General features: G+C 43.2%; 3 protein-coding genes and 3 long non-coding RNA genes across 30 annotated transcripts in view; 2 read left to right on the forward strand and 4 right to left on the reverse strand.

Moving 5' to 3' along the window:
* The first annotated feature begins 536 nt into the window (after window positions 1-536).
* On the forward strand, window positions 537-51,703 carry PTPN21 (protein tyrosine phosphatase non-receptor type 21). Of its 2 annotated transcripts, XM_039536440.1 has the most exons (19): window positions 537-729; window positions 13,409-13,578; window positions 17,338-17,435; window positions 23,107-23,174; window positions 23,696-23,766; window positions 25,902-25,989; window positions 26,357-26,445; window positions 27,845-27,932; window positions 28,732-28,811; window positions 30,416-30,517; window positions 31,316-31,376; window positions 31,947-32,031; window positions 35,117-36,585; window positions 39,464-39,601; window positions 42,437-42,658; window positions 44,526-44,654; window positions 45,027-45,261; window positions 45,720-45,880; window positions 46,789-51,703. In XM_039536440.1, the coding sequence occupies exons 1-19, from the start codon at window positions 550-552 to the stop codon at window positions 46,915-46,917; spliced, it is 3,663 nt and encodes a 1,220-aa protein (XP_039392374.1). In that variant the 5' UTR covers window positions 537-549; the 3' UTR covers window positions 46,918-51,703. The 2 variants fall into 2 exon arrangements, with proteins under 2 accessions (XP_039392374.1, XP_039392375.1); XM_039536441.1 differs by lacking the exon at window positions 30,416-30,517.
* On the reverse strand, window positions 41,736-61,596 carry LOC120404262. 2 transcript variants are annotated; one of them, XR_005597894.1, is made up of 4 exons: window positions 61,524-61,596; window positions 52,966-53,060; window positions 52,049-52,096; window positions 41,736-41,834 (listed from the first exon to the last, which is right to left on the reverse strand). It is a non-coding gene; the product is annotated as an uncharacterized LOC120404262 (long non-coding RNA). The 2 variants fall into 2 exon arrangements; XR_005597893.1 differs by lacking the exon at window positions 41,736-41,834 and adding an exon at window positions 51,783-51,879 and having other exon boundaries at window positions 51,997-52,096.
* A 17,868-nt stretch (window positions 61,597-79,464) lies between these two features.
* SPATA7 (spermatogenesis associated 7) lies at window positions 79,465-154,110 on the reverse strand. Of its 13 annotated transcripts, none has more exons than XM_039538557.1 (13): window positions 153,962-154,109; window positions 130,266-130,340; window positions 129,863-129,925; window positions 128,643-128,735; window positions 125,883-125,930; window positions 112,645-112,778; window positions 98,233-98,714; window positions 95,755-95,821; window positions 88,938-89,005; window positions 86,431-86,484; window positions 81,969-82,046; window positions 80,521-80,578; window positions 79,465-80,040 (listed from the first exon to the last, which is right to left on the reverse strand). In XM_039538557.1, the coding sequence occupies exons 4-13, from the start codon at window positions 128,677-128,679 to the stop codon at window positions 79,558-79,560; spliced, it is 1,509 nt and encodes a 502-aa protein (XP_039394491.1). In that variant the 5' UTR covers window positions 128,680-128,735; window positions 129,863-129,925; window positions 130,266-130,340; window positions 153,962-154,109; the 3' UTR covers window positions 79,465-79,557. The 13 variants fall into 13 exon arrangements, with proteins under 13 accessions (XP_039394491.1, XP_039394492.1, XP_039394484.1 ...); XM_039538558.1 differs by lacking the exon at window positions 153,962-154,109 and adding an exon at window positions 132,030-132,068; XM_039538550.1 differs by lacking the exon at window positions 129,863-129,925 and having other exon boundaries at window positions 153,962-154,110.
* Window positions 154,111-176,236: 22,126 nt separating this feature from the next.
* The window catches only part of KCNK10 (potassium two pore domain channel subfamily K member 10), a 120,773-nt gene continuing 8,651 nt past the window's right edge, over window positions 176,237-288,358 (forward strand). Inside the window, exons 1-7 of one of the 10 annotated variants that reach the window (XM_039538354.1) lie at window positions 176,237-176,473; window positions 178,761-179,024; window positions 183,478-183,558; window positions 186,986-187,234; window positions 232,016-232,338; window positions 256,709-256,826; window positions 259,468-259,628. In XM_039538354.1, the coding sequence (XP_039394288.1) occupies window positions 232,033-232,338; window positions 256,709-256,826; window positions 259,468-259,628 (585 nt within the window). In that variant the 5' untranslated portion in view covers window positions 176,237-176,473; window positions 178,761-179,024; window positions 183,478-183,558; window positions 186,986-187,234; window positions 232,016-232,032. Of the gene's footprint in view, window positions 176,474-178,760; window positions 179,025-183,477; window positions 183,559-183,846; window positions 184,040-186,985; window positions 187,235-189,018; window positions 189,377-190,622; window positions 190,743-191,337; window positions 191,733-204,582; window positions 204,653-209,207; window positions 209,471-232,015; window positions 232,339-256,708; window positions 256,827-259,467; window positions 259,629-288,358 lie in introns of those variants that run through there. The other 9 variants (XM_039538353.1, XR_005598366.1, XR_005598363.1 and 6 more) reach the window with 9 other exon arrangements.
* Window positions 187,374-191,133, reverse strand: LOC120405103. Of its 2 annotated transcripts, XR_005598367.1 has the most exons (3): window positions 190,865-191,133; window positions 190,394-190,724; window positions 187,374-190,227 (listed from the first exon to the last, which is right to left on the reverse strand). It is a non-coding gene; the product is annotated as an uncharacterized LOC120405103 (long non-coding RNA). The 2 variants fall into 2 exon arrangements; XR_005598368.1 differs by lacking the exon at window positions 190,394-190,724.
* LOC120405104 lies at window positions 193,048-194,706 on the reverse strand. The gene is made up of 3 exons (XR_005598369.1): window positions 194,423-194,706; window positions 193,219-193,375; window positions 193,048-193,079 (listed from the first exon to the last, which is right to left on the reverse strand). It is a non-coding gene; the product is annotated as an uncharacterized LOC120405104 (long non-coding RNA).

The following is a 288,358-nucleotide window of genomic DNA, read 5'->3' on the forward strand; positions in this document are numbered from 1 at the left end:
CCAAGTATTGATCCAGTTTATGAAATACCTAGCCATTTTAGAGCCTTTGTTTTATCTTTAAAGCATGTCAAATGGGATGTGGACAAATGCTTTTGGTCAAATTTATTACACTATTTGGCAGATGACTAAGACAGAGCCATCAAGAAGTTGTGACTTACCAAAGGTCATTCCAAGAGTCCGTGGCAAACCAGGAATCTTTGTTCCTGTTTCACTGTTGTAGACCATGCACCTCTCTCTCTCTCTCTCTCGTGGTGGAGAAAATCGTTGACCATGTAGATTTAGAAAATGTAAGTTTGTTTGTGGATTTCCCATGGTTCTAATTCCCCTTTCAGGTAAATCACTTCTGGACTCTCTCCCTTCTCCTTGTTAGAACTGCTGTGGAAACTCCCTCCAGTTAGAGCTTGGTGGAGGACCTGCTCTTCTTTAATGGCTGCTGCTGCCGGTTGATTGGCAGGATACTTCAGGGCTCCTTATTGCTTGGGAGAAGACTGCTACTGCCCTTCATTTTCCAGCGTGGTGATAGCTTTTCATCACTGTCTGTGGGGAAAGATGCCGTTACCTTTTGGGCTCAAATTGAAACGAACTCGACGTTACACAGTGTCCAGCAAGAGCTGCTTGGTGGCCCGCATCCAGCTGCTCAACAATGAATTTGTGGAGTTCACTCTTTCTGTGGAGAGCACCGGCCAGGAAAGTCTGGAGGCTGTGGCTCAGAGACTCGAACTGCGGGAGGTAAGAAAATTGGCAACTTCTCTAGCCATCCCTTTAAAGGAGTTACCCACTACAATGATTCCCTACCATTTTAGACCAGTGGTTTTTAACCTTTCTTCATTTGTGGGCCCCTAAAAAATTTTGAATGGTGGCGTGGACCCCTTTGGAATCTTAGACCTAGTCTGCGGACCCCTGTTTGAGAACCACTGTTCTGTGATAATGACAACCTTTTATGGACCCCTTAGACATAGTCCATTGATCCCAGGTTGGAACCACTGTTTTAGACAACTATGCTACTTTACCAAATTCTCTCCTGTACCAGCCACCCCAGCATGTTCCTTCAACTGTGAATGCTCTGATCCACAGTGCAACTTGGATGGCTTCAAAATCCAGTCTCACAATTTATGTTGTAGGGTTAGACTAGAGAATGGGATGTGGACAGAAGCAATGAACCATGTTTCAGCCCACAAGCCTGAAGAGCTGGCCAAAAGGACAGTAGTTGTCACTTCTTGTACAGTGCTGAGAATATTGTCAGAGTTTAAGACAAGTAATGACCATTCCTGCCTAAACAGATCATAACAGAGGGATACAGGAAGTAGTGGGCGATTTGGAGGCAGGTGTTAATTTAGAATCTCATTTTTTTCCCTTTTAATCAGTTTATAGAGCTTACGTGAAAGAAGTGTCTCTTTAAGAAAGAGGTATTTGAATGAGTAGGGTCTCAGGGCACTGGTGCTGTGCAAAAAAGCACCAGTGCTCATGGGCGGGCACGTGAACTGCCGGCTCGGGGAGGTTAGCCCCCATCCCCGTCTGTTCTGTCCGAAGCGCCTCCCTTTCCATCCCATCCCCCACCAGAGCTGCCGCTGCGGCCTCCCCCCAACACTACCGCGGCCACCGGCCCAGTCCCATGGCTTGTCCCCCAGCCCCAAAGGAATGCCAGGAGGGCAGGAGTGTGCGGCCCCAGCCCGGAGGGTGGGGGTGGGCAGCCACTGGCTGCAGCCTCAGCTCCAGAGTGCAGGAAGGCAGGTGGAGCGGAGCACTGGGGGTTGGAGCCAGAGGACTGGAACCGCACGCAGGGAGCATCACGGTCACGCCTGGGTGTTTAGGGAGGCAAAGTCTCCCCCAGCCTATGCGACCCACCGCTCATGCCAGCACTAATACATGTACTGTGGACTGGGTATGTGCAAATATACATACCATGAGTGTAAGCTAGACCAGGGGTTCTCAAATTTCATTGTCTTGCAGCCCCCTTCTGACAACAAAAATTACTACATTACCCCAGGAGGAGGGACCGAGACATGAGCCTGATGTCCCCTAGGCGAGGGACCCAAAGCCCCACTGCCCCAAATGGGGGGCCGAAGCCCAAGGCCTTCAGCCCCAGGCAGGGGGCCTGTCATCTGATCCCTGCCACCCAGGGCTGAAGCCCTCTGGCTTTGACCCCAGCCCTGGGCAATGGGGCTCGGGCTTTGGCCACAGACCCCACCAAGTCTAATGTCAGCCTTGGCGACCCCATTAAAATGGGGTCGTGATCCACAGTTTGAGAACTGCTGAGCTAGATAGTTGAGCTAGCAGATGGCCCATTAAATGCACAGTTGGCCAGGTGCAAATGCTTGACTTCAACTAAAAGTCAACGTATTTGCATACACAAATTAGTTTTGAAAAGAAGGTTAAACATTATGGAGAACTCTCTAGTAACTCAGATTTACCTCTGTCCCACACAAATCTGATGATGATCCCTCTTTTGTATTTTGATTTATTTACACCTGAAGTGCTGAATTGTGAAACTGGGCTTACAGAATCCTTACCTACCTAGAACCTTTGTTCACACAGATCTCTTTTTAAAGGGAGACATTTATTGTTGTTGTAACTCTATTAGCTTCAGTCTGGTGGTGTGAGAGATGAATTTGACCCCAAGGGCTGGATGCTGTTGACACAATTTGGAAATTGGCACATATCCCAGTCCAACTCCTTGCTACATCCATGTATTGTGTATTTTGTACTGCGCTCATCTGACTTTTTGTTTGGGGGGGGGTGGAAATATAAACTGGAAAATGTACAAGACAGAAATGGGCATATGTTGCACTGTAGTACTAGAAAAGAGATGCCTCTGAATGCTGCTTTGTATAAGAGACAAACAGAGACAAAACCCCAGATTGCAGTACACAACAAAAATAGAAGAGCAAGCTGGAAAGGCTATAGGATTACTCTGTTTAGTTAATTAATAACTTGTTGATTTTTCCAAAATATTGAATTTCCAATTTCAAGCAGCTTCAATAGCTATTGAGCAAACAAATTTAGGGCTCAGTCCTGCAGACAGTTACTGTTGTGCACAGCATTCATTACTTTAGAACTGCTCATGGTATTAAGCATTATACAACAGCAAACGTTTGCAGAAATGGCCTCGTATTCTGTATTAAAAATGGTTTGATAAACATAAGAAAAGTCAATGGATTTGTTCTGGGGTTATGAGCACTTGCTTACTGTGGGATCCATTAGCTTCCATCTGCCTTCTTGTCATTTGCCATCAGTTGACTTTTTAAACTTTATTCTTCAAAATTTAATATACCACATACTTTTCTGCAGCAGTTACTAATTCATTGTCTTGTGTTCTCACCATGCTATATTGTGCCTGGGGGGAGGGAGGGGGGGAAATACTACAAAAGTAGTTATATTGGGATAGTGCCAGTCTATACTGTAGCAGGCTGTGTATCTGTTCTTTTATGCTGATGGTCGAGTGTGTGTGTTAGTGGAGTTTGGTGACATCTGAAAATAGACTAAATTGACAATCAGAGCCAATTTGCAGTAGCAGGTGGAGATCTTATTATATCTGGTTTGCAAAAGGATAGTGTCATGGGCTTGATCTCCCACAACAACCTTTTGGGGTGGTGCAGAGCCCTGTGCTTCAGTCCTCAGTACCTAAGCAGTCATCAGCACAAGTCTAGATGTGGGAACCTCTGACTGAGTCCCAGCGGAGTCTACTCGTTGTGGGGCTCTCGGAGGTACCCAAAATGACAAAGGAAAGCAAACAAACTACTGGAAGCTGACGGCAGGCCATCTTCCTACAAGGGGCTTCCAGCAGTCTGTAACACAGTTCAGCACCCTCAGGCAAGTCATTGACAGTTCTAAACCAGCCATTCAGGATCTGGCCCACCTTCTGTTCAGGAGGCTCAGACTGACAACCATGGCCATGCAAGCAGGCTTTGTCCTTAGCTGCTACCCTCGCCAAAAGCTGAAGATAGGAGGTCTGTTCTCCTCACAGCACTGCACCCAACTGAGCTGGGCTTCCCACCCTCCGATTTTTTTGTTTTGTTTTGTTAAGGCCCTTTCTCCAGACCTGAGGTGCCTTGCACATACAATGGGGAAGGGCTGCTTAAGTTCATTAATGCTCTTTAACATCTTCTGGTCCGGTGCAGGATTTGTGTACTCCATCACACGCAGGCACTGTCTACCCTGCCTGACCTAGTCACACTTATCAAACCATTTACCTGGTGTTGGAGTGTCAGGGCAGGGGGGTGTTGTGTACAAGGCTGGCAGTTCCTCCTAGTGGCTATACTCTTATGTTACCCAACGGCGCGAGTCTGGTTGCTTTGCACAGCGTCTAGAGTCGGTGGCTGGGGTTAGGGGAACCCAGACCCACTCTGCAAGATGCCACTGATAATTTATTAATGTATGAAGGACCCTCAAGTCCATCAACATTGATGGGAATTGAGGGTGTTCAGTACCTTGTAAGATCATGCCTGTTGAATGGGGTGTTAGTTACTACCATGAAAAGTAGCAACATCAGAAAGTGGTTCAGATATTGTATAAGGCATATACATATATGATGCCTGAATTATGCATGCAACCTTAACAAAGAGCCTTTTGCAACAAGATTTAAAAAAAAAATAGTATGATTTCTGAATTTTTCATTCACTTCCTGTTAACTCCATTGCATTATTTACTTACTATATACAGGATTCTGAGAAATAGCTTAAGGGTTTTGCGTTAATACTGTATTTTTTAACAGTAATGGAGGTAATGTATTGGAGGTAAAAGTATCAGTGTTTAAATCATACTGTGTATCACTAGACACTGGCTTTTACCAATTCCAGCCTCTATATTAGCAAGGTAGTATGGTATACTGGTTAGAGCACAGAACTAGGAATCGGGAGACTTGAGTCTGTTGTTGACTTCATCTTTTGACCTGTTATAAACTTAAAAAAAAAAAAAAAAGAAAATGTACTGAGGAGAATATCTTGTGGTATTCCCAGAATGTGAATCAGAGGCAACATAAATATAATCCCGCTCTCTTAATCACAGACCCTGGGCAAGAAGCCAAGTCAAAAACATGCCTTCATTAAATTCACCCTTAATCGTGCTTCAGTGAGACTATCCTGATGCTGCTAAAAGAGGGGATATAATGAAAACCTAGGACCTCTGTTTATCACAAGACACAGTCCCAGCCTTGCAGATGTGAAAAAGGATCAAGTGCTGTGGTTGTGAAGCTGTTGACTGCAAACAGGATGAAAGTTGTGTGTGCGCGCACACTGGCATGCACATTTGCACATGGCATGCATCTGTGGCATGAATGTGAGCAAAAGACATTTTAAACCAGAAACATCTTGTAAATGTTAATGCTATTAGCCATCTTCAAAGAAGTGGAGTGAATTTTTAAGAATAAACTCTCTGATTTTTTTCCCCTTTATTTCTGTTATGATTATGAAATTTCTCTTTCAAAATGAAAAATGAAGGGGCTAATCCGGCTGGTCTTGCACAAGTGGAGTTGGTTGTCACTGGAGTTGTGTGTGTGAGTGAGGTGAATATTTGGCCCCACGTTCTGAAAACACTGACAAGGGAGCCTGTCAAAAGCTGTTGAGAAATTCCTGGAGAGGGTTGGAAGGTGGCACATGCCTTTATTTATTCATGTATTTATCTTGGGTCTGGACAGGGTTGCCAACTTTCTAATCGTACAAAACCGAACACCCTAGCCCCACCCCTTCCCTGAGGCCCTGCTCCCCACTCGTTACATTCCCCCTCCCTTGGTGGCTCGCACTCCCCCACCCTCACTCACTTTCACTGGGCTGGGGCAGGGAGTTGGGGTGTGGGAGGGGGTGAGGGCTCTGGAGTGGGGCTGGGGATGAAGGGTGCAGGAGGGGGCTCCAGGCTAGGAGGTGAGGCCGAGGGATTTGGAGTGCGGGGCGGGGGCTGTGGGTTGAGACGGGGTTGGGGTGCAGAAGGGGGTATGGGCTCTGGGCTGAGGGTGTGGACTCTGGGGTGGGGAGGTTGATGAGGGGTTCAGCATGTGGGAGGGGGCTCGGAGCTGGGGGTGTGGGCTCTGGGGTGGGCTCAGAGATGAGGGGTTTGGGGTGCAGAAGGGGGCTCCAGGTTTGGGGGGAGCTCAGGGCTGGGAAAGGGGGTTGGGGCTTGCGGTTGGGGCATGGGCTTACCTCAGTCAGTGGTGTATCGGGGCTAAGGCAAACTCCCTGCCTGTCCTGGCACCGCACTGCACCTCAGAAGCGACCGGCAGGTCCGGCCCCTTGGTGGGGGCCAGGAGGCTCCGTGCGCTGCTCTTGCCACAGGCACCACTCTCGCAGCTCCTATTGGCCGCGGTTCCTGGCCAGTGGGAGTGCGGAGCCAGTGCTCAGGGTGGGGATGGCACGTGCTGGCTGCTCCCGGGGTGCAGAGTGGTACCAGAACAGATAGGGACTAGGTTGCCTTAGCCCTGCAGCACCGCTGACCAGACTTTTAACAGCCTGGTCAGCAGTGCTGACTGGAACTGCCAGGGTCCCTCTTCGACTGGGCATTCCGGTCGAAAACTGGACATCTGGCAACCCTAGGTCTGGAGGGAGAAAGGAAGGATCAGGACTCTGTAGAAGTCAGTGAGGCAGAATTCAGAGACTTGAACTGTGCACAGTAAAATTTTGTTGCCCGATGTCTACAACATGTCTGATCCTCCTCAGAGAAAATACATTTGAAAATATTTGATTTTCAGTGTAATGTTTTAAAAATGTTCATTTATCAGATAAATACCTCGGTAAAGGCTGTTTTAGTCTGTTACACAAACACTATCTCAATGTTGTTGTTACTGACCTACAAATTAAAAACACTCCTAAGAAATGATATCAGAAACCACAGTGACTGATAGATTGAGCCTTCTGGCAACACCATGAATGAGGTTTGACTAACACAATCATGCCCGAGCCCACCAGAAAGGGATAAGCATGATGAAACTTTGAACATGAGCAGTACTGAGTGGTGGACTGGGATGGATGGACAAGTGTTAGGGCTCAGTCCTGCATTCTGCATGGCTGGAAGACAATATTACTTACTTCTACTGATTGTTAACCTTTGATCTTTGAACTAATAAGGAGTATGCATAACATACAGGATCTTAATTGTCTGTGTTTCCCTTTTTAAACAAAGAAGAAATCAGTGTTTCTTTTACTAAAACCTGTCAGGAACATAGCAAATTTGATCCTATCCAAAAGTATATTAATTTGACATGACTCAACACCAGGGAGCTCTGGAGTTGTTACTATCTGCTATCACCCAGGATGAATTTGGGGGCAGAGCAAGCTATGGTAAGGCCAATAGATCAGCAGTTCTCCTACATGCAGGAGTTTGAGGGAATGGGAGGTTTTCTCTAGTGACTATCTAAAATAACTGTTTAGTAGGTGCAGAATTTGTCCTCCTGTTCTCATTTACTAAGCACAAAATAGATAAGGTTTTTCTTTCAAAAACTGATTGATAGGCAGGGAGTCTTAACCATGAATTCCTTAGCTTTTTTCCAGGTTAAGTCAGAACCTGAAAATAACACGTAGTTCTCTTTTTCAGAATCTATGTATTGTAATATAATTTTATAGTAACTTATACTACAATATGTTGCATCAGCTGCATTCCTCTATATAATGGATGACTGCAGAACAGGATTTGCTGTTCTTTTGAAGCACAATAGTTTTTTTATTTATATGAGCTGAGGTATGTTGAATACTTTTGCTTTTCTGTATGGTGAAGAAATGCCAGAAATTAAAAACCTGATGAATAGCTATTTGTGATGCTTTTGAGGATGAGTGTGTTGCACAGAATTGACGACAGAAAGTGAGATGAGTCCTCCTACTTTGAACAGAGAGAGAAAGTGCCCTGAAATAAATATTAAAAAGAGCTACAATTTTTAGCCATCTTGACAGTGCCAATGTTAAATAATAATAATGGACAGTAATGGGGAGGGCTTGATCTTCAAGACTGACATTTTTTCAGGAAAATGTCATTCTGCCCATTTTGATTTCTCCCCCCTGCATATCTCTAACACATATCTCCAAATTGCAAAACTGTAAAGATCCCCTGATTGCAGCTCCTAATATATCTTGGTCAGACTATAAAATTAGTCTGGTGTGTTGTCTCATTTATTTATAGTATCTTTGAGGCAGGCACCTTCTAGTTAATGTAATTTTGCACTTGTTTTAGCCACCTAGAGAATAACATTCTCCTTTTCTGTTCCAATCCATTTATTGGCCTTAGTTACTGAGTGCTCCTTTTTCTAGCTTTCATCATGAGCACTCTTAATATCATATTTGATCACTTTGTATGTCACAAAATATACAGTAGGTTGTTGAAGTTGCTTATGCAATAACTAATTAGTCACCACAAGCAAATCTCAGAAGAACATGTGACAGTCTGTAGCCCAAGCTATGTGACTTCTGACAGATGGGGAATTTATAATGTTATTAGTATGTTTGTAGCAGCATAACACCTTGTACCTATTAAAGAAACCTTCAGAGGCAACAGCAGAACTGGATTGAAAAGTCCTGAGAAACAAAGCTTCTTTTGATACTTGCCTTTAGATTCTCTTGAGATGTAAAATCAAATCCAGAGATCATGGCAAGATGTAATCCTGGGGTCACAGCAAGAGTTGCAGAGTTCATGTGAGGGAAGCTTACATTTCCACTTACTGACACATTATCTTTATAAGTTCCTCTTCAGACAGCACAAACGCAGACTAGAAGTGACCTCAAGATATTGTACTAAAATGTATTCTCCCACACAATAAAGATAAATAACCTCCATAAAGCAGCTTTCATCTTGAAGGATTCCACAATGCTTTACAAATTTAAGCTGATACATAAACGCAGCCTAATTCACCCCTGGTATGACTCCATTGCAGTCAATGGAATTAAATTAGGGATGAGTTTGGCCCACTATGTGTAAGGATTTCTTCACCAACCACTTAATTGAAAGGCAGCAGCTGATTAACAGCAACAATACACAGCAGTTTATGACAGAAGGGGAAGAGTATGGTTTCCAGTTGACGCAATAGGGGGAACTGAGGTAGGCAGAATGAAATGACCAGAATTGGAATTTGGCTAGAGCACTAAGACTCAAGCTCAGTTTTTCCTGTGGTTTCTTAAGAGACCATCAAGTGAGTGAGACCTCGGGTTTATATTTCATGTACAAGGAACAACCTCCAACAAGACCTTGCCTTTTAGCACCATTAATTTTCTACTGACAGAGAAGGTACAGTAGATCACGACCTACTATATCATCAGAACAGTGTCTCTTCCTCTGTCCCCCATGCAAATACTGACCAAACCAGGCTGCTTAGCTTGTGAAGTCCGATTGCCTCAAAGCAAGGTGGCATGCACGTAGGTGATAGAGGCAACCTTTTTCCCCCTAAAATTTTGGTTTCCATATTAGTATTCACCTCTAGACCTATTTTATTAGTTCCTTTTATTTTACTGTGCATTTTTTTCAGTGGTTCCACAATTATATAAGAGCCCAGCTATTTCTTTTCTATAATGCAGAAAATAATTAGCTGGAAAGTAATTAAGTAGAAATTCTACAGTTTTGTTTTTTTTATCTAGGTTTGATTTTCTGTCCAGGAGATAAATGACGAATAAGTTGCTATAATAAACAAACTTCACTACAGTGTTAATCTCAGAAGCTTAACATATTTTAAGAATTATGTCATGTCACTTTTTTTAGGATTGTGTAATGTCTTGTGCTACTATTAACAGACTTTTAGCAATGAGTAAAAAATGATTCTATTTTAATCAGCACTAGTATTCCAGAGTGCACCAGCTCTGCTGAGAATTCATAGGGCCAAATGCTACCCTTGAAGCCAAAAGAAGGCTTGCATGTGAATCAGAAGAAAGGATTTGGCACATAGTGTTTTATTTGCCTTTAATCTGTTTATTCTGGGCATTCAAGTGTAAACATTTTTTTTTTGGAGGGGGAGAAGGTTATTTAAATGCACACAATTACACTCAATAATATTTAAGAGTGGACACATTTCCTTATTTGTGGTCATAACTTTGATCTGTTTTTATGCAACAACATAAGTGGCCTGCTTTTTAAAGAAACTGAGTGGAAACTTCAGGCAGTCAGCACCTCTGAAAAACCAAGATACTTATTCAATATAGATCTAGATACTTATTTTGAGTCTGACAGGTTTGAAATTTTTGGCATATTTAGCCCAAATCTCAAGCCCCCCCTCATCCCCCTTTAAATTACAATCTATTTTCTTTTTCATGGCTTAGATTAAGTCTACAGCTCAGATCAAACCAAGTGAAATGGTTTTCTGGGCATTGTCACATATATATCCATTGGGTCAATTTTCATAAATGTTCATATGATTCGGGGAGATAGGGACACAGACAGACACACACGTTTTGACAGTAGGCTGCATTGGTTCAGTAATGGTGACCAAAATACTGTTAGGTTTCAGTGTCCAGCTTTAAACATTGCACTGATCCTAAAGATTAGTGGTAGCCCCTAGCTGTTACTATAATTGCTAGGCCAGCTAAATGCATTAGTACTTGGGCAGATGGACTGGACCAGTAGTAAGAACAGGTTTACATACACAAGCTTTTCACAGCAGCAGGTGCAATCTGGCAGCTCTTGGCCTATACTTCAACTTTAATTGAGGCATGAGTCTACATTATTGTAGTTGTATTCCTGTAGTTCACCTACCTTACCTTGTTTTAATGTAATTTTACATAAAAGGATGTTAAGTAGCAAATTCTAACAGTCAGAAGTTAGGAAATGCCATAATTAGGGTTGCCCATGTAACTTTAATTCATGTGCACATTATAGTATATAGTCAGTGAGCTTGTCTATACAAACAAACCATGGCAAGCTGGTCTGTGGCTCTGCCCCACACTAGCTTGCAGCACACTGCCTGTCTTTATGTACCTTGCTGATGCAAGTCTCAGTCAAAGCCTATGCGCATCTGCAGGCTACACACGGACATTTAGTCCACTCTAGGCTAGTGCAGGGCACTTTCACATCCCCACTTGCTACGGTCTAGCTGTTTGTATAGAAAAGCCCTTTTAATTACATGATCATCTACACTTTTTTTCATAGGATCCATGCCTCATTCCATGCCCAGTGGACATTGATGGGGTCATTCAATGGGTAGCTGTTCAATACTTTTTTATCCTCTTCATTCAGTGGGTGGCTTTGTCCCTGTGTGGTGGTTATTGCACACCATCCAAACACTGCACTGAACCCAAAATTATCATCTTCCGGAGTTTTTCTAGGGTGCTTTCATCCTAGTACCTTAGGTCCAGACCCACAAAGGTACTAAGGCATTATGAGCCTCACAGCCCCTTAGATACCTAGAAAATCACAGAATATCAATGCAATCTGCAAAGCCTGAATTAGGCGCCTGGTACAACGAATGGGGAGAGAGAGGCATCTCGTACTGCAATCCACAAAGCCAACTTACTATGCAGGGAGCCGACTAAGCTAGCCAATGGGAGATGCTGACTGCAGGGGTGTGTGCAAACTGCAATCCTGTCACAGAGATGGCTGCAGTGTGGCATCTATCTCTGCTAGCGATCCAAGAACCAGGGAAGATAGGCATTCTTAAATTGCATGGGGAGCCAGGAACAAAACATTTAGGGGAGGAGGACTTTCTTGATAAGCTTTAGCCTAGTCAGTCGATAGTGTACTCACCCACCCAAGATGTGGGAGATCCTGGATTCAAGTCCTCCCCTCCTCCTGCGGGGGAGAAGGGATTTGAACAGGGATCCGCCACTTCTCAGGTGAGTGCCCTTACTCAGTGGTTCTCAACCAGGGGTACGTGTATCCCTGGGATTACTAAAAGGTCTTTCAGGGGGTACATCAGCTCATCTAGATATTTGCCTAGTTTTACAATAGGCTACATAAAAGCACTAACAAAGTTAATGCAAACTAAAATTTCATAGACAATGACTTGTTTATATTGCTCTGTATACTATACACTGAAATGTAAGTACAATATTTATATTCCAGTTGATTTATTTTATAATTATATGGTAAAAATTAGAAAGTAAGCAATTTTTCAGTAATAGTGTGCTGTGACACATTTGTATTTTTGTAAGTCTTTAAGTGAGGTGAAACTTGGGGGTACACAAGAATTCAGACTCTTGAAAGGGGTTGAGAAAGGTTGAGAGCCACTGCCCTATCTATCAGGCTATAGTTATTTAACTTTTCACTTCCCAATTAATATTTAGTTATTCAGTTAGTTAACTAACAACTTCAATAGGAGAGACTGAGGGAGACCCATAGAAGAGTATCCTAAAGTCCAGTGGCTAGAGCAATCGCCTGAGAGGTAACAGATCCCTGTTCAAATCACTTCTCTCCCTCAAGAAAAGTGGGGCTTGACTGGGGGTTTCCTACATCCTGGGTGAGTCCCCCATCCATTAGCACAACCACAAAAGGCACATGTCTGACACCAAGTCAACAGCCTGGACAAATTTCAAGTCCCTGCTCCAAAGCATGGAGGTTCTAAAGCTTCCCAGTGAAACAGTTTTACACATTCTTTGAATGTGGAAAAACATGTTTTTTCCTGCTCTCATTCTCAGAAATGGCTGACCCTTTTAGTATAGGGAAGATGGGGGCGGGAATCAACTTGAGGCAGACTCTTGGCATAGGATGTTTCAGCCCTGGCAGTTAACATTGCAAAGTTATAAGGAACTGGAAACGTGGTCTTTTTTTAAAGAAAAGTGTTAGACAGTCTATAGGTGTTTCTACCTGCACCATCTATAACAGTGCATGTGTATAAACCACTTGGGGAAATTCCTTACTGCCACTGATACCAATGCACAACATTGATGCTTTATATTAATCACTATTATAATAAGAGTACTGATGGTTTGTCTGATTTTTAGATTGACATTTTATACCCATGTCCATGCTCATTGAGGACCCAATTCTGAAATTGTTACTCACAGGAATAAAGACTGCCAAATCAGACATTATTGATCCCTTCTTGTATGATGTGAAATTTAGATTTGAATGAGTCTGATTCTGCATCATGAAGTTAATGCTGCATCATGAAATGTAAACTTTCACTACCAAGAATATTACTTACTTATGTGAATAGTCTTATCCAAGTCAATGAGAATGCTCACAATAATAAAAGCTGGTGGTGTTTTGTGAATAGGCCTGGTTAATTTATATATTGGTCAACCAAAAGTGTCGTCTTCAACTACCTGGGTTTGTTTTGTTATTACATATTATGAAATATGGCATGCTATTACTGTTAAAATATTTCAGTGCTCCTGGCAGTTTTGAATCCTAAGACTATAGGTTTATAAAGCGTTCCTGTGTTAAACTGTTTTTAATCCTGTATCTCTAGCCTTTTGTGAAGATGGAGACAGTGCCAGGTTCATGCTATATGCACTTTATCTGGTATCGCAATACTGACTTGATTTGATCATTGAATTGCTTTCTTCTTTTTCAGATTACTTACTTCAGTCTGTGGTATTACAATAAGCAGAACCAGCGCCGGTGGGTGGATTTGGACAAGCCTCTGAAAAAGCAACTGGACAAATATGCTTTGGAGCCGACGGTATATTTTGGAGTGGTGTTTTATGTGCCTACTGTTTCTCAGCTTCAGCAGGAGATTACCAGGTAAACTGCACATGTTTTTAAATTCAGCTTTTAACATTCTAACATATGAATCATCTTAAAATAGACATAATTGCCTGATTTCCAACCTTTTTAAAAATGGAAATGCAGACTTAAGGCAGAAACTGTGCCCAAACTGTGGCATTTATTATCCTTTCAGTGTATTTAGACTATATAACAGGGATCGGCAACCTTTGGCATGCGGCCTGGGATGGTTTGTTTACCTGCAGCGTCCGCAGGTTTGGCCGATTGCAGCTCCTACTGGCCACTGTTTGCCGTTCCAGGCCAATGGGGGCTGTGGGACGCGGCATGGGCCCAGGGATGTGCTGGCCACTGCTTCCTGCAGCCCCCATTGGCCTGGAATGGCAAACCGTGGCCAGTGGGAGCTGCGATTCACTGAACGTGCGGACACTGCAGGTAAACAAACCATCCCGGCCCACCAGCGGATTTCCCTGATGGGCCGTGTGCCAAAGGTTGCCGATCCCTGCTATATAATAATGGAGTTACTCTTGGGATGAATTTTCCCAATGACCTTATTGGAGCCTAGTAAAGTTACTCACAGACATGCTTGCACGATCAGCCTTTCAATTTTTATAGGCTTTTCTTTCAGAGCAATACTTTGCTTCAGGAAACCAATCCAACACTTACTACCTGAAGAGCTGATAGAGGCAAGTTGTCCTGTTGTCAGCACAGTCTGGTATTCATAAACCATATTTGCAAAGTCCCATCTAAGGCTGAGCGTGATTATAGACAAAGATGGATATCAGATAGGAAATTGTGCATCCATTTCCACTGTTGTGCCTATGATCAATGAATTCACAAAGCAAGTGCCAGGAAGTGCTGTTAATTGTAAAGGAGAATCCAGTTCAGCATGTTCACTGATCAGCTCTTCAAATGGTGACTGTCAGTCTGGGTTCCTAATGTACCTTCACTTTTTAAATAATTGTATTGATTTTTGTAGATAAAAGAAATACAAACATGTAAATGAATTGGGATAGGCTCTGTACAAATAGAAATGGAAAAAAACCCGGAATCTTTCCTTAAAGCCAAATTCTAAACATCTAAACCAATGGGCTGTGTCTACATAGCCTCAATAGGGAGGTAAGGATAGACAGATTTGATTCACCTTGTCCCAGCTGCTGTTCCACTTCTTTATTTTAATGTGCATGGTGTTTACACCAGTGTGATTTATTTTTTTCACTTTCACTGAGTTACTTCTCATTTACACCAGTTTGGTTGAGACCACATTCAGACCCTGTATTTCTGCCTTACCCATGGATGTTAGGAATTCCCTTTTGCTAGAGAGTTAAATAGGAAACTATTGTAGCAGGCTGTATTGCAGGTACTATCTGTGGTAAATTTCTTTTCTCACAGAAGTGGAAAATACTTATTTTAATGTGAACTGCTGTAGTTCAGGAGTTTACTCTTAACTACTAAAGACCAAAAATTATTTTGCTGCTGCATAGACCCTTCATATTTGTGACATATTGGTACCCAGAAAATGTGTATGTATACTGTCCTGTTGGGGACAGTAGCCCTGGTGTTTTGATGAATGTTCAGTGGATAAGGGGTGAACACGATAGGGACAATGCTTCAAAGTTACTTGGGGACTGGGGTGTATGTACTGTTAACCTGCAAGGCAAAGTAAGGGCTGGCATAGCTCGGATGAGAGTGCTTGGGTGGCTAATAGGCTTGTGTTTTCAGGGAGCTGACAACCAGTTAAGCACAAGCAGACTCCCTCACTGAAGGCAGAGGGGTAACAAGATGACTCTCAGTCCTGGTTATCCTGAGAACTGTCACAACATTAACTACAGGCTTCTATGCTTTAATGCAGTGGGGTGTCTCAGAATACATCCTGCAGCTCCAACATATTATACAGCGCAGTACAAGTCCTGTTGACTTTGGTTCTCATTTTGTATGGGAAAAGCTGTACGTTTGTTTTCTTTATAAAAGGTTAAAATGCATGGTGGGCTGTTTTTCAGTTGTTTTCCAGGTTCTTAAGGGCCTGATCCAACTCCAAGACATGGAGTATTTCCATCAACTTTAACAGGTATTCGATTAAGTCCTAAACTTGGTATAGGATTCCATAGGTTGATATATCCGGAATTGTTTCAGCAAGATCAAAATATTAAAAGCTTTCACGCGTGCCATAGGTTGCCTACCCCTGATCTAGCACCTGGTTAAAGAATTCAACTTTGAGGTTTTTCGCCTTCCTCTGCAGCATGGGGCACGGGTCACTTGCTGGAGGATTCCCTGCAGCTTGAGGACTTCAATAACTCAGACATAGGTTAGGGGTTTGTTACAGGAGTGGGTGGGTGAGATTCTGTGGCCTGCATTGTGCAGGAGGTCAGGCTAGATGATCATAATAGTCCCTTCTGACCTAAAGTCTGAGTCTATAATAAGATGGGGTAGTTTGTCTGAGCATCATATATTTCTTTAGCAGGTATCCTGCAGGAAGAACAAGAAACCTACTGCTTGGTTAGGGTGATTTCCTTTTGCACAAAGGGTAGTGTGTGTTTTTGGAGCAAAGGATTTTAGTCCCAGCTCTGTGTGTGATTTATGTAGCACTGGTATCTATTGTCATATAGCACATGGCTCTGTTCTTGTGGGAGAGGGGAAAATAGTAGAGAATATGTTAAAAGGTTGCAGTGTTTAATAGTCATTGGTAAAGATGGAAAACATCTATTTTCCTGTGTTTAGTCTGGCATGCATTTATTTATTGTTTCTAATGGCATGATGTAGCTTCTGAAATGTAAGAAGACAAGATCCCTACCCCAGAAACTCTTAAACTATTTTTCAATGTGATGTTGTAAAACAGCTAGGGGGACAGGGACAATACCAATACAATTATGCAGTTAGGCCCTCATGCTGAAAAATACGTGTGTGCTTTACTTGACTTCAGATGGGACTGCTCAAGTAAGTAAAGTTGAACACACGCTTAAGTGTTTGCAATATTGAGTAATGTACAGCACGAAAAGTTTAAACTTTTAAAAAAATGTATATATTCAGAGTAAATAAATGTTTTAGTCGGCTACGTTTATGTAGGTTTTTTTCTACAGCAGTAGTAGGTTTTAAGGAAGTAATTTGAGGAGAGGCTGGTGGCTTGCTGGACTTCCTCAGAAAGCATGTTCCCTGCGTAGGGAATGGCATGGAAGAATGCAAGAAGGTGGTTGTGGGAAAGTGATGTCCTTGATGAATGGAGATGACACAGGTAGAGACCAGGTTGGATAAATTGGCTGAGAGACCCGGTTGAAGGGAATGGATTATGTACGGCCTTAAAGGGGATGACACATAGCTTGAAGTGGATGTACTGGAGAAGCAAGAATCAAAGTGATTCAAAGGGAGGAGTGATGTCAGATTGACCAGCAGCAGTGTTTTGAATGGCCTGAAGGGAAGTGGTGTGATTGTCAGAGAGGCGAGAGAAGAAGTGGTTATAGGAATTAAATAGCGCAATGAGGAGGACATGAGTACGTTCTCGATGTCTGGGCAGGTGGGAGAGATCAGATCCTGGAGATGTGTTGAAAGAAGTGGCAGGATATGGATATGCTATAGGGTGAGGGAGGAGCTGAAGATGAACACTAAGTTATGGGACTGAGTGACCAGGAGGATTGTGGTATCCTCAATAGTGAGAGAGTGAGGGAAGGGGAGGGGATTTGGAAGGAATGATGCATGCAAATTCATTGGCTTCCAAAAGATTTTTTTGGCTATATTGTACTGAAACAAAAATGAAAAAGCTGACATGGATTTTTTTTTTTTTTGTAGATACCAGTATTATTTGCAATTGAAGAAAGATATCTTGGAGGGAAACATTCCTTGCACATTAGAGCAAGCAATTCATCTGGCTGGGTTAGCTGTTCAAGGTAAACAAAGGAATTTCACTAAGTAAATTTTAGGGATGGTGACTTGAGATATTTGGATGCATATTTTATATTTGTTGCTTACACGAACACCGCCTGTTATGGTAGATACTCTGTATGTAGTTATGTGGCTCTGTGCCTGCCTTTTTTGTAAAATACATGATATTTGTTTTGAATTTATAATCATTTAATGCACCTGGATTATGGTGCCTCAGCACTTAGTTGGCCATTAAGAGCTTGATCCTCAAAACTGTATTAACTTCAGTGGGACTTACCCAAAGCCACAGAGGGAGTCAGTGTCCCAGGAGTTCCTGGCTCTCAGTCATGGGCTCAGACCACTAGACCTCATTGCATCTCAACTGCTGCAATCTCCGCCTGTTGGTTGAGAAGCAGGAGAGGGGGATGCATTTTAATAAATAAGAATGTGTCTGTACACCCATATTCTTTTCTCCATGTTGTCTCACGCCAACTTCCCCTACACCTGTAATGTGCTTGCAGAACTAGTCTACAGGACCACTATCCCACATTCAGATCTCTCCCGAAGACCCCCTTCTGCCATGATGCCTACAAGAAATTAGCTATTTAATGTTGGCTAGTTGGGGGGCAGGTTAGATAGGTTATACATATATTTTAAAAAACCTAGAAACCCCCAGAACTAACAGTTTACCTGTCTTCCCCATGACCAGACTAATTATATGTAGTCTTCCATTCCCACAACCTTTGCCTGCATTTTGTCTTCCAATATAACTACTAATAGTTTGTAAAACCACCAGCATTGGCAGGGACTTGGGGACTTGTGTAGTACATGAAACTTGTAGCTGATTTTTAAAAAATCAACTAAATGTACATATTGATAGCATCACATTTAAAGAAGAGAATTTGTTTTTCTGCTTTGTTTACCAGTGAAATAAGGTGAATTAAAAATACCTTATGTATGTAAAATCCATTGTGTTTTTTGTGTTTTTTTTTGTAGTGCAGGCCAGCCCTTTAATACTTGTCATCTACCAAGTTCTTGCTTACTCATGTTATGCTCTTGGGAGAATATAAATGTGTCTCTACTCAGTGAGTTGTTTATGGGAATGTTTCTCAATATAATCCTCTTTTTTCAGATGGAAAATATTTTATCCTGTAACTTGTGCCTTCTTCATTTGATCTGATATTGTAAGAGAGGAATTGTATGTGTTAGTAACGCACTGAAAAACCAGTGTAGGATAGTAGCTTTTGGATTGGTACCACTTGATAACTAAGGCTACATATAAGGTGGGTCAGCTGCTTTTACCAGGAACACGCACACTTAGATTTTGGCAATTGGTGATTTGTCATTGTCCCCACTGAGGAATACCACAGCAATTTGTGATTTTAATAGTAACAGTAAATCAGTTCTGAACACTAGTCTGATCATGAGTATAGTATTAACTTAATCTAAAATGGCTGAAGTCTCCTTTAAATGTGAATACTAGCCCACACAATACTATTAATTCTCAATTACAGACTGTTGTCTAAGTACTTCTCTTCAGTGAGACTTGTAAATAAGAGCTATATTTTTGTGAGTTATATTTGTATATGAAAATATGGAACAGACGTTCAGCAGAAGCCCTGGTCCCTTGAGACCGTTTCTCCTGAAGATTAATTTATAGCTTCTCGGATATTTATAGAATCATAGAAATGTAGGACTGGAAGGAACCTTGACAGGTTATTTAGTCCATCTTCCTGCACCAAGTTACGACCAAATATACCTAAACCATCCCTGACAGGTGTTTGTCTAACCTGTTCTTTAAAACCTCCAATGACAGGAATTCCACAGCCTCCTTGGGAAGCCTGTTCAGAGCTTAACTATCTTGATAGTTAGTTTTCCCTAATATCTAACCTAAATCTCCTTTGCTGCAGATTAAGCCAATTACTTCTTGTCCTACCTTCAGTGCACAAAAGAACAATTGAGCCCAGTCCTTAACAAACATATTTGAAGACTTTTATCAGAGCCCCTCCCAGTCTCCTTTCTCAAGACTAAACATGGCAGTTTTCAGAACCTTCCCTCATAGGTCAGATTTTCTAAGCCCTTTATCATTTTTTTTTGTTCTCTTCTGGACTCTCAGATTTGTTCATATCTTCCCTAAAGTGTGGTGCCCAGAACTGGATATGCTGCTCCAACTGAGGCCTCACCAGTGCCTAGTAGAGCAGACCGTTACCTCCCATGTTTTACATCTGAAACTCCTGTAAATACACCCCAGAATGATTTTTTGCATCTGTATCGCATTGTTGACTCCTATTCAATTTGTGATCCACTATCAGCCTCAGACCCTTTTCAGCAGTACTACTGCATAGGCAATTATTCGCCATTTTGTAGTTGTGCATTTGATTTTTCCTTTCTAGATGAAGTGATTTAAACTTGTATTTATTGGATTTCATCTTGTTGAGTTCAGACCAGTTCAGACCAATTTGTCAAGGTCATTTTGAATTCTAATCCTGTCCTCCAAAGAGCTAGCAATCCCTCACATCTTCAGATTTCTAAGCATATTCTCCACTCCATTCTCCAAATCATTTTGTGAAAATATTGAATAGCATTGGACACAGAACAGACCACTGCTGGACCACACTAAATACATCTCCCCAGTTTGATAGCGAACCAGTGGTAACTACTTTTTGAGTATGGTCTTTCAAGCAGTGTAGCACCTACCCTACAGTAATTTAATCTAGACCACATTTCCCTAGTTTTCTCATGAGACTGTCACTTGGGACTATTTTAAAAGCTTTACTAAAACCAAGATACGTCACATCTACAGCGTCCCCCTATCCATTAGGCCAGTAACCCAGACAGACAGAGAAGGAAATTAGGTTTGTCTGGCAGGATTTGTTGTTGACAAATGTATGTTGGCTGTTACTTTAACCCTGTTATCCTCTAGGTGCTTACAAATTGATTGTTGATTAATTTTGTTCCAGTAAAGTATCTTTCCAGGTGTCAAAGTTAAGAGACGGTCTATAATTCTCTGGGTGTCCTCTTTGTTCTCCTTTTTAAAGACAGGTACTATGTTTGCCCTTCTCCAGCCCTCTGGGAGCTTTCCTGTCCTCCAGAAGTTCTCAAAGATAATCACTAACAGTTCTGAGATTGCTTCAGTTGGTTCCTTACCAGGCCCTGCTGTATCTTATCTAAATATTCTTTGACCTGTCCTTTCCCTATTTTGGCTTGTGTTCCTTCCCCCTTGTTGTTAATGTTAATTGTGTGACGTCTCTGATCACAACCTACCTTTTTAGTGAAGATAGAAGCAAAATACATTAAACACCTAGGCCTTCTTGATGTCTTCTGTATTTAGCCCACTTTATTTCTCCTGTTCAACAGCTGGGGCCAGATATTGAGACAGGTTCTCTGTCTCTGTGTGATCTCTTTGGGCTGATTGGGTGACCAAAAGAGAACCAAACCCTCCCCTAAGTCCCTGCTGTGAATACTCCCAGCATAGGGAAGCCTCCAGCAGGTGCAGAGCATGCAGAACTGGCTTCTAGGCCTCACTCCCCACGTCTCCCAGCACAGGGATCATTTTAGGGTGTGGAGGGGGAACTGTCCAGTGTGTTCCAACAGTCCCTGTCTTACGTACAGTCTCTGTAGGACCATACCCAGTGGAGCAAGTCAGAACAGCCCTTAGTCTGTTCTAATCTGCACCAGAGAATCCGATAGAGAATCCGGGAGCAGTGATCATCTCCATGACAGCTACCTTCCTCCCTACCTCCCTTTCTTCCGCACCCAGCGGAAGTTGTGTTGGTTTGGATGTTGACAGCCAGCATCCTCAGTAAAAGAAGCCTTAAACCAGGACCAGGCCTACTTGAATCCTGGGGAGGGGAGGGGAAATCCAAGGGCCAGAATACAACTGGGTGCAGGGACAACAAATGAAAAGAGAGGAACAGGAGTGGAGTTCCTAAAGTATTAAGATCAAAAGGATTAGTGATTTAACTGTGTCACATGACCAGTCAGAAGAGGAACACAGACTAAGTAGGATATCTTAGGAGAAAAAGGACAGAAAGGAAGTCTCACCATCACAGAATACCCCGCCCTCCTGGTGTGATATGGCATTTCAGCAACTATGCCTTGCTCTCCTCCTCACTATATGTCACTGATCTGGTACGATGGTTAGAGCCCTGAAAATCTGCGGATAACAGCTTCATATCCCCAGATATCTGCATCTATGGATACAGATCTTTGTTTACCTTCTCTGGATTACGGATCAGATGCAGATCCAAATTTTTATCCATGCCGGGCTCTATATTATGCAGGGGGTCTCAATCAGCAGGGTTCTGATTTCAGGGGGTCTGCCCGTAGGGCTGAAGCCCAGAGCCCCACAGGGCCTTAGACCCCCTGAAACCAGCTTGCAGCTTCCGAGGGGGCCACAGATGCCCAGTTGAGAAGCTCTGCTCTAGAGGGTGCTAGTGCAGATCCTTATATAAGGTGGAGTGCAGATCTCAGGTCAGATACAATTTAATTACCATGGATACGAATCCAAATTTTTGTATCCATGCAGGGCTCTAATGATGGTGACTTGGCCTTTATCCAGGTCTCCCTATAGTTCCACCCCTTCCAGGGAATCAAGGCCCCAAACAAATAATGTCCAACAACATAGTGGTAATCAACACAACATCTTCTGTCCTTCCTGAGCTCCTCTTCAGCCTCGCAGGGCTTCCCCCTGGAAACCCTCAGCAAAACTCAGAAACCAGACAAAAATACCATCTAAAGCAACTTCTTCCTGCCTAGGTTTCAGCTTTTAGAGCATCCTAGGTTCTTCCAGTTCTCCTCTCTACTACAGAGCACCAACCCACAGGGCTGCCTCTCTGGAATCTTGCCCCTTTTTCAAGCCCCCCACCCCCTGCACCAGCGTTCACTCCACTCTTGTAGCTTCCCCACAATTCTCCCTCCACTGAGCTTCTGTCTGACCCTTCGCACAGGGCAGGAACTCCAGATCTCCACTCTCCTGGGTCTCCTTCTCCCAGCTGAGTTCCTCAGTGAGCCTGACGCACCCTCCAGGTATAACAGGTTGATGCTAATTCAAGCTCTGAAGCATGTCTACACTACAAAATTAAGTCGAGCTAATTTATTTTGGCATACAACCACTGCAGAAATTACATTTCTTGTGTGTCTACACTTTGTTCCTTGTGTCGGCGGTGCATGTCTTCATCAGGAATGCTTGTGTCGATTGTACTGTCAGTGTGGGGCATTGTGGCAAGGCTCCTGACCGCCAGTAACCGTCGACATAAGCAACGCAGTGTCAGTATTGACACTGCATTGACCTAACTACATCGACACCTTGACTCTATGCTGCTCGCGGAGGTGGAGTTATTAAATTGGCTTAGGCAGGCAGTTACTTTGACAGGAGTGAAATTTAAGTGTAGACACTTACAATTAGGTCAACATAAGATGCCTTGTGTTGACCTAACTCTGAGGTATACACCAGGCCTCTATCTCTATTTAGCCCCTTTTTGGTCAGTATGGGGTTTATACGCTCATCACAACATGATTTGCTTAACTGTTATGCTTCACAAACTTTACTGACTATTGTACAGTGTCATCCACTACTTTCAAATAAGAGTTCGTTATGACGGAGCTATGCTGTACAGAGAGTGCATCCTTCACACTGAACTAAATCCTTTCATCATCACAAGTACTTGAATCCTACCTGTTCTTTCATTTCCTTAGCTGACTTTGGAGACTACGATCAGTATGAATCTCAGGAATTTCTACAAAGATTTGCCTTGTTTCCTGTGGTAAGCACTTTCTTCAGCTGCTTTTCTGACATTATGGAAAGAAAACAAACAGTTTGGAGACCCCTTACGAAGTGAGCAAACGCTGTATTGACAAATAGCAGTGCTTGATCAGAGAGAGATTTCAACAAAGGGATAAATGCTTATATAAAGGCTGAGAACCACTACTTCTCTCTGTTGTTTACTGCTCCCAAACAAATCAAAGCACAAATGATTGAGGTTCTGCAAGTAGATCTAATTAAAGTTTTTATCAGGTAATTGAATGACATATAATGCTTTGAATTGCACAATAGATCCCAGTTTTCCAGGACATTGCAATGTTTTAAGATGTTTGTATATTATAGTGAAGATAAATGGTGTTGGGGGGAAAACAGTGTGTTTTAGGTTTTTGCAGTGATCTGTTCACAGCCTACTAACCACAGGCTCAGTTGGAAGTCAGGTTCCTACTGAATGAAGGAACTAATTATTTTATCCTTTAGAATTCCTTCTGCTAGCTCTTTAACTAAACTCTGCTTTATGTTAAGGGTTGGTTACAAGAGGAAAAAGTCCTGGAGGAAGCAACACAGAAAGTGGCCTTGCTGCATCAAAAGTACAGGTAAGATTTCATAAATGCAGAAATTGTGGAGCAGTCATTTCAGATCTATGGGCTTGTCTATACTACAAAATTAAGCCGACTTAAGTTAGGTTGACCTACAGCCATTGCAGTAATTTAAATCGATTCTGTGTGTCCATACAGTATGCACCTTCTGTCAGTGGTGTGCATCCTCACCGGGAGCGCTTGCACCAACTCAAGTGGGGCATTGTTGGGCACTGACAGCTGGAGCCCCACCGTCCCTGGGCTGACAGCTGGAGCACTGTATTTTGTCCAGTTCTTGATGCCACATTTCAGGAAATATGTGGACAAATTGGAGAAAGTCCGGAGAAAAGCAACAAAAGTGATTTAAAGGTTTAGAAAACATGACCTATGAGGGAAGGTTGAAAAAATTGTGTTTTGTGTAGTCTGGAGAAGAGAAGACTGATGGAGGGACATCACAGTTTTCAAGTACATAAAAGGTTTTTAAAAGGAGGAGGGAGAAAAATCGTTCTCGTTAACCTCTGAGGATAGGAAAAGACAAAATGGGCTTAAATTGCAGCAAGGGCAAATTAGGTTGGACATTAGGAAAAACTTCCTAACTGTCAGGGTAGTTAAGCACTGGAATAAATTGCCTAGGGAGATTGTGGAATCTCCGTCATGGGAGATTTTTAAGTGAGGGTTAGACAAACACCTGTCAGGGATGGTCTAGATAATATTTAGTCCTCCCTTGAGTGTAGGGGACTGGACTAGAAGACCTCTCGAAGTTCTTTCTAGTTCTATGATTCTATGGTATAGGTGATGATGTATATTTAGGTAGTGCGGTATAGAGCTTCTCACCCATATGTTGCTGGTTCAAGTCATCCTGGCTCAATAGTAACTGAAAGTTATAGTATGATGCTGTCTCACTCTTATATCTAGAGTACAGGTCTCCAAATCACTAAAACTATAAGTGCCACTAATGGGAATGAATAATTAGGAACAGCTACTGCTCTCTTGCCAGAGGTGTTCTCTCCCGGTCAGAGTTGAGGCAGAGCTGGGGATGAGTAGTGTGGGGAAAATTGCATTTCTCCTGTCTGTGCCGTGAATTTCAAGCTTCTGTGGATATTTACATCCAGGGTAAAGCCAGGACATTTGAAATAGCAAATGCATATCATAATAATGCTGCTTATCGGGGCAAAAATAAATATTGTGGCTTCGTTGTTATAATGTTTATAAAGTCCTTTAACTTAATCTCTCGCTTTAGTGTAATGGAAATTGTGACCACAATTGTTGTTGTTTAAGAACTAACAGTATGCTCAGAGCTGTACCAGTCTAAAGGTAACCTCTGTTTCAAGTCGAAGTCACAGAGATAAGACACGGTGCACTGGGAAACCCAGAGGAGGGTGTCGGATGAGATTCCTTTTTTGTTTTTCCTGATCTCACTCTTTTTTCCTCTATTTAGTATGATGTTGGGCTGAAGATGGAGTTTGATGTCACTCAGTGTTGTGGGTTTGTTTTAAGCAGCATGGAAGCTGTGAGTCTTTAGGAAGAATTAGAATGAGGAGAGGGGTGAGGACTGACATATCGGGATTGGGGGCTTGTTCTGTGCATAATGTGCAGCATAGAAAGAGGAATGTAGATGGGAGTGGGAGAAGAGAGTGCAGGAGCTGAGGTTGATGTAGGAGAAAAGAGGAATGAGAAGGAATATAATAAATTAGTGTCCCTCTTTTTTGTACTGTACAGTGCTAAGCATTCTGTTTGTGCTAAAGAAATAAATAATCTGAGATGCAGGCTGGAGTGGTATTATGCAGGGCCCTGAATGGAAATACTAGACATTCAGTTTTGACATGGTGGGTGATGGGGAACCAGGGGAGGGATTTGAAGAGGGATGTGACATAGTCTCAATAGACATAGTAGATGAATTGACAAGAAGCAATATGGAAATCAGGGAAACTAGAGAGGAAGAGGTTACAGGAGTCCAAGTGGCAGGACCTGGACAAGTGTTTTAGCCACTTGGACAGACAAGCAGCAAGATTTCACGATAGCCTGGATATCTTACTAAGTGCTTTTCAAGCTTTCAGAGCATGCTTCAGAGTAATACAAGTAGGAGTCCCCCCACTGGTACAATTTTAGAAGCTGATCACTAGACTAAAAGTTACTGTTGTGTTTATTTGTAGAGGCCTTACACCTCCTGATGCAGAAATGTTATATATGCAAGAGGTAGAGAGAATGGAAGGCTATGGTGAGGAGAGCTACCCTGCAAAGGTAAGGATGGCTTTGACACTTGATGTGACTTAACAAGTGCAACCATCTTCATATCTTTCTTCCATTTTAAAGAAAAACCAAGAAAATCCAATGTATAAGAAACCTCTGGGCCCAATACCCCATCTCTTAGTCACCTGAGTTATCCCAATCACTTCACTGGGATTACTCTGGTGCATAAGGGCTTCTGTATCGAGTCCTGTGTTAGTGCTGCATGATGAGGAGAGGTCATGATCTCAAACTAAAGATTAAGATTTGCATTGCCTATGTAAGACTCCTTCTATGACCTCACTGAAGTGAATAGTTGCTGCTGCTGTAACTTTGGCTCATAAAGAGTTTCTTTCTTCTGATTTCTGTTTACTACTTCCAGGACAGCCAGGGAAGTGACCTATTTATTGGGGCATGTCTTGATGGTATCTTTGTGAAACACAAAAATGGCCGGCCTCCTGTTATATTTCGGTGAGTAGTGTCCTCTGTCAGAATAATGCTGATGAGTACTTTGCAAATTAACATTTTATGTGCAGTCCTCAGTTGCTTTCTGGGCATCTTGGATGAATACAGATCTTACTCATTAGCACAGTTCCAAACATGGGCCCAGTCTTGCAGTCCTTGTGCATACATACTGTAGTCAATGGGAGTTTTACCTATATAACTGCTGCAGGATTAGTTCATTTAGATCTATGTTATATATGTGTGTTCCTCTGTGCAAATGCATGTGACGTTAAAGGCAGCAGCATTTTGCCAGATACAGACACGTACCTTTACGATTGCACATCCCCAAGTAATTGATGTGCATGTTTTGTTTTTTTTTGTATGTTGTGGGGGTGTGTGTGTGTGTGTGTGGTGTTCTATATATGGAAATATGAAGAGAAGAGTTGCATTACTATTCTGAAGTGATAGATCATTTGCTGTTTGCAGTTAGGCTGTCACTGGTAGTGAAGCATGCAGTCTTCCTGGACATTCTCATAGTTAAACATTTTTTAAATGTTTTTCCATACTAGGCATGGCCTTGAGATCCATCTATCCAGGGCCCAATTCCAATAGCCCAGATTTCACCTTTGGATGCAAGCACATGGATCCCACTGACCTCAATAAGAGCTGCATGTGTGCATCCATGGGCAGGATTTGGCCTACCAATTGAATGTCATGTAGCGACACATGTGGAAGGCTACTTTCAAGGACATTGGTGACTTATAGTCACCATTGTGGCCAGGTGGACGTTGTTCTCAGTGGATTTTATCTGATCAAATCGAGTTTATGACTGACTGAGGACCAAATTTTGGAACCTCTCTGCAACCCCAGAGTAAGTGGGCCAGGCACAGTGAATCTCTACGGGCACCAAGGTCTGCTCACCCTTGCCTGTCTTCTCAATTATTTTAACCAGGTCTTAATAGCTCTGAGCATTCTTGGTTACTGGACATAGCTTTTCTTTTACAATGAGTGATTAACTTTCAAGCAGTCAGGACATGCTAATGGCTAGTTTCTTGTCTTAAATGCATAAAAAAAAGTTTAATAAGTTGAAAGACATCAGAGTTGAGCAGGAATAGCACAGCATTATCCATTATAAATAATACCACCCACACTTATACATCCTCCAAAGAACTACAGTTACATCCCCATTTTCCTTTTAACAATAATTTAATGGGTATGAAGTTATAGTCTGCTTCTTTAATCACTATTGTAGAGTTTGCTACACATGACTCAGATGCGGGGCGGGGAGAGGGGGGAGTTGTTGCTCAGTTAGTCCTCATTTTCCCCCCCCCCCCCCCGCCCAAAGATAGATTTTGTTTTTCATTTATACTTTCTGTATGCTGAAAATCCAGAGCTTACTTGTCATGTCTTCTCCCTATATCCTTAGGTGGCATGACATTGCCAATATGTCCCACAACAAGTCCTTTTTTGCATTAGAACTGGCAAATAAAGAAGAGACAATCCAGTTCCAAACTGTAAGTGAGTGAGTTTTTATTTCTCTCAGTCTAAAGTGTACAAGTAAACCACAAAATAAGACAATCCCTCAAACTATTTTTGTCCGAAATGTTATTTTTTTTCAACTGTGTAGTTATGTGGAGGTTTTTTAGTTGCTGTTACAATTTTTAAAAAGTTCTAATTATAAGGGTGGCACAAATATAACATTTTAAATTCTCTGGCTGCTTCGGCAGTTTTTATACAAAAGTAAAAGGCATTAAGAAATCTTATCTTTCGTAAGTACACCAGAAGTGCTGAGCACTCTGGTCTAAACGAGGGAAGCATTTAAGCATGTGTTTAAATAAGACTTTGAAGTCAATGGGACTATTCACATGCTTAAAGATAAGTACATGTTTAAGTGCTTTTGCTGGGTCAGGGCCAGAGTGCTCAGCGCCTTGCAGAATTGAGCCTTTAAAGCATTTGTCTATTCCCTTCTTCAAGGATATAATTTTTGTAATAGTCTTAAAGTGTGATATGCACAGTATATATGGTTATTCAGTGTTCTGAGTCATAAGATTGTCTTCAGCAGAAGGCTGCTATTTTCAACTTCTTTTAATCTAGTGGAGTGTTCATGCTTGAGCAGCTGGATTAGTCCTGGAGATTACATGGTTCCTAAGAAACTTTGATATAGAAACTGCTACATCAAAATGAAATGGGTCAAATCTTGTTCCAAGGTAAGTCAGTGGTAAAACTTTCACTGACTTCCATGGGACCAAGAGTTGGGCCTGTATATTTTAGCCTGTATATTTTGTCGTATATCTATATATTTTTGTTTGACAGGAGGACATGGAAACAGCAAAATATGTGTGGAGGATGTGTGTGGCCAGACACAAATTTTACAGACTAAATAAATGTAGCCTGTAAGTAGAATAGTTTTTTTGGGGGGAGGAGGTCTCTGTTCCCATAATGAACTTAAATGCTACATAACGTCTGTAATTTATTACTTGTTTTGAATATACTAAGTAGTGACCTTGTTTACTCCTGATGCTTTCAACCATGTATTTATACCCAATATGGAAAGGATTTATCTTTAAATGGTTGCAGCCTTATAATAGAGGATGATATTTTTATAACCTGGAGTCACAGCTGAGAACCCGGGGCGGCTCTATGTTTTTTGCCGCCCCAAGCACGGCAGTCGGGTGGCCTTCGGTGGCACGCCTGCGGGTGGTCCGCCGGTGACGCGGATTTGGCAGCGTTTCTGTGGGTGATCTGCTGGTCCCGCGCCTTTGGCGTACCCACCTCTGAATTGCCGCTGAAGCCGCGGGACCGGCGGACCTCCCGCAGGCATGCTGCCAAAGGCTGCCTGACTGCCGCCCTCACGGCGACCGGCATGCCGCCCCCCGCAGCTTGTCGCCCCAAGCACACGCTTGCTGCGCTGGTGCCTGGAGCCGCCCCTGCTGAGAACATAATCCTCTTCTAATAACTTGATCTCAATGCTGTAAATGCATCTACTTGCACTATTAATGTCAAGATGTTTGTGAAATACTGAAATCTATGGGACTCTGAATGTGCTTTTGACTGAACTTGTAATAGGACACTGACGTTATTTTAAAGGTGCAGGGGAGTGAATGTAGTGTTCTTGGAAGATGCTGGATTGGCAGTCTTACAGTATGCAGCCCTTTTGATATCCACAGAATCCTCATAGCTCAGTAGGCACCAGAGCAGAACAAATTAAATACAAGTGAGAAGATTAAATTTAATGGGCCAGTCTCCACAGTGCAAATCAAGGGCCTGATTCTGATTTTTCACCTTTTTTACTTCAGTCAAGTTATTCTTGATTTACATTAGTGTGAGACAGACAATCAGGCCCAGTGAGTCAAAATAAGCATGATTTCCATTTAATTTAATTTATTTCACATAGTCCAGCAATAAATGACTTGTTGAGGTCTGATTCAGAGCCTATTGAAGTTGAAGGAAAGATGGTGGGAAATATCCACATCACAAAAATCACCACAACAGGCACTAATATTAATTACACCCTTGTTGACACTCTCAAAAATAGTTGAAGGATTAACTTGGAATAGAGACCAAACTGGCCTCTCATCCCTCATGGTGGCTGCCTTCTGGTCAGGGATGAAGCACATTGGTGGAGGTGGTGTATATGTCAGAAGCATGTGTAGCTGCTGTTTGAACTATATTGGTTTTCTGGTTACATTATGAACGTCAGTCTCTGGGCTGTCAATTCTGTACTCTTTACAATAGCTCAATTTAAAAAAAAAACAACAAATGCCCACAACCAGTAGCTCTTAATCTTTCCTTACTGGGATCCCCATGTCAACGAGCTGGGAAATCTTCCTGTTTAGCAAAAGGGAGGGGCAAAGTAGTGCTGACACCCAGGCTAAGAACCTCTGTCCCAGATTCATCTAAGTTCAGTTAAAATGTCTTCTCTGCTGGTAACACGTGCCTTTCTTTTCAATGTGCTAGTTGACTGTCTCCATTTTGTCTGCACGTACCTTGTCTTTAGAGACTCCCCAGACTCTCCGCCTGTGGAAGGCTCTCAGAAACCTTTCCTCATTCTTTCCTTTCCACGCTTTCCAATTCTTTCTCGTCCTTCTCTTCCCAAAGGGTGAGCTGGAGAATAATCTCTTTCTTTCTTTCTGAAATTTTGCATGTCCTGTATTTGTATTGCTCTGGTGTCTTTTGGGTCCTTGTCTTACTGCACACTGACGGGTACAGAAACAGTATAGAGTGGGGGGAAATGGGCATTGCTGACCAGTCCAACATGCAGTGATTTGCAAACTACAATACATTGTTTATGATAGCGACAATGTTTGCCGTATCTAAAATTTGGATTGGCTAGGGACCCAGAATGAGCATTTGGCTGTTGTTTATTTCTTATTATAGCCTAGTAAGTATTGAGGACCCTTTACAGATGATTATAAAGACAGACATCCAGGCCAGGGAGCCTACAGGTTACCACTTGGGTGAGAGTCTATCGGGGTTGAAATTTGGTGTGAGAGCATGGAAATCCCACCTTTCTCCCAGCCCACTGCATATGTGAAATTCAGGTCCTCCTCCGGTTCACTCGCTGCTGGGGAAGCCTGGTGTGCCAGAGCAATCTGAATCCTTCTCCTGCTAGGGTGTTGTATATGGGGAGAGAAGGCAGTGAGATAGGCAAACACCTTGTTTATTTCTCCCTCCTCATCCTATTTATGTGTTTCTTCTCATTCTAGCAACAGCGGTGATTTGTGCACATGCTGCACATAGCTCTTCCCTTTGGGACTGGTGGGAGGACTATGCACCATAGGGCCTGATTCTGTGAAGTGCTGAGTGCCCTGAAATGCGGTGGTGAGCACTTTACAGGATTGGGTCTAAGTTGACAATGTTGTAAAACTCTTTGTTCATCATATGACTTGCTTTGTAGACAAACCCAGGCTGTTACAGTGAATCCAGTTAGAAGGAGGTCCTCTTCCAGGATGTCTCTGGTAAGGTTTTCAAATAGCTTCACATTTGAGCCACTTCTTGTTTCTTGTTTTTTGCTAACTAGAATGAGGATGCCCCATGAAGGGAGAAATGGTGTGACTACAGTCATAGTTGGTAAGATTAGAGAAGGATACTTTTCTTAGGAATATGCCAAACTTCTGAGATTTGAACTTTTATAGTTTTCCATTAGACTTGAGTCAAATTATTTTTTCCTTTAATGAAATAAGCTGAAATGATGAAAAATAAGGTGGGATCAATAAATTAAGAACCACATTGGCTTGTCAGAAAACCAGGATGTAACTTCTTAATAACTGATCTAAAAATAGTTTTGTTAGGTATTTTAGATACATCTGTTTTCAATTTAAGATTCCCCTACATCTAGAGAAAATCCTAGATGTCTGTTTGTAGGCACTACCTTGGTTGGCTTTTACTCTTCACTTGCCCTGAAAATTGATACTTTGTGTTACACACTGACTAAATTTTCTTTTAGAATAGCCCCTTGTACAATCTTCTTCAAGACTCTTTAATAGTCATGTAGTATTTAACTACTTTTAAAATATCTTCTTTCTTAGCCCAAGCCACAGCCTTACATGATGCAACCACCACCTCCTCTACATTACAATGGACACTACACGGAACCATATACATCGTCCCAAGGTAAATTATGATGTGGTCACGATGTTTAACTCTCAAGTAAATTCTAAATACAATGGGAACCAGTAAACACTCAGACCACTTGATATCACATTTTACCACATTACATCACACTATATTTCAACTCACTTTAAGGCCCCATGGCACTGCTAGAGCTGTGCAAAGAGGCCATAGTGTGAATGTGAGTCAGAACCACAGTATTTCTCTTGCTGCAGTACTTGTTTCTATTCTAAGTATCGTGATAGAGGAGTGTGGCAGGGAGCTAGGATGGCGAACACTGAGTTATTGACCATGCTCATTGTAATTACAGACCACAATCCCTCTTGAATGAGCTTAAATTGGCTATGGTTACTATGGCTATATATACCTCAGAAGGTAAGTTAATGAGCAGGCCTCAGGAGCTCCTTCATATCCCTCTAGACCTTAAGGATATCAGAGCTTCATAAATGATCAATGGACTTTGTACCCTCTTTCCCCTGACTGCTCCAAGGACTCTGCCCCACCCCTGGACAGCAATAGAGTGAGTGGGACTTCTTAGGACCATGTGGGACAGGTACTCAAGGAAGAGAGGGACCTCCTGTCTGTAGTAGTAGGTATAGAAATCGTTGGGATAGGCTAGGGGTGCAAACTTTGAGAGCGCTCAGGGGATTGTAACTGGTTTGATAAGGAATTTTTAAACACTGGTTTTCTAAAAGTAAAATAGTTAAATTATTCAGAGCTCTCAAGTGGTGCATGTAGCTAGTCTATGTAATATGCAATGGATTTAGGGTGACCAGACAGCAAGTGTGAAAAATCGGGACAGGGGGTGGCGGGTAATAGGAGCCTATATAAGAGAGAGACCCAAAAATCGGGACGGTCCCTATAAAATCGGGACATCTGGTCACCCTAAATGGATTTACCAGTACCCTCATTTTCTTTCTCCCTTATTGTTATCCTCATTTTGTGTTTAATTAGACTATGTTCTCGGAGGCAAGGACTGTGTTTAATTATTCACTGCAGTCAGGCCTTTGAGTGTTATGGTAGTAGAAATATAAATAATATTGGTAATACTGAGTCGCTGACAGCTTTGGGAACTAATACCTGTAATCTCCATAGCAGAACAGAGTTGAATTGTTTCCAATACCGCAGTAGGGGTACAGTAAAGAATACCAAGTTTGTAATAAAATCCTGCTATTGAACGCTTATTCTCATGAACAAAGACTCAAAAGCAATTGTCAGCAAAGATGCACAACAGTTTTTTGTTTGTGCTGCATGCACAAAAAGTGCCCAGAGCAGTGACTTCTGTTTTGCATTTTGGCATCAGAGCAGAAGCTCTGCTGCTTTATGAATATTAAATGCATAAAACAATAGATAATTTACTTTACTACGTATAGTGAAATCTGTAATAAGGACCAACTGTAGTAAGCAGCAACATCCTACCATATTTTAAAATATCCCAAAGTCTCCAGAAAACTTTGGTTTGACTAAGATCTACCTTTGGTTGCTGGGATGGTCACATAAGGCAGATTTATTAGACTGTCTACACAGAGCTAGTATGCGTATGTCTCTCTGAGCTGGAGGTGTGATTCCCAGCTCAGAGAGATGTACACACTCTAGCGCTGCTTGAAAAGTAGCAATGCAGCTGTGTGGCTTAGGCTAGCCACTTGAGAACAACTGTATCCGAGGTCCTAGGAATGTACTTGGGGCAGCTAGCCTGAGCCACCGCCCATGCTGTCCCCATCATGCTGTATTTTTAGCATGCTATTTCGACCAGATCTAGCAAGTGTCTGTCTTTCTGAACTCAAAATCACATCTCCCAGCTGATTATAGACACGTCATTAGTATTGATTATTCATTTATATAGTGGGCCTGATTCTTCTGTCACTAAGGCCTTGTCTCCATAGGCAAGTTGAACTGGTTTAACTTGTTTTTTGAACTGATATAGTTGAACCAATACAAACTCCCATGTGGACACTTTTTTTTTTTTTATTATTATTTCAGTTTGAGTGTCTTATTTTGATTTAATTTAAATCTATTCCCAGTCGAATTAAGCTAAACTGGAAAAAAGATGCTCTTTGAAATAAGTGTCTCTACACAGGAATTTGCACTCTAACTAGATCAGTCTGAATTCACACCTTAGGTTATTCTAGTGCAACTTCTCCATGTAGACAAGATCTTGCACTGGCGTACCTCAAGAGTAACTCTGTATAATTCACTGGCATAAAACAGGTAAATAAGATATATAAAGAAATAAGATCAGAAGCTGGACCAAAAACTCTTATATTTTACCTTTTTCCTCAATCGCTTCCACTCTGCCTAATTCTCAGTAGCTGCAGTCACTGCAGGACTTTGAGTGGCTTGGTGGATGAGGGAAAGTCCCCTCTGCAGCCACTGTTAATTAATCCAGTTAGTTAGATGACTAGCATGGCTGCCCCTACAGGTATGGTGCACCTCTTCCCCCAGAGCTCAAGTGCTGTAACTCTGTACTGTGCCTTGTCTCCCCGGCCTAGAGAGCTGAAAGCCTGATGTTGCTCCTGAGCCTGTTACTGCTTAGTTGGTTGGATTTTTCTAGATTCCTGCTTTTGAATGGTTCTTGTGAGTGAGGCTGACATGTTTTATTGATCAACCTTTACTGAATTCTGACTCTGGCTGTTACATCACAACCCCACTTGGTCAAAGCAAAAAAAGTTCTGAATGACTTCAAGATAGAAGGCAAATTTACATCTCTCATGTTTCACTGCTGAGTCTTGATGCCACACTTATTAACATCATGGTGTCTGAAAACAAATCACATCAGAATTAAATCAGTCTCCAGATTACAGGATCCGTTCTGTATGTCAGAAAATTGACCAGGTAGCAAGAGGTTAAAACAGAAATACGATCCTGTGGTAGCAATTGTGTATTGCAGTGTGTTGGGAGCCTTGCAGCACTAAAAATGCAATCCTTGGAAGTAAAATGTTGCTTGGCAGCAATATATTGTTAAAGCTAAGATACGGTGGGAAAGGGCTGAGGTTTTGATAATTAATCATTGATTAAACATGGCTAGTAGAGGAATTTCACTCTTTTAATGTTTGGACATAATGGTTGTTAAACACTTCATTTTTTTCAGATAACCTTTTTGTGAGCAAGCAGAATGGATACTACTACCACTCTCAGACTAGCTTGGATAGAGCTCCACATGACTACAATGGCAGAATTCGCAATGGGAGTGTCTATAGTGCACACAGCACAAACTCTTTGAATAACCCACAGCACTACTTGCAGCCATCTCCCATGTCCTCTAACCCAAGCATTACTGGAAGCGATGTCCTGAGACCTGATTATGTTCCATCGCATCGACATAGTGCGCTAATACCACCTTCTTATCGGCCTACACCAGATTATGAAACTGTGATGAGACAGCTTAACAGAGGAATGATACACACAGATAGGCAGAGTCATTCTATGAGAAATCTTAACATCAGCAATTCATATGCCTACAGTAGGCCTGATGCTCTGGTCTATAGCCAACCTGAAATCCGAGAACATGCTCACTTCACCTCCCCCCAATCTAATCACTATCCTTTTAACCTGAGTTACAGTTTTCATAGCCAGTCTCCCTACCCATATCCTGCTGAACGGCGTCCAGTTGTTGGAGCAGTCAGTGTCCCTGAGCTAACAAATGTGCAGCTTCAGGCTCAGGAGTATCCAGCACCAAACATCATGAAGACCCAGGTCTATCGACCTCCTCCCCCTTACCCATACCCAAGACCTGCAAACAGTACACCAGACCTTTCCCGACATCTTTACATTAGCAGCAGCAATCCAGATCTAATCACACGGCGAGTTCACCATTCTGTTCAGACGTTTCAGGAAGACAGCCTGCCTGTTGCACATTCCCTTCAGGAAGTGAGTGAGCCCTTAACATCAGCACGGCATGCTCAGCTACAGAAAAGGAACAGTATTGAAATAGCTGGACTTGCCCACAACTTTGAAGGCATACGAATTAAAGAGCGGACCATGTCAGCCTCTGCTGCAGATGTGGCCCTTCCAAGGGTCATGTTGGCAGGGTCACAGCCCAGCGTTTTCATGGAGAGAACAAAGCAAGAAGAAAATAAGGAGCAAGAAGAAAGTTTGAACTGTGATCATAAGAAGTCTCTTTCAGATGCCACTATGCTGATTCACAGCAGCGAGGAAGAGGAAGAATTTGAAGAAGAAAACAAAGCTAGTACAACTCTGACTCCTCTCTCTGATGATCAAACCCAGCTTTCTGCTATTATGGGTGGTTATCCTCATGAATCCTTACTAAGTTACCCCTACGGTTCTGTTGCTTCACCTCCTGGCCCTTTGCATATCCTTGAGCCTAAGTTACATATTTCAGAGACGGAAAAGAGGATAAAAGATGTGAGCCCAGTACACTTAATGGCTGAAACCCAGGTGCAGAGAAGAGGTGAAGGATTGCTGACTCCATCTATGTCAGAATCTGACCTTACGACTTCGGGAAGGTACAGAGTGAGAAAGGATTCTCTGAAAAAGAGACCTGTCTCTGATCTTCTGTCAGGGAAGAAGAATATAGTGGAAGGTCTTCCCCCTTTAGGAGTAAGTGGATATTATTTCTCTCTTCTCATGGCTCCTTGTGATAGATCTGATACCATTCGTCAAGTGTTTTTAAAAAAGCTTTTTCAATATCTCTGAAGCATAGCAATTAAATGCAGTAACCTTCCTCTCCATTGCCCTCTCTCTCGCTGTTTCCTGCTTTATCTCCTTATTTGTCTGTCCTTTCCCCTATTTTGTCTTTTTTTTTCCCCCCTCAGTCTGTTCAGCCAGTCTTCCTGCCCCCACCCCCTATTCAGTCTGTAGCTAGCGGGGACTGGCTCTGAGACCTCCTCAGCCTCATATAACCCATGGATGAGTCATCCAGGGTGGCTTTTAACAGGCCACGGTTCCTAGAGCCCTCCCATTCACCAGGCAAGTGAAGCAGGGGCAGCTATATCCACTCCTCTGGCAGTTTTGTGACCGACATTAGACCCATTCCCGTAATTTGAGCATTGGACTTAACTGAATGTTCACGTGTGGCTTCTGACACACTTCCCGCTCCCTCTCCTCCTAATGTGATGTCACTAAGCTCCTCCCTCCTTTGTATTCACTCCTTGGTTTTTCGCTTATCCAGGTGCTCCCTTCCTGTCTCACCTTTTAACCATTCTTTCATCCCTAAAAACTCAGTCCCTCCTTGCCATTCCCCTCCCTGCCACAAACACAAACTGACACTCCCGCCCACAGAACCCCCTACAAGATGTGTGCAGAACCACACAATGTAATTCATGATCTTCTACATTGACCCCTCTTTGTTTTTAGTCTGTTTTAGTTTGCAAGTTCTTAGGGCAGGGACTATAACTCCATGTGTCTGTACAGTGCCTAGCTCATTGTGGGTGCTACTGTAACAAAATAATTGTTCATCCTTTTAGCCACTAGCTTTTTTCCCCTGTTTTCCCTACTTTTAGTTTTGCTTTTTTTAAATTCATTGTGCTACATTAACTTCTTCCCCAGAGTCACTACCAGCAGCTGCCAAGTAGCTCTTTACACAGGGAAGAGCAACATACTGGCATACTGACTGGCATACTAGTTTTACTGTTTTAGCAGCTGCTACAACTGACTTTGCAGAAACTAAATACTGTAGCCTTAGTCTATTTATCTAGGCACTTATATAGCCCTCATCATTGTCCCTCCGAATCCAGCTTTCTAGCATGGAGCTGGATGCAGAAAGAGACCAATAGAATTGCACAACCCTTGTCAATTTCCTTTACGAACTTTATAATTGTATATAATTTCTGTGTCTCTTCCCCTTCTTTGTTACACTAACATCAAGTAAAACTAATGAGGTTCTTCTGTTGATAGGCTTATATTCAGAGGTAGCTTGAACTCTCACCTTGTGTCATGGGTCCAGATCCTCAAAGGTTTTTAGACACCTAACTCCTAATTATTGCAATGTGACCTTTAAATATCTTTGAGGTTTTGGGTCTTGCTCTTTACATGGTATGTGTTTTTGAGACATTTGTGAACCTACTCTGCTTTTTTCTTCTACTGTGTTTGTAATTAGTTTGCTTTCACTGAGAGAGAGAGACTCACTTTAGTTTTAAACTGAGATGTTCTTTACTCATTGGAAATGTTCAATAGAATACTGTCTTATTCAGCAAGTAACATTGTTTAGTTATTTTAAAACACAGCTAGAACAAGGTGGGTCAGGTAATATCTTTTATTGGACCAACTTCTGTGGAGCTTGAAAGATTGTGTCTTTCACCAACAGAAGTTGGTCCAGTAAAAGATATTACCTCACCCACTTCATCTCTCTCTCATCTTAAGACCAACGTGTCTACAACAACCCTGCAAACAATATAGATAGAACCTAATTCCTTTCAGTACTTAACACTGAGATTTATATCCTGATAAGACTGATAGAGGCATTCTTTCCATGACGTCTTTTGCTCCCACTGTGGTCCTTTGTTATTGGGTTTCTATTCATTCATTCTTGCACATAGTCCCATTCTCTTAGCTTTGGCAATTTAACAGTGTTTTTGTTTCTGTTACTGCCTGTTAGCTCTTGGATATATTGATTTTTTTTCACTCACACAAGTGCCCATGTTGTGTTTCAGTTTTTTTCACTGTGATAAATTCTTTAGGTCTATTATTTTTGTTAGCAGCCAAACTTATAAACTGTAGGATTGAGACATTTGCTTTCTCTAGTATGTAAGTGTTCAAAAGATCATGGTGGAATGGTTCTTAACACAAAAATCCCCCTGAATTTGTACTAATATTTTCCTCTAACAGTAAGTGATTACTGCAAAATTAAAGATTCAGGCCCTGATTTTCCAAAGGCCCTTAACTCTGCCTCTAAGTATCGACCACATTTTTGCATCTGAAATTTGTTGTAGGCCCATTTTTTTACGTGTTTGACATTTAAGAATCCTCCCCCCACCCCAGCTGCAGTCTAATGCTTATGCATCTAAGTGCTATAAAATGCACCCATAAAATTGTTCTCTGAGGCCACTTCTGAAAACTGGGCCTATAAACTATATAGTGTGATGCACATAATCGTTTTGATGTGTGTAATATCCCTTTTGCGGTATTTTTTTCTGTCTTATTCATATTATTAGAGATTTTAATTCTGTTGAGGACTGTAAACTGCCCAGAATTTCCCCTTGCACTGTGACCTAGCCTTGGAGAGAACAATATTTGTCATTCTTGTGGCGTTTCAGAAACTTGTATCTGGAATGAAGTCAGACTGGTGTCCTGTCCTAAGAAAGAATGTGGCTTTACCACTGGAATCTCTTAGACAGTGGTTAGCAAAGAGAAACGACTGTGCATTGTCTTCTGTTTGCAAAAAGGAGTCAGAGGAGTCCCTCTTATTAAGCTGAACCCCTATGAAGGCTACGTAGTAATCTGTTTTGTGGATATTACAATTTTTAAAATTTTTCTGCAGGGTATGAAAAAGAATAGAACTGATGCAAAAAAAATAGGGCCTCTGAAGCTAGCTGCCCTAAATGGACTAACCTTGTCTCGAATGCCTTTGCCAGATGAGGGTAAAGAAGAGCCTACCAGAGCAACAAATGATGAACGGGTATGTTAAAGTTTTCTAGAGTGTTTGGTTTCTCTTAGCCAGGCAATCTTAAAAATGAACTGCATCGTCATTGTGTTTTGTGCTAATTACTAGAACATCTCACCCTCAAAATAATTCAGACATAGAAGGTGGCAGCAAATCGGTGAAAGAGACTTGTAATTATTGGTTAGTTGTTGGTAAAAGTGCCTAATGAGGCTAAGGATGAAAGTGTGTGTGTGTATATATATTTTTTTTAAATGTGTAAGATTCACTTGTCATCCAGCTTCTGGGCAGTAGTTAAAATAGTATCCAGAGTTTTTTAAATTAGAAACTTTCCCTCCATTTCCCACTGAGTTGTATCCCTGTCTAGAGTGTATGCTCTTCATGGTAGGGACCGTGACTTTCTGTGTGACTTGCACTGTTGGTGCTTAACAAACAATAATAAAAATGTAACAACAAGTATCCTAGTTAGAATTCACTCCAGGGTTCAGGTCTTTGCAGGTCACATTGATATTTCTCCTCAGGAAAAACCCTGAAAAAAAAGATGGATCTTAAACAATGCCCTGAAGATCAACACATTTATACTATCTCAAGCCTGTGGGGGAAGCCGGCTCCAAAATTGAGGGTCATCCAACTGAGAATGCCTTGATCCCAGCTTCTAGCTGTTTAAAGCTTTGATGTGCAGCATAAGCAAGAGCGCTCTGGCTAATCTAAGTGTCATGAGAGGATATGGGATGAAAATAGGCAGAACCCAAACTACATAGGGCTCTATAGAACAATATTATCACCCTGAATTATACCCAGGAGCATAGAGGAAGCCAGTGTAGTCCTTGGAGAAGTAGTGTAAAGTGCATCCTTCAGCCAACACTTACGTGCCTGATTCGGTGAATAACACAGCACGCTCAGCTTCATCTCCACTTTAACTCAATTCACTGAGAAGGTCACTGAGGACTTTGCAGGACTGAGCCCTCAATGAGAAACCACATTCTGCACCAACTACAAACTTCCAAATGGTAATCCAGTGTCAAGCACATAACAGGAATTCATTCTGGGGATCTCAAAGGTTTGGATAACTGAGTAAGGTCCACACACTGGAGAGATGTGTTGTAATTTTCTGGACAAATGTAGCTAGAAAATGGCATTTTTAGCCAGAGGTGCACCATAGGAGTCTAGGAGATCCTGGGGACCTAAAATAACACCACATTGTCAATGAAGTTAGCAAACCGACACAACCATTAATGGCTGAGCTTCAGTGAGCACACTTTATCCACACCCTAGTTTTTTCCAAGCACTTGGGGAAAACAGGGAATCTGCACTGATAAGATAGATGAAAAAGAGTCAGAGATGTGTGTCCTCTGCATCCACATCCCTGCAGTGTCTTTCCCAGCAGCCCTGTATGCAGTGCATGTTAAATAGGAGGGTGACAAAAGAACCTTGCAGACCTCTGTGCAGTAACCAATAGGGCAGAGGCGCCATTGCCCAGTACCACCCACAGGAATCTATTAGAGGAAAGAATTGACTGTGAAAGGTTTAAAAAACAGATATTGTTGCCACTATTATAACACTGAGCACTGTTGTGTGTGATGCTGTACAAACAGGAAGTTTACCATTTAAATAGGGCACAGACAAAACAATTCGGACATATGTAATAGAAGAAAATCCAGTTTGAGGACTGCAAATATTTTTAGAGGACCAAGAAGTTCATTCAACATATACTTCTGAAGCTCAGATTCATGCTACTGTGTCCTTGCTAGTCAATTTCATAGTAGGAACTTGACCAAGAAGAAAGTCAGAAACTTCCCTGTGAGTGTGCAGATGTATGAATTGTTATGGAGATTTTACACCTTTCTCTGTACCATCTCGTAATGGCAACTGTTGGAGACAGGATACCAGACTAGATGGTTGATTTGTCTCATATTGTGTGGCTGTTCTTATGTTACTGTGAGAGTCTGATGCATGGGAGACACACATAGTTCTCTAGTTTAAATCTCTTTTTTTTGGGTAAACAGATGCTGAAATTCCAAAAGTGTCTTCTGATTAGAAAGTATTTTGGTTTTGAAAAAAAATAAATGTTTCAGCAGGTCTTGTTAAATAAAAATAAAACAATTAATGAAACATAAATGAAAAAAATACAGAAAATAATTAAAAATAAAACAGAATTATTATGGTAGGAGGAATTTGTGCTTATACCTCTTCTGCAGCAGGAGTTTGTAGGAAGGATTTTCTGCCATCTTCAACATTTATCATCTGCAGGCTGATAAAACAGAGTATTTGCAGAGTATGCAGAATTTATGCATTTAACAAAACACTTTGTTTTGAATCTGGAGAGCTTTTCTCTTCTACCTGAACAACAAAGCTGACCAGATAATAGAGTTGGAAGATACCTCTTAAATTAGTTCCTGCAACCTGCTACATCAAGCAGGAAGGACTGTACACATCCCTGTCCAAACTTATCTATCCTTGCCTCAAATACCCGTAGAGACTCTGTCCTAACTACCTTGTTTGGCAAAATGTTCCCATGTCTGACTGTATTATCTATATAGAAATAAAGGAATAATTTTTTAATGTTATTTACTATCTCCATCTCCTAGTGCCATATCCTTACATTCTTCTTCCATGTTCACTTAGACTAAACTAATTTACGCTAATGAGAGTTTTATATGAGTAAAGACCCTAATATTTGGCCACTCCTGAATTATTGTGGTTGTAAAAACAGTGATAGCTGGAGAAGGCTTTTAAAAATTAAGTGAGAGAAATTTGTGATTTTTTTTTTTATTAAATTCTTTTCACTGCAGTGTTAAGAGTAAAATTGAGTTGGGATGTGGCATTGTATAATCATCTTATTCTATCTTTTAGTGTAAAATTCTAGAACAACGGCTGGAACAGGGAATGGTGTTTACAGAGTATGAGCAGATTCAAAAGAAAAGGCTCCTGGATGGAGAATGCTCAATAGCCCGGCTCCCTGAAAATGCAGAGAGAAACAGGTTCCAGGATGTCCTTCCCTATGATGATGCCAGAGTGGAGCTGGTCCCAACCAAAGAAAACAACACTGGCTATATCAATGCATCCCATATTAAGGTAAGATTAACACTGATGAAGAACGTTTTGCAAGATGATTCTTCAGTCTCCTTGCAGCTAGTATCAAAAGCCTCTTTATTGTTCGGTTACAATAATTCTGAATAGCCTAACAGTGTTGCCAGGGTAGTTGACTTACTGGGTTAGCTGACTGAGCACACTGACCTCTGCACTTTGAAATGTCAGGGCACATGGGGCTATGAGGAGGGTCTTGGTGATGAAGACCTGAGTTGGTGGTGCTAGCTTCAGAGCAGCACGACACTGCTGGGAGAGACTTTTCTTTCTCTTAACTGTGCAGGGGATTGCAACTGTTGTTGTACTAAGAGAAGTGTTAGGACTGAAGTTGAAAAACTGATGACTGATAAATGAGTGTGGGTAAGTCAGTCCCTCTTTCCTTTTTCATGCTGGCCTAATATTCACTATTTTGAGGAAGAGCGATTTTCCTTAGGTCTTATCTACATGGAGATTTAGTGTGCAGCAAGCCGGGGTGTAAAACTACAGCACTGTAGCCTGCCACACGCTAAGCAACTGTGGGGACTCTGTTACCATGCACTAAAAGTTCTGTAATGCGCTTTGACGTACTGCTGTTTGAAACAGCAGAACATCACAGCACACAATGGAACCTTTAGAGCTCAGTAACAGGGTCCACGCAGCCACTTAGTGACAGTCTAGAGGGCTGTACATTCAAACCCTGCCTAGCCACGCATTAAGTCTCAGTGTAGACAAGCCCTTAGGCCTTGAGAGAGACTCTATGGTCAGATATCTGAGGCATCTGCCATATACTGTTCATCCAGTTGCTTTCTCTTTTTTCTTTGTCATACATTAATAGAAGGTAAATCAATGCCTTGGGGATGTAAAAAGCTGGGCAATAATCCTTAAAGCACACTGGGGTCCTTCGAGATCAAAGCTGGTATGTGTGTGTCAGGTATTGTAATTGCCCAATCTGACTCCATTCTCAGCAGAGACCGACACACACCCAACCTAAAGAACTGAAATTTAAGGGCCCTATTGTTCCCTCTCCTTCTGTGGATCTGGCCTGGGAACACAGAAGGTAGGAATGCTAGCTTCATGCTGGGACTTTCCTGGCTGGTCGCAGGGAGCAGATGGAGCCAGGTGGGAAACTGCTCTTCATAGTATAACCCTTCCCCTCATCCCCACCCCCTCCCAGCCTCTTTCCTTAAAGATTATAAGGAACCTCTTGCAAGGTGAACTTCATAGAATTTCCAGGACCCTTTTCCCTTTTTCCAGTGGGTGTTTCCACAGGGAGGTGGGTTATAGTCCTAAATGATTTGAGGCTTCTAAAGAGAGTTAAGATCTCCTTCTTATCTGTAGGCAGCTCTAAACAAGGTTATACATTTTTTTTTTTAAATGGCCTTTTGCTGGCTGGCATAGTATTGAACAGTTTTCATACTCTATAACAAGCTATAAGTCAGCATTTTGACTTTCCCGAATCAAAATTGGGAGGAAAAACATATTGACTAGTGTAGACTCATTTTAACACTGTAATATTGGCATTGAAATGGCTAGAAAACGTCTTTAAAGCCTAATTTGTCTGACTGCATGGAATTCACCCAATATGAAAGAATGTTGATGTAGCCTCAGTTGTCCAGTATGGTTGGTTTTAAAATATTGTGTATCTAGTTGTTTTTCTCCTCTAAATGTTCATTTAACTTTTTTAAAGGACTATATAAATTGATGACTACAACACGACAGGGTGCAAATACTAGGTGGAGTCAGATTTATATGGTTTACAAACGGCCTCATTTGGTTCCCAAATGTTACTTCCAACTCCAAACTTTAAAGTCACTCACTTTGCAAACAACTTTCTTGGTAACCAGTAATTTAAAATTCTCCTTTTGCATTTTTACAGGTCTCTGTCAGTGGCATTGAGTGGGACTATATTGCTACACAGGGCCCTTTGCAGAATACATGTCAGGATTTCTGGCAGATGGTGTGGGAACAAGGGATTGCCATTATAGCAATGGTGACAGCAGAAGAGGTGGGTCCTTAGGCCAGGTCTGCCTTAGAAATGTTTGTAGATATAGTAATGTTAGTTAGGATCGTGATCCTGAGTGATATTTTGACAAAAAAAATCCTTTTGCCAATATAGTTTTTCATTCAGGGAACTGGTAGAAGTTTTGCCCGTATAAACTGGTCTCCACTTGGGAGATTTGCTGAGATAGTTCTACTGGCCAACCATTCTAGTGTAGACTCAGTCTTAGAATGGTTTCCTCATTTACTAAGTCTGAATCAAAGTTTGTGGAGAAGCCCTTTAGCAGTACATTGTGGTGTAGAAATGTTGGGATTGTTACAGCAAGTTCGTGTGTGTGTGTGTGTTCATGCCTTATGTTTACAATGCTTTGCTTCCAAGGAGGGTGGGCGAGAAAAGAGCTTCAGGTACTGGCCCCGACTTGGCTCAAGGCACAACACTGTCACCTATGGGAGATTTAAGATTACTACACGATTCCGGACAGACTCTGGCTGCTATGCAACTACAGGCTTGAAGATCAAACACCTTCTCACAGGGCAGGAGAGAACAGTTTGGCATCTGCAGTACACTGACTGGCCAGAGCATGGGTGCCCAGAGGATCCCAAGGGATTTCTGTGTAAGTTGTGTTAATCCCCTCCATTAGCCACACCATCTACTATGGTTGTAGAGCATACTGATGTTAAAGGTTTCTTCACACCAGTGATGGATGTTGCATTGCTTCTTTGTTTTTTGTAGAAATGTGTGTCTTTCTGCCTCTAAGGTCATGTACATAATTATTAAAAACCATATAAATTGAAACATAATTACACTGCATGCTGTCACTTTAATCGCTCTCCAGCAAGAGAGAGTTAGGCTATAAATCACCTCCCCAAGAGCCCCACCCAGGGAAACTCCCAAGTAAATAAATAATCCTTCCTGTTGCTTTGATGGGTTGTTAAAAATGTTTCAGTAAATCAATGATCATTGTCAGGAATGTGACAGGAATGCTGCAGTTTGTTCTCTGATGTTAGTTACAATGGTAGTGATGTAATATGTGTATTTACATGTCTTTTTCTTTCCCATTGGAACTGACAGCGTACTTGGAGGAGATACAGTCAGTGCGGCGCCATACAAACAGCACAGCTGATCCTAAAAGCTCTAACCCTCCTGTACTGGTGCACTGCAGCGCAGGTGTAGGAAGAACGGGAGTGGTCATATTGTCAGAGATCATGATTGCCTGTTTGGAACACAATGAGGTTATTTTCTTGCCTATGTTTTAAAATAAAAGCTTTGGTATATGTATGTGGAGACTGCTCAGGTAACCCAGATCATAAGTATTGTGCTGCCTGATCTATTGAGCACTTATGGTGTGGCCTGTGGAAAATCCTTACTGCTGAGGTTGGGAGGACCCTTACAAGTTCACCCCCTTTAGTAATATCATTAAAGTGTTTGCTAGTGCATCAGGTGTGCATTAAAATGTATTTTCCATTCAGGAACCCTGTCCTGCAAGGTGCTGATCAATGCCTGTGTGGTGCAGGGCATCCTCACATTCCGTGGACTTCAGTGGGAGCTGAGGGTACCCAGCATCTTGGTAGTTTGGCTTTATGACCAATTTTTACAGATGCATTTTTCAGTTTAGTCCCTGCACTTCATTAGATTTGCTTGGTTGCTGGGTGTATCTGTATTTATAATACTAGTGTTGTGTAGAAGACAGTGTGACAGTTTAATAAAATATTAAGAGGAGACGTTAGCCCTGTCTGGCCATCACCCAAGGAGACCAGCTATAGACTATTGCACTTGTTGCTTTTTTCATTTTTGAATGTGCTCTGAAAGGTGATAAAGTATATCTTAGTTTCAGTATCTATGCTGATGATACTTAGTATTTACACATGGCAGTGCTTTTCATCTTCAAAGCACTTGCCAAGCATTAAATTATTAAGGCTCATTATGAGGTAGGCAAATTAGTATTAAGCCCTTTCTACAGATAAGGAAAATGAGGCAGACAATTTAAGTGACTTGGCCAAGGCTGAGCTGAGATTTGAGCTCAGGAGTTACAGACTCTGTGCCCTGTGCTTAGATCATACATCTCTCCTGTCTTGAAAGAACAAACCACAGATTTATTAATCACCAGTCATTATACCAGTTAACTTCTTTCTTTTTCCAGATGCTGGACATCCCAAGAGTGCTGGACATGCTGAGGCAGCAGAGGATGATGATGGTGCAGACTCTCTGTCAATACACTTTCGTCTATGGAGTTCTCATTCAGTTCCTTAAAAGTTCTAGGCTTATATGATGCCCACCACTTCCTGTGGGACTGAATCATCTCAAGAGTTTATAAAAGGAGAATTGCAATTGTCCAGGCATACTTGCCTTTCTGATGTTTTTCTGAATAGATAACTCATGCAGAGTTACCTTTTCGGCATGGTGTGGGGATGTTAAATGCAAGTGCAAGGTATCGACCTTTGCAAAGCAAGATATTGACTGGACTAACTTCTTTCTGTGTTCAGCTATGTTAGGAAGGTTCTAACATAACACAACTGTGCTCTTGTGAAGTACCTGCCCACCTTCTTGAGATTGTGTTACTCTGGGTAAATTAACTGTCAACTTTACCAAAAGTACACTGGGCAATTTTGGAAATAACCTATGTTTTTTTTAAGTCTCTAAATTGCTTTTTTAAAAACAGAGCATTAGCTCTGAGCATGGAAAAAATATCTGTAGAGTTGCATAGCGAGGGGTATGACTGCCCCATCGGAATGCTAAGGTCTTAAGTAGTCTCACTCTACTTTCCATTTTGTATTTAAAACGATGCTAATATATTTTTAAAAATAGACTTGGTTTCTTCTGGTTCATTTAGCAGAACCAGCAGCTGCTAGAAACCTAAAAACATCAGGACAGTTATTTTTCTATTCAGCAAATTTAATTTTTTTAGTCTTCAAAGAGCTATACATTTATAAACAGCACAAGTTTTCAGAGAAGAGCAGAAACGAAGACACTCATATTAACTTTTCAGGATTTGTACAAAAGTGAAAAGTACAAGAGGAAACTGTTGGTACCTGTAGAGTTCCAGGTAGTGGAATCGGCAAGAGAAAAGTCTTGTTACCTGCAGAGTGCTAGGTAATAAAATAGTCAAGTAGAAGGCATTTTCTAGGTGACATAAATGGTAAGAGAGAGGCACAGTTACCTACAGAGTTGTAGGTAATAATCAGCAAGGGGAAGAGGTTATTGTCAGCGGTTTTAGGTAAAAGTAAATTAACAAGAGAAGGTCAGTTACCTACAGGGTTCTAGGTAACAAAATGGACAAGAGGAGGTATATATTCAGTATTATTCATATATTTAAAGGACAGTTTGATTTTACTGGTTGAAATCGAAGTGGATGCAAATGATGTTTTAAGCACTTTGTTTTTTTGCTCTCTTATTTATATAGCTAAGCATATAAACTGTAACTGTATATCATTTAATAGATTAAAGTACCATTACTAACCTAACTTAATTTAGGAAGAGCCTTTGGAAATGATGACGTGAGAGATAACAGAACTTAAAAGTAGGACGTTACATAGTGGTGAATGGGGAATGAGTATGTGCAAATGATGGTGCAAGTGTGACGGATGTGATTTTTGGTTGCACATGGTTAGTGCAAAGACTTCAGTATTTTTACTCTCTCTAGCAAGAAAAGCTTAAAAATATCTTAATTTACAGTAGAATTCTTGAGCTTATTTTGTTAATCAGCAGAAAGGTTTTCATTAGCCTTGTATCGTATTGTTGAGTTAAGGGTGTTTATGATATACTGGAGACCATCTAAGAATGATAGCAACACTCAGAAATGATGATTGATGATGTTGGAGATGTGGGTATTTTAGTGACCTCCTTTGCTCAAAAGATGGTAGCATGGTGACTGGATGGGGCATGAAACTGGAAGTCAAGAGACCTGAGGGTCTGTTCCCTGTTCTGCCACTAACTCGCTGTGACCTAAGTCAGATCACTTCACCTCTCTGTGCCTCAGTTTTTCTATTTGTAAAACGGGTAATAATGTTGCCCCACCTTTGTAAAGTGCTTTGAGATTTAGAGACAAACAGCTCGATTCAAAAGCACTCTTTGTTGTTTGTAGATGGCTACTGGTCAATTGAATCCCTAAATCTTTGGAGGACCAGTCAGTGAACAGACAGACAAACATTTTGTCCCCCACCCCCACCCCAAGATACCTGCTCCACAGAATGGAATGGGATTAGCGTTTATTTGTCAGTCATTTTTATGATGGTCAGGATGGTTCTATTTACTTCTGATTATCTGTGAGGAAGCTTTAAGCCATAGTGTAAGAGACTAAAAGCTCCCTTCACAAGAAAAAATTATGTGCAATTTTTAATTAAAGGATAATAAAGGTTTGCTTCAGTTTCCTCTGTAATGATCTGCTCCCAAAATGATAGACAAGGTCCAAATGCCAGTGTTAAAATATCACTCCCCACCACAAATTATATTACTATGGGGTAGATTGCAAGAGCCATGTAGAGTGTTTTGGTGCCCTTTCCAACTCGTATTGCCTTTGGTAAAATGAGTTTTATGTAGAGTTGCCGTTGCCATTCTAAGCATTGTTCTATTATGTTTCATAAAGTGAAGATCTGGTCTGTGCATCCACGCCCTTTCTGAAAACCAGCTTGCTCTTTTCTGAGAAGGCTATCGACTGCCTCCGATATATGCTGGACTATGATCTTGCACAATACCTTTGCTTGGTGTGAAACCATGCCAGTTATTACAGTCACTGAGAGTTCCTTTCTTTGGTATCTTCACTATAACCCCATTGGTCCACTCACCTGGCACTTTTTTTCCCTTTCCCAGACTGATGTAAATAGAGGGCCCAGGATAGATGCTGCTAACTCAGGATTTATCTTGAACAATTCTACATTCAAGTTATCCTTGCCAAGAGCTTTCCCTTTTTTAAGGATTTGATGGCTTGAATGATCTCTTCCTCAGTTGGAGTGTCTGTGTCGATATCATCTTCTGCCTCCTGGATGTTTGCTCTGTCTTTAGGTGGCTACGTGTTCAGCAATTCTTTGGAATGCTCTGTCTAGTGCATTTCTTGTTCATTTTCAGTTGCTAGTAGGTGGCCTTGTTTGTCCCTGATGAGTGTTTGTTGGTGTCTGACGTTTACCACTGATAAGCCACATCATTTTGTAGACTGTTCCTTGTTCATCACGAGCAGCTGCATCATAGAATCATAGAATATCAGAGTTGGAAGGGACCTCAGGAGGCCATCTAGTCCAACCCTCTGCTCAAAGCAGGACCAATTCCCAACTATATCATCCCAGCCAGGGCTTTGTCAAGCCTGACCTTAAAAAAAGCATCCTCTGCTTGTGTTGCCAGATTATCAATGTAATGCTGTTTGTCCACTCTCACAAGGCGTTTGACTTCCCAGTGTGCCTTGCTATACTGCTCATGGTATTTGTTCTTTAGCTTCTGGGATTTTGTGTCTGAAACTCTTCTTCAGGGCTCATCTGGTTTCTATGGCATTCCATATGCTGGGTGGAATCAATTCCTTCCTTCTGCCTGTAGCCTAGACAGGCATCACTGCTCTGTTTATAAATTGCTGTTACTTTGCCCCCCCCCATTAGGGTTGGAAGGGACCTCAGGAGGTCATCTAGTCCAACTCCCTGCTCAAAGCAGGACTAATCCCCAGACAGATTTTTACCCCAGTTCCCTAAATGGCCCCCTCAAGGATTGAACTCACAACCCTGCGATTAGCAGGCTAATGCTTAAACCACTGAGCTATCTCATTCCCCTCCTCTTTATCAAGGTTTGCAAGTGCTTGAAACCTGTTCTTTAACTGGAAAACAAAGGCTTTCTGTATTTCAGGGGCCTTTAGCTTGTCAATGTCATAATGTCCATGTCCCTTGTTTGGTGGACCCACACTTCTCAGTTTTAGCTTGATGGAGGCTGTCACAAGGTGGTGGTTGCTACCAACATCTGTACCCCTTCTCACTTTCACATCTATCAGTAATCGTTGCCATTGATCATGATATGGTCAATCTGGTTCTTATCTCTGCCATTTGGAGAACACCATGTTAGCTCGTGAATTTCACAATGTTGAAATAGAGTTCCGCCGATGACTAGGTCATTCATATTACAGAAACCAACAAGCCTCTCTCCATTTTCATTCATGGTGCCACACCCATGGCTTCCCATTGCTCCGTCATTGTTTGTGTTGTCCTTACCAACCTTGGCATTCAGGTCTCCCATGACGGTAGGTCGTGGTGTGGTACTCTCTCTAACTCTGCCTATAATGTAAGGTAGAATTTGTCCTTTACTTCTTCATCACTGTCATTTGTCAGAGCATAGCACCGAATCAGGGTGATATTATGTTTCCCTTTCAGTCTGGCTCTCATAAGTCTGCTGCTGCTGGATTTCCATTCAAGCAGGGAATGCTCCACTCCCTTCTTCAGAAGGAGAACACCACCCTCATGGTGTTGTCCATCATCCCATCCAGAATACAGCAAAGTTTCTCTCGAGGCTGTTGTTAATCTTCCTGATCCCATCCATCTGCTCTTGCTGACACCCAGGATGTGTAAGCTGTAGCGTCTCATCTCTGCTGTGACCTGAGCTAGCTTCCCTGTTTCGTACTTTGTCCGTATGTTCCAAAAAACAAGTCTGGTTTTTGTCTTGGTGTTGAGCACTTCAGTCTTCATGCTAGTGGCTTCCGTTCGGCTGTCACCACTGGCAGTCATACGGGTCATTGACTCCTGAAAGCCATTACACACAGTAATGGTTGATTTCTCCGTCACTTTTTTCTGTAACATATTTTGTTTTTTACGGGACAGGGTTGTTAGCTCTGTGCCTAACCCTCAACCTGGAGGACCAGGGTGTCTGTTTTGTCTGTCCCCTCTCCCACAGATCAATCCGGCATGGTTGAACCTACCAGGAGCAAAAAGCCCCCGCCGACACAGACTCTGGGGATCGTGAGAGCACACAAACTGTCCCGCCATGACAAAGCACGGACACCAGAGGACATTCTGCGGGCATATGGAATCCCTTTACGTATAATCAACATCATCAAAAGCTTTTATTTCAGCTTTACATGCAATGTTGATCACAGTGAGCTCAGTTTTGAAGTCAAAACAGGAGTACTTCAGGGAGTGTGTCATGTCTGCAATCCTCTTCAACATTTCCATTGGCTGGGTAATGCAGTGTACAACAGTAGACATGCCAAGAGGCATTAAACGGACACCCATCCTTTGAAGACCTGGACATCACAGATGATCTCGCTCTCCTATCACATACCCAACACCATATACAAGAAAAAACAAATTGACTCAATGCATTCAGCCAGCAAATTGGACTGAAAATGAACTGCAATAAGACATAATAAGAAATAATATTGCCTCACCATCACCAGTACGGATAGAGGATTATGTTCTCACCGATGTGGAAATACTCACATATTTGGGCAGCACCATCAGCCAGGACGGTGGAACAAGCCAGGACATCTGGAACAAAATCAATAAAGCCAGGAACACCTTCAGGAGCTTAAATACAGTCTGGAAATCATCAACATACAAAACCAAAACCAAACTCAAGATTTATCAGAGCTGCGTACTTTCAACATTACTTTATAGTGCAGAATGCTGAGGAATGAGAAAGTATGACATGTCCAAACAGTCTTCATTCTGTATAACTTGCCTCAGAAAAATCCTCCGTATATTTTGGCCCAGAACGATCTCAAACCAAGATCTACTGACATAGTGCAGCCAAGAGGATCCGAGCACCATCATTGCCAGGAGGCGATTGAGATGGATTGGTCATGTGTTTCGGATGGAAACTGATTCCATCACCAGAGCGGCAATAAGATGGACACTTGAAGGCAAGTGAAAACCAGGCCGTCGGAAAACAACATGGCAAAGAGCTGTGGAAGCTGAGCTGAAAAACTTGGAGCACAGCTGGGGAACCATTGAAAGACTTGCCAGAAACAGACAGGAGTTGAGGAGCTTTGTTGCTGCCCTAAACGCCAGAGGCGTAATAGGAACATCATGATGATGATGAAAAATGAGTTTGAGCACAAAAGAGAGAACCTTCTCTTCCTCTTAACTGTAGGACTAAGATAACATGCTTACCACGTCTTTGCCCAACTAGAACCACACCTGGCAGGAACAATGCCTTGATCCAGAGGAAACTAATCACTGACGATGAAGCACACTATAATTCACATCTGCTAACCTACAAACTACCTGCAACTTATATGTCAAATGGTTTATCAGCACCTCTCAGAATCTGGCTTCATGGGCCCACTTCTGCAGTTCTTTCATGTATAGACTTTACTTCAGCATGAACATTCATATAAATCAGTGAGATTACTCACATGAGTAAGAATTGCTGGATCCAGCTCTGAGAGCATTCTAGCCAACCCGTTTCTCTCCAAAAGATTTATCAATCAGAATGAAATTCAACAGCTCTCTGTACCAAAATGAAACTTAATTAGTTCAACAGCAATTTTAAGAAACTGTGTTTAAGTTTAAATGTATACTCAGGCATTAGCATTCAAATGCTTTGAACCTTCAAAACCACACATTTGTCCATGCAAACTGTATGGATATCTGTACCATGTTTCTTCATAGAATATTGAGCATTACAAGGGAATTGTTGCTAAACCCAGCCCCAGCCAGGGGTGCAGATCCGTTTATTTGCCAAAGGCTTAAAATTCTACTCCAAGTGGGTCCAGGTTCACCAAATCCACTTTCCTACCTTACTGATGTTGAAATACTAGGGAGAAACTACAATACATATATAATTAAAGTTTACGCTGTATTCTTTGTTACAGAAAGTCTGTTGAATAAAGATGATCTTGCAATAAATAGCAGGGAAAAGATACTGCTCTTTTTCAGAGTTAGAATTTCAGAATTCTCAGGGACAATTAAGGGTGCTGCTACTGGAAATACGTTGTCAAACTTCACTCTCTCTTTTGTAGGACTAAATGGAAACTACTTCTTTAGGATCAAACTCTGCAAAGTCTGAGGCTATGTCTACACTACAAAATTAAGTCGAACTAACTTACATTGGCATACAGCCACTCTAGTAATTACATCACTAGTGCGTGTCTACGCTTTGCTTCTTTTGTCAGCGGTGCACATCCTCATCAAGAGCACTTGCATCGATTGTGCGGTCAGTGTGGGGCACTGTGGGACGGCTCCGGAAAGCCAGTAATGGTCAATGTAAGCAATGCAGTGTCTACACTGACACAGCATCAACCAAACTACATCGATCTTGACTCTATGCTGCTCGTGGAGGTGGAGTATTAAGTCGGCATAGTGGGCAGTTATGTCGGTGGGAGCTCAATTTAAGTGTAGACACTTCTGTAGTTAAAGATGCCTTGCATCGACCTAACTCTGTAGTTTAGACCAGGCCTGAGTTAAGAATCACTAAAAAAAAATTGGAGGCTGTACCAATGGCTTCTGCGCACTCCCCTGATGAGAGAGTTTTGGCCAGTGGCCCTGATGAGAGAGTTTTGGCCAGTGGATCTGTACAGTCATGGACAAGCTCTTCTCTACGGGCCTGATCCAAAGCCCTTTGAAATTAATAGAAAGATCCCCAGTGACTCAGTAGGCTTTGGATCAGGCTGTAAATCACTCCTCTAATTCTGTGGCATGAGTCCCATGGAGCATTACTCCATGACATACACACAGTTCCTCTGTGTCGCTTCTCCGCATCCTGCACAGTAGAACTATGTGGTGGTAGCACTGCATATAGGAATGTCCACCCCTGTGGATAGCTGGGCCAGATTTAGGCCATAGTGTCCACTGTGCATGTAATAACACAAGTGAACAGGTTAAAAATACAACTCTAGGGATCTATGGATATTTTTAAAAATACATTTAATTACAAGGAACTTAGCAAAGCAGAGCCCATGATTATTTTTTTTTTTATAAAGGCAGCAGTAAATTGTAATCAGTATTTTCAAAGAGAAATGTAGAAGAGTGTTATACGTATCAAATAGATGGACTAAACTGAAAGAACATCATTTTGCTATTAGTGTATTTGGGTTTTTCTATCTCCTGCATGTGTATTGCTGGGTTAATACTTAAGGGCATGCGGGGAATTCTGCCAAAGTAGCTTCTTAAATTAATAAGCAGGACTGAGTAGTGAAAGAAGAACTATTCGTATTTAACTTTTCATTACCAGAAGCCATACTCGGCTGCTGAAGAATCATTAAACAGCTGATCCAAAGCCCATTGAAGTCAATGGAGGTGAGAGGGAGGGTATCTTTCTAGTGACTTCTCTGGATCAGTCTCCAGGTGCTTGATCAATTACCTTCCAAAGAGGTATTTGTATTATGGTGCCTCTGTCTTAACACTGCAGCCAGGTTAATGAAGTCATGGGCATTTTGCAAGATTGGGCTGATTGTAAACTGTGAAGAAATAAGGTAAACACAAAGCAAATTTCACTCACTTGCTTTTTAAGTGTTTCACATACGGGGGGAACTTCCCCCCCCCCCAACGTGATGCTAATAAATTAAGGAAAGGATTAAATAATTTTATTTCATTTATCAAAGAAGTGAAACTGCCATTCAAAGAGATTTATAGAAGTAGTGTGGAAAATATTATTCTTAGAAACTGAGGTTTTCTTAGAGCAGGTGAGGGGATGGGACGATGTCAGTCCATAAAAATGACCAGTCCAACAATGAAATTTGCAAAGAATTGCAAATTAATTTGATTCACATCTACAAACTCTATCCTGCAACATGCTGAGCTCCCTCAGTTCTGTGAAATCAATGGTGGCAGTTGAAAGCACTCAGCACTGATGCAGGATAAGGTCCACAGAGCTTAAATACTCACATCTCCTTTTAAATTTAAACACAGATACCTAAAATAGGTCAAAACAGTGGATCAGGATTCTCCATCTGTAGACTCTTGCAAAATGAAAAGGATAAGCGGGTAAGAGAGTTTCTCCAAATCTATGTCTCTTGTACTAACTCTGACATGTGGAATGGGGGGTGAGAGTGCAGGGAGTGGCTAGAGCAGGGGTCAGCAACCTCTGGCACGCGGCTCGCCAGGGTAAGCAGCCTGGCGGGCTGGGCCAGTTTGTTTACCTGCTGTGTTCGCAGGTTCAGCGGATCGCGGCTCCCACTGGCCGTGGGTCGCCACTCCAGGCTAATGGGGGCTGTGGGAAGTGACAGCCAGCACATCTCTCAGCCCGCGCTGCTTCCCACCGCCCCCATTGGCCTGGAGTGGTGAACCACGGCCAGTGGGACCCACGATCCGCTGAACCTGCAAACACAGCAGGTAAACAAACTGGCCCGGCCTGCCAGGGTGCTTACCCTGGCGAGCCGTGTGCCAGAGGTTGCCGACCCTTGGGCTAGAGGCAAATGGAGAAGGTTTTGGAACAATTTTTATCGACACTAGAGCAGCTAGAAAGGTTTGATTCATATAGGATGTTTTGTGAGACATAGTAGGATAAGTGACTATGTAGTCAGATTCTGGTTTTGCGGGGTTTTTAAAAGAGTGCTTTTTGAAACGCTGAACATTTTAGTTCAGAGGCTGTGTTTATTTAAAAAAAACCAAACTCTCTTTTGCAAGTTTATTCTGTGCAACTTATCAGCTCAGCTTCTGTTTACAGACTTAGGGTCTGCAAAACACTGGTCTCTGGTTTTACACTTGCAAACAGCAAGGGAAAATAAGTGTTTGCACTGGCAACTATTTGTGTGTGCACTTAAAGTCATTTAGATGTTCAGGTACATGCTTTCTGGGTGCAGTCAAGTATTTACAGTAGACATGGCTGACCTACATTGTGCCAGGTTAAGGCTGGGCTTCAGATTAGGCCCTTAGACTATAGCATTTAACCATGAACATAGAAGTCATATTTCAGTGCAGCACACACAGTGATCTTAATGCTTCAAATAAATCACACAAACTTTCACAGCTTTTTTTAGGCATGGCTGTACAGTCAAACCTTATTACTAAGGCCTGGTCTACACTACGGGGGGTGGGGTCGAACTGAGGTACGCGACTTCAGCTACGCAAATAGCGTAGCTGAAGTCGAACTACCTTAGTTCGACTGACTTACCCGTCCAGACGCAGCAGGGTCGAACTCCGCAGCTCCAAGGTCGACTCCGCCACCGCCGTTCGCGGTGGTGGAGTTCCGGAGTCGACCGGAGCGCGTGGGGAGTTCGAACTATCGCGTCTTGATTAGACGCGATAGTTTGAACTCCGAGAAGTCGAACTCACCGCGTCGACCCGCGCGGTAAGTATGGACCTACCCTAAGATGCTGTTGGGACCAGCTAATTTGGTTCATTCTGTTTTGGTCATGTATATTATTTTTTACTAATCAGCAGGGATTCTGTACTTAACAAAAAAATTGATTTTTTTTTAGTTAATGTGCATTTTAAAACAAAAAGTTAGTAAGTGAGCTTTGACTGTATTTGTCACGGTTTTCCACAAGACACTGCATTGTGAAATGAAGGATGTGCCTCCACTGTGTTTTCTCTTCGGGTTTTCTTTCTTTGGCTATAAATGATGATGGGAGGTGGGTATTAAATTTGATGTATTCATTAGCTCCTTTGTACAGATGACAACAGATACAGCACTGCAGCAGGCTAGACAATTGTTTTGTATAAACTTTGTCATATTATTTTATTTCAAATATTCAGCAGTCAGAATCGTACCAAATAATCATCTTTATGAAGCACTGTTTCAGAAGATGCCTAACCTTATAAAGGAAAATTAGATGACTTTTCTGTTGGGAAACGCTAAAGTAAAACTTAGACTTGAAAGTATTATAATGAGAAACTTTCAGCACACCGGCTTTCTAGAATCATTGAATTTAGAGATGGAAAAAGATCTGTTAGATCATCCAGTCCATCTCCTTGCTAATGCTAGAGAATTCTCACAAAGATGATAAACATAGTCCATGTACAGGGCCCTCGCCTGAACTATTTCTATACCCAAAATGCCTGTCAAGTGTATTGCTGAGATTGGATGGGACTTCAGTGGGAGTTTTAGGGTCTTGATCCTGCAAAGTTCTGAACACTCATTAGGTTCTGACTAAGCATTCCTGCAAGTTGCTGAGATTGCCTAACTTTCACTAAAGTTAGTGGGAGTCAAGGTGTTTCAACAGCTTGTAGCAAAGGAATGCAGGATCTGGCCCCAGTTGCATCCTTTTCCTTCGAGCCAGTATGCAGGGATGTATACACTACTTTGTTTAAACAGTAGCACATGTGGATTTTCAAGTATTATTTTTCGAGTATCAAGCTAGTTAATATGTATGTTTTGCTGTATTGCCATCAATACTGTAAAAATGTATAATCAGTACAGCTTTAATTCTTGTAAAATTGAAATTGGTTTGTAAAACAATGTACAAATTGTGTTTCATAGACAGAAAAGCTTGTATTACTGAATATGTAATATATGTGAAATGAATATATCAGTCTATTTTTGCCATGGAAATAAATATTTGAAGCAATTTTGGATTTTGTTTGAGTTGTACTGAAAAAAGCAGTCAGTGAACTTAATTATGATCAGTCTAAATACTTTCCTAACTCCTAGATGTGATGGCAGAGATACATTCAATATAACAGATCCCCTTTCCTAAAGTTTACAGCAGATACTGTAATGCACCTAAAGGAGATGAACAGGAGTACTTGTGGCACCTTAGAGACTAACAAATTTATTTGAGCATAAGCTTTCGTGGGCTACAGCCCACTTCTTCGGATGCCCACAAAAGCTTATGCTCAAATAAATTTGTTAGTCTCTAAGGTGCCACAAGTACTCCTGTTCTTTTTGCAGATAGACTAACACGGCTGCTACTCTGAAACCTAAAGGAGATGGTAAATCTCTTGCTATTGCAAATTAAAGATATTAATAATTATCCTCTTTGCAGCAAAAGCCTCATGATTTCTGCCCTGCCATTATCACCTCATAGTCCATTTTGCATTATGCAGTGAGAGTAATATTAAGAATGTTCAATTATGAATACCAGCAGTTCCCTTCAATGAAAAATTAGAAAGGGAGGGATAACATTTGACCTCCCTAGAAAATTTTGTTTTCAGTAGCTCTGAAAGTAATGTTAATTAGAAACTGAGTGGTGGTGATAAACTGCCTTACAGATATGTTTATGGAATATATAACCTTAATAACTTGATATAAAAAGATTGGGATAGAAGAGTCGAGGGTTAATTGTGTATGAAATCCCTTGCAGCCAATTTGATTAGCCATATCATCATGATTTGTAACTTACGTAACAGAGTGAGTTGACAAACTCCAGGAAAATTCCATCTTTACCCATAGATTATGTGCTGTAGCTTTGCAAAAACACAGTATCTGTATGGCCATTATATATTTCACAGTCATGGTAGCACCTTGTTGTTGCTTCTGTTGGCTTAGCTCAGGGATTGGCAACTTTGGCACGCGGCCCATCAGGGAAATCCGCTGGCGGGCCAGGATGGTTTGTTTACCTGCAGCGTCCGCAGGTTCAGCAGATCGCAGCTCCCACTGGCTGCAGTTTGCCGTTCCAGGTCAATGGGGGCTGTGGGAAGCGGTGGCCAGTACAGCTCTCAGCTCATGTTGCTTCCTGCGGCCCCTATTGGCCTGGCATGGCGAACCGCGGCCAGTGGGAGCTGCGATCGGCCGAACCTGCGGACGCTGCAGGTAAACAAACCGTCTCAGCCCACCTGCGGATTTCCCTGCATGCCAAAGGTTGCTAATCCTTGAGCTAAGCCAACAGAAGCAACAACGAGGTGCTACTATGACTGAAATACTTAAGAACGGCCATACTAGGCCAGATCAATAGTCCATCTAGCCCAGTATCCTGTCTTCTGACAGTGACCAATGCCAGCTATAAAGTAGATATAAATGATACATTTTCCAGTTATGATAATAGCTCACTATGCCACCCCCACTGCAACCATCTAACCAATAGGCAGCCTATGTCACTTAACACATTCATGAACCTGCTCACCACTGAATAAGCAGTTTCACTACAATGGTCGCCATAGAAACATAGAGGTTGGTTAAATGGGCATTTCCCCACTAACCCAAAGACAGGAAGGCAAACAACTTCCGTGCTTTTGGGGGAATTGTTTGCTTCTCTCATGCACGGTGTACAGGGCATTTTCCATAATTTAGTTGTTGGGCTGTAACATCAGTTTGTCAAGGGAATAATGTCATGGAAGCCTGATATGTGGACACTGAAGTAAAGTTAGCTTCCGGGTCAGTGTACAATGCCCATTTTAAAGTTTTTCTTTTCCTGCAGTTCCCGTTCCAAAACATAGACCCTGTTTTAAGCTCTCACTACAATTATTTCTTCTAGTCAAGCTAGGGTGACATTTTCAAAATGCGAAATTGGGACACAAAAGCCTTGCTCCCTCCATGGCTCTGTACCTAGCTCCTCCTCTCCCCCCTGAGGCCCTACCCCTGGTCAGGCCAGAAGCTGGAGCTGGGCTGTGAGATGCCTAGGGAGCCTGGGCCACTGTGGGGAGCCCCGAACCCTCCACCTGCCCTGGGTGGGGAGCCTGAGAGCAGCCCTAGCCTGTGTCCCCACCCCCCGGAGCATGTTGCTCAGGGCAGATGGAGGGTCCAGGGCTCCCCACAGTGACCTGGGCTCCCTCGGCAGCTCTTACTACTGCCCAGCTCCGGCTTCTGGCCTGGCCAGTGGTGGAGCCTCAGGGGGAAGAAGAAGAGCAGGGGGCAGGGCCTTGGGGTGGGGGGGGCTAAGGCCCACCCCAGCCCCCATCCCGGGTAAAGGCAGGTGCTGCCCTTGAGCCTTGGGCAGGGGAGGAGCAACGCCACAGGGAATCTGGGACAAATGCTGTCCCAGAGTCATTCAGCCCAGGACCGGGACTTGCACTCTGCATTTTGGGACTGTCCCGCCCAATTCCGAACAGGTGGTCACCCTAAGTCTAATAAATGTGTGGAGTCAAACTCAAAAGGTAGCCCAGGCCTATTTCCACAAATGGGACTTGGGCCTAATGCCATGGCCTCAGGTTAGGCCTCCAGGCTCTCCATACAATGTGGGGGAGAGTCAGGTGCCTAAGAGAGGGGTCATCAGAAGCCAGCATGCTAAGCAGTGTGCTGCCTAAGCTAGCCAGGAGTGAAATGCTCAGGAAAGAGATGGGGCTCAGATTCACAAAGGAACTTAGACACCTAACTCACATGGATCTAGGCCAGGGGTCGGCAACCTTTCGGAAGTGGTGTGCCGAGTCTTCATTTATTCACTCTAATTTAAGGTTTCGCGTGCCGGTAATACATTTTAATGTTTTTAGAAGGTCGGTCTCTAAGTCTATAAACTATTGTTGTATGTAAAGTAAACAAGATTTTTAAAATATTTAAGAAGCTTCATTTAAAAATAAATTAAAATGCAGATCTTATCCGTTTAGTGCAGTGGTTCTTAACCTGGGGTGCACGCACCCCCTGGGGCAGGCCCGGTCCAAGCATATTTTGCCTAGGTGAAACTTCCACCTTGCGCCCCCCCACACATCGGTTCATTGAGGGGCAAATCCCAACAAGCCTTTATAGACCCCAGGGGCTGCTCCCCAGACCAGCGCCAGCCCTCATGCGCCCCCCCGTGCCTAGGGTTACCATATTTCGACAACCAAAAAGAGGTGAGAGCCCTGCCCTAGCCCCGCCCTGATCCATACCCTCCCACTTCCCACCCCGACTGCCCCCATCAGAACTCCCAACCCCCCCGCTCCTTGTCCCCTGACCCTAACTGCCCCAGAACCCCACCCCCTACCGAACCGTCCCTGCTCCTTGTCCCCTGACTGCCCCCTTCTGAGCCCCCCCCACACTAGCTATCCCCCTAGGACCCTACCTGTCCCCTGACTGCCCCAACCCTTATCCACACCCCCGTCCCCAGACAGACCCCCGGGGACTCCCATGCCCCATCCAACCCTCCCCTTGCTCCCTGACTGCCCCCCAGGACACCCTTACTATGCCCATGCCGGTCAGACGCTGACTCCACGTGGAGACAAAACACGCTGCTGGGCTGCTGTGCACACAGCCCCTCCCCCGCAGAGTGCTGAGGCAGTGGGACACACTTCTGGGAGCCACAGAACCTGCTGCCCAGGCTGCAGCCCCAGGGGGCTCCTGCAGCAGATGCATGCGGGTGGCAGTCCCTGTGTGCCCCTCCCCCGGTTCCCCCCTTGCTGTGCTTGGGCTCTGCGGCTCCCAGGAGAGTGAGCTGCCGCCGCCGCCCCTCCTGCAGCAGGCTCAGGGCCCCGCAGCCTGGCGGCTCACAGTCCTGGGAGCCCCAGAACCCGAGCATGGTGAGGAGGGAACCAGGGGGTGCACCTGCCGCCGGTCTGGGGTCCTGGCCGCCAGCCCCACTCAGCATCCTGCCACCCTGGGGTTCTGTTCACTCAGCTGGCAGCAGGCTGAGCGGGGCCGGCGGCCGGGACCCTGGCTGGCAGTTGCATGCCAGGCAAAATTGGCTCGCGTGCCACCTTTGGCATGCGTGCCACAGGTTGCTGACCCCTGATCTAGGCCTTAGGCTTCTTGACTGACAGGCCACAGGGAGGTGCCTATCTCCACTCAGGATCTTTAGCCAGCAACCCTCACCTGGAGTTAGGCACCTAAGCCAGATCAACCCTTTCTCACACCTGGGGACCCATCCCACCCCATGATAACCAATTGGTGGGGGCATGTGGGAGACCTGCTTTCAGATCCTTGCACTGCCTGATTTGGAGTAGGGACTTGAACCGAGATTTCCCACATCCTAGCTGAGGGCCCTCACATGCAGCCTATTGCGTATTCTAGGGTGAGTGGCTCAAGCTCTCCTGTTGGAGCTGTTCCACTTTGTATACATAATTAAATATTCACTGAGACATAGGGAATGGCCCCCTGTGTAGGGTTTCATGAGCCTGAGGCATTAAAGGGTAAGTGGGGTCTCCAAGGATCACAATGGGCATTTTGACTTCCCCTATGCTGATCTTCTGGTCTGGGAGGAAAGTCCCAGCTTGCAGCTTCCTGAACAGGCCTGTGTTCTGAAAGATCCATGCGTCATGCACCTTTCTGGACCAGGCTGCATTAATGTCCATGAAACGCCCACGATGATCCACAAGTGCCTGGAGAACCATAGATAAATACCCCTTCTGATTGATGTACTCAGAGGCTAGGTGCTCTAGTGCCAGAATTGGAATATGTGTCCCATCCATCGCCTCTCTGCAGTTAGGGAAACCCATTTGTGCAAAGCCAGCCACAACGTCATGCACATTGCCCAGAGTCATGGTTCTTCTGAGCAGGATGCAATTAATGGCCCTGCAAACTTGCATCAACATGATTCCAGCTGCCAACTTTCCCACTCCAAACTGGTTAGCGACTGGTTAGCTGTCTGGAGTTGCTAGCTTCCAGAATGAATAGCCACTCGCTTCTCCACCAGCAGGGCAGCTCTCAGTCTCGTGTCTTGGTGCTGCAGGGTAGGGGTGAGCTCAGAACACAGACCCATGAAAGTGGCTTTCCTCATCCGAAAGTTCTGCAGCCACTGCTCATCAACCCAGACTTGCATGACGATGTGATCCCACGACTCAGTGCCTGTTTCCCGAGCCCAAAAGTAGTGTTCCACTGTGGCGAGCATGTTTGTGAATGCTACAAGCAATCTCATGTCGTATGCGTTATGCGAGCTGACATCATCGTTGGACTCATTGCTGTCAGTTTGTAGATTAAGGAGTAACTCGACTGCAATTCATGATGTGCTGGTGAGACCCATCAGCATATTCCTCACAAGTTCAGGATCCATTACCGCAGACCAAAAGGGAAGACAGAGCGCGCAATATAAAAAAATGTTGAAAGATGGTGCCAAATGTGGACAGAAGCACAGGGATTGCTGGGATGCGAAGCGATGCATCACGGGGCATTGGGACAGGACCCAGAATGCACCGCACCGCACCACCCCTCTCCCTTCCCACAAGCCACAGCGCCAGAATGGGAAGAGGTGCTCTGTGGGATAGCTGCCCATAATGCACCGCTCCCAATGCAGCTGCAAGTGCCACAAATGTGGCCACACCTCTGTGCTTGCAGGTGGCAGTGTGAACACACGGCAGCACTTTCCCTGCTGCAGTCTCCGAGGGCTGGTTTAACTTAAAGCACTCTACATCTGCGAGTGTAGCCATGCCCTGAGTCTTTTCCCCTGTGAGTCCCTTTATAACCATTGAGTATCCCACTTTGGGAATTTTCTTCTTGCTCCATTTCCACCCCTCCCAGCAGACAAGTTAGAGAGAACTGTTTCTCTTAGGGTGCAATTACTCGTTTGTTCTCCCCAGGTCAGGCCTATTCAGATGCTACTGGTCCTTAATTAATCTGTTGTTGTCTCTAGTATGGTAGGTTTTAAAGATTGATCAGGAATGATTGATACATGACGACAGAGAGGCACTCATGACACAGCAATTTTCATAGTAACAACAGCATAATATCATCCAGAATTCATACACCATGTGTAGGTTCCCCAAATGGTCACAGTAAGTGTGAATGTTGTTGCGAGCAGGGTGCTGTCGTGGAAAAGCTGGCTGAAGAGGTGAGTTTTGAATTTAGCTCTAAATAGAACATGATGATGATCCTAATTTCATGGGACAGTAATTTCCATAGTCTCACTCCAGCTCTTATGAAGGTTCTGTGTCCTGCAATCATGAGTCACTTTCAGCTAGTTGACAGTGTAATTGTCCCAGTAGCATATAACCACCACAGAAGGCCACAGCTGTAGTGGTTAGGACCAATTTCACATGAGTACAGAGAGGAGTTGATGAGCTGCCAAAATCTTAACAACGGGTTCCCTATAAAAAGTTCTGATTTAACGACGGGTTCCCTATAAAAAGTTCTGATTTAAGGGATGTGCGACAGCATGTATTTTTTGTACCAATAGGGTTACCATACGTCCATATTTTCCCAGGAGGTGATTAAGAACCGAAAAGCCTGACATGTCCAGGAAAATACAGATGTATTTTAACCCTACCTAAAGTTCTTTTTTAAAAAGATGGGGCTGAACTAGAAATGAGCTCCGTTTCACATGTGTGGGTGGTGATCAGGGACAGTCTCAATTTTTGGGTCTTTTTCTTATATAGGCTCCTATTACCCCTCACCCCCATCCCGATTTTTCACACTTGCTGTCTGGTCACTCTAGGGTGTGCACATGTGTGGGTCCCAGCTGCTCCCTGCCCCCGCTCCCCCATTGAAGCAGGTGAGCAGGGTTACTGCCCTGGGAACTGCAGGGCATCAGTGGATGTGGGGCTGGCTGCAGATAGGGGCGTGGGGCAGGGCTAGCTGGAGGCAGGGAGTGACACGGGCTGGCTGTGGGCAGGGGGCTGGCTGGGGGCAGGGGGCGGCTGTGGGTGGCTGTGGGCAGGGGGCGGCTGTGGGCAGGGGCTGGCTGCGGGTGGCTGTGGGCAGGGGTGGGGCAGGGCGGCTGTGGGCAGGGGCTGGCTGCGGGTGGCTGTGGGCAGGGGTGGGGCAGGGGCGGCTGTGGGCAGGGGTGGCTGCGGGTGGCTGTGGGCAGGGGTGGGGCAGGGGCGGCTGGGGCAGGGGCGGGCTGGGGGTGGCCGGGGGCAGGGGCTGGCTGCGGGTGGCTGTGGGCAGGGGCGGGGCAGGGGCGGCTGTGGGCAGGGGCTGGCTGTGGGCAGGGGCTGGCTGCGGGTGGCTGTGGGCAGGGGTGGGGCAGGGGCGGCTGGGGCAGGGGTGGCTGGGGGCAGGGGCTGGCTGCGGGTGGCTGGGGCAGGGGCTGGCTGGGGCGGCTGTGGGCAGGGGCTGGCTGGGGCAGGGGCTGGCAGGGGTAGCTGGGGCAGGGGCTGGCTGGGGCGGCTGGGGGCAGGGGTGGCTGTGGCTGGCTGGGGGCAGGGGTGGCAGGGGTTGGCTGCCGGCAGGGGCTGGCTGGGGTGGCTGGGGGCAGGGGTGGGGCAGGGGCGACTGTGGGCAGGGGCTGGCTGGGGCAGGGGCGGCTGCAGGTGGCTGTGGGCAGGGGTGGGGCAGGGGCGGCTGTGGGTGGGGCTGGGGGCAGGGGCTGGCTGCGGGTGGCTGTGGGCAGGGGGTGGGGCAGGGGGCGGCTGTGGGCAGGGGGCGGCTGCGGGTAGCTGTGGGCAGGGGGTGGGGCAGGGGGCGGCTGGGGGCAGGGGTGGCTGCGGGTGGCTGTGGGCAGGGGATGGGGCAGGGGCGGCTGTGGGCAGGGGCTGGCTGCGGGTGGCTGTGGGCAGGGGCGGCTGTGGGCAGGGGCTGGCTGCGGGTGGCTGTGGGCAGGGGTGGGGCAGGGGCGGCTGTGGGCAGGGGCTGGCTGGGGGTGGCTGTGGGCAGGGGCTGGCAGCGGGTGGCTGTGGGCAGGGGGCTGGCTGGGGGGTGGCTGTGGGCAGGGGTGGGGCAGGGGCGGCTGTGGGCAGGGGCTGGCTGTGGGCAGGGGCTGGCAGGGGTAGCTGGGGGCAGGGGCTGGCTGGGGCAGGGGTAGCTGGGGCAGGGGCTGGCTGGGGCGGCTGTGGGCAGGGGCTGGCTGGGGCGGCTGGGGCAGGGGTGGCTGTGGCTGGCTGGGGGCAGGGGTGGCAGGGGTGGCTGCCGGCAGGGGCTGGCTGGGGGTGGCTGGGGGCAGGGGGTAGGGCAGGGGGCGGCTGGGGGCAGGGGCTGGCTGCGGGTGGCTGGGGCAGGGGTGGGGCAGGGGTGGCTGGGGCAGGGGCTGGCTGGGGCGGCTGGGGGCAGGGGTGGCTGTGGGCAGGGGCTGCGGGCAGAGGCGGCTGTGGGCAGGGGCTGGCTGCGGGTGGCTGGGGCAGGGGCTGGCTGGGGGCAGAGGCGGCTGTGGGCAGGGGCTGGCTGCGGGTGGCTGGGGGCAGGGGTGGCTGTGGCTGGCTGGGGGCAGGGGTGGCAGGGGTGGCTGCCGGCAGGGGCTGGCTGGGGTGGCTGGGGGCAGGGGTGGGGCAGGGGCGGCTGCGGGTGGCTGGGGGCAGGGGGTGGGGCAGGGGGCGGCTGCGGGTGGCTGGGGGCAGGGGGTGGGGCAGGGGGCGGCTGGGGGCAGGGGCTGGCTGGGGGCGGCTGGGGGCAGGGGTGGCTGGGGCAGAGGCGGCTGGGGCAGGGGCTGGCTGGGGGCAGAGGGCGGCGGTGGGCAGGGGCTGGCTGCGGGTGGCTGGGGGCAGGGGGGTGGCTGTGGCAGGGAAGGCGGGGGAGGGGCGCAGATACTCACACGAGGGGGGGGGGGGACGGGACCTGGGAGCAGCAGGACACAGCCAGGGACTCACCAGGCAGCAGCAGGAGTCCCAGGGCCAGAGGTCCAAAGAGCAGGAGCAGCAACAGGGCCAGGAGGCAGCTCATATGGCTCTCGCAGCACAGCGCAGCGCCCCCCGGTGGCCGGGAGGAGGAATTACAGGCTTCCCAGGCAGAGCCCATCAAAGCTTCCCTCGCAGGCAGGGGCGGCTCTAGGCACCAGCAAAACAAGCTGGTGCCTAGGGCGGCAAAATCTAGCTGGCGTCCCCTGCGGCCGGGGGGGGCGGCAGGCTGGGCCGGCGGACCTGCCGCAGTCATGCCTGCGGGAGGTCCACCGGAGCCCCGGGACGACTGGACCTGCCGCAGGCATGACTGCGGAGGGGGCGCTCGTCCCGCGGCTCGTCTGGACCTCCCGCAGTCATGCCCGCGGGAGGTCCGCTGCTCCCGCGGCTCCGGGGCGCCTCCCGCGCATGACTGCTTGGGGTGTCCAAAAACGTAGAGCCGCCCCTGCTCGCAGGGAAGCTAGTTAACAAGCGGTTCTAAAACCGCTTCTAAATTTAACAACGGGTTCGCGTGAACCCGTGCGAACCGGCTCCAGCTCACCCCTGGGGCATGTCAGTGACCATTTATGTTGAGATTTCTTTCTTTCTCCATGCTGTGTAGTGGTGGAAAGAAGGAGTCAATGTCCTTATTGGGAGGATTAGTAGGAGTTTTGCCTGTGTAAGGACTTCAGGCTAGACCTATAGCTTGTCAAGCACTTGGGGATGAAAGGGCACAACATAAATGTAGGAGAGTATATGTAGCAGAGCTAAGCAAACTTCTCCTGTCCCATTTCTGACTAATCACAACAGCTCCAAAACCGATCTGCATGACAAGACCTCAGACAGACACCTAAATTTAAACCAAACATCTGTCATCCCAGACATACCAAACCAGTATTATTTACAGCTCTGATTATTCTACGGATTTAAGGTATCTGCTCTAATGAACAAAACTACTAGGAAAGACTTGGAGGGCTTGCTCATCAGTATGTTAATCTAGGCTACTAAATTCAAATTATTATTTTATTAATAGCATTTCTAAAGTGACAGTCACATGCCTTTACATACATTTAAACATCAAATCCTTCCAAGAAAAGACCCAGACATGCTTCTCCTGTTCTGAGGCAAAGTAAGAATTTTCACTAGGGTTAAGGGCCTACAAAGAAGGTCTTCTGTGCGGGACGGGGACGGACACACACACACACACCCTTCCACTGAATACAATTGAAATTTAATCCTGTGTAGACAAATGCTTTAGCACAATACTCCAGTGAGTCAGTTGTCTGCAGAATCTAGTTTGTTTTAGTTAGATTTACTGTGGCTTTTTGGAGCTTCCAGATATCAGTTGCTAATTTCCTGTACTCTGGCAATAGAGAAATATGTACATCTGTTCCTTAGTTACTTCATCTCTGAGTCTCCAGAAATAGTGAATGTCTTGATCTTGCACAAAATCAGACCTCTCTTGAGGGCTGCAGGTCCCCATCATTCTAGATTGCTCAATAAGTCACTGGATTTTCAGATAACTCCTTTAGTTTTGAGAAGCACTGACGATGGACCTATTGAGGCTGAGGGTTCAGGGATCTGGAGATTTTATGCAAATGATGCCGTGCCTCTATTTTCATATCTAATGACTATCCATCACCTCATTTCATAACACACTTCTTATTTTTAATAAAGTTGCTGGAATGTTCTGCTCCTCATAGTATCAACTGCTCTGCTACAGTGACAAGGACTAAACTCATAGAATATCAGGGTTGGAAGGGACCTCAGGAGGTCATCTACTCCAACCCCCTGCTCAAAGCAGGACCAAGCCCCAGACAGATTTTTGCCCCAAATCCCTAAATGGCCCCCTCAAAGATTGAACTCACAACCCTGGGTTTAGCAGGCCAATGTTAAAGAGCATGACTAGATTTTTTTGGTGGTTTTATGCTTCCCTCTCAGTAGGACTTAAACACAAACTGAGGCTATTAAGCCTTTGGGTTTGTGATTTATTCACTGACAACCCAATGGACTTTCTCCTATCCGGAGCTCCAGCAGCCACTATAGGAGGGGAAGAGTGGTGCCCACATACTACAGTAAAGGTGGAAGGGCGACTAAGCCAAACCAAGCAAAATGCCACACAAACTCCATTTATAATGTTACATACATAGCTCACAGGGGCTCCAGCTGGCAGAGGGCTCCTGGTTCCTTCAGGGGGACAGTCTGTCTCTGGGTGGGTATTTCAGACTCACCTGCACAGTTTCCCAAGAGTTGAGATCACAGAGGCTGTATCCTGAGTATGCCGGTGCAGCTGCTGTTCCTCTTCCCAACAATTGTTGATTCCATTGTGAACTCCCTGCTGTTGCACACAGAGCATGTGTGGGAGTCTATCCCATCATGCATCATGCATCATGGTCTCTATGCTCTGACAGGAAGTGGGGGAGCTGAGATACAAACCCACACTGGCCTAGTCTCAGTAGTCTCTGCCTGGTTGCTCCAGCCATACGTAGCTTGACTGGTTTTTTTCACTCGTGGCCCCTCAAGACACAGGCTGAAGTGTGTGAAGCATAGGCTAAGACACAGTCAGCTAACATGGCTTCAAACATGCATCCTGAGGGAATTTTTTCAAACATGTTAAGCTATCTTGATTGAGCTAACACATTTGAAAAACGCAACCTTTTTGCCTGTCAAAGCAAGGCCTCTGACTTAATCAAGCAGAGTGTCTTGGTTCCAGGAATTCACCCTCCAAAGTTAGAACAATCCTCTATCAACTGCAGGTACATAGTAAGTAACATGTTTTTTTCCCCCTAATTACTCTCTCTAGGCTGCATAGTGCATGCTAGAACCAATACATGATCCAAATAGGCACATCAGTTCCCTGCATGATACAAAGGGGAGAGTGGATTGTACTTTGCAGGCAATCAAGATCAGAATTTAATTAGGAAAAATCAGCAAAGTGCAGTTGTGCATTAAAATTAAAACATGCATTGTTTGTAAATGAAGTGTTTGTCTTCTTCCCAATCGTAGCTTTTGATTCAGAGTATAGAAGGGGCTGTTCCATATCAGAATCAAGCATATGGGTTATACAAATCCATACAGCAAGTACCAGGTGTACTGATTTGGTGCACTGTAGCATGTTAGGAAACAATTTGCATAAAATAGAGAGTATGGTGAGTGCATGAGTTATCTCATATTTATGTACTGCTGGAGTGTGGTCACTGTCTGAAACAAATTCATCCCTAGTGTCACTGAGTTAGGAGTTCTGCCAAGTGTATTTGTGCCATCAAGCTGGAAATTGAATGCTCCATATGAGTCAATTTGCATGAACAAGGTTATCCTACTTATCCCACAGCACACTGTTAGCACTTAAATAATGAAAAGTAAATAGTGAGGTTAATTTACATTTTGTGTTGCTAGTCTGCAGAGAAACTGGAGAAAATGTGCTAAATGGCATTGCTGAGCATTCAACCATAAATGAGTCTCATTCTACTGATCATGGAATGATAGAAATGTAAAGCTGGAAAGGACCTCAAGAAGTCATCAAGTCCAGCCCCCTGCACTGAGACAGGCCCACATAACCTGAGACCATCCCTGACAGGTGTTTGTCCAACCTGTTCTTAAAAACCTCCAATGACGAGGATTCTACAACTCTCCCAGGAAGCCTATTCCAGAGTTTAACCATCCTTATAGTCTGAAAGTTTTTCCTAATATCTAACCTACATTTGTCTTGCTGCAGATTAAGCCCATTACTGATCTATATTAGCAGACAGCTTTGGGGTTGGGTTGTCCCATTCATATATCATTAAAAGCCTGGTTTGCTTCTTCTGAAGTTGGCTTTTTGCTGTCAATGTGTGTCACAGGGTGAGCTGTCCCTTGAAGGGAATTGGGGCTCAGCCTGATCTGTGCTAGGCTTAGCCCTCCTTCCCATACAGAGGGAATGAATACAAGGGCCACATGATGGTGAGGATGTGACTAAGAACATGGGGGGTATGAGGGCAGCCTGAGGTGAGCTGGGGAGAGCCTTCATGGAGTACATGTCATTAAGCAGTGGGAGAACAGTCAGGAAAAGGCCAGTGAGGAAGCCTAGGCTGAGTAACACTCCAGGAGGCCTGAGGGGCCTGGAGGGAGTATGAGCCACAAAGATGAACGCTTAGGCTGGAAGAGGAGTAAGAACACTGTACCAATGGTGTGAGCTGGCTCTGAAGGGTTGTGGGGTTCTAAACTTGATATTAATAAACCAATTCAATAAACCAGAGTTAGTGAGAAAAACACTGGCAGTGTAAATGTGAGGCCCTGGGGAAGAAGGGGAAACAGGCAGCAGCAGGGCCTGAAGGCAGACTGGGTAAGCCTTGCTACAGTGTGTAATTGGCACCTGGGACATGTGCACCCTGCCTCTGGGAAGCCAAACAGCCAGCATATAGCCCTCTGCTATCTGTATCAACTATGTTTTGTACCTGTAAAATGCCAGTAAAGTACGTGCCAGATGTTGTTTCCAAACTTGATCCTTGCTGGAGAGTTAGCTGGCTCTGTAAATATGCTCTCATGGTGACAGGATCACTTGATATCTTACTACAACTAGCTTAATTTCTCATATATATGCATGTGTATAGGATGGTATAGTTGGAGGGGGAGAGAGGGGCTCATCTTGTGCTGTGTGATTCATTTTCTGGAACCAGCTTGCTTCTCTCTCCTGTTAGCTCTGCAATGTGCAGTAGCTCTTGCACAGATACTGGAACAGTCCAACATTCTTTATGGTGTTGGATTCCTGGGATGACTCTGCACAGGATCATGAGTAATGGATCAGTCTCATGCTGCCCTCAGAGTTTGAGTTCGCATAGCTCACTGGGTTGCCTAGCTGGGGTTTGTTTTGTTTGTCTGAGATACCTCGCTGCTCAATTATTCTAGCCCTTACTTACCATTCTCAAGGGCTCTTGTCACCCCCTCCATCCTTCCAGCTGAGGACTGGATAAGACTCACTCCACTGGAGGCTATGAGCACGATTTTGTAAACAGTAAGCGAGATTGCTGCTCGGAAACGCGAGTCATGCCTATTCCATAGGGACTGGGTGTTCTGCTCCTCTAGCATTCTCATCCCACTCTGGTCTGGGAGTGGTCAAGAGAATGGCTTGGGCTACACAGCCTGAGGGCTAGCTCCACAAAGAGGACTTAGATGGTAAATGTTGCAACACTGTGTTCAGGCATCCTGCCACCTAATGGAATCCACAGGCCCGAGTTATGCACTCAGGAGAGTTAGATGCCTAGGAATGGGATCCAGAAAAGCCAGCTCGCTCAGCAGTGAGTAGCCAGTAGGAAATGCTGAGGAAAGAGGTGAGTCCCAAGCCCTGCCCCTCAAAGGGACTTATGGGCCAAGCCCCATGCAGGATTCACAGCTGTGAACTCTCTCCTGGTGTTATAGTGCCAGGTCAACCCTTTCTTCCAAAAACAGGCAGAGCCTCTGCCATATAATGTTTAGCCCAGTGGTTAGCCTGCTCACCCAGGATGTGGGAGCCCCAGCTCCAATTCCTCCCTCTACCTGATGTGGAGCAGGGATTTCAACCTGCCTCTGAGGAGGGTGCCCTCACCACCGGACTATCTCCTGTTGAAGCTATTTTCTTTCGTATCACTGATTTAAATAGTCAAGTGGGGAGGCACAGCTAAGTAAGGGTGGGTGTGACTATAGCCTAGTGGTTAGGGAATGCTCCTGGTATGTAGGAGACCCCTGTTCAAGTTCTCCTTCCACTGGCTATTTATTTATGCAAAGTAGAATGGCTTCAGTGGGAGAGAGCAACATAGCCACACTCTTGGCTGTCTCAAGAGCTGTGGGTTCTGAGCCGTGCTCCACATCAGGCACAGGAATGATTTGACTCAGTATCTCCACATCCTGGATAAGAGCGCTAACCACCAGGCTGTAGTCACACCCACCCTTACTTAGCTGTTGCTGTTGGGCATTTCCCCTGCAAGTGAGATAGGTGGGGAATACCTAATTTGAAGATCCTGCAAGGGTTTAGGGATGGGCTAGGCACACAAGCCCCTGAACTTTGGTGGCAGGGCACATGCCCAACAGCAAATGTTTAGATTCTTAGTGGATTTTATCAGTGGAAACTTAGGCATGGAAGGAATTTAGGTACCTACATGCTTAGGCAGCAGCAGAGCAGGGGTTTTGAAGATCTACATTTTGGATTTAGGTGTCTGAAGTGAGTTAGGCAGGTTTGCAAAAGACTCAGGGCTAGATCTACGTAGGGATTTAGATGCTCAAGTGCCTGCATAAATGATGGTGGTAAGTATAACTGTCTTCTGCAAATTGCTGATGGGCTCATCAGACACAGCTCCTGTCCCTAGTTGTATGTTACAGTGAGACTACTTGAGAGAGTAAGGGTTGCACGAGCAGGCCCTTTGTTTTCACTACAGAAGACAGAGTCCAGCAGCTAAGGTAGTTTTCTACATATAAATAAACCCCTTGTCTACAGTAAACCAAAATATTTTTAGCTCTAGTTTCCTTCCTCTCTGTGAACCATCCTGATTCCTGATCATGGGCTGGCTGACACTGAGGCCTTCCCAGTTTTTCATTGAGCAGGTCCAGTTTTAGATGAGCTCAGAGCTGCTTGGCAGATTCATTAGTAGCCATCATGCAAGCGATGACTGGTATTCTTCTCTTTTCCCACCCACTCCGGAGATACATTACCCAGTGACATGTTTGGCTTCCGCTGGCCCAAGACCTATGTGTGGGTGTTTGAAATTGGACCTCTTGGCTAGTAGTGATGTGACCTGTGGCAACAACTGCTGCAGTGGTTTGTTTTACTATTTGCCTGTTCATGCGTAATTACTATCACTGCTAAGGAAACTAATCATTGCTGGATGGAGCAGATTTCAATTTTGGGGATGAGGGTTCTACAGAAGAAAACTGGAAGATTTGACTGTTTCTGTATTTGTTTCTAATCCTTACCTGCTGTTCCTTTCCCCCTAACTGGTATCTACATGTGTGCCCTTCCTTAGGGTACGTCTACACTACGGGACTATTCCGAATTTGCATAAACCGGTTTTGTAAAACAGATTTTATAAAATCGAGTGCGCGCGGCCACACTAAACACATTAAATCGGTGGTGTGCGTCCATGGTCCGTGGCTAGCGTCGATTTCTGGAGCGTTGCACTGTGGGTAGCTATTCCCTAGCTATCCCATAGTTCCCGCAGCCTCCCCCGCCCCTTGGAACTTCCGGGTTGAGATCCCAGTGCCTGATGGGGCAAAAATCATTGTCGCGGGTGGTTCTGGGTAAATGTCGTCAGTCACTCCTTCGTCTGAGAAAGCAACGGCAGACAAGCATTTCGCGACTTTTTCCCCTGGATTGCCCTGGCAGATGCCATAGCATGGCAATCATGGAGCTTGTTTTGCCGTTTGTGACTCTCACCGTATGTGTACTAGATGCCGCTCACAGAGGTGATTCAGCAGCGCTACACAGAAGCATGCTTTTGCTTTTGCATGACAGCAGAGATGGTTACTAGCCATATTGCACCATCCAAACCCTTCCATAAATTGGAACTGAGGATGATCATGGCTACCAGTCCTTTTGTACCATTTGCTGCTAGTGCCCCTGGCCAATCAGCCAGGCGCAAAAACAAGATTGGTTACTAGCCATATTGCACCTTCCATCGTTTTGTACCATTAGCTGCTGTCATAAGTGCCCCTGGCCGATCAGCCAGGCGCAAAGCAAAATTGGGAATGACTCCTGAGTCAATCCCTCCTTTTTGGTATCTAAAAATAGAATCAGTGCTGCCTAATATAGGCAAGTGTGCTAGAGAACCACCGTATCATAGAACCAGAGAGCACAGCTGCTCTGTGTCAGAGCCTGCAGAAATTATTATCTGTATGCTATTCACAGGGGGTGCTCCTGTAACAACCCCATCTGTTGATTCCGTTCTTCCCCCAGCCTTTCTTGGCTACCGTAGCATTGTCCCCCCACTTGTGTGATGAATTAATAAAGAATGCAGGAATAAGACACACTGACTTGTTAGTGAGAAATGAGTGGAAGGCAGCCTCCAGCTGCTATGATAGTGCAGACAGGACATAAAACAGTGTGTAGGAGAGAAGCCCAGCATCCCACTGCTAGTCCAGGGGCAACTGAATCTTTTCTTTACACATGAAGGGTGGGGGCTGATGGAGCTCAGCCCCCTGTTGCTATGATGAGGATGGTTACCAGCCATATTGCACCATCCATCCACCAGAAAAATTAGGGCCAATAGGCTGATGACAAGGACGGTTACCAGTCCTTTTGTACCATCAGCTGAGGCTGATGATGAGGATGGATTTCCATCTTTTTGTACGATCAGCTGATGCTGATGACGAGGATGGATTGCCATCGTATTGTACCATCAGCCGCCCATGGCGGGGGGGGGAGCAAGGATGTTGGTGTTGACGGCTGCAGCATCGTGTCTATCTGCAGCATTCAGTAAAGATAGGGTGACATGTAAAAAAGTCAGAGGATTGTTTTACCTTTCGCTTCTGGGGGTGGGTGGGGTGGGTGAGTAGAGTGCCAAGCTATGCCCTGACCCGCGGACACTGTGTTTGACCCTAGAAGCATTTGGAGCTCAGCCAAGAATACAAATACTTTTCGGAGGCTGCAGGAACTGTGGGATAGCTTCAGTCCTCCAGTCCATGAGCGTCCATTTGATTCTTTGGCTTTCCGTTACGCTTGTCACGCTGCAGTGCGCTGAGTCCCTGCTATGGCGTCTGTCTGGAGATTTTAAAAAAAGGATTCTGAATTTCATCTTCTGTAACGGAGCGCTGATAGAATGGATTTGCCTGCCCTTACAGCGATCACATCCGCATGGTCCATGCGGGAGCTCTTTTTTTATTTTGATTTCGGACTGCATCGCCACCCGTGCTGATCGGAGCTCCACGCTGGGCAAACAGGAAATATTCAAAAGTTCGCGGGGCTTTTCCTGTTTACCTGACCACTGCATCCGAGTTCAGATTGCTGTCCAGAGCGGTCACTGGTGCACTGTGGGATAGCTCCCGGAGGCCAATACCGTCGATCAGCGTCCACACTAACCCTAATCCGATATGTTAATACCGATACTAGCGTTACTCCTCTCGTTAGGGAGGAGTACAGAAACCGGTTTAAAGAGCCATTAAAATCGATATAAGGTGCCTCCTAGTGTGGACGGTTTTGGCGTTAAATCGGTTTTACGCTCCTAAAACCGATTTAAACGCCTAGTGTAGACCAGGCCTTAGATTGTGAGCTGCCGGGGATGGTGTCAGTCCCTTCTTGAATGTCTAAAACACCCTCCACGCTGAGTCAGACTATAACCAAATGATAAAATTTCTGAAGTTTATAAAGACAGCATTAAAGAATAGTTATCAGCACAGAACCCATTATCTGCAGCAAAGGAGATTTAGGTTAGATATTAAGAAAAACTTTTAACTATAAGGGCAGTTAAGCTCTGGAATAGGCTTTGAAGGGAGGTTGTGGAATTCCTGTCACTGGAGGTTTTTAAGAAGAGGCTGGACAAATACCTGTCAAGGATGGTTTAGGATAGTGGTGCCCAAACTTTTCCTGTCATGCCTCCCCATACCAGTAATGGAATCTGTCTGTGCCTCTCCCTCCATTACAGCATAGTTGGCTCAGCAGAGGACAGAACTGGGGATGGGGGAGGAGCTGGGGCTAGAGGTGGAGCTGGCCTGGGGGCAGAGAGGAAATGGGGGCCAGAACTGGGCTGGGGGCAGAGCAGGGGGCAGAGTGGAGCTGTGGTTGGGGATAGAGCTGGGCTGGGGGTGGAGTGGGGCTGGGTGGTCTCCTTCCCCACCCCCATGGGGGTTGGCCTGGGTCCCCCTGTGTGCCCCCCTGAGTGGGGGAGCACCCCACAGTTTGGGAACCACTGATCTAGGGGTACCTGGTCCTGCTTCAATGCAAGGGGCTGGACTTGATGACTTCTCAAGGTCCCTTCCAGCCCTACATTTCTATGAAAGAGAGACACAGAAAGGTTGTGACTTGTCCAAAGCCACAGAACCAACTAGCAGCAAATTTGGGAATATAAAATCTCGAGGCCCAGATCTGAATTCTGTCCTTTGGGCCATACTACCATTGTGTGGGTTAGATATTTATTATAAACTACATTTGGAGTTATTGGCCTAGTTTTCCCTCACATTAGGACGCCTCTACAGTGCTCCAAGCAGTGCAAAAGGAATAAGTTACACTTACTTTCAGGCCCCTTTACAGTGCTAGTATCAACAAGAAACAGCACCCCTATAAATTACTAGATATTGGGTCTGTTTCTCCACTTGCCTTGTATGGTCATTTGCATCTAGGCAAAGTGGGTGTAAACTGCTATCTTTTTGGCTAGGTAGCATTTTACCCCCATTCTGGACAGGTGTAAATGGTGCAAGAACAGTAGAGAATCAGGGTCATTTATTAATGCTGGTTATCATAACCCAAATAAGTTACTGTCTTATGCAGGAATAATAAGTAGAAACATTTTGTATCATTAGGGAAAGTGTTGACAAGGTGATAATATTTGACTGTAAGCAAAGTCTCCAGTTATAACTAAGTAACAGCCCCTGGTGCAGTAGTTGTAAGTGCAATTTGAAATAAAGATGAACACTATTAGGGTCACGTTCTTCTCTGACACAGACCCTTATTGACTAGAAATGTACTGAGTGTAAGTCAGGACACTGCATTTACAATCTTAATGGTAGAGGTTGTGACTGTCTCATTCCAACCATAATATTTTGGTTTAACACTACTTCTGGCAAAATTTGAATATTGTGCAAGAGAAAACAGATACTGTGGTACTAAGGCAGTACAGAAGAACACAGACAGACCAAAAAACAAACTTGCACTATTGATAAATCTTATCAATGAGGTGGCCTTTGACACATTAATTTCTGAAAATTGCAACCACACAGGTAACTGCACCCGTTGGAGCTGAAGTTAGCAGTTGTAGCTAGTTCCTTATTTTGCAAAATTGTTTGGGAAAGACAGTTAATCAGAAAAAGGAGGGAAGGAAACAGGTAGAGTTGTGTAAATGAGCTCTAGCCACCTAACCTTGTTTCTGGAAGAAGGAGATTAAGAGATAAAACCAAGAAAAGAGCAGGTACACTGGAACAGGAGGCCTTTTCCAGTTCCTAAAGTTTCTTATAATTAATTAATTATAATTAAATCATAGCCTTTGTTTAGCCTCTTCAGTTGTGCTGTTCCACTACAGCAAAGACAATTACTTATTTCTCACAGATACTTCAGGATGAACTGGATCAGGAAGATGAATGTCAGTAATTTAAGGGGAAAAGTAGCAAGATGTGACTTATCCATATGTATTCTCAGGCCCAATCTATTTAGGTAAATGTTGAACCAACTAATTATACACTTAAAACTACTGAAGTGTAAGATAGTTTAAGATACTAGGACGATGTCAAGCAACCCACAGTGCTTCCCTATGGCATTAACCCCTCTTTAAGAGGTGGTACTGGTGGAGACACATCGGTCCAGCTACAGCATGAAGCTTGCTCAGCCCCTGTTCAGGCTGTAGCTGTACTATGGATAAACAAAGAACTTCAGTCTCTCAGTGCAGTACGTTTCATGTGTACTAGTATAAATACATAATTAAATAAAAACCTGCCCTTTCTACATTTTCTACATGATGCCTGATGTTTTAGCCAAACTCTCCTGATCTTGAATTAAAGCCCAACTCTCATCAATTTATTAAAACAAAAATATATGCAGCACTTTAAATCGAGGCTTTCCTCAGTGCAGGAAACTGAACAGTACATTTTAGTGTTGTGCAATTTGACAACTGTTGCAAAATCTCCATCCTCCTAAAATATCAACTGAGTCATGAACATCCAGATTAAAACAGTGTACCAACAAAGCCAGCCAACTGCAGCAGTTACCAAAAGATATCCTTTCTTAGCCAAGCAAGACGGCAGGAGGTTAAGTGAAGACTGAGAGTTGCTATTATGGGAGAAGTTCCACTGCTTTCTACAGCAGGTAAAGACAGGGTAGAAAAGATCTGGCGATGAATACAGGAAAGAAGGGAGTGAAAGGAGGAGTGATCACCCCCTAGCAGCCAGTCACTGGCACAGAGAAATGCTCACGTTTCAGACGGTGACTATATGTACATAGGTCATTCCTATGTAACTGGATTTAAAGAGGGGTTCATCTCCTTTTGGGAATTTAGGACAACCTTGAACAATGGACTAGGAGTGCCAAGAGATGCAGAAATCTCCTCCAACATGGATGCAAGAGACTCCATGTTCACTCTGCACATTTCCTGCAGACACTAAACTCTGTGTCTTGTTTTCTGATGCTGATCAATCCTGAATTCTCCCTGCAAAGTGATACTGAAATGTTCAATATCAGCTTAAGCTGTGATCTTAGCTCTTGGTGGCAAAAGCTTATTGTATTACAACTGTGCTTTAAATGCTTCAGTTATTGCACTCATTTATTATAAAAACAAAGAATAAATAATATAACTTATTATTACATCTCTAATAATCCTAAAAATATATACCTCTAATTTTAGCACTTTCAACAGTTATTTCCAAATTAGACACTTAGCTGAAATATATAAAGTCCTTTTTAACCAGTGTCATTTGATACACTACAGGTGTATGTTAGTACATGAATCAGTTAAAGCCTGATTAATAATACTTGTACTCCTGCTGGAGAGGCTATAGCAGTGTCCAAAGAGAAAAGTTAAAGGTAAAATGAATGATTCACTAGCATTTATTTAACAAACGTCAGCTCTCTGCAACAGTCTACTGTCCTGTTCTGCAGCTAGTTCTTGTCTACTACTTTACATAGAGGAAATTTGAAGGGCCTCTGCAAAGTTTTCCTCAAGATCATCAAGTTCCTTATTTGATTCAAAGTCACTGTCGCACGTGATTGAGTTCAGTGTTGGCTCAAATGTGTGTGAAATATCTGGGGCTTCTTCAGATTGCACTGAAGAGTAAGGATCTGTTCCAACACTCACCGCTTCAGTTATATCTTTTGAAAAGATATCCTTGTCATGCATCTGCTTTGAAGTTTCACTGTGTAAGGGGTGTTTTAGGTTGTTTGTCTCCTTTGATAATAAATCCATGGCTTTTAGGAACACCTCACTTTTTGTAGTCTTATTTTGTTTCCAATTTTTGCTGGTAAATTGGAGCTGGTCCAAGGTCTCAAATCTTTCCAGATCAAATGGGTCAATCACTTCCTTGCTGCCGTTGACTTTCTCAGATTTTTCTGTGTTGCAGCCCAGGTCGACTTTGAGGACATCCAGTAGGTGGCGCATTTTGTTCTAGAATTTAAGGGAAGAAATAAGGTTCTTAATCACTTATGGCCCACTCCACAACTGCCTGCAGTCTTAAGATTGAAATCTGTTACAGATCCTTAGTCCAAATAGCTGAATGTATTAAGAATTTATTTTCAAATTAGCATGTTCCATTTAGTTACATTTTTGAGGAAATACAGGATGCATAAAATCAAGTAACTTAATTATTCTTATAATTACTTTGCAGAAAACAATTATCAAGTTTCTGAAATAACTGTTACCCAGTGTAGGAAAGTATGCATGATGTGGGTGATCTAGAAAGGTCACATTTTCCACTTGCATTGCTGACAAAGTACCGCCACACAATCTCTCATTTAAAAGGTGGATCGGTACTGAGGGTTATGGCTACATCTGCAGCATTTTTAAAAGTGCACTTTGGAAAGACCTCTCTGAAATCACTTACATGGACTGAGAACATTACAGACTCTGTTCGGAAAAAGAACATACCTCATCCAAACGGTGCTTATTTTGCTCTATGTGACGCTCAAACAATCTCTCCAAAACCCTAAAAATAAATAAATAAGGCAGGCTCAGGCAGATCATTATTTTGAGGAGAGAAAGATAAAATGTCCTAAACAAGCCTAGATGAGTAAAGGATACAAACTCCAGAGTCTTCATGCATTTACTAAGGGGAAATAATCAGATTGCCCTCATTATACTTCGTAACAAAGAGGCCAGCATTGTGTCTACATGCTAACAGACATTTGCTCAGTGGGCCAGGCCTTGTCATAGGGCTGAATGAGAACACTAACTGCTGTACCCCTTGCTCTGTCTTAGCCAGTCTCAGTTCAGATAGAGTGAGCGGACGCCACAGGCTGAAGCATTCACAATCCCATAACCCCTCCCCATAGCGGCTGCTGATGTGCAGAGGTACAAGCATAATCCTATACTCCCAGGAGACCCCCTGTCCCAGGCCCGGGGAAGGGGAAGAGACAAAACACAGCTTCAGCAGCTCACTGTGGCAAGGGACAGAAGATCCCTCAGGCCCTGAAGGCCCTCTATCATGGCCTGTGGGGAAGGCAGAGAGAAAGAACCTCTGGTCCCTTCTTCAGAGACTGGGGAGAAGAAACTGTGAGGAGAGAGTCAGGAAGGAGATGCTGCTAGGGCACCTCTGTCAGTGTCAGGATTGGTATGGGCTGTGCCCCTCTGCTCCACTTGATTTGAAGTGGGGGGACATAGGAAGTGGAGTAGAAGGGTGGAGAATGTGCATGAAGGAAAGGTTGGGGGGGATAAGGAAACAGATTGAGAATAGAAAGAAAAAAGAATTAGTGAGAGTGAGGGAAAGAAAGGAGAGACTGGAAACAAGGAAAGAGAAAGAGGACAGGCTGGTTGTTGGGGATGAGAAAAAGAGAGACAGAAGCAAGAGAATTCAGTGCACAGAGAGAATTTAACGGTAAGGGAGAATAACCATTGGAACAACTTTCCAAGGGACATGGTGGACTCTCAATCATTTGAAGTCTATAAGATTGGAGATCTTTCTAGAAAATACATCATAGTTGAAACAGAAATTATGGGCTTGATGCAGAAATTACTGCGTGAGGTTCCTTGCTTTGTGTAATATAGGAGGTCATCCTATATAATTACAATGGTCCCCTCTGGCCTTAAAATCTATGTATCTCTGATAAGGGAAGAGTGACAAGAGATAGAGGAGGAGAGGAAGAAAGAGAGCAGACTATGAAGATGTGCCAAGATCTACAACAGAAGTAAAAGGAAAGGAGAGAGAATGAAAGCAAAGGGAAGTTATGTTTTTAGAAGTGTATTTAATAGAAGGTTAAATGACAAAATCTTCTTATAAAAATGTCACCAGGGTCAGAGATACTGCACTCCACACTGCTTACAGAATCCAATCTGTTCTGAGCACAGTCCCTACAAACCTTAAAACAAAGATATCTAACCTGTTGGAAAATAATCCAAGATTCAGAATTTCATCTGTTACATCTTCAATGAAACTCAAATACCGAAGCTCTTCTTCTCTGCACAGAGAACAGAAAATCCAGTCTGAATGTTTAAAAGTAGAGACATCTGTCACACAACAGAGCAAGAAGCTCTACCTGCTAAGGGACATTACTTAGTAAATACCATGGAGGAAATGGAAACACTTATAGCTCTTGGGACTAACTTAGCTTCTTGTCTTACAGAAGACAAGTTACTTAGGCCCCATGTTTAGGGTGAATAAAAATAAGCTCTGTATAAAGTACGATCATATCTGCAGAAATGTTGCCTTGGCATTTCAGAGCAAAATTGTCAAGCTTTATGTTAACTTCCTGCTCTTGTATAAACTAGTCCAGAGCTCCTGAGGGGGGAAGTCCTGCAGGAGGGGTGACAGATCACAACCTGCTTTGTGCCGTGAGATCTGGAAGGCCAACACTGCTCAAGAAATGGGTAGTGCTAGCCAGGTAGGGGGCAGAGACGTGATGCAGCGCAATGCTCTGATTCAACAGCTTTCACAGGGGTTTCTAGGGAACTTCAGTTGCTACTCCCTGGTGGGAGGGCAGTGTTTCCACTGAAAACCTCCCTTACTTCAGGCATTGCCGGTGCAGGGAGAGGTAATGGATACCTCTTGGAGCCAACTTCACTCATTCTGATCCTTTCTTTTTATATTTCAGTGGAAACAACCCTTTAGCAAGACAGAAACATTCCTCTGCAGTGTTTGCAACCCAAATGTTGCAGCATTCAGCTAGTGCAGGAGAATCAGAGAATGAAACTCACTAGCACCTAGCACAACAGGTCCTGCTCCAGGACCAGGGCTCCTAGTCACTATGGTAATACAAGTAATAATAATAATAATAATAATTAATAATAGCCAATTTTCATTGTAGAGTCAGAGAGATACAGAAAGAAAAACAATGCCCTGAGTAGAAAGTTCATCGGATTAACATATTTTCAATGTTAACAGGTAAAGGTTTTACTAGTAACAATGCTAAGGAATTTTTTACACAAGGGTTTCAGCCTATAACTACTCCAGGAAGAACAGGGGAACTCTAGACTGTTCAAACAGCAAAGCATTACAAGTATTCTTCAGTGGCATGTGCAAGCAGCTGTCATTAAGAAATATATGAGAGAATTAATCAGGCATCAGCATAAAAATAAATTGATGTAATGTATGGTAAAATGTCCTTTCAAGTAAACAAATGATATAGCTAAAATGAGTTGCTTGGATTATGGGAGTTCAACATCACAAGTGCCTTGAAGAGTGCTGAGGTGTTGTGGAGCTCTTTGGCTAACATTCCTTAAAACCAGTGGTGATGCCAATCACTATGGCTGGGAGAGCCTCCAAAAGTTTGGAGTTCTGTTGAGACAACCTAATAATAACAACAACAATAATAACAACGCAGTAATATGTTCCCCTTCTATAGCATCTCCCAAGGATTCCAAAGAGCTTTTCAGTCAAGTCCTCTTCAAGATAGGGAAGCATTATCATTCCTTTTATAGATGGGGAAACCAAGATATAGAGAAATTATGTGACTTGTAAATCAGTGTAAGAGCTGGGAATATAATTCCAATCTCTGACTCCAGGGTCTCACCAGGTTTCTGGCCAGAAATACTAGGAGAATACTCTCCTTCATGATCAGTTCTGTTCCTGGATATGAACTGGAAAAAAACAACAATCCACCAACTTATTTATCCATGTGTTTTAGAACTTCAGAAAAGGTTGGGTTCTAAAAAGGAGTGAAGGATGGGGGCAGGAGTTCTGACTTTATTTGGACCAGGCTGTCCATCCCTACAAGTACAAGACTGGGAAGGAGATCTGGGTTCTATTCCTGGCTTTAGCCCCTCCTGAACCCAATTGCCACATCTATGAAATGGGAATAACTATCTAGCTCACCAGGGGATTGTAATGCTCAGTTCACTAATGTCAGCAAAATACTTTGTGATACTCAGATGGAAGGGTCTATGGAAGTGCAAAATACTATTAATGCCTCTCTGAATATCCTATTTCTTCAGTGTGCTTTCCTCTTCATTCCTATTGCATATAAAAGGGGATCTTTGTTCTCAGAAGTTTCTCTGTTCCTGCTACTTGTTCTCCACCTGATGCCTGATTGCAACATTATACTTCGGTTGCTCTGGAAATGTTTGCTGTATATGTCTGTTGTCAATACAAAGAAAAGACCATGGTATCAAGGGGGGACTAGTAGCAGGAGCTCTGCAGTAACAAACGTCCCGTCTTCATAGAAATATTCCTAGTAATAAACAAGAACAAGAATAAACAAGAATAGCAGAATCTAGTCACTTTTCCCCAAAAAAGTTGTAGCTAGTTTTCCTGATTTTTAGATCCGTGGGGGATACTTCACATGCTGTCAAATGGATTTCTTTATTTGTAGCCATGTCAGATCCAGATCAGACTCTGCTGTGATAGTTTATTACAATGCCTCATTTATTGTTTTAACATAAGACCATAAGAATGTCAATACTGGGTCAGAACAATGATCCATCTAGCCCAGCATACTATCCTCTAACAGTGACCAGTGCCAGATGCTTCAGAGAGAATGAAACAGAATATGGCAATTATCGAGCGATCCATCCCCTGTTGTCCAGTTCCAGCTTCTGGCAGTCAGCGGTTTAGGGACACCTGGAGCATGGGTTAGTATCCCATACCATCTTAGCTATTGACGGACCTATCCTCCATGAATTTACCCAATTCTTTTTTGAACCCAGTTATGCTTTAGGCCTTCACAATATCCCCTGACAACGAGTTCCACAGGTTGACTGCACTGTGTGAAGAAATACTTTCTTATGTTAAAGACTAACAAATTTATTTTAGCATGAGCTTTCGTGAGCTGCAGCTCACTTCTTCGGATGCATAGACTGGAACACACAGACAGGGGATATTTATACACACAGAGAACATGAAAAGGTGGAAGTATGCATACCAACAGGAAAAGTCTAATCAATTGAGATGAGCTATCGTTAGCAGGAGGAAAAAAACTTTTTGAAGTGATAATTAAGATGGCCCATAGAAGGTGTGAGGAGAACTTAACATAGGGAAATAGATTCAATTGGTGTAATGACCCAACCATTCCCAGTCTTTGTTTAGGCCACAGTTAATAGTATCTAGTTTGCATATTCAGGACAGGCCTAAAAAAGAAAATAACAGAACACCACTAGCCATCACCTACAGCCCCCAACTAAAACCTCTCCAGCGCATCATCAAAGATTTACAACCTATCCTTAAAGATGATCCCTCACTCTCACAGATCTTGGGAGACAGGCCAGTCCTCGCTTATAGACAGCCTCCCAACCTGAAGCAAATACTCACCAGCAACCGCACACCATACAACATAAACACTAACTCAGGAACCTATCCTTGCAACAAAGCCCGATGCCAGCTCTGTCCACATATCCATTCAAGTGACACCATCATAGGACCTAATCACATCAGACACGCCATCAGGGGCTCGTACACCTGCACATCTACCAATGTGATATATGCTATCATGTGCCAGCAATGCCCCTCTGCCATGTACATTGGCCAAACCGGACAGTCTCTACGCAAAAGAATAAATGGACACAAATCTGACATCAGGAATCATAACATTCAAAAACCAGTGGGAGAACACTTCAACCTCTCTAATCACTCAGTGACAGACTTGAAGGTGGCAATTTTGCAACAAAAAAACTTCAAAAACAGACTCCAAAGAGAAACTGCTGAACTTGAATGAATATGCAAAAAAAATCAGCGTTACATTAGCTAACCTCCAGTCATCTGATACAGTGACTGATTCAAGCAATAGGCTGTATACCACTGTCAGTAGTTCAGCGATTTCTTATTGGAGTGCCTTCAGAACTCTGGGTTAATACCATCTAGCCCTGATGACTTATTACTGTTTAATTTATCAATATGTTCCAAAACACCCTCTACTGACACCTTAGTCAAGAATGGTTCCTCAGATCTGTCACTTACAAGAATGGCTCGGGTGTGGAAATCTCCCTCACATCCTCTGCAGTGAAGACAGATATAAAGAATTCATTCAGCTTCTCTGCAATGGTCTTATCTTCCCTGAGTGATCCATCAGCATCTTGATCATCTAGTGGCCCCACTGATTGTTTGGCAGGCTTCTTACTCCTGATGTACTTAAACATTTTTTTGCTGTTAGTTTTTGTGTCTTTTGCTATTTGCTCTTCAAATTCTTTTTTAGCCTGCCTAATTATACTTCCATATTTGACTTGCTAGAGTTTATGCTTCTTTCTATTTTCCTCAGTAAGATTTGACTTCCAATTTTTAATTGATGCCTTTCTGTCTCTAGATGCCTTTTAATGAAACTTAAATTTATATTTGTAAAAACTTAAAAGGAACTTTAAATTTGTTGCCATTTTACTGTTTCACCCAGTAAAAGAGAGAGGAAAAAATATACTTACTCAGCCTGGATTTTTCTCATTGCTGAGGATTCCATAGAATACATGGACGTCATGCTAATCAGAAAAATAGATATTAAAAAAATAGCATTAGGCAATTTCCTAGAAACCTCCAATTCCCTGCATTTCACTCTCTTTCTGGAGCAACCCACAATCATGAGATGCCCTCACCCAAAAGTGCCTGCCAAAGAACACCGAACCCCTGTGGTAATAACTGGGTTAGCTGTACCAGTGAGAGTTATGGGGATGTCACGAACATCCTTTATCCATTTAATCTCTATAGAAAACAATCCCCTGCTCCAGTGGCAAACTCCACTTGTTAACTTCAAAGCAGATGAGAGTTTCCTTCAGGAGTATTATTACTCCATCAAAACTCTAATATTGGGGCAGTCAGAACCCTTACCCCAAAGACGGAAGGTATCCCTCAGACTGAAAAGGAAGTCCCAATGTTACACCTGAGGCTGGGTCTCCATCATGGCAGTACAGCATCCCATAATCCATTTAGTGCTTTTAGTAGAACATTTAATATAGTGCATGTAACTCTTACTCATGCAAGTAATCTCACTGCACTCACATCATCTTGGCACAGAAAGGAGACTATTATTTAATTTCTTGTCATACAAACATCTCCATGACTTCTTCCATGCCACTATATATAGAGCTGAGCAAATAACTGATTTTTTGGTTTGATAGATACAAAAAAAACCAAACAAACTTTTGTTTCGGGTCAAACTAAACATGTAATCTGACCCAAAACAACATTCTTTCATTGTTTTGTTTCATTACGTTTTCAGGTGTTTTCTACTCTTTAAAAAAATCTCTAACAAATATAGCTAAATTTCTAAACCAATTTGCAAATAGTTTATTCACTTAGAAATGCATTTTCAGTCAAACAAAACTATGTGCCAAAAAAAAAATTTTTTTTTAAATTCACCCAGTCCTAGCCACATATGCTTAGAACACTGTCTCAGAAACTGCCCACCCATCCACCACTCTTGCCTCTTTTAAATCTCTTCTAGAGACACATACACTTCTACCAAGAAGTGAACTACCTATCATTTTAAATTATAGGCTCAAAGTTCATCAAGAACTTAAGTGTACCCAAATGAACGGAGTCTCTGCATGATCTTATTTATGCAACTCTACCTAGCCCTCCCCAGTGCCCTCTTGTTTGCATGTCCTCATAACTTCTATTATGTATAAATTCTAGACAGCAAACATTTGGGAGCACAGAGTTTATCTGTTCTATGAGGTTCCTAATGCACCTGTAAACAGGTGGTGTATACGTAATGATAATTTGAGGTGGCTCAAAAGATCAGTTCCATGTTAATGCCCTCTTTCCGAACTTGAAAACTAGATCAATTTCTGTTTGTCTTTCAGGTAGAAACTGAGACAAGAACCGGAAAGGCCATTTAGCATTGTAAGATTTACAATATTTCCTAGATTTCCAGTGGAAAATATTTCAGAAGTGGAGCTTTGATTGACTCACTGATTTATAGTTTGCCTATCACTGGCTATTGCGTTACAGAAAACATCACACACTAAATCTATTTTATCCTGATGTTTTATCCAGTGAGACTATATCTGCTATAGCAACACAGCGTGAACTGAATACAAAACACACTTGTGCTTTGTCTTCAGATGAGACTTAGTATTTATTTTTAGCCTCTATGGCAGACAACAGGTGGATTATCAGGGATAATTAGTGATGGGCTCAGCTGGCAGTGTGGCTGTTTAGGGTAGAGGATGGGGTATGCTGTGGTAACAGGACACATAAAAGTATTAATGTCTCATAGGAGGCAGTCTGCTATCTTGGGCATAGTTATCATCACAACGTAGCTGAAGCTGAAGCACAGGTGAGAGGGATGGGATTGTAAAAAAGGGAGGAGAAAAGGTAGCCATGAACAAAAAAGTGAAAGCCTGGGTACCACCATCAGTCTAACTTAATATCACCAGTTACTGCTACATGGAGGTAAGAACCTATTCAGTATATGGCCTTGCTTCATGGGTAATTTAGATGATCAGATATTGGGGATCTTTTTTCTCTTGAAAGGTACTTATTCATGCATGACTATGGAAATGCATCAATAACACCATCACCACCAACCTAACAAAAGAAATAGCTTGTAAGTTCTGATCTTAGTTCTAGTGTGTCTAAGGACTTATTAGTTGTGTTGACTCTGTCATACTCACTCCTGGCTAATAGAAACTCTTGCTCAAATAAGCACAGGATGCAAGAACACAGTGATCTACATATTAAGAGTATATAAAGATTTCTTCACTTATTTCACATATATCTCACTTTATTGGCTTAATGTTGGAATTTTATCATAAGGAAAATGTGAATATTGCTTCCTGATCTATGCACAAAGTCATTAATCTCCAAAAACTCCTTGCTATAAAACAGGGCTCACAGACAGAAATGGTAATGATGGCCAATGAGCCTAATAACTAGTGGTGAGGCAAGCAATAAAGAATGTTTGAAATATTTCCTTCTGCAAATCAGGCACCTTGGCAAGGAGTACTGAAAAGCATCCATCCTTCCCTCAGACTCATCTGGAGCAGACGTGACTTCAGCCTACAAACACAGAGATAACATCTTTATTATTGGTGCAACACTATATAGCAAAACAAGGATCAGAACATGGTTAGTCATGAGGCGTCAGGAGCGTGGGGGGACAGGAGGTTTCTGCCAAGCACATAGTCATTAGGAAATTCCAGCTTAGAAGACCAGGGGGAGAATTTTGTTAAAATTTTATCATCTGCATGTGATTCAGCTAATCTATTAACATTAGTTTTAAAACTATGTTCTTAATAATCCTTTGCTATAATATTATAAGCATACAGCATCTTTTATTCAAGGATCTCAGAAGAGTACTTACAAATATTAATAAAACCTCATAACACCTTTCTGAGGTCAATATTAACAGTACATTAAGGCACCTGGAGGTTAATGGCCTAATCTGAACATAGGCATAGGCTAAACACCTAAATCTCCAGCTGAAGCCAAGAGAGCTGTGAGTACTCACTTCTTCTGAAAATCAGGCCAAAATGACTTATCTAACCACACAAAATGTGTCAGTGGTAGAGTGGGAGTAAAATCTAGCCGTGCTGAGTCCTATTCCATTGCATTACCAGACCATTCCCCCTCACTTCAGGCACTCACACAAACATAGAGATGGTAAAGTTGTCTACTGCCTGCATTTTAAATGACAACACTCAGAAAAGGCCATTAATGCTCCATTACTGACTGTCACTCTTTCATCAGCAAGAAAAAGGCTGATGTGACAGATGTTGCCATATGAATACATAGTACTCAGCTGGACTGGAGGGGAGCTACCTAATTATCAAAGCTTTCTCTGAACCAATTTCTTCCCAGTTCAGATGCAGCCACTCTGTCATTTTCAGGGAAGGTATAAAGCAGCAAATATCCTGCAAGCATAAACAGAACTATTTGCTTTATTCATAATCTGAGATGTTAAAGGTCCAATCCTGTGACCCTTAGTCAGAAGTCCCTACTCATGTGAATCGTTCTATTTACGTTGACAGGATTATTTGGTTAAGGAATATGTGTCTGTGTACAGGCTATAGGATGAGGTCCAAAATTTGGTAGCTATTTGAAAAATCTCAGTTCCAGGTCATACTCTTCAATACAAAAATGAGCAGAAAGGGAAAATGTTAAGACAAAATATCTTCAGAGCTGATGCCACTTATCACCACAAATCAATAGTGTGCATTCAAAAATTACTGAAAATTTTCCTCTGGTAAAAGACATTTCTGTGCTATTGCAATTGTCGTCACAAGCTATATATTACATCTGAAAAATATGAGCTGAGAGACAGAATCTGCCTCCCTTGCTCATGCTGAGCGGTACCCTACTCCTCAAAGTCCTACTGAAATCTATGACACTACTTGTAGAGTAAGGTACTATTCAACATGAGTAAGGGCAGCAGAGCCTAACAAAGAGATCTGTTGGTATAAAAGACAAAACTAAGCACCAGCTAACCACAATCATTATAAAATCTCCTATGACTGTCAAGAGTATATTTAATAGCAGAGTGAAGTGGTTCTCAAGCTTCATTGCACCGCAACCCCCTTCTGACAACAAAAATTACTACATGATCCCAGAATGGGGGTCCGAATCCTGAGCCTGAACCAGCCCCACTGCCCTGGGCGGGGGGAGAAGGGGCCAAAGCCGAAACCCAGCCCCAGGCAGGGGGGCCTGTAAACTGAGCCCCGCCACCCAGGGCTGAAGCCGAAGCCTGAGCCCCACCACTCTGGGCTGAAGTCCTTGCGCCCTGGCGATCCCATTTAAACAGGGTCACGACCCACTTTGGGGTCCAGACCCACAGTTTGAGAACCCCTGGTGTAGTGTAAAGACAAATTGACTGATGGCACCAATACACAAAAGGCTGAGACTTCTATCTCAAATCATCCTGTTGTGTGTAGGTGTTGAAGCAAATCAAGAATTAAGCTCAAAACGGAGATACCATACGTCTGTGTGCCCCCCACTCTCTCTCTCTCTCTCACTCACACAATGACACACTGAAGGTAACTATGCAAGGAAACAAGGAAATTCCCAAATTATACCCTGATAAAACAGCTCCTAGGCATTTGCAATATGATAATCTAGCAGTTATTGCATATTTTATACTTTTTATGAAATGAAGATTCTGTAAAATACATATTTACAGGGCATTTGAAACATGATTATTGATTCTGAAGCCCTAATACACATTTGGAGGTTAAGTAGCAATAATAGTTTCTTATATAAATACTTATTTAAGTCTTTAATAAAAAAATGGTTACCTACCTTTTGTAACTGTTGTTCTTAGAGATGTGTTGCTCATGTCCATTCCATTCTAGGTTTGTTCGCGCCCACCTGCACGGTTATCGGAGATTTTTGCCTTAGTGGTATCCGTAGGGTTGGCTGTGGCAGCCTCTAGAATGCTGTGCTCATGCATCAGTATATCAGCCGCCGCCGGCCCTATGCCCTCTCAGTTCCTTCTTGCCAGCAACTCTGACAGAGGGGCAGGCGGGGGCAGGATTTGGAATGGACATGAGCAACTCATCTCAAAGAACCACAGTTACAAAAGGTAGGTAATCGTTTTTTCTTTTTTGAGTGATTGCTCATGTTGATTCAATTCTAGGTGACTCACAAACAGTATCCCTGGAAGTGGGATCGGAGTTCACAGTTGTGTGGCTTGCAGCGCTGCTCTGCCAAAGCCAGCATTGTCTTGGGCTTGCTGGATAAGCACATAGAGAGACAAACATGTGCATAGATGACCAGGTAGTGGCCCTGCAGGTATCTTGAATAGGCAATTGGAGCAAGAAGGCCACCGATGAAGCTTGCGTCCTAGTTGAATGGGCAGTTACAATTGCTGGAGAAGGAGGCACTTTCACCTGTTCATAGCAAAACTGAATGCAGGCAGTGATCCACGATGAGATCCTCTGGGTTGACACCAGATGACGTTTCATCTTGTCCGCCACTGCAACGAACAGCTGCATTGACTTACTTGCTTGGTCCTTTTGATGTAAAAGGCTAGCACTCTTCTGATATCCAGAGAGTGCAATTTATGCATCTCCTCATACCTATGAGGCTTTGGGAAGAAGACTGGCAGGAATATGTCCTGGCTCACATGAAACTGAAACAACCTTGGGTAGGAAAGCTGGGTGTAGCTGCAGCTGGACTTTGTCCTTTAAAAACAGATAGGGCGGCTCTGAGGTTAGTGCCCTAATCTCAGAGACCTTATGAGCAGAAGTTATTGCCCCCCAGGAATGACACCTTCCAGGGGAGCAGAAGAAGGGAACAGGAAGCCAGTGGCTCACATGGGCCCCCCATGAGCTGTGCCAGCACTAGATTCAGGTCCCAAAGAGGGACTGGGTCTCAGACACGGGAGTAGAGTCACCTCAGACCATCATGTCATGAGTGAAGACTGAGCTGCCCTGGACTGGAGGGTGAAAGGCTGATATAGCAGCCAAGTGGACCTTAACTGATGAAAGGGACAAGCCCTGGAGCTTAAGATGTAGGAGATAGTCCAGGATTGACTGCATCGAGGCCTGCTCAGGCCTAATATTCTGGTCCAAGGCCCAGCATGTGAACTGTTTCCATTTGGCCAGGTAGGTTGCTCTGGTAGAGGGCTTCCTGCTGCTCAACAGTACCTGCTGGACATGGCCTGAGCACTCCCACTCTTCCACATTTAACCACACAGCAGCCAAGCAGTCAGTTGCAGCACTGCCAGGTTCAGGTGCAGAAGATTGCCATGGTTCTGGGACAGCAGATCCGGCCAGAGTGGCAGCTGCAGTGGGGCCACCACCGAGAGGTCCAGCAGCATGCTGAACCAGTGCTGGTGATGCCAAGCTGGGTTTATTAGCATTACCTTCTCCCTGTCCTGTTTGATCATCATGAGGACTCTGTGGATTAATGGCACTGGTGGGAAGGAGTACATCAGGGCCCCCAACTATGAGAGTAAAAAGGCGTGTGACAAGGACCCTCTGTCGATCCCTCAAATCAAGCAGAACAATGGCATTTCCTGTTCTGAGAAGCCAACAAGTCCACTTGCGCAGTTTCCCTCCTTTGGAAGATCATGCTGACCACTTCTGGATGGAGTGACCACTCATGGTGAAACACGAAGGTTCTGCTGAGGCGATCTGCTAATACATTCCAGGTCCACAGGAGGTGCATGGCCACGAAATGAATGGTATTCTGCACACAGAAGTCCCAGAGCCGGAGGGCTTCCTAGCAAAGGGCTGTCAACCTGGCTCCACGATGATTGTTGATATAAAATTTTGCGGTGGTGTTGTCTGTCAGGACTTGTACCACTCTGCCCTTCAAGTGGGACCAGAAAATCTGGCAGGCCAAATGAACCACTCTGAGCTCCCTGACATTTATGTGGAGAGAGCAATCATCCCACAACCAGCAGCCTTGCGTGCTGAGCTCGCCCAAGTGGGCTTCCCAGCCCAGGTCCAAGGCATCGGAAACCAGGGTCAGCGACTGGGACAGGGGCATGAAGGGAACCCCCTCCAACAACGATTTGGGGTCCAACCACTATTCCAGTGACAATCGGATGTGGTCTGGCACCCTGACTACCAGGTCTAGATCATGCCCTTTGGGGGTGTAACAGACGCCAGCCATGCTTGCAGTGCAGGAGATGGAGCCAGGCATGATGGACCACGTAAGTACAAGCTGCCATGTGGCATAACAACCTCAGGCAGGTGTGGGCGGTGATGAGCGGGTGGACCCTTATATGGGAGTTCAAGTCTGACATAGCTTAGAAACAGGCCTCCAGAAGGAATACCCTTGCCCGCATGGAGTAATAATTGGAGATATACCAATCTCCTAGAACTGGAAGGGACCTTGAAAGGTCATTGAGTCCAGCCCCCTGCCTTCACTAGCAGGACCAATTTTTGCCCTAGATCCCTAAGTGGCCCCCTCAAGGATTGAACTCACAACCCTGGGTTTAGCAGGCCAATGCTCAAACCACTGAGCTATCCCTCCCAAGGACTGCCCCTATGAACTCTATCTGTTGCACTGGTACAAGGATCAATTTATTTTCATTTACTAATAGGCCCAGTTCGTGACAGGTAGAACGCACCAGATCGAGACTCCTCTGCACTTGATCCTGCAATCTGCCCTTGATGAGCCAATCATCGAGATCAGGATAGATCTGGACCCCTCGATGTCTCAGGTAAGCAGCTACTGGGGCCATGCATTTTAAGAATACCCGCATGGCTGACAAGGGGCCAAAGAGCAGCACCATAAATTGGAAGTGAATCTGACCCATCATAAAACAGAGGAACCGTCTGTGTCATTGGAAGATGGAAATATGAAAATAAATATCTTTCAAGTTGAGAGTGGCGTACCAGTCTCCCAGATTCAGGGAGGGAATGATGGAGGCCAGGGAGACCATGCACAACTTCAACTTTTTGAGATATTTGTTGAGTCGCCGCAGGTCCAGAATACATCTTAGGCCCCCTTTTGCTTTCAGGATTAAAAAATAGCAGAAGTAAAACACTTTCCCCCACATTTCCTGAGGGACCTCTTCCATTGCCCCCAACTGCAGGTGGTTGTCAACCTCCTGAGCGAGGAGTTGCTCATGAGAAGTGTTTGCCAGAGGGCTTTGGAAATCTTCAGGACCCCATCGTGAACCAGAAGCGTGACATGTGCAGGGGTTGATGTGGAGAGCACATTAAACAAGGTGTCCGATTGTGCCATCTCCTCCACCTCTAGGCCTAAGTTCGTGGCCACCCTTCGGAGCAGAGATTGGTGCTCCTTAAAATCATCTGGTGGGCTAGTGTGAGAGGCTAAAGGCAAAAATCTCAGATGAGCGTGCACACACCTAGAATGGAATCGACATGAGCAAGCACTCGAAGAAGAAGATGGGGTACAGGTATATCTGATTCAAACAACTGGTATCATACTAAAGAGATGGCTCTCCAGAGTCCATTGGGACTACTGCAGGAATTATTTTTATTTTCAGAGTACCAGAAGCTTCTTTACTACATATTCAGGAACTGAATGGTTTCTCACAAGTTCTATTTACTTCCCTAACCTAACAGCATATAAAGGCTCCTTCTTAATATTCAGGTTCGTGTGTCTGTCCAGCTCTCAAACATACATTCAAGCGCAAGTGCTAAAAATCCTTACAGAATCCATCTCCAAACAAATTCTCCTGTACATGATTCTTAAGTCTTTTTTTCAAGAAAATAATTGATTATTTATTCTTTTCCCCCAAAGATTCCCTAAAAGCCCAAAGTCCACACTATTGTCTAATGGGCTGCTACATTCCAGCTTAGAAACAGTGCCATTTTTGAGCTATAGTATTTAAAATAAAAGTCACTAAAGATCTGGCTCTGGTTTTCAAATCCCTCTCCAAAAGTTCTAGGACTATATTCCGTAAGTACAAAAATTCAATACATCATGTTGTGGACCTCTGAGCTATCTATCTGCCTACCTACAATACTGCACCAACTTCATCATGTTTAATAATACTGGGCCAGGTGTCTGCAGTCTTATCTGTATCTCAATTTCATACGTGTATATTTACATGTGTGCTTACCTGTAAATGTCACATACTACACATAGGTTTTTTAAAAAACTAGTTTTTCAGAATCCATTTCAATTTTTCCATATTCTTTCTTATCATTCCAGCTCATTCCTTTGGAACAAGTATCTTGACACATACCAAATTAATCTGTCACCCATCCAGAATATGAAATTTTAATTCAGCTTTACACTGAAGTGGCAAAGATAAAATATGGGTTCTCTGCATGGTGGACATGTAATCAAAACACCCCAGTGACTGACAGAAATATTGTTTGTATTACCTGTGTTATGATCTTCTGCAGTATGGTAGTATCTTTTCTCTCAGGTTCTCTGGCCTCAGATTGAAAACTACAAAGTTTAAAAAGAATATTAGACAGATCTCTTAGAGTATACATACCTTGTAGTCGAAACAGCTGTTTTCTACATACATTGGCAGAGATTTTCAAAGCCACCTACAGAATCTAGACACTTGATTCCCATCAATGTTAAAGGTTATTGGGCATTCAGATCCTTTAGATATCTTTCAAAATCTTTGCTATAGCTTCAACTCTCATAATGAAACTAAGAGTCAATTTTCAAGGATGGCAATATTTAAGATAATAAAGCCATATCCAGATTATACAAATTGATCTGCTGACTGCATAGCAAAGTATTCAGAATAATTGTCTGGGATTGGGAGTGGAGACTGCGCAAAAAATTAATATAAATTGCAATGGGGCCATTATGTAACCTACAAATATGAAACATGGTAAATTACCACCACTGCAGTCTTCTGAATTCCAAAATATATGGAATAAAATAAGCAAAGACCAATCACTTCCAAGTATAGGGTAGAGTACAGGAGATGCGTGTATTGCTACTGCCTGTGTTTTTAATAAAATGAGGGCTTGAGTGTCCAGTTTGGCAAATATACCATCCTTCATGAGCACGAAATTAACTTAAATATGTCACATAAACTTCAATTGCTAAGGGAAAAAGAATTAAAAATAGAAAGTAACTGACATTCTCAAAAAGGTTTATGAAAGACTTGTGGTAAGAAGCATAAATCAAATGATATTGGGAATCTTGATCTTTGTTTAAATGATCAGACTCAATCAGCAGTGGTTCATGTATTAGAAAAAAGATATTTGATGACAAATGTCTTAATAGAACTATTTTAAACAGTCAAACTCAATGTTTCTTCTATATGCCTTTTTGCTGCAGATGGAAAAGGGGCACAGGTATTTATTTTAAATATACATTAAAATGCCTATTCTCCTCTAGGTATCAATGGAAATCTCATCTAAGTTATCTATCTACCTGTCTATAAAAAGGGACTACCTTTCCTGAATTTTAATGTCTAAAGGTGTTTTGGCATTTTATCTGTGGTGAAGTATATTTGCCATTAGACCATATTACTTTAGTCACAATCTATATCAAAAGGAAGTGATGAAGTTAACAGAGGTAAGGGAGGAAGGAGAAGCTCACAGAGTTTCTTGCAAATGTTTTGATCGATCATTTCATTACATCCACCAGGCAAGCCCTGGTTTCAGATCTGGAACCCTACTTGAATGACCAAGGAAGTTGACAGAGGTTGAGCTCTTCCTACCTCAATATTCCCAAGATTTTGGAAAACAATTCTCCTGATTTAGACAAGTGCTTTCAGGGGTGCTGCACTTGCCACTTGAAATCCAATAGTATGGATTTCAGTCCTGATGCTATGGGGTGCTGAGCCCCCTGAGCTCCCATTGACTTCAGTGGGAGTGGAGGCCACTTAGCATCTTGCATATTGGCCCCACAGTGATTATCTATCCACTGTTTCCTCAAAACATGCACATGCACAGTAGCTCTCTCATTTAAAGGTGCTCAGAGACTATGCTGATGGACATGGTAAAAACCCTAGGCAGGATAGACAGCTCATACAAGAGAGAGGAGCATTAGGGATACAGGCACTGAGGCGACTAAGGTCCTGACTATAAGAAACTTACTTTAGACGGAAAAATTTGACAACAAAAATTCTGCCTATGAGAACATTTTATACAAAATAAAATTGCCTTCTTCTGCATTAACATGTCCACTGCTCCAAGCAGCAGCACAGTGCAAGAGAAGGCAATTCTATCTCATATAAAATGTTCACACAAACTGTATCTTAAAATGTTTTAACTAAAAATAGAAAAAAAAAGCAGCATTAAGAGATGTATTCAAGGGGAAAAAGGCATTCTGAGTGAGATTTCAAAAAGGGATGGAGAGTCAATTAGGGAGACACCAGAATACTCTCTATATAGACTGCAGGAGTTGCAGAAGGGAAGGTTCATGTGTAAAACTGTGAGAAAAGACAGAAAGAAAGCCAGTGTAAAAAACAGAGAGAGCAGGGAGAACAGATACATGAGGAATGAGTCTCCACTTTCTTGTACCTTGTGTTGCCATTGACACCAGTGCAAAGTGCATGTAGAATACTGCCATTTGGATCTGGTAGCATTTGAAATCCAGAATGCATAGGTGTAAACAGTGACACAAGGTGAAAGGGAGTAGAGAATCATGTCCACAGTCTATGATACAGACTGGGGCAGGTCTTTGGAGGATTTTTAACACAAGAGACCAAATTCTGTTATAATTTACATTAGTGATAAGTCTGGAAGAATTGTAGTGATTTCAATTAAATTATGCTGGATTTGCACCTGTACAGATGGGAGAAGACTTCAATGCAGTATGTAGCTTTATGAAGATCCTGAAATAATTAACACTTAAATAACACTATTTTAAAATTTTAGTCTCTGTACCTGCTCAAGTCCGTTTGTGTTTCTGCTTCCACCTGCTGCTTGGAGGGGTCCTTCCTTTTTCTTTTAGCAGGTGTGTAATACCTATACTGTGACAGGAAGGATTTAGCATCTGATTTTAAGGTGCGTGGAGTGAACGGTTGATGGCTATCAGTAAAGTGGTCAGAGTGCCTATCCAGGAGATCCCCGCTGTACACTTTGGATTCAGTATCCTGATGCTTGTGAGAAGGACTGATGTTCATAACACTTTCAGCAGAAGAACTGTATGAAACTCCAGAGTATTTTCTTTGTGGACTTGAAAAACTGACACTTGAATTAGAGATCGAGGCATTAGATGTTTTCCGAGTATCTTTTCTAAAACATTTTGCAGGGTTGGGAAGATCCAAGCCTTGCCTGTCTGAAGACAATAATGATCTAGACAAATGCTTCTGTGCATTTTGTGCATGAGGAGATAGCTGGTCATTGGCTTCTGCTTCAAATGAACTCTAGAAAAACACAAATGATAATGTTCTGTGAAATGATTGTTTAACTGGTTTCTTTTCAAGAGATTACATGGAGCACATCTAAAATATGAGGCACATAAAGAGTGTCAAAGAGCAACTATTTATCTCAGAAAATCAGTGTGAACAATTGGCTTGACCCAAAATAAAGGAAATCATTAAATATGAAATAATTATAAATTATGAAACTGAACATAATTTAACAAATTACACTTATTATTAATACAGTAAAATGTCTGTACATTTTTACTCTGAAAAGTGTCAAGATAAAAACTGCACATCCTTATTCAATAGCTGGGCTCCCTGTGGGCTTTAGAGACAAAAGCATAGTAATCTTTACTACTATAGCACTGCAGAACCAACACAGACAGGTAGGGAAAAGTGAGCTGGATTCTACTCTCTCTTATGCACAACCAACAGAATTGTGTACAAAATTTCAATCATTTACACCAGTGCAAAAAGCCATTGAGGTTGTACAGGAGTAACTGAAGGCCGTGATTGATTTGAAGAACACCTTCATTGCCAAGGATGATGTGTAAGAAAGAAAACCCCTTGCGTAACTCTCAGATCCCAGGTTGAAGTTTGCAGGGCTGCCAGTAAGAAAGAACATCTGTCTCTGCAGCTCAGGCTATGGTTTTAACCAAGTTGGAGATGTTTTCTATAAAGATTTTGCATTTCAATAAAGTCAAATGTATTAGCAAGAAGCACCAATGGTGGTATTTTTAGTCACCTCCAAACAATGAAAGATTTTAAAGCTCAAAGGTTGTAGGTTGGATACTAAAAATTAAATGTGATGTCTTACAATCAGAACATCCCTACAAACGCTGAGGTGCCATATTACATATAGCCTTTGTATAGACCAGAGCAGGGGTGGGTAAACTTTTTGGTCCGAGGGCCACATCGGCCTTGTGAAACTGTATGGAGGGCCGGGTAGGGAAGGCTGTGCCTCCCCAAACAGCTTGGCCTCCGCCCCCTATCTGTCCCCACCCACTTCCTGCCCCCTAACTGCCCCCCTCAGAACCTCTGACCCATCCAACCCCCCCTGCTCCTTGTCCCCTGACCAGCCTCTCCCAGGATCCCCAGCCCAACCACCCCCTGGAGACTCCACCCCCTATCTAATGCCCCCTGTTCCCTGTCCCCTGACTGCCCCCCCAAACCTCTGCCCCATCCAGCCGCCCCCTGCTCCCTGTCCCGACTGCCCCCCGGGACTCCCTGCCCTTTATCCACGCCCCTACCCTCTTATCATGCTGCTCAGAGCAGCAGGAGCTCACAGCCCCACTGCCCGGTTGGAGCCAGCCACACCGCCCGTCAGGAGTGATGGGCCAGAGTGCTAATGACGCGGCGAGTTGAGGCTGCAGGGGAGAGGGGACAGTAGGGGAGGGGCTGGGGGCTAGCCTCCCCGGCCAGGAGCTCAGGGGCCGGGCAGGATGATCCCGCGGGCCGTAGTTTGTCCACCTCTATACTAGAGACTGGACTAGAGATGTCCAACCTTTTCAGCCTGAGGGCCAACCATATTTCAAAAAGGTCAGAGGATCACAATCAATGCTTTGGTACAGGTTCTCTGACCTATTCATCTCCCTCTGTGCTGCACAGATAGAGAAAGATGAGTAGAAACCACTGACAATTCCCCTGCATGGTGGTATTCCCACACCAGGGGGTATCCTCTCGAAGGTGTGTTGCTGGCATAGCCTGCTTCTATACCTCCCTCCCCACTGTTCCTTGCTGGTGGGAGCATGTTGCATTCCTGCTATCCTCAGATGGTGTATTATCCCGAAGGTGACCATTACCAGGTGGTGCAACTTAGAGCCATTTGGGAGCTGCTCTAACTTGGGCTGGGGCACAGAATTAAGGAGCCATAATTGGTTGTTGGTTCTCAGCTTCTCCATTTTATCCCCTCTCCTGGGCTGCCTTAGGTGGTTGCCTGGGTAAGAGGAGCCATTTTCTGACAGACACTGCTGTAGGCTCTGGAAGAACCAGTCATCGTCCTGTCCTGCTGTCCATTAGCCTTCCTCAACTCTAAGCAACATCTGACAGTGTGGAAAGGATTCAGAGGCACTAAATGAGGAAAGGCACATTAGAATGGCTGTGTAATGTATCAGCACTAGTCAAGCCCATTTTGATGTGGGTCCAAATGTTCAGGAAGCATCCTAACAAGACAGTTATTGCACAAGCCTTTAACACATCCATGGAAATGTGTAGTGTCACAGTTGGATTTGAAGGATAGCAAAACTTCTAGTGACTCTGCTAACTGGCAAGAGTTATTTCTGACACTTTATTAACTCCAAGGCCAAGCTGCAGCTAGGAAACTGACTCAGAAGCTTACAGACAACCACCACTTGCCAAAAACTTATATATATATTTTTCATCTGTACAATCTGTACAAAAAGTATAAACTATGTGAGGGAGGAGGGCACTGCACATACTATATGTATTTAAAACTGCTCACTAGGATAGCCTCGAGAGAGAAACATCTTATTTGCATGTAGGCCCACGCGAAAAGCCACAAGGATATGGTGTTACTCTAGCACATCTCATTATCATACTGTATAAACAATATAGCGCAGCACTCAATCTAAAAGAGCAACTTCCAAAACCTGCCAGTTCAGTTCACTTTAAACTGAATAAAAAGGCTTCTTAAAATGAGGGATTCATTGCTCGTTACACTCAATGGGCCGGCCTGCCTAGCATTCATATCATCAAATGTTGTAAAATGTAAATGAATGTAAATATAGAAAAGGGGTTTCTGAAGGGCAGAATTTAATTCATTAGGCTAACTAGTTACCAGATTTCTTGTGAATTTGAAGTTTAGCTTCAGACAGGCAGAAGTAGAAACCTTTCATATGATATATATCCAACATATTAATTAGGAATAGGTAGATCAGAAGACACTGGTATATGACTAAAGATTAGGCAGCATGTACAGTACTTTAGAAGTGATAAAAGAAGGGAGCCAAGACAGTTGAATTCATGAATAAAATACATTCAGGAATGTGTATGAGTTTAAAATTATCTTAAACATCTAGCTCTTTATACAGATTAATTAAAAAATAATATGCAGTTCAGTCCATCAGCAGGCTTTCATACAAATGATTACAGATTATCACTTGACAAAGCCTTGATTCTAAGCAATGTCCTACTCACAAATGCCACATGATTAAGGGCACATTTTAGTCACGGGCATTATTAGTAAAAGTCATGGACAAGTCACAGGCAATAAACAAAAATTCACGGCCCATGACCTGTCCATGATTTGTAATATACATCCCTGACTAAATCTTGGGGGGGCATCCCAGGGGTGCTGTGGGTGCTTGGGGGGGTGTATGCCGGTCTGGGGAACACCCTGGGTGCTCTGCGGGGAGCAGCCCAGGACTCCTGCTGGTGCTGAGGGGTGGGGTGGTGGGGCTGGCAGGCTCCTTACCTGGCTCTGCGCGGCTCCCCAGAAGCAGCAACACATTCCTCCATCAGCTCCTAGGCAGAGGTGAGGCCAGGCAGCTCTGCGCACGGCCTCCTTCCCAAGCTCCGCAGCTCCCAAAGGCCTAACTATTTCTAAAACTTCCGGATAGTACATTTTCTGCTCTCTTCTGTGCATCTAAGCAATGTTTGGTTTTTTTTAAGATCCAGAAAATGTGCCTTTTTGCTGTATAAATGATGTAACATTACCTCCTAATAACTGTGTTGTTATTCCCTGTGTCACCAATAGCCCATTTTTTCACTCTCAGAACTCCATAGTGTTTTAAACTAAAAAACAAATGTGCCTTTGTGGTATTTTAAACAGTTCTTGTAATAGCTTTAAAACAAACAAAGAAAACCTCTCTCTCGAAATACCATCAAAAATAAATCACAGTACACATTGCTCACATATAACATGATATTTCCCTTTGCCTTCATTACACTTTTCTCTAAATTTAATACAAATGCTACTTTTCTAGTGAGAACAACCACTTGAGATATGTTTACATGCTAATAACTAGAGCAAACAGCTCATATATTTACAGCTAGTAGGGATGCAACATACCCTTCTTTGTAGTTTTTCACATGAACCGACTTAATTTTACTACTACAGCACAATTAAGTGCTGAACTGGTAACTTGCAATAACAATGCCAAACAAATGCCTGTGTTAGCAGGCAGTATAATAAGGTTTATTACATGATTATTTGATATAAAATAATTGCAGCTATAGTTTGGTGCTCTGGAAAACAGATAAGACTGGAATGTTTCAAAATCCACCTATATGAATGTTTTGGAAAGCAAATTCCAAACCCTTTAGCATTTACATAAACAACTTCGTTTTTGTTGTACAATGTATATTTGGTGCTCTTATTTTTTAAAATAGTTTAAGGAGTTGCAGTGTAAGTCAAACTTTAGAAGCACTTAGTACATAGGACAACTTATCACATCTAAATGTGATAAATAAAATAGAGTAATGACTTTTTGTTGCTAAGGGTAATGGATCAATTATTGTGCTGATTCCATCTCATGAAAATACACTGGACCCAGTCCTTAGATACATTGAGCTGGGTGAAAGGGGTGTCAGCTAGTGCAAAATTAGGCACTGCTGTTTGCATGCACTTTACTCCTGTGTGTACAACAAACCGATTCTGATGTTTAACAATTCGTTATATATGTATGTGTATATATATTCATTTATATTACGATGTCATGAATCTACTTAACATTAGCGATTTATCTAACCATGAAAATATGGCTAATTTTACACAATACTACAAATATTCAGTGTGAGACTGCATGGGAGATTTTACTCTAGCCATCAAACAAAACTAAACAATTTTAAATAAATAGTGGAAATCCCATTGTTTGGGACATGTAAAACTAGACTGAGTATGGTACTGGAAAATATACTGTAAGGGATAATCCTGAGCTGACTCCTGTTTCACTTCTATTTTCTATAATCCAACTATATATGAATGAGTAATTTACAACTCCTATGTTCTTACAACACAACCTTACTAATGCTACTTCTATGACACATACTCACACTAGCTTTAATCTAGCTAGCTCACAATAGGACTGACTTGGGGCGGTGCGGGCTTCAGCATGGACTGCACAAAAAGAATGCACCTAGGTGAGGTCATGCAGGCTTGTGCATCTTCACTGCTATTTTTAGTGAGCAAGCTAGATTACACCTAATGCAGGTTCATCTATGTGAGCTGAAAATCACACCCCTATCTGCAGTGAAGACATAGCCTGAGACAGGTAGTTTTCACAGAAGTAAAAAAAAGGCTTCCAGAAAATGTGTGCATATTATTACTAATAATAATCATGAGGCACTGAATTAGCTGAATGTCAGTAGTCACAATTTTGTGAAAAGTGCATTAGTTACAGAGCAAGGCCCTGACCCTGCTGTGAGCTCTACACCAGTGGACCCCTGAACCTGCACTGAAGCCATGGAAGCAAGGGTCCGTCCATCAGAACAGAACAAATTGCAGATCAAGGCCATAGCTTGCTAAGTGGTGGGCAACAGATGCACACAAAAAGCCAGGGAGAAATGGATTTCCCTCTAAATTATTTTTATTTTAAAAAAGAAAGTGCTATTGCTTAACCAAAAACCCACTTTGATGTTACAGATGCCTCCTAAAATCGGGCTAGTTCATTGAAAAGATCTGCTTTTATACAAAGGTGTAAATTCATCCCCGAATGAAGCCAGCAGAAGTGCACCAAGGATGAATTTGGCTCAGGAAATTAATTTTTGCTGTAGGTGAGGGTCTAGAATATGACAACACATCTTCTAATGGTCAGAAAACAAGCTTCATGATTTATATCTTTGTAGGTAATTCATCACAAAATTTAATATTTTACAAGCTAAACGATGGAATTATAAAATGTATTCTCATGTTTGCTACAGAGAGCAGTTCACAGTTTAATATCCACTCAGTCTGACTAAAAAATATTTGCAATAGTCGTGACAGCAACAAGAGCCTTGTGGACTTTAGAGGGTTTCCTTTAATGAGATTATTTAGGCACTCTGAAAGCTATACTATCAAAATGCAGAAGCTGCAATTTTGTATCATTTTGATCTGCTAGTTCTTTTAGTTTGAGACAACCTGAGTTGTAATAGCTACTTACAGATGCCTATGGCAGGCAGGGGTGCTGCAACAATTTGTATAGTGGGGGTGCTGAGAGTCATTGAATCAAACTGTAAACCTTGTATATGATGGAAACCACTTCAAGCCAGAGGGTGGGGCAGCATCCCTAGTTCCAGCACCTATGATGGCAGGTCTGACTTATGCTTGACATATCTGAAGAGTAGCTTGCTTGAATAGAGCAGAAAATAAGATCTCGTTTGGTAAATATTAGTATTTTACATAATCTGTGTTTCCATCACCCCTTGTACATACTATCCGTCCATCTAATTACACTCTAATATTTACTTAATGAATGAATAAAATGACGGAGCAAGTTCACACAAACCTGTTTCTGTCATTCAGGGGTGGTCAGACTAGAGCCTTAGGGATCTAATTTGTTTACAAGCAGATATATTAACATTCATGATTTTTCTCATTTTACAAAATACCTTGTAGTGTTGGTATTCATATGTACAGTAATCTATTATGCAATATTCAGATTGTATAGCATGATATATTCCTGTCTTCAACAAGTAGACATAGGTTACATTTGTTAACTAGAGATACAACTAAATGTATATGTGAAAATACATGAATTTAGACTTCTATCATAAAAAAAATAGTTGACACCAGGAAGCCATGAAGGAATTTTCCATTTGTATTTAAGTGTTCACAATATAAGTATGGGTTTTTATTTTAATACTTTAAATGGTATTTTTGGTTTCCTTAGGAGTTCATTTATTTAATTCAGAAAGTACTAATTTGAGTATAACATATTTTAAGAATGTTAATAGCAATATAACAATAAATAATTAGAGACAAGACATCTGATTAGGCAATTATAGCTATGAATGCATACACAGTGCATCTGAAATTAACAATATAGATAAAAACTTAATATCACTTCCTAATATGTATTTGATATGCACAAACAGATTTCCATAGGGTCAGAGCTGTCATTTTACAACTAGATTTTCTGAAACTCGGCAAAGCACATACCACACATTAAGAGCTACCAGCCAGTTTTATGCCATCTCTCTTTGGAAAAAAACCCTGCAACAATAATTGAAAATGGGAAATGAGTTGGACCTGATTCTCGCCTCATTTTACATGGCTTTTACACACCAGTGTAATTTCACTGAATTCAATATTTTTTCATCCTCTAATAACGTAAGTGGTTGAAGGGATTTATTCTCCAGAAGAAAGAATCTCAGAAATGACGCTGGCATCAAGGTTTGGCTTTTGGCATAGCTGATATCTTGAAAATTTCCTCATCTCAGAACTGGTCAGTCCGAAGCACCCACTAGCAGAGTTGTCTGAGCATCAGATAAGAAATACCCAGCCTTGCTTGAATCACAGATTTGACTCATGGTAGGATCAGCCCAGCTATGCATCCTTTATAAGATGAGCTCCAGTTTGATGCCTGAGGGTTTTCTAGATGAGGGCTTATGAACCAAGGTCTGTTCTGCCTTGGCATCAAAGATGCCATGGCACTTGTCACAAGGGCAAGGATTTCTACTGGGGTAAAACCTTCCCACTCTTGCTTCCTGTGTTGTGCACTACGCTACTGTGCTATCTTCCTAGTTGCTGCTATCTACCCTGTGGGTGGTTGCATTTCAGTGGTGCTCTGCGTAGATGGATCATACAGTACTTTGGAAGCCTTTTGGAGAAGGGCACTATATAAGTAAGTTGTTATTATGAATGTCATCTGCAGGTGAAACTGAAAGAAGTCAGCACTACTGATAGCTTTGGTGACTTTTAAATGGAGATGCTGAAATACGCAATCTAACAGTACGTTTTATTGAACAGGGGGAAACCTTTACACCATCTAGGTGAAGAATCACAATGTTACTTTTATAAATATTAAATTTCATGAAAATTAATAAACCTCTCTGCCCTCCCTAGCTCCTGTGTCCATATACCCTTTTCTGTTGCAGGAAAGCCAATTAAAATATTTAAAGTAGCTACACTTAAAAAGGAGTAAATGTGCCTCATGCATTGCACAGACTGGATGGACAAGGGGGAAGAATTAAGATTGTGTGGACAACCATAAATCTTTCAAATCCTAACATTTAAGTGCTTGACTTTTCAACCTAACTTTCATTCATTTAACAAAGTTTTTTTGCATGTATACATACAATTTTAAGTTAAGTGCCTCTTTCTATCTAGGTACTTATATTGTGTTGATCACCATACTGTCTGAGTACCTTTCACTCAAATGTGCCAGCAATCATTAATGTGTTGCTATGGGGACTGGAGAAGGGGAAATGTTAAGAAATGTATTTGTATAATATTTATAAATACAATTAGAGACTTTTAAAAGGAATCATTTAACTTATCATAGTATTAGGCTCTATCCTGAGCTGTACTGAGTATGAGGAGAAGTAAAGGTGGCTCTACTCCATCTTTATGCTTCTCCTCATCTTTGGCCAACCATGGGACAAAACAGCCCCCACGTGTAACTAAGAGCAGCAAAAAGGGTGCTCTAAGTTCTGCTGACTACAACAGGCTCCAATGGACATCTCTGCCACATGAAAAATCAGGCAGAACCCTACGTATTCCAGCTCACCCCCTATGCCGAGTTACCACACTTATCTCCTCTTCTAAGAGTAGGGAAATGCTTGTAGTATTTCAGACACCTGTGTGTGCCAGCTCTTGATAAATGGGGTCTTAGTATGTAATACTGTGATGAGGCATTTTTATCATTGTGAGCTAAATGCTTCCTTTTTTAAGAGCACTCACTCTAGTAAAAAATAAGATATGAAATCTGCATGAAGTAACTATAGAAGTAACAGTTCTGAAACATATTAGTGTGGTAGCTTTTGAGAAACAAAACAGAATATAGCATTACTGTTATAAGTGAAGCAATTACAACTAAAGGACTTACTGTATTAATGAATTTAAAGTCTTATGCGTAGTTAATTTTTAGTTAAAGTTACACAAAAACAACGCAGTGGTGGGCCATTCTGGTGCAACAAACACTGTATGTTACTCAGTGTATAACAGGACATGCTGAATAGATCATTAGAAGTATTGCAAGGTGCTTATCAAGTACAGTAATATTCCACTCTTGCTATGCATCTTTTTAGCACCTGGTGGTGTTCCACATTGTTTGAACCAGTAGTTCTTACATTTTGATATTTAAATTGATTACCATTATGCCCCATAAGCATCTTTTGACTCAATATTCAAGATTTTGCAGTGGTTCTAAAAGCAGAAAATTTAAGATCAGCAGTTTCCCCAGGAAATGGGAACAGCACCAACAGCAGTACGATTATATTGCCTGGTGATAATTCTGTGTCCTATCATATCTTTTAATAGGCATGTGTAGAAGTCGTCTTATGGTTACTAGTTACTTAAGTATTCTTAATGGCTAAAGAAATACAATTTGAGAAGTTAAGTGACCCTAAGGATGCATTAGGAGTGATCCAATAGGTCAACAGGAATAAAACTCCCTAGGTACATCAATAAACATAGTAAAATCAATATACTGTCTGGTAAAAGAAACAATATTTAAATATTGCTTTGGTTGTGGAACAGACTTATGAAAGCCCAATTACTACCACTGCTCACTTTATAGCTGGAGTCCCTCCTGCAGAAATATATTCACTTCTTACTAATGCAATGGTGCTTCGATTCACATGCTGATGAAAAATATTTTGTAAATCTTTACGCAAGATTTTCCATATTATGATCTAATGTCTATCATCATGTCCATGGCTTGGATGAAAAGCTGTTAATGGCTGTATTTTTTGTTCTGAATTATGTAGAGAGTGAATTCATGGGACTCTCCTAGTGCCAAGTTTTATATTTTGGAACATCTGCTTCCTGTCTACATGGAGATGAAAAGATCTCCAGAAAAGGGCTCAAAATAGGTGATATTAAGTATTATCCAATGTTACCTAAACAGGCAAGTCTGCCAAAACCACTTATAAAATATATTATGATTGCCTATTTATATCTCACTCAAACATGCAGTTGGTTGAATCACACACAAATGCTGGCAATTCTGAGATGTTCTTGCTGACAATCATTCTGCAGTCACCATACATGTGAGTCAAACATTGATGAACAGGTACCTACAAGTAATTAGTAGTGCTAAGTGACACATACTACTTGAGAGAGCTCTTCTTTGGGGGAGAGGTTAAAATACAGACAAGGAACTACAATGCTCTGACATTGCTATGTCAAAGCACACACTTAAAACACTTTTTAAAAAAATAAATAAACTCAGATCCTGTATTTGATGGGGTGTATAGACTCCACACAGAGGAGGAAGGTGCTAGAGAGGCACAGGAGGCAAGGCTAGCCACGCCCCTGTGGCCTTGTCAATCACATATGATAGGCAGGAGGCCTTTAAAAGGGAGAAAAGTGCAGTCAGCAAGGGTGGGAAGGGAAGGAGCAAGACTGCCAAGCAGGAGACTGCTGGCGTGATCCCAGGAGCAACAGGGAGAACTTCCACCCAGAAGATCTTCATCCCAACCCTATGGGATATGCAGTGAACTCCCAGGGAGAGACTTAAGGAGACCCACAAGGGGTAGGGGTCCCTTGTAAGAAGTTAGGAACTAGGGCCAGTGCTGGAGCCACCCAGTAACTCGGTGTGGTCAGGTTCTCCCACCATCTGGGAGACAAACCTCAGAGGACTCCTTTACACCACACAATAAAGTATAATAGAGACAGCGCATTAGTAATTGTTGCTCAGGATTTTCAGTTAGGAATCTAAGAACAAGAGAGAGATTCAGAAAATAACAGTGAGAGAGGAAAATATAATGGTGACTAAAAGATGGGATCTCGCAGCTTTAATTTGATATATCCCTCCCTTTTTCCAATACAGATCTGTGCATTCATCCATACCCAGAAGTCTTGCATAAAATTTCAAACTATTATTACCCAGCACTCTCATAAAGTTATTAAATTGTCTGCTATGAAATACAGTCATGCAGAAAGAAACCAACTAATGATCAGTTTTATATTTTAGCTGGAAATGTACTGTATCTCTGTGCATGCTTTAAACACAGAATAAATTCTAAAGATATCAAGCATTCTGTGCTGAAGTCAATACAGTGAAAATAATGTATTCTTCCTTGGGTAAAGTTGGCAAAAGCTTTCGCTGCTGGTTAATGCAATTCCGTCCCATACTAGTGAATAACACTTATTAGACTAATATACTTTATTTCAGCAATTTATTTCTCTCTTTCTTGGAAGTATATTTAATATATCTGATGAATCTCTTGCTAACAAAAGTCAACTTACAAATATAGATAGCAAAGTCTTCACTTAATTCTATTGTTTCGATGGCTTAAGTAGCATGTTGGAAATCAGAAAATTCACTTTCTAGTAACAGCAATTGTGTGAACATGTAACTAATGGAATAGCTCCCCAAATTAGGAATTTTGTGGCACAGGGAAATAAAAGAATCTTCAATTTGCTGCTTATGTGTAAATTAGAACAGATCTAGCACCACATATTTCCAAACCTCTGCATAGATATCTATGATAGTTACATTTGTATATATTTTGTAAAATGCAAACACATAGTAACACAGAAACACCATACTTGAATTACCTTTCTTGGTGAAGATAACCTGTAACTGGTTAATCATCAAAAACCTTGCACTGTTTTATTTTGGTGACATCTGCCTAACTTGTTACTGAAATAGTGTGGAATGTAATTGTCTAATGCAAATAGGAAAATCTTACTTTGTCTGCAAAAGTGCTATTATCCATTCTATAAATATTTCATTTTCTATATTAACACCACTGAGGGCACTGAATCCAAACCTCTAACCCTTATTCTCATGGAGTATTGCTTAACCCCGTGAGAATAGTCTACCATGCAGTTCCTCCCATCACCTAAATCCTGCATGGTGGCAACACTCACAGGATGGTGTTCAGCTGTCTGAGTGGTTGTGCAGGGGTGCCACTCCTGGGTGCTGCAGAACTGGTCTCAGCTGCAGTCTATGCAGGCCTGATGCAGAAGGCCAATTCAGGGATGGGGTGAGATGAGACACAATGGTGAGTCGTGGGAGGGGCTGTGGATCGGCATTTATCCTGCTCCATTGCCCCCAATGCTCTGTTAGGGTTGCCAGGCATCCAGTTTTCGACCGGAATGTGTGGTCAAAAAGGGACCCTGGTGGGGCCATTAAAACTCTGGCTGGCCACAATGGCTGGCTCCGCATGGCTCCCGGAAGCGGCTGCCATGTCCAGCCGGCTCCTAGGCGCAGGAGTGGCCAAGGTGGCTCCATACACTGACCATGGGAACTGTGGCTAATGGGAGCTGCGGGGGTGGTGCCTGCAGATGGAGGCAGCCGTAGAGGCCCCTGGCTGTCCCTGCGCCTAGGTAGAGGGACATGGCAGCTGCTTCCAGGAGCAGCCAGAGGTAAGTGCTGCCTGGAGCCTGCACCCCGAACCTCCTCCCATGCCCCAATCCCCTGCCCTGCCCAGCCCTGAGCCCCATCCCATGCTCAAACTCCCTCCTGGAGCCCGCACACCCTCCCACACCTCAACCCCCTGCCCCAGCCCCGAGCTCCCTCCCACACTCCAAACCCCTCGGTCCCCGCCCAGAGCCCCCTCTTGCACCCCAAAGCTCTCACATCTGGCCCCACCCCAGAGCCTGCACCCTCAGCTGGAGCCCTCAGCCACACTCCCTCATCCACCTGCCCCGGACCTGAGCCCTTCCTGCACCCAAAGTCCCTTCCGGAGCCTGCACCCCACGCCCCCTTCCACACCCAACCCCCTTCCACAGCCCTGTGCCCCCTCCCACACTCCAAACCCTAGCCCCAGCCCAGATCCCCTTCCTGCACCCCAAGTCCCTCATACCTGGTCCCATTGCAGAGCCCACACCCTCAGCTGGAGCCCTCATCCCCCTCATCCCCCCTGTCCCAGCCCGGAGCCCCTCCTGTACCTCAAACCCCTCATTTCTGGCCCTACCCTGGAGTCTGCACCCCAGCCCAGAGCCTGTACCCCCTCCCACACCTCAATCCCCTCCCCAGCCCCGAGCCCCCTCCCACACTCTGAACCCCTCAGCCCCACCCCCAGCCCAAAACCCCCTCCTGCACCCCAAACCCCTCATCCCCGGCCCCATCCCAGAGCCTGCACCACCAGCCAGAGCTCTCACCCTCCCACACCCCAACCTCTGTCCCAGCCCGGTGAAAATGAGAACGTGAGGGTGGCAGAAAGCGAGTGACTGAGGGACGGGGGATGGAGTGAGTGGGGGCGGGGCCTCGGAGAAGGGGCGGAATGGGGTGGGCAAGGGTGTTCGGCAACCCTATGCTCGGTACAACCAACAAAGAGAGGCTATGGCTGTTATTCCATCCCACAGGCTGGAATGGCAGCTGGGGGTGGGGGAGGGTGCTGTACAGTAGCCCTCTGGCCTCGGGATGTGTGGGAATTTCAACTCTTCAACCTCCTACTTCAGGGTTTACCCTAAGAAAGAAGGCATTGGGGTGAGGCAGGAGGAAAATGCAAGAAAACGACAGCTCAAGAAAAATCTTGGGGCTAAGGCTTATCTTCATTTTCTTAGGAAAAGAGGAAAAACCCAAGTAGTAAAAAAGGGAACAGGGGAGGTTTGGGTTGTATAGCACTGTGTGTGTTGAGAGCAGCATGGGGACTCTGCCTATTTACACTAACGTTTAAACACAAAGGGCCCGATCCCAAGGTCTTTACTCAGTTTTTACTCAGTCTGAACTTCTTTGGACTCCTGACCAAGGAGTGAGTAAAAACTGAATAAGGACTTGAAGTCTTGGCCCATAATATCTAATTGTTAAATCTTGGTAATTTTGTACGTAAAAAGGGAAATATCTACAATTTGAAACAAAGTTAAAATATCTACCTTTACAAAAGTGGATAACAGTGGTCTCCTGTTCCCTCTGGAGCTGGACCGTGAGGCATTTTTTGCTGAGCTCATCTCCTTCTCACACCTGGCAATTTCCTTCTTGAGTTTCTCTCTCCGTTGCTGGTCTGCAACTTAGGAAAGAAAGAACCAAATAAAAATTAGTGAGATTTTAAAGGAACGTTCCTGAGCCCTTCTCTCTAAATGCATTCCCTTGCGTGGCCTTTCATTCGGTCAGAAAAGTAAAATGTTGTCAGGTGTTCCAGTTTGAACATGCTGTAAACATGAAAAATAACTCCTATTGTTAAAAGGAAATATTAAAAATTATGTTGCTTCCTTTAGGGTTAGAAATTTTAAGTTCTACAACTACAAAAAAATACAGTGGAATTGAAGACCAACTTCAGCGATATGAGAGTCTACTTGAAAATCCATTGCACTGTTCCCATCCATACAGCACTAAGAACCCTTCCAATTTTAATCCTCCTGAACAACAGTACTGAAATTTTTGGTGAAAAACAACATCATCTGTAAATGTTAAATCTTAATAAATTTATATGTACAAAGGGAATTGCAGGACTCAAAAAATTCAGGGTCAAACTCTGGAAAAAAGTAGAAAGGCCCCCAAAATGGGCACACAAATAACACTGTAAAAGCGGCAAATTACATGTCAGGACCATGAATAGTCTAGGTAGGGTCTGTGTGGATGGGCCATTGCTGGATCAGGAGGGAAGAATCAGATAAGCTACTGAACCTTGGCCCAAATGCCTCTCTAGAGCAGAAGATTGGCAAAGTGTCTATGCCATCAGATATTGGGGGGTGGGGGTGAGGGAAGGGAAGGAGCCATGGCCTGCTGCAACATGGCCCTTTGTTCTTAATGTTACAAAGCTTTTCATGTGCATTCTAGCTGCATAGTGAGGTGTCAAACTCTGAATGCTAATGTGATTCATAAAGCTGCATGCCCCAGTGGAGATAGCCTGAACCAAAAACACCAACATACTCATTTCCAAATGTGAATAAAGAGGCCGTACAGAAGATACAGATACTTGTAAAATGCATGCAAATGGCACCCAATTTTACCCTCAGCCCCATGGGCACAACTCTCATTGACTTCATTTAAGTTCAGTGCATTTCTCCACTGCATGAACAGTCTGCCTGAAGCAACCCAGAAGACCGCCATTAAACCAATTTCTGCCTTATCTACCCCATACTGAATTTAGCTCATACTCTGCTAGGCCCCAATCCACAGAGACTTAACTTTACACAAGAACTTAGTGGGATCAGACAGCACTTTGGTGATGTTCTCAGCTTTTGCAGAAGAACCACAGGAATCAGAGGGTCAGAACTCAGGTCTTAGAGGGTCTTCAATTCACCTTTAAAATATATTCTTCTGTATGTATTAATCCTACAGATAGTTGTTAATGACTTGCAAAAACAAATATGTATTAGTTTTATTAAACATTTCAGTCCTCCTCAAAGCCAAGTACTGGTGCTTTTCAGATGTAATGTTCTTGCTCTCATTCCTCAGCCAAATGCCCTTTTCTGTTTCTTTTAATTCTTACAATTGACATGGAAGATGCAAAGGAATTGCTTCTACAGCCGCTAATTGCTGCAGCCTTTTCTGTTAGAGTGCTTTATGTTATACATTGACCTTTATTAGTGAAAATCCATCCTATGAAGAATGTAAGCAGTTTGATGCTAAATACTGTAAATCAGAATTAAAACATGGCTACTCTAATTTATTGGAGTTGCCGATCGCATGGGTTCTAACTCACAGTAGGAGTATATGAAAAATAACTAAAGGTCTTAAGAACCCAGTCCAGCAGAAGCAGATAGCCTTTGTGTGCCTGATCCAAATAATCACTCAGGGTATGTCTACACTACAAACTTTAGTTAACCTATATTCGGTTGACTTACAGCCACTGCAGTAATTACTGTGGTGGTGTATGTTCACACTACCCTCCTTGTGTTGGTGGTGTGTGTCCTCACCAGGAGCGCTTCCACTGAGCTAATGGGCAGCGTGGGGAGCTGAGAACATGGTCTCTCTGCTTCGCTGGCAGCTCTCTGACAGTAGCCTGGCTGCCCCCCATGGTCTCCATTCCCTGCGGTTTACCTGCCCTCCCCCATACCCGCCAGACACTGTGTTGCCCTAACTACACCGACATCAGCCCTACACCTCTCATGGAGGTGGAGTTATTATGTCTGTGTAGTACGGCACTTATATCAGGGGGAGAAAGGCTGTAGTGTAGATACTGACATAATTAGGTCAACATTAGCTGTCTTATGTCGACTTAACTGTGTAGTGTAGACCAGCCTTCTGACTATGCTAATATAGCTGGTGTGTTGGAGGCTGCAAAAATGCATTCTTTGCCTGCTGTTCAGATACTATTGAGATGAGCATTGTACAAATGCCTAGAGAGGGAGACAGATAGAATGACAGGATACTATCAACTGTAAATGCAGACTGAAGAAATCAGTTCAGCCTCTACAAGGAATTTAGATCTCTCTACCTTTTATAAGTTCAATCACAAATGGCTCAGAAGAAACCTACTTTCCCCCTCCAGCACAAGCTCAGTATTTAAGTCACAGGGAATATTTTACATTGATTCTTCTTCTGTGTCCATATAATACACATTGGCCTTGATGCTGCAAAGCTTGTGTGTTCCTACTCCCTTACTCACAAATGCTCAGGAGGAGAATAGGTATGTCCGAGAAGACATGGACTTAAGCAAAATGTTCAATATTAATGAGATTCTTAGCTGCACACTCTTCTTAGGCCTCACTCCTGACACTAGGGAAGAGTATCCAAGCAACTGTGCATCAGTATCAACATTAATGAAGGATCAGAGTTTTCTACTTTCCTTGTCTATTCACCACTTTTTATCTTGCATTTATATGTTGCAATAGGATAGACTACTGTGGCACCCCTCTGAGGAGAGGATGGGTGCTACTCCTGTCTCAGCCTCCAGGGCACAGTCTTCTGCCTGTGCTGTTCATGGTATCTGCCCCCTTACAAAGGGCATGGGAGTGATAAAATAGTCCAAATAAAAAGACAGTATGCTTCAGCAGCCCACAAAGGGCAGAGTCCTGGGCCTTTGGGAAGACAAAAACAAAATAACTGGCCCCTCCCCTTTCTGAGAGGGCCCAGGAGGCCAAGGCTCTGAAACCATTTCCTCAATCAACAACCCCTGCTTCCAGGGGATGGGGTGCTCTGAGTTGCAGTCCTGCTCCTTCAGAATGTCGCGCTGGACTAAGCAGGGACCTTCCCTTTTAAGGACCTGCCCATCTCCAGCCATGACAAGCTTCACCGGTGTGCTGGACTGGGATTGACTGTGCACAGAGGAGCTCTTTAACCCTTTCCTGACTGGAGTGGGGATTGCCCAACACGTTTGCAATATTTCACATCTGAGCAGTAAAGGATTGAGTCCACTAAGGGTATCACAATCAAATAAAATAAATGGATAGATTCTGGAGAAGGGCAGGGGAAGGAGACAAAGGGAGTGGCCAAAGTATCTCTGGCTATTCCCAGCTGCCCAAATGATCCCTTTGGGCTATAGGCAGCTAGATGTAAGTTTCTGGGTACTGTAAAAAACTTTCCCCTCACTAATTGCACAACTCAGCAAATCCAGAGAATCTGGTCCAAAGGCTGTAAAGTCACACGGGGTGTCACGTGGCATCACAGAAATATGCTAGCCAGAATGGTAGAAAACTTTACCCACATACAAATCCTTATTTGTTGTTATGCTACAGCATCTTCAGGCCGATTTTCCCAGTGCAAAGGGACTGCAAGCCATCCACCAAGGAATTCTCCCTGTGTAGAAGGAAGCTAGAGGGCAGTAGGCAGCTGGATGCAAGTTGGGGTAGCCCTGAGGCAACCTCCCAATGGCCCCAGACTAAGGGAGACAAAAAAGTAACATAGATCCACCTTCCTCGCCCCACCTCTTGGGTCCTGCACCAAGCAAAGTGAGAATCAGGTCTGGAAGCTCCATTCTTTACTCAGACAACAAGTGAATCTGAATAAGGGGCTTGCTCCCATAAGGCACTGAGCACTCATAACTCCCACTACAACCAACTGGAGCTGAAGACACTCACCACCACCACACAGGATCAGGCCCCAAGACATGAGCCGATGGTGCAGCTATGACTATGTTAATTACAACAAGAGACAGGCAGGCATTTGGAAGGAAGTGTAGTACTATGAGGGAGAAATGTTATCAGCTAATTGGACACACTAATATAAGCTTCCTCACTTCCTTCTGCCCTAGAAATAGTACGGGCCAAATTAGTCCCTGATGTAATCTCAACTAATTTCAATGGGGTTATACCAGGGATGAATTTGTCTGTGTCCTTGTTACTGTGCCATGGACTAAATGCCCATCACTGCCAGCAGAATAATTCAAACAAAAGGAGATGCATCTTTTAACAGATTTAGTAGGAATGTCTGACAGATGAACTATAAATAGCCTTAACTGTACAGAGAATCCCCAGACTAAAGATCAAAATTGATCAAAATTGATTAAAAATGTCAAAATGTCTAAATTTGCTTGTTTACAAGTAAAAAAAAATTTCATCCACTCTTTAAAAAAAAAAAAAACAGTGATGAATATCTGAGTATAAAATGCATCCTGCAGATTTAAATGGCAAGATCTCCAAATCTTAATGGAATCTAGAGATCAATGAGTTTCAAGAATGACTCTGCTCACAATCATTGTCAGGCTTAGTAATAAGATAATGCATTATATTATAAGCAAGGCACTGACAGTTAAATGCACAGTGTGTACGAATAAGTTCCTTAACTTATTCTACCCAGTCCATGAGCCTGTTCTGTTAATTCTGCAGGCAACAAAAAGTGGCTGTATGTATGTATGTATGTGTATGTATGGCTGCAAGCATTTTTAAAGGCTGTATTGTATACTATTCCTCCCCGACCCTCTCCCCCCCCGACACACCTTTTTTAAAGTGTACCGAGCTATGAAATTTTTACTAATCCAATTTAGAAACTACACTACTGACTAGGCAGATGCCTATTACACAAAGTTCAGAGGATACCAAGCAAATTTCCCTTCATTATAATTTTATTTTTCTGCAGTGGTTGCTCCCTCTACAGGTTTGACTCTATTTCCATAAACCCAGCACTTCGGCAATATTTCTAGAAACCTGCCTGGAGTTACAAAACATTGCTTGGCTGACTGAAATGAAGATGATAAAACTTGGAAGTAATTCAAAAATCTATCAGACACGTCACACTTCTAAGGAGTTTGGCAGTCCGGTGCTTATAACCACAGTACGAGTTTGCAATTGCTTAATATGAGGGGTTGTTCTTTGCTCTGAATTTCAGATCTCTACAGTCACCGTATATCACAGCTAAATACAATTTGCAATATTAATTCCTGAACTGATTTGTTTTTTAATGTAAATAAACTATTTCAGACATTGAAACATTAATTAAACAAATAAAAGATTATCTTATTGAGCTTAGCCAAGGGTAGCGCATGTCCCAGAGCATAATTTAACACTGAGTAATGCTGTACTTCCCCATGTGAACCAACTATTTATTTGCCAACTCAATTCTGGGCATTATTTTCCCATATGAACTCCCCCAGACCAAGAGCATGCAAAGAAGTCACATCATACATCTTTCAAAGTGGAGATGCCATCCTCAGTTTGGATGTGCTGGAAGAGGCCATGAAGTAAACAAGTGCTGTCTTTCGTAAAAACCCTTCTCCTTTGCATAGCTCAGTCTCAGTTAACAAAAGTCCCGATCACACCACAACTTAGCCATCTAGGGTGAAATCCTGGCCTCACTATCGTTTTAAATGAGCCATGATTTCACCCCTGAAGCATTCACTGTTTATTAAAAGGACAGACAATATGAGGTTATGGTTTTCATAATTTTAGGACACGATTCTGTCACACTTCCTCAATGTTAAGTAGTACCTTACTCTGAGACTAGCCCATTCAATCAACGGCACTACTCGTGGAATAAGAGAGCACTCAACAAGAGTAAAGGTGACACATGATATTTATTTAGGAACAGATTCTTCCAGCCTTACCCATGTTGAGTGGAATGTTACTCAGAGTAGTCTCATTTAAATCAAAGGGACTACTCAAGAAGCAAGGTACTACTTAGCATGAATGCAGATGGCAGATTCTGGCTACAAGTAAAAGGCAGAAGTTAAACACCTGCATAGCTGAGAGTAAACAGACTAAGAATCACAGCTGTATAAGTGTAGTCCAATGGAAAACACAAAATTTAGCCCCAATTCTCCAGTGTAATGTGGCTATTTTGTGCTCCTCAGAAATCCCAGTGCTGCCCTGAAACTAGCTTCATTACTCTGCAGTTGAAGGATCTTAAAATTAAATAGAATTGCCATACTGACTCCCAACAACACCCACTCTCCCAGATGTCCATGTAGGGAATGTCCCCAGAGAAAAGAGGGTGTGTCACTCCCTTGTCCACCAGATCCTCAGCTGCTGGAATGTCCACATGGGGTTGTTGGCTACTGGTATAGATTATGATAGTTTCAAATTGCTCTAATTTATGCTGAGGGACTGGACTCACATCCTCATCTCAAAACTTACACTAAGCGCTCTCTGGCCAGTGTATCATCAGCATTTTGTAGTATTTCATATACAATAATGCAGTGATCAATTCACTTTAATAAATACAATCAGGAAAATAAATACCTGATTTAGCAAATTTAAAAGGAGAGGTACACTTAGTAAGAGCAATATATTTCTATGTGACCAAATCCTGGGGTTCACACTCAGCTCTTACTTGGAACTAGTTTATTGCTCAGTCTTTTTACTAGGCAAACTCATATTTACAGCTGCTGTGCACACCGCTACAGGCTCTATGGGCTACACTGCTCCAATGACCATAGCCCCACCACTTCTTAAAAACCCTCTCTGTGGCAGAAGAAGCCCACACAAAATACAGTTCCGTGGAATATAAGGGCACACAGATCCTCTGTGTATGTTTCACACATCTGGCTCCACCAACCCACATGGGAAGCATAACTGCAACATCTCCCCTTGCTTATTTGGCTTTCCACTCCCGCAAAGGGCAAAACGCACCTCTTCTGTACCTGCCCCAAAATAACCAAGTTTTGCAACTGTTTTACAAAATAATAAATAAGTTAGCATTGTATCCTGTTTTGGAAAAAAAAGAATGCAGTGTTCTTTCCATCTTTTTATAAATACTGTTTGCCAGTAAAGTAATTGAGCCCTAAGGCTAATATCAGCTGTTTTGAGAATTGGTTAGATTTTCTTGTAAGAATGAAGATATAGGCCCTGAATCATCATGTGAGTCACAGAGTGGACATCTGTTAACTACAGACTTACTGGTAACTGTCTTGCGTGTACTTTGCACCTCTGCATTTACCAATCTAGTTTCTTATGGATTAGAGTCAGTAATACAAACTTGCTTTTGACCTTTGGTGCTGCGTATCACAGAAAAGTGCATTGATCATGCAAAGACCCCCCGGGTAGAAAACAAAGAGGTGTTGATTGAATTTATGCCTACATAACACACTCGTTTACACTTTTAAAATAAGTTTTTCTCTTTAAAACAATTTCCATTTCCATGTCTTTCCATCTTATTCTCCCACAGAGTGTCCAGGAGTATCTATACAATATACTGCACCCACAAATAATTGCAAAATTGTTGGAGAAAAAATAAGAGGCCAAGACTAGGATGAAAATCTGACCTTTATATGTAAAATGTTGTTTTCTTCAATGTAGTTTGTGACAATCTTTATTGGGGATTATGTATAAAGTCACAAAAATTATTCAAGGACTGGAAAAAATGTCTTACAGTGAAAGACTTAAAGAGCTTGATCTGTTTACCTTATCAAAAAGAAAACTGAGAAGTTACTTGTTTATGTATATGTACCTTCACAGGGAGAAAATTATAGGTGCTAAAAGGATTTTAATCTAGTTGGAGAAAGGCATAACAGGAGCCAATGGCCAGAAGTTAATGACAGTCAAATTCCTAGAAATAAGGCACACATTTTAAAAAGTGAGGGTGATTAACCATTTGGCCAAAATATCAAGGTATGTGGTGGAGTCCCCATTTCTTGAGGTCTTCAAATCAAGACTGGATGCTTTTCTAGTAGATTTGCTTAGTCAAAAACAAGTTATTGGGCTCAATACAGGGATGACTGGGTGAAATTCTTGGCTATGGTAATGTAGGTCAGACTAGATGATCTAATGGTCCCTTCTAGCCTTAATCTATGAAAAATGTATTAAGTTGCTTTAAATAAATTTCTTTGTCAGAGGTTCTGCCTTTCATAGAGAACAAAATGTGTATCTACTGCAGAAGTATTTCAAACTGCTATAATTCAAAGTGCAGGGACATAGAAATATTTACACATTTGGTTTTCATATTTATAAGCAAGAAATTCAGATGACAAATACACAGGACTATATTTTCAAAAAGATGTCTGATTTCGGTGCACTATTACCATGTGTGCGCAAACATGCAGAGTTTATATGCATAATTCAAGTGGATCTTTTAGGAAAAGATACGTATATTATAGTTGGAGCAAACAACAACAGCGATAATTAAGATTGCCTGAGTGTTTCCATTTAAAGGCCGTATTTCAGATACTTTTAACCTTCACCTTTTGGTCTGAAATTTTCTGAGTCTGACCTCAGTTGATGGATTATTTTTTAGGAAAGTTTGAGAAAAATGGTTCTGTCATTTTTGAGCACAATAATAGTGAAAAATATACACAGCTCTTAAAAGCTCTAATGAGCCCTCAGGGAGTGACACAACTTGGAAACTTGGCAGTTGCAGTAAGTAAGTTAATGCCTCCCCACATTCTCACTGCTCTGTTGGCACTATCTGTGTATGTAAGAAAACCCCAGGTCATTAAAAAATGCAGGTGTATCTGGAACGAGGTAGGGCTCCCTTATTGCATAGATTCTTAGAAAGTATGCATGAAAATGAGGCAGGACTCATATGGGGATGTGGAAGGGCCAGTGCAGGGAAAACTGTGCGAACTTCCTGCACAACAGCAAAACACGGACAAGTTTGATTTTCCTTGTTTACACAGAGATTTTATGCTTTTCACAACACCAAGATCATCAGTGATAATGCACAAAATGTACGTGTTCACACGTGGAGGTAATGCTGAAAAAAACCAGGCCTAAAAATATAAAAATCCTGATAAGTTCCTAGGTCCAGGCAAGGAAAAGTATCACTTACACTGCATCATTATTAGTTTTTTCCCCATAAAAATGAATATGTTTAATCACTTCTAAAAAATGTAACCCCAGGTTCATACTTGATATTCATCCACTATGTGTGCCGGATTTCTGGTGGGCAATTTCTCAGAATGCATATTTTTCCTAGCAGGAGATCTATACTCTCAGTCACTAGGTTCAGGCTGCACTATCAGTGTGTTCTGTGGAAAAACCTCTAAACATATGGGTTGCAAAAGTTGTTATTATTGGAATCAAGGCATGTGTAGCAACACCTGTCTTATTTGGCAGGGCTTTTTTCAAGTTTTCTGGCACAAATGCTACAATAATGAGATTTGTAATAGCCACTGGTATTGACATGCTTAGGGTAATTCTGCACACAGAGGTTTCAAATTTCAAGAAGTTTCACATTTAACAACTATTTTAAGTCAATAGAACTGATCTAATACACATGTGCATGTTTGCTGCTGGCTCAGTGGCATGGCAGCTTGCCATCTTTGCTGCCAGCTAGGATAGTGGGAAAAGAACTGTGGAAACTAAATACACTTTAAGGGCAGACCTATTCGGTTGTTCAGAGGAAGTGCCAGCTCCAGTATCATGTTAGTGCTTACGAACCAATGACTGAGCCATGGCAACAGCCCAAAGGGAACTATTCAACTGCTATTTTAGCAGGGCAAGCAGCACAATTTTGGGGGGAAACGTTCAGCATGATGTGCAGGTATTCTGCTTTGCAACTCTCAATGTTAAGAGGAGCCATCCTGATAAAGCCCAGCACTTCATACTGAAAATCTGCTCTCAATGTGTGCTTTGAGAAACAATGAGGGGAGAAGAGGACTTCAAAGCAGAACGGTGAGAAAATTCAACATCTGAAAAAGTAATTGCAGAAACTTTACAAAAGCTCAATAAAGTGACTGTAAATCCCAGATTATGGCACCACAAGTAAAATATTTACACAGCTAAAAAGTAAAAAGTAGTAAGATAGTAGTAGGATATGGAATATAAAAGGAAAAAAAAGTAAATTAATATGTTCCAACAGAGGCTATAAACTAACTACTCCATGTCCTAAGGCTCACATGGAAAGGACAACTGAGATGAGATTATTTTAAAATGATCTTTTTCATATTTTCTTTTTCAATACCCTTCTAGCAATCTAGTGCTTGTGTTGTTGATTGCTATGACACTACCACCTATTTGATATGGGATGGGAAGAAAAGTTCCAGTCCAGTCTGAAAATAAAGTGAAAGCGCAATTTAGTGAGGATTTAGTGTACTGTTTTTACCAAACAGAGGGGCAAACACAATAGCGGCAGCAAAGGTGTACAGTTTCCATCACACACTGGTAGGAGATTAATTCAAATTCTGTAACCATGACAAAGTTACACAGTCTGAGAGTGGTCTGAGTAAACTGAACGGAAAGGGAAATACACTGTACCTAAGCAAGTTCCATTTAAAATGGAATTTTACTCACTATGGAATACACCTACTAGTGCCATTACAATTATCTGCTAAGGTTAAGGCTCTGACCCTGTTTTCAACATGTACTCATATAATCCAGAAAAATTCACTATGGCATGAACTGTGTCATATAGGCTCACAGTTCAGGAATATTTTGTTTGCGAAAATAGCAGGCTCTGAAATAAATGGGCAGAAAGTTCAGAAAGGCCTAAGTAGGTGCAGGAGAATCTTCTTTATCCAGGTGGGAATTCAAATAAAGGCCTGACTGAGGCAGCAAGAGAAGTTACAGAAGTGAACTTTTTTTCCAAAAAAACCCAAGCACTTTAATCCTCCATCCTACACCAAGCTGAAGAAGCCATGTTTGGTACAGAGGAGCTAGTGATACAGCTATAAATAAATAAATATGGAGGTATACCTATCTCATAGAGCTGGAAGGGTCCCTGAAGGGTCATCAAGTCTGGCCCCCTACCTTCACTAGCAGGACCAAGTACTGATTTTGCCCCAGATCCCTAAGTGGGCCCCTCAAGGATTGAACTCACAAGCTTGGATTTAGCAGGCCAATGCTTAAACCACTGAGCTATCCCTCCCCCCAAGGTGCCAGGAGGAATCCTATATCCCAAGCTGTGGATCTGCAGGATAGCTGATACGAAGCTGCTCTTGCAGCCTAGAGGCTGTAATAATCCCTTTTGATACCGTTCCAGCCTGTGCTGCACCCTCTGAAAACAGCAGATGATGAATCCACAGGTTGTCTTGGACCTTTTGGCCCTGCTTTGCTTCTTGCCTAACATCCCTAAAACCCATTCCACAGGGACATGTAACAGCCCCAGTGAAACTGAGTTCTGCTGCCCAATGGGTGTGTGAACCATGTATCTTGTCTCCCCACAACACATTGATTTGGCTGTGTCTCAGACTAAGTACAAAGAAGGAGTGTCTAGATTCTGCACTGACAGGGCTAGCTCCAGCTTTTTTGCCGCCCCAAGCTGTGAAGCGGGAAACAAAACAAACAAACAAACAAAAAGATAAAGCCGTGATCGGCAGCAGCTCTACCGCGCCGCTTCATTCTTCGGTGGCAATTCAACAGTAGGTCCTTCACTCCCAGAGAGACTGAGGGACCCGCCGACGAATTGCCACAGAAGACCTGGATGTGCCGCCCCTTTCCATTGGCCGCCCCAAGCACCTGCTTCCTTTGCGGGTGCCTGGAGCCGGCCCTGTGCACTGAGTAGAAAACACATTCCATGGCCGCCTTCCATCCAAAATGACTGCTTTAATAATTCATTTATCACCATCATCATCTTATCTTTTGTTACTAATTACAATACAAGCATGGAAACAGATACACAAATCATTAGTATGTATCTTGACAAGAATACAATGAAGAAATATGTTTGTTAATTTAACAAGCAGCTGAGGTTTAGCCTCTTTGACTGGTATACTTCTTTTAGCAGTCAGTAAGCTGATGTCTTGAAAGTCACTGCATTCCAGCTTGCACTGTTGTCGCAATAACTTTCTCCTTTCTCTTATCACAAACAGTATTTGATACAGAGATGTAACTAACAATGGTAATAACTGCAGCTCAATCCGGGTTGATGGTGACCTATGTTGTTACTACCTGATGGCTGTTTGATTGTTTTTGTGAAATGAGTTGATTGGTCTCAGTCCAGTTCCTGGAAGGTGCTGACTTTCCCAAAACACCTCCAGAACTGGCAGTAATGGGCACTCTTGTTAAATGTCTTCGTAGAGAAGCTGAGTATATATGGAGACAAAATTTACCTCCCACCCCACATATGGTGCCATAAGGTCAGAGATGTAACACACTGGAAGGAAGGTGGGAGAGAGAATATTGCACTGCTCCTGCTTCTTCTGCATCCACCATGGGGAAGACGACGACTTTAAACTTCAAGGTTGGCAATAACTGGCTAAATGCATTTCACTAGGGCTAAATTCATTACAGACTGCCACAAAAAGGGGAATGAGGAGTGTTATAGAGTCATGAAGATACACGTGTGCCTTATTGAGTAACTGTGATCTTTTATTGTTACCCTTGTGCTTCCTCTCTCTTTCCTTCCCTTTTCAATTTATGATCCTCACTTATATTGTGAGAAATTTACATTGTGGGCCCTTTTGGGTGGGGACCGGGATTTTTCTTGTATTTGTGAGGCCCCTACTGCAAATTTGAATGTAGTATCATTAATAGCTAGGGCCCCATGTCTGTCATAGATGTTGCAGAAGTCACGGATCCCTGGGGTTGCCGGAGCAGCTGCTGCTCAGGCAGCCCCCTGCAGAGGTCCCCAGGGTGTCTGGCCGGAGCAGCCACGGTCGGCGGCCCCCGATAGCTGGTGCTGCTGGCCCCGGGCGCGCCCCCCCCCAGCAGAAGCCCCCCTCACAAGATTTAGTCAGAGATATTTATAGTAAAAGTCATATAGCCATAGAGTCATATAGGTCACGGGACATGAATTTTTGTTTATTGTCCATGACCTGTACATGACTTTTACTAAAAATACCCATGATTAAATCGTAACCTTATTAATAGCAAATAACCATAACTTTTTAAAGAATTAACATCTCATAGGAAATACTTACATTTGATGCTGGTTAACCTGCTTTTTGGCACTGAACAGTCTACGGCTGCTGAAAACAATAAAAAAAAAATAGAAGTGAGTTATACAAGATCCTATTCTTAATATCTGCTATGGTTAGAACAATATATTACCAAAATATCACTAAACAAAGACTTGTTTAATTAAAGGCTAAACAGTTTAGCTAATTATGTATACAGTACCCTGTCTCTGAGAATGGCTGGAAGAAGGTGGAAAAGTGTAATGCATCTAGTGTTGTGATAATATATCACGAGAGAGGAATTTCTTCCTGACCTTAACTAGGTCCTGATCCTATAAACACGTGTGTGTTTAACTTTAAGCATGTGAGTAATCCCACTGATTTCAATAGGATTACTCAGGTGCTTAAAGTGAAGTATGAGTAAGGCTACATTTTAGTCATGGCTTTTTATAATACAAGTCATGGACAGGTCATGGACAAAAAACAAAAAGTCACGCCCCCGTGACCTGTCCATGATTTTTACCAAAAATATCTGTGACTAAATCTTACCAACTTCCCCAGCTGCTGGGATGGCCCTGGGGTCAGCTGCACCAATGCTGCAAAATTCATGGAGGTCATGGAAAGTCATGGAAGCCGTGACTTCCCATGACCTCCATGAATGATTCGCAGCCTTAAGTATGAGCATTAATATTTGCAGGATTGGGACCAGTTTATGCCATGAAGCATGGGAATAGGTTGTGAAATTTAAAACAAATAACACAAAAAAATCTACCTTTTTTTAATAGTATGCACACAAAATATTTAATAAATTCCCAATGACCCTTGGGTCACTGCCCCAGATCCAGCACATTATATTCTATTATTTGACTTAAAAAAAAAAAGTTAGGCAGAGCTTTGTAACCTAATTTTTTTCACTTGATTCTTTAATGAAAGGTTGACTATAAACACTGCATAAGGACAGCATCACAAGTTTCTAAACTTCAGTAATATTCAACCTTTGGGCAAAGTTTTGCCATAATTAAGCAAAATGTACTAAGTTTTGCAGTAAATTTATACAAAAAGGAAAAGGTATTGCTTCAGAAGGCTGTAATGGCTGGTATGAAATCTGAATTGTGCTTTGGTGCAAAAAATTTCCAAATACAATACAAGACAGCGATAGTTGGGAATTAACCTCTCCAAACAGGAATAAGAAATTAAAATGAAAAGGTTGTGCATGTGAAATCTGTGAAGCAGCCTGCATAAATGTCTGAGAACTGCAACTCCTCAGATCATATCTGGAGCAGGTTGCTTGTGATAGTCAAACTTAAAAAACATTTGGACAGAAATATGCATTTCAGTTAATATGGAAATTAGAATGGTGCAACTACTGTTTCACCCTATGGCCATATATTATTGAGAGCCAGAACTCACAGTAGCAGATAAGAAGCAGATAGAAACTTTTCATATCACACACTGGGATCATATGGATAGTGAGAATAAGTGCATATTAAAGAAATGTGATTGATTCTAGTATATTTCTGACAAATATGAATCAGGAGAGGAGAGTGTATTTGGAAGCATGCTGCAGCTGCAAGAATGAATTTCTTGGCAGAGATCCAAAGAAAAGCAAACACTATAGCTAAACAACATCAATGTATAGACTGACAATATATTGGCACAGACAAGCCAAAGAGTCAGTACTCTTCCTCCCATCACAATTTTAGAAAAATAAAATTGTAAATGAAGCACACACTGGAGCCTCTGATTCACCTTTTGGTGCTTCCTATGTGCCTAACAAAGAGTTATTGGCATTATCTTCTTATTCATACTCTGAGTCTGAATTTTAGTGACTATTAATAACTGAAAATTAGCAGTATCATTAGCCTGATTTCCTTTGACTATCATCCCACAACAAGCAAAAATGGATGAGGCAACAAAGAGGATAAAGTGTTGGATTCTTAGTTCATAAGGAACCAATATAAAACTGCACTGTTATGAAGAGACAGTGGTTGACTAGCTTTCCCTTATAAGCTCAATTTTATCACAGCTACCTTATCTTCACTCAAAATAAAACAATCTCCCTGATCCTTCTCATGAGTGCTCATTCTTCTGCCACAGAAAATTAAGGTGTGCATGGAACCTTTACTCTGAAGTTCCAGACTTCCTAACATTTGCTTTGTGAAAACATTACTCTAAAGTTTGAATTTACTTCTCTGTAAAGAAAAATGAACATTAATATTACTTTATGAATAACAAAGATTAATAATAGATTATAATAATTTACCAACATTTGGGGAAATTTTTCAAAGTGCTAAACACTCACATCTTCCACTGACTGCAATGAGAACCCCTGTGTTTAGCACCTTTGAAAATCAGGCCTTTTGGGGGGTTTTTTTGTTTGTTTTTAAAAGATGAAATGCTCTACATTTATTCTGATGTAACTAATCTGTGTTTACTGCCACAAATCGGTTTTTTTGTTTTTGTTTGCTCTATGCAATTTACTTAGCATCAGCAACAAAACAGAGTGAAATCAAGGGAAATCAAAGACAGACTCACAGCACTAAACATCACCCGAATGAATAATAAAACAAGACGTTAATGTGAGAAAAACAAGCACACACAAAATTACTGGATGACATTTCATATTTATTATTAGTGGGAAGCAGCCAACTGACATCAGCAAGGAACTGAACCAGCAAAAACAAAACTTTCTACAACCCAATTCCTGTTACAGGTCTATTCTAATGCAAAGTGAAGGAAGGAGCTAAAACTGGGTATAGAAGTTTCATGTCTGGACATTTTTACCTTTGGCTGAAAGGATTTTGTTATAATGAACAGCCATGTGATCCCTGATCAGGTACTGGTTATTTAGTCTCCGGGAGGAGTCAATGCAAAAAGCTAAAAAATTAAACACATTTTAATGTTATAAAAAGTAGTGTAAAGATAGTTATTAATTAATTACAGTTCAAACCCAACACAGTTCCAAACAAGAGCTGCAAAGATGGCAGGCGGTGTTACATAATGGAGGCCACAAGAACCAGAGCATGGGGCTGCCCTTGCCTTTGTCCTCCCAACTTCACAAGCAACATGCCCTAAGGGGACACTTGTCTTTCCTAACAACTTCAGAATCATGGTACTTTTGGGAAAGGGTACCGAGGCTTTCGTTCTAGGATGTCATTTCTCCCTGCTACCTTTTCTCCTTTCTCTGCAGTGTTGGTTTGCATTACAACCCCAGATCCAGTGGCTAAGCACTCTCATTCCATCTTCTACAAGATCATACTGCATCTCTAAACCAAACTGCAATTTGGTGGTCATCAAAGTGTGCTAATGCTCCCTCCCCTCTCTTTAAAACTGAATAGTGTATGTCTGACAGCCTCAAATCCAGGTGTTCTACCCATGAATCCCAGGCACTTTGTCTCTCCCATATTAATGGGCTGGTTTGGTAGCATTTTCATAGTTAAAATGCTGAGTTGATAAAGTCCCAGTTTTCCATCACGTCCACCGCATTCATCCAACCCCAAACTTTTAAAAACTTTTATTCCAAACCAGTAACAGAATATATGTTTAAATTTCATCAGTATAAATAAATACATTTAAAAACAATACTCAGTTAGTTGTCCCTCCTCTCCATTTACCTGCCAGCCCCCAAGGTGAGGCTCTGCAGGAAAATGTTATTCACATTGTTAGAAGGTTTAGTGATATTACCAACTGTTACATGGGAAACAGAGATTCCTAAACTCAGGACATTGTGGATAAGGGCCTGATGCTGTGAAATGTTGACATTAGTGAGAGTTCAGCACACTCAGCACCTTACAGGATCAGATTTGTTCCACAGAGTCCTAAACCATTTTCAATCATTTATTTTTATTTAAACATAATCTTTGTCATTCATGTTTAAGATATCTTAGGACACAAAAATTTAAGCTTGGACAGAGTTCAAGAAGTCCCTATAAATATAGGCACTGTTTTAGCAGGGCATTTAAACACATGCTTAAGTGGTCTACAGAACAGAGGGGACTACTCACAATCTTAAAGTTATACATATGCTTAAGTGCTCTGCTCAATGGGAGCCATAGCTTCTTCATCACCTGAATGGAAACAAGCTCAGTATCATATTAGAATACATATTATTCATTCTATTTGAGCCATTAGCTCATAAGAAATAACACTTAAAGGTAGTATTTTTACCTTTTTAGCTGTAATTTTATGTATTCTAGCCAGCAAAAGCACCAAGATACATAAAACCCAATGTGAAAAGACCAAATGTTCTTTCAGTAAAGCGTATTTGTATATTACTATTATTAAAACCTCAGTAAAAGTTTAAGTCAAAGGTTTTAATGATATAAAATTTTTTTTAAATCATAAAATGAACATGTCCATACAAAGCAACCATGACAACCCTTTTATCTAATCATACATATTACTTACCATTACTCTGAGTACTTAAATGTCCTTTAAATGGGCTTGCTGGACCATATCTGGGAATGGCTGGGTATTCGCTCACTTAAAACAAAGATGTCAAGCAATTAGAAGGAAATACATATTTTGACAAATAGGATAAAGCAGAACATGTTTCTTTAAAGCTGCGAAGGTCTGTTTAAATCAGTTATTAATGAGAAATTTGAATCTGTGGCAGCCAGTCAGATTACTGGAAGGGTGGACTTTATTTAATGTTATAACATGAACATCATTACAGTTCAATGAGCTTCACATATTACCTAAATACCAAAGTATGATTGTAGACAGACAGCGTGGTGAGGTAATTTCTTTTATTGGACCAACTTTGGTTGGTTAGAGAGAGACAAGCTTTCTAGATTACACAGAGCTCTTCTTCAGGTCTGGGAAAGGTACTCAGACTGTCACAGCTAAATACAAGGTGGCACAGATTGTTTAGCATAGAGAATGGTCCCTTCAAAGGAATGTTCCTTTGAAATATGTTAATTACTTATGCTAAACAATATGTGCCACCTTCAGTTTAGCTGTGACACTCTGAGTCTGTTTTCCAGACCTGGGGAAGAGTCTGTGTAAGCTTGAAAGTTTGTCTCTCTCACCAATAGAAGCTGGCCCAATAGAAGATATTACCTCACCCACCTTGTCTCTCTAATATCGTGGGACTGACACAGCTACAACAACACTGCATACAAAGTATGACTGTGATGTTTTCATAGATTCATAGAGTTTAAAGCCAGAATGAATCATTAGATCACCTAGTCTGATCTCCTGTAGATCACAGTCCATTAAATTTCACTCAGTTATCCCGTACAGGGCCCAATAAAAACTTGTGTTTGGCTAAAATATAACTTCTTTTAATGTTTTATTGTTAAGGATTTTAAATCCATTACATCAAATGACTGATGTACGTATAATCTTTTCCGATGATAGATGCTGATGTAATTTATCTTCATGCCCATAATTTCGGGCATGAAGATAAATTCTGAACACTTTAAGGAAACAATCTGTGCTTTCTCCTCCAATAAGAAACCATCTTAGCAACAAATGGAGTTTGTTTCGAAGTATGCCGTATAAAGATAACCTGATATTGCACTTCCTGAGGTCATTTAAAAAAATAATCATTCAACTTCCCAACAGTTTGATGGACTAGCAGAGATTCCATTTAATATCTTTAGATCTAAAACATTCACAGAGCAGCTATTCTATGACAAATGTTAATGCAACAACTCACCCTAGTACCAGTCATTTGGCATAATAGGAGAATAAGCATCATAGAATCAACATATTCTGCTCAGAAAATAAATGTCTTAATATTAAATGCAGCAGCTGTTGTTCACTGGTCAATATTTTATCCTGTTGACAGTATGATTTTCAAAAGTGCTCAGCACACTGAGTGCAACTGAAAATCCCAGCTATTGTATCTTATGTAAATTAGGATCTTAAAAATCACCACCTGATTTCAGAGAAACTCCACATTTCTGAAGCAATTTTTAAAAGGAAATATTGATTATTATGAGCAATAACATGCTCTGAGCCTTCACTCTATGTGGCTAACCTCAAGAATTTAAAATATAAAACAAAGAAAAAGAAAAAATCCACAAGACTCTTCTAAAACAAGATTTCTTTCTTGAAGTTAAAGTACCATACCTACTCCACTTACTATTGACTATAATAATTTGCAGCCAATTTCAAGGAACATATGATCATTGTCCAGGGCTGAACTAGCCCATTCTCTCTCACCTGTAGATGTTAAGAGAGCCTGAAATGGTCATGTGACTGATTGCCTTACAACTGATACACCACTGTGTGCAAGTAAAAACACATGACAAGGTGCATGGTCATAAGCAGATGTAAACACACCTCAGGTGCTCTGTGAGGTAAGAGGCTGAAAGTAACCAATAAGTGTGGTTATCTAATACACTGGACTTGGACTCTTCAGTCTCCGGTACAACTACACTCCATGAAATACACTATGCTTTTTACTATATTAATTTTTAAAAAATTAAGATATTTGAAAAATTGTGGAGAAAAGAAAGATGTTTTTATTTTGAGATACATAGTATTTTTTTAAATTAAATTTTAAAAATATGGTTTTTTTTAAATCCCCTAATTCAAGGTCCTTCACATTAGAAGTAGGGATGTAACTTTTACTATTCAGGTCAACACCAAAAACTAGCCAGCCTTTTCTTCATCTGCATCTTTTTTCCCATTCTTCATTACTGCTTCTATCCCTTCTTGTTTCCTGGTTGCTTCTCTTTAACTCCCCTCCTATTCTCTGATTGCGTACCCTTCCTTCCCAGTCCAAATCCCTCACTGCTTCCCTTCCCATCACCTCTGCTCCATGTACAAGCAGAGAAACAAAGTGAAACTGATAAAACAGAGCAGCTCTCTGGTTATGGCCCCAATCCTGAAAAAACTTACATATCTCCTTAACTTTAACCAGATGAGTAATCTAATTACATGCTTAAAGTTAAGCACTTGGGAGCATGTTTACAGAATTGAGGGCTATATTTGTTGCTTCTGGCACATGGAACATAACAGTAAAGAAGGTATGGGGAACAAGATAAAATTGGTTTGCATTTGATGATTTCTAAAAACTAGCTATAAACTATAGGACCCTTTTGGCTTTTATAGGCTATAGTATTTTAAAGCACTGTTAATAAAAATCAAAATAGATGGGGAAATCTTAAGACATTCTTCTTTTGGATGGGTGTAATGATTTCAATGAGAGCAAAGTAGTAAATTTCTTTCTGTGTAGTTACATTAAATACACCTCTACCCTGATATAAAACGCAACCAGATATAACACAAATTCGGCTATAACGCGGTAAAGCAGCACTCCGGGGGGGGGGGGAAGGGGCGTGGCTGCATGCTCCAGCAGATCAAAGCAAATTCGATATAATGTGGTTTCACCTATAACGCGGTATGATTTTTTGGCTCCCGAGGACAGCGTTATATTGGGGTAGAGGTGTACTATAGATCCTGAATAGATAGTCAAAGCCACTGTCACATGGAATCTTCTTTTATAATATAACAGCATTTCCAAACCTGGGATGTCTTAACGCTCAGTGAATGTACAGTTCCATTATACAAGCTCTTTAATGGGCTTTTTACTGTATTCCAAATGTAGGCATATTACATTTTACAGAAACAAAGCACAAATGCTATAGAAATCTTCTGACTATTCACCAGAAGCTCTGAATAGAAAAGGGAAGGAGCTATCAAGTCCATTAGCTTAAAGCATCTATCTATTTTTTGGATGTACTGCAAAAGCTATTACTCTTGAAAAGGACAGGATATATCTGTTGCTAATTTCCACATGCAAGTAAATAATTTGAGAGGCACATTGTGATCTGGGTTACTACATATTCACATCCTGAATGTCTACTATACACACAGATTATTTGACCCTACAAGAACTAAAACGGGCCACATCCAGGCTGTTGCCAGATCCTATCTGTTCTTCATTTAAAATATCTTTAAAATCTGTCCTTTCTCCTGCACTTAGATCACTATCTCTTGGCCCTACCTTAGTCAATTATCTACTTGACTACTGCAACTCCTTCTCCCTGGCTTCCCTGCCTCTCCTCCAGTACATATCAAATGCCACTAGTAAAGTCATCTCTCTTGATCAGTGATCAGATCAGCTTAACCCCTTAAATGAATTCCTCCGTTGACTTCCGCTCACCTTTCATACCAGGTTCAAATTTCTCAGCCTCACCAGCGAGGCTCTTTACATTTACATTCCTGCTTTCATCTCTGCTCTTGTATCTTTCTAAACATTGCCCCTCTGACTTCACTGAAGCCTCCTGACTAGTTATCACCTTTGGTTGTGTATACACTAGAATTTATTCATTTACATTATAGCCATCTGTAAAAGCAGCACATTATATCACCAGCAGATGGCACACTGTTCAACTGTAACAAGTGAAATATTTGGTGTTACTGTACCAACCTTTTACTATTAATACATGTAATTTGTAAAAAACAAAACAATGATCTAAATCATCCGTTTACCACAGGAAAACCCAAAAGACAGAGCCAAGAGGGAGATATCTTGCAGAGTTTCCTCTGAATCTTTCTCCTCAGGAGGAGCAGGGTCTGCCCCCAAACTACACAGACCTCAGGAAATTAGCTGAAGACACAAAGCCATCTAATAACAGGCCCTATCATTCCCCCATGGACTCAGGAAGACAACATTATGTCAGTTTACACTCAGTTCATATTTCAAGGTTATCTTCACAACGATAGACTAGAAATTAAAATGTAAGGCTTATATTTGGGAGCACAGGGGGCAGATTCTTCAGGAAATTACATGGCTATAGAATATACATAAGCTTGACAATAGAGATGTTTTCTAGGGGATTTGGATAGTCGGGGGGAGGGGTAAGGATGACTTGTTCTGGGAAGATGGAAAGGGGGAATAAAAGGTAATAAGACTTGTACCTATCACTTCAAACAATATAAATGCATTCTGTCTACTGTAAGAGAGATATAGTGGGTGAGGTAATATCTTTTATTGGACCAACTTCTATTGGTGAAAGAGATGAGCTTTTGAGCCATATAGAACTCTTCTTCAGGTCTGGGAAAGGTACTCCAAGCTTCACAGCTAAGTGCAAGGTGAAACAGATTGTTAAGTATAAAAGTAGTCAGTACATACTCTAAGGCAATGTTTCCCAAACTTGGGATGCCGCTTGTATAGGGAAAGCCCCTGGTGGGCCGGGCTGGTTTGTTTACCTGCCCCGTCTGCAGGTCCGGCCGATCGCAGCTCCCACTGGCCATGGTTCGCTGCTCCAGGCCAATGGGAACTGCTGGAAGTGGCGGCCAGTACGTCCCTTGGCCCACGCCGCTTCCAGCAGCTCCCATTGGCCTGGAGCAGCGAACTGCGACCAGTGGGAGCCGCGATCGGCCAGACCTGCAGACGGGGCAGGTAAACAAACCAGCCTAGCCTGCCAGGGGCCTTCCCTACACAAGTGGCATCCCAAGTTTGGGAAACACTGTTCTAAGGGATCATTCAAGATAGAGTAACCGGCTAACACCTCTGCACTCATAGGACAAAAAAGATGGGGTTAGAGTGTTATAGATTGTTATAATAATCCAGTGTCTCTGTTTTATACAACTACACTGCATACAACAATGGAAGATATCGAATTTAGGTGTTTGAAGATACAACTACTTCTGTCTACTGTTGTAAGTCTGCTTTGTCTATTTAGGACCTGATCCAATACCCATTTATGTCTGTGGGAGTCTTTCCAATGACAGTCCTTCCCCTGACTTCAATGAATTTTGGATTAGGCTCTCAAATTGTAAATTCTCTGGGGAAATAATCATGTTTGTACACTGCCCAGAACAACGGGTTCCCAGTCCTGATTGGGGACTTTTAATACAAACATCAATATAAATAATAATAAAATTTCTGATTAAAAATGAACCTTTACTACCTGTGCTTTTCTTTCCTTGTAAAAATAAATGATTCCATTGTAAACACCCTTTGACCACAGTTTTAAACTTTTTGTTAACAAATATGTAGAACTGAACTGGGAACTGTACAAACCAGTTTTAGCTTTATTTAAGAAATTAGTCAGATTTAAATGTGTCATTTCAGAAAATGAACTTTTCCTGCCAATAAGTACATGGATATATATCTCTGATACCTAATGCAAACAACTGCAGTAGGAAGCCACATGTTTATTCAAATTTCAGAGATATTGCATTGTCCACCCTAGGTAATTTACACAAGAGTTTTGTCATATATACAGCTTCTCAAGGTACAGAATGTAAACAAAATTACATAAGAAACATCAAAAATCAATTAGGTCCTTTAGTACATTGTTAATGCTTGTAATTGCTTCCTTTTGTGGGCTTTGCTTGCTAATGAAGGATACAGTGCAGTACAGAAGGGAAAACTGGATGAGAATCATTCACTTTTTTTTTCCAGCCAGTGGCAAGGGTGGATATCAATCATGATTTTTTGTTTGTTGAAAAAATATTTTGTTTAAATGATTTCTCCATTAAATTGTTTTTTTTTATTTACCTGTTGCCAGTTCTTACTTTCTTCCCATTTTACAGCCTTAAATTGCTAAGGTGGATATTCTGTACTTCTTTCTTAAACAGTTTCCTAATTGTTAGAAGAATTTCAGAGTTTACATAGAATTTTTAAGAAGATATTTATAACATTCAACTATACTGAAAAAGACAATTCTATGTCTCATTAACATCCTTCCTGTGAGATCAACACAAATTCAAATACAACACTGATAAGGAAGTAGCGGGGCTATTTTTACAACCAACACCACTTTCTGATGTACTGAACTTCTGCACATCAAGACAGATGACACTCTTTGACTGGGCTATAGTCTTTCTTCAAGGTTTGCAGTTTAAAACCAGTCAGACTTGTATTCCTAAGTCATTTATATTCCTTTGAAAACCACCTTTTTCAATGCTTAGATATTGGGTTTAGGATATTAACTTTAGGCTTCTGTTTTGACAAAGATTTTATGCTGTGAGACTGTTTTTAAAATAAAAATACAATAGTAGACCCGATGCTGCAACACTTTTATGCACATGCTTAACTTTAAGCATGAAAAGTTCCTCTGAAGATAATGGGTCTATTAATATGAGTAAATCTACATAGCTACTTAAATATGTGTGGGATGAAGGCCTTCATTATCAATATTTTTTTAACATTAAAATAAAATATCATACTAGTAGTCAAGTATCAGAGGGGTAGCCGTGTTAGTCTGGATCTGTAAAAAGCAACAAAGAGTCCTGTGGCACCTTATAGACTAACAGATGTATTGGAGCATGAGCTTTCGTGGGTGAATACCCACTTCATCAGAGGCATGTAATGGAAATTTCCAGAGGCAGGTATAAATATGCAAGCCAGAATCAGTCTGGAGATAACGAGGTTTGTTCAATCAGGGAGGATGAGGTGTGAACACCAAGGGAGGAGAAACTGCTTTTGTAGTTGGCTAGCCATTCACAGTCTTTGTTTAATCCTGAGCTGATGGTGTCAAATTTGCAAATGAACTGAAGCTCAGCTCTGACTTGTGTCCATTTATGCCCTTCTGCTATGTACATCGGCCAAACCGGACAGTCTCTATGTAAAAGGATAAATGGACACAAGTCAGATATTAGGAATGGCAATATACAAAAACCTGTAGAACACTTCAACCTCCCTGGCCACACAATAGCAGATTTTAAGGTAGCCATCCTGCAGCAAAAGAACTCCAGGACCAGACTTCAAAGAGAAACTGCTGAGCTTCAGTTCATCTGCAAATTTGACATCATCAGCTCAGGATTGAACTAACCTCGTTATCTCCAGACAGATTCTGGCCTGCATATATATACCTGCCTCCGGAAATTTCTATTACATGCGTCTGACGAAGTGGGTATTCACCCACGAAAGCTTACGCTCCAATACTTCTGTACATACTAGTAGTGACATTTTAAAAAACAAAATATTTATAATTTAGTTCATTATAAATTTTATTAATCAATTAAGGCCAGAAGAGAGAATTATGAGCATCTAGTCTGACATCCTGTGTAACACAGGCCATAGAATTTCATCAAATGATTCTTGCATCAAACCCAATTTTTTTCCAGTTTGAGCATATCTTTTAGAAACAGACATCCAAATTTGATTTAAATTAGGTTGTTTTTTTGCCTGGCTTATTTATAGACTTTTTTTGGAAAAGCCCCCTCCCTCCCCTCCCCCCCCTTTTTTTTTAGAATAGCTGCAAAGAAACCAAGATTTTTTTATTTTTTTAAATATTTTCATAAAGTTTAACTGCTTGATTTTTTTAGCCTTTGCAGAGTTAATTTTTTACCTTTTTTAAAAAAAAATATTTGCTTATTTTTTAAAGTGACACCTTTATTAATTTAGATATTACCAAATGCCTATATTTTTTAGAGTTTGGTTTACCAGAGCAAGATCTGTTTAAAAGGAGTAATTTTTTGAACAAAATATTATTTTTGGATTACTTTTTAAAAAAAATATTTTTAAACACAGGTGCTATTACTACTTGCCCACATTCTCTACCAAAAATGTTATGCTTAAACAGAGCACACGAGATCTTTTTATAGAGGAAAAGGCAACATGCCGCATTTATTGAGAATACAGCAATTAGCATGTGCTTTTTAGTTACACACACACACCACGCACACAGTTCCGTCAGTCGATGTTTATAGTTACTAATCTAGAGTCTGGATTAATTAAGTGGCCAGCCAAATTGGTCGCAGAGGGGAAACAGGCTCTGTCGGTCACGATCTGATGCTTTTGGAGTAGTGGCAAGACGAACCCAAAGTCCCATGGCAAAGTACTTTGTTTTTATAGTTTTTTGTTGTTGTTGAAGTTTATGGATTTTGCTGTGTTAGTTTGTGACTGGTTACTTTTTAACTGGCGTTATTTTTTGATGGCCCAAAACACTTTTGAGAGGGTTATTTTGTTTGGCTTTGAATTAATTATTTTGTGTTTTAAGGGTGCCAGCCTTCACCTTAGGGTTGTTGGTCTGCCCCACCCCCCAAACCCCAACCATGGATGCGCACTGATGGTTCTTTGGCATTTTTGAGTTTGAGTTTTTTTTATTTTATATTGTTTTTTTTGCCCATTTGGCTTCAAAAATGGCCTTTACACCTTATTTTTTCCTGATGCATACATTCCTTATTCACATACACAGTTTTTTGCAGAGACCTTCAAAAGGTAACAAATAGCAGTGTTTTATGTTGAACAAGAAAGGCATTATAAATTAGACTTTACTAAATTTTGTAACTGTCCTTTCCCATATTGGGACCTGGGCCTCCAAAATTCATTTAATTTAATTAACACGGACACCAACAAAATTCTGTCTGTTACTTACAAGGCATAAAAAGAAAATGGCTAATACTAGTATTCACTATTCTATTTATTTATTTTAATACCTTAATTCTTACTATAAAACATACACTTTACATAGCCAAAACATAACCAATTATATAGCACAGTACCCATGGTACAACACTTAGACTGACAGAGAATTCACTACATTCCTAGGTAAGTTGTTTCCAGGTAGGGTTGCCAGGTGTCCGGTTGAAAAGGGACCCCGGTGGCTCTGGTTAGCACCACTGACTGGGCCACTAAAAATCCAGTCGGCAGCACAGTGGGGCTAAGGCAGATTCCCTGCCTGCCCTGGCTCCAGGCAGCTCTTGGGAGCAGCTGGCTTGTCCGGCTCTTAGACACAGGGGCGGCCACAGGGGTTCCATGCGCTGCCCTGACCCTGAACACTGGGTCCGCAGCTCCCATTGGTTGGGAACCACGGCCAATGGGAGCTGTGAGGGCAGCGCCTGTAGGTGCAGGTGGCGTGCAGAGCCCCCAGCGCCTCTGCCTAGCAGCCGGAGGCGGGACATGCTGCCACTTCTGGGAGCTGTGGCCAGGGCAGGCAGGGAACCTGCCTTAGCCCCGCTGCACTGCTGACTGGGAGCCATCCAAGGTAAACATCGCCCAGCCAGAGCCCACACCCCAAACCACCTCCTCCACCCCAATCCCCTGCCCCGGGTCGGAATCCCCTCCTGCACCCTAACTCCCTCCCAGAGCCCACACTCCCTCCTGCACCCCCAATTCCCTGCCCCAGCCTTGAGCCCCCTCCTCCACCCTCATCCTCAGCCCCACCCCAGAGCCTGCATCCCCAGCCAGAGTCCTCACCACCTGCCACATCCCACCCTCCATCCCCAGCCCTGAGCCCCCTCCCACATCCTCAACCCTTCATTTCTGGCTCCACTCCGGACCCTGCACCCTGAGCTGGAGCCCTCACCCCAACTCCCTGCCCCAGCCCGGTGAAAGTGAGTGAGTATGGGGGAGAGCGAGCGATGGAGGTAGGGGGGATAGAGTGACTGGGGGTGGGGCCTCAGAGAAGGGGCAGGGCAAGGGTGTTCAGTTTTGTGCGATTAGAAAGTTGGCAACCCTATTTCCATGGTTAACTCTACTCTCTGTTTCAGAGGTTTTAAGGCCAGAAGGGACCATGGTAATCATCCTGTCTGACCTCCTGTATAACACAGGTCTATTAAAAATGTACAATTTCTTTCCAGTATGAGTTTATCTAGATTCAGCATCCAGCCATTGGATTTTCTTATGCCTTTGTCTGCCAAAATAAAGAGCACTTTATTATCAGAATCTTTTCCCCGGGTACATACTTATATACATCATAATAGACTCCCTCTTAATCTTGTCTTGCACAAATCAAATAGTGGACACCAGAATGGGACACAGTAGGAGACACAATATTCCATTAATGGTCTCATTAATGTCATATGCACTGGTAAATAACACATTCCTACTTCTATTTGATACTCCCCTGTTTACCTATCCAAAGATTTATTTCGCTCCCTTAGCCAGCACAGTGCACTCGGAAATCATGTACAGATGATAATCCAAAATGATCCCTACATTCTTTCCTGAATGTCTGATTTCCAAAATACAGTCCGTCCCCTCCCACCCCATGTCTGACCACATTCTTTGTTCCTAGATGTATATATGACCTTTCATTTGGCTGTATTAAAATGCAAATTTGTTCAAGTGAGGTTACCGTGCAATCCAGATCTCTCTATATAACTTACCTGTGCCCACAATTATTATTTGCCATTCCACCAATTATTATGTCACCTGAAAACCTTACCAGAAATGATTTTATATTTCCTTCCACAACATGGATAAAGATATTGAATGGCACTGGGCCAAGAACAGATCCCAGTGGGATCCCTCCAGAGACACCCTCGCTGGATGATTTCCATCTACAATTACATTTTGATCCATCATCATCTACCAGCTGTTGAAATCCTTTCCTTCTCCCTCTTGTATGAAAGAGAGATTAAAGAATTCTAACAGACCAACCCGACCTCTTCTCAAGCATCTTGCACAGGACCCCACAAACCTAGGGCTGAGCCTTCACATTCCCAATCCCAAGGTCTTCAATAAGACTACTTGCGTGAATAAAGTGGAAATAATTTGGCCATTAATCTGTTTTTGAGAAGGAATGCTGAAGGGACAGGGTAACCTGTATCTGATTACTACAATAATTATAATATATAATAATGTCAGCATTTCAAACTCAGGCCCTATAATAGGATTTATAAATTGTCCACAAAATTCTGTATTGGTCTGAAACTTGGACCATGTCTGTATCAATAGAGCTGTGTCCCTGTAAGAGCGCTCGTGTAGCTGCATAACGCTGAGGGGAGAGAGTTCTCCTGTCGACAAAATAAAACCAGCTCAATGAGTGGCGGTAGCTATGTAGGCGTGAGACGCTCTCCCACTGACATAGTGCAGTGCACAAGAGCGCTTATGCTGGCAACATTTATGTTGCCCAAAAGGAGTGTTTTTTCACACCCCTAAGAGACAAAAGTTTTGCCAACATAAGTTGTAGTGTAGAAATGGCCTTAATAAGTAAGATGTCAGCCCAGGAGTTTACCACTTCCACTAGCATGATGATATCACTTTATTATTTAGAAAAACATGGGGCACATGCATGGAAGAAATCTGCAAGGTTTTGTGGTTTCCTGAGGGATTATTCAACTCCTACATGCCATTTTGGAGTCATTCACTTTAAGAGCCAGACAGATGCAATGACAGCTTTGAAAAAGCTCAATTTCCTCTGAAAATTAGGTATTGGGCTTGTTTGTGGCTGCCATATGGGATGCAAAGTGAAAAGAGCCTGCACCTACTTTGGAAGCTACAAAAAATATTTTTAAAATCATAAAGGCAAAATTGAGCACATAGTGGTCTTAACTATGATTTTTTCTGTTTATGCAAACTGAATTCAAGCATACTGGACCAAGTTCTGGTCTCAGTGAAGTCAATGACAAAACTCCCATTGACTTTGATGGGACAAAGATTTGGTCATTAATCTGACTTTAATGCAGTTAACTTTATAATTTAATATGAGATGAGCGGTGTTTGCTGGATGAGAGTTCTTGTAATTTTCTAGACTTTTTGAATAAAACATATTCAGTTCCAAAAAAAAAAAATGCAATAATATGCATTTAAAATGAAATTCCAATTTTGCTGTGTTTGAATTTTGCATGTAATCAACTACATTTGGGTGTAAAACTGAAATGTTATGAAAGTGACATGCTTCCTACAACAGATATCAGTGTCTGCCATATGTACCATGGTAACGCTATACAGTCCATTAACTAAATATGTACTATTAATAGGCATGCTGAATTACATGCAGGAAGCTCTTCTTTAGGTCTACTATTAATGCTCAACAGTGTGCTAGTTTTCTCAGTGCTCCAGGACAAATAACCTACTAACACATTGCATAAACAACGTAAAATGAACAAACTGAAAGATATTTATGTTTTACTGTTAAAAAAATTCCCAAACAAAAAGCAAAATAACACTACCAAAAAAACCCCTAACTGATTGATTAGAAAGTAATGTGATGAATGAAATAATCTTGTGTTAAACTGACTCAAACCAAAGGAAACCAAAAGCAAATCTTGAAAAAATTCATTACAATTTTTTTTCCTAATTAAAAGTTTCAGTTTGCTGACTGCGGAAGTTATGGACGAAGCACTATTGCTCTTGCTTTGTGACAATTGCAGAAAGTGCTGGCTGTGTCAATCAGTGGTTTATTTATTAACGGAAACTAAATAGGAAAAAATAAATTAGTTTAAAAGGTAACTGAATCTGAATGTTCAGAAAAGTTCAATGGGTAGCTGTGTTCTATGTTTTAAGCATTGGGTCTAAGCATCTTAGGGTATGTCTACACTGGCAAGTTTCGGCACCACAAGTTATACCACTTTTATTAAAACGCTGGAATTAATAAATAGCTGTTGCATGACCACACTGTGCTCCTTGTGATGCTGGAGCGCATCCACATTAGCAGCTCTCTTACACTGACAAAGTCAGCAGTGCATTGTGGTAGCAATCCCACTGTGTACCTGGCTGCAGGATGCTTTGGGAAGGGCTTTCAATGCCTCATGGGGCAGGCACAGCATCACGTGATGCAGATTTCCCAATTCCATTGTCCCAGGGACTTTCTACTACATTACCAGCTGCTTTTCAACTTAAGTGTGGGGGGGGATAGGGGGGAAGTGTACGTGACAGGCAGTGTGTGTATGAAGCGGGGAGAGAGACAGTGTGTTCTGGGGGACAAAGAGTGTGTCAGCATGCTGTCTTGTAAGTTCAGACAGCAGCAGGAAACAACCGGTCCTGAGGCAGGGGGAAACATTGACATCAGCCCTGGCCTCCCTCCCTGGGGTCTCTGCACAGGAATCTCTCTCTCTCTCTCACACACACACACACCTGCCTCCGTGTTTAACAGCATGAGCATTCCACATTAGTGGTTTGCTTTGTGTCCTGGAGCAGATCAGCACAGCATACAATGGTTGTCAGAAACGGTGCTCTGAAGGCAGGGGTGCATGTCTCCAAGGCAGCTGAGCTCAAAACAAAGAGCAGAGCAGTTACCCGAGGTATTATAGGACAGCTCCAGAGGCCAATTACAGCGCAGAAAGCAATCAAGTGTCTACACTGGCAATAGAGTGCTGGAGCCTCTGCACAAATAGCCTTACAACTCTCATCGAGGTGGGTTTTTTCAGTGCTGCAACCGAGGAGTTTCTGTGCACAAAGTGGCTTGGCAGTGTCTACACGTCTGCAGTTTGAGTGCAAAAAGCTGCTTTACTGCGCAGAAACTTGCCAGTGTAACTTGCTCATCAGCATTTGGGGAGAGGAGGCCGTCCAGTCCCAGCTGCACGCCAGCTGCAGGAATTTGGATACCTACAGACAGATTTCACGATGCTTGACAGAAAGGGGCCATGACTGGGACACACTGCAGTGCAGCGTCAAAGTTAAGGAGCTGCGGAACACCTACCAAAAGGTGTGGGAGGCAAACTGCTGCTCCAGTGCTGTGCCCACGAGCTTCTGGTTCTACAAAGAGCTGGATGCGATACTTGGTGGCGACCCCACCTCCACTGCGAAGGCCACTGTGGATACTTCTGTGGCTCGTGTGCCAGTTGAGAGTGGACTGTGCCAGGAAGAGGAAATCTTGGAAGAGGATGTGGAGAAGGAGGGGAACCCAGAGGCAGAGGAAGACTAGGAGGTCAGAAATGCATGCTGCCACAAGCTCTTCTCTACCCTGGAGGAGGCTAACCAGTCACAGCTGTCAGAGCTTGGCGAAGCACAAACAAGAGAGGAGGCCCCTGGAAAGTGGCTTTGATTTTGGGAATCGCTGAGGCGAGTTGTTGGGGGCAGAAAGGTTGCAGAAAGCAGGCTTGTGTCTGAATGATGCGTGTACCGCCACATGCCTAGTCTGAGTGGTGGAACAAGCTGTTGACTGACTCCCTCACTTCACGGGAATCTGCCTCAGAGATCTGTACGAAACTCTCATGGAGATACCGGGCAATCCTCTGCCGCAGGTTCTTTGGCAGAGCTGCTTTGTTTCTTGCCCCATTAAGGGTAACTTTCCCACACCACTTTGCCATCACTGCAGGCAGGGGGACGGACACCATTCCTGCACAGAGGCGAGCCGTATAAGGGCCAGGGCGGAAGCCACAGTCTTGGAGAAGACCCTCCCTTGATTCCCTGCTCACTCTCAGCAGCAAGATATCCTCCATAATGATCACATCCTGTGGAAAATGTGGGGACAGGAATGGTTATCAGGCTGCCCCTACAGTGCTGACTCGCCCCAAGAGCCACATGCCCAGTGTACAGTACGGTCCTGGAACACTGATTTCTCCTGCCCCTGTGGTTACTCACAATTTTTGGGGTCTTGTGGCTCATATGTGCTTGCCTGGGGTCAGCCAGTTAATGACAGGTATGTGAATAGTGGCTGTGTCTTAAATCACTGAATCAGTGGTCTCTGTGTTGCAAACAATACTGCTTCTGTAAAATGTTGTATTTTGGCTTCAGAAGTATGACCTTGGAAGCCCAGCCTCCTTCTTTGTTATTGCCAGCTGAACAACTGCGCAGAATTAGAAAGCAACCACGAAGAACTAAAGAGGACTTTCTGCGTGATGTCATGATGCACTCCGCAGCTGAAAAACAAGAATTGAAGGAGTGGCGGGACAGTGAGAAGAGGGACCGAAAGGAGAACGTGGCACACCAGAACAAAGCCACAAAGTGGCTCTTAAATATTATGGAGCACCAAGCGGACATGCTCCAGGCGCTACTAGCACTGCGAACCAAGCAGCTCTGTGCCCGCCCTCCCCCGCAGCCGCTGCTGCAAAACTGTTTCCCATGCGCCCCCCAGACACCACCACCACTCTCTTATCAACCTCCTGGCTCCAGTCTGTACCCGCGACAGTCCACTCCTCCCCTGTCACTGTCCAGCACTGCGGACTCCCAGTACCCACTGCACTCAGCACCCCTCCCTCTGCAATTAGGACCTGCTGAAGTACAGTACCCGCTGCACTGTACTCCAAAGAACAAGATTGCATACAATACCTGGACATACACAAATCTTTAACCATCCTGGGACCCCGCCTCCTCCTGGGACCCTCCCTTCCCCCATACCCCATAGTGCTGTTTGTCTCTCTCCTCAAGTTGTTGCTTTTTAATAAAAGAATTGTTTTGGTTTGAATGCAATCTTTATTCCATTAACTGAAAGCAAACAGAGCCCTTCAAAGCAACAGGCAATTTTCTTAAACCTTCACAGTGCATCACATGCACCAATCTCAATCATCTCCTAGTATTACAAGCACTGCACTCTCGAGCACAGCAACAAATATTAGTGACTTTCAGCTTAAAATTGCTGCCTCAAGGCATCCCTGATCCTTATGGCCCTGGGCCGTGCCCCTCTAACAGCCCTAGTCTCTAGTTGTTCAAATTCAGCCTCCAGGCGCTGAGCCTCAGCAGTCCAGCCCTAAGTGAAGCTTTCACTCTTCCCTTCACAAATATTATGGGGCGTACAGCACACAGCTATAAGAATAGGAATATTGTAATTGGCCAGGTCCAGCCTCCCATATAGGCAGCGCCAGCGGGACTTTAAATGGCCAAAAGCACACTCAACAGTCATTCTGCACTTGCTCAGCCTGTTGTTGAATCACTCCTTGCTGCTGTCAAGGTTCCCCATGTATGGCTTCATAAGCCATGGCATTAAGGGGTAGGCAGGATCTCCCAGGATCATAATGGGCATTTCAACTTCCCCTACGGTGATCTTCTGGTCTGGGAAGAAAGTCCCTGCTTGCAGCTTCCTGAACAGGCCAGTGTTCTGAAAGATGAGTGCACCATGCACCTTTCCAGACCAGCATGCGTTAACGTCTGTGAAACGCCCATGGTGATCCACAAGCGCCTGGAGAACCATAGAGAAATACCCCTTCCGATTAATGTACTCAGTGGCTAGGTGGTCTGGTGCCAGAACTGGAATATGCGTACCATCTATCGCTTCCTCCCCAGTTAGGGAAGCCCATCTGTGCAAAGACATCCACAATGTCACGCACCTTGCCCAGCGTCACGGTCTTTCGGAGCAGGATGCGATTAATAGCCCAACACACTTCCGTCAACACGCATCCAACAGTCGACTTTCCCACTCTGAACTGTTTAGCGATCAATCGGTAGCAGTCTGGAGTAGCCAGCTTTCATTGTGCAATCGCCACACACTTCTCCAATGACAGGGCAGCTCTCATTCTCGTGTCCTTGTGCCACAGGGCTGGGGCAAGCTCAAACAGTCCCATGAATGCGGCTTTCCACATCCGAAAGTTCTGCAGCCCAGACATGTATGATGATGTGATGCCACCACTCAGTGCTTGTTTCCCGAGCCCAAAAGTGGCATTCCACTGTGGTCAGCACCTCCGTGAACGCCACAAGCAATCTCATGTCAAAGCTACTACACGTGGTGAGATCAATGTCAAACTCCTCTCGCCTTTGTGGTTTAAGGAATAACTCCACTGCCACCATGATGTGCTAGTGAGAGCAAGCAGCATATTGGTCAACAGTGTGGGATCCGTTCCTGCAGATCGAAGAGCCAGAGCGCGCAGTACTCAAACCATTGAAAGATGGTGCCAAATGCGGATGGAAGCACAGAGGATTGCTGGGATGTGAAGCAATGCATCATGGGGCATTGGGACAGGACCCAGGATGCCCCAGGACTCCCTCTGCCTTCCCACAACTCTTAGCGGCAGAAGAGGAAGAGATGCTCTGTGGGATAGCTGCCCAGAGTGCATCGCTCCGAATACCGCTGCAAGTGCCACAAGTGGGAAGACGCTATCACTCAGGCAGCAGTAGGGTGTGAACACACAATAGAGGTTTCCCTTCAGTGCTCTCTGAGTGGTGCTGTAACTGCCAGCGATGTAACTCTGCCAGTGTAGACATAGCCTCAGGGACACAAGCATCAGTAAATCATAATCATTCTTTTGACTGCTCTACGGGACTTGCACTACTACCTCAATGTGTAGGAGCACCAGGGTGGATAAAAATCAATGATTTAAAAAAAATCTGATTTTTTTTATTTAAATCGGATTTTTTTTAAAAAAAAGCTTTTTGAGGAAAAAACCTATCTAAAGATAGTTTTAATTAAGATACATTATAGCTCAAAGCAGCAAAGAATCCTGTAGCACCTTATAGACTAACAGACGTTTTGCAGCATGAGCTTTTGTGTGTGAATTTGCTGCTTTTACAGATCCAGACTAACACGGCTACCCCTCTGATACTATTATAGCTCAAACATATCTCATCATGGAATAGGGATTACAAATTCTAATGCTATAGTATGAGACAATATATTCATGTAATGTTTGAGAAAAGTTTTGTAAATGAGTTCCAATAGTTCATGGATTAGGGACCCAATCTTATGGGGTTCCAGGGCTTCTGTATAGATCATTTAGGTTAATCTTTCTATCTACCCGATGGGACTCAATGCTCAGTCTAGAAGATACCATCAGAGATGCTTAGTTTTTCAGTTCTCAAACTGTGAATTTGTCTCCAGAGGTAACACGCTTGTTAACAGCAAAAATGTTTTTAAATAAATAATAGATAGATAGATAGATAGATAGATACAGGTGACAAATAACAGACCTCATCTCTATTGTCCCTCTGCAAATTTGTGTACACAGAGTCAATCCCGTACCACTTTCTAAAAGTGCAAAGTTTCAAAAAGTTCAATGAATAGAAGATTGTTGGGGGCAGAATAAATCTGGACCAGGAGAAGAAGTCTGGAGATAAATGTGAGAAGCGAGGGACATATGCTTGTTTTGTTAAAATATTATATGTTTGCTGCTGAAGAAAAAAATCCAGAAGACTTAACGTTGTTGTTTTAGTTAAATAAAACAATTTAAATGTCTGTCTAGTGATATTTTCCTCCTAATACAGCATGGCAAGAAACTCCTCCAAATATTAATGATTAACCTGTTGAATTGGAGATAGTTCACCTCCCAATGACTTCATAAACATCTGCTTCAATTGCCTTTGGTAAATGAAATAACCAAACACCCATCCATTTTCTGATATAGCTGTAAAACTAATTTGAAAAGTTTTCAAAATAAATCACTGTTTAAAAATGTATAGCGTGTACCTTCTAAAAATGAAACCTATGTCTATCTCTGAGTTGTGAAGAATATGTATTAAGGTTATAACAACCAACAAGAATGCACTTTTATGTAGAAATCCATGATTAAATCAAGTCTTCCTGACTAGTGATTTAAATCAATTTAAACCAAATCCACCCTGAGGAGCACTAAGGGCTGGTCTACAATAGAAACGTACATTGGCACAGCTACGTCTCTCATGGATGTGAGAAAGCCATATCTCAGAAACACAGCTATGCCGACCTAACCCCCGATGCAGACAGTGCTAAGTCATTAGGAAGAACCCCTCTCATCGCTGTAGTGAGGAGTCTATACTGTAGCATTTTCAGTTTAGACATAGCCTAATACTTTAGCAGCTTCTTTACATTACAGATGCCACATGCCACTTTAGCATGTAGTGTAATCCTGATCTACAATAGAAAATTAGGTCAGCATAACTACATCACTCAGAGTGTGAAAAATCCACACCCCTGAGCGACACAGTTAAGCCGACATAAATCCCTGTGTAGACAGCTCTAGGTCAACAAAAGAATTCTTCTGTCAATCCAGCTATTGCTTTTCAGGTCATGTCTACACTAGCAAGCTTACCGTGGCACAGCTGTGCCTATGCAGTACATGTCAGTAGTTTTCTTGTTTCCACTAAAAGAGAATTTAATACTAAAAATCTTGGGCACAGATAGTATTTTTCTGCGCCGAATTTCTTTTTTCTAAGCATTATTAAAACTCACATTAAAACTGTGGTTTTGATGGCCAAACAATGTCTGCAGAGAAATCATCTTGTCAGTGTCACCACAGATTTGAACTGACACCACTGATATACTGCATGATAATGTAATGTCATCCCTGTTGACTTAAACTTACTTGTATATCACTATGGCACTTCAACATGGTGCTGAATAGCGTAGCAGCCATGGATTAGTACTACCCTCATTATACAATTGTCACAAGAGATAGCTAGGAAATTAGCACATACTGTTGTTGTTTTAGACCTAAAAATATCTTGAGCATTTTAAAAACAGCTAGGGCCTGATCCTGCAAACACAGATGTGTTTAACTTTACTCCTTTGTTTTGTCCCATATATGCCAATGGGACCATTCTCAGAAGTAAAGTTACACGTGTGCATAAGTGTTTGCAGGATCAGGACACAAAGGATTGAATCCATGCAAAGAATAATTTTTAAACCTCTAAAGCCTTTATTTTTAAATTATAACTTGTCCAAAAACCTCAAAGCCAAGAAAATTGAATCAGAATTCAAGTTATATTTTTATTTCCACCATAAACTATTAACAACAATTTTAGGCAAAAATAAAAATATGTTGATTTCAAATACCCTGAGAGTCTGAACCCTGAAAACTGTGGTTATTAGTGAGAAACTCAAATCTTTACCATATTAGCACTTGATACCATTAAAAACACACATGTGCATTATTATAAAGCAGACCTTCTAAGGCCCTGATCCCGCAAAGACTTATGTGCATACTTAACTTTATGTACAGTCAACAGAACTAATCACAGTGCATAAAGTTAAGCACATGCATAATGCTTCATTTCATTAGCTGCTTATATGCATTACAGTCACTAGGGTCTCTGTTTTGCAATCTGATCCATGTGGACCTTTGTGCCATTTAAAAAAATCGGAAAATGTGATTGAAAAGCTAAAAAAACTGACAAAAGGACTCAGGGAAAAGTATAGTATTATCTGAAACTACTTTTAATTTCTGTTTTGATACTGACTGGAATTCAACCTGGCAAAATCCCTTCAACATGCTTCAGCTCCATGAAATCATGTTAGGGTGTGGTATGCTGGAGCTCTCTGCCTATGGGGCTGTGCCACGGGATCAGGGTGGAGCAAGGCATACTGGTAGCCTTCTCCCCAGGGGGCTGCCCTCTGGGATTAAGGTGGAGTGGAGTGGTACATTCTGGGAGCTCTCCCCCTAGGGAGTTGCCCCATGGGATCAGGATTGAGTGATGCATGCTGACAGCTCTCTTCCTATGGGGTTGCCCCCTAGGACTGGGTGGAGTGATGCATGCTGGGAGCTAAGGGAGACAGAGAGGTACATAGACAAGACTTTCCAAGACACAGAGCCGTCCCACCCACTGTCTGACAGCCTCTGTGCTATTAACGAGGATGCTAGCCTCGGGAAAGAGAACATCAAACTGAACTGGACGGCAACAATCCCTCAGTTGGGACCCTTCTGCCACTGAAGATATCATCTAGCACTGAGTATACCCCTCCAGGGGAGGGGACACCAGTTATTAGGAAGAGACAAATAATAGTAATAGGGGATTCAATTATTAGAAATATACATAGTTGGGTTGGTGAATTCCCTGCCGGATGTGAAGGTGGCAGATCTCTCAAGACAGCTAGAGAGACTTACATGCATTGCTGAGGAAGAGCTGGTGATTGTGGTACATGTAGGTACCAATGACATAAGGAAATGAAGGAGAGAGGTCCCGAAGGCCAAATTTAGGCTGCAAGGTAAGAGATTAAAGTCCAGGACCTTCATATCATTCTCTGAAATGCTTCCAGTTCCACATACAGGGCCATTCTGACAGGCAGAACTGAAGGTCTCAGCATGTGGATGAGATAATGGTGTAGGGAGGAGCATTTTAGTAACTGGGCAACCTTTTAGTAGGGTGACCATAAGTCCCGTTTTGGACGTGACAGTGGTTTTGGACGTGACAGTCCCTTTTTTAAGCCCTGTCTCAGCTGTCCCAACTTTTTTTCCCCCCAAAGGAGGCATTTGTCCCATTTGCTCTTTGCTGACTTAATCAGCTGGCAAGAGCAAATAGGACAAATGACCACTTTGGTCAAAAAAATTGGGTGTGGTGTGGAGGGGGCAAGTGGGGATGGGGCTGGGTGGGGGAAAGCAGCATTCCAGCATGTGGACCCCCTACAGGGTTCCAGCAACTGGGCAACAGCCTGGCTCAGGGTAGGGGCAGGGCAACAGCAAGGTGGGGGGGCGGCAACAGCAAGGGGGGGGTGGCCTTGGGCGAATGGCTGGGGGTGTCCTGTTTTCGCTTTGAAAAATATGGTCACCATAACTTTTGGGAAAAGAGGCACCTATACAGGAGGATGGTCTCCACCTAAACCAAAACGGAATCAGACTGCTGGCATGTAAAATTAAAAAGGTTGTAAAGAAGTTTTTAAACTTAAGGCTGGGGGAAAGCCAATAAGTGTGGGGACCACATGGTTTGGACAGAGACATCCCTTAGGGGAGGATTTATTTCTGGGGATTCTCTATATCCTAATAAAAAGGAGAGGATAGAAGGTGACAAAATACAGGTAGGAGCTGAAGAGAAACAGTCAAATGAAAAAAAGTCTCTTACAGTTACATCACGTGAAGGCAGACAACTAAATATTAACAAATTTTATAAGTGCTTGTATACAAATGCTGGATGTCTAAATACTAAGATGGATGAATTTGAGTGCTTGATATTAAATGAGGATATTGCTATAATAAGAATCACAAAAACTTGGTGGAATGATGATAATCAATGAGACATGGTAATACCAGGATACAAAATATATAGGAATGACAAAGTGGGTCGTGCTGGTGAGGGAGTGGAACAATAGAAGAACGAAAGCATAGAGTCAAATACAATAAAAATCTTAAATTAATCACACAGTACCATAGAATCTCTATGGGTAGAAATTGCATGCTTGAATAATTAGAGTATAGCAATAGGAATATACTATCAGCCTCCTGACCAGGATGGTGATGGTGATTGTGAAATGCTCAGGGAGATTAGAGGGGCTATTGACTGGGTACATCACCTTAGGATGGTATGCAGAGATAACAATTCTAGACACCATTAATGACTGCTTCTTGGAGCAGCTAGTACTAGAACTCAGAAGGGGAGAGGCAATTCTTGATTTAGTCCTACATGGCACACAGGATCTGGTCCAAGAGGTGAATATAGCAGAACTGCTCAGTAACAGTGATCATAATGACAGGTTTCAGAGTAGCAGCCATGTTACTCTGTATCCGCAAAAAGAACAGGAGTGCTTGTGGCACCTTAGAGACTAACAAATTTATTTCAGCATAAGCTTTCGTGGACTACAGCTCATTTCATAATGTAATTAAATTTAACCTTCTGGTTGGAGGGGAAAAGAATCAACCAAAGAATTCCACCACAGTTGCATTTAACTTCAAAAAGGGGAACTACACAAAAATAAGGAAGCTAATAAAATGGAAATTAGAAGGAACAGTCACAAGAGTGAAATGCCTGCAAGCTGCATGGAAACTTTCTAAAAACTCCACAATAAGGCTCAGATTAATGTATACCCCAAATAATAAAAAAAAAGAGGACCAATAAAATGCCACAACGGCAAAACAACAGAGTAAAAGAGGTGATAAAAGGAGAAAAGACAACTGGAGGGCGAGCTGTTGTCTATTTGGCGGGTCTTCACTAGACTCGCTAAATTGACTGCTGATGGATTAATCTCAGAGAGTCGATCCCAGCTGTAGTGTAGATGTAGCCTTAGATAAATTCATGGAGCCTATTAGCCAAGATGATCAAAGACACAACCCCGTGCTCTGTGTTTCCCTAAGCCTCTGACTGCCAGAAGCTGGGACTGAAAGATGGGATGGATCATTTGATGATTGCCCTGTTCTATTCATTCCCTCTGAACCATATGGCATTGGCCATTGTCAGAAGCCAGGATACTGGACTAGATGGATCATTGGTTGAACACAGTATAGCTGTTCTTATGGGCTACTCCCAGGAATCAAGGTGGAGCAATGCCTGCTGGAAGCTCTCCCCAGAGGCCTGCCCCCCGGGGATCAGGGTGGAGCGATGCATGCTGGGAGCTCTCCCCCCAGGGGCCTGCCCCCCCGGGGATCAGGGTGGAGCGATGCCTGCTGGGAGCTCTCCCCCCAGGGGCCTGCCCCCCGGGGATCAGGGTGGAGCGATGCATGCTGGGAGCTCTCCCCCCAGGGGCCTGCCCCCCGGGATCAGGGTGGAGCGATGCATGCTGGGAGCTCTCCCCCCCCGTCGGGGCAGGTAGAGCAATAGCTGGGAGCGACCGGTCTCCCCCTCCCCCAGCCATGACTAACAGCTCCGTGTGGAAGGTGTTGTTGCAGCCGAGGTCGCCCCCCGCCCGGCTTCGCCCTCGGCGAGTCCCTGCAGGCCCGCCCCGCCCCTCCGCCGGGGGGCGTCAGGCCCGCGCTACCTGGGCTCCTCCTGCTGCCGCTCTCCATCCTCACTCCCATGCTCCTGGCCTGGCCCCAGGCTCCTCTCCCTGAGCCGCGGCCCGGCCCCTTCTCTCAGCTCCGGAGTAGCGCCGGCCCCTCCCCCCCAGCCGGGGCGGGGCCGCTCCTGCCGCATGCAGGGTTGCTATGGCCACGGACCCGGTCACGTCGCCGGGAGTGTTACGTCCCGAGGCCCGGCAGCCCCGGGGAGGGGGAGGCCACTGGGGGGTGGGGGAAGAGAGAGGCTAAGGGCGGAGAAGGGCCTGGGGGTGTGTGTGCGAGGAAGAGGAGTTGGAGAGGGGAGGGGAGAGGTTAGGGTGGGGGGATGGAGAAGGGAGAGGAGAGGGGAGAGGAGATGGTGGGGGGGAACAGAGAAGGGAGGGGAGAGGAGAGAGCGGGGGATGGAGAAGGGAGGGGAGAGGAGAGGGCAGAGAGGAGAGGAGATGGCAGGGGGGATGGAGAAGGGAAAGGAGAGGAGATGGTGGTGGGGATCGAGAAGGGAGGGGTGAGGAGATGGCAGGGGGGATGGAGAAGGGAAAGGAGAGGAGATGGTGGTGGGGATCGAGAAGGGAGGGGTGAGGAGATGGCAGGGGAGAGGAGAGGGCAGAGGGGAGAGGAGATGGCGGGGGGATGAAGAAGGGAGGGGTCAGGAGAGGGCAGAGGGGGATGGAGAAGGGAGGGGTCAGGAGAGGGCAGAGGGGGATGGAGAAGGGAGGGGTCAGGAGAAGGCAAGGGTAAGGAGGATGGAGAAAGTGCAGCCCGCCAAGGCATGACCATGGAGGGGGCTGTGTGAGGCATTGGCTGGTACAACACTGTTGTCTTCCCTACCAAAGTCCCGTCTGGCCCTGTTTGGGGCTGCCTGACCCATCTCTGGGCTATAGCTAGGAGCCACAATAGGCTGTGGCAATGGGTAATTTAGTAGCTAGTGGCCCTATCCAAAGGGTGTAGTTCTGTGTGCGCTTGGGGGGTGGCCTCTTGGCCGTGGGCTATGTTGCTCCTTTGCAGATTCCTAGAACGGACACAAATGAAGGGCCACATCACACCCATGGTAGTAGAAGTATTATTTAGCATGTTTGTTACAGTAGTGAATGAGAACTAACCAAGATGGGACCCCATTGGGCTAAAACACTGCTGGTAGAAGGTGCCGCTTTGGTGGTCCTGGGGACTGACATCCAGTACACAGATCAGGTGCAGCATGGGCAGTGGCAGTACAAGCTTCACCCATGCTGCTATTCCAGGGAGCCTCAGCCCTTATCAGGAGCATCACCTTCTAGAGAATGAATAGGTAAGTGAATCTTCAGACTATGAAGGCCTTGATCTTGCAGTGTCCAACTACCAACAAAGCCTGACTTCAATGAGAGATGAGGATACACAACACTATGCTCTAGTTCAGAGGTCCCCAAATTTTGGGGCGCACCCCCCTAGGGGTGTGTGGAGGAACATCCAGGGGCGGGGCCCAGGCCAGCCCCCACAGAGAGGAGGGGAGGGAGCACCCCCCCCAGCTCTGGTCTGGTCCCACTCCCAGTTGTGTCTGCCACTCCCAGCTCTGTGCCTGACCCTGTCCCCAGCCTCGGTGGAGCTCCGCACCCAGCCGGGAGCCTGGCTGCCAGCCCCCACCACTACGGCCTGTTGGGGCAGCTCTGCTCCTGGCCCCATGCTATCCTTGCCCATTGGCCGCAGCCCTGTTCTCAGCCTGGAGGCTGGGAACGGAGCTGCACCTGGCCCAGCTGCCGGTCCCCACCGCAGCCTCACTGTGGCTCCGGCTCCACTCCCGCCCCCAGCTTTGGCCCTTTGCTGCGACTGCACTCCCGGTCCCAGACCCACCCCCAGCTGTGGCCCCAGCCTTGGCCCTCTTACTCCTGTCCGCATGCCGTCCTACTCCCCGAGAGCTGCATCCCTGCTCCCAGTCTAACTCCAGCAGGGTGGGGAGGGTGCTGACGGGGTAAGAGCGGGCATGACTCTCAAAAGTTTGGGGGCCGCTGCTGTAGTTCAAGTATGAATTATTTTAGGGGAGATCTGTGGCCTGTGTTATCAGGAGCTCTGACTACTAGATGATAATAGTGGTCTTTTTGTCTTTAGAATCTAATCAGCCCTCAAATTGTTTTCTTCTGCGCTGAGGCTGTCAAAAATGGGAGCAATTATATCTTCTGTGGTGGTGTTTTTGTAATGTGGAAAATAGTCCCCTGGAGACTGGCTACCCATACATAAAAGTCCATTTTGAAAGCTCTAATTTTTTTATGAGAACTGTAACAGTGAACTGGAGAACACTGAATCACAGCTGCCCAGATATTTTTTTAGTAAAGGTTTTAAAAGGCAGTAGCGCTTTACCTTTATTAGCAAAAGGATAATTTGTAAACAGCTGCACACATCTATGACCCAATGTAAATAATGATAAAAAGGACTATTTTATTATTAATCTCAGTAGTACAGTGGGAGGAGGGACTACTTTTTGTTTTCTTTCTCCATTAGTGTCAAAACACCAGCATGACAGCATAATTAAAAACTGTACCAATTTGGGACTCTAACTCTCTGTATGCTTAAATTAGTCCCGTTCTTACAGTGCTGGCCTAAAAGAGATTTCTAATAATCTCACCTGTATGAAGTATTGAAAAAGGTGATATTTTAAAAAGGGGAAGTTTTTTTAATCAGTCATAGTACAGTAACTATAGCAGCACCATTGCTCTATGGCCACTACTGCTAACCTTGCCTTGCGAGGTTCCCCCTACCCTGGGAGGAAGGTTTGGCTGGTTGATCTCTCTTGTCATGGATCTACTCACCATGTCTCCACCTTTTCTCCTGTCTGCCCTTCCCTGCTACCTTGGATGAAACTTCTGCAGAGCACAGCTTCCCTTCCCTCCTCCCTTCATGCCTTGTTTCTGTTGCCCTTCAGTTCCCATCCACCTCAGGAAAGGTTAGGAGGTTCCCCAGTATGGCTGAGCTGGAAGTGGAACTACAGTATTTGAGAGGAAAAACTGTTCTATGTGACATCTGCATGTGCTATTTAACTTTCAACCCACCCAGAGGTGCGATCAGTTGAGCTAGTTATGAATTTACAGATATGAGCTGTAAACCACTGGTTTACTAGCTAATCCTACAACAGATGTTTACACACGTGCTGAAGTCCTAAGGATGGATTAAAATTCTAGTCCCATAGGTAAGAAATAACTGACAGAGCATTATTCGCTAAATGATTCCCCCATCTGTAGAGGGCCATGAAGTTACTCTGAAAAAATCAGGAATATTTAGAGTGATTAATGCTATAATAGCTGTGAGTTGCTTCTTCCCTACCTTAATGTGTTTCATTAAAATCATTCATATCTGAACATGAGATGTCAAAGAGAAATGGAAGGTAAAGAAATATTCATTACCATGTGATCATTTTGTCTGCAAGTAATTCCTTCCCTTCATGCAAAAAGATAATTTGATTATCGGTAAAATATATGGTTTGCTGCCTTTCTGGCATCCCTGGAGAAATGTCTGAATAAACCTGGAACAGTTCAAACTTGTTACAAAAACAATGAAATAGTATTTACAGGGGCTCTGTTCTTACTCCTAAGTCAGCACAAGTCAAACTGGGGAGTCCTATTAATTTATAGGGACGTGGAAATTGCCATGCTGGATTGGACCAATGGTCTATCTAGTCCAATATTCTGTCTGACAGTTGCCAGCATTAAATACTAGAGAGGAAGGAAGAGAACTATAAAATAATTTGCCCTTAGGCAAAGTTTCTTCCTAACCTCCATCAGTTAGTGGTTGGCTTATGCCTTGAAATATTAATATTTATATCCCGTTCAACATTTTTAGTTCCTCTGTTTTAACACTGGATTTTCTTATTAGCTGTATAAACAGCAGATCCTTTTTGGAAATTTGATATCTTGTAGCAATAAATTCTCCAGACTACTTGTGCATTGTGTAAAAAAATTATTTCCTTTGATCAATTTAAAATTCACTTTGGGACCCTTCAGGTCCTCGGATTGTCAGTCAGTCTGTGTATTTTGGTTTTCCTAAAGTGCCTCTCATCATGGTATCTAAGCACATGTATGAATCATGATGTTACAAGTACCCTGTTTTTTTGTCATGGCCAAATCCTCCTTTGAGCTTTGGGGAAGTTCCTTTATGTGCACAGAGCATCAGTTTTGTTTTACATGTTATGTTTCTTCTGGCTGTGAGAGCAGCAATCCTCTTAGTTCCTGATGACACACCTTGAACCTACAGGAGTTCTTACACAGTGGAAAAAGTGAAATGAATGCTCAATTACATGTTAAATGGTAACTGGGATTTTCAAAGGAGCCAAAGAGAGTTAGGTGCCCAAATCCCATTGAATTTTAATGGAATTTGGGTGCCCAACTGCCTTAGGCTACTTTGAAAATCCTAGCCTAAATGGTTAAACCCTCAAATGATGGAAACAGAGATTGTATTAATATGATTTTATTTCCTGTTACCTAAAATAAAATACTACAGTTATCTTAAGTAAGATATTTACTGCTACAGAACATAAAAATAAATTGTCACAAAACACAACCTTACTTATATGCTTAAGCTAGAACTTTAGCAGATAATACAGAAGATACTCCATTCTCTTCTCTTAGGCTTTCTCTCTCGTAACTAGTTTGATATTTTCTGAATGATTCCTTCATCCAGAAATAAAACACTAAGTTCCCAGCAGTGTAACTGTCAGACAATAACCAGGCTAGTCAGCCTAAGTCAAATGATCCTTCCATTACAGTCTCTCTCTTTCTGTACCTCTCAATTCTCTCCACCATTTAGTGGGTCAAGTCTGAGAATTAAAAAAAACAACTGTAATCATGTGAGCAAAACATTTCAAGAGTATCACACCCATTCCCTGATTACTAGGCAACCTGTCCCTATCACTTAAAGAATGTATCTAGTTCTATTGTTTTTCTGCCCATCAGCTGCCACATTACATTAAAGATGTCCTAGGTCTGAAATTCTTGCCCTCCTATGCCAACACACTTCAAAGCTTCCTGCATTTCTCCCCAGTTTGACTTGTGCTGAGATGGCTTCATTGCTGTTGTTAAAGTACCTCACACCCCCTTTGCCTCTTGTAAATCTTTTTCCTGTTGGCTTTAAGAGTGGCACATTCTTACCTGCTGGAATATCTCCAGAAGTATAAACAATGGGCTTAAATATATAACTGTGCACAAATGCACCAGGATGTGCCTACATATATTGACCAAAAATAAGGCTGAAAGAGGGCTGGATCAGTCAGAGTCACTGTTCTAACCAAAAGAAATAGCTCTCTCACTACAAAGGGAGCAGTGATGCAAATGAGTCTGCAATATTTTCCCCTAATTGACAAACAGGGAGCACAGCATTGAATACCGAGGCACCCTTCCCTGGTAGTGTTTTTTTCCACTCTTTTCAGGACACAGTGCAACACATGGTGCCATAATGCACTGGGAACATGTTGCAAGTTTCATGGTTGCTGGGCTAGCTGCACCTCTGTCCCCTTTATGGTCTTTGTCTGAGTGCACCCCGTCAGGTGGCAGACCTTGTGCCTTTACCTTTCCTGGGATGAAATTTTGCAATTATTTTATTCATAGACTGGGTCTGGGGCTACAACACCCTGTGTATCATGTGGACTTACCAGGCAAGTTTGAGTGAGATTGGACACCTGTGGTTCTTCCCTTTGGTAGTCTGTGATCAGTGGTAAATCTGCAGTCAAGCAGCCTTCTGAAAACCCAAACATTGTTTATTTCCACAGTTGGAACAAAGCCTTTAGAGAAAAATTATTTTAAAACCACAGTCTACGTATGTCTATCTTACCTAAGGTTTACAATCCCCTGATGGTAACCTAGGCAGGCCTAACTTCTCCAGGCACCTCCAGTGAGATGTCATGTATCTCAGTTGGCTTTCCCACCCTCCCTCTTGAAAGAGAGAGACTTTTAAAACTGCCAAAAGTATTTTGTTCTTCTGCGTTCTGAGTGTTGGCTGTTCTAGAAAAAACTAGTTTTGCAGGTTGGTTAGGGAGATGGTAAAATCTTCAAAGCTAACTGTTCAGGCATTGTCCGTTAACATCCCTCATGTGGTTGTGGAGGGGTGGCTTATTTGGACCCATTGTTTCCCCTTTCTGCTTGTTCCAGCCCTTGTTAAACTAAATCAATATATTCATACAGTAAGCATCCCAAATAACCAGGTCAACATACAGTATTCATAAACTATTACAGAACAGCTTCAGATCCATCACAATTGCATTTCAGGTTGGAAATAAATCTCATAGGTTTATTTGTGTTTATATTCTGATTGCTGATCGCTGGGTTTAGCAACAGTGCACCTTTGTCAATCAGGGATCACTGCCACATCAGATTTCCCTGCGTTACCGCTCTGGATCCATCATGAATTTCTCAACAGGCTGATGATGTCATGGAACATCCCTAACTGGCAAATTCAGACCATTAAACCTTGCTGTTCACTCTGATACTGCTGTCTAGTAAGAAAAACATTCCTCTGCTCCATCAGAGGAAGCAATAGCATCTTTATAAGTGCATTTAAACTGTTCAAGTCTTAGCAGTTTACTGATACCCACTAATGACATTCCATTGTCAGGGTACCTCTCATGCAGCTGCTGTGAGGAGAAGAGAGAGGACTGGGACTAAAGTATCTGTTTTTAAAGTAGTGTTTTTAAATGCATAATTTTTGTGTGGAGAGAGAATGAATTTCTGTGTATCTCCCTTAATTGTGATGAAGGGGCAGAATCTTCAAGTGAATGGTCTCAACATTTATATAAAATCATGTTAAGCACTGAAATCATCCTCACAACCTTCAAAATTATATTAGGGTTTTATACTTTTATCGGACCTGATCCAAAGTGTGTTGAAATTAGTGGGACTCTTTCCATTGGCCTGTGGTGCATATATATGCTGCATGTTGGCAACACAATTGGTTACTCCATTACTATTTACATTTATTATTTGTCTGGCCATAGTGCCCAAATGTTTCAGTCAAGACTGGGGCCCCAGTGAGCTAGGCACTGTACATACAATTATTGAAAAGTTTGCAATCTTAAGACAAGGTGCAATCAGGGTCAGCTCCAGGTACCAGCGAAGGAAGCAGGTGCCTGGGGCGGCCAATTGAAAGAGGTGGCACTCCGTCCGTCATTGGGGCAGCATGGCACGGGCTGCGGTGGCAATTTAGTGGTGGGTCCTTTGTTCCCTCTCTTCCTCTTCAGCGGCACTTCAGCAGCAGCTCAATCACTCCGCTTCTAGTCCTCGGCAGCACTTCGGCGGTAGCTCAATCGCTCCGCTTCTCTCTCTTTTTTTTCTCACCACTTGGGGCGGCAAAAAAGCTGGAGCTGGCCCTGAGTGCAATGAGTGAGTGTAACTAACAATAGGCAGGAATGGGGCAAGAGAGGATGAGGGTAACTAAGAAGTATGTAGTTATAGAGGGAGGAGGGATAGCTCAGTGGTTTGAGCATTGGCGTGCTAAACCCAGGGTTGTGAATTCAATCCTTGAGGAGGCCACTTAGGGATCAGGGGCAAAAATCAGCCCTGCTAGTGAAGGTAGGGGGCTGGGCTCAATGACCTTGCAAGGTCTCTTCCAGTTCTAGGAGATTGGTATATCTCCAATTATTATTATTATTACCATAGGCTGGCAGTGGGGACAATGACACAGTCCTTTCCCATTTAACAATTCAGAAAAAACTCCTGCAGTATAAATAAATATTACCAATTCACCTATGTGATGCAGTTATGCCTAATCTTTCTGTTGAGTTCTGTTCAGGTTCTTTTATTGCACCCATCCAAGTGGCCTATGAGTGCTTATTTTTAAATGCAGAAAGAGAGAAACATCTATAAATCCTAGGACCATCTATGGTTTAGCAATGCTACACTCTGATACATTGTAAAACCTAGCAGTTGATGTGGCCCAAGATCTACTTACAGTTTGTTCTTATACTATGTCACTTTCTGTTTATCTACCGTTACCTCAAAAATTCAGATAGGAGATTGGACATGAAAAATTGCTTGTGTACTGTATTAGTGTTGAGAGCTGTTCTGTTGTCACTACTTTACTTGAACTGGTAGGTATTAAAGAATTCAGGCATCAATTAATTAAAATTGGAATTTTAAAGAAATTGTGTATCTGTGAATCTAATATCAGTCATCCAGACGTAAGATCTGTCGTTATTCTCTCTGTAAGGAGATATGATCATCTATTGTGCCATAGGCAAATGCTTAGTACTAATAATTAATAATCAGGAATATTAATATACATCCAGACCATTTTATATGTTAAGTGTTGTCAGAGAAAAACTCAGTTCTCGCTTTTTCGTTTGGGTGCAGCAAAATCAAATACTTTATTATTTCTCCAGTAATTACAATGGAGGGAGAGAGTGCCATAGGACGCAGGGTCACCCCAGTCCCGGACAGGTCTCTCAACTGGTAAACAATTACAGCAAGCCTTTATACTTTTGTTACAGACAATAACTAGCAATAATACAGACAATAAAGAGCAACAACTACATTTTGTTTATACATAAGCCATTCTGCTATCTTGTTTTCTCACTCCTAGAAGACACCAGGCTGCATATTTGGTTATCAGTTACAAGGTCATAATAACTTTTTACACAGTTCTTTCCCTCTGCCTCACACTATGCTTGCTTCTAGAAGTCTCACGTCATTAGGGTTACAGCTGGGCTAACTCTTGCTAACTGACTGACATGCATTAAGAGCCCCTTCAAATCCTTATTAATTCTTTCCCTGCTTCCACAGTGTGATGCTGTATGATTGAAGATGACCATTTATATCAGGGGTGGCCAACCTGTGGCTCCAGAGCCACATGCGGCTCTTCAGAAGTTAATATGCGGCTCCTTGTATAGGCACTGACTCCAGGGCTGGAGCTACAGGCACCAACTTTCCAGTGTGCTGGGGGGGTGCTCACTGCTCAAGCCCTGGCTCTGCCACAGGCCCTGCCTCCACTCCTTCTCGCCCCCTCCCCTGAGCCTGCCATGCCCTCTTTCTCCCTCCCCCCAGCCTCCTGCATGCCATGAAAGAACTGATTGGGAGGTGTGGGGAGGAAGGAGGAGGCACTGATCAGTGGGGCTGCTGGTGGGTGGGAGCTGGGGGAGGGGGGAAGCTGATGGGGGGCTGCTGACGTATTACTTGGTTCCTTGGCAATGTACATTGGTAAATTCTGGCTCCTTCTCAGGCTCAGGTTGGCCACTCCTGATTTATATCATTGTTGCTACCACTGTTGCACAAGTGAATTCAATTTGCTACAAAGTGTTCCATTGACACCTTACATGATAAAGTTACAATCTGTCAAGTATGATTATCCTGGTTAAATCACTGTATCATCACTATATCTGAAGTTATGAATATTAACTATGTATTTGTATCTGAAATGTGTTTGTTCTCGGGGTGACACATACAAGGTAGTTTATGTCCAGTCTCACCAGCCTATTGTGAATGTACTACTCAAGCTTGACAGGCCATTAAGAAGAATCAACTCTCCAGATAGCTCTTCCTCAGAGTGCCTCAAACAGCAAGGAGTCAATGGCCAACCCTGTGATTCAGCAAAATATGTAAGGGCATGTGATGTAGACATGTGACCTCAGACTCCATCTTTGTCAGTAACTTTCCATACGCAGGGGGTGTGGGCTTTGGGACAGTAAACATCCATGCTCATGGCAGAGGATATGAAAGAAGTCTGGGGCATCTCCATTTTGTGTCATTCCTACTCCAATTTTCTGGAATGTGGATTTGCAACTAAAAGGATTATTTTGAACAATGGACTGAGGACCTTCCAATCTTTCAGAAGTTACCAGAGAGACTTTTGCAAGCCAGCAGTCTATTCCATCACTGCTACAAACCTGATCTAAAGACTTTGCAAACATTTGTATGTATATGATCTTTTAACCATGTATAACTCTTCTTTTTTATTAATAAATTCTTAGCTAGTTTACTAAGAATTGGCTGACAGCCTAATATTTGGGTAAGATCTGAAATATATATTGACCTGGGAGTAAGTGTCTGATCCTTTGGGATTGGTAGAACTGCATGTATAATGAATTGGGCTTTCAGTAACCTCTCATTGTACAAGACTGTAGTGGGCCGGTCTCCCTGCTCCAGTTAGAAAGGGGTTAAAAGCAGCCAAGGGATGCTGGTTGGGTAGTCAGCCACAGATGTGGTTGCACCCAATTAGGTTCCAGCTGACTCTGATAAAAGGGCAGGCTGAGCGAGTAAGAGAAAACTCTTGCTCTACCTGGGGAACAAAGAGGATGAGGCTGCTTGAGAGAGCAAGCAGGGTACCTGAGCCAGAGCAGGACTGGGAAAAAGCAGGCAGAGCTGGGGAGTTCTGGCCTGGTAAGTCCCCAGGCTGAGGCTTTGCTAAAGGCCAGGGAGGTAATAGGGCTGCAGAAGGCAGCTGGGGCTAGAAAGGCAGCAGGTCCAGCCCCCTTGCCAGTGATGAGTGGTCATTACAGACTGAAATTTGCCCCTGAGAGCAAGGTCTAGAAGTTGAATGGCAGTAGCCACTGAGGCAAGGTGGGTATAGGGGGTTGGAGTTCCCCTGGGAGGGGAGACCCAGAGTGTGAGGGCACTGCTGTGGGGCAGCATACCATCATAAGGGGAACTGGGAGGGATGTGGGGCCTGAAGTGTTATAAGTGGTGGAGATCAGGAGGAAGCAGGTACTGGTAGGAAGACACTGGCAAGTAGAAGGTGCTCTGAGGTTAAAACTGAGCTAATTCCCAGATGACCAGCAGGTGGCGCTGTGGTGGGACATGCCCACCATGCTACAAAGACCAATTTGGAGGGGAACCAAGATTTGGAATACCTAAAGGGGACTGTGTTTGTCGTCTTCTTAACCAGTGTGCTGCTACAGAAGCTCTTTTGTTACGGGCTTAGTAAATCTAATTATAGAATAAACCACCACTTTTGGGGGGGGGGGTGCTTGCCCTGTTTCCTGCAGTTTGCGCTGAGGTGGCATTCTCTGTGGTGATCCATTCCAGGTTCTGGTCACATTAAGTATCTCACTAAATAACAGAGAATTATAGGTCAGATTAGGCCTGAAGTAAATTATACCCTCTATTGAACACAGTGGAATTACACCTGCTTACACCATATCTGAATTTGTCACCATATTTTAAAACACATTTTCAAAACATTGTTACTACCCTTTATGGTTTTGTGCACGAATGTAGTCTGCAATCTTCTGAGAACTAGCACATAGCTGAGTCCAACTTTCAACCCAATTAGAATGGTTTGTTTAATTTTATTTTGGTCTAAGGAGGTACTATAATAAACATTGTTTGTGTGTATTGATGGATGGTGAAAATAGACTGGGGAACAATCTCTAGCAAATTTTGCTTTACAAGCAACAGCACTTGAATCATTTGTAACTATATGTGTGAAAAGAAAGCAATGTGCAACAAAATTTCGAGAGTGAAAAATGGAAGTCTGAAATGTAACTATCAGAGTGAAACCTTTAACAGTGACTTTTCCCACCAAACAACTTCATAACAAGTGACAGTTCTGTAATATCAAAAATTGCAATTGGCACATTCTACGGTACTGAAACAATCCAGGACTTTCAGGCCATTATTAACTAAAATCTACTATCAGTAGATTGGCATTTAGATATTGACATAAGTAATTTAGGAATAACCTAGATGAATCTAGATAGATAGAAACTGAGTTTTACTATGCCCAAGTTCATTACAAAAAAACTTTTTTTATAAATATTTGTATTCCATGATGAAAATATGATCGTCAGAAAAGGAATGGCATGCAGTTGGATGGATAGGACACAGAACTAGGACTTGGGAGACTTGTGGATATGTCTACACTGCAGTGTAAACCCAGATTAGTGGGACTTGAGTTAGCTGACTCTGAGTTAGAGAACTACTTAGGGCTTAAGCACTGCTTGTCAACCCTACATTAAGTAGCCTGGTCCTCTTTGTTCCCCAGCAAGAGTCTTCTCTCACTCTCTCAGTCTGCCCTTTTATCAGAGTCAGCTGGACCCTAATTGGGTGCAACCACACCTGTGGCTGACTAGTGAACCAGCCTCCCTTGGCTGCTTTTAACCCCTTTCTAACTAGAGTGGGGTGACTGCCCTGCTACAATGGCTTTGCCTGATATGGCTGCATGCAAACACACAGAACTCCCCATGCATCCTTATCCCCCCCACCTCTCTTCCCACCACATTTGTAGACCAAATTTCAAACTGCAGTTGAATTCAGCACAAATTATTTTGTCACCTATGGACTACCTTTAATTGAAATGGACTAGATTTGTAGCTCAAAAATATTTCCACCTCCCCCGACAGCTCACTGTTTCCAGGTGGCTAGGTACATTGTTGAGTGGTTACAGAGTGGCATACTTATAGGCATGGCAATGTAAGGTTATTATTTTTAAGAAACAGGAATCCCCTAGCAAAAAGAATCTTTGCCTTCTCCAATAGAAAATCACTTTCAAGGCATGTTTACAGTTTGCATTGCCCACTTGCCATTTTTGTGCTCCATTGTATTTATGTGTGAGGGGCCGGGGGGAGGGAGTGGATCCAAGCACTGGAGGCATACAGTCTGCCATTAGTGGCTACACACTGCTAGCTGGGGCTTCTAATAACTTTTTCATTGGTTCATAGAACAGCAATCCCTCCCTTTCCTATATTAATAAATATTAAAATGGAGCCAAAAACTTACCCGACTCAGGTGCAGCTTCTGTTCCTTCTGTGTCTGCTGCATGCTCTGCAGTGGGCTGGTCCTCAGGGGCTCATCAAACAGCTCCTCTGAGTACAACCTCAAGATGTGCTTCTGCTCCAAAGCCTCCTCAGGGACTGGTTTCAGCAACAGAGTCACTTCACTGTCCTCACTGAGCACCTACTGCTGGCTCTCATCAGTCCCCATGCTGGATTCTGGGGCCAGCAGGTCACCATACTGGCTGACCAGGTCATCATGCATCACCTTTGGCTCTATGCTTGGTGCAGTACCCAGCACCCAGTCAAACTCACCATAAAATGGGGCATGATGTCAGCAAGTTGCCCACGGTGTGGTTCTGATCCGTTGTTTTCCAATACTCAGTCTTGAGCCACTTAATCTGCTCCCTACACTCACTGGTCTGGTACATTTGCAACACTGCCAGGTCATTTGCTATTTCTTGGTATGCAAGGTCATTCCTGGTACTTTTATTAAATTCCATTGTTTTGCTGGCCCCACACCAGAGATTCACCAAAATCTGGCTGTGCTCCGTGACCACAAAGCAGTGTGCTTTGCAAAAGCCTGCTTTTGTTCAGTCTCTGTTGCAAACACAGAAGGCTTTTGGATGGTGTGTTTGCTGCTCGGTGTTCAGAAGACGATGGAAGGATTAAACACTTACTCACCAAGCTGCTGCACTACACCAAGGGATGGCTGCTTCCCTGGAATCAACTGGAGATTCTTGGGATGCAGAGGACAAAGGAAGTTGGCCCATCAGATTGTGGGCTACTTTTGGGGGACATTCAGGACCCGAGTTGTGGGGGCTGCATTTACACTGCAAAGCAATAGGGCTCAGACCCTGGGTCCCAGCTTGATTTGAGCTCAAATCCTCCAAAGCCACAGGATACTAGGACCCTAGGTCCAAGCCCGAGTCTGATAGATGTATGTAGACAGAAGGAGGGTTAGGACTCAAGCCTGAGTCTGAGAGAAGGCTTACACTGCAGTATAGATGTGCCCTTAGGTTCTATTTTCAGTTCTGCCACTGACTTGTGTGAACTTGAGCAAAGCATGTACAGACAAGTTTTCAAAAATGTTCACTGATTTTGTATTCCTCAATATTTGGGTATCCACCTACGTCACCTTAAGGTGCCCCAAAACTCAGACACCCAAAGTCAGTGCATACTTTGAATATTTTGGCCTTAATCTCTCTGTGCCTAATTCCTCATCAGTAAAAATGGGAATACTAATACTTAGCACTTATCTGTAGGCCTTACAATCTGTAGATCTCAAAGTATTTTAACAAAAGTGGCTAAGCACTGGGTCAAATCCATCCTTCGTGTAACACCACTGAAGTCAATGGGGTAAAAGAGGCTGATTATTATTAACTAATAGCTGTGGATTGTAAAAGGACATAAGGCAGCATATTTTTCAATAAGTTACCAGATAAACTCTGTCATGAGGGTCTGATTATGAGAAGTGAAATACATTTGTAACTCCTGTTGACTTCAATGTGAACTGTGGGGGCAGGATAGATGGCCACCTCACTAAAACAGTACCAATTAATTCTGAATGGCGCTTGTGAATGATCTCTCTAAGGCCTGGTCTACACAACAAAGCTAAGGTGACACAAATTACTTGTTGTTGCCACGGGTTTGCATATGCTCCGCACAAATTGGATTATAGCTGACAGAACCCAGCTTTTGTTACAAAAATAACACTGCCTCCCTGATAGGATGACCATATTTTTCCCAAAATGGGACACTGCACGGGGCTGGCCTGAGCCCCCCTGCTGCTCGCCTGCAGAGGGCCAGCCCCAGGCTTTCCTCTATCCCCCATGCGGGGCAGCCCAAGCCCCATGCTGCCTGCCCATGAGGGTCCACCCTGAGGCACCCCTCTCCCCCTGCCGCTTGCCTGGGGCCAGTCTGAGGTCATCCCCCCCACCACACACACATGAGGTGGCCCGAGTCCCCCTGCCACCCATGTACACAGGGACAGCCCAGCCCAAGCCATTCTCCTGAGCCCTCCCTCCAATGCAGGGCTGGCATTCCCGCTCGCCCCCACGCCTGCATGTTCCTCTGTGCCCTGCTAGGGGTCACACACCACTCTTTTTGGCAAAACTGTATGTTTGTTCAGTTTGTTCTTGATCAGTTGGCAAGAGCAAATGGGACAAATGCCCAGTTTTGCCAAAAAAGTTGGGATGTCCAGTTTTGGTTCCCCCAACTACAGAAGGGATGTGGACAAATTGGAAAGAGTCCAGCGGAGGGCAACAAAGATTGTTAGGGGCTGGGGCACATGACTTACGAGGAGAGGCTGAGGGAACTGGGCTTATTTGGTCTGCAGAAGAGAAGAGTGAGGGGGGATTTGATAGCAGCCTTCAACTACCTGAAGGAGGGGTTCCAAAGAGGATGGATCTTGACCGTTCTCAGTGGTGGCAGATGACAGAACAAGAAGCAATGGTCTCAAGTTGCAGTGGGGGAGGTCTAGGCTGGATATTAGGAAAAACTATTTCACTAGTAGGGTGGTGAAGCACTGGAATGGGTTATCTAGGGAGGTGGTGGAATCTCCATCCTTAGAGGTTTTTAAGGCCTGGCTTGACAAAGCCCTGGCTGGGATGATTTAGTTGATGTTGGTCCTGCTTTGAGCAGGGGATTGGACTACATGACCGCCTGAGGTCTCTTCTAACCCTAATATTCAATGATTCTATGATAGGGCTTAAAAAAGGGACTGTCCCAGCCAAAATGGGACATATGGTCACCCTACTCCCTGAACAACTATAGGTCCTCATCTGACATTCTTCTGTGAGAAGTATGCCAGTGTGAATGCTGCATTACCGCTGTTGGTGAATAGAGTCATCCAGCAACAGCATGACACTGCCCCGTCCCTTCTGACCACTGCAATAACACTTCTGAACTCTGCTGCCAGGGTAAGTGACAGAAGACCATCCCTGTGTTAGAATCCCGAGCATGTTTGGAAATGCCTCTTTTCCTGTTAGCCCAACTTTGGTATGGCTCCATGCAAAGACAGAGCTCCAGATCAACTTTATGCTCTTGCCTGGATCAGAAAAGAAGTCCTGGAGTCTGAAAGCTTCTAGAGTGTACTGACAAAACAGTCTCATTTTGGTATCTCTGTCTTAGAGGGCTGCATCAAGCGTGGCACACAACTCCAGAAATGTGGCTTTCTACTTCTGAAAATTCTGCAGCCATTGCTGGTTCTTCTGGATCTGCATCATGATGTGATCCCACCAGTCAATACACATCTCCCAGGCCCAGAAACTCCACTGTGCAAGTAGCTGGTCAATGAATATCTGCACTATCAAAAGCAGCCAAATGTGCACACACAATCCACCCCTAGCTCCTTTAATGTATTTTGACAGCTTTGATAAGTTCTTTTATTGCACAATAATCACACATTTGTTTAAAATGGAAATAAATAACTAGAGTAAGGAAGAACATTTTCATGCTCAAGATAGAGCACTTATTATTAAAACAAAGTGGAGGTGGAGAGGAGGTCCCATTATACATCTGGTGTATTTGCCTTCAAGTGACTGAGACTTGCAGATGCATGTGTATCATTTCCCCCTGGTATTGACTGAATATAAGTTGGTTATTTTATCAATAATTTGGACATCCACAAAAACCTTTGATTCACAAGGCAGAGAACTAGAGCAGTTGTTCCTCATCACCAGGCTCTAGTCCGGTTCATAGATTCATAGAAGAAGATTAGGTTGGAAGAGACCTCAGGCAGTCATCTAGTCCAACCACCTGCTCAAAGCAGGACCAACACCAACTGAATCATCCCAGCCAAGGCTTTGTCCAGTTGGGTCTTAAAAACCTCTAAGGATGGAGATTCCACCACCTCGCTTGGTAACCCATTCCAGTGCTTCACCACCCTAATATCCAACCTAGACCTCTCCCACTGCAACTTGAGACCATTGCTCCTTGTTCTACCACCACTGAGAACAGCCTAGCTCCATCCTCTTTGGAATCCCCTTCAGGTAGTTGAAGGCTGCTATCAAATCCCCCCCTCACTCTTCTGCAGACTAAATAAGCCCAGTTCCCTCAGCCTCTCCTCGTAAGTCATGTGCCCCAGCCCCCCAATACTTTTTGTTGCCCTCTGCTGGACTCTCTCCAATTTGTCCACAGCCCTTCTGTAGTGGGGGTGCCAAAACTGGATGCACTACTCCAAATGTGGCCTCACCAGTGCCGAATAGAGGGGAATAATCACTTCCCTCAATCTGCTGGCAGTGCTCCTACTAATGCAGCCCAATATGCCATTAGCCTTCTTGGCAACAAGGGCACACTGTTGACTCATAGCCAGCTTCTCGTCCACTCTAATCCCCAGGTCCTTTTCTGCAGAATTGCCACTTAGCCCGTCAGTCCCCAGCATGTAGCAGTGCATGGGATTCTTCTGTCCTAAGTGCAGGACTCTGCACTTGTCCTTGTTGAACTTCATCAGATTTCTTTTAGCCCAATTCTCCAATTTCTCTAGGTCACTCTGGACCCTGGCATTCCACTCTGGACCCTGGCATATCTACCTCTCCCCACAGCTTTGTGTCATCCATGAACTTGCTGAGGGTGCAATCCATCCCATCATCCAGATCATTAATGAAGATGTTGAACAAAACTGGCTCTGAGACAGATCCCATTCGATACCAGCTGCCAACTAGACATCGAGCCGTTGATCACTACCCGGTGAGCCCGACGATCTAGCCAACTTTCTATCCACTTTATAGTCCATTCATCCAATCCATACTTTAACTTACTGGCAAGAATTCTGTGGGAGATTGTATCAAAGGCTTTGCTAAAGTCAAAATATATCACGACCATCACTTTTCCCATATCCACAGAGGCAGTTTTCTCATCATAGAAGGCAATCAGGCATGACTTGTTGACTGTTCTTGATCACCTTCCTCTCCTCCAAGTGTTTCAAAATGCATTCCTTGAGGAACCTGCTCCATGATTTTTCCAGGGACTGAGGTGAGGCTGATCAGTCTCTAGTTCCTCAGATTCTTCTTCTTCCCTTTTTTAAATATGGGCACTATATTTGCCTTTTTCCAATCATCTGGGACCTTCCCCGATCTCCATGAGTTTTCAAAGATAATGGCCAATGGCTCTACAATCACATCAGCCAACTCCCTCAGCACTCTTGGATGCATTAGATCCAGCCCCATGGACTTGTGCATGTCCAGCTTTTCTAAATAGTCCTTAACCTGTTCTTTCACCACTGAGGGCTGCTCACTTCCTCCCCATAATGTGCTGCCCAGTGCAGCAGTCTGGGAGCTGACCTTGTCTGTGAAGGGCAAGGCAAAAAAAGCATTGAGTACTTCAGCTTTTTCCACATCATCTGTCACTAGGTTGCCTCCCCCATTCAGTAACAACCCACACTTTCCCTGACCTTCTTCTTGCTAACATACCTGTAGAAACCCTTCTTGTTACCTTTCACATCCCTTGCTAGCTACAACGCCAACTGTGTTTTGGCCTTCCTGATTACACCTCTGCATGCTTGAGCAATACTTTTATACTCCTCCCTGGTGATCTGTCCAAGTTTCCACTTCTTATAAGCTTCCTTTTTGTGTTTAAGCTCACCAGAGATTTCTCTGTTAAGCCAAGTTGGTCACCTTCCATATTTGCTATTCTTTCTGCACATCGGAATGGTTTGTTCCTGCACCCTTAATAAGGCTTCTTTAAAATACAGCCAGCTCTCCTTGACTCCTTTCCCCCTCATATTAGCCTCTCAGGGGGATTCTGCCCATCAGTTCCCTGAGGGAGTCAAAATTTGCTTTTCTGAAGTTCAGGGTCCATATTCTGCTGCTCTCCTTTCTTCCTTTTGTGAGGATCCTGGACTCTACCATCTCTTTATCTTAGATTGAAAGAGAAATGATTGCAGTCTTGTTAGCTGAAAACAGAGCTAGAGTGCTTTAGTTTGTTGACTGCTACTAATTTCCCCCCCAACTTGAAAAGTTCAACAAGCATTTTGTTGGGATCTCTACAGTCTTTTGAGGATAAAGTATTTGTAGGGGGCTAGTTTTTTGTTGTATTGTGGCTGCCTATAGTGTTATTGATCTGATAACTTGATGCTGCAGAATAATGAAATGTATAGCAAGATCCATATGTTTTCAGCTGGAAAACTGAGAATCAGTTCCCATGGCAGCCTCTCCAGCTGTAATGTCACAATAGGCTGTCAGAGTGTTATGAATCCACTGTTTGCAACAGCTGGATTTTCTCCGCCTCCTAATTGTGAGCAAGAAAAATGCTAACAAGAAGTTGGCTGCCTTCTATTACTAACACTTGATTAATGAATACTATAGCAGAGCATAAAAGAGGCCAAAAATAGACCATAAATTTAGTTACATGTCCCCTAAAGCCTAAACTTAAAGAGTTATTCATTTTGAAAAAAAGTTTCATGACAAAGATGTGTACATATAAATTGAGCTCCATGCACATGAATCCTAATGTCTTTAGGCCAAATTTTTCACATGCATACAGTCCTAACCATTAAAAAAATGCACCTGCCTATAAATAAAGGCCTCTTAAATTCTTAGCCCTCTTTCCCCCAAAAGAAATTCTGATGTGCAGGAGATTTCCTCACCTAGAAAGATAGGCGGAATAGTATATTCTGGAGGGCTGGGAAAATTTTGTGCAACCCCACTGGCCTGAATCTACATCCAAATGTAAATGAGTGCAGAATTCAATCTATCAGTAGGAGTTTTGCACAATGACTGAGGGCAAAATAGATTTTTCTTGCCCAGTGTGCAGCAGCAGTTCTGAAAGGAAATAGAATACTTTTCTATGTCAAAAAGGGATGGAAAATTGTGCAAAAAATATTAGTGTCATTGCATAAAATGGTAATACATCTTTAACTGAAGTGTTTTGTTCAGTTTTGGCCACCATTTCTCAAGAAAGGTGTAATAAAGATTGAAAAAGGCCAAGAAAAGCATGGCAGTGAGTGAAGTGATATTTATGTACAAAGTTAGATGGACAAAATATAGCTTATTGTGACTGGAAAAGAGAAGAAGAGATGGACCTTTTATGAACATATTCTAATTTATGGAGAACAGTTAGAACTGATTTGAATTCTTCCTGTGCCATCAGATGTCACTTAGAGTACAAACAAGAGTCCACCAGCCCTGTCTATCTTGCTGTTTGCAGGAATGGCTAACTATAGCTTAACTTTTTATGAGGGTAGGTTGTTGGCTGATTACTAGTTCTGCAGGTTGGGAGTAGAGCAGATTGCTTTTCATCTGGTCACTATCCTTTTACCTGTCTGGCTTTGCTGGCCCTACCAGGAGTTAAAACTTCTGCAGACATAGCTCTCAGGGTCATTGGAGCACATAAGCCTTCCCACCACATTGAGGTACAGTGCCCAAGGAAGGAGAACCAATCAGTCCCTTCTTTTTAGCCTGTCACATAATAGAAGAATGAGACAACGTTAAATGTAATTAAAGGACAATGTTATATTTATAGTAAATAAAAGGAAGTAATTATTTATGCACTGTATAGTCAACATATATCATACACTGACACTTGTGGTCATTGAGATGAAGGGTGGTTTTATGGCTAAATGATTGGGCTTGAGAAGCAGGGCTGGTGCAACCCATTAGGCAACCTAGGCGGTTGCCTAGGGTGCTAACATTTTGGGGGTGACAACCACGGCGGCCGGACCTTCCACTGCCTCTGTCGGGGGTGGCATTTGAGGGGCGGCATTTCAGGGGCGGGACCTTCCGCCGCCTACAGTGGCAAAAAAGCTGGCGGCGCTCCTATTGAAGACTTGTTTTCTATTCTTGTCTCTGTCACAAGGTCCCTATTATGTTGGGCAAGATGCTCAGCCTTTCTATGCCTCAGTTTCTATTCTTCCTGTGCCATCTGTAAATGGGTATAAATAATATCTACCTGCAAGAGCTGTTGTAAGGCTTAATTCACTAATGTTAGTAAGTGGGTTGAGTGCCTCAGCTGGAAGATGCTAAAGAAAGGGAAAGTATTTTTATTAATGCTTTTCTCTGAGATTTCAGACATCTTTAGCTGGTTGTGCAAAATCACTTGTTTCTGTTGAAAGTATACTCACTGTGGACCAACCAGATATTTTAAAATAGAAAGTCCCTCAATTACTCTGTAGAATCCCTAAGGAATTTATAAATAAGGCAGGCCCTTTTCCTAAGGAATAGCCTTGTTAAACTATTTCACAAAGAGAAAGAAAGAGAAAGTGCTATTGACCAAAAAGTGTAGTCAAATGTTTGATTATACTCATGGTTCGTTCAAAAGTGTTCAAGACCAAGTAATCAAACTTGGCCAAATGTATTGTCTAAAGACAAAGTATTACAATACAAAAAGGAGACATACATACACTCCTTCTGGGAAGCAATTTTTATCTCGAAATGTTCACCTTACACAGGTGTGCTTCAAAGGTACTACCATCCACATTAGTAGGTATGTGCTACTAGATTTAACATATGCACTGTTTTATATATATATGCACATCTCTCTCTCATGTATGTATATATATACACATATACATATACATGCACGAGAGAGAGATGTGCATGCATTTCCTAGTGCTAATAATTTTGATTTAGCTGTTAAACAAGTGTGTCAATCTCTTGGAACTGGAGATTAGCCATGCCTCAGTGTTCTGCTTCATAGTGCAATGAGAAAGTAATTAAGCAAATAAAAAATGTCAGTATCTTTATCAACAAACATAATGTACATGTGTAACTCATGATAATTTACATAGTGCTTTTCAGCCAGAGAACTTACATATTTTACATACAGAAATCACTGCAGCCACTTCAGGGCTCCATACTCCAGTGCTGGAAAAGAGACACAAGCAACATGTAAATTCTAACTGTAAAGTGACTCAGACTTATATATGTAAACAGTGGGCTAAATTCAGCAACATGTGGATTGGGGAAAGTTATATGCACTGCATTTCTCCATTATTTCTCAATCACAGAGAAGTATAATCTGGACATTATTGTACCCAGTTCATACATGCTCTTCAATACTTCTTTAAAAAATCACAGAATACATATAGATCAGAAATTTACTATACCTAATGATATACATTGCACTATGTCTTGTAGCAGGTTGCCGAATTCTATGAAATGCATGTCACCTGCTGGTTTGTGGGAAGGGGCATACCACCTAGCTGTGACAAGCCATAGCCTAACAGCCAGTGTACAGTGTGCTTTTCACTTCACTGACAGCCATGCCATATGTAACACAGTGCTGTGATCCCTTTGCTCATTACAGTTCCCATTCCATTATGTTCTTGCCAACAAAGTGCTTTGAAACAGTTAATAAAATGGAGAACATGATCAACATTGTACTTGTCACAGACGTCAACATTACATTTTGTATTCAGTGTAATTTATTCATTGCTTTGTTTTCTCCAAGTCCACCAGGGAGTATGTAAAATCCACATGAGTTTTCAGTTAGAGCTCTGATTTATTGTACCTAAAAGTTGTACAGAAACCATGGTGGTTATGCATCTTCTATTTGTCTACACATCTTTTCAAGTATAAGAATGCAAGTTATTCCTCACTTATAATATAAGACCTTGCAAGAGGGCTGTGAACTTATAAGGGATACCATTCCTCTGGGATCAGAAGCCTACAGCTGGATGCTTAGCCACCCACTGCACCTGAGCAGAGAGCTGGAACTTAATTAGCTGATCCTTATAGAAGAGAGCAGCAGCAGATGGAGGGGTAAGACTGCAACACCTTCCAGAAAGCTGAGGGGCTGTGCTCCCAATAGACTGCTACTGGAGCCACTGCAAAAAGGAAGTGATCCAGAAACCAAATGGATAGAAGGGAAACTGTGTGAAATGCTTGATTACTGAGTCTCTGAGGTAAGAGCCAGGAATTTTGGGTTGCTGAAGGTATCAGTGTGAGGGAAAAACTTGGGGAAGAAACTACCCAGCATGCTTTGAGATAAGAATCTGTGAGGTCTGATTTGTTAAGAAGGGTTAAAATAACAGCTAACCCAGTCGGCAACTGCTTCCCTGGATTCTTTGGAGAGATTTAAGACAGAATTATCTAGGGAGTGAAGCAGCTCCCTAAGAGCGAAACCTGGCCCAGTAGGAGGGGGATGCAATGCAATAGCTCCCAATGCATCATAGGAGCATACTCACCCTTGGGGTGTCCCCTTACATCTGTATGTAATGTTGCCAGTATCCTCAGCTCCAGTGCCTACTGCACGGCATCTGCCTTTTGCTGGGTCTTCCATGGCTTGGCCCTCCAGCCAAATCAAAGTTCAAACACCTTCCAGGTTATCATGAACAAGTCTAAATGAATCTGAATAATTCTTCTGCCCCCTTGGGTTACCAAAGTCTTCTGTTTCTAGTTACAAATGCTATCTCAGGGCTCCCTCCAAGAGAAGTCTACTCTGTTCCCTCTGGGGTTCTCACCCCAGGAGAATCTTGCCTCTTCTGCAGTCTGCCCCTAGATCTTGCTCCCTTCCCAGGGCCCTCCAAAAGGATCAGTTCTGTCCCTATAGCCTTCCTCAGTCTGCCTTCCCAGGGTTTTCTTATAAGGCCTAGGTCTGCCTCTTCTGGCCACAAGGCAACTAGTTAATTAGGATTCTTTTTCTCTGCCTTGCAGGTGACAGGGGTTAAACCACATCACAGACCTTTTGGGAATAGACTATTTTCTGGCTTGCTTTTACAGTCCTTGGCACACAGTGGGCTACATAAATCATGAATATTATTTTATTATTTCTTAAAAAGTAACTTGTAATTTACACTCATCAGATTGTCTCCAGATTTATCTATTTCAAACAGTAGAATCAGAATAATATAACATTTAATTTTGCTTCAAACATACATCTCCCAAAACCTCATCACCATTTGGAGATCTGGCACTGGATGTGTAGAAGATGTGCAAATCCGGAGAGCCATGTGGATTTAGAATGCCAACCTTTCAAATACTGGAACCATGTATTGCCCTCAGTCTGCATATGGTCCATAGAGCATACATTTTTCTACAACAGAGACTGTAGTAAAGCTCTTCAGGGCAAGGACCTCATGTTTTATATGTTCTGTAAAATACCTACTATTACTTTTGAATGCTGTACAAAGAATTATGATGATTAATGCAAAAGCTGCAGTCATCCCCTTAAATGTTCACTATGATGCTGATGCATCTCCCTGCTATTCAGGAAGAAAGTGCTAATGAAAAACATAGTATGGCTGGGTCAAGGGGAGTGGTGGTTATACAGACTGCTCCCCACATTCTACATTTCATTAAAAAATGAATCATTCAAAAATCTGCATAGTCTATAGGCCCTGTGGGAAAATGGAGAGGGTGATGAGGCTGGAGGGAGGAGTTTCTCTAAGTGGCATGCTCTGTCTCAACATCTGAGTGAAGCTTGCAGTAAAATGTGTGGCAAGGTAATGCTGCGTGAACCAACATTAACCTCTGCTGTAAACACTGCCCCTTACCAAATCAAAGAATGCAACTGGAGCCCAGCAGCTAATGGTGGCATGGTTTTGCTGCTATAGTTAGTGGGAGCATGGAAGGAGAGAAACATGCACTGAGTTCCTGCATGTAGTTGGCTGAGATCTGTGACTATGTGGGTTTGTTACCTGGGCTTCCCTGACACTATGTTGCAGCTCTTGGCCCTGTCTCCTGCCAGTGCCACACCTCTGCTAGTCCTGTGGATCAGGAGGAAAACTCACAAACTCCATGATTCTTACAGAGCCCCAGAGTCTTCCTAATAGTTTGTTCCCAGCTGTGAATTTTTTTTGTGCAGGAGAAGACCATATAGGCCTATAACTTTCAGATATATGCTGTGCAGACCTTTTGGTGGAATTAGGGTCTAATAGTTCAATTCAACTATGTGATTGTCACTGGCTCATCTGAAAAGTGTGTAATTTTATGCATGGTAGGGGTTCTTTGCACCTTAACCACCAAACATGTGATGGGCATGTGTTACAAAATATCTAGATTAGATTTACATGCTTGCTGTATTTGGGAGGAAAGGGGGACTTGTGCCAGAAAGGGCATTTCAACCCAAATTGCATAAACTGAGCATTGAGTGCTACCATCTAAAATCACAAACCTAGAGACATTTTCATAAGACACTACTGACACTGAAAGCTGTAACTTAGTCCCTGATCCCTTCTGTTTCATTACTAGAAAACTATGATGCCCTCACATCACCCAGATTGCAAGAGACTGGACATAAATTATTAATGTAAAGAAATGTCAGACTGGATTATGGCATCCAACTCTTGAGGATGCTGCATTAGCAAGATTCGATGGCTTTTATCTATATCCAGATCATGATGAAGCTCACATTCCTCCATAGTTTGACCATTTGGAACTTGGTTTTACTTTCATTAACACAGGTGTAATTCCAATGACTTCAGTGAAATTACTCCTGATCCTCAGCAGTGTGAGGTCAGAATCAAACCTATAATATTTATACATTAGAAGTATTTGTTATGAACCTGCCAAAAGTGTTTAAATGAGATTGTGATGCTGACAGACCAGCTCAGATCAGAGCAATAGTGTGAATAAAAAAAATGTTCTATACTAATTCACTCGAGTGTTAATTTAGTTCAAAGGAAATGTGAATGATATTGTCGTCACTTCTCTATAACTTGTTGATTGCTATTGGATTACATTATGTATACCCTTTAATTAGATAACCCTAGACCAGTGTGTGTTATTGCTAAGATTTGAAGATGTTTGATGTGTAAACTGCATGAAAACTAATGAAATGTTACTTGTATTGTTGTCACTTATGTATACCTATTATAATGTAATAGTAGGCAATTGCATTATGTATATCATGGAACTATATTACCTGTGAATGCAAAGGAAGTAGAATGCTAACTTCAAGGCAAGGATCATTGTGTTCAACAATGGAAATTCAAAGATTCAATCTGCATTCAATATGATTCAATCAAAGATTCAGTCTGCATCAAGCTTTTGCTATGGTCTCCCACAGTATTCTTGCCAGCAAGTTAAAGAAGTATGGATTGGATGAATGGACTGTAAGGTGGATAGAAAGCTGGCTAAATCATCGGGCTCAATGGATAGTGATCAATGGCTCCATGTCTAGTTGGCAGCCGGTATCAAGTGGAGTGTCCCACGGGTTGGTCCTGGGCCCAGTTTTGTTTAATATCTTCATTAATAATCTGGAGGATGGCGTGGATTGCACCCTCGGCAAGTTTGCAGATGACACTAAACTGGGATGTGTGGTAGATATGCTGGAAGGTAAGGATAGGATACGGAGGGACCTAGACAAATTAAAGAATTGGGCCAAAAGAAATCTGATGAGGTTCAACAAGGACAAGTGCAGAGTCCTGCACTTAGGACGGAAGAATCCCATGCACTGCTACAGACTAGGGACCAAATGGCTGGGCAGCAGTTCTGCAGAAAAGGACCTAGGGGTTACAGTGGAAGAGAAGCTGGCTATGAGTCAACAGTGTGCCCTTGTTGCCAAGAAAGGCTAACGGCGTTTTGGGCTATATAAGTAGGAGCATTGCCAGATCGAGGGACATGATCAATACCCTCTATTTGGCATTGATGAGGCCTCATCTGGAGTACTGTGTCCAGTTTTGGGCCCCACACTACAAGAAGGATGTGGAAAAATTGGAAAGAGTCCAGCGGAGGGCAACAAAAATTATTAGTGGGCTGTAGCACATGACTTATGAGGAGAGGCTGAGGGAACTGGGATTGTTTAGTCTGCAGAAGAGAAGAATGAGGGGGGATTTGATAGCTGCTTTCAACTACCTGAAAGAGGGTTCCAAAGAGGATGGATCTAGATTGTTCTCAGTGGTAGCAGATGACAGAACAAGGAGTAATGATCTCAAGTTGCAGTGGGGGAGATTTAGGTTGGATATTAGGAAAAACTTTTTGACTAGGAGGGTGGTGAAGCACTGGAATGGGTCACCTAGGGAGGTGGTGGAAACTCCTTCCTTATAGGTTTTTAAGGTCAGGCTTGACAAAGCCCTGGCTGAGATGATGTCGTTGTGGATTGGTCCTGCTTTGAACAGGGGGTTGGACTAGATGACCTCCTGAGGTCCCTTCCAATCCTGATATTCTATGATTCTATGATTCATTCCTCACTCACAGCCAATAAAGGAAGGCCCATGTAGGTACAGAATCTGTCAGCTTTCTCTCTGTGTAAAGGAGCTATAAATATGGATTCAAAAAAAGATCCAGCATTTCTGTACTATTTGGACCCTCACAGTGAAGTGGGTATCTCTGTCTTGCATCTGGCGCAAAGTTATTCTGGGTAACCCTGAGAGACTTGTGGAAAACTAGTAGATTACTACATCTCTGCTATTATTTTGGACTTACAAAAGTAGAATCACTTGTTAATGTATTTTACCTGCTTTAGCCTCTCAATAACTTTTATCTTCTTTTTATGAGCTAAGAAATCTTTAGTTAGTTCACTAGAGAAATTGGCTGCCAGCATTGTCTTTGGTGTGAGATTGACCTTATCCATTGACCTGGGGTAAGTGACTGATCTTTTGGGGTTGGGAGTAATCTAATGTGTTGTGATATTTGATATAGAGACCAGTATCACAAAGTATCACAAAGTCCAGTTTGTCTGGGAGGCAAGGTAGGCTGGAGAGCCTAAAGGGACTGTTTGTGGCGCCATGGTAAGACTAACATCATGTTCCAGGAGTGCACATTTGTTACTGGCTTGGTGAAATCTCATGACAGAATATACCACCAGTTTGGGGTGTCTGCCCTGTTTTCTGACAGTCTTACCTGATATTGGCATTCACAGTTGTGAGCTACTTCAGACGGCATGACAGGGATATTAAATGTTGTTAACCTGCACTGATATTGCCCATCTCAACCATGTTGATGAACATGATCTGAAGTCTAGCCCAGGATCAGTGCATTGTTCTAAATACCCATAAACACTATGCAATATTTTGTATTAGGAGAACAGAAATATACTTGGGGCCACATTCTCTAGCCTCTTAGGCTCCCTTTTCCCTGGTCATCTGGGGAAGGTGGAGCTATATGCCACTCCTTACAGAGGCTATGCCTAAAGGTACAATCTATGTATTTCTCTAGAACAGTAACTTTACAGAAGGACATTCTCACTTTGTTGATCTTGAATATTTTTGACATATGTCTAGCATTTATTTTGTAGACATGATGATAGATCTGGCAGATATTTTTCTTTTATGATCCACATGGTATCAAGGCTTATTTTTAATTATATGGGTGGTCCTGAGAATTGAAAAACAAAGACAAAGAAAGCAGTACTGTAAGAGACTGTGGTGTGATTGCTCCTAATCCAGGCTAGAAATTGCTTCCTTCTGCTAAATAGAGTGATATTCACTCAGAATACAGGATGCATGGTTATTTTGTGAAAGATTCAATGAAGAATGCAATAGGCAAAAGATTAAAAATTAATCTTACATCTGTTTGTTGCACAATGAAAATACATGCAAACCTCTGAGCATTATACTGGGAAATGAAGAATTGTTTCTTTAAACAGTAATTTAGAGAGGAAGAAAGTTTACACGTTTGCTATTGCTGAGCAATTGTTTCATAGGGAAAAAATAATGGAAGCAGCTCTGACTTTTTAGTTCCTCCCATCAACATCCTCATTTCAGAAGTGCAAGAATACTTGCTGAGAACTATGAACCCCCCACTGAGGTCAATAGTTCTGTGCATAAAGAGATGGCAGGATTAGTCTTTAGAAATACACCAAAAACATCTGTGGCATCCAAAGTTTCTTTGTTTTTAACTGATGATCAATGTGTGGAATTTCACAGATGTTTTCTGGAAATCTGAATTATCTTCCATAACTGATTATCTGCACATGCTTGGATCCTTATCACTAACTGGAGTGGCCTATATTGCTAATATGGTTACTTCAGTGTGCATCATATTGGTGCTTTGGTTCCCCATACCTGAGTGTCTTGTGACAGAGTAGATTAGCTAAATTAGAGAATATCACCCACAGCAAATTTCTTTTGTTCGCTAATTGACAATTCACCTACAACAGAAAATACTATAGCTATACAATAAAATGTTGGTATTCTTAGGTTATAAGAAACTTTATTTTTAATGTCTACCTTTGTTTTACTATAAACTGAGTGTGTTTATTAAAGAGAGACTTTTTCACTTTCCCCAAGAAATAGGGAAAAAAATAAATCAAACAAACAACATGCAGAGATATACTGAGACCTTTTAAATGCAATCTGTCAATTTTTAGTCTTTGCTTCTCTCATTAAGAAGCACCAGACTAGAGGAATTTTTTTTCCTCCAAGATCTGGATACGCTAAAGGCTTACACACTTCATAGTTTGTGTGGGCTGGGCTCACAGCACACACCAGGGGCTCCTTGTGCTCTCCATTCCTACACAGACTTCCTCTGTGCCACCTTGCCATCCACATCTCTTTCAGGGATTCCTTGCAACCCCCTTCCTTCCCCTCATGCTAAGGGTTCTGTTTATCCTGTGGTAATAATTGGAGCCTAAAAGGCCTATCTCACTTGTGAGCTGTTGTATTGATATCAAGGGACAAAAGAGTTAAAGGTGTTTAAACTTTCACAGTCCAATATTAAATCAGATACAAAGGTTCAGTGTTTTTTACAGAGACCCTGGTTCCTTGGCAAACAGCCAGAAGCTTTCATTCTTAAGTTGGAAGTTTATTGATCAAATACAAGAAATCAAAACAAGCACTTACGCTGAAACTGAAATTGAGTAATTATGCAAAGCAAACTTAATTAAAACCTATTAAAGTTTCTCGCCTTTAGGAGGCAAAATATCAGTCTTTTATTTTCATGAACAACCTTTCTTTGATGAGAAGGAAAAGGTTAACTTTACTCTCAGTTCTGATATGTGAGATGTATTCACTTCTGTTTTTAACAGGCACAAGGTGGAGGAGAGACAGGACAGAACAGGTTGGGAGAAATATGGCTTTGGTGGTGACCTTGGAACACTGGACAGCAGGTCAGTCACAGCCTGTTGCTTGGACCCAGGCTCATGTTCCAATCAGAGATATTGTTTGGTTGGGTCCTTTCTCCTCAGACAGAGTAGAGCTGAATGGGCTGTTTCATCTTGCCGTGGTAATGTGAAAAGCTGAGGGAGTGAGAGATAGGATAGGAGTTAAAAATAGTGTGGCAGAAAGTTACACAAAAAGGAAGGGACACAGACCCAGATCTTATTGCAGTACTGCCAATTAGGTATCCCCACAGATGGGCTGAGGCCTGAATGTCATGATGATATGATGACTTTCAGACTCACAGGTGAAAACAAAGTTCCTTGACCAAGAACAAGGCCTGCTGGCCTTCCTCTTGGGAAGAAAATTCTTCAGATACACAAATGAAGACACTTGGCTGGCACCATCACTTCAGTGGAGACTCCAGCTGTGGACATGTATGATCCTGCTTTGTTTCTGCTTTCCATCTGATCTGCTCCTAAGTACAACTGTACTACAGGATAGGTATGTTCTCAACACAGTCCTTGAGTTACATCAGCAAAACCCTTTTGTCTAGATTAATGCATTCTTCACATGTAACAGTCTGAGTTGGACTTTTGTTATCTTTTTTTCCATCAAAATTTGGTACAGGTGAATAAATCATTTTACAAACTTCCATACACTTTCCCACAGTTAGGCTCACAGCTGAATTAGGCCTTCTAGGCCCCAATTATCACAATGTTCCCTCCTTCTTCTCCATGCCAGGGACACTATGTGTCCCTCATTACCTCCTCTGCTATATGCCAGGTGTTTTGTCCCCGATGCCTCCCTCCTCCCATACCACAATAGTCCATTTCCCCCCCTTGCCTATGCCAGGGGTTCTCTGTGTCCTCCATTCCTCCTTTCCCCTTACTATGGTCTTCCATTCTTGCCCCCATTTTCCCTTGCTTCCCCTGCTAGGGATTACCCTTGTGACTAATCCCATTTTAGCCTACCCATGTCTAGAGGGTCACACACTTCACTGTGTCTCTAGGTTGAGCTCACTGCATACACAGTGGTTCCTTGCATCCCTCCATTTCCACCCCACATCCCTCCCATTCCCTTCCATCCCCCTTTATTTCAGGTATATGTGTAAATACACAAATAGTTAAGTTTGTAGAACTTGTAATTTGTTAAATGATTTCTATCTCTCTGGGAGATAAATCATCCTCGGTGTCAACACTTTAAACTCCATTGGGATGATGGGCAGAGTTGAGATGAGGGTGTTATGGAAGAAGAGTTGTCCCCAGCTGTCACCAGCTGGTTCTTTAATCTATAGACAATTAGAATCCTCGTTAAAAGCTGTGTCTGCTAACCAGATGCAAGGAGCTCTGTGTGTACCTGATTTTTTCTGACATTCACATAAATCAGTAGTGTTCTGCCCATTGATACATAGAATATTCCCCCAAATTTTGGAATTAATCAGATACAGCATTAAAGAGTTATTGTGTTACATCCAAACAGATAGACAAAAAGAGAGAAATGACCCCAAGTTTGAGTGTAGGGCTTTGCTTAAGTATTGGCCAGTCATGAGGCATGAATGTGCTTTTAACTGTCCAGGGTCCTGAAATACACCTAACATCTTTTCTTTATTTGACACATACTCTTCCATGACCCTGGCTTTTCCTTTCACATCACAGAAACATTCCTTAGGCATCATTAGAATTTGAACCCCCAAATTCCAGAATTTTAGCCATCTACTAAACTATGGCACTACATATTGAGCTGGTAAGAAATCTTTTGGAGGAAAATGACAAAAGGAAACAGAATAATGCTGTAAAGTCATCTTGTTTTTATTAATCTAGTTTGCTATTTTCTTTAACATACTTGACTTTGATCCAATGAGAACTCTTCAGTGATAGTTTTTACATGCTAAGAGCCAGATTCTTATCAATGGTGTAATTCCATTGAAATCAAGTTACACTAAGGTAAAACAGGTGTAAGTGGGATCAGAATCAGGCCCAATATCTAAGCTGCACAGTTTGTTGCAAGGAGACTCTTGTACAGTACAGAAACTTTCCTGAAAGAGCTTAATTGTTTACAGCCACTAATAATAATAATACTATTGTGTATCCAGTGCCAGATATATGCAGAGTGCATTACAGATTAAAAGACATAAAATGAGATTCTCACTCCTGTCTGAGCCTCCTGTCTGCCATGTAAAGGGGCTGGGGTGGTGTAATGGGGCTCTTAAAGCCCTGGATCTGGCCAAGGGAGACCCTTTCTAGCACTGAAGCTGAGGGTGAAGAAGACAACTACAGGCTGACTGTCAGGGACACCCTTATAAGTCCTGCCATAGGGTGTGTGTGTCTGGGGTGAGGCATGTTAGAGGTCAGAGGGGGACGGAGTTGTAGTGCATAGTGTTGTGGAGATTATGTGTAGTACTGCTGCCCCTAGGCAGCTGGGGAAGGCTGCCATAGGCAGTGCTCTAGAGTTTGTTATGCCATGAGCTTCTCCAGCCCCTAGAGCAGCCTACAGATGCAAAGATGTTATGGTGGCTTAAAGCCACTTTAGTTCCCACTTCCCCTGGCCTGAGTCCTGTGCTGCACCTCTTAGAGATACAGAACAGAATCTCAGCCAGGGTCTCTACTCTAAGCAATTTACATCTAGGGGCTCCATCCTGTAAACACATGCTACAGAGGGATAGTATTTTTTGCCATGAGTAGCATCATTAATTTCAGTGGAACTACTCACAGCAATAAGCATTAACTTCTGAATGTAATGCTTGCTGGATCGATCCCTAAATGAATTAATTATGCAACATAACACATAGCTGCTAAGAAGATGGGTACTGCAGGGAGATGAATAAGAATAAAGATGCGAGGTTACTCTTTATTGCACTGTATATAGTGGGTTTCATTCTCAGTTGCTCTGATGTCCCTGTACACCATTGTGGCAGCATCAAAGGGCCTTTGAGTGGGTATAAATGGACTTCTTAGAATACCCTGTACAGAGAGGGCTACTCAGCCAATTTAGAACTGGTGTAAGGGCTTTACACCAGACCTGCTCCAAATCCTCAGCATGGAGTGGGGGGTGGATCAGTGACATATCACAAGTGTGACCAGAGTGCACTTCACTGTGCTTATTCTCTGGCCAGAGTGTAAATTAAGGGTCCTGCAGCAGCTCTAATTTACACAAGGGCCCTGCATGGTCCCAAAATATGGGGAGAGCAAAAGTGGTTTAAAGCTGCCCTTCCCCCCAACTGTAACCGAGAATCTGGTCTCTGATGTTAGCTCCCTTACTCATTTTGTTTTGGTTAAGTTGGGGTGTGTGAGAGAGAGATATTTGAGGAGGAATTTGAAGAATGGGCAATGTGAGGTCATGCCAGTTATGTGGGGAGTACAGAGTAAACTTTTTTTAAAATAGTTTTTTTCCTCTGTAGCAATGTCATGTGTCTCCTTTCCTCTTTTTCCATTTCAGGTTTTTATTTTTTAGTCATTTCATTTTGGATTTTCACAACATGAAACAGCTCAGTGGGATATCAGCAGAAGGTCTAGACGGATTACATCTTTTCCATGACCAGAGAGAGCAGCTACAGCAAACGTGACACATGGAACACTCTTCTCAATCAGAGATGCCAGATTTCAGAAGGCAATTTTATATTTAGTGTTCATATTTGAAAAAATGGGCAGATAATCTAATAGCAGTAGTATGATGTCTCAAAGACTGGTATGTATTTTAAATCTAATCATGTTTGGTTTTCTCAATGCATCAAAGAAATGGCAGCATTTTATATATAAATCACCTGTTATTTCTAGCATCAATAAACCTTTATTTTTCTTCCCAAATTCACCCTTTAGGATCTAACTATGAATAAGCAATATTTATTCACCTGCACCACTGCAAATTTCCATATGTTACATCACAACAGTGTCTAAATCACTCATGCCATATTGTTAAGGAATAGTAAAATGACACTTAGCATTTTTTCCTCCTGTTAATACATTTTAAAAACAAACCTTGTTGCCCTTTGTCTTGGGATGGTAATGCCAACCCTGTAAGGCATTGAGTGTCAACTCCCACTGACTCTAATGGAAGTTAAGAGCACTCAGCACCTCTTCCTATTAGGTCTTAAATGAAAATACAATTTTAAACCCAACCAACTTGTTAAGCTACTGCTATGGGGCCCAATCCTACATACTCTTATGCAAGTAGTAAGATGGATCCTGCACTACTTGGAATTTTTAAAAGACAATGTAGGCAGTAAGCAGTACTAAGACTGCTGCATTTATAAGAGGTGCAACAGCTTGAGGCACTATGCTTCAAGACACAAGTTTGCTCATTCCTTAGAAATCCATATCACTAAAAGGGTGAAAAGTCTCATATTTGCATATGATGACTGTTAAGTTCCTATGCAACAGCTGCATAGGCTGTGATAGGTGATTTCATTGTGCTAAATTCATCTGTGGTGTAACCCCCTTAATTTTAGTGAAGTTACATCCAGGTATCAATTTGGTCCCCTAAGTAGAAATCACAGTTCTGAGGCATTGAAATAATTGAGCAAGATTTGTCTGCTCATAACATGGTAACTAATTGCAAAGAAGTTATATGACATCATGTGGTTCAGTATCTGATTGTATTTTTAAATTAACCTTATTGATTTGCCACAAGTCTCTTAAACCATATGGCTGATAGCAAGACAAATGTTTATACAGAGTTTGCAGATGCTGTTTGGGAAGTGCATTTACAACAGTGAGAGTCAGGAGACAGGAATGTGGTATTATAAAATTAGAATTTGTAAGATACTGTAAGTCAGAAATATATAGGCACTTCCCTGAGGTCAGTTTTACTAAAACGTGAATATGAACATATGAAAATCCCTCTTCATAAGATAACACTGACAATCAGGGTCCAGATGTCTCAGGAGTTTGGTAATGGAGTACATGAAATGTTCACCTCTAGGCTACAGATTTAAATTCAGAGCCGGCTGGCAGCAATTGAAAGTGGTTGGTTTTCCAGTAGCCTCTGTAAAATGAGTTTGGTGATCTCGGTCCAGTTGTCAGAGACAGATGTCCACAGCACAGAATCCACTACAGCAACTGCTGGCAGTCATAACAGAAAGGTGAAATAGTAAAGGGGCTATGGAGACTGAGATAGCTAAAGGTGGTACTTCTAGTTCACAGGTGTGGGGGTGAAGCTTTCTGGGTTGCTATTCATACTATAACTTCTGTGGGGGAAAAAAAAGGCTTTAATCTCCAGGGGTGTCAAGATGGCATCTTTCATGAGCGCTCGGGAGTAAAAGGTAACAGCAGAAAAGTTCATTTAAAAACTTTTGCATGGCATCATTAGTCCTTTAGTGATGTGTGGACACTGGGTTTCGAATTCTTCTCAACAGCCTGCCTAAGCAAGGACATACCTGAATCATCAAAGGTTTCTTATTCATGGTCAAAGTCATTGTAACACGTTTGTACAGCACAGATGTAAACCCTAATCTGAGTTTTGTTTCCATTCAGTTTGCTGAAGTACTGTCAACAGGAATCCCAAAGCCTCTTCAGAATGCAGCGGGATTCACTTTCCCAGGAAATATTCCCTGCTTCTGGTGTCATCACTGCACTCATGTTAAATTCAAGTCTGACTGAACAGACTCATTATCATTCCCTCCATGTCTTCCCTCACAGCAACCTCCTCTCCTCCTATTCAACACACCACAAACTGCAGGGGATTTGAGATCAGGGAAAAGGAAGGAAGTCAATGGCCTAACTCTTTGAAAACTTGCGGCGCTACTTTAAACTAGTTTCTTAAAACTAAACCTCATTTTAGGGGCTTTCCCCCCAGACAAACAAAAGAAACTTAAAGAGGTGCCACACTATTGGTTTTTCTTTCTTCTTGTTCAGTGTTGGACAAAGATTGGGGCATTTATGAATGCTTCTGAAATTGATTTTAAAAAACAAAATTCAGGTTCTGTTACTAGCCAGAACTGCAGTTTGCAGGAGGAGAAAGTTTGGCCGCCCCACTCTTCATTAAACTTTGGTTTACTACAACAGGGATTTCATGTTATCACTTACCCAGGTCTAACCCCGGGCACAGTAACCAGGGCAGCTTCAGCAGGGCAGCCACAGAGGGGAATCATTCAACAATAGAGATGGGGCCAAATGAACAATTTCCAGCTTGGCTCAGGTTTGAATTGGGAACCTCTCTCCTGACAATGGAGGGCATAGGTGCAGGAACTAGGCTTGCAGGAACTAGGGATGCTGCCACACCCTCTGGCTTGAAGAGCGTTCAACCATCAGGGTTTACAGTTTGGTTCAATAGCTCTCAGTACCCCCACTATACGGATTGTTCCTGTACCCCTGATGGAGGGAGTGGGGGTTCTGATACAGCCACTGGCAGAGCCAGGCCTCTCATGATTGAAATCCGCCATGCAGATCTAGATTGCTGAGACACCCACGCCCTGGAAGTTTAAAGGCTTCAGGAAGCCAGCTGGTCCCCTTCCCTATTCACCCCCATTTCTTTGTTCCGTGCCAACAAAGGGTTGGTCTCCACTGTCAAAGAAAGGGCACAACTCAGGGTTAACCTCGTGCATGGAGGGACTCCGATCGTTTTCAACCCCTCTGTGGGAGAGTCTAACACAAATATTGTGATTTTAGCTCAAGATCCAGCCTCTCCTTCCTGAAGTTGAGTGGGGCCCACCGATCTTTGGCTGGATGTCAAAGGATTGTCTCCTGGAGCAGGGAGAGAGGAGGAAGGATGCAGAATTAGCACGCGAACAGCAGGCGTCTAGTAACTGCGACAGAAAATACAGCCCAAGAGTCCCCGTCTCCCCACCCCGGGGCCCCTCGGGGCGCTGAAGGGCAAAGGAACACACAGCTCCCATCGAGTTCTGCTCACCTCCTCCTCCCACGGGGCTACCCAAGAGCCAGCTGAACCTCACCGCCTGGCTCTGGCTTGGATTTGTCCGGTGCCAGCGCTTTGTAGGTATCTTAAAGGGGGCGCACAGGGGAAGGGTCCTGGATGGAATGTGCTCTGTCTTGTTGCCCCTGCTGTGAGGCTCCCACCTAGCACACTGGGCTGGAGGATGCACGATAAAGCCCACCCGTTTGCTGCAAGGACTCCCAACGCTGCTCTCGCTCCTGCCATGTGCTGCTGCTGCTAGTAGCTAGTCAAGCGTGTCTCCGGCTGCAAACTCCACCAAACAACACACCGCAGCCTCCTCCTCCTCCTCCAGGGAAAGAATCCAGTAAGTATTCACCGAGAGCCCTCCCCGCTCCACCCCGGAGCACCCTGCGATCAGAGCTCCTGGGCTCGCCTCACAAAGGGAGTCGATTTCCCTTTGCCTTGCTGGCTCCCGTTCGCACTCACCGAGCCGCTGCCCCAGCCGGGCAGAGAAGGAGCTCCCCGGAATTCCCACCAAAGCCATAGCGCGCTCCCCTCCTCTTCCTGGCTGCCTCGCCTTGGCCGCAGGACGAGCCGCTGCTGCATTCAGATGGGCTGGGCTCCCCCACCCTCCCACGAGCCGCGCAGCTGCAGCTTCCAACATCAGCCGATGACTTCTGTTTGCTACTGGTGCCCGGCGAGGGGCTGGGCTGGTTCTTGGCGGTGCTGAGGCTGGAGGGAGTGGGAGTGGGGGCTGGGGTCTGTGTGCGCTTCCTTCTCACCAGACGCAGTAGCTAGGAGGGAACAAGGCTGGCTGGTTTTCCTTGCCACCCCCAGGTCTGCGTCTCGCTAGCCTGTGATACACTCACGTGTGTACCAGTCAAATGTGTAATGCTGCAGTGGGCAGCCCACCGCCACTACCGGAACAGCTGCAAACGGACTGGGCGAGCCAGCTGCTGAAGGACCCCGCGCGGGAGCGAACACCACCTCGGCTCTGACGCCCCATCTCAGTGCAGCACCTGTATTTCCTCTTTCACTCAGAGCCCCCCTCACTTTATTCCCCCCTTCCCCAATCTGGGTGTTCCCCTCCCCCACTTTACTCTCCAACCCTAAAACCTCCATTCCCTCTTTCCATCTTCCCTCTTGTATTTGTATGTTTCTTTGCTTGGCAACCACCGGTTTCCCTCAGTCAAACGGCGCAGACTGCCCATCATTTGAAATTAATTTCTTTGACTGCAGCACCGAGGCAGGAAGGTTGGGAAATTTATTTAATTCCTTTCCCTCCCTGTGCAAAAGGAAGCGATGAAATTTCCAATCGAGACTCCAAGGAAACAGGTGAACTGGGATCCTCAAGGTTGGTGTTCCTGACTTTGTAATTCTTGCTGGTATTATTATTCCTCCTGCGTGTGGCTGGGAGGAAAGTGTTTGGCTCGAGTAGATGCTTCTTTACAGCCTGCTCCCCATGTGCGCTGCTCAGTCTGTCTCATTTAGTCTCACCGGTGTTTTGAAGCTCGGAAATGTTACTAGGGTCTGGGGGAAGGAGAAGCGAGACAAACCTTTTTTCCCCGATGTGACCTATTCCCCCTCTCTCCCTCCCCCCAGTATTTTAGTATTTCCATTGCAAACTTGTCTGGGATGGCTGGGTTCACCGCATTGGTGCATTGTTTGTTTTGTTTTATGCGTGGCTCCTTTGTTGTTTCTGGTGATCGTTGTCTCTAGTACATGGGTGGTGTGTGGGGTGGACACAGAGGTGACGTCTGGCTCTGGTGTCCTCGGTGGAGAATGTCTCTCGGCAGGCAGCTGGGGTAAAAGGCTACTGCAATATGCCCTATAGAGTGGGCAGCAGGAAAGGCATGTTAAATAATGGAGCCCAGAGGGACCTTTCTACGCCTGACTCCATCCTATTAACAATCGATCAGCAGAAGCTGGTAGATTGATTAACTCTACACTTAGTTTTTCAGCGTGTTGGTGTGGTGGGGGGAGGGGAATATGTCTACGCCAGTGCGGTGGTTTGCTGTAAAACGATCCAAGTTGTGTTTGGGGGTTTCTTTTTAAATACTTTCAGCGCCCGAGGCGCTTAGTATACGATCTATTGGCTAAGTGTCTGAAAGGGTCCTGATCATTAGCATACTGACGTGCAATCTCTGTATAAACGATCACTAGAGGATCTGAACAAGTTGAAGCCCTAAGTCCAGGTTTGCGGTCAGTAGCTGTTTAATAGCGCTCAGAGGAACTATGAAAGGATGGCATAGACTTGGGTTATTGGTCTTTCTTCTGCGGGTCTGGTTTTGATTCTCTGCCACCCCACCCTGCTTAGCTGCAAAATGGGACATTGAAAACATTTCCCCTAGTTCAGACCAACCAAAATTAGATCAATATCCTCAGGCTGAAAAGTGATGTAGTGTCTGAATAATAGAACATTAAGCTTTAGTTTAAGCACTGTTACCTGCTTAATATGGTGAAAGCTGAAATAGACACATAAAAACCCACCCTGTGGTTCACAACAGGAATGTGAGCATCAGTATCTCTTAAAATATTTTATCTCAATAAGTCCGTGTTTATATGGCATCAGGTGTTCTGAAAGGCAGAATTTGGCAGCGTAAACACTTGTAGAATGAGTGTAACAGCATCTTTTGGTTGTTGTTTATTTGCTGCTGTCTTTTTTTTTAAATTTGATCTCACTGGAAATTGCACCAAAAATCTGAAAAAAAATCAACAAAAAATCATACATGGAATTGTGGAATGGTGCTCGTATGATGGCACCCTGTATACAGCTCCATTATCTGGCAGTCAGCTCTGGGGGCGTGGGTCCCTCCAACAAGTGGTTGGTCACAACTCACCACGTGCATCCAAACCCTCAGTGTGCCAAATCGGGTGAAAACCAGCCAGCACAGATGATGTGTTTCTTCCCTCCTGAGTTGAATCCCTAGTAAGGACTGCAGGACTGGGCCTATTATTTCCCCCAACTGTACAGACATCAGTCAGGCTTCAAGGATGCTGATGTATAACAAGGAAGTAAGCAAAAAAAGGCATGTTAATTTACAGCTTTATGACAAACACAGGAAATAGATAAATGTTAGCCCTGTGAAGGATAATATTAGTGGCGGAAAACATCTTGGATCCAATCCTGTAACCTTTACATGAATACTCCCATAACATGCACTCTGTTGAATAGTCCCTTTGAAGAACTAATCATGTGAATAAGGGATGCAGGTCTGAGTCGACAGGGTTCAATTTTGAAAAGAAGATAAAATAAAAACTGCCCATACAAAAGCTCTAGGTACCCTAAACTATGATATGCTAAACTATGAGACTAAACTATCTGTTTGATCTTGTATTTAGCTATGACACTCTGGGTACCTTTCCCAGACCTGAAGAAGAGCTTTGTGTAAACTCATAAGCTTGTCTCTCTCACCAACAGAAGTTGGCCCAATAAAAGAGATCACCACACCCACTCAGTCACAGATAGATGCTATCCATTTGGTGATCTGCATGCATATATATGCAAAAGAAAGGCAAGTCTTTGAATACCATGATGTTTGTGGAGTTAAAGATAGCACTTTTTAGGATATGTCTACACAGCATCTGGGGGCGTGCTTCCCAGCTTGGATAGACAAACATGTGCCAGCTTTGCTTGAGTGAGGGCACTAAAAATAGCAGTGTGGCCGTGGCAGCATGGGCAGTAATTCTGGCTAGCTTATGGGACCTGCTGGGTACATACTCAGGTGGCTAGCTTGAGATGCAGCCACAATGCTATTTTTAGCACATCTGTCTACTTACACTGGGAAGCACATTCCCAGCTGAGGTGTAAACATACTTTAAAGATCCACATGTGAAAATCTGTCAGTAAGAAGGCTGTGAAAGGGATTAAGAGATCTTAACTATTAAAACAGGTGACTGGTGTTCCATCAGTAAATAGCTTCATATATCTAGCTGCATTTAAATGCATGTCAGTTCAATATGCCTTGTTCTGGTTGTCAGACACATAACCCACTGGGACCACAGTTTTGTCTAGCATGAATTTAACCAGAATATTGTACTCACTTGGGGTTAGATCCACAAAGCAATTTAGGCGTCACAACACCTAACTTTTACGTGCCTGCTGCCCAATTAAATCCTCAGCCTTGAGCTGGGTGCCTAGGCTCCTATATGATGCATGAAGAGGGTTAGATGCTCAAAATGGGATTTCCTGAAGCCAGGAGCCTAAGTTAGCCAATAGGAGATGGCGAGGAGAGTAGTTTAGGCACCAATCTCCACTCAGCATTCACAGCTTTGAACCATGTCCTGGAGTTAAGTGCCAAAGCCAGGTCTGTCCTTTCTCATTAGAAATCAGAGAGAGTGAGCTCCCATTACAGCCAACAGCCCAGTGGCCAGGGAGCTCACCTGGGATATAAAAGCTCTGCTTTCAAATCCCTGCTCAGCTTCATTTAGAGCAGGGGCTTGAACTTGGGTCTCCCACATTCCAGGTGAGTGCCCAATCTCTTGCTAGCTCAATGAATATTTAATTAGTTATATGAAGTGGAACCATTTCAATAGGAGAGACTGAGAGACCCACCCCAGAATACTCAATAGCATAGGGGGGGCTTGGGCAATCACATTAGAGATGGGGACACCGGGTTCAAGACCCTGCTCCAATCAGGCAGAGGGGGGAACTTGAAACAGATCTCCCACATCCCAGGTGAGTACTATGACCTCTAGGGTGTTGTTTCTGATTTGTGTGCCCACTGACATCTTTTGTGTGAGGCCTGATCCAGTAGGCATGCTTAGAGAACACCTACTGGATTGGGCCCCACAGATGAGATCAGCGGCGAGGGATCGGGAGGGAATGCCTAGACTGAGATTCCCACCAGGGTTTAGTTGTGAGACCAGGTGCCAAGCAGCTTGGCAGCATCAGGATTTAAGCAGCTTCACACATGCCTACCTACAGAAACTGAGGCATTTAGGGAATTTAGGCACCCACAGCATTAGGTGGCAGCTAAGCAGGGATTCTGAGGATCTCAGTGGTGCCTAAATGTTTTAGTGGCCAAAAGTGGCAGTTAGGTACATAAGTACCTTTATAGCTCTACAATATCTGAAGTACACCCATTTATGTTTCTTTGCTAGCAAGCCAGCAATTGGAAGATGTAACATGCTATAATGCGGGTGATGAGCATTATATTTACAAACATACAGTTATTCTCAAGATAATTTTGTAACAAATGATCCCAGATGATGTTTTCCAGAAATGACATATATCTTCCAAAGGCCAAAGATCTTGTAATGGAGGATTGCATGAATCAGGGGACTGGTGGGGATGCTGGTTTGAATCCAGGTCAAGATATTAATCACTTAAATGAATTAGTGTTCAGATACCACAGCACTGGTTGCACTGCAAATATTTAGATAGGTAAAGAAATTACCATCTAATGGCTCTTTTTTGGGCTTATATGAAATTGGTGTTCTCAGTCCACACAACAAACACCCCCGGCCCCAAACCAATGTACCATGAAAAAACTTTCTGAAAGGGTATACAGGTGGAAATTGACAGAAGAGAAAGCAGGAGTTTAGCAGACAGCAAATGGGAGGCTGTTCAGTTTCTCAGCTATAACTCCAAGGAAGGAATGGATCATGGAAACTGAATCATACATTTGCTCCTCCAGGTGATACCTCCAGGGGAGGGTTGCTACATAATGGTAGTACGGTGCGAGATATTTGTGCTGTCACTGCCCAGGCTGCACCTTCACGCCTCTGTCTGGTTTTTAACATTTTGGCCCCAGTAATCACTTAAGTTCTGGGAATGGCCCTTTTGTTGCTTTGAGGAACTCCGTCCAGCATTCCAGGATTTAAATAGGCTGGCACTTTTAGAGAGCCTTAAAATTCACATTAATGAACATATCAGACACCTTCATGAACACTATTTGCTGGGGAAGAGTCAACATGGCTTTTGTAAAGGGAAATATTAGAATCCTTTGAGGAGGTCAACAAACATGGGCAAGGGTGATCCAGTGAATATAGTGTACTTGGACTTTCAGAAAGCCTTTGATAGGTCCTTCGCCAAAGGCTCTTAAGCAAAGCAAGCAGTCATGGAATAAGAGGGAAGGTCTTCTCATAGATCAGTAACTGGTTAAAAGATAGGAAGAAAAGGGTAGGAAGAAATGGTTAGATTTTACAATGGGGAGAAGTAAATAGCGGAGTCCTCCAGGAGTCTGTACTGGGACCAGCGCTGTTCAACATATTCATAAATCATCTGGAAAAAGGAGTAAACACTGAGGTGGCAGATGATACAAAACTACTCAAGAGAGTTAAGTCCCAGGCAGACTGCAAAGAGCTACAAAAGGATCTCTCAGAACTGTGACTGGGCAACAAAATGGCCAATGACATTCAATGTTGATAAATGCAAAGTAATGCACACTGGAAAACATAATCTCAGTTATATTTACAAAATTATGGGGTTTAAATTAGCTGTTACCACTCAAGAAAGATCTTGAAGTCATTGTGGATAGTTCACTGAAAACATCCACTCAACATGCAGCAGCAGTCAAAAAAGCTAACACAATGTTAGGAACCATTAGAAAATGGATAGATAATACAACACTAAATATAATAATACCACTATAAAAATCCATGGTACGCCCACACTATGAACACTGCATTCATCTCAAAAAGGATAGATTAGAACTGGAAAAAGTACAAAGTAGGGGAACTAAAATGAGTAGGGCTATGGAACAGCTTCCATATGAGGTGAGAGGAAAAAGACTGGGACTTTTCAGCTTGGAAAAAAGGATGACTAACAGGGGATATGATAGAGGTCTATAAGATCATGAATGGTGTGGCAAAAGCAAATAAGGAAGTATGATTTACTCCTTCATATAACATGAGAACCAGCAGTCATGCAATTAAATTAATAGGCTGCAGGTTTAAAACAGACAAAAGGAAGTACTTCTTCACACAATGCACAGTCAACCTGTGGAACTTGTTGACAGGGGATGTTGTGGAGGCCAGAAGTATGACAGGGTTCAAAAAAGAACTAGATAAATTCATGGAGGATAGATCCCTCAATGGTGATTAACAAAGATGGTCAGGGATGCAACCCCATGCCCTGGGTTTCCTCAAATCTTGGACTATCACATGCTGGGATTGGACAACAGGGGATGGATCACTTGATAATTGCTCTGTTCTGTTAATTTCCTCTGAAGCATCTGGCCACTGTCAGAAGACAGGATACTGGGCTAGATGGACCATTGGTCTGACCCAGTATGGCTGTTCTTGCTATAAAATAAGGAAACATAAATGATGTGAAGAATGAATAAAAAAAGGTAGGTACTTCAGGATCGGGCCCTTAATGTCAGTGAGAATTTGGCCCACTGACTTCAGCAGGAACTTGGCTCTTCTAACTATTTGGCTTCACTTTTTTTTTAAAAAAATCATTTATCTTGGCTTTGTACAACATCTTTACCTATTACTGATAGTTGCTTGTTTGTTTACCACATGCCGCTCTCATTTTGGGCAATCAAGGGCCTGATCCAGTGCTCACTGAAGTCAGTGGCAAGTCAGGTGATTGGTCTCACACCACACACATGTAAATGTCTTAGACCATCAAGTTGCACATCTAGCTAGCTTTTGCAGAAACTTATCCTTATAATTGTGATTCTCATCCTCCCTCCCCCATTCCTCCTGTTTGTTACATGTACTTGTTGTACCTTGTTTAAGTTAGATTGTAAACTCCCATTTAAACAAGGGACTGTATTGTCCACAAACATTTTTAAAAAGGGCAACACACCAGGTTTCTGATCCCATTGAGTGCTACCTCAACAAAATTATTACTACTAATAATTAACAGACACTGCAAGGCAATGTCTGTTTAAAACAAGTTTCCATTGGAATAACTGAAAAAAAATATTTCCATAGGAACATTTGTATTGATTTAGGTCTGGTAAAAGATAGTTTTGTTAACCAAATCTAAAACTGGAACCATATTTGACTTGACAGTGCCCCTTTCAGGTATTGATTTTAATGCTCCAAAGTAATTTTCCTCTAAGCACAGAGGATCCCTCGTTTTCCTCACCTTCTAAGGGGGGAATGTCCTTCAGGCTGAAGAGGGCTGGATGTGACTCCTTTCAAAACCCACCAAACACATCCCTGAATTGCTGATGCCCTGCAGAGTGATGCAAGGTGCTCTGTCCACAAAGGAAACACATGCTTCCCCTGGAGGGATGCTCCTTGTATTCAGAAGGCCAAGCTCAATCTTGACCTTGGAGCTGGTAGCACATTGTGCAGTCATTAACTGCCCAGCTTCCTTTGCACAGAGAAATATAGTGAAACTATCATATACATTCAAATGACAGGGATTGTAAAAGCCCTTTGACACCTAACCTGGGTCTACCACATCCCAGGTGAACAATCTAACCACTGGGCTAAAAGTTATAAGGTGGGCACTTCCTCCTCCAGGGGTTTTGTGTGGAGTAAGACAGACACCTAAGCCACCTGAGCTCCGGCACCAGGTTCCCATTTGTAGCTGGCTAAGCAGAGATAGGCACCTTCTTGCAGCCTGGACTTAGGCTCCTATCTCCAGGAGAAGGGTAGGGCTTAGCAGCTGCTATTGACTAGCTTAGGCAGGTCCCCACCTAGTGTGATGTTTTTTGTGGATTGCATTCTCTCCCTATTCATTGCATAGAGAATCTAGGCACCTCACTTAGGCTTTGTGGATCGCATTGTTGATCCTGTGATTTTCTAGGCACCAAAAGGTTAGGGACCGTGACACTCAGTGTTGCAACATCTAAGTCCCTTTGTGGATCCAGGCCTTAACCTCTCAGTGCCTCTGTTTTTTCCCCCTCCTCATCTGTAAAAGTGGCACTTCTAATACTTACCTATTGGGCAGGGGTGTTGTGAAATATAATTAACTTTTCTAAAGCAATTTGAGGTCCACAGCTGGAAGAAACTGTATAAGTGAAAAGCAGCAGTATTATATTCAAATGCTACAACAATTCAGAAAGAGCTAAACAGCCTCATTCCTTGCACACTGGAGCCTCCAGATCACAGCATTTCAGAGGCGGGGTTATCTCAGTATTTTACAACTACAGGAAGTCAGTTTTGTTCACGCACATTTGGAGCCACACTTTTTTGTTGGTTTTCTTAATGCAGATAGGAGGACTGGGTTATTCCTTGCTGTATGATTTTGGAAGAAATCTCCTGTATTGTTAGTGTTAGTTAAACTAATGTTGACTCTAGTGTAAGGTACGAAGTGCTGTGATTGCTGCCTTTTCCTGACGGTTAATTTTAAAGACGTTGTCACGCTGTCTGGAGTGGCTCACAACCATGAGTGCCAACCTCAGGACAGACTGTCGAAAAGCAGGGCAGACTCCCCAAACTGATTGTATGTTCTACAATTAGATTTCACCAATGTAGCAACAAATGTGAACTCATGAAGCACTGTATCAGTCTTACTGTGGAGTTACAGACAGTCCCCTGGGGCATTCCAGTCTGTCTTGCCACTGAGGCAAGCTGGAATTAGTGATAAATGGTCACTTACGCCAAAGATCACAAAATATTCTGGTTGCTTCCAGTCATAAGAGACCATTCACTTATCCCAGATCAATTTGTACCTTAGGTTTCACACCAAAGACAACTCTGGTAGCCAATCCTATAGTATACTAACCAAAGGTTTATTAACTAGGAAAAATGATTTTTTTGCAGGTTAAAGCAGGCAACATATACACACAAATGAGTTACAGTCTATGATTCCAAAAGGTGACAGAGATGTAGTAATCTTTCGGCATCAAATGTCTTTTATATGGCCCAGGGTTGACCCCAGGGATCTCTGCTTTTGTTTCCTAGCTCCAGCCCTGTGAGATCCCAAACAGCAAAGAGATGAAGAATTTTCATGCAGCTATCTTTATTTCCTTCTTCTAGAATTCAAGTTGATGAAACAAGCTTCTTTTCATGTTGCACCTTTACGGGTGTAAGAGGGCCATTAGCCCAGTCTGTGTGTCATAGTGCTTCACAATGGCTCATTTAGTTTTGATAGTCCTCCTTGATGGGTAACAGAACCACTCCTCCTGCCTGAGTTCGTAAGTTCCGAGGAGGCATTTTTACAGTTGTAAAATAAAACTTACATATTATAACATGGACTACAGGCGTTACAAGTAAGGTGGTGAAGTTTTAAGCAAACTACTTTTACAATGGAGCTGTATAGAATGCAGGGGTTCAGTTCTGCCCTTTGAAGAAAGTGTCTCAAAAGAGGAGGCTGATGATGGGTACAGTCCTATTTGCCTTACTCATGTGAACAAGTTCATTAAATTCAATGGCACTACTTGTATTAGTAAGGGAAATAGGATTAACTGTAGAAGGCATTACAATTTATGCTGTAAATACAGTTTTTTCTTGTTGCAGATGAATATGTATGCACATCTGGCTTTGAGTGGGTTTTTCTTATGTGTGCTTGTGTCAAACACAGCCAATATTCAGTCTACAGCTGTGATCCCATTACCTTGGTTTACATATTTTTGGTTTTCCATGAGCTTCTTTTTGGCTGTCTGGTATTCCATGATCGTATTTGCCATTTCTTCTGAAGATATAATAGAAGCCAGCACACTAACTGCCTGTGATAAGCATTAGGAGAGAAAGAAAAAATTGTTGACTATAACTTCAGAGTCGAACAGCAGATCCAGCATCTGAATGAGCAGGAAGTTCTAGATAGACAGATATAACAAGCACATGGACACTTAGGGCTTCCCTATTGTTACTGTGCTATATATCCTGGCCATTCAGAATATCCTGGTGCTAGTAGGACTAGAACTCTTATAGGTCCAGGGTACAATCCAGACCAGTAAGGGATTATGTCCCTTCTTCTCCTGCAACCCTGGGTGCCTTACAATGCTTTGCTGCTGGAGCACACAGGCTGGGACACTCACAACCAGCCTACAAGTTACACCCTGAAGTGTCTGTGTGCTAGTCAGCCTTGGTTCAGCAGCTCTGACCCAAATAGCCTGTCTATGGCCCCACAGCAGCTTCCACCAGCCTTGGTTACAACCAGCAAGGTGACCCCAACACACACACAGTCCTAAATTTCCCCCAAATCAAGCACTCTCCAATGCGTAGCCTTCTCCTGGATTGGCTTGTTTATTCTGTTAAAGACACAAAAGCACATCACAATTTATTAATTTAACCCTTCCATTTAAACACAGCACTGAGCTGGTTTATCCAAACTGTGAGGAAGGCAACATGGAGTTTGGTGGTGAAGGAAGCTCTGTGCTCTTTCTTCCCTCACTTGTTAGCTTAATAGCTTTGTTTACCTAATATGTAAAAAAAATGGACCTTCATTGACTTTTCCTGAAGACCAAGCTGGTCAGGAAATCAAATACACATTCCTTTGTCTAGGGCAGACCTGTTTACCAACTCCCCCCAACATACCTGGTTTAAACGCTCTTTAGTGGTAATTTCAGCATATATCCATAACTCTTACTACATAACATACATACATCACACAAGAATAATATTGATCAGTGAGTTATTAGTTTTTAAATTATACCTCACAAGGCATCTTGCAGTAGTGTTTGAACACAGGAGTACTTAGAGTCACAGACTCAGATCCCCTGCTCTAGAAATTCATGATCCTAGTGCCTGAGCTAAGGGACAATTGCTGTTAGCATCACAGAATTGAACCCATGACACCCAGTTGAACAGTTTTGGATCTAACCAGAAGAGGGCACTGGCACGTATATAGCTTAGTATTTGCATTACAAATATTTGCCTCTTTTTCCCCTAGTTTATCTGTGGTGGTTGTAATCACAGCAGATAACCCAACACTATATTATACTTGATCAATGTGGATTGCAGAATTCCTGGAAGATGTGCATTTTATGGAGGCAGCTGAGGGAGGTGAGAGTTATACAGGGAAGAGGCTATTGCAAATATAGAGGACTATGTGAGCAAAGGTGCAAAAGCAATAGTTGAGAGAGGATGAAAGGAGCAGTAAAGTGATGGGATTAGAAGATATTTAGGAAGCAAATGAGGGAGAATGAGGAAGTGACAGCAGTGATACATGTGGAGGCAAGATTACATAGGGCCTTGCAGATGAGGAGCTTGAATGTGATGTGGTAACAGACAGGAAGCCAAAAAAGGAGTTGAAAGAGAGGTTGATGAGATTGATCAGCAGGAGAGGAAGATAACAGTATCAGCACCTTTTAGGATAGGTTGAAGGAGGAAGTAATGGGCAGATCAGAGAGGAGAAAACAACAGTAATGAAGTGGAGAGGTGACCAAGGATTGGTCAGGGTCCATTTTCACAATAGGGATAGTGAGGAAAGGGTTAATGTTAGTTAAAATGAAGAGGAAAAATAGGACTTAATCACAGACTAGATACTAGGGAAAATAGGAATCAAAGGTGACTCTGGGGCTATGAGCCTAGGAGGCATGGAGAACAGTGGAATTGTCCATAGGGATTACCATTTAAATGAAGAATATTATCCTTATTTTTGCCACATGTAGATGAGAGTGTAGTAAGAGGAGGCCCTAAAATATAAACCTTGGTATCAGAGGCCTGGTATGAGGCCTGAGGCCTAAACTAAAGTAATGGTCAAGACTTTGCTAACATAAAGCAAAGTTAAGCTGTGAGCCAGAGGCAGGCCCTGCTCACAGAAGCTGGCCAGGAAAGGGCTGATACATACCTAAAAGGTACTGAACATTCACATACTTGCACATTCCACACAGATAACAAAGAACAGGCTGGCCCATCCCAATGACAGGGGCAAAAGGGTAATATGATGGATAAAGTTGTTTTGATCAAACCAACATGTACAAGGTAGAAGGCGGCACCTAAATACGTAGAAAGGTTGAACCTTGCTGCATAGAGGGGTGGCCTCTCAATACGTCAGGTGTGATGTGTAACTTATTTGTATCTGTGTATAAGAATGCATTCCTGGGGCGGTGTATTTGTCCAGCCGAGGGGGCAGTGGAAAGTCCCGCCACTGACTGAGCTAAGTCCATTGCCAAGAGGCACTTTCTCGTAGTATGCCCGGTAAACTAAGTAATCTACGGGGAACTGCCATTGTGTCCAAGGTCGCAATAAACCTAGTCGACGTGACTTTGCATCTTACTGGACTCTGTGGTTATTGGGGGTTCTCGTCGGGTCCGCTGTGTCAGCTATCTGCGCAGAGCTGGGACAGCACACAGAGGGATCACACGCACCCAGCCGAGTGATATCAACTTTGGAAAGAGCCGAGCACCATACCGGTAGCATTCTGACAACAGAGAGTAATCCATTAATTGGCATTTGGACTGAAAGTCCCCCAGACAATGTTACAAATCCATACAGTGCCATCCCTGAGTGCTGAAGTTAGCTTTTGGGTCTCTGCTGTAGATGAAAGATATGTAAAATCACATGTAGAGAGGCAGCTCTTGATTCACTGAAGAGTCTTGTGGCACCTTATAGACTAACAGACGTTTTGGAGCATGAGCTTTCAGACGTTTTGGAGCATGAGCTTTCGTGGATGAATACCCACTTCGTCGGACGAAGTGGGTATTCACCCACGAAATCTCATGCTCCAAAACGTCTGTTAGTCTATAAGGTGCCACAAGACTCTTTGCTGCTTTTACAGATCCAGACTAACACGGCTACCCCTCTGATACTTGATTCACTGAGAATCTGAGGAAGTTTGTGTGTTTATTCTAGCCAGTGTGTGGGATGTTGTAGCGGGGCAGTTACCCCACTCCTGAGATAAAAGGAGTGAGAGCAGCTGAAGGAGGGTGGCTGAGTAGCTGGACACAGCTGGGCCTGATAAGAGGGCTGGGAGTCAGGAGCTGTGAGAGTTTCACTCTAGCCTTGGAGTGGGAGGGACTTAGCTGTCTGGGAGCACAGGGCATCCAAAACAGAGCAGTGCTGGGGAAGGGTAGGTAGAGTTGGGGAGCTCTGGCCTGGTGAGTCCTCAGGCTGAGGCCTTGCTGAAAGCCAAAGGAGATACTGGGGCTGCAGGGAGACAGCTGGGCCTAGAAAGACAGCAGGTTCAACCCCCTTGCCAATGATGAGTGGCCATTACAGACTGCAGTTTGCCCCAGTGAGAAGGGGCTAGATTATGAATGGCAGTAGCCACTAAGGAAAGGTGGGCATAGGGGGAGGGAGTTCCCCTGGGAGGGGAGACCCAGAGTGTGTGGGGGCTGCTGTGGGGCAGCACCCAAGATAAAAGGGCACCGGGGTCTGGGAGGGATGCTGGGCCTGTGGCAGTCGAGACACTGGCCAGCAGGAGGTACTCTGAGGTGGAGGAGCTAATTCCTGAGGCAACCAGCAGGAGGTGCCACGCCGGTGAGTCAGTGACCTGTTACAGATATATTGTACTGATGAAGTGTCCAACTATGTTAGCTTAAAGCAGAAGTATGCAAATACTTGACAATATGACTTTTGGGCTCAGTCCAGCTCCTGATCAGATCAATAGTCGTTACCATTTTCTCAACGGGAGCAGCATTAGTCCGTCAATCTGCGTACCATCAAAATTGCACAGATTACAAACTGCCTTCAAATGCTTTAAATAATAAAGAGTTGCCTGTTGTAAATGACAGAAAATAAAGGTTCACAACATTATATGTGAATAAAGTACTGAGTTGTAAGACCAATAACAGAGAGAGAAATTAAGAGGCTTAAATGAGAAAGAGACAGATACATTACAGAGTTCAGTTTAGTAGGACCTTTAAACTTTTATTTTGTAAAAATCTCAATGAAATGGCAAAAACCAAAACAGACTATACACATTGAGTAATATTTGAAATTTTCATGGGGGTTTGATGAACAAATGTATTGATACAGCGAACAATAAGATTTAAAATCACAACTTTTGGCAACTTTTTCACTGGATTGTCTCATTGTTCTTTGTATCCTTTTTGCAAGAAATTTAACATGCTTGTCTCGGGACCTGGCCTTTGTCCACTTTGTTACTCCTCGCTGCTAGTATTTGTCTAGAATGTATGTTATAACATATTAACCGTAATGGAAAATGTGTGTCAAGGCCAAGCCACTGAATTTGACAACAAATCTGCTGTGGTGCGAATGCCATCAGTCACTCCCAGGAAACAAAACAAACTAAGCAAGCTCAGCCCTTGATAAATACTGCTGTACCTATGAGACAGTTCCATAAGTTAGGAATGTGGTGGCTAGGAGTTCAAATTAGGGATGTCAAGTGATTAAAAAATTAATTGTGATTAATTGCACTGTTAAACAATAATAGAATACCATTTATTTAAATATTTTTGGATGTTTTCTACATTTTCAAATATATTGATTTCAATTACAATGCAGAATACAAAGTGTCCAGTGCCCACTTTATATTTTTGTTATGAATATTTGCATTGTAAGAAATACTATTTCTTTTGTTTATATTTTTCAATTCACCTCACACAAGTCTACTCAGTCCTATTTCTTGTTCAGCCAATTGCTCAGGCAAACAAGTTTGTTTACATTTGCAGGAGGTAATGCTGCCTGCATCTTTTTCACAATGTCACCTGAAAGCGAGAACGGGTGTTTGCATGGCACACCATTGTAGCCTGTGTCACAAGATATTTACATGCCAGATTCATATGTCCCTTCATGCTTCAACCACCATTCCAGAAGACATGAGTCAATGCTGATGGTGGGTTCTGCTCGATAACAATCCAAAGCAGTGCGGACCGACACATGTTCATTTTCATCATCTGAGTTAGATGCTACCAGCAGAAGGTTGATTTTCTTTTTGGTGGTTCGGGTTCTGTAGTTTCTACATTGGAGTGTTACTCTTTTAAGATTTCTGAAAGCATGCTCCACACCTCGTCCCTCTCAGAATTTGGAAGGCACTTCAGATTGTTAAACATTGGGTCAAGTGCTCTAAAGATAGTTACAAATCTCACATTGGTCTCTGCATTTTGTCAAATATGCAGTGAAAGTGTTCTTAAAACTAACGTGCTGAGCCATCATCTGAGACTACTATAACATGAAATATATGGCAGAATGTGGGTAAAACAGAGCCGGAGACATACAAATCCCCCCCAAGGAGTTCAGTAGCAAATTTAATTAACATATTATTTTTGTAACGAGCATCATCAGCATGGAAGCATGTCCTCAGGAATGGTGGCCGAAGCATGAAGGGGCATACGAATGTTTAGCATATCTGGCACGTAAATACCTTGCAAATGCCTGTTCTCACTTTCTGGTGACATCGTAAATAAGAAGTGGGCAGCATTATCTCTGTAAATGTAAACAAACTTGTTTCTCTTAGCGATTGGCTGAACAAGAAGTAGAACTGAGTGGACTATAGGCTCTAAAGCTTTATATTATCTTGTTTTTGAGAGCAGTTATGTAACAAAAAAAATCTACATTTGTAAATTACACTTCCACGATAAAGAGATTGCACTACAGTAGTTATATGAGGTGAATTGATAAATACTATTTCTTTTTGCACTGTAAAAATGATAAACAATATTTGTAATAAAAAGAACACAAAGTGAGCATTGTACACTTTGTGTTCTGTGTTGTAGCTAAAATCAATATATTTGAAAATGTAGAAAACAATCCAAAAATGTTTAATAAATTTCAATTGGTATTCTATTGTTTAACAATGCAATTAAAACTGATTACTTGCAATTAATTTTTTAATTTGTGATTAATTTGAGTTAATCGTGTGAGTTAACTGCGCTTAATCAACAGCCCTAGTTCAAATTTCACTGCTTTTGACTGATGTTCAATTAATTTACTCCCTTTGTTATTCATGAACATCAGGACTGCAACCTCAGCAGTGTTAAGGCAGAAAAACTTCCCAAATGCCTGGAATGCAAGCCGGTCAGATGTGCTGATCTGTTGCAATAACTAATATCAAAGAGTACAAGATGACTGTCAAGATCTTGCATGAGCGTGCAAGTTTGATGAAGCTGGGGTACCTATTGCTTTTGGGTAGCTGTTGGAGATGGAAGCGAAAGCCTTCTAAAGAGTTGGGAGTGTGTTACTGACATCTTTATAGCCATATGAAGATGGAAAGAAATGCACAAATCTTTCCCCTTAACTTATTTCCATTTCTTTGAGGGTTTGGGTGAATGGGGAGTGTCCTGCCACAATCTTAACTGCCACTAATAAGTATAATTTTTGTTTGCTAATTTTACAGAGATAGGTCTGAGCCTCAGATTTCAGGTCCATATATGATATTGGCCAGTTTGGGGCTTTTTGTATTTGGGGTTTTGGTTTAGCCCTTTCTAGAGAGCCGGACTTTCTTAGTGTTTAGTAGTGTTTAGATGAGGCGTTTGGGTCTGGGTATATTGCTTATGTTTTAAGAGAAGATTTGAAAAGAGATGGAGACCTAAAGAGGAGAGATACAGGGAGGCTGCTCTAAGTGGTAAGAGCTACAAAGGAAAGAGGCTTTTGCTAACATTACCCAAAAGGTCTGAGGGGACAGGGCCTGATGTTATGTGAACAGTGGATGTGGAAAGAAGAGTGTAGATAGTGGCTGAAGTGAGTCCATGGAGACTTTGAAAAACAACATAGGCACAGAGACAGAACTGTTGCCAGTAACTAAAACTTTCCCTTTTCAGTTAAGCTATGCTCCATATTCAGGATCTTAGAGCACAAGCCTGTAAGAAATAAGCATCTAAGCTAATGCATATTTGGAAAAAACTGCAGTATCTGTATGGTGGCTACTAGATCCCCAGATTTAATATATTATTGACTTTTTGGTGCCATGTCAGTGCATGACTGAAAGCAGAGGCCTAAAGGATAAGGAATGGGATATAAATGTCTCCTTATAATCAATCACATTTTGTCTAGGCAGGCTGCAGTTTAAAAATAATTGTAAATATTTTTATGGGACTATTGCAAAATGTCTGAATTTAATGAAGCAAAATATCATCTTAGACAATGATCATATTCATCCTGGGAGAAAAATATGTAGATATTGTCTTCTGCTTATTCCTCATACTGCCCTGAAATGTATGTGGGGTGAATGATCTTTCAATTCCTGCATGGTTATGTCTGCCTGAGAGCCTCTAGACTGTTGGTGACCAGCTGCAAATTGTTTTGTGTTTGCTGAAGGCAATGGACAATGTAATCAACAAAAAAAGTAACAAGAATTATCCTCCTGAAAAACATCCTATTGAGAAGCAATTTGGCATATATTAGCAACACTATACCAGCGGGTCAGCTTAGTGTTTTTAAACATGATGTTTTGAATACCTACACTTGCTGGTTCCGCGTGTTCATATCCCAGCAGGATTGACTCAGCCCTTCTTCTTGAGGAAGATAAATTGGAGTACCCTGCATGGTGTTCTTTGGAATAAGACCTTAAAACAGATATTCTGTCTGCTCTGTGAAGACTCTAAAGAGCCACGGCATCTATTGTAAAAGTAGGGGGTTTACCTGGTGTACTTGGGCAGTATTTTCCCCCTCTCTACCATGGTTGCATGATATGTCCATGCTGGCAGGGCTTGGAAACAGCTAGTGCACACTTCTCTGAAGCCACTCTTTTGTTCTGCAAGATCTCAGTATTAATTTAAGAGAAAAAGTAAGGTTTCTTCACAACTATAAAGAAAACCTACAAAATGTGAGCTGAATGTAACCAAAGGAGGGATGAATCTGCAGAGAGCCTGGGACAATAGCTTGGAGAGGTGCAAATTGCCATATTCATTTCAGTGATGATAATTTAAACATTGACACTGTTAACTATTTCATTTCTCTTGTAAGAAAGGAGATGGAGAGTTACAGATCTGCACAATTTACTGAGAGTAAATTTTGGTGCCACAAGTGAGTGGAATTTGGTAGATACCACCACTTGTCATCTCCCTCCCTCCTCCTCCCCCCGTCAGGAAGTAGCCAAGCCCAAGAAGCCTAGTAGAGACGATGGACATATCTGAACCCCACTAAGGGAGAACCAAGCTCAAAGAGCCCAGTGGAGCCAAGCAGCACATCATCGTGTTTTGAACATCTGAAAAATCTACTGTGAGTGGAGTCTCATTATGGCTATTCACATAGGTGGAGCTTATTTTCTGGGCAGAGCATGGAAGGGCGTCATTCTTTCCTCCCCATCCTGAGCACTGGTGATGATGGCTGCATTTTAGTGATACTGTCTAGTGACCAGATTGTGAAATACTTTGGGATGAAAGGTGTCATACAGAGGTAAGATTTTATTATAGTTTATATTAAGATGGTATTTCTAATTTGGCCCATAGCATGGGAGGTGAGACTAAGCAAGTTTAAGTAAATCTAGAGGTAATCTTGGTTTGTGTCACTTACACCTTTTTCCAGTGCCCTCCACAGTGTAAGGTTGCTGGCAGTCCCTGACCAATCCCTTGCAGCCCAGTGTGGCACTCTCAGTTGAACAGTAATAAGTTTCAGGTTAACAGCCCAGGACAAGGGGACGCCAGCACATGTTGAGTAAATACCATATCCCTTTAATAAACTTCATGCCAGGAAGCATTACCACCATCAAGTCATAGTACAGGCACCATTACAACAATTGTTCCATTAGGCCCCAAGTTCAGGGCTCCCAAACTCACATTCTGCACTCAAATCTCTTCATCACGTTAGGCTTGTCTGGCTTGTCTCCAGGTGCTTCAGGGAGCAAATGCCCCTACTATATATATATATATAGCTTACCAGCCTTCTACTTCTCTCTCTCTCTCATTCTGCTTCCTCTCCTGTTTAAAGCTCAGTACCTAGGATGGAGTGGGGCCTTACTGACTAGCTGCAGGCTGTAAACTTTAGCCTCCTATTATGTGGGAACCTGGGGTTGAGAGAGTGAAAAGCTCTCAGTTTCAAAACTGGTCTCTATTTGAGTGCCTCAATGTCTGAATGCCCAACATTAGATACCATGGGCCTGACTTTCAGAAATGCTAGGCATGCACAACTTCAGTTGAAGTCAATGGGAGCTATAGATTCTCAGCACCTCTGTAAAACAGATCCCATGAATCTAAAGCTGTGGAACTCCTCTCCCCCCCCACCCCAATTTTTTTTTGATATACCTAAAATTAGAGGCCACTTTTGAAAATTTGGTCTTTAGTGATTTGTCTAAGGTCACAAGGCAAGTATATAGGAGAAAAAGTTGGTAAAACAACCTGGTTCTCTTGACTCCCGGTCCCATATTGTTTCCACCCAGTATTAGAACTGACTGGAAGATAACAAGAGAGACAAGGTGGGTGAGGTAATATCTTGTATTGTACCAACTGCTCTGGGTAAGAGAGACATGCTTTAGAGCCTGAAAGCTTGTCTCTCTCATCAGCAGAAGTTGGTGCAATAAAAGTTATTACCTCACCTACCTGGTCTCTCTAATCTCCTGGGACTGACATGACAAAAACGGCACAATTCCATTTCACAGCAACTTTTGAGGGAGGTCTCAAAATTTTGTTCCAATTCAGAATGAAACCAAACCTTGTCAAATGTAAGTCCCTGCTCTGCCTGATTCAGAACAGAGTTCTTCAGCTCAGATCACTCTGTCAGGTAGAGCAGGCACTGGAACTTGGGCCTCTCGTAGAGCATTAGGCTGGGATAACTGCCAGGATACAGTGTTTGAGAGAAAAAGACTCTCACGCTTTGGGGATTGTGGGAGCTTCTGAGCATGAGGCTGTTGCAATAGCTGTTTCTCTCTTAGTTGTTTTACTTTGATCGTTTTACTTACAAATTTCCTTGTTTTAGGATGTCAGTCAGTTGGAGTCCAAACCTGGCAACACCACTTAGTGGCAGGAGTCAGCAGCCATAGTGCCCAGTGGTGAGAGTCAGTGGCTGGGAGTAGGGGAACCCAGTCCCTCCTTGCTCCACCAACCTAGGGTCCTGTAAGTAGTAGTCAACTATGCGGCCAGGGGCCTTAGTTCTGCTCCCTGCCACTTCCTACCTTGGCTTCAGTTCCTCCCCTGGAACCCCTGGCTTGCATCTGGATTTACCCTGGAGTTCTCTCTGATCTCACTCCAGGGGGTTTTCCTCTGTCAGTTGCAGCCCATCATTCCTGGTCTCTGTGGGTGAAGGGCCTGTCATGGAATGGCAGTAGGGCCTAGCCCCAGCAGCTTCTCTGCAGGATCTTGCAGCACACAACTGATCCCTTGCCCTGTCCGTCTAGACTGAGCTGAGATCCTCCCTTTTGAGTTCAGTCCTCACTGTGAGCACGCCCAGCAGATGAGGCTGGGTGGGGCTTTCTGGGCCCAGAGCTGCTCATTAACCCGTAGTTCGCCAGTGTGTGGCTCATGCATCCTATCATATTGTTATTTCCCCTCCCTCTTTTCCTGGGGAGCGAGGGGGGTTCACTATGAGATCTACTTCAGATGGGTTCAGCACTCTGACCTGTAGACGTGAGGTCTGGTGTTTGCCTGCTGTCTCCTGCTCTATGGAAGACCTGTTCCTGAGGATAGGTGAAGTTATTGACTGTATGAATATATAATCTGCTTCTCTAATGAAGTCAAGTATCAGAGGGGTAGCCGTGTTAGTCTGGATCTGTAAAAGCAGCAAGAAATCTATCATGATTTTCCTAGCATAGGAGCAGTTTGCAAATTGCTCGGTTCAGGAGGGACTCTGGATCAAGGAGTCTTGTTGCAGTTTCCCCTTGATTACTACTGCCACTGAAGTCCCTTTTTCCAGTGTCCTCCTTCATTTGCAATGTCACCCTGGTGTTTGCTCTCTCCCACTATGAGAAGGTAGTTTCTGCCACTAGATTGATCCTGCTGGGCAATAAAAGTCCAGATGGGAGGCACGTCATGCCATTCTGACTCCAGGTTTATGTGGTTTTAAATAGCCCTGAGCAGCCCTTGAACCTGGCTCTAAAGCACCGTATAGATGTGAAGAATTGCCACCACAGACACTATGAAATCTGTGGTAAGCTGGACCACCTGAGATGTTCTTGCCTGCTGACTCTGGGAGCCCTAGCACAATTACAGGGCCTTGGGATAGAAGAGAGGGGGTTGGGACATCAGTGGGCCAGCAGAAGACAGAGCCTATGCCTGCACCACTGGGATCTGCATTCCCCCTCGCCCTAGATCAGAGGTGGGGAAACTATGGCCTGCAAGCCACATCCGGCCCGCAGGACTGTCCTGCTCGGCCTTTGAGCTCCCGTCTGGGGAGGCTAGCCCCCCCAGCCCCTCCCCTGCTGCCTCTCTTCCCCTGCTGTCCCCCCTCCCTCGTAGCCTTAGCTCGCTGTGCTGCCAGCACTCTGGGCAGCAGGGCTGAGAGCTCCTGCTGGCCTGCCCCAGTGCCCTAGACTGCGCAGCAGTGTGCCTGGCTCCAGCCTGGCAGTGCGGCTGCTAGTCCTGGTGCTCTGAGAAGCATGGTAAGAGGGTGGGGAGTGGGGGGGAGGGGATTGGGATAGGGGCAGGGGGCAGTCGGATAGAAGTGGAAGTGCCGGGGGCCTGTCAGGGTGGGGGTGTGGATTGGGGTCGTGGCAGTCAGGGGACAGGGAGCGGGGGGGTTGGATAGGAGGTGAAGTCTGGGGAGAGGGGATGGTTAGGGGCAGGGGGTCTCAGGAGGGGGCAGTCAGGGGACAAGGAGCGGGGGGGGTTCAATGGGTCGGGAGTTCTGAGGGGGCAGTCAGGGGGTGGAAAGTGGGAGGGGGCAGATGCGGGAGAGGACCAGGCTGTTTGGGGAAGCACAGCCTTCCCTACCTGGCCCTCCATACAGTTTCAGAACCCCGATGTGGCCACTTGGACAGAAGTGGGTTCTGGACTCTGGAGAGCACTTCTTCATCAAGCAAGTGGAGTCAAATTTTGGAGATGGGGGTGAGGAATAGGTTAGTGAAGCAGATTCACCTGGGACTGTTATTAAAAGAGACCATGGAAGCCCTGAGCTGCTGACTGTGACTGATGATGGAGCTATGTAGACCCCTGCAGAACATGATTGTGCCTGTGGCTGCCAGTGGTGGTGTCTCTCCCAGACATGGTGAACTCTCTGTCTTCAGAGTCTGCCAGCCGGGGGGCTGACCTGTCCCAATGTGATCAATGTGCCAGCCTGTCTCCCTTGTGAGGAATGGGGATACTGTAACGAAAGCCCAATGTTCTTCTCATGCTCCATTAGCTTAGGATGATGAAGGGGATGACAATGACTTTTCTGACTCCTTGCAGGTCTCTAATGTCTCAGCCAGCCAACTGGACAGGATGGGTGGTTAATGTGCAGGAGATCAGTGATTTTTTTTAAAAAAGATAGTACTAAAGAAAAGTAGGGAGTTACAGACAAGGCCTACATCTCTGATTTATAGTGCTTTGTCCATGCGGCTGCCCTTAGTTTGAGGAATGCCTTGTTTGATTTTAGGAAAAGTTGCCAACTCAAGAAGCCTGTATGGACTGTTCAGAGCATTTAGGCTTCCCCATGGCTTGCATATCTGGGTGCAACCACTTTCCCTTATTTCTTTCTGCTCTCTGGCTTTCTCCTTCTAGCGTCCACGGTGCTGCTCAACCTTGGCACATTGCATATTAAGAGGTGCTGGGATGGTTATAAAAGGGCATGTGATGGGGTATGCACGCTACACAAGTAATACAAGCATTAATTGGGGAACTCAGTTAAGGCACCTGGGTGGGCCAGTCCCAATTAAAGATGAAGCTTAGCTGGTGTGGAGCAGGGTGGTTAATATAAAGAGAGGAAGCCCAGTGGAGGAGAGTTGTAGGAGGAAAGGAATGGAACTTTACTCTACTGTCCCTCTCTTGGCACTAGAGAGTGAAGAGACTGGCAGAGTCAAGGAGGAAGTTCAGGGGAAGAGTTGATCCAGAGAGCCTCTCCTAAGCGGAAGTCTGGCAGGAGACCAGGAGAGACATGGAACAGTCTCCCATGGTGAACCCTGATAAAAAGGCAGGATTTGGACTTCCAGGGAGAGAGCCCTGGGAGGCATTCAGCTGAGGAACTGAGCAGGGGAAATGTAAGAGGGATGAAAGGTCAAGCCTGAGGAGGACAGAAGTTCGCTTAAGTTTTGTACTTTTGTTTTGGGATTCTGTTGGGGGATTCAGGGCATAGCCCTGTGAGTCATGGTCATGGCCCTGGAAGAACAGTGAACCTAAGGAGGCTGTGGGGGAGAAGACCTGAAAAAAGGCTACAGTAGGAAGAAGTCTAGGGAAATATCAGCAAGGAGTCTGATAGAGCAGACCTTGGGTCCTGAATTTTATCCCAGGGTAGAGGGTGAACTTGGGTTTGGCTAACAACCACTGGGAAGGTAGAGTGAAGCCTCTGACATAAGGGGATAAAGACTATTTAAAGCCTTGAGAGAAGGATGTAAGGACTATGGAGCCAACAACCACATGTAAAGACATTGGGTTTTCAGTTAGACTTTGTTACCCTGAAAGGGACGGAACTAAAATATGACCTGGCTGGAGGGCTGTCTTGTGGACTAAAATCTGCAAACATTAGTAAGCTTCGGGTTTATAATGAAATTTGAACCCATGTGAATTTTATCTGGTTTGAGCTTCAGTCACCTAAATATTATGTAGCTTTAGAATATATAAAATAGTAGTTAGGACAGGAAGCATATGGCATGGTGACAACTTTGGCCTGGTCTACACTACACGTTTAAACTGAATTTAGCAGCGTTAAACCGAATTAACCCTGCACCCGTCCACACAACGAAGCCCTTTATATCGATATAAAGGGCTCTTTAAACCGATTTCTGTACTCCTCCCCGATGAGGGGAGTAGCGCTGAAATCGGTATTGCCATGTCGGATTAGGGTTAGTGTGGCCGCAATTCGACGGTATTGGCGTCCGGGCGGTATCCCACAGTGCACCATTGTGACCGCTCTGGAAAGCAATCTGAACTCAGATGCACTGGCCAGGTTGACAGGAAAAGCCCCGCGAACTTTTGAATTTCATTTCCTGTTTGCCCAGCGTGGAGCTCTGATCAGCACGGGTGGCGATGCAGTCCCAAATCCAAAAAGAGCTCCAGCATGGACCGTACGGGAGATACTGGATCTGATCGCTGTATGGGGAGACAAATCTGTTCTATCAGAGCTCCGTTACAGAAGACGAAATCACAAAGCATTTGAAAAAATCTCCAGGCTATGGTAGACAGAGGCCACAGCAGGGACTCAGCACAGTGCTGTGTGACAAGCGTAACGGAAAGCCAAAGAATCAAATGGATGCTCATGGAGGGAGGGAGGGGGGACTGAAGACTCCAGCTATCCCACAGTCCCCGCAGTCTCCGAAAAGCATTTGCATTCTTGGCTGAGCTCCCAATGCCTGAAGGGTCAAAAACATTGTCCGTGGTGGTTCAGGGTATATCTCGTCAATTTACCCTCCCTCCCCCCCGTGAAAGAAAAGGGAAAAAAATCGTTTCTCGCCTTTTTTCAATGTCACCGTATGTCTACTGCATGCTGCTGGTAGACGCGGTGCTGCGGCGCTGAACAGCAGCATCCCCTCCCCTTCCTTTCCTGATGGCAGATGGTGCAAAATGGTGGAAAACCATCCTCATCATCCCGTGAGTGCTCCTGGATGGCCTCGGTGAGGTCGGCCGGGGGCACCTGGGTAAAAATGGGAATGACTCCTGGTCATTCCCGACAGATGGTACAAAATGCTTGGTAACCGTCCTCATCATAGCAGCTGGAGGCTGACCTCCATCAGCCCCCCCCCCCCCGTCATGTCTAAAGAAAAGATTCTGTACTCCCTGGACTATCATAGCAGTGGGAGGCTGCGCTCCTCTCCCCCCCACCCTTTAATGTCCTGCCTGGACTATCATGGCAGCTGGAGGCTGCCTCCCCCTCATTTTATCTCGCTAAAAAGTCAGTGTTTCTTATTCCTGCATTCTTTATTACTTCATCACACAAATGAGGGGACACTGCCATGGTAGCCCAGAAGGGTTGGGGGAGGAGGGAAGCAATGGGTAGGGTTGTTGTAGGGGCACCCCCTAGAATGGCATGCAGCTCATCTTTTCTGCGGGATCTCTGGGGCTCTGACACGGAGCGGCTGTGCTCTCTGGTTCTCTAGTACACTTGCCCCATATTCTAGGCAGGACTGACTCTATTTTTAGACAAAACATAAAGAAGGGAATGACCCAGGGAGTCATTCCCATTTTTGTCCATGCGCCCCGGCCGACCTCAGCGAGGACAGCCAGGAGCACCCATGACAACAGCAGACGGTACAAAAGGATTGATAACCGTCATCGCCAATTTCCAATTGCAAACGGTGCAAAATGACTGATAACCATCATCTCATCGCCAATTTACAATGGCAGACGGTGCAATAGGGATGGTAACCATCTCTGCTACCTTGCAAAGGCAAATGAATGCTGCTGTGTAGCACTGCAGTACCGCCTCTGTCAGCAGCATCCAGTACACATACGGTGACAGTGACAAAAGGCAAAACAGGCTCCATGGTTGCCATGCTATGGCGTCTGCCAGGGCAATCCAGGGGATAAAGGGCGCAAAATGATTGTCTGCCGTTGCTTTCACGGAGGAACATTGAGTGACGACATTTACCCAGAATCACCCGCGACACTGTTTTTGCATTGGGATCTCAACCCAGAATTCCAATGGGTGGGGGAGACTGCGGGAACTATGGGATAGCTACAGGATAGCTACCCACAGTGCAACGCTCCGGAAATCGACGCTAGCCTCGGTACATGGACGCACACCGCCGAATTAATGTGCTTAGTGTGGCCGCGTGCACTCGACTTTATACAATCTGTTTTAAAAAATCGGTTTCTGTAAAATCGGAATAATCCCGTAGTGTAGACATACCCTCAGTCAACTAACTTAAGTTTCATCGAAATATGCTTTTTTTTTTGTCAACACCGAAGTGCTTCACAAAGAGAGATGTGATGTGAAAAAATATCTTTATTCACCATAAAAAAATCTTGAGGAAACAAAACCAAGCCTTGTGGAAACAAAAGATGAACAATTATGAATTTTCTGAAATAATTGACTTTCAGAAGACCAAATCCAGAGGCTCTGCCTCAGTTTCTATATGCCTTAAAATGCACAATGTCAGAAGCCTGAGGACCAGCTCTCTGTTCCCACCTCTGTCACCCACTTGCTGTATAAGCTTGGTTTTGTTACTTTGCTTTGGTCTCCCCACTTGTAAAATTGAGCTATAATGTGCATTGAGAGGTATGGCTGAAAGGCTACTATACATGTTAAATATTTGTATTGCAGTAATGGATTCAGATACAAGGAGATCCCTTGTACTAGGCTCTGGGCAAACGGGGGAAGAGTGAGTCCATGTTCTGAAGTGCTTACAGTCTACGAGGTTATTAATTACCTATCAATTAACATTAAATGCTTAATTAAAAATAATCACTTAGTTATTCATCAAGATGTCAATAAACTGACTTGGGATTTGGTTTGTTGACTTGAATAAGTGTTTTTGCATGATTAATGGCAGTAGGATTTTTGGCCCCATAAACTTTTAACGCAGTGAGACTTCTTTGTTTTCTTGCTTGGAAAGACCCCAGTCAGCTGGTTGTTTGAATTGCTATTCTTGTGCTCCTGAAAGAATTGTGGTGACTTTCTTTTCAATAGCAGCATCATTGGAAGGCACGTTTAACAATCAAAATGTTATTCAGAGCCTCCTTTCTCTCTAATTATGTTTTCATGAGTAAAATTAAATCAGACTGCATCCATTTCTTTTAAATCTCTGCAGGGAAGCAAGGCATAGGATTCTTAAATTGAAATAATAGAATTCCACAGAAAAGTCTTTTTAATACCCTGACAAAAAGCTGTCAAAAGAAACAAGGGAACTGGATGGCTCAGTGAATTGGTAATAACTTTAAAGAGAGCTTTTAATCTCTGTCACTTGTTAAAATTGTTACTACCAGGTTAACAATTAATAGAACTGAGCCAATAACTCGTTCAACAAATTTAGATTCTTTTTGTAATTGCATGATATCTGCAAGCAGATTATAATTTCTTTGACACTTTGAGTTGTCACTTAGTTGTGATTGGTTAGATAAGTCACATGGTATAGTTTTATTTCCTTGATTGGTGACAGTATAAGTGCTCCCAGTATGAGATGTAATGGAACATTGACATTTGCTTTCTGTGAAAATGTGTGCCATTAAAGTCAACTCCTTGAACGTGTACAGAAAGTAAACACAATAAGTGTGTGTGTGTGGAGGGGGTGTGGAATGTGAGAGAAGCAAATTCCTTCAAAAAGCTGAATGATTGCTCTTTGTGCAGTATTCACCCAACTCTAGTAGTGAGACCCAGAAAGTCATTAGCATTTGAAGGCAGTCTGCTGTCTACAGCCATGTTCATCACTATAGTTTGACTGCTGACCTGTGTATTGACGGGCCACTACCTAGTCAGTGGACATGTGTCTACATCACAAAAAAGCATCATGTTTGGAGAGCCTTGGAAGAAAAGTCAGAGATTGAATTATCCATATTGAACTCCATTCTTATCTGTATTGTCCCCTTCCAGTCTGTAGCTGACATCTGTCCTATACCAGTGCTTAATGAGCTATGATGATGAGAGTGATGTAAGAACCTATAGAGTCTAGGAATAAAACCCTGAAGTCTTAAGTTCTTGGTGGTAATCAGATACGTATTCAGTGTGTGACAGCATTAAGGGATGTTTCCATAGTGCACTCCACTAGCTGGGAAATCCTCAGGGATGACTCCCAGTGAGCACACTTGTTCCATGGGAAGGACTACCCTAAAATGTGGAGGGCAGGACCATTTTTAGTATAACACAAGATTCATCCTAAGTGCCTGCTGTGTAGCTTCTAAACTGCTGGACTGTTCCAACAAGGCTTTTATGGCACAGGGTAGGAAACTTAAAATCTCCTTAGCTCTTACAGCCTGATGACTTACCTCCCCACCAACTTTGCAGGACTCCCTTTTGATAGTTGGGAAGCCATCTCAATTGGGACTACAAGCTTTGTCTCAGACCGTTGTGCTTAGTTGGTTTCTACTGTAGTCCCATTTTTGGCTTTCTTTGTTTTCTTTTAGTGTCTTAACTATAGCTTTCTAATAAAGAAGCGAGGAAACAGCACTACAAACAGTGGTGTTTTTAATTTTCCCCTTACAACTGCATTCCAAATCAATTAAACATTGGGTTATTCCAAGAGCTATTAATTAATTATAAGCTATTAATTATAATTATAATTGTCAATTATAAACAATTAAGTGGAATTATGTAGATTGGCTGGAAATTACTGCGAATCGTATTGTCAGCTGCCGATATATCCCAAAAATTGCAGAATTGCAGAATTGTTGTACATGACACTTTCCCCCAAAGCTGCTGGCAGGGATGAGAAATTAGGCACTGCTGATATTTCTCTCTCCCAAAGCAAAGCCTGTAAACACTGACAAAAAAACACCACTGGGCAGGAACCTTTGGGGGTAATCAGCATACTATGTTGTTTTTAACAACATACTCAGCCTCTTTTTTTTAAGGTTACATCACCATTTATACCTCTTCTACCCATCTCTCTCTCTCAGTCCTTAGCTGAATTTGTTGCCGCTGAGGACTGCCTTTGCAGTAAATTGCTGAGATGTTGCTGATGTCAGCAGCACTATTACTGCATTAGAGACTCCACGTTAGGTAAAATGATGTTAGACTTCACCAGTGGGATGCTGCTGCAGTGTAAAGCCATTTGCTCCGAGGCACTATGTGCATTCTCCCAGCAAGTGATGTCTTCAGCTTTGCTTTCATTGAAAGCAAATATAATTTAGATAATGCTTTACTCTTCTATAGCACCTTCCGGCAAGGTACTTTACAAACACTAGGGTGTGAAATTCTCCCTGCTGTGGCAGGCTAGCGCCAGATCCTCTGCTGTGCTTAAGCCCTGCAGTTGGATGCTACTAGAGGTGCAGCCCCAGAGAGTACAGGTGTCCTTGCCAGTGTTGCAGAGGCCAATATGGAGAGCGGGCAGTTATATGGATCCAGTGCTCACAGAGGGGCTGTGGTTGCTATTCTGACTCAGGCTGGAGCAATAGTCATGGGAATGCTGAGCTGCATTTCCGTACATTGTCCCAGCCAGAAGGGAGGATTTTGTCTCTCATGTCTTCATCACAACCTGAATTTCACCCATTAATTATTTAGTATTTATGGTAGTCAGGGGCGGCTCTAGACCCCAGCGTGCCAAGCAGGCGCTTGGGGCGGCCGTTTCCCGGGGGGGCGGCATTTGGCTCCGGTTGAGCTCCCGCACTGGCAAGGACACCTGTACTCTCTGGGGCTGCACCTCTAGTAGCATCCAACTGCAGGGCTTAAGCACAGCAGAGGATCTGGCAGGTCCACCGGAGCCCGGAACGAGCGGACCTGCCACAGGCATGACTGCGGCGGGTCCCGTCTTCCCGCGGCTCCGGTTGAGCTCCCGCAGGCATGACTGCGGCAGGTCCGCTCGTCCCGGGCTCCGGTGGACCTGCCGCAGGCACGTCGGCAGGAGCTCAACCGGAGCCGCGGGAAGAGGGGACCCGCCGCGGGACCGGGGAAGGGCGGCGCAGCGCTCCGCGCTGCTTGGGGCAGCGTCATTTCTAGAGCCGCCCCTGATGGTAGTGCCCATAGTGTGCTAAGGTGTTGTACAAACACAAAGGAAGGCACAATCCCAGTCTCCCACAATTTACCCTCAAGGAGCCAGATTTTCAGAAAAGCTCAGGATCAGATTTTCAAGTGCTCAGCACCCACAATTAGGGTCAGATTTTCAATAGAACTCAGCACTCAATGTGTGAAAATCTGGTCACTTATTTTGTTGCTAAATTGATGCTGAACACTTCACTTCACCACTTCTGGCCCTATAAGGCACAGCAGACAGAGATGGAGAGCGGAGGAAAGTGGAACAAGCAGCTAAATTGGCCAGACAGTGACTAACCATGCAATGATAACGCAAAGGGCACAACTGGTGGGTTTTTTTGCGCTATATGTGTATAGACACTTCTAAATAACATTATGCCTGTAACAACCTCCCACTTCCTGCATAACATGTGCTTTCTGCTTCTGTTAAATCCTCACTGCCTTTTCTATTCACACACCTGGTTGAGAAACACATGTGGCTAATAGCTTAATGCACTGGTTGCTTCATTGTTTCCTCCTGTATAACCCTGTCCTAACTTCCCCACAAGCACAGCTCTGTTATCTTTCCCTAAGCAGCCAGTTCAGTTGAAATCACTTCAGAGTTTGTTGTGTGTCTGTTTCCTTTCTTTCTTTCTTTCTTTCTTTCTTTCTTTCTTTCTTTCTTTCTTTCTTTCTTTCTTTCTTTCTGAGATGTGAAAGCAAAGGGTACAAACCCGTTTCCCTCAGAAACTTCTATTTGGAGCTTAGCCCAGGCTTTAGAGATGGAAGATCAATGCATTCTCCACGGTTGAGCTGCTCACCTTTCAGTCTTTTCACACTGTTTTAAATAGGAAAATCTTTGGGTATTAATTTTTCAATGCAATGTGTGGGCCATTGAGAAGGAAAACCACTTCTGAAGGAACAAACCCGTCTGTTTTCTGCACTTAGAATAGTCTGATCAGTTCAAATTAAATGTGGCCCTCTCCTGGGGGCACCCTGAACCTCAGTGGTGGGGGAGCTCTTTATTCCTCCTTCCTCAGGGGCTGGATGACCCTTAGGACCAGTGGACCCTGAATTCTTAGTGCTGGGGCAGGGCAAGCCAACTTGGCTCAGCTGGCTCACATTCCATGTGGGTACAGCAGAATCTTGGGGATCAGCCTCTGTTGTGGATCTGGGACTCCAGCTCAGTCTCAGGCCCAGGAGAGACCTCTCATTCTGCTGCTGGGAGCACTTCTAAAGCTGCTTCTCCCCTGTCTCCCTACAGCCAGCTCAGGCTTTGTTCTCATGTACCAGTTGTTTGTAGGCTCTCAGGTTGCCCGGAAGGCATGCCAGTCAGGACCCCGGTCTGTGGTGTTTTGAAGGATGTGTTGGAATTGCAGGCTATTGAAGAAATTGTGTGTGTATGGGCGGCGGGGGGTTCCTGGTCATGCTTGCAGGTTAGAAAGCTCTGTAGAAAAGTGTCCAATCAGTTAGTATGTGACGAGCCAGCTGAAAGCAGGGTGAGTTGAGTTGTGGCACTCTGCCTTAGGGAACAGCCTGTTTTCTCTCTCTGTGTGTTGGGTTCTTTTGTGTCATTGTTCTGAATTCTCAGAAGGAAGGTGGTGTCACATTGCAACCTTCCAGCAGGGTGTTTGTTTTATGCTGTGAACATAAGTGAGTCCATCTCTCCCCAGGCCGTCTGCATCCCTCTAGCACAGGCCAGGCAGGCAGTCTCAGTTTGTGTTCCAGTTTATCCTTAGGACTGTTTTTTGCAGGGGCTGCTCCTCAGAGCTTCCCTAACTGGCAAGGTGCTATGTAAACTTTGCAAAAGATTGTGGTTTTTCATTGCTTCAGGAGGAATGTACCAAGTGCATAGGGCAGTGCTGCAGAAGAGCTGTCTGAGCAGGCTTGATGGAACTCGATTTTTTCCCCCTAATTCTTGTTATTTTTATCTTTAAAATTTTTAAGATGAACTATTTATTTTTAGATTGGCCGAAAATTAAGCAGGGGCTAGGTGGGGGACTAGGGTTAGGGTGACCAGGAGTCTGGTTTTGGATCAGAACACCGGTTCAAAAAGGGATCCTGACGGCTCTGGTCAGCACATGTCTGGCTCCTAGCCTTAGGGGCAGCCAGGGCGGATCCGTGAGCTGCCCCGCCCGCAGCCCCTATTGGGTGGGTTAGGGCAGGGGAGGAACTAGCGTGACTCATGAGCACTCAGCAGACAGCTGTTGAGGGGTCGCATGGCGTGCGCGTCTCCTGCTGCTGCCCGCCTCTCTTCTCCTCGTGCTCCTCATGTGGCTGGGCTCGAGCTGCGGTAACCTGGAGCGGAAGAAGCTCTGGGGGCCCAGGCCCTGCGAGAGTTTTCTGGGGCCCCCAGAGCGAGTGAAGGACCCTGCTCCAGGGCCTCTGAAAAACTCTCGTGGGGGCCCCTGTGGGGCCCGGGGCCTGGGTCAAATTGTCCCACTCCCCGCCCCTCCCAGGCCAGCCCTGGGAGAGAGAGATGGGGTGGGGGGGGGGGCTTGGGGGGGCGGGGGGCGCAGGGGCCCCCCCCCCCCCACCCCTGGTGCTTGCAGAGAAGGGGAAGCTGCCGCTGCTGCTGCGCAACGTGATTCTCCTAGCCTACAGCACCTTCAGCCTCCTTGCCTGCCTCATTGTCTCCAGGCCAGTGGGCTGAGCCTGTGTGGGGTAAGGTGGGGACACCTCCAAACTATAGTACTGCACTGTATGGTAAAAAAAAATCCCTGGAACCTAACACCCCCATATACATCCATTCTTATGGGGAAACTGGATTCGCTTAACATTGTTTCACTTAAAGTCGCATTTTTCAGGAACATAACTCCAACGTTTAGTGAGGAGTTACTGTATTCATTTCATAACCATTTTTTAAGAGAAGGGAATTCTAAAAGAAATGTATTTCTTAAAAAGTGAATGTTGTTGACTAGTAATTGCAGAAGAGCCAATGTATCATACATTTCACCCCCCCTTTGTCTAGCTACATTATAAACTCTTTGTTGCAGACTCTCTCTTTTTATGTGTATGTCCAGCACCTACCACCCTGGAGTCCTAATTTTAGTTGGGGTCTCTAGGCACTAAACAATTGTAACAGTAAATAATGTGGAGGTATATGTGTTAGTGAATGCTAGATGTGTACACATGAATACACATGTGTATCTGTATGTAGGCATGGGAGTCAGTTTCTACAGATTTATTTATACAGGTATCTGGATAGATGTGCATTTCTGTGCTTGTGCTCTATGGATTTGTATTTGGGCTTCAGGAGTGGGCCTTTAATGGACCAATTGCAGCTGTGATAATGTGTGGTCCTAATTCCGCACATAAAATTACAATAACTTTAGTGAACAAAAACCATGCAGCTGGTTACGAAAAATGGGAAGAGGGGAGGGAAAGAATCATGAAAACCTTTGTGAAATTTATTTATTTTTAAATTACCCTTTTTGACTATTTTGCTGCCAGCTCTAGTGTCCTGTAACAAATAAAACCTGAACGTAACATAATACATCTATCAAAACAATAAAACTGTCTATTTGGGCCTTGCAGAGAATATGAGCATGGGGAAGAGCAAGTGACGGAAGGAGGGGGGATGGAGTGAGTGGGGTTGGGGCCTCAGGAAGGGGCGGGGCAGTGGGCAGGGCCTCAGGAAAGGGGTGGGGCAAAGGTGTTCGGTTTTCTGGAATTAGAAAGTTGGCAACACCAACTAGGGGTTGGGTTGGGGCAGCTCTGATGGCAGGGCTACAGGGGGCTCCCTGCACAGCGGAAGGGCTCATGACCCCGGGGTGGAAGGTGCAGGGGGAAGCTGTGGTCCAGGTAGCACAGAGCAGAGAGATCCCATCATGACTGCATGGAGGAGGAGCCCCCAGCTGTGGGGGAGGCCACCCTGCTGCTGCTGAATGGCTTCATCCTCAGTCAGGAGCCATTCAGCAGTGAGGTGACTGAGCCTGGGGTCTCATCCTCCTTCTTGTGGCCCTGGCCAGGGGTTCTGCTCTGCCCCCTCCACTCCCAGGACCACAGTCTTCCTTGCACCAGCAGGGATCTGTTGTCACCAGCCCTGTGGCCATGCAGATACCTCTTTGCAATTCCGCTGTTGAGGGAGTAAGGGCCCACGCAGGGCTGCAGAGGGAGCTCTGCACTGCTGCAGGGACAGTGATGCGTGATCCCTGCAGGCACAAGGTGGGAGGCTGCACTCCCTTTGTCTGGTACTGATTGATATTCTCATGAAATCACTTGCATCCAGGAGCTGGGGATTTAAGAAAAATACCAATAGGAGACTCATGCTAAAATTGTGAGAGTTGGCAACAATGAAGATGGGAAAAACCCTGTTAGGTCATCTAGCTCTTCTCTAAGGGGCCAGTGCAGGATTGTTCCCTACTGTACATTCATAAAGGTTATTATTCCCTGGACTTTTTTCTAGGCCCCAATCCTGACAACTCCACGACTGACTGTAGTGGAAGCAGGATCAGACTTCTAACACGCAAAGTTCTCTTACTCATGATCTGTCAGGGAAGGGTTCATGTTCTTACTTGGCACATAGAACAAAATCTCCAGATCCAAGCATTCAAGTCATTAACTACTTAATCCTTAGCCACAAATAAATGATTAAAGCAATATAGCCAGAATACCTAGGCAAAAAGCTCGTAAGTCAATGTCCACAATACAGTGTACATCCTTTTAGTAACAATATTTTACATTTCACCCTTTTGCCCTGCCCTAACCTGCTTGCCCATAAGTGGCTGGCGTTTTGCTAGGTTGACTCTCATCGAGTGTTGTTAGAAATCTCATGTGCAAGCCCCTCTGTACTAATGCAAAGCCTGGCTATTCTGTTCATGTAAGTGCAGAAGGATTTCCAAGGCTTGGCTCTCATAGCATGGCTCTTTCAGAGGTTAATGGCAGTGCAGAAGCAGACATTTAATGCAGCTGGTAACATTAGTGTCTTCTGCTTGTTTCACTCTGAGGCTTGTCCAAACGAACGGGATCTTGCTTTCCCCACTGGCATCCTCTCCCTGGAAAAAGGCCTGTGTCAAAACACACACTTTCCTTTGAGGGCTGCATTTTTGCCAGTATAGTGTGTGTGAATGGAAATTCATCATTGCTTTTAATGAGGCAGATTAATTCACCTTCAATATGATTTAACAAACATTGCCCTGGGAAAGGCCCATTCTGATAGTGGTTTATTCTGAAACACAATAAGGGATTAACAGAACAGGGATTTTGTTTTGCATTTGCTAATACACATTCCCCTGTTCTTGTGCACTACGTTTGTCTTATAATAAAATAATAGTATTGCAAAGCCACTTGGAGTGTTTGTGAAATGAATTCATTTATTCCTATGCAGTCAACCAAACACGTTATAAGTAGAGCTGGTAGCAACATCTATGTTGAGGTTTCTTGACATTACAAGACCACATTTTCAGTTGCTTATAACTTTGCCAGCCTTAAATTGTTGAGGCTGAAATTTTCAATACGGAGTAGCTGCCTCATGCTGAACTTTTTTGGGAAGTGTCCCCTAAAATGAGTGAGCTCTAGCCAAGAATGAGGTGAGGGGAAAAATACATTTTTTTTCTTTTCTATTTTTAAAAAGAAGAAACAACCCATGCCCCCAGCATTCTTACAGTGGTTTCACTGAGAAGCTCAGGCCTCTACCTGCTTTGAAGCAGGGACTAGAAATTTGTCAGGATGAGTTGCCCTGGTGTCAGGGATATGCCTTGTGCTGTCTCTGTGAAAATCCACTCAAATTTGATCAAGTTATAAGCCTCTGAAACTGCAGTTCGTACATGCTCAGCAGAGCCTCGATAGGTTCTGGCAGCTGAATTCTTTGATTCCATCTGCTCGGGTATGATCCATCCCTTCATAAGTCCTGTTTGCTGACTGGACTGCGCCACCCTCACAGTGTCACTTCAGTCCAGGGCTGCAGAGGCTGAGTAGGATGTTCTTTGTAATTGCTCCTCGTGACTGCAAGGGGCCACTGTGATGTCGGGCACCAGAACTGAGAGCTGGGATAACGGACCAAGCTTTCGAGCCACACAGAGCTCTTCTTCAGATCCTTCAAGCTCTGTGTTGCTCGAAGGCTTGTCTCGTTCACCAACAGAAGTTGGTCCAATAGAACATATTATCTCACCCACCTTGTCTCTCGAATATCCTGGGACTGACACAGCTACAACTACGCTGCATATAGCTGGGATAACATATCTCTTGTACTCTCAGTGCTCCCCCAATGACATCCAGAGAACTAAGATCAATGGGACCTGTGCTCTGGATATAAAAATGCTGCGGACTCTGAAAAAATCAGGCCCTTGGCTTCTCGGATGGGGAACTTGAAATTTGTTGACATTTTTGGCCTTACTTTCTGTGCCTCAGTTCCCCATTTGTAAATGGGGATAAAGCCACAGCACCTCACAGGGGTGTTGTGAAGATAAATTCTTTGATGTTTATATAGGACTCAGATACTATGATCAGAGCACCATAGAAAAAACCCGTGGGGAAATTAATAATTCTGTATCCAGAACAGGGTTTGGATGATGTGCTGAAAGTAGTACATGGGACCAGACACTGAATGATGAAGATGAAGAGAACTATTGAATGGCTACCCATTCAATGAGCACTATCTGTCCTATACACTGAATGAGATCCTATGGAAAAAACACTATGTGCTCATGGAATCTAATACTGTCTCATGATATATATGCACAGGCAACCTTAAGTCAGGCACTTCCTAACTTTTGAGTCCTTGACTTTGCAACCTTAATGTTCTTTTAACATAGTTGTATTGGATGTAATATTTAACTACAATGAACCGATTTTTGTATCTGTTAGATAGATTAATGTAGATCTACCCAGAGGTTTCCAAACTGTGGGGTGCGCCCCCCAGGTGGCATGAAGGAACATTCAGGGGGGCACGGCTGGGTCTGGGCCAGCCCCCATGGCAGGGTGGGGAGGAAGTGCCACCCAGCCCTGCTCTGCCACCAGCTCTGCTCCAGCCCCACCTCCAATCATGCCCGCTCCGCTCCTAGCTGCGGCCCTGGCTCCTGGCCCTGTGCTTGTCTCCGCTCCGAGCCCGGTCCCAACTCCCAGCTTTGGGCCCCGGCCGGGGCTCCACTCCCAGCCCTGCCCCCAGACTTGGATTGCACATGCAGCCTTGGCCCCAGCCACGGCCCCAGCCTTGGCTCCCTTACCCCTATCCATGGCCCCACTCCTGGAGGGTGTGGCGTAAGGGGGCGCATGACCCTAAAAAGTTTGGGGACCACTGGTTTAGATCATCCGTCAATGAGATATCAAATAGCTCAGCTGAGATGGTTTTTATTAAGTCATATTGTTCTAACCAAAGACAGCTTAGCACAAATACAGAAAGGGGGAGGTCAAGATTACTCTAATTTACTCTTCCGGGGATGCAACTTGCAGTGGTCACTGTTCCAAATTGGTCATAATTTCAGGTTTTATTTTTGGTTTTTATACTCTACATTTATTTTTTTCTATAATGTGCGGTTAGCTACACACCTACCATCATCCAATCACCATCTAATGTCATCCTTGCATTCAATAGTCTAGAGTCTAGACCGCACTGGTTCCATTATGCCTAATACGCTCCAAGTTTCCAACTTATAAAATATCATAACACCTGTGGCCTATTCAGCAACCACACTGTATTGTGTGGCTAGCTGTGTAACACCTTTTTACCAATTGTTTCATTTTGCCCTTTGCAGTTGGAACACCGTGTGCATCTGCAAGACTTATTCCTTTCTTGTGGTTTTATAGTCGAGCCAATCACAAGCACAAAACCAAAACTTAAACTGCTGTAAATATCAGTTATGCCATAGATCCCCTTCATTTCTTTTAGGCCGGGGTACCTTCTGCATAAGTTTAATATGCTCAAAGTCAAATATATCTTTTGTTTCTCTTGACACAGCCATGAGGGATGCTGGGAGCACTCCATATGGCAACATTCCTTTCAAATGACATGTAAAAACCTCATGGCTAGTTTCTGTTACTAAAGATCCCATGTCACCTTTCTGGATAAATGAGGGTGTAAATCTTAATTTCCCAGCTAAATTCCAGTTTGAGTAATTGTGTGGTAATTGTAAATGGAATTTGCTGTTTCAAGTGGGTATGGCATTTTTCACTTTCCGAAACTGTTTTGTAGTGCTGCTGTGTATTGTTAAACTATCTCTCCATTTCATTCCAGAGGTGATTGTATTTTAGTAAAACTCAGCATTTTTACAGCCCTTTATATACTGAAAGTACCATGCTGGCACTAACATCCTTCTGAGGTATAAGAGTAAGCATTATTATTCCCATTTTACAGATGGGAAACTGAGACTAAAAGGTGAAATGACTTGCCCCAAAATATAGGGAGGTTGCAGCAGAGCTGGGATTAGAATTCAAGACTTCGACTCCCCACATGTTCATGCCAACAAATCCTTGGGATGTGGGGGGAAAGTAGAGAGGGGATTAGTGACAGAAAAGCTGCTTTCCTTCTGATTCCTATGTGCAAGCTGGTTTCATGTGTTAGCTCAGTATTAAACTTACGTGTGAAGAGAACTACATTCAGTAGGTTTCTGTAGTATGTTGGTCATTCTACAGGTTGAGGATCCATCCCCAAAGTAATGCTTAAGCAAGTACCGGTTTTAGGACAATTTGATTTTTAGTAGACAGCAATTTCTGTAAATTATTCTGTACCCACAAATTGTTCTTCTGCTGGGAGAGAATTGTAACCCATTGTCTAGTTAATGGTGTAATCACGCTGGTATGTTCAAATTGTATGTAGTCAGACACTTCACAATACTGCTTCTCCCATAGATGCAGTAAACATCTAAGTGTAGTCCTCAATTTGAAGAGGCTAAGGTACTTGGAGGGTAAAGTCAGCCTTGGGTTAGCACCAGAGGCTATATTTTTGTCATCTAGTTTCATTTCATTTGTGACTTAAACCAGTGGTTCTCAACCAGGGGTACGGATACCCCGGGGGTATGCAGAGGTCTTCCAGGGTATACAGTTCATCTAGATATTTGTCTAGTTTTCCAGCAGGCTACATAAAAATCACTAGCAAAGTTACAAACTAAAATTTCATACAGACAATGACTTATTTATATTGCTCTATATACTGTACACTGAAATGTAAGTACAACATTTATATTCCATTTGATTTATTTTATAATTGTATGGTAAAAATGAGAGAGTCAGCAATTTTTGAGTAGTAGTGTACTGTGACACTTTTTGTATTTTTATAAGCAAGTATTTTTTAAGTGAGGTGAAACTTGGGGTATGCAAGACAAATCAGAATCCTGAAAGGGGTACACTAGTCTGGAAAGGTTAAGAGACACTGAAAAGCCAATGAGGTCTCAAAGTGATTATGGAGTAATGATAGTGGCACCACAGTTAAGGTTGCAGCAGAGGTTCTGTTTAAAATGAATCTAGCATCTAAAACCCATATGGTATCCTATATATATAGTCAGATCTGTTTGACAAGTAGCATGCCAGTTCAAAGGCCTAGGTAGCCCTATTCTGAGGGCTTAAGCAGAACTTAAGTGACCCATAGGCCTTGTGCTGACTCTCTGCGTGGTGGTGAATTTCACACTTCACGAACAGTAAATGTCTGGCACAGAATATTGGATGAAGCATGTTTCCTGCTAAAATCTTTAAAACTCTCAGGATTCACGAACATTTTCACAAAAACCCGGTGGTTGTCTGAGTACTTCTGAATCATATGGTCCCACAAATCATAGTAAATCAAACTCAGCCTTTTGATTTATCAAGATGTTTGAAAATAAATGTTTTACTATTCTACCAGGTCTAGTTCTAACCACTTCGGGTCGCTAATGACTCCATAATAATAATTCATAATTAATTATGTAAAAATAGGATGCTAATTCCAGTGTTCCGACAAAACTCAATTTTGCGTGATCAGCATTCTGCCGATTTAAAATCCCTGTTGGTGTTCTAATTGGATAAACTCTTCTCCACTTTTTTCCTAAATTGTTGCATCAGCTGGTGTGTCCTTAGAAGTAATGGGTGAAATGATCTCTGTGAATAATTTGTAAGAATATGTGAAATGCTGATGGATCCTTTGAGGGAAGGTGTCCCTTCAGTTTGAGATGATCATTACAACATAACAAGGTTCTTCTGTGTATATTGGACATAATACTTTACAAAATTATATGTGCAGATACATAAAGATCCCAGCTATGCTTTCAATTAGAGATTTAAATTTTTAATGAGGTTTGGAAGGATTAGATTTGTATTGGTAAATGTTGATAAACATTGATTTCACCATACATACACAATCTGATGAAAATTAGAATTTTACAGATAGGCAAAGTTTTTAAAAAATGCAGTTTGAGAACTTAACATTTGATTTAAAGATATTTACTCTGTATATTTTGACATATGATGTTGACAACTTGTGTTTTAAAGGACTTTTTGAATGTCTATGTCTATTGTCATGAAGTAATTATTTCCTGTAACTGTGAAAATGTTTTTGGATGTTTTTCTACATTTTCAAATATATTGACTTCAGTTACAATGCAGAATACAAAGAGTACAGTGCTCACTTTATATTATAATTTTATTACAAATATTTGCACTGTAAGAAAGATAAACAAAAGAAATAGTATTTTTCAATTCACCTCATATAAGTCCACTCAGTTCTACTTCTTGTTCAGCCAATCACTAAGACAAACAAGTTTGTGTACATTTACAGGAGATGAAGCTGCCCACTTCTTATTTACAATGTCACCTGAAAGTGAGAACAGGCATCCACAAGGCACTGTTGTAGGTTGGTGTTGCAAGGTATTCACGTGCCAGATATGATAAACATTTGTATGCCTCTTCATGCTTCGACTTGTAGGCTCTAAAGTTTTACATTGCTTTGTTTTTAAGCGCAGTTATGTAAAGAAATATCTACATTTGTAAATTGCATTTTCATGGTAAAGAGATTTCACTACAGTACTTGTATGAGGTGAATTGTAAAATACTATTTCTTTTGTTTATCTTTTTTACAATGCAAATATTTGTAATAAAAATATAAAGTGAGCACTGTATATTCTGTATTCTGCATTGTAATTGAAATCAATATATTTGAAAATATAGAAAAATACCCAAAATATTTATAATTAATTTAAATTGGTATTCTAGTCTTCAACAGTGCGATTAAAACTGCGATTAATTGCAAGTATTTTTTAACCTTGGAATTAATTGCAATTATTTTTTAATAGTTTGATAGCCCCCCCGTGTGTGTGTGTATATATATTTATTTCTACCAAACCTATTTTTAACATCCTTTGTTTTGCATTTCAGTGGCTGTTCCCTCAGCCATGCCAGCTTGTGAGCCCAAGACTAACGGGCACCATCCAGCTCCACGACTCTCTGTTTCTTCCCGGACCTCTGTGGTCGCCACCATGGAAACCACCTCCCAGGGCTCGCAGACAGTCATGAAGTGGAAAACAGTGGTGGCCATCTTCGTTGTGGTTGTAGCTTACCTGGTAACTGGAGGTCTTGTCTTCCGTGCCCTGGAGCAGCCTTTTGAAAGCAGCCAGAAAAATACAATAGCCTCAGAGAAGGCAGATTTCCTTCGGGAGCATGTTTGTGTGACCCCAATGGAGCTGGAGACTCTGATTCAGGTGAGATGTGAGGGAGACAGCAACTCATGGTGGAGGAGTGTTTTTTTTTTTTGAGTAAAAAAAACTCATGGTGGAGGAGTAATTTTTTTTTGAGCCTCTTCCCGGAAGTTCTGAGACATGAACTTAGTATTTCATTGCTAAATCCAAACCACAGGGTGACTAGATGGCTCAGGGGGATTGGCAATGTGGTAGGGAGCCTTCCAGTTTGAAGTCTCTGGTTTGAATCTAACCCAAATGGGTCGTGACAGAAGTTATCACCTGAGAGCTGTTTGGTGGCTTGTGTGAAATGAATAGGTCTCGTTCTAGGTTCCACTCAAGAAGTGTTGGTATTGCCAACGTTCACCATCCCAACTAGCAGCCTCAACAGAGGGGTCAAAGACCAAATGGGTATATGGACTTGATAATCCTCTTTCTGTTCTTTAGGTGGTGCCTCCCAGTCAGGATATTGTGAAAAGGTCTGCAGTGCTGCTGGCTGTGTGGTACATGTTCCTGTTTGCAGTGCTTCTAATTTGGCAGCTTTCACCATTGCTGAATTCACATTAAAGCATTTAGGAGTTGGCTTCATTTATTTGTTGTTAGGCCTGTGCACACTAATGTAAGAACATTTCCTGCTCGCTTGACTGACAAAGCTGGGCTTCATTAATAAGATGGCCATTCATTTAATAAATGAATCCTACACAAAAAGTCCAGAATTCTTGTAGTGAAAATCTGTTTTGATGAGGAAGATTAGAATTTCACTTCAGAAGAGTGACAACACTTGCTCTATTCTACAGGAGTGTCGAGGGGGCTATATTCAGTGCTGGTGTGGATCATCTGAAGTCAGTGAAGATACACTAGGGATGAATTTGGCCTGATGTATTTAGCATTTCAGTCTGAGAATGTTCTATCCCCATTTACTGGGAGCAGCTCAAATTGCAGCACTGAACCTCAATATTGAGGTACATGAGTGAGCTTTATTGATGAGGTCTGCAGTGCATAAGTATTCACACACTAAAACATAGCTCCCAACATTTCAAGTGGCTGAAGTGGGACACAGCGCCACTCATGTCTGGCCCCTCTCCCTCTCCATAGCTAGAGACAGAGGTGTATATGGACCAGATTTGATTGGCATTGCAATCTAGCACACTTTGTTGCAGTGCCACACAAATTTGGCCTGTGGGCTCCTCCATTTGCATCTATGGAGGGGCAGATGGGCCAGTCCTGAGTGTTGCTGCAATCCCATGTGCCAGGTCATAATGCCACTTGATTTGGGGGCCCTCTCAAACAGAGAGCCTGGAGATTCCAACCTCCCACCCCAGGTGACCCTGAATGCAGAAATGTTCGCTTCAACTGAGGCAGGAGGTTTTGGCGGTCAAAATGGGAGAGTACTGCAAAACCTGGGACTGTTGTGAGGTCTGCTAAAGTCCTTTCCTAACATTCATTAGGCTCAGTGCAAAACCACTGATGAATTTCATGGAGAACAGCCTCTTTTTAGTTGTTCAAAGTTCTGACCTGGAGTCTGGAGAGGATGTCCCCAAAACATTGTAGATGGAAGTCCAGATCTTTTCTCGAATGCAGTGCGAAATGTTTGCAAGCAAACTTGAAACTATTTTATACTCACCTGGATTGGAGTTTTGTGACACGTCCAGAACTGAAGCAAGAGGCTTGCTTAGGTTCACAAAACTTTTGCATGAAGCTGGACCCAATTCCTCCTGCCTGGTCAAACTGTTGAGAATCTCACAACTCTATAGTTCACAAGAGGAAACTATACTTATTTTAATTAGGATTGCCAAGTGAATAAAACAAATAATCAAGATTAATTGTGCTGTTAAACAACAATAGAATACCATTAAATATTTTTGGATGTTTACTACATTTTCAAATATATTAATTTCAGTTACAACACAGAATACAAAGTGTACAGTGCTCACTTTATATTTTTTATTACAAATATTTGCACTGTAAAAAAATTCACCTCATACAAGTACTGTAGTGCAATCTCTTTATCTTGAAAGTTGACTTACAAATGTAGAATTAGGTAAACAAAAAAAAACCTGCATTCAAAAATAAAACAGTGCAAAACTTTAGAGCCTACATGTCCACTCAGTCCTACTTCTTGTTCAGCCAGTCACTCAGACAAATAAAGGTTTGGTTACAATTTGCAGGAGATAATGCTGTCTGCTGCTTATTTACAATGCCACCTGAAAGTGAGAACAGGCGTTCACATGGCACTGTTGTAGCTGGTGTTACAAGATATTTACATGCCAGATGCACTAAAGCAGGGGTCGGCAACCTCTGGCACGCGGCTCGCCACGGTAAGCACCCTGGTGGGCCGGGCCAGTTTGTTTACCTGCCACGTCGGCAGGTTCGGCTGATCGCAGCTCCCACTGGCCGTGGTTCACCGTCCCAGGCCAATGGGGGCGGCGGGAAGCCGCGGCCAGCACATCCCTTGCTCACACCGCTTCATGCCATCCCCATTGGCCTGGGACAGTGAACCGTGGCCAGTGGGAGCCGTGATTGGCTGAACCTGCCGATGCAGCAGGTAAACAAAGTTGCCCGGCCCCCCAGGGTGCTTAACCTGGCAAGCCGCGTGCCAGAGGTTGCTGACCCCTGCACTAAAGATTCATACGTCCCTTCATGCTTCAGCCACCATTCCAGAGGACGTGCTTCCATGCTGCTGATGGGTTCTGTTTGATAATGATCCAAAGCAGTGCAGACTGATGCATGTTCATTTTCATCATCTGAGTCAGATGCCACCAGCAGAAGGTTGATTTTCTTTTTTGGTGGTTTGGGTTTTGTAGTTTCTGCATCAGAGTGTTGCTCTTTTAAAACTTCTGAAAGCATGCTCCACACCTCGTCCCTCTCAGATTTTGGAAGGCACTTCAGATTCTTAAACCTTGGGTCCAGTGCTGTAGCTATTTTTAGAAATCTCACATTGGTACCTTCTTTGCGTTTTGTCAAATCTGCTGTGAAAGTATTTTTAAAACAAACATGCTGGGTCACCATCAGAGACTACTATAACATGATATATATATGCAGAATGTGGGTAAAACAGAGCAGGAGACATACAATTCTCTCCACAAGGAGTACAGTCACAAATCTAATTGACACATTGTTTTTTTAACATGCATAATCATCATGGAAGCATGTCCTCTGGAATGGTGGCCGAAGCATGGAAGGGGCATACGAATGTTTAGTGCATCTGGCATGTAAATACCTTGCAATGCTGAATACAAAAGTGCCATGCAACGCCTGTTCTCACTTTTAGGTGACATTGTAAATAAGAAGCAGGGCAGCATTATCGCCTGCAAATTGTAACCAAACCTTTGTTTGTCTTAGTGATTGGCAGAATAAGAAGTAGGACTGAGTGGACTTGTAGGCTCTAAAGTTTTACACTGTTTTGTTTTTTGAGTGCAGTTACGTACCCCCCAAAAAAATCTGCTTTTGTAAGTTACACTTTCATGATAAAGAGACTGCATTTCAGTACTTGTAGGAGGTAAATTGAAAAATACTATTTCTTTTGTTTGTCATTTTTACAGTGCATATATTTGTAATAAAAATAATAATATAAAATGAGCACTGTGAACTTTGTATTCTGTGTTGTAATTTAAATCAATATTGAAAATGTAGAAAAACATCCAAAAATATTTAATTTTAATTGGTATTCTGTTGTTATAAGTGTAAATAATTTTTTTTAATCACGATTACTTTTTTTGAATTAATTGTAAGAGTTAACTGTGATTAATTGACAGCCCTAATTTTAAGCGTATAAATTTTGGCATCTGGCAGTTGCTCATCTTATATATCACTCTAGAAGAATTATGTTATACCCAACTGAGAAAAATGTTGAAATGTATGTATTTTATACCATGAGAGTAATTTAAGGCCTATATACATATTACTGATGGGCCTGAACATCAAATTGCAGATCTGAGTTTGCATCTGGACCTCCCCAAAACTCAGTTCTGGTGTTTTTCTTCATCCCACTGTATGGGAAGGGATTCAGCTATGAAGGTGGAATCTGGACTTGAATCTGAACTTTTCCAAGTTGAAAGCTTCTGGTCTGGGATTTTTGCTCTGATCCATTTCTAATACACATCATGAGAGGGCTGCTGAGGTTAACATTTCCTGCTATTCTTGAGCTGCAATACATAATGGAGCAGTTCTAGGTATGAATATTAAAGCAAGAAATGTGTGTGCCATAGGTGTGAAAGTCATTCATGAAAGATATGCGAAGTTCTTGTTTTTCTAACAAAGACTTTTTCCTGCCTATTAGGAATTCTCTCTGAACAGGATGCTAAAGAGTGCAACACCAGGATTTTTCTTAATATCACGTAGTCTGAACCAGGTTGCAGTTTTGAAGTGTACACAACATTTTGTCCTTTCTTTTACCTCAAAGCTGGTGGCCTTTATCTCATATCCAGGCAGGTTGTGTCACTGCAGGTCAGATATTCTGAACAAACCTTATCTCTCGTGAATTCAGTTTGTCCTCAGGCATTTCACTGGCTAAGTGGGAATCATTTTTAAATAGTAAAGTAAACAGGTTTAGCAGCTTGACATACTGAATAGCTTAAGGCCTGCTAGTGTATAATGTTAAAATGTATTTTGTCAATAAAGAATAATTTCTATTTGATTCTTATGAATGACTAGGAATAGGTAAGCATGGCTCACAGCTGTGGTGAAATACAATGATACATCATAAAGCTGCACTTGTAACTGAGCTGAGTGCAAGAACACAACACAGTGTTTCAGATTATTGTCAAGGGTTTAACATTTTTGCTTTCTACCTTTTATGTTGATTTTAAAAAGTGACATCTCCCCTAGCTGGCACAATAGATTTCTGCATTGCACCAAGTGCTGGCCTGTCTGAAAGACCATGAAATTAGAATAATGGCACTGATGGGGTAACCTCCTTGGGTCTTGGCGGTGTTACATGTTTTCATCGCAAAGCTACACCTAGCGGCGATATTTATTATTAATTCAATATTATTAACTTACATTGTGTAGATGAATGCATAGATCATACTCCCCAGAGTTACAATGAGGACTCAGCTCTGAGCTACTGGAGTGCATTCTCATGGAACAGATCCAATAGGGGAATGAAAGGGAGACTTTAACCATAGGCCAGGGTCTATGCTCTTTCAAGCTGGAGTAGCCTTCGTTAGTAAGGAGAGATTGTAAAGAGGAGATGAAGCCTTTGATGAGTTTGCGAACTTCTGACCTGAGCCCTAGGTCCTATGTCTACTGGAAGGGTCTTGCCTTGGGGAGGCAAAGCATAGAAGGAAGACACATAGACTGTGTGAGTCTAGGAGAACCTCGGTGTGCTGAAAGGTGCTCTCCATACCGTTCCCCTCTTCTGCCTTCCAAAAACATTTGTATGATTGGCACAAATACTACTGGTTTTATTGCGAGTGACCAGAGATGATCCCAGGCTGTGAAGTTTAGATGTGCAGGTGCTCAGAAATGACTGATAAGTGCAGTATAAATGTCTAGATAGAAGGGAATCTAGATCCAAATAGCCTCAAAGTTTATGCCTGGCTTCACCTGTTGTAGAGACAGGGCCTGTCCATGAAATTCAGGGAAAGATGTGAACTTCTCAAAGTTTGTGTTTTCCAATGGAGTTTGGTTCAGGCCCATCTCAACTACTGATGCCTGCTGCAGTACAGGGTACAGAACAGTTTCTCCTAGCAATAACTACATTGTCTCACAGCGCATCTGGTGTTATCCCAGTTTGCCTGAAGTGAAAGTCTGTAGTTTTGTCAGCACACATCTGCTTCTTAAGATTAATATACTGCAGTGAAAATAGCTCATTAATTAGTGCTTCATGCAATCTATGACCTGGCTTCAATGATATTATCTATTGTAAATATAGAGGAGTGAGGGACTGACAAAACCAGCTATGCACTACTTTTTAATTGCAGCCCTTTCGGATGAGGGGACTTTCATCAGATTGATCTGAAACTGAATTTTGAGAGGGAAAAAAAGAAAGAAAAAGATCCATAAAAGTCCTTAGGTGTTGCAAGGCTGAGTGTTGCAATGCCTACATTTTAGGCACTTAGAAAATCACAGGAACAAAACTATGATCCAGAAAACCTGGCTAGGCTCCCTATATAATGAATGGGGAGAGAGAGGCACCATAGAATGTGATCCACAAAAGCCAGCATGGTAGGCAGGAAGACACCTAAGATAGTCCATGGGAGATGCTTACAACAGCAGGGGTGTTATGCCCCACTCCTCGCAGAGAGAGAGGCATCTATCTCTGGTTGGCATTCCATGAATGGGAACCCATCTCCTGGAGTCAGGTGGCTTAGGTGCCTAACCAATTTCTTGCAGGAATGCATTAGATACCCACCTCACTCAACGCAAAACAGACAGTGAAGGAGGATGTGGTGGTGACTGGAGCAGGGGACTGGGCCCTGGGTCACCCACCTCTCTGGTGGATGCCCAACTGAACACTGAACTATAGACTCATTTTCTCTCTTTCATTATTTAGCCACAGTGAAATAGCTTCAACGGGAGAGATTAGAGAAGTCTTGTGTCAGAATATCCCACAGCTCAGTGGTTTGTACATGTGCCTCAGAGGAGAAAGAGCCCAGTTCGAAATCCTTTCTACTGTTAACAGAGAGGCAGAAATTGTATCTGGATCTTCCCCATTGCAGGTGTAGTTCCTAACCCCTGGGTTATAAGTGCAACTGTTTCTATATTTTGAATGGTCCCTGATTCAGTAGACAGCCTTTGAACCCACCTAGCGGATCAGGCCCCACACGCAAGTTAGATGGCTGAATGCTGATCTTCCCTGTTTTGTGAATTGCTCTGGGGCTTAGGCAGGAGATAGGCACCGAGACACCTAGAGGGATGCAGCTATGGGCATTCCTGGACACTGAAACCAAGGCACCAAGGGCACTTTTACTCTGAAAATGTAGGCACCGACAGGGTTCGACAGGAGTTTTGTGGATTGCAGCAGAGTCAAAACCGGGACTTAGGTGCCTAAACCCTGGACTAAGTCTGGGATGTAGGCCCTGAAATACCTTTATAGATCTGAGCCTACCTGCCTGACCGGAGCATTGTTATAAGCCAACCTGCCTGTGCTGGCCCTTTGACAATAGACCAAAGATAAATTGGATGACTTGAATCAGATGGAAGAAAAAAGCCCTAAACAGAGCAGAAAGAGGGACTTTTGAACAAAATACTGAAGGAGGTGTGGAAAGACTGACCGTACAGTATAGAAGAGCAATTGTAAACTTCTGAGAGTTAACTCTCTTGTGTATCCTGTTTATGGAAGCTATTTTCTCTACATGTCCTCATCTCCTCTCTGTTCCTATTCTTCACTTTTTAAATGATAAACTTTAGCAGAGACAAAAAGAAAACTATTAGATTTATCCAAATGACATGTGATCCATTTCCTATAAGAGTAAGGGGACAACATTCAGATAGATTTATAATATTAGATTCTAAGTAGCGCTTGGGTTGTGAATTCTTGCGGGGAACGTGAAGTCTGGTGGCTAAAACACAGGATCAGAAAGCAGGAGTTTTAAATTTAAGTCCTGTTTCTATCACTGATGTTCTCCATTTCCTTGGGAAAAGTCAAATATTTTGTCCTGCAGTCTCCCCATCTGTAAAATGTATATAACAATGCAGGGGGCTGTGAGGTTCAGTTCATAAAAAATTGTCAAAAAAAGCACTTTGAAATTCTCAAATAGAAGATGCTGTAGAAGTGCAGTGTACTAGCAGCCAGAATCAGCCTCTGGTTGGAGGGCTCAGAAAAGTAACCAGGAATGTCAGCTTCCGTTCTAAAAGAAAGTAACTTTCTAAAACTTTTTTTCCTTGTAAGGAGTCTTGAAAATGTAGCCAGTGAAAACTGGTGATTGAGACAGAAAATTTGGAACTGATTGTTCCTGAAGATCAGACTCCTCATGCTTGAAGTTTGGGCTGGCCTTTAAGTGCTCTGCACTTCTGATAATCAAGCCACTTACAGTATCTGGGTGTCTAAAATATGGCCTTGATACATTTTTGAATATCTTGGCATTTGGCTCTAACTTCTCTATGGCTCAGTTTCCACATATCCAAAATGGGGATAATAATTGTCTATTTCCCGGGGGGATTATAGTAATTTATTAGTTAATGTTGTAAAAGACTATATAAATCCTAAACTCACCCAGCTGACCAGAAAATGTTTCAATGGTTGGTGACCTTACAGGTTCCAGAACCGCAGTTTATTTGGGCAATTGTCCTTTGCAAAGCTTTTCTAAATGTTGGCAACACCTGGGTGCCATTCCTGCAGCAGCAGCGCTATAACATTTATATCTATTTTAAGAATTCTTAATTAGTTTTTAAATAATGTCATTTTTTCATTTTCATAGAGTGAATACTTTAACAGTGATACCCCAACATGAGGTGTGGCAGGGTTATAACTTTTCCATTGTATTGTATTTCAGTCAAGACAAAGCACTGATAGAAAGAATATATTATGTGAGAAACAATCATTAGGATCAGGAGAATGAGATTTCCAGGAACTGATTTTATTTTACATTTTGAATGACCATATCTCAAAGAGGGGCAGCTACTTGGTTGTCAGTATCAGGAAAGACTGATATCTTCTTAAAAAAAATCTGTTAGATCTCATTTTCCTTGAGATGCTCATGGAATGGCAGCCATAAAACATTGATATCACCTTGTGTCATTAGTTCTTGTATCCTGTTAAACTTTTCCATTAGTAGCTCTGCCTAAATCCTCTCAAAGCTTTTTTTTTAGTCTAAGAACATCTTTGTTTCCATGCGGCTGTAATTTCACATAGCTGAAACCCTAACAGATTAGAGATCATCTGACATTCTGTTAATTATACTTCCCAGTAGCTGAAAGGTCCAGCAAATTAAACTATGAATCACACAGAAGTTTATTCCCAGTTACATCCTCTGTTAGTTTAAGGATGTCTTCCTGAAATAAGTTGATCTATGGGGGACTCCAGAAGATGTGTGGGAGACTGCAGGTGATACCACATAGGGCCTGAGTGTCCTTTCACTTATCCTGGAGTAAGACCGGAAGAACTCCAATGGCCTATGGAGTTACACCTGTATAAAACCAAGATGAGAGGAGAACCAGGCCCATAGTCTCCACCAGCTATCCCAGGTGTTCTAGTGCAGCTACTGGAGAAATGCATGCTGAGACAATGTCCTCTTGTCCTTAATCGTAGACAGATCATGTCCACATTGGGGACACAATCATCAACAGGGTGAGCAATGCATCATGGGAAGAGCTGATCGCTGCATATTTTGGGATTCTCTCACAGCCCCCCTCAGCTGCCAAGAGCAGCATCATGAGTAGCTCTGTGAGCTCTCTGTGTTGAGGGATGGCAAAGCAGCACAGCAATCTGTCCCCCTCCCCCTGGAGCAGTCTGTCCCCCTGCTGCTGTGTTCCTAGTGCAGGGCAGAACAGGCGCATTCCAATGATTTGCTCTTTGTTTGTTCCCCAAAGGGAGCAGCACACAGATACTTCCCGTAGCTTTGAAAGAGGAGGGGCGCATGCCCGCAGAGCAGGACCGGCTCCAGACCCCAGCGCGCCAAGCGCGCGCTTGGGGTGGCGTCCCAGCGGGAGGGCGGCAGGCGGCTCCGGCGGACCTCCCGCAGGCATGCCTGCAGAAGGTCCGCTGGGACCGCGGCTTCGGTAGACCTCCCACAGACATGCCTGCGGAGGGGCCGCTGGTCCCGCGGCTCCAGTGGAGCATCCACAGGCGTGTCTGCGGGAGGTCCACCGGCGCCGCGGGACCGGCGACCGCTAGAGAGCCCCCCGCAGCGTGCCGCCCTGCTTGGGGCGGCGGAAATCCTAGAGCAGCCCCTGCTGCAGAGCAGCAAAGATCAAAACACTGAGCACAGCAATCAGGACAGGCATTGTGGGATACTGACGGAAGCCAGTTCTGTTGACAAAACAATCAGCAGTGTCTACACTGGCTCTTTGTCAACAATAAAGGGAGGGGAAAAGACAAAAGTCTCTTGTAGGGATGGAAGTTTTTTGTCACCAAAACTGGATGTTTTTCGCGACAAAAGTTCCATTGCAGTGTGTATGCTCTTGCTGTTTGGTCACCAAAAGGCAGTTTTGGTGACAAAACTTGCCAGTGTAGACAAGCCCTTCGGTTGAAGATAAAAGTGAAAGCTCATAAAATGCACTTATTGCCACAATGCTCGTGCTCATTCCATGTTGTTTTAAAATAAATTCATATAGTGACATTTTAGCTGGAATGAAAGTCAAGTTTTGGAGGTCAGCAAAGGAGGGTCCCTCATACTTGCCCTACGGTACTTGGGTGAAAACCTGATCAATAACCAACTTTAATTGATGTCCATGTAGCCAGGATGTCACCCCTGGGCTTTTCCTCTGCCTAAGCATTGCAGTTTCTTGGTTGGGCACAATATCCATAGAACGCCATGCAACATGCCATCTCAGTAACCTTCAAGGAAAAGTCTGATTATGAATGGGGCCTTAGCTTGTCATTCTGTTTCAGTTTCATTTGGCTGCTCCCCTGGGGTTGCATGCTAGGAATTCATGAGACAGATTTATGAATCTTGAAATATGCAGTAGAGATGATGGAGAAGCTGATTGAGGCAAAAATACAGAATTTATATGGAAAAACTTGGGCTAGTTAATTCCCACTCATATAAGACCATCAGGAAACGACAATATTAATATTTGCACTTATGGCACCTTTCAACTAAGAATCACAAAGCACTTTACATGCACTGGGCAAAATTACTGAGCTCTCTGGCTGTTCTGCCTGAGTGAAGACCCATTGATTTGGCCCATTGATTACTATTTTTAGTACAATGGGCCTGATTCTTACATACACTCTGCTCCCTTATACTCTGTCAGTATAAAGGGCACTGAAAGTGGGTATACGTTTCATTTATGTTCACTTTAAGTTCCCTTTACATGGCTAGAGCAGTATAAAAGCCCCTTGGTGTAAATGAGAATCAGGCCTAATGCATGACAGGTTTGTTTTTTTACTTTTTGTCCTAAATTGCTGTTTTGTACATTGTTAAACAGCTGCCACTTGCAACAAGGGTGGCAGAACTTCTCTGATGGGTCACATCATTCATAGCAGGATGACTCGGGCATCATCTTCATCTCCAGCACTGCTCCATTTCTCTTGACCTCCCTCATTGCTATGATGCAAGGTTATGTTCCTAACTTATAAAAATGACACTACTTAGCTCTTATATTGCACTTTTCAAGAGGAAAATGACTTGCCTAAGATCACTGGCAGAGCCAGGTATAGAAGCCAGCTCTCTTGAGACTTAGTCCAGTGCTCTAGTCACTAGGTCACCGTACCTAGGATAGTGGCTAGTAGTCTTGGATTAAAGGGATTATTTTTCTTATTTGGTTAGAAAAAACCCAAGCAACCACAAATAGAGTAAATTTAAAATGTGTTTTTGTATTTCATAGAGAGAATTATAAGTATGATTGCAAGTAAGGCAGATAGATTTTTTCCCTAATAGATCAGCTCTTGTATAGAGGCATTTTAAAGAAGTAGCTACTGTAGTTAGTATAAATCTAATACTTTGTTCATTTTAAGATGTCAATCAACAAGTTTAGACTCAAAACTAGATGAAGGTTTGTAACTATCAGAGGAGTGAAGTTCTGGAACAGCCTTCCAAGGGGAGTAGGGGAGGGCAAACCCCCTAACTGGCTTCAAGACTGAGCTCGATAAGTTTATGGAGGGGATGGTGTGAGGGGACTGCCTACAATGGCATGTGGCCCATCGGCGACTGCCAGTAGCAAAAATCCCCAATGACTGGAGACAGGACACTAGATGGGGAGGGCTCTGTGTTACTACAGAGAATTCTTTCCTGGGTATTTGCCTGGTGGGTCTTGCCAACATGCTCAGGGTCTAACTGATCACCATATTTGGGGTCAAGAAGGAATTTTCTCCAGGGTCAGATTGGCAGACACCCTGGGGTTTTTCGCCTTCCTCTGCAGCATAGGGCCTGGGTCACTTGCAGCTATAAACTCATGTAAATGGTGAATTCTCTGTAACTTGAAGTCTTTAAACTGTGATTTGAGGACTTCAGTAACTCAGCCACAGGTTAAGGGTCTATTTCAGGAATGGGTGGTTGAAGTTCTGTGGCCTGCATTGTGCAGGAGGTCAGACTAGATGATCATGATGGTCCCTTCTGACCTTAGTCTATGAGTAATCTATGTTGGGATTCTTGTTCTATTTAAGTGTATTTTTGTACGGGGCTAAAGCTTCACAAGACAGCACTGCAAAATTCCACAGCTTTGTTCAGAGACTCCGAGCATCAAATCACTTGGGATGTATGATGTGGTTTACAATTTAGTAAGACTCTTCTGATGCTAATGTCTGAGGCTTAATCCCACTGCATATTTGGTCCTTGTCAGGTTGATATGATTCTCTTGCTCCCTAATAAAACAGTCAATGTCACATACTATCAGAAGCTATGAGGCATGAGGTTATCTCTGCTGTATAAGACAAAGCATGCAGTCATCATTAGGTCCGTAGACAGCACTATTACTGTTATTTGGATGCATTCTTGATTTGGCCCATGAAAAGCAATCATTGAATTGAAGTTGATATAAACTGTTTTTCAGGCAAAAATTAGAGAGCATGGTAATTAATGTGGTCATAGCTCCAGAAGCTGAACTGACAATTAAGGATGTGGAATTCAAAGAAAGAATTTATATAGGAAATGTAAGAATGCAAGAGGAAAGCATTGTAGATTAAGTTGAAATGGTGTATTAATCTTCTAGATATCATTTGTTTATGTAGTGTCCAATGTGTGTTAGATGTTTTATGGGCAGAGACCAGGTCCTAAGGACTTAACGTTTAAATAGAAACATAATAGGACAAGCAAATACAAAAATAAAGGGAGCTGATAGGTAAGTGAAGGACAAGGGTTACAATTATAAGGTCATGAGTTAGCTTTGATGATTCTATGCACATCCTGTTTCTTGTTATTTTGTTGGGTTGGTTAAGGTAGAGCTGGCAAACAAATAGATTGTTTAAAAAAATTGTTGGCAACTTAATGAGTCTTCAGAACATTATTGTAGGACTGGGAATAAAGGTGAATCTACAGCAAGCATCCCTTAACAATCACTGAAGGGGAAAAAAAAACCAGGAGAGGAAGAGTCTAAAGAAGAGTTATTATCTTCCTAATGAGAAGTCATTATAATAGAGAAACAAATGCAGCAGGAACATCCTTTTGTCTGCTTGATGACAGGAATCCATTTGGAGGAGAATGATGGTGAAGGAGGCAGGGATTATAAAGTTAAACAATCCTTGTAAGGGATTTAATAGAACTGGAAGGGAAGGACAAAAGTGGAAGAGTTTTATTTTTGACTTTCCCTTTATTTATTTATTTATTAATTTTTTGGGGCCAAATTTCTGCCCTTGGATACATTTGGGCTGCTTCCACTGAATAACCCTCCAAATGCTCAAGAGGGTTTGTGTGTTGTATTTGTCCTCTGTTGATAAGGAAAACATTTTTTCTTGGCTTTGGACTCTTTTGAAGAAGCAAAAGGAGCTAGAACACTAGTTGAGCCAAATAATAGCACTTCCCTCCAAGGAACCCAGAACCAGTCCTCTTGACATCCCATTCTACTTATCCCTTGTCCTCAAATCAGCAGTTCACAGCACCACCTCCCAGCTGTCCTGCTGCCTATGGGCTTGTATTCATTAGACTTTTTTAAAATCTCAAATTGATTGCCAATTAAATGAAGGCAGTTAACATATTTATAAAGGCTAGTGTGCACAAACACGTGTACAAATGTTTGTAGCCTGGATCAAATGTTGGTGTGGCACAGCAATACTCTAGCGATGAGTGTCACAGAAACGCCTATAAATAAATCTTCCCAGAGTTTTCCCACATAATAATAACAGGAAAAGAAAACCAAATATCAATAATGATTAGACTGCATAGTGGACCCAGGTAATTCTGTAAGGCACCCCTAGAACAGTGATGAACAGGGCATAAACAGGGTATGAATAGAGGGCAATCTTTATCAATCTGTATGCCGCATCAGAGCCACTTACAATACAGGATGATAGAAAAGTGAGTATGCGGCCTGCGAGGGGATGTGGTGTGTGCTATTATGAAAATGAAACCAGGGAAAGAACTAGGATATTTAACATACCAGCAGAACTGCTAAAAGTGATTGATGACTGTGGTATTGATCTCTTGTGGAAAAAATTGCAATGATGTATGGATGACTAGAAATTGGCCAGACAACTGGATGAAGGAAATCTTTCTGCCCTCATCAAAGAACACGGATATAACAGAGTACCGTACCTTCAGACCATGTCCTTGATATCATACATGAGTAAAGGATTGCTCTACATAATTCAGGGTAGCATGAAATGAATTATAGAAGCAGATCTACCACTACCAGCAGCAGCAGCAGCTGGTTTCAGAGATGGACAAAAACACACATGATTAAATCATGACTATCTGTGTCAGGTGCTATGAGTCTTGAATCCAGGCCCAGTGGGTGGCCAAACAAGAGCCTTCCCCTCTGCTTTACCCCACAGCAAGGCCAGATGAGGGAACTGTAGCTAATACCTCACTTCCAGAGGCTACACCTGTTGACTCAGCAGGGTCAGGTGACTAGCAGCAGGCTGCTGATTGGATACCACCATGCACAAAGCTTCCTGTTTTTGTCCCACTGTTTGCCTGAGAAACTAGTTGCTAGGGGCCTGCTGCTGACTAGACCCCTGAGTCCAAATTCCTGTCTGCTTGCCTGGTTCCTGCTCTTTGCTCTTGTTACCACAGCTTTATCCTGTACTGCTCCTTGTTCTTGGTTCCTGCTTCCTAATGCTAATTCTAGCAACTGACTCCGGTTTGACCCTTGGTGTTACTTCTGTCTCTGATTGTAGCTTAATCCTTGGCGAGTCTACTGACTCTGACTCTGGCACTGACCCCTGGTTTGGCTTCTCACTGTGGCTTCGACCTTTGATGTGACTTCTGACAGTGACCCTGACTCTGCCCCCGTCTCTGACCACTAGGGCAGAGCAACCTATTATGGGCAGTGACAATCTGTCATATCACTGAAAAATGTAGAGAGTATAATTGCTCCATTAATTATGTTTCATTGACTACTTCAAATCATCTGATCCCTCAGACATGACCATCTCTAGGGGATACTAGCAGATGTGCCGATTCTAAAAATTTAATAGAACTCATCAAAATTTTCTACTGTCAACAACAGAGTACATTGTGAACAGCAGCAGGTGACAGTGAGTGGTTTTGGGCCAGGTGTGGGACAAGGCTGTGCTTTGTGTCTAGGCCTTTTCAACATACATGCAGAATTTATCACGTGACAAGCCTTGGAAGGTTTTTATAAAGTGAATGGAGCTGGGATTTCCTTTGGTGGACACCTCTTAACTGGCCTCAGATTTGCTGAGCATGTGACACTCTTTGCTACAACCATTGATGCAATGCAGTGAATGTTGGAGTCTGTAAAAACAGTTCAGATATGGACTATCCCTGAACGTGGAAAAAAAATGCATGTACATTGATACAATCAATAAAAATGGAATGAAAGTAGACATCACAATCAATGGTTAAGCTGTAGAGGAGGTATATGAATATATTTATCTGGGATCATACATATCCAGCCAAAGAAGCTGTTCCAAAGAAATTGGAATAAGACTAGGGATGGCTTGCCCAGCCATGGCCTCCCTTACGAAAGTATGGAAAAACTGTGACAGCTGGAAATGTATGAAGGTTTGACTGGTGAAAAGCTGCTTCTTTTTCCATAATGACTTAGGGATGTGAATTCTGGGAAACTAATGCTGTTGAGAAGAGGAAATGTGAAGCCTTTGAGATATGCTGCTGGGGAACTCTTGCAGATCTTCTGGATGGGAAAGACGATGAACACTTAGATTAGAAATATTATTGGAGAGACATGGACTCTGCTCTTGGAAATCAACAGACACAAACTTAAGTACTTTGGTCACATGATCAGGCATAGAGATGGAAATAACTTTCTCAAAGTTGTCATGGAATGAATAGTGGTGGATCATCATAGTAGGGGATGACCAGTGAAGAGATGGATAGGAGGTGTGCAGCATATCAGTGGGAGGTCAGCTGCAAAGTTAGTGATGGATCAAAAAGGCTTCTGAAAATTCTTCTATGAGGTCACCAGGATTTAGACATGAATAAATGGACTTTACTTATTCTTTTGCAGGTGAGGAAACTGAAGTATAGATAGGTTAAATTAGTATTCCAAGCAAAAAACTGCACCCAGTTCTCCTAATGTCCATCCCTGTGCTCTAAACACTTGATAGTGAATCCTATCTAATATCCATCACCACTCTTAAAATTCATAGGCTATGTGAGAAAAAGCTATTTCAGTTACCCTTCCAGCCATCGCATTCCCATATAGTTGTAACATAAGCCAGGTTGCTGAGTGAGGTCACCCCATCACCACCACATCAGTTGTGCCCTTGAACAGCTTTTGCTGTTGTATGTATCTGAATTTCTGTAAAGACACAGCTGTGCCAAATATCTTAGTCCTGAAATGCCTTAGTCCTTGTCTTGAAATGTCTCTTCTGATTTTGGAGAAGTGCTTTGTACTGGTGCCTTATAAGCCAGGAGTAAAAAGCATAATTCCACAAGGACCTGGAGCCAAGATTAGATCTGTGAATAAATGGTGAATGTTTTTCTGTAAAATTATGTGTGAATATTTTCAGCTTTGTTGCAGGCATTTTCCTCCCCCTTTAATTTGGCTTTTGAGCAAAGGTTTTGATCACATGGAATATTTGCATTGAAAAAAATGAACATTGAAAATTTCTAAGCCACCTACCACTCTGAAGGGGCCTATTTTCAAATGAAAAGCCACTGAAGACTGATACCTTTATTTTGCCAACATGGGACCTTTTTTCAAGTCTATAAGAAATTATTAAGAGAAACCCTTTTACTGTATGAGTACTTTCTTTAGAGGTAGAAAATGGTTACAAAAAGCGTAAATGTTTTAAATGGAGTTTAAAGACTTAAATGGCTTGGATTCTGGGTACTTTGGGGACCCACTCTTACTTTGTGGGACACTACAGCAGTTGAGATCCATTGAGGCATTTGAGCTAGAATCCTTAGTTTAAATGGGAAGGGGTTGCTGACAGAGCCTTCTTAGTGAGGGGCCAGGGCCGGCCCACAACATTTTGGCACCTGAGGTGAGGAGCTCAAATGACGCCTCCATGCCCCCTTGCTTGGGCCAAAACTTTGAAAGGTCTCAATTCTGCCTTCTTCCTGTTCTACTCCTCTCATGGTACTGCTCTGCTACCTACCCCAATAAAGGAGAACTAATAACTTTAAATGCCTTGTTCAAAAATTTTAAGTAAAACTTAACTTTCAAACTCCTGAACAGTAAATGTAACTTTTCTTGTCTGCATAGTAAACACTGGCATTTGTATCTGTTTGAATATTCAAAGTGGTGTTTTCCCTGCCTTCTTCGTTGCAAAGATTGCAGACCTGATGAAGGTCCACAGTCTGGGCCAGCTCATGCTCTATTGAGATGGTTGCAAGGCCGACCAGCTTCTGTGTCATTGTGGAGTGTAGATGTGTTTTTATTAACTTCATCTTGGAGAAGCTGCGTTCTCCACTGGCAACTGTTACAAGAAGTGTTAGAAGTATGCTCAGAGCAACAAAAGCATTTGGAAAGAGGGTGGTCATCTTATTTGTGCACATATATTCCAGAACAGCCTTTGGAGTTGATCCTGCTGAAATGTATTTTGAAAGGGCTTTCAGTTCATCACCTAAATCACTCGCATCAATATCGCTCATGTCATCATGTGACAACACTGTCTTTAGTGCCCTGCATTGCTGGTGTAGGTCTTCTTCAGGTATAGTGAGGAGTTTTGGAATATCGTACAACATCCCAAATATACTGCTGTGTTCCTTGAGCTGCATGAATCGTTCTTCAGCAGACTGTATTGCACAATCTAGCACCTGGTTAAATAATTCAACTTTGAATTGTTGTTTGGGGTCTCTTACGGGATTATCCCATGCCTCGTAATCAAAATGTCTTCTTCTTCAGTGATTCTTGTATTCTTGAATGGGTGGGAATATAGCTTCAGTGTGAAGTACCTCTGCCAACTTCTGTGCACTCTTCAGAACATTTTGAAATCCCTCATCTGACCGGCAAGACTGTAGGTATGACTTTGCTTTGTCTGGTTGTTCCATTGCTCCAGATATATCAAGGTGAACACCTTGGAGTCTCTTGCTTACAACATTTATTTCAAACACTATGTCATGCCACAACACTAAGCCACACAGAAATTTGAAGTTATGTATGTTTCTGGTGATTCCATTTCCCTCTGCCACTGTTCTCCCATGAACAGTTCCTGTCATAGCATTATCCTCCATAATGGCAACTATGGCATCATCTATCTTCCCAATTTGGTGTTTGATAGGCTTTATCGCCTGCACTTGACTTTCCCATCATGTGGCACTCAGTGGTTTTGTTACCCAGGGTTCAACCCAAAGTTCTTGGTAACTTTTACTCTGTGCGAGGAGGTGTCAGGAAATAAATCAGGGGAGACACAGCCATCCGACCGATAGATGGCTGGCACAAACAGGACAACACAATAGTGCTTTCACTTAAAGCTAAACTTTACTAGTCTCAAGCACTTACACACGTCCGCAACAAGATTAGTAAAACACCCCCAACCCTTGATAATTACCGAAGCTGAGTGTGGCTCTCGAGTGGCACAGTGGCAGCCCGTCTGCTGGTGGGGAACACAAGATGCATCCAGAGGGAGAGACCAGTCCCGAAGAGTCCCCAAACGAGTCCCACTATTTCAAGCTTTTCCCCCTTATTTATACATTAGTAATAGAATGACATGTCCCTTAAAGAAACCTTGTTAAGTAAACATTTCAATGGTCAAGAAAGAAGTTCCTTCTGATTATTGATTAACCAGGTGTGGGTTTTTCCAGAGTCTGCAGCCTTGAGACCCCAATAGACATTCCTGAGGGTACATCCTGCTCTTTTAAAATGCACGTATCAGCAACTTCAACACAATTCTTATCAGGAAGGACGTGGGGTCAAGCTGCCCTTGCTGTGGCACCCAAAACCCCCTCCCCTCCTGCCTTGGTCAAGCTGAGTGCTGAATGGCCAATTTACAGCTTGCTGACTAGGCCACCTTTAACAATAAGCCATAGTGGTTTCAAGCACTTTACTGGTTTTCCAAAGTCTCCCCATACAGTTTCAGTGTCAGAGAGGATGTTCCCAGATGTTGCTTCAAAATTTGCCATCAATTTAGTTGATGCAGAGAAAAATACAGAGCTACTTTTATGGGGGGAGGGATAGCTCAGGGGTTTGAGCATTGGCCTGCTGAACACAGTATTGTGAGGGCAATCCTTGAGGAGGCCATTTAGGGATCTAGAGCAAAAATCTGTCCAGGGATTAGTCCTGCTTTGAGCAGGGGGTTGGATTAGATGACCTCCTGAGGTCCCTTCCAACCCTGATATTCTGATACTATATTAAAAAATTTAGCAGCCTCACTAGAAGCTGATGCTGCATTACTGATGCTGATGCTGCATTACAAGTTCAATGAATGAGAACTGCGTGCAACAAAAAAGGCTCATGGGTTTAACTCTTGGATCCATGTCTGCACTCCTCTGTTCTTTCTTCTCATGCTGGCACCATTATCGTAGCCCTGACTTCTCATGTCAGCTATCGCAATTCCTGTATCTTCCAGCTTTTTAAGAAGCACATTTGTCATACCATCTCCTGTAATATCATCAATATCAATAAATTCTAGAAAATGCTCTCTGACAGTCACCACTGCAGGGACATTTTCACTAGGTTCTGTTGTTGTTACAAAAGGCACCATTAAAATCATTTTGTTCCGTATGGCTGATGTCAGGTGTGCAGTCCAGAATAACAGAGTAATATCTTGCTGACTTCAGATCTGCCACAATCTTCTGTTTGACTTTTGTTGCCAGTAATTGTATGATCTCATTTTGAATTGTTTTTCCAAGGTAGTGGTGTGTGTACATTTCTTGGATGGTGACTCTTCTTAGATGCTCCTGGAGTACAGCATCAAACTCAGCCATCAGCTCCACAGTTTTAAGGAAGTTTCCATTGTTTGGCACATACACCTGATCTGAAGTGCCATGCAGTGCTAGGTTTTGGCTAGCAAGCATTATCACAATGGCAATGAGCCTTTTCAGGACATTTTGCCAGTAAAGAGACTCTGATGCAATCTTCTGTTGATGCTGATCATCTATGATGGCCTTTAACCTTAGTCTCATCTCAAGCTCTTTCCACCTATGGAATGCTCTCTGGTGATTTGCTGCCTTCTCATGGCATGCCAGATGTCTAGCCAGATTTTTCCAGTCCTTTGTTCCTGTAGAACCCAATGCGGCTGGAACATTAGACTGGAAGAGTTTGCAACAAAAACAGTATGCAGCATTCTGGGGTTTTGAGTACATAAGCCATGGCCTCTCCACTTTGTCACCATTGGGGATTTCACGCCGGTAATGTGTTGGATGGCAACTTCTATTTTCATTGTCTTTGGGGAACATGAAGTTTTTCCCTTGCTGTGGCCCATGCAGTACAAGGAAGTCCCTGAGGAACTCCACTAGTAACCTCCCTCCAGACTGATGGTTCACCTTTCAGTACGACTCGTTGTAGTCTCCCCTTTAACCAGTTCCACCTTTCAATTTTCATATTGATCCCCATCTTTTCCAATTTAGCTAATAATTTCCCATGTGGAACCATATTGAATGCCTTACTGAAATCAAGGTAAATTAGATCCACTGTGTTTCCTTTTGTCTAAAAAATCTGTTACCTTCTCAAAGAAGGAGATCAGGTTGGTTTGGCACAATCTACCTTTTGTAAAACCATGTTGTAATTTGTCCCAATTACCGATGACCTCAATGTTCTTAACTACTTTCTCCTTCAAAATTTTTTCCAAGACCTTGCATGCTACAGATGTCAAACTAACAGGCCTGTAGTTGCCTGGATCACTTTTTTCCCCTTTCTTAAAATAGGAACTATGTTAGTAATTCTCCAGTCATATGGAACAACCCCTGAGGTTACAGATTCATTAAAAATTCTTGCTAATGGGCCAGTTCCTTTAATATTCTTGGATGAAGATTATCTGGGCCCCCTGATTTAGCCCCATTAAGCTGTTCGAGTTTGGCTTCTACCTCGGATGTGGTAATATCTACTTCCATATCCTCATTCCCATTTGTCATCCTACCATTATCCCTAAGCTCCTCATTAGTCTCATTAAAGACTGAGGCAAAGTATTTGTTTAGATATTGGGCCATGCCTAGATTATCCTTAACCTCCACTCCATCTTCAGTGTTTAGCAGTCCCACTTCTTCTTTCTTTGTTTTCTTCTTATTTATATGGCTATAGAACCTTTTACTATTGATTTTAATTCCCTTTGCAAGGTCCAACTCTACATCAGGCATCTCCACATCACTCACATCCTCACTGGGGCCGGAAGGCTCACCGTGAACATTTGTGTCTATGTATCTCAGGAGAGCTCCTTCCTGCTTAGATAGAAACGCTTCCTTTGCTTGCTTTCTTTTTCTGAATGCTGCCCCAGGGGGGCGTTTTCTTCTTTCATTCATGACTGCTGTTTTGTGCCAGCTATAGTGGCTCTCAACACTCAGTTGAAGGGGACAAATAAGCAGGCTGGTAGCAGGGCCTGAGTGAGGGAAGATATCAGTGCCTTAAGGGCCTAACTGGCTCCTACTACTTCAGTTGGCTGCCTCTTCTCCTCAAGTGAGTTCAGGGAAGCAGTAGGAAATAGGAAGCTCACTGAGAAGCTGGTGTTAATCAGTCCAGGCTCCTGGGGGTGCTAGAGAGGTCCTTTCTTTCCCTGCAGCTACTGCTGCTTTCTGTTATTCCCTCTCACCTTTCCTCCTGCCTGCCTGGTACATCTCTTGTGCCCTCCTTACTCCAGCACAGCACTCCACCATCTCTATGCATCTAGAGCAGAGAGAATACATATGCACCAGCAGCAGACCCAATTTTCTACACTCTGGGTCCTAGTGGCACCTCCCCACAGTCTGGCACCTGAGGCGGCTACCTCAGTTTGCCTCATGGTAAGGCCAGCCCTGTGAAGGGCTCTTGACTCTGGAGTTTGCTTCCCTCTACTCCAGAGGAGCCTGAGTCTGCAGATCTTCACAGCATGTTGCAAAGCCTGTGTATGCTTTCACTGAGGGGATGGAGAGAGATTTCTCAGTCCTGGTGGGTTGGGAGAGCTTTATCATTGAAAGTGCCCCTTTTTTAAACCCTGTGTGTCCCTTATGTATAGAATGTTGTATGTTTCATGCACCAAGAACATGGGTAGTTTCTTGTTTATAAATCAAAATAATAGGTCAATCAGGTTTTAGAGATGGAAACAAATGCAGTTCTGAGATATGATAGCTGGAGGTACACACTCATGTGAAGGGTCAAAGACTAAGCCTACGGGGCTGTCCTTCACCATGGCTTCCAGAGGGGCATTGCAGACAAAATATCAAGCATATAGGTGTGGCTGACAGTGTTAAAAGCAGCAGAGAGGTGAAGGAAGATGAGGCTAGAGGAAAGCAGCAGAAAAGTCATAGACATGGTGGATGACAAACCATGGAATGGCTAGCTGGTTGACGGCAGTGGGCAGTGTTGAAAGCAGGTGGTTAGAAAGTGGCAATTCAGACGGGGATAGATGAAAGACGGGGCAAAGTTTAGTGAAGATAAAGGCCAAATTATCAGTTGGTGGGAATGTTGACCTTTAATTGAAAAAGGCTGAACAAGAAGTTGAAGTGGGAGGCCAACAAGCCAGACAGGTTGCCAACATGGAAGTTGAAGTCACCAAAATAAATATCAGTGATTATATTTAGAGGGAGATGCAAATTAGAGGGGAAAGATATTGGAGGGAGTCATAGTGAGAGTAGATAACAGCAACATGGAGTGGGAAAGGAGAATAGAGTCTAATGGGGCTCCAAAGAGAACAAATGGGAAGAGATAAGAGGGAGGAGTTGAAAGTGGCAGGAGGGGGAGAGGAAAAGCTTGATTCTCTCACTATGATCAAGTTGGGGATGATTCATGGTAGTGAGCATTTGAGAAGCAGAGATTGTGGTGTGAAAGCACAGACCGTGACAGAGTGGGGGGATATAGGTTACTGTGTGTCCCAGGCAATGGAGAGTGTGAGAGATGAAGGAGTTGTGAATAGTGGCGATCTCTTCAGAGATGAAACAAACATTCCAGAAAGAGAATGGGAGAGACTGCCAAGGGGCAGAGGTGGGGTCTGCCAACGGAGGTGTCAGTGGGGCAGAGGTGGGGTCAGAGACAGGTACAGAAGGGGCAGGGAGGGAAGGAAGGTTGCAGTTGGGTGGTGTCACTGGATTTGTTAAAAACAAGAAGTACTCGAGTTATAGTTTAAATGTATCAGTCCAGGTATTTCCCTGCTACGTGGGCAGACTTCATACCTCAGTAACCCCCAGATGCTAAATGTCCTCTAGAGTTGTGAGTATCCCCTCAGGCTACATGAAATCACATAACTGTACTGATATATAAATATGCAGAGACTACAGTAATCTGAAGGGGCTTTCTGTGTTAACCTCCACTGCAATTGTAATCCAATCCCAGTCCTACAGCCAGGCCACTTGCACACTTTTTATTGGCATGGCATGGAGAACGATCCAATGACCATGCATGAAAAGCTCCATACTGCTCGTGTTTATATGCAACACTGCCATCTACAGAATGGGATCATTATATCAGATGGCAGGTACCTGTGCTATTAGGACAGGAGGATCTATCACCACTAGTACTGTGAAATCCCAAGGGTCCATGGTGTGCATTAGAGTGGCAACTGGGAAGTCCTATGTGGTCACAGATTTGTTTCAATATATTTTTATTAAGGAGTTCTTTTTGTTTGTTTCAAATTAGGTATTCTGTATTTTATTTGGTATCTGATATTAACAACTTAATGTAATTTATTTAATTGCCTGATAATTAAAACCCTTGACTGACTAGATTCAGTTGACTCAATGAGCATTATTTCTATTTACCACCTTCACTGTCTCATTTAGCATCCATCTCATCCCCGTCCACCATTAGAGAGCCTTTTCCTCTGCAGCTTCTGCCTCTGGAACAGCATTTCTGCATCTCTCTGCTGTATCAATTCTCCATTTGATTTCAAGCCTCATTGCATTTTGCCTCACTTGTCTGTGCCTCTTCACTTTTCTTCCCCTTTGATATGTATTATTGAACTCTGTAGAATACTTTGGGGGTTCAATTTGTATGGAGGATGCTACTGTACTTTGAGCATCAATTACAGAATTCAGATCCACGCTTCCCCACTGGTGTGTGGAGTTGGGGTTCCTGTCTCTAACTGTACCATATTTGAGAAGGCACTTTGCAGGCTGACTTGTTATCTCTTTCCTTGCAGCATGCCATTGATGCAGATAACGCAGGAGTCAGTCCCATAGGAAACTCTTCTAACAACAGCAGTCACTGGGACCTTGGAAGTGCCTTTTTCTTTGCTGGAACAGTCATCACAACCATAGGTATATTTATATTTTAAGGGAGATGGTGAAATTGAGAAGTGGAGAACAAAATAAGATTCATTAGATCCCAGAGAGACAGGCAAAGCAGCAGAACTGCACTTTTGGGGGTGCTTTGATGGTATCATTATGTGGTGTATCTGACACTAAGCTGTGGGGTGCACATCAGGAATTACTTATATAATGAGAGTCCAAGAAAGCAAGACTGAACCAGAAAGCAAGTAATACAGAAATGTTCACAGTTCTGTAACCCTGTTACTACTAGTACAGGTGGTTGCCTACTTGGCCATGGCTACGCAAGCCAATTCTGTCTCTGAAGGTCAAGCACAGGAGCCAGATACTTCACATGAAGCTGCAAGAAACCCTGCAGTGGTCACTAATGGAATAACTTTCCCACAAGGGTAATTTCTTCCTAACCACATCAATCAGTGGTTGTCATATGCCCTGAAGCATGAGGGTTTATATCCCTCATTAATTTTTCAAATCCTAGCTATTTTAACTGGGACTATACTCAGTGTCCATATAAATGTCTAATCCTTCTTAAAATTTAAGCTTTTGGCCTCAATGATACCTGGTGGCAATGAGTTCCTCAAGTTAATTATGCATTGTGGAAAAAATAACTTTCTTTTACCAGATTTTAAATTGTTGTTTTTAAATATCACTGAATGTTTTCTTGTTCCTGAATTATGTGAAAGGCTAAATAGGAGTGCCAAATTTACCTTTTCTATGCCACTACTATTTGTATTAATCTGTCAGGTTCCCTCTTACTTGTATCCTCCTAACTAGCCCCAATCTTTTCAATCTCTCTATTTATGAATGAAATCTTTACCCCTCTAATGACTTTTGTCAGCTCTCTCTGTACTACTCCCTCTGAGGACACTCCATTGATGATCTTTGCCTTTACCAGTAGCTTATATTTCTGTGGAAAGTCAATAACTGAGGTGTTACTCATATGGATTCATTTTTATATGAAAACATATTTGGGAAATTCATAAATGGCATATTACATTTCATAGCCCTGATTTAGAAAAGCATTTAAGCATATATTTAGGCTCTATTGACTTCAGTAGGATTTAAGTACATGCTTAAAGTCAAGCATGTACTTAAGTGATCTTCCTGAACAGGGATACTTTCCTGAATCAGGCTCTGTTGATTGCATCAATTAGGGTCTTGATTATGAAAATCAGCACTAGGATTTATCAGTTAGAATGTTGAATCTAGTCTGATTTTTCCTTTATATTTTTAAATAATTCATTTGTAGGTGTGTGCTAATTTTCGGAGTAGTCAAGCAACAAACCACTATAATGAAAAGGTTTTAATGGAGACCCCAAAATAATCTTAACTGTAATGGTGCGGGTGTTACAGTTATAATTCTTGTTTCCTCTCTTTAATGGTAACCCTGCTTCCCAAATAGAGACATAATGGTCACTGAAGTCATATACACTATATAGAGGCACATGGAGAATTGGGAAAAAGGAGGTGTCTGTGCAAACTGCAGTGGCTATAGGTGTTCCACATGTTTGCACAGAGGCATTATTGTTCTTCCTCCCCTAGGGGAAATGCACTCACTGTCAGCCCTGGCTACACTTTTAGAAAAGTCACAGCGTGTTCTCCTCTGCACACCCAACAGCCCCCTTGCACTCTGGCTGCAGTAAGATTGTGGGAACCTTTGGGCAAGGGGCTTCCTGCACTTTACAGCAGTTGATAAGAGAGTTGCTCTCTGTAGAAAACTGTATCTCCAAGGACTTCTACACCAACAATGAAAACCTTATGTCTATGCAAGAATCTCAGACACTTGGATGGAGTTCTGAGGTTTGGAACCAGAACTGAAACCCAAACCAAACTTACCCAAAGGTGTTCAGACTGAACAGAGAAGAGGTAATTATGTGTTAATTAGTGTTTGTGCTCTGTTGAGGCAGCTCTGTGAGGTACCTTAACAATGGGCAACATGAAGACATATAGGAGTCTTTATTTCCGCGTTAACAATGCTATTTAAATGTAAATAATCTCCAGAGGGAATTCTCAAAGAGCTGCTTGTGAGAGCCCATTAAAAATCATGAAAAATAAAACTTAGGCTTTTTTATTATTAAATTGAAAAGAAGAGTGAACAAAAGGAGTCCTTGAAGCCTCATGTTAGCACAGCAGCAAGGACTGGAAATGGCGATTCCTATAATCTGCGATAAAGAGCCTATGTAATTCAGAGCTGAAAACTGGGAATGAGAATATTCAGGTGAGTCATCCTCCCATCAGGATGCAATTGACAGAGTTCAAATGCAGCAGCAGCATGGAAGAGAGAGGCTAGGGCTCTAATCTAAAGGTTTCCTGTAGCGTATTGTGCAGCTGCCATGCTGAGTAAAAGTAGCCCAGTTACTCAAACAACAGCTTTAATTAGGAAGATGAGTTCAGAGAGAAATAGTAGTAACTGAGGGTTACATGTGAATAACTAATGCTGGTTTCCAGTGGGCACCACTAAAACGGCTGGACTGACTGACTTCTGTTCAACGGGCATAATGTGGTGGAGAGCATGTAAGGAACCTTCCTCTTCTTGCTCAGAAACCATCTGCAGACTGGGTGTCGCATATAGGCACCTGCACAAGAGGCCATGTCTGAATTGTGAAGTTATGATGATAATTTTTCTCTCCAGGGTATGGGAACATCGCCCCAAGCACTGAAGGAGGCAAAATTTTCTGCATTTTGTATGCCATCTTTGGGATTCCACTCTTTGGCTTCTTGCTGGCTGGAATTGGAGATCAACTAGGAACCATCTTTGGGAAAAGTATCACAAGAGTGGAGAAAGTTTTCCGAGTAAGATCATGGTTAAAACTCTTTGCTGGTGTGGCCTGACTTGTTTAATCTCAAGTACTATTAACATTACAGAGGATCTTAGAAAGTTTTGCATGTTGGGCACAAATATCTTTAATTGCATAGCTTGTTTGTGTGATCTACATTTCCTGCATTGAAAATGAAGACAAAGTGATACAGATTCTGTGGGACCAGGTATACAGAGTAACCCTCAGTTGCATCAGTACTGAAAACAGAAAGATTTGGAAAGCTTGATTTCTGGGGTGAACTATATAGAGAGAGATAGCTGAAAGGTATCTATGTAGAGAATAGAAAACATACGGGGCCAGATCCATAGTTGCTATAAATTAGCATAGCTCCCCTGACTGTGATGGAGCCAGCTGAGGATCTGGTCCATAGTTCTCCCCTTCTCTATGGCTTTTATCACATTTGGGTACTACTTATACATTTAATACCAATTTCTAATTATACAAAGTGTTCTGAAGCTGAACAGACCCAGTGCAGTGACCGCCAACTTACTGTCCCTGGTGTGGTTCATTCTGTTGAATTACATCCCCCATGGAAGTACATCAAACACTTCACCTGGGAGTGGTGTCACAGCACTGGCTAATGCTGCTTTGCTAACATGGTGGTTTCACTTCAAGGATTCCCCTTTTAGATGCAGGACTTCCAGAAATGATGTGACCATATCGTAGTTCCTTGGTATGTGGCATAACTGGAGGTAAGTCCTGTCTGGGGGATGGGGTAGATGAGGGGTTTTCCAGGCTGACTATTTTAATAAGCCTCCATTTCTAAAACATTTCCTCAGATACAAGGCAAAATACTTGTAGCTGATTTTGGAACTAAAGTAATTGAGCATTAGACCGGAGTATGAGTAATTTCTCCGATTAAACTACCTGTGAAGAGTCCCTGTCCACACCTTAGGAATATCTTTTGGCCTCCATTTTCAAAAATGACTAGTGATTTTGGATTACTCAATTTTTACATGCCTGACTAGAGACAGCTTGAAAAGGCCTGATTTTCAGAAACTGCTGAGCATCTACTTTCTGAAAATTTGATCCCTTGAAGATGTCTTAAGTTGGGAACCCAAAAATTAAGGGACCCAAAATTGCTTGTCACTTTAGAAAATTTAAGTCATATTTTCTATTGCATAGAATTTACTTCAAATCATTCCTGGGAGAATTCCAGTGTGGTTCTTCCAGGGAGAAAGCTTACCAGTGGGTAAGATATGGATTTGGGAATCCAGAAACCTTGGCTTTATTCCCAGCTCTGCCATAGACTTGCAGGGTGATCTTGGACAGAATCCTTAAACTCTCAGCATCTCAGTTTCTCTCTCTGTAAATATGATAATTATATGTACCCATCTTTTAGAACTACTTTGAGATCTAAAGCTGAATGGAATTGCTACTACTGCCTTTGGAGTATTATTCTCCCACCCCACCACAGTACCTTTTCCTAGTCTTGATTTGATGCCTTTTCTCCTTGTTTCTCTCTCTCCCCAGACCATCCCCCCCATTGGTATTTGCACCCTTCCAAAACCTTGCATTGCAGAGCTACACAGATTTAATCCTTATACGTTTTTCCTCAAATTCATCATTTCAACTGATTAATCATTTTTGTTGCTTTTGTTCTGACGTCCTTCAAATTTGTCTACACCTGTGTGGTGCTGAGATGGGACAGCTGAGTACAGTGTTCTAGGTGGAGTTCTAGAGTTCCCAAACATCCCAATGACATCTAGACAGACTAGTCTGAGGAGTCACCTGACAGCAAAACTGACATTTCATGTTACCAGGCATTCTGAAGCTGTAGCCAAAAGGGTAGAAATAGAGATGAGGGAGAATTTAGCTCAGCCTAGAAACTCTTAAAATATTTTTCCCTTCCTTAATGGCAAAGTAACTGTAGATCTCAAATGCTTAACTAACTTAGGGCTTGTATTCCTCCCAGTACACCCCTTGAGTAAATGGGTGGTGCGCTGCAGAACTCTGTTAGTGATGTGATCCTCTCAGCACTGTAGTTGTTACTGCAGTCTAGGGCTACAGTAGCCCTCGGCTCCTTCTGTTCACCATCTTCTGCAAAGAGAAAGGATGGTGGAGCTGTGTATTCATGGATGCATTGGCTCCACCCCTCAGTGCTCCCTCAGCATCCCCCAGGCATCAGTGTGCTAGGATCCCTCCCTACAATTGTGCTCAAATGTGTGTGAATGTGCGTGGTTTCCCTGAATCCTGCTTCCATTCCCTGTGCGGTGGAACTGCACTGGTTCACCTGGATGTGGGTTGTTTTGTGGCTGTGTAGATTGCTGGGGAGGGTGACAAGATTTACTTGCAGTGCAGAGTTCTTATCATCCAGTTCCTTCTCTTAACAATCCTGTTGCTCATTGCAGCATTACCGTGAACAGCCACCCCACACCACGTGGCAGGCAGTTCACCTCTGACATCCCGAACATATCTGGAAAGGTAAAAAGAGGCTTCCTTCCCGAGGAGTCACACTAGCACAGTTCGGTTGTCTGACAAGACCTGGGCATCCTCACAAAATCTCATGTAGATCTCAGCATAGATTAGAACCTGAGAACACCACATTTCCCTCACACACTAAACAGCCCATGTGCGCTGCACTCAAAATCATTTCAAGAACAGTTCACACTACAGGCCGGGGGTGGAGGGAAGAAGAGAGCTGCTCTTATGGAATGTGCGCAACGCCCACATTATTGACAGAGCGTTTCGGCAGAGGAGTTGGATGCGTGCCACTCTTCAGCTGGTATTTCAAGAGCAATTTTGGCACTACATCTGAATGTATAAATAGCCACCAAAACAGCCATTCATTTGCTTGCAATGTATAAACTTGTTGATTCCTCTTTAAGGGCCTTAATTATCCTTTAACAGCACATTCAGTTTGGGTTTGACAGGGAAGTCGCTGAAGGTTAAAAAAAAAAGGGCTAAATTTTCCTCTGCTGTGTGGGTGCACTGCTGAGCAGAGGGGTATAGGGAGCCTCTTCTCCCCTATACAGGCAGCAGGGCAGGATCTCTCCTTAGTGCTGGAGAGCACTAAGTGGTGGAACCTGGCTGCTGGGCCATTCTCTGCAGCAGGGCTGGCTCCAGGGTTTTTGCAGCCCCAAGCAGCAAAAAGAAAAAAAAAAAGGCCGTGATCGCGATCTGCAGCTCTACCGCCGCCGCTTCAGTCTTCGGTGGCAATTCGGCGGCTGGTCCTTCCCTCTGAGAGGGATTGAGGGACCCGCCGCCGAATTGCCGCTGAAGACCCGGACGTGCCGCCCCTTCCCCTTGGCCGCCCCAAGCAGCTGCTTGCTGGGCTGGTGCAGGCCCTCCTCTGCAGCCTCAGGAGGTGTGTTCTGCTGGAAAAGGGCTGTTTCCAGGCCTACCACCCAACTGGTGTGTATGCTGTGGTCACTAGCATTCTTACGCAGGGTCACCTGCTGCTGCTTCAAACCAGTATTAAAATGCCCGCTGTGTAATCACCTCCCAAGCCCATCTGAGGGAATCCCAGATAAATATGATTTCTAGTAATGAAGGTAATAACAATAATCCCTTTTATCTGACAGTGCTTTCTAGGCACTTCAGAAACTAACTTTGAGTCAAGGTGGCCATAAGCTTAATAACAACACTCATACATTCGTAAAGCATTCTGTGCACAGCCCAAGGTTGCTTTTGCAATAAACATCAGTGATTTAAGAATCCTTAGCATTAAAACCAAACCATTTTCTTTCAGTTTTTTCCTATATACACACAGAGACTATGAGCTACTAAAAGTAGAAGGAAAATTATTCCACAGTTTGCCTTCTGCGGAATGTACCCCTTGCCATTATCATAAGGTTAATTTAGGGCAAACTAAATAGTTATCTAATTCAGATCTTTAAAGACAGTTTAGAATCAAAGTTGAAAGAAGATCCGATGATATATTGGAGTAAACCTACTCTCAGTCTTAAAATTCAGTAAAAGAACATTAACATACATGAGCTGTGTTATGCCTCTAAGGCAGTGGTTTCTCAGTCCTTTTTCATTTGTGGACCCCTAAAATTTTTTGAATGGAGATGTGGACCCCTTTGGAAATCTGTTGTCTGTGTAGTTGAATTCTATTCAGTCAGTTTTCAGTCTAAGTCTTTCACGGACCCGTTAGACATAGTCTGCAGACCCCCAGGCATCTGCAGAGTCGCAGACCACAGGTGAGTGGCATAGCACTGCATTCGGAGAGGTGCAGAGGTCCACTGTCCCAGATTGAACTCTGGGACGTATCATGTGTAGGCAAACTGTTCCTGACTGAAATGGAGGGACTTAACTGATCTAATACATCTGTTATCTGTCCTTCAAGGTTTCAACTTTGATATGTCCTTATGAAGTCTGACATAGATACATGAGGTCTGGCCTTAAAGTTCTTTGAAAGTAGCATTCACTATTATTCTCTAAACAATAGTAGGTTTAACACAGGGTTGCTCAAACATCTTGTCTGTACTTCCATTGAACTTTGGAATAACCCCATGAAAAGCACCTCCTAGTAGACAAATAAGAAAAAATCATACTAAAAACCTGATGAACTCCTTTCTTCTACTGTTTTCTAAACAGAAAGCATTTACTTCACTTTCTGTGAACTTGTTTCTTCTTTGTCTTTCTGGGTACATCAGATCTGTTCTCCTTGCTCCACTCTCCCTACCCCCACTGCCTCAGCTTCCCTGTCAGTAGAGATCTGTGGCCACTTTGAACTCATTTTCTATAGTATAACTCTTTAGTACTCTCGAGAGTAGAAAATGAGGTAAAAGTGATTGCTGGAGCAGACACTACTACAGGAAGGCAGCTATTGCAGGGATGAAGCGGTTTAAAACCACTGTTATTTTCCCCCTTTTAGTACTTCCCCTCTTCCCTCCACATTTGCCTTTTTACCTGTCCACTTGCTCATTTTCATTCTCTCATTTGTTTCCTTCTCTTCCTGTTCTCTCCGTAACTCCCACTTTAAACTTGTAATGTTATTTGAGAATCAGATCCCAGTGAAGTTCTTAAGCAAAGATTCATTTCAACTGAGACCCGCAACTTCCTCAGCACTGTTGAGTATTGTAGCCAGGCTGGGGGGAAATGGTGGTTACCTTTGAAGTATCCTGGTTGTCTCTTCTCTAGTAGTGTAATGTCACGATCCAGAGACCCTGCTTGTTTCCCAGCAAGCAGGAATTACTCACTGCTTAGACCTCTATCAGATCCAAACTTGCATCCATTTTCTTTCTCTTTGAGGAGCTGAACCAGGCACACAGATGGGAACATTCTCAAACACAGAAGTTCAGATCCAGGTCAGAACTTAGCCATGACATGGTCTCACTGTGGATTTACACCAATGAGATCAGAAAGTGACCCAGAGTTAATCAAATACAAAGTGGGGAAATCTCAATTCTAACCTTCACTAGGAATCACCTAAATGCATCCTTGAATGTCTGAAGCTGGATGCCCTTTCCTCGAGTTTATTTTTCAAAGTAGCAGAAGCTGTGCCCTATGCTTGACACTCACAGTCCAGGATGGACTGAATTAGTAGTGTTTAAATAAGTGGGAAACTTAGCATGTCTACTTCCCAAGTAGATCCTGAAATATAAAATAAATCAACATTTACCTGTGTCTATATGAAGTTCGATTACATTTATGTTTTGGGCCAGTATCAATGTATATTAAACCACATACTCAAAAATCATCAAAGGATCAAATACTTTCTGCAATCTTCTTTTGAAAACAATGTTACTCACTGAACTTTCCTGTGAGTAAAAGTCACATCATCTATGTGAATTCAAGAACTGCAACAGCAGAGTGAATCAGAACAATGATCCATCTCTCTAATCCAGTATGCTGTCCCTGATGTTGGCTGATGGGCAGATGTGTCTGGGCAGGTATAAAGCCCGGCATAATGCCCTGAATGTGCAATATTATTCCAGGAGGGTATAAGATTCATAAATTGAGACTTTGGTCTCCTGAGCCATTAGTCTGGCACTTTCCACCAACACTTATTTCAGCAAAAGAAAATCATTGACAAAAGTTGGATCAGCCACTATTGAAAAGAACAGGTTAAATCGTAGCATTTAATCTCAACATTTTCATTTCTGAAAACTAGTCGCATTAGCAGGATCAGAAAGAGATACCATCTATTTAATCCAGCAAAGTAGCGAGTGCTGTGATAGTTTTAACTTGAATTCCCTCTCACTGGTGAGAATGACATTTCTTTTCTTGATAAACTTGTTAAGTCAATTGTAGAAACCTTTGAGGTAGGGAGGATGTAAACCATAGTCTCTGGGAAGCAAATACTTCTGGCAGACACAAGGTTACCTTGCTATTAAAAAACAAAAAGATGATGTAACCCTTGGAGAGAATCATTACACAAAGCCTTGAGGTAAGCTGACATGAAACACTTTTAATTTGGGTTCTATGATTCTGTCTCTCCATAGCAGCAATTGGGGATTTGCTTCTTTGAAGTTATTTCTTTTTTTGCTTCCCATATAGCAAAGAGTATCATGTTTAGAGAGAGTAAACTGTGAGGAGAGAGCTTGTATGGACAGAAGGAAGTTTGTTAGTGATCAGATTTATAAGACCATGCACCAAGTGGAAGTGGTTTTGAACACAGTTTCACCAGACTGTATGGTCATGTGTTAACTGTCTACCAGTTTAAAAATCTGTCCTAGAACATCTATACTACAATTCTATGAGCAAGGTCAGCTGCACTAAACAGAAATAGGCCTTAGAAGGTTATGTGAAATTCATTCAAACTAAAGATGGTCCTGAACCCCAACCTCAGATCTGAACACCCCTGAACTCTAGGGTGATTGAAAACCAAACCTAGATACAGATCCAAGTTTTGCAAATGTTCCCATGTCTTGAAAACTGGCTAAATCAAAACCCTGGATCCAAACATTTCCAAAATATCTAAGAATTCAAAATTCAGATGGGATCCAAAATTCAAAGGTTCAGATCTGAGGTTCAAAGTCTGAGCCACCTCAGATTTTTATATATGATTGCCATGATGCATGACAAACTTCCTCTATTTAAACCTTTCTTATTCCTTCCCCAGTCATGGATGCAGAGGTGCTCCTCTGAATTATTAGCACTAGCTAATCTAGTTCAGTAGTAGACAAATTGTGTGAAATTTCTGAAAGTAGTATTAGTGACTGGACTGGATCGGTTACTGACTCTAACAGTTAATCCATCCATCCCATTCTCATCACCTTAGTGGCTGAGCTTCTGATAGCCAAAGCCAGGCAGTTTTCCAGATAAATCCAGCAGGACTGAAGTAAAGTTCCAGTAGTTTCTTGAAAGGTAAATTTCATTGCAGAAGCAGAATATGACACGTCACCTTTTGTATGCTGAGATTTTCTGCTTTTCCATGAAGAAGGCTCTGTGGCTTTTTGATTTTATAGTTCCCACTGGACCACTTCATTTCTTGAAAGTAGTTACCTTATTCTAACTGTGCACAGGGCAAAAGTTTCTTCTTTGGTCTACACTATAGATTTTACTTTGCCCTTGATCCCAAGACAAAACTTCCACTGACTCCAACTCAGGTTTCACAGAAAGGTGCAAGTGGAGAACAGAGAGATCTGTAGTGCAGGTAGGAGAGCTGCGGTGAGGTGGTAAAAGAGCTGTTCCTTCATATGGTTTGTAGTTGGACAGACACTCAAATACTAACAAAAATGGTCCATTGCTAATATGTTAACCTCCATCATTCTGCAAAAGTGAGACCTAATAATGTACTTTGACACATAAAATAATAATAATAATACCCACCTCTTATCTAGTGCTTTTAGCAGTAGATCTCAAAGTGTTTTACCAGTGAAATCAGGACCATTGTCCTCATTGTACAGGTAGAGAAACTGGAACACAGAAGGGAAGTGTCTTGGTCACCCAGCAGGCTAGTGGCCAAGTCAGGAACAGAGCTTGGGTGTCCTCAGTCCCAGTTTAGTGCTCAGCCCATTAGGCAACACTGATTCTCAGAAAGAAACAGCTTGAGCTCTATCAACCTTTAAAACAGTTCCCAGTCTGTTTACTGGGTCATATTCTGATCTCAGTTATGCCGTTGTAAATCTGGAATAACACTTTTAGAAATCAGCCACCAATTTAGGTGCTTCAAGATGGATTTAGGGGTAAAATTTTCAAAAAGTGCCCAAGTGATTTAGGAGCCTAAGTCCCATTACTTTTTAGTGGGATGGAGTGTAGCATTTTCAAAAGTGCCTATGGGCCAGATTTTTGTAAAGGTATTTAGGTGCCTAAAAATGCAGATAGGCACCCATTGGGAGTTAGGTATCTGTGTGCTTTAGAAAATCCCCAGGAATCTATCTGTATCTTTAGACACCAAAATAAATTTTAATAATCTGGCTGTAGGAGCCTAACTTTAGACATTCATTTTTGAAAATCAAGGCCAAAGTGACTTGCTCAAGGATACACTATCAATCAGTGGAAAACACAAGAATAGATTCCAGAAGTCCTAACTCCAAGTTCCCTGCCTTATACTCTAGGCAACATGCTAAATGCAACATGCAGACACTATTTAATCATTCAAAACTCTTCTGCCTTCTCCTCAGTTTTCTAAAACAGCTCTGATTGTCAGAAATAATTACCCAACTACCCTCAACCCTTTTCAAAATCTCTCACCTGTTATGCCCCCGCACCTTTCCCCCAAACCTGTTATCAACTCCACGTACATTCTGCTTCAGTTCATCAATAATTTATCCATTATATAGGAAATAATTAATCTCCATGGACTTTATACATCCTTCACTCCTTTTTATCTCATCCTACACCTGGCTTCCTGGCGCGCCCTTATTAACAAAACTTTCACTGCAATCTCATAACAGCTCTTCTAATTGCTCTTCTGGTGGCAAGCTCATTACAAAGCCATGGCCACCTGGACACATTAAAGAAGGTTCGGCGTTTCCCTGTGTCCATCAATTGCAGGAGTGGGACAACTGGCTTTTCTAAGGGAGAATCCAGAGTAGACAGCAGGCAGGAACATTCGGTTGATGCTCTCTGGCTGTAATACCTTCCAGGCTGCATCCGGTGCTATGTTCCACGTTGGTGTTTTAATGATGGTGGTGGAAGGATAGATACAGGTTTTATTCTTGCTTTTGAACATTACTTCCTTTGTTGCTCCTTGTGAAATGGTGGTTAGGGCAGGACACTGGCAACCTGGGTTCCTGTGGGCCAATTAATCCCCTTGTCTATGGTGGTGCAACTCCACTACATTCAGTGATATTGCATCAACTTACACTAGGGCCGAATGTGGCTCCTGGATTCTATTTCTGGTTCTGCTGACTCATGACATGCCCTTGGACAAGTCACTTAACCTCTTTGCCTCACTTTCCTCCATTTGTGAAGTGGGATAATAAAATGCACCTAATCTACCTAGTTATCAAGAAAATTAATTAATAGCTGTAAAGTCATGTTGATATGTTTGGATCCCAAACCCAGTGACTCCTGGGTGCTGATTCTGGAATTTTATCTTCATAAATTTACTATTTAATGAGGTTAGGGATGGGGCTTAAAGCTTATTTGTTTTTGGAGAAATTAACTTTAGCATGGTGTGCCCTTCACAGCTTTGTCTTTAGCCAAGCAAATCAGTTGCTTACTTGAAGCTAGTGAGTTTATTGTCTACTGCTTGGCTCAGCTGTCTGTGGGCCACAGTATTAGAAAGTTTTCCTCTTCCAGTTAATCTTTGACATCATTATTTAATCCAACAGGTCAGTTGTAAATTGAAATGTATATCAAGGATTAATATTAACACTACTGGTTAAATACAGATCATATCAGTTCCTAAAGATTTTCTGACACTGTTGACTTTATCAGCAATATCTGGTGGGCCACTGAGGCATGAGAAAGGCAGCAGTAACCTATGGCAACTTCAAAGACAGCCCTTGAAGAGAATCCATCTCTTTCTCTATAGAGAGCCCAGGAGGTGATGAGCTTGGTGGTGGTTGAAAGGTCAGTCCAATAGCTGGTAGAAAGAAGAACACAGTGGGACTCAGAGAGGAGAGAATGTCTGTTCTGCCAAGCTCTTGTCAGCATCAAGCAGAGAGTAGCACCACAATTATTGTTTCACTTTTGGAAGCACATCAGTCCTTTCCTGTATTGGGGAAAAAGTGTAAAAAGAAAAGGAAAAGTCTTGTTGCGCAAGGGAATTCTGTGCTAGAGGGAATTCTGAATCCAATCTCTCTTTGTCTTATACCTCTCTATTCCATGTGGAACAGAGGGTGATCACCACTGCCTTCCATCTTTGCTGGTCTCCTTTGCAGAATGAACTTCTTCCCATGTCATTTTGGTAGCTTTCAATTCTGCTTCTATTGAATGTTTCCATGTTATCCTGGGTCTACCTTGTTGCCCCTTGCCCTGGGGATTCCAGTTCAACAACTGTCTTGCTATGTCATTTGGGTCTTACTTCCATGTATGTCCTAGCCATCTCCATTTTAATTTACTGTCCTGTTGGTTTCTGTTTGTCTTCCTCCAGAATTCTTCATTCGTGATTTTTTTTCAGGCTATCTGATATTGAGGATTTGTCTAAGGTAGCTATTTATGGATACTTGGAAATTTATTAAGACCTTATTAGCTAAACTCCAAGTTTCAGCACCATATAGTGTCTTTACAATGGTGTTAAATATTTGAGCCAGATCAATAACCGACTCTCAGAATTAATTGAAATTCTATTTGCCTACCTAATCATCTATGGTATTCCTATACCACCTATCCCCATAAAATGTAAGCATTGAACAAGGTGATTGGGAACTGCAAAGCATTATCTACCATGGATGTCAGAATGAATTATGTTCTTTGCTTCTCCAGTCTCTAGGATGCCCTTCTCATCTTTATTTTGTTGAATTTCTTCTTCAGTATATAAAATGACTAAAGGTGCATATCTCCAGTAACTCTCCTCACCAGAGTCACATAGCCATCATTTAACTTCTATGCCCTGACATTTTATGACTCTTAAAAATAGAATCCCCACAAATCTGAATGAAGAATCCATTAATACAAAGGGTTTTCATTTATCACAGGTCCTATTCTCCCCTGGATTACAGTAAACTATAATAAATATTTTTCTCATTTGGGAAGCAGTCTGCATTGCAGTGCCTCCTGCTTGTGAATATACTATAGCAGTCCAAGCCTAAAAATCCCTTGTCATAAATATTCCCCATACTCTGTTACTCTTAGGTCTTTCCCTAATTTATTCTAGCCTTTCATAGAATGCCTGACACTGTAATATCTAAGTACCTTTTGGATGTGTACTCAGAAATAAATAAATAAATAGTGACGAGTTTACCAGGCACCTGCTGGTTACAAAGACGCCAGCTAGATCAAGGATCCCATAGACCAGAAGCTGGATTCAAGTGTAGAATAAGTTTTTCTGCATTCAACAGGTTATAGGAAGGAATGTTTTACAAATAGGTGTAGCTGATCTTACCCCTTCCCCTGTCTTGTCCCCCAGTTCAGTGCTCTAAAATGAGGTTTGAAGGCCGGAGAAGCAATAGAGGCTAGGGAATTAAATTCTCAGGCAGTGGGTTTCTTCCACTGACACTGTTATCGGGACAGGCACATCAAGCTTTAGCCCTTGGTATTTGACTCTGTCTGCTTCTCACCTGGTGTTCCCCACTACATGCCTCTTTCCATGAGTGTAGGTCCCAGCCTAAATGCTGAGGCCCAATGCTGTCGCCCAATGCTGTCCACCTCCCGTTTTAACCCAGAGTGATACATGGCGTGCTTCAAATCCTAGAGTGTACAAGACTGGAGTGCGCAGCAACCTATGCAACACCATGGATTTGCCCGTGCACAAATGAATAGGAATCAGCAGTGGTGATGAATCACAGGTCCAGACAGAGCCTGAACGTGACGCTCCCATTAAAAATGGGAACAAAATGGTTACTGACTCCAGCGGAAGAAGGACAAGAAGAAGATGTGGACAAATTGGAGAAAGTCCAGAGAAGAGCAACAAAAATGATTAAAGGTCTAGAAAACATGACCAATGAGGGAAGATTGAAAAAACTGAGTTTGTTTGGTCTGGAGAAGAGAAGACTGAGGGGGGACATAATAACCGTTTTCAAGTACATAAAAAGTTGTTACAAGGAGGAGGGAGAAAAATTGTTCTTAACCTCTGAGGATAGGACAAGAAGCAATGGGCTTAAATTGTAGCAAAGGTGGTTTAGGTTGGACATTAGGAAAAACTTCCTAACTGTCAGAGTGGTTAAGCACTGGAATAAATTGCCTAGGGAGGTTGTGGAATCTCCATCATTGGAGATTTTTAAGAGTAGGTTAGACAAGCACCTGTCAGGGATGGCTAGATAATACTTAATCCTGCCTTGAGTACAGGGGACTGGACGAGATAATCTCTCGAAGTCCCTTCCAGTTCTATGATTCTATGAATATCAGCCTCAGGGGATCTTTTTGGTACAGGTCTCAATCTGGCAAACGAATACAGAGGCCTGAAATCATTGGCACCCCTTGTTCTGGGGGTAAGTAATTGTTCAAGTTAACACATGGGCCTTTACCTACCTGCATACTCCCTGATAAACGTAACTGTTAATCACAAAGCTTTAAATCTCAGCGGACTGCACTGAAAAGGAGCTCAAAGCAATTATCCCTGCTGTGGAAGTAGGAGACAAACAGGATTTGGAAGCATGATTAACAGTTTACAGAACTGCTGGGGTTTCTTTGCTATTCTTTGTGAAGTTTGAAAAAGGAGGTGCTGGAACGGAAACTCCAGAGTAGTGGGAAAGAACTCACTTTCCAAATGGTCATCGGTGCCTGAAAGTTTAACGGTCTCTAGAGCAATACCAAGGATCATTCTTCCTTTTTTATTGCCCTCTGTTTGGTCATATTACCGTGACAACGGTTTGAATTTCAAACAGTATGGTGCTGAAATGCCATAGTTATGTTCCAGGATGTATATCCAGATCACTGTTACATTTGAAAACATAATTTATATCCTGGGGAAAATCTTGTTCTGTGTCAAGATAATTTAGGCTGTCAGTTTGGAGCACATGATCAGAAACCACCCACGAAGGAGATAAAACAAGAGAGGATGCAAATGTAACAGAAAAAAGAAAAGTGATCAGTGAAAATACAATAATCTGCTGCCCCCTAAATTAAGGCACAGAACCATCCTACTAGCTAGGTGTCACACTGCAAAAACACCCACCACAACCCCCTGATTGGCAGGCTTCACAGCAGTGCCATGAACTGAACTAAAGTCTCACTAGAGAGATGATTCTCTAAAGTTAGGTAGAAGTATTTTGGCCTGGCTATAGGTGGGAAACATGATGTGATACTGCTTGTGATGTGTCTGTTCTGTGGATAGGGACTTCAGTCTCCATGGCTGTTGACTCAAAAACTTTAACCAATGCTAAATAATTTGTGTGTACACTCTCCACATACTCTGCCCACCACACCAAATAAAAATCAGTTTAAGAGTGGAGCCTGTTTCATGAATAGGACCTGAGAGAGCAGTCATTTGACATCTTATCAATAACAACTGGTGTTTTGCTCAAACCAAACCATAAATCTGAGAATCAAGGACTTTGAAAAGTTTGGAACTGGATTCAGATTTGAATGTTGTGGTGTGGCTCCATCTCTAGTAAGAATGCAACAATGGAATATTTTTAGTACTGAAAGCTAGGAGAAATCCATAGCAAATACAGATATAAATGCCAAAGATTTCAGCATCAAATTCCCAGAGGGGACTGGAGAATGCTGGACAATGATTCCAATGTAACCAGCTAAAGAATCAAAGACTGCAGGTTAAAGGAAAGTGAAGATGAAAATATACAGCAGCCACACCAGTTTCTGCACAAACACAATCTATATCAAGAAGTCTAGTCTGGAGCACAACTTCTTTTTGATGTCCAAAGGTCACTGTTTAACCTTTGGAAATCTAGTCCAACCAAGTCTCAGCTTTCCTGTCAGAGCATAGCTCTGCTGCTGTTTTTACTGCTTTGTTGGCTGTCACTAGGGAATTGTGCGGCAAAAGAAAAGGTCCTGAAAATACAATCTGAAGAAACCTGAATGACTTATTTCAGCTGGTAGTAAAAGCCCTATTACAGCTAACAAAGAAGAGGTAGAACTTTTCCAGCCCTTCACAGAAATTTCCAGGGCCATGTGCAATATTCTATTTCTTGCTAAAATTTTGGAAATGGCTATGTTCATGCAATGGCAAAAAAGGAATCTTTCATTGATGTTGTAATGCTGTCTGGATCTCTCTGGGTTGGCTCAGCTTGTTGCAGTGCATTTCTAAATTAGAACCAGTACAACTACCCTTAGCTATACAAGTTGGTCTATAACCTTGCTATTCATTTTCTATACAATATCAGAATGTGCCTTCTCTAAATTTCATCTGTGATCTAGATGAAGGCTTAGAAACCACTCAAATCAAAACTGGTGATACCAAAAGTGGGAGAATAACATTATGGCCTCTGTTCTGACATCTGCGTGCTGTCTCTGCTAGTATTTCAAGGCTGAAAAGCCAGTGGATCTTCCTGCTGGGGACACTTTCACAGGCCTTGGGTGGCAGGCCAGTCCTCGCCCACAGACAACCTGCCAACCTGAAGCATATTCTCACCAGTAACTGCACACCGCACCATAGTAACTCTAGCTCAGGAACCAACCCATGCAACAAACCTCGATGCCAACTCTGCCCACATATCTACACCAGCAACACCATCACAGGACCTAACCAGATCAGCCACACCATCACCGGTTCATTCACCTGCACGTCCACCAATGTAATATATGCCATCATATGCCAGCAATGCCCCTCTGCTATGTACATCGGCCAAACTGGACAGTCTCTAAGGAAAAGGATAAATGGACACAAATCAGATATTAGGAATGGCAATATTCAAAAACCTGTAGGAGAACACTTCAACCTCCCTGGCCACACAATAGCAGATCTTAAGGTGGCCATCCTGCAGCAAAAAACTTCAGGACCAGACTTCAAAGAGAAACTGCTGAGCTCCAGTTCATCTGCAAATTTGACACCATCAGCTCAGGATTAAACAAAGACTGTGAATGGCTTGCCAATTACAGAACCAGTTTCTCCTCCCTTGGTTTTCACACCTCAACTGCTAGAACAGGGCCTCATCCTCCCTGATTGAACTAACCTCATTATCTCTAGCTTGCTTCTTGCTTGCATATATAAACCTGCCCCTGGAAATTTCCACCACTTGCATCCGAAGAAGTGGGTCTTCAAGCTCATGCTGCAAAACGTTTGTTAGTCTATAAGGTGCCACAGGATTCTTTGTTGCTTTTACAGATCCAGACTAACACGGCTACCCCTCTGATACTTGACACCATGCAAGGCACTGCATTTAAATCCATCAACCTCATGAAGAAACTTGCACAAATACAGACAGACATCATCTTCCTTTCCAAATGCAAACGGATGGACATCATACCAAATGGACTAAAGGTAAAAAATCCACTGCTATGTACATACTACACACACCACAGTGAGAGATTATGCCATACTCTGTCAAAGAAACTGAGGAACCACCTGATCAACCTCCTATACAGCAAACAGGAAAACATCAAAAAAGAGCTCTCCAACCTGGAGACTCTCATCAATAACCAAACTTCCATACAAACGGACTTCACTAAAATAAGACAGGAGATCTACATCACTCACTTCACCTCTCTACAAAGGAAAAAGGACTGTAAGCTGTCTAAACTCCTACCTGCCACATGGGGCCACAACCGTGGAATCTATCCAACCACACACTGAGCCCAGAAGAAACGTCTGTCCTATCGGGGGACTCTCTTTTGCCCTGCCACCCTCACCAACATGATACAGTTCTGCGGCGATCTAAGAATACTTTCAGGACAACACTGAACAGCGCACTGATACACAGTTACCCTCGCACCACAGCACAAAAAAGAGAGAACCACATGGACTCCTCCTGAAAATGACAGTCTGGACCTATACATTGAATGCTTCCACAGGCAGAAATTGTGGAAAAACAACATCGCTTGCCTCATAACCTAGTCGTGCAGTGCCATCCACAGCCTCAGAAACCATCCTGACATTATAATCAAAGAGGCTGATAAAGGAGGTGCTGTTGTCATCATGAACAGGTCTGACTACCAAAAGGAGGCCGCCAGACAACTCTCCAACACCAAATTCTACAGGCCACTGCCCTCAGATCCCACTGAGGAATACACTAAGGAACTGAACCATCTACTCAGGACACAAATCAACATACCCTTAGAGCCCCGACCAGGGCTATTCTATCTACTGCCCAAAATCCACAAACCTGGAAATCCTGGACGCCCCATCATCTCGGGCATTGGAACTCTCACTGAAGGACTGTCTGGATATGTGGACTCTCTACTCAGACCCTATGCCACCAGCACTCCCAGCTATCTCCGTGACACCACTGATTTCCTGAGGAAACTACAATGCATTGGTGACCTTCCAGAAAACACCATCCTGGCCACCATGGATGTAGAGGCTCTGTACACCAACATCCCACACGCTGATGGAATACAAGCTGTCAGGAACAGTATCCCTGATGATGCCACAGCACAACTGGTTGCTGAGCTCTGTGCCTTTATCCTCAGACACAACTATTTCAAATTTGATGACAATATATATCTCCAGATCAGTGGCACCGCTGGGCACCCGCATGGCCCCACAATATGCCAATATTTTTATGGCCGACCTGGAACAACGCTTCCTCAGCTCCCGTCCACTCACGCCCCTTCTCTACCTACGCTACATTGATGACATCTTCATCATCTGGACCCATGGGAAGGAGACTCTGGAAAAATTCCACCATGATTTCAACAGCTTCCACCCCACCATCAACCTCAGCCTGGACCAATCTACACGGGAGGTCCACTTTTGATGGCTATGCCTACCTTCATGCCTCCAGCTTCCATCCCGGGCACACCACAAGATCCATTGTCTACAGCCAAGCACTGAGGTACAACCGCATCTGCTCTAACCCCACAGACAGAGACCAACACCTACAAAATCTCCAACAAGCAGTCTCAAAACTACAGTACAGGAAATAAGGAGACAGATCAACAGAGCCAGACGTGTACCCAGAAGCCTCCTACTGCAAGACAAACCCAAGAAAGAAACCAACAGGACTCCACTGGCCATCACATACAATCCCCAGCTAAAACCCTCCAGCGCATCATCAGGGATCTACAACCCATCCTGGAGAATGATCCCACACTTTCACAGGCCTTGGGTGGCAGGCCAGTCCTCGCCCACAGACAACCTGCCAACCTGAAGCATATTCTCACCAGTAACTGCACACCGCACCATAGTAACTCTAGCTCAGGAACCAACCCATGCAACAAACCTCGATGCCAACTCTGCCCACATATCTACACCAGCAACACCATCACAGGACCTAACCAGATCAGCCACACCATCACCGGTTAATTCACCTGCACGTCCACCAATGTAATATATGCCATCATATGCCAGCAATGCCCCTCTGCTATGTACATCGGCCAAACTGGACAGTATCTAAGGAAAGGATAAATGGACACAAATCAGATATTAGGAATGGCAATATTCAAAAACCTGTCACAATAGCAGATCTTAAGGTGGCCATCCTGCAGCAAAAACTTCAGGACCAGACTTCAAAGAGAAACTGCTGAGCTCCAGTTCATCTGCAAATTTGACACCATCAGCTCAGGATTAAACAAAGACTATTACAGAACCAGTTTCTCCTCCCTTGGTTTTCACACCTCAACTGCTAGAACAGGGCCTCATCCTCCCTGATTGAACTAACCTCATTATCTCTAGCTTGCTTCTTGCTTGCATATATAAACCTGCCCCTGGAAATTTCCACCACTTGCATCAAGCTCATGCTGCAAAATGTTTGTTAGTCTATAAGGTGCCACGGGATTCTTTGTTGCTTTTATGGTATTCTGCGGTAGGCCAGCCCTATGCCACCCCTCACAGACCCTGGTTTAGGGGGCGTGAAGGGGGCTAGCTGGTGGAAGGAGGGGTATTCCAGAAGGAGAAGGCATGAGTAATGCATTCCAGCTGTTGCGTCATCCTTGAGGCTGCTTAAGTTTGTGCCATGAACCAGCCTCTTGCCTGCCCCAGATTCTGGAAAGTGCAAAGGTGAAATAAAGACACTTTTGCCCCGCTCCCTCACTATTCCTGTTCCACACTCAGCTCAGCTAGAACAGAGATTTGGGGCCATTATTATTCCTCAGATAATGCATTAGGCTTGTATGGCAGTGTACCAGCACTGTGTTAGAAAAGGTCCATGCCCCGAGGTGCTGATTGCACATGCTGTTTTGGACAGACATAATCAAACAACTGAAGGATTAAAGTGCAGGTTTACTGGAAAAAGTAGCTATGAACAAATAGCACCTTCTTACTCAGATCTACTCACCACAGTGTGTTCAGGAGAATATCTGCTGACTTGCATAACAAATATGAATTTCTATGGCTTTTTACTCCTGTTCTCCCTGCTGCACTAACATAGCTGAGAAAGCATGAACTAGATGCTACCCCTGCTTGCACATTATTAGCAGAATTGTTTATTAAGTTCCTATTATTCCCAATGTGCAAACTCATTGAATGCGGTGGCATTGTGTAGGTGTCATTTAAGCCCTGCTGAGTGTTGCAGTGCCTAAGTCCCTGTGTGGCTCTGGGCCCGTGAGGTTAAGGGCTAGATCCACAAATGTACTTAGACACCCTGCCACCTAGTGGAATCTACAGCCCCAAGTTAAGTGCCCAAGCTCCCTGTGTAATGTGCGGAGAGGGTTAGGCTCCTAAGAACGGCATTCACAAAAGCCAGGAACTGCCTAAATTAGACAGTAGGAAATGCCAAACAGGAAATTCCTCTCAGGGAGCTAGGCACCGAACTCTCAGGCAAAGGGAAGTGCCTCCCTGCACTTGGGATTCACAGCTGTGAACCCTCTCCTGGCATTCGATACCTAACGCAGATCAGTCTTTTCTCATAAAAAAGAAGGACCCCCCCAACTCCTGTACAGCCTAAAGGCCAGTGGTTAGAGTGCTCACCCAGGATGTAGGAGACCCAGCTTCAAATCCCCACTCTGCCTGATTTAGACCAGTGACTTGAACCCAGGGGTCACTCTCACTTCCCAGGTGAGTGCCCTAACCGCAGGGCTAGAGGGTATTCTCACTCTCTCCTGCTGAAAATGTTCCACTTTGTATGAAATACTTAAATTTTCATTGGAGCAGGGAGAGGGAGGCTGTCCCATGAAAATGGGAGGCAGCCTAAAAGGGCATGAAGTCAAGGGTGGGTAAAGTGGACAAAAGGAGCAGTCCAGAAGGATGAGTATATCACAGAGGAATGATCCTAATTCCAAAGCGCCCTGGGGATAGCAAGATGGTGAGCTGCTTGCAGTAATATGCTATTCAGGACAAATCAATGTGAAATCACACGCCTAGGGAAAGAAGATAAACAGCATGGTTAAAAATTTGCAGAACATCTACCTGGAAATTGGAAAAGAAACAACAAATCTAAGAGTGATATGTAGTAGTAGTTACACTGTATGAACTCAGAGTGATAATGGAGACAAAAATGTCAATACTGAATACTGACAGGGATTTTATGTAAAACTAGAGATTGCACTACAAAGTCTTGGAATAGTGGGTATCATTCTGTATACTTTAAAGTGTAATATTATCTGAAAAGTGACTGTAAAAATGGCACCATTTGCTCCTCTATTGACTGTCTCTTGGTGATTTCTGGATCATATCTGATCAGTTTGCAAAGGAATATGAGTTCCTTCTAAGTGCCAGCCCTGCAGCCCCAGTCTGGAGACTGAAAACCCACTTGGGTCCTTTCATCATCAACAATAATGTTTTTGTAATAGTTGCTCTGTAGGACCTAGGAGTTAAAAATAATAAAAAGATATTTCAGTCCCTAAAGTCAGCAGACAAGACTCCGAATACACAGGGGGCCTCAGATCAGTTGAGTGAGAACATGCCATTTTTTACGTATTCCCTTTCCACTGAACTTTAAAGCCATGGAAAATCAAGAGAGAAATACAGAGAAAGGCAATGCAGCAAAGATTGGTGGAGATGGTACATAAGGAGTGAAGTCCCCTTAGTGAGAACGCACTGTTTCCGGCCTTCCTGAGATTATACGAGAGTGGCAGTAGGTTGTTAATTTGAGTGTCTCAACTGCAATAATATCACATGAGGAGAAAGGTGATCTCTAACATAACCAGCGCTCAGCTCATTTAAAGTAAAAATCAGTACTTTTATTTGCTCATGGAAATTGACACAAGAAGCCAGTGTAGGTATCAATGTAATGTGATCCCAGCAAGAGACTCCTTTAAGAACTTGCATCCTAGAAATATCTCCTGTTCTCTCTCGTCATTTTCTTCCTTCCATCTCTCTCAGATTAGTTCGTTTTGAATTCAAGTTGCAATCTTTCTCATTAGCAGACATTAATTTATTATTTGAGTGTCTCACAAACACTTAGCTGCTTCCTCAAATGTTTGGTGGATTTATTGGGAAAACAACAAAGAAAATATTAATCCTCTTTATTTAAAACTGAAAGTAAAGGGATCTCCTTTTGCAGTTGGACTCCTTTGACAGTTTCACTACCACACCGTGCTGGGAAATGAAATACCATGCTGGAAAATAGGTTAAACAGCTCTACTGAAGCCATCTGCAGTAGATCAGCTATGTGCCTCCTGCTGTTAGGGTCTAGCTTGCAAAGAGTGTTTATAGGGAAAAGTTCTTCCACTTGTTAGAATCCTCTGTGCACATCATTTCAGTTAAGAAAACCACTGAAGACCTTCAGAGCATCTTGCATGAGGGTATCAGTTCACATATTACAGGAACCTAAGATTTGTCATCATATCATTGGTCTGTCAAATCTGTTACCCTGCAATACCTGATGTTTCCTGGTGAAAACTTTCTATAATGCATCTGGGCACTTGTGCAATGCTGTGCAGAAGGAGGGACTGGGGGAAATGCCTTCTTGTTCCTGGGGTGACTAGCAGACACCCTCAATGTGTGATGTAATTCCCATCATTGATCTGTAAATGAATGCTTTTTTTTGGTGCAGGCTTTCATTAAGCACTTACTGTTCTTACTTTCACTGTGTTCAGTGATGTCATGCATGTGATGTTACTTCTTTAATTCTCGTGATTCTGCCACATTGGTGTCCCCATCTCCCCATCCTATTCTGAGGGTTAAAGAAATGTGTGCCAGTGGGTAGAATGGTCACTACACTCTTTTTTTTTGGTGTTTCCACCCATGATGGGAAGCTATTCCAACAGCCAGAACAGCTGTTTACACAGTATGCAGTTGAGTTGCATTAAGCTACACTCAATGTTTCACAAGTTGCTACACTACAGTATGTCACACACAAAGTAACAGGCATAAAAACAACGGTGTATGTTTGAATGCTTGGTAAACCATTCTTGAACAGATACCTTTCCTAGCCTTCTGTAACAAGGCCCAAACACTGGGCAGAGTGAAAAAGCCCTCACTCTCTTCTGGCTTTATTAACAACACAATATAATGTTTAACACAAGCTTTCTCCCCAAGGTTTGCTACTTTTAGGGTTCCTCCAGTCCCACAGGACTGCTCAGCCCCTACCCTAGATCTGTTCTCTAGAGAGCCACTCCCCTCATTTTATTATACCTACCTCTTACAGCACTTTTCTTCATGACCCCCATTTTTACAGATGGGGAGGCTGAAGCACAGAGAAGTGAAGTGACATGTCCACTATGCCACACTAAGGTAATAAGCCAGCTGCATTAGTGAGTCAGTAGAAGCTGCTTAACCTTTACCCAGCAGGTTCAACGCCTGTTACCAGGACCAGGTGTTTCAGGAAAACATTGCTAGTCTGTTACATAGTTTTTATAGACTAAGAATCTACCTGACCCTTCACTCAAAAGTTGCAACAAACCTAAATTGAAATTAGATGTTACTGTTTTTCACCTTCTCACACCTACTGGTGCTGGTTGGGACTGGATGCAGAAGTGCTGACAGAGCACGAAGACAATTGTTTCCAGGGAACTTCTGGGCTGTGTAGAGCTGAGTGAATTTTTTTTTGGACAAAAAATGTATTTGCCAAAAAAAAAGTTTTGGGTCCACAAACTATTCACGAATTTGCCAAATAGTTTCAGTCAATATTTTTTTGAGAGTGTCTAGATTTAAAAGAGGACTTAGGTTCCACTCACAAAACTGAGGAGGAGGTGGTGCTACTCTTACATAATAGCCCAGTAATCAGAGTACACACCCAAGTTCAGCTACCCATGCCATCTGAGTTAGGGTAGGAACTTGAATGTGTGTCTCCTCTATTGTAGGTGAGGGAACTAACCATTGGGCTATAGGATATTCTTGAGTGAGTTAGTCTCTCTCTCTGGCCCAATGAATACTTAAATGTACACAGTGGAATAACTTCAACTGGAGAGATGGAGGCTCTCCCCCTGCCAGGGGCGGCTCCAGGCTGCAGCACGCCAAGCGCGTGCTTGGGGCGGCATGCCGTGGGGAGCGCTCTGCCGGTCGCCGGGAGGGTGGCAGGCGGCTCCGGTGGTGCCTGCGGGAGGTCCACTGAAGCCGTGGGACCAGTGGACTCTCCGCAGGCACGCCTGCGGGAGGTCCACCGGAGCCACTGGACTGGTGACCGGCAGAGCGCCCCCTGAGGTATGCTGCCGTGCTTGGGGTGGCGAAATGTCTAGAGCCGCCCCTGCCCCCTGCCCTGCAATGTTCTATAGCCCTATGGTTAGGGCACGCACCTACACTCAAGAAATGAAAGTTCAGATCCATATGCCAAATCTGGCAGAGTGGGGGGCTGAAACCTAGATCTCATACATCCCAGGTGAGTGCTTTTAGCTAGAGGATGGGGGCGGCAACACCCCTTCACAGTTTTTTGCATAGCCTTTCCACGTTTTCTTTACTTTTAATAAAAAAGTGGTTAGACATGTCCAACATTGAAACAAAATGTTTTGTTTGACCTGAAACAAATTTTTGTTTCAGTTTGATCTGTAACATTTGTTTTGGTTTAGCCAGCAAACAGAAACAATCAGTTTTTTGCACAGCTGTATCCCTGAGCATAAGCAAGAGTTTCTGGAGAACTTCAGAGGATCTCTCTTGTGAGATTTCCCACCCAATTTGGCAGATTCTGTAAGTTAAAAAAAAATCAGAACTTTTGGGTATTTGTATGACTCTAACCTGAAGTCTGAACTTTTTGAGGCTTTTCCACTAATGTGTATGTGTCTTGTTTTTTCAGCCATAATCCAACATGATGTACAGTGTTGTAGTGGTTTAGTCTGTGACTCACCTAACTGTAGCTTGATGTAAAAGCTGTGGTCCATTAGCCCCAAGAATCAGAGCAGCACAGACTGCAGTGGAGTTCCTTGTAGGAAAATGACAGTGCCAAGAAGGTTACTCGTGAGAAGAATGCAAACTATCAATCATTTTTGGTGTAGAGTTACTGCAGTTTTGTAGCATTCCAAATGTTCAGTGAATTTGATACTATATATTTGATGCACGTAATTATAGGTAGAGATGGGCTGAAGATGAAAAATTTCAATCTAGATCCACATTTTGCAAACCCCAACATTTCGGAGTGTTAGATCATTGGCTCTTTATAAAGATAGAGGCCATTTGCAAAATATAAATCCATATTCTGATTTCTAAATACCTGCAAAGTTCAAAGAAGTTTGGTTCAGCCCTATAACTAATTCCTATATAAAATATAATGCTTACACTTCTCTTAATGGCAGTGTAATTAACTGGCACTCAACACTGGAGTGCCTCTTGTTGGCTTGATATGGAACTGCAGCTATGTCTCTGCCTTGGTTTTCCCAGCTGGTCTCTCAATAAATTCAATGAGACTTACATACAGTGAACTATGCCCCTTCAGGGGTCTAATCTATTTACACAAGGTTTTTCCTTCTGCCACAGGTCCCCAGGCTTCTCCATTGCTTGGAGCTCAGCAGTCTCTCCCCTGCTGACTCAGGGTATCTCCCAGGTCTCCCTGCCTGGAGATCTTTGTACTTTGTCTCCTCTGGAGCTTTTTCTCTCTGTGTTCTGGGAGCTGTTCCTCACCTTGAGAGCCTTTGCTCACCAGAGAGACTCCAGCAGGAGTAGCTTCCTACCCAGCTTTCCTGAAGTGCTCACTCCCTAGGAGCTTCCTCTCTCTTTTCTGGCTCCTTCCTGAGCACTCATAACTCTTGATTAGGCCCAGATATTCCTTAACTAATAACTACTATCCAGTTAGCCATCCACAGGTGGATCTGGGTTGTCTTACTCTCCTCAGCAGAACCTGTCACTGGGAGGTGGGGTGACTGACATCTCAGAGGGCCAGCCACCATGACCTATCTTTCTCCCCCTGAGCTGACCTGTACTCAAAGGCAGGCTCGATAAAAACTAACTCTTGATCATGTCCTGCAGCCAAGTGGGTACTTCCTGCCTTGCTGTCACAAGGAAGTCTACAAGACCCCCGGCGATCTTTGTATTCTTGTCACTGAAGTACAAAGAGCCCAAAAGTGGTGTTCCCCAGAGTCCTGTGTAGCTCGAGTGGTGAACCAAATCCCCAACAGTCTTTGGCATGTCGTAGTTCAGAACAGCCTGTACTCCCTTGGAAGTCAATAATCAGAGGTCATCCGTAGCACTGGGCTTTCACAGTCAGTAAGTCACTGTAAAGTTGTCTCGTGGTCTCTTCAAGAGCAGCTGCCCAGAATACACTCACACGCAAACCCTTCAGAGTTATGGGACTCCTTCATCCAGACCAGCGCCTTGTTAGTCTTTCAAATTACAACTGACTGCAACAATCTTTTTTCCCCACAGTCTTCAGTAAAGGAACAATGAGAGCCCATTTCTGATCCTCTTGCAGCCACATGAGTGTGTGTATGTGATGTTATCAGTTGAAGAAGTACCTTTATGCCCCTCGCCTTGTGGGGTTGTCTTTTCTTTAGGCTGGATTTCTGTTTAGCCTGACTCCAGTAATGGCTTTGTATTGCTGTTCCCAGGCCTCTGGGTGGGGAGACGACCCCGTCTCTTCCCTCTTTATTTCAGTTTCCTCTTGGTTGCATAGTTTTACAGAACTAACATGGTGGCTTTTCCCTTCAGTGGGCCGAAGCCCCACCTCAAGTACCCAATCCCATGCAATGTGCACATTCACCATGAATAGTGCCCCCTCGTGCCTGGAGGCAGCATTGCAGAAATCCAAGCCAAGTCACATACAAGTTCAAATGCCTTCTGGGGTAACAAAAGGTCAAACTGAAAGTCCATGACAAATGCTCAGACTAATAATTCTCATGCCTCAATCAGGCTCCCCTGAAGTCTTCTTCGTGCCCCCTGCAGAGCTTCTCTTATGTTCGTTCTCCCCAGCAGGATTCCCTTACTGACTTCCTTCCCCCAGGATTCTGGCAGGGACCTCCTACAAGGAGCAGGAGGATCCGTATCTCAGGCATCACCCTCCGGAGCCTGCCCTGCTCCCTCTGGGTCTCTTCTATTCCCTGTTTCCCTTGCAGAATGCCAGCCTCAGGACTGTCTTCCTGGATGCTTGCCCCGTGTTCTAGGGGCTCACCATAGGAGTTAGCTCTACTCCCAGGGCTCAGCTCTCTGACTACAGCCAGCCCCAAACTGCTGGACCCTCCTTTGCAGTCTCTCCCCTCAGAATGAATTCCCAGCTCTGTTTAAGTCATCCTTCCTGACTCCCTGCAGCTGGAGTAACTAATTATCAGTAAGCTGCTGTATCACCATTAGCTGGGGGCGAGGCTGAGCCCGGCCAGCCAGCCAGTGACAGTCAGACTGAAGGCTCCAGTTCTGGTCTACTTTGGTGGTTTTCAAGATCTGGTCTGCAGAGCATTTGCTGGTGGCCCAGGGCAAGCTGGGTGGTCATATGGTGCTGGCTTTCCCTTGTTGCTTTTGTTGCTACACTGCATTAAAAGACCAGAAAAAATATGCAGTTCTTTCCAATGTAAACTGTTGTTGAAGTTGTCACAGGGATGCTGTGCCATCATGAATGGAAAAGGAGGTTGCCCATGCAGTTGCAAAAGGGACAGGACATGGGTGCACACAACTGTGAATGAGTAGGGAGGTATCTATGTGTGACCGTTGGTGCCTGGTGGGGGGCCACATTGAGATTGCTCAATCAGGGCAAACTGCAAAGAATGGGGCAGATGATCCCCTTAACTGGTGGTTCTTCTAATAATTAGATTCACCAAACCAGCAACAAAACAGCTTCTACAACACCTTACTGGTTACCCACAAGCCAAAAACACAGCTCCCTTAAAGCAATTCAGCCTTGAGCTCCCACCCAGACAGCCAAGGCAAATATGAGGATTACTGAAAATCTTGTTCATCATAAAGTTCTACCAATCCCAAGGTGATCAGACACATTACCTGCCAGGTCATTGAATATTTCAGATCTCACACAAATACATGCACAACCAATTCTATTAACTAAACTAAAAAATGATTAAAAAGCAAAGAGAGAGTATTGTAGTTAAAAGGTCATTATACATATAGGTATGAATAAAGTTCTTAGGTCAGTTTCATAGTAGAGATGGTGAGCTGCTGAATTGCAAAAAGTTCTTTCCAGAATCAGTTCATCAGGTTATAATCCAAATAGGCAGTCCATATACAGTGTTTATTCAAATTATTCCATGAGAGTTAGCAGGGTAATCCAGAGTGGAGCTGAAGACCTTGGTCTTGCAACTCAAGTGTTCCCTGACCAAGCTTAAGCAGATCTGAGATAACAGGATCAGGGCCCTAGAGTTCTTTTATTGATCTCTGGTAGGCTGTCAATAGCCTTTGGACAGGAGGTATTCCTTGGGTGAAGCATTGTGGCTTTGAAATTAAACTTCCTATTTCCTATGTATACATAGGTAACTAGTTGCATTCATCAGCATAAGGTAATTATCCATTGAACAGTTCATAGATAGTTTGCTATAAACTTAAAAGAGAAATATATACAATGATATTACACCCAAGTTTCATCTAAATGTGAATATCCCCTTTTGATCTATAATAGACAGGAATGTCTGGTTACATTGTTAACCTCTAACAAGATATAGGTCAGTGGTTCTAAAACTTTTGTACTGGTCACCCCTTTCACATAGCAAGCCTCTGAGTGTGACCTCCCCCCCTTATAAATTAAAAACACCTTTTTTATATATTTAACACCATTATAAATGCTGGATGCAAAGCAGGGTTTGGGGTGGAGGCTGACAGCTCGCGACCCCCCATGTAATAACCTCATGACCCTCTGAGGGGTCCCGACCTGCAGTTTGAGAACCCCTGATATAGGTAAACACAGACAAATACAATCACTATCTTCTTCTAATTCTAAGGAATGGCCTTAATTATTTATATACTTTTCTAATATGTCTTTAAAGGTTGAATTTGCGTCATTTAGCTTGCTAGTCGTGTAATCCAGTCTGGCTCTGTGTCACACCATGAGACAAGCTTTTGACTAGGATGTTAGTCCATACTGTGAAAAAAAATTGAGTCTGCCAATCTACTTGTATAGTGGATTCCACATATTATTGTTCAGCAAATAATGTAATGGGGGCGAGGGGGGCGGGATTTGCTTTTGTGCCATTGTCACTAGCTCTAAAAATGATGGGCCTGAATCATCATTGTCCTTGTATAATCATTTATGCTAATGCACAGTGAATGTCCAATACTACTATTCTGGTCCGGTGGCATTTCACCCTTGCTTTGCCCTGGTGTAAATGGTGGTGCAGGGTAGTAGTGAATCAGGCCTGATGGCTCTCCATCCAGTTGTGTGGTGCGCATTACCTTCATATAAGCGAATGGTCATTTTTCGTTTCTCTTAAAAACCTTTGGCTGTGTTTATTGTCCATGAAATCGAGGGACTTATAACGCTGGCTTGAACAAGCAGATGTCCCAAGTGTTTCCTGGTCCTGATCTGTAACACCCAGCATCTTCCAGTTATTGTCCTATCATAAGCAGAGACTGCGTTGGCACTCACACTGAAATGCATGCTGATGTGGACATATGGGGACTAGGGAAAGAAGCACCATACTTAAGTTTACTTTACTAATATTACATAGCTGGTCTAAAGCACTTTTTAGCCAAGGATTTCCCAGTACTTTACAAACATTGCTCAAGCCTCAGAACCTTCAATGTGAGGTGGTGAAGTGCTGTTATTCCCTTTTTACATCTGGGGAAACGCAGGCACAGAACGTTGAAGTGACTTGCCCAACTTGCAATCACCAAGCTGGGAAATAAATCTTCAAGGTCTTTTGCATGGGGCAAGTTTGAATCCAGGTCTTCCAGGTTGAAAGGCTAGTGCCAAACCCATTTCACCAGTTAATTTTTAGATGTCCTCACTTCTAGCCCTAGCCATATCAGCTACACATCATACAAAATAGTAGAAAGTGGAATCCTGCAGTTCTGGGTTTATCTCAGTGAGAAACAATTCCTAATGAAGTTATATCGGATTGTAATGTTTTCAGAAAGCTCCCTAAAGCAAAATAATTCCCCAAAGGAAAAAAATAGAGAGTAAGTTTGAATACTCTAGCGTTGTTTATCTGCTTGGTACTTGAGTAGTGATTTTTTTTTCAGGCCTTGCATTGGATTAGTCATGTTTACTGTAATCTTTTTCTGTTAGCTCTCTGAAAATAGACAAAGGGTAAACACAAGTGTTCAGAAAAATAAGTGAGGGGAAGAATAGCGTACAATATCTGTTTTTAAATGGCATTTATAAGACAATGTATTTAGGCTACTATCTGGGTGTTGTCTGCTGTGTCTCGTATTCAAGCAACCTTTCACAATTCAACTTTGCAGGC

Source organism: Mauremys reevesii, linkage group 4 (genome assembly GCF_016161935.1).
Source record: "Mauremys reevesii isolate NIE-2019 linkage group 4, ASM1616193v1, whole genome shotgun sequence".
NCBI lineage: Eukaryota > Metazoa > Chordata > Testudines > Geoemydidae > Mauremys > Mauremys reevesii.

Bases quoted from the DNA above. Each gene is read 5' to 3' on its own strand.
- PTPN21 (XM_039536440.1), top strand. From the start codon at position 550: ATGCCGTTACCTTTTGGGCTCAAATTGAAACGAACTCGACGTTACACA. The intron at 730-13,408 runs GTAAGAAAATTG...CTTCTTTTTCAG, and splicing joins AGAGACTCGAACTGCGGGAG to ATTACTTACTTCAGTCTGTG. The intron at 28,812-30,415 runs GTAAGTAGAATA...CCTTGTCTTTAG, and splicing joins AGACTAAATAAATGTAGCCT to AGACTCCCCAGACTCTCCGC.
- SPATA7 (XM_039538549.1), bottom strand. From the start codon at position 141,053: ATGGAAATCATCCAGCGAGGGTGTCTCTGGAGGGATCCCACTGGGATC. The intron at 98,715-112,644 runs GTAGATATTTTA...GTGTTTTTCTAG, and splicing joins TGTTATCCACTTTTGTAAAG to AGTTCATTTGAAGCAGAAGC. The intron at 86,485-88,937 runs GTGCCTGATTTG...TTTTCTGATTAG, and splicing joins TTTCAGTACTCCTTGCCAAG to CATGACGTCCATGTATTCTA.